Here is a 288,358-nt window from a genome sequence, read left to right on the forward strand (position 1 = left end):
GCTCCATAAAACTCCCATACTGCCTGTTAGCTACATCTATTCTACGCACGATCACTCTACAAAAGTTATCGCTTGGGGTTTGAACTGGTAATTAGTCTCGAATTTGAAGCCCCAATAATAAACCATGTAATGGACTTCCGACTTTTATGAAATGATGCCCTATTCCGTTGGAATAACCAATCATCACGGTGATTTCGATGCAAAAACGGCACCAAATTAGTCAGGAATACTTCCATGAACTCCTTACTCCTCATTCGTGTGATGGGAAAAGTTAGTTGAAACAGCCCTTCCCCTTCCCAAAATTTATTTTCTTTCATTGATGAAGAAACAAAAACTAACATGAAACAAACTTGAAATGGAATAAGGGTGCAATCGAGGTAATTACTTGGTAATTTTTAATAATAAAAAATATCCAAGAATATCCACGTGGGCAACAGGGTGAAGGGTCTGGTCAATGTCCACGCTTGTCCACAAAGGGGGAGGGGAGAGTCTAAAATTGTGCTTTTGGCGTCCACGTGGTCTGTGGACAGCCTCTAAGATCTTTGCGAATTAGCGCACTTTTTTTCGTCATCGATTGGTGTCAACACTCAGCCACTACTTGTTCAGTGTCGGTTTTCGTTTTTTATTGATGTTTGAAAAAGTTTTAATCAAAATGGAAAATTAGAGGAAATAAAGAGATATTGTTACACGTACAATAATAATAAATATGAATTGTCGTGGAAAGACATTGCAGGGAATAGCAGATTTAGTTGGAAGAACCCACTATACAGCAAAGAAAATCTTAAACAAGTGGAAATACGAACCATGGAAAATCTCCCGAGTAGAAGACACAAACGTATCCTGTCTTCTGATGATGAACGAGTAATTGTGCGAACATTTCGAAAGAACTCTAAAACAAACATCCCTAAATTGACTACCGAAGTAGTTGGCATCATTGGCTGACCGGTCAGCATAGACACTGTCCGGAGAGCAGCATACAAGAACAATCTGAGGGGTCTTGTTGGCCGTTTCATCTCAAAGGCAAATATGGAAAAATGACTACAGTTTGCCAAGTCATATGTAAACTGACATAAGGAGTTCTGGAAGGTCCTTTATACGGATGAGATGAAAACCAATCTCTTTGAATCGGATGAAGGACAGAAACCAGGATTGGTGCTTCAGATTCAACATTTGGTTCCCACAGTAAAACACGGTGACGGTAGTCAGATGATGTATGGTACGATGGCGGCTTCTGGAACTGGAACCATGGAGTTTATCGATTCGGTGAAGGACAAGATGGCTTCATTGAACTTCCTGAAACGTAACCTTCAGTGTCCCGTGCAGAAATTGGCTCTCCCTCGTGATTACTACTTTCAACAGAAATACCTACCTGCTCTATAATGTCCCAATCAACTCAAAACACCTCCGAAATCACCGGACTTCAATACTATTGAGGATCTTTGGTGGGAAATCAAGAACCATCTGAAGAATAAAAATCAAGGGAACAAAGCGGAACTCGAAACGACGATTACGGAGTTCTGGGGGGCACTTCCGTCTACAGTGACCAGGAATCTCGCCTCGTTGCTTGCAGGAAGTGCTGGACGCCAAAGGGGGGCCATCTATATATATATATATATATATATATATATATATATATATATATATATATATATATATATATATATATATATATATATATATATATATATATATATATATATATATATATATATATATATATATATATATATATATATATATATATATATATATATATATATATATATATATATATATATATATATATATATATATATATATATATATATATATATATATATATATATATATATATATATATATATATATATATATATATATATATATATATATATATATATATATATATATAAGTTAACGCAAGCGAAACAACAATTTAGGACACCAACGTAAAACACCGATTCGGACTCTGTACCTGACGCGACAACGGACTGGATAGAATGTGCTGCGTAAGGGCTTTAGGTAAATGGCTAGGCTTCATGATGTAAAATTGACAATAATAAAATCAGTCTAACTTGTGCTCTCTGTGAAACCGGTCTTTCCTTTCTTTTTAAAAACTCTTCGATATCCTCATGTAACTTAATTGGCGCAGTCGGTAGGATTGCTCGTTCAAATGTTCACGCGTAGATCCAATTCGCGAAAGTGATTTCCCGCGCGAACGAATATCGAGTGGCTGACGATTGGAGAACTACAACGGATGCACGAGTGATACCTTTTCATCAAGTAAGTAATTAGATCTTAGTCAAATTAACAATCATCTAATCGGAGTGATACAAAGCTTACCTGAGACAAAAAAAGCTGTATCCACATCCATAAAATATAATAAAAAACTACTAATTCAGAGAGACGAGCCCGGGTAACACCGTAAGCGACTCTCTTTATATCACAAAAGTGAACTACTAATCTAAAACAAAACCAAACGTTAAATCAGACAAAAAAAATCTAGCAAATCTAACAAGGGTGATTTAATTTTTACCTTGGAGTGCTTTGTGAATAATCGCGAAAACAATGAACCCAAACAGTTTTAACATATCCCCTGAATTACCGAGGAGCAATACCTCAGCACAGGAGGAAAATTTAAATGAACACGAAGAAGCCGCCAGAATTGCTCAAACAGCGGTAATGTTCGACAAGGCGGAGAAAATCCTAAAGGCGATGCAAACGCCCCAGGCAATCCGCGAATTGCCGCAATTCGACGGTAACCCCGTCAAATTACACTGCTTCATTAGAGCAGTGGAAAATCTGTTGCCCTTTTTAGAAACTCTTAAAGGGACACCCTTCGAGCAAGTATGGCTTCAATCCATACGCTCGAAAGTAACCGGAGATGCGGACCGAGTTTTAGAAACATACGGGACACCGCTAATCTGGGAAGAAATTAAAGCTAACCTGATAGCTTACTATAACGACAAGCGTGATTCTGTCACGCTTACCCGCGAATTGTTCCAACTGCAACAAGCTGGAACAATAGAAGATTTTTATAGTTCGGTTCATCAATTGCTTTCGCTTTTGATAAACCATACAAATATTTCAACATTCGATCTCAACTTGAGAACGGACAGAATCTCGACACACCAGGAGAATGCTCTTCAAGTGTTTTTAGCAGGACTAAAAGAGCCCATCGGCGGGAACGTAAGAGCCCGCCAACCAAAAAAATTAAAAGAAGCTTTCGATGCTTCTATTGAAGAGAGAAACTATCAAAATAAATGCGGTCTTAATAAGATGGAAACTACAAATCGATTCCAAAAACCGATTGTTGTAGCACCACCTCCCCCACCAAGGCAAAAGAACTGGAATAATTTTAATCATTACCAAAGAGCCCAGTATCAGCCTCAAACGAATCATTTAAATCCACAGCAAAATTTTTCGAGATTACAAATGAATCCTTTTAATCAACGGCAAAATTTTCAAAGACCTCAAATGAATCAATTCCACACACCTTACCAACAACATCAGAACCAAAGCTTTCTAAATCAACCGCAAGTTCCTCCGCGAAACGTATTCGCCCCAAGACCAGTTCAGATGCCGAAGCCTACTCCCATGGATGTAGACCCTTCAATAAGATCTAATAAAATAAACTATATGAATAGACCTCGGAGAGCAATCAATTACCACGAAGGCACAAATATGTCTGATCCTTACGGCCCGTACGAAGGACCAAATTGTGAATACGAAACCTATGATGAAGAAAATTATGAGCAGGATAATTATCACAATGAATCGATGGCTAGTACATCTTTTCAACCTGTGGTAACCAATCAGGAAGAGAGTGTCGAAGAAAATACCACTTCCACCGATGAACTGAATTTTCAGATAATTACGGCCCAAGAAACTCCTCCGTAAACAATTTTATACCGTACATACAAATCAATACCACTAAAGGACCACTGAAGTTTTTGATCGATACGGGAGCGAACAAAAACTACATTAGTCCGAAACATGTCAATTTGGACAAATGCAAGTTCACCAAACCTGTAAAGGTAACGAACGTTAATGGTTCGCAAAATAAAGATCAATTCGTAAATTTCAACCCCTTTTCCACAATACCAGGATCAAAAAAAACAAATATTTTACATATTCGACTTCCACAAATTTTTCGATGGTCTCATAGGATACGAGACCTTACGTGAACTAAAAGTCAACATATTAACAGATCAAAATGAGTTGAAATTCCCCACTGGCGTACTGAAAATGTTTCGAAAATATCCAAATTCGGCAATAATCCAGTTAAATTCCAATGAGACAAAAATTGTGAATTTTCCAACTATCATCAATAATGGAGAATTTTATTTGGAAGATGACATTTTTCTCTCTAAGGACATTATCATACACTCTGGTATCTACAATTCAAAAGATAGCCATGCTTTTTTCACTGTATCAAACATATCAAAAAGCCCTTCAAAAGTATTAATAAAACGTCCTCTAGATGTTGAACTTAACAATTTTTCCTTAGAGGAACCGAACCTAGATTATGTAACTCAATTTGGCAGGACACCCATTTTCGATCAATTGAGAGTTGATCATCTGAACAAAGAAGAAAAATCTAACCTAATGAAAGTGATTGCAGATTATGAGAGTATATTTTATGTAGAAGGCGAACAACTGACCTTCACCAACGCGATTAGACATAAAATTTCCACAAAAGACGATATACCGATTCACACGAAATCTTATCGCTACCCTTTCTGCCATAGAGAGGAAGTTCAGCGACAGATTTCGAAAATGCTTGATCAAGGCATTATAAGACCTTCAAGTAGCCCTTGGACTTCACCAGTCTGGATAGTCCCAAAAAAGATGGACGCATCCGGCCAGAAGAAATGGCGGCTTGTCATTGATTATCGTAAGCTGAATGAGAAAACGATCGATGATCGTTATCCCATTCCTAATATTAACGACATTCTTGATAAGCTTGGCCGTTGCATTTATTTTTCAACACTTGATTTGGCATCTGGATTTCACCAGATCGAAGTGGATAAGAGTGACATCGAAAAAACTGCGTTTAGTGTCGAAAACGGACACTACGAGTTTTTAAGAATGCCATTCGGTTTGAAAAATGCTCCATCAACGTTTCAACGCGTGATGGATAACGTTTTGAGAGAGCACATTGGTGTCCGATGTCTTGTGTACATGGACGATATCATCGTGTTCTCTACCAGCCTAAAGGAACACCTTGACAACCTAAAGAAAATTTTTGATAGTCTTAGAAAATTCAATATGAAGGTGCAACTCGATAAAAGCGAGTTTCTTCACAAAGAAGTAGCCTTTCTAGGCCACATCGTAACTCGTGAAGGAGTAAAGCCAAATCCCGAGAAAATGGAAATCATCAGAAAATGGCCACTTCCGAAGAATGAAAAAGAACTAAGAGGATTCTTAGGAATTTTAGGCTATTACCGCAAGTTTATTCGAGACTTTGCGAAAATAGCCAAACCACTTACAAAAACGTTGAGAAAAGGAGAAGCTATCACTCACACTAAGGATTTCGTAGATGCCTTTGAGCGATGTCGAAATATTCTTACATCGAGTGATATATTACAGTACCCGAATTTCGACAAACCATTTATTTTGACAACAGACGCCTCCAATTTCGCAGTTGGAGCCGTTTTGTCACAGGGGCAAATTGGCAGTGACAAACCAATTGCCTTTGCTTCTCGAACGCTGAATAAGTCAGAAGAAAACTATTCCGCAATCGAGAAAGAACTTTTGGCGATCGTGTGGGCATGTAAATACTTCCGTCCTTATCTTTACGGAAGAAAATTTACTCTATACACCGATCATAAACCTCTCACATATAGCTTAAACCTTAAAAACTCAAATAGCAGACTCATTCATTGGCGCCTCTATTTAGAAGAATTTGATTACGAGATTAAATACAGACCTGGAAAGCAGAACATCGTAGCCGATAGTCTTTCCAGAGTACGAGAGGAAATCAACCTCAATGAAGCGGAAGAAAACTCTTCTTCCACATCTGAAAGCGACACTTCGTCAGACGGAGCCACGGCCCACTCTGCTGATACCGACGATTCTGACTTTATCCCAGGCACAGAAAAACCATTAAACGAGTTCTGTAATCAGATTGTTCTAAAAATCGGACCCAACGAAGAAGAAACCTATGAAGAAATATTTCCACGAGTTTTCCGACAAAAAATTACGAAATTGATATTTGGAGTTCCATACCTAATAAAAATGTTTAAAGATTACATTGATCCCAAAAGATCAAACTGCATCCTTTGCCCGGAAAAGTTGATACAGACGATTCAAATCGTCTATAGAAACTACTTCAGTAGAGGCAAACCTTTCAAAATTTATTTTTCTCAAAAAATTCTCATAGATCTGAAAACGGCCGAGGAACAAAATATTGTTATAGAACAAACCCACGAAAATGGACATAGAGGGGTATGGGAAAATAATAGACAAATAGCAAACAGGTACTATTTCCCAGCAATGAAAAGAAAAATACGACAGTTTGTAAGGCTCTGTCGCATTTGTAATAAAAATAAATACGAGAGGCATCCATACAAAATCATGCTCGGACCCACTCCGGACCCAAAAAAGCCTTTAGATTTAATACATCTAGATATATTCTTAAAACAACCTAATATATTCCTTTCCTTTTTAGATAAATTCTCGAGATACGCTACATTGATTCCCATCAAATCTAGGAACATTCAAGATGTACGTAAAGGATTAACTAAATACTTTTCCATTTATGGTACCCCAAATTTGATCGTTACTGACAACGAACCTTCAATGAAATCCATCGAAATTAAAACTCTTCTGGAAAACTTAAAAATAGACATCCATTTCACTCCTCCAAACCATAGTTCAAGTAATGGTACAGTGGAGAGGTTTCACTCAACTTTGGGCGAAATCTATCGTTGTACTAAGCCTAATTATCCCGACATAAACGAAAAAGAAGTTTTTAGAATAGCTTGCACCATATACAACAACACAGTCCACTCTACCACAAAAACCAAACCCCGGGAAATATTCTACGGAATAAGGGATGGAGAGGAAAGGCCTCTTGATATGGAAAAGATTTTAGAAAACAGAAACAAATTCTACAATGAAATTATTGTACAATCAGATAAAACTAAAAATAAAAATTTGGGTTACCATAATAAGAAGAGAGAACACCCACCGGTTCTTCGAGAGGAAGAAACCGTATATAATAGAAGACAAGGAATAAGGAACAAAGGAAAAGAAATGTATTTCCCAGTCAAAGTTGTCCAAGATAAAGGTAGAACGTTTCTGGACCACTCTGGCAGAGAAATACACAAAGAAAATATTCGGCGAAAATGAAACCATACAAATTATTTTTCTAAATTATAGATGTTGCGGAGCCAACTTCTAAAACTAATTACGCTGACGTTCATCACGACCTCATCATCGAGAACGATACAAATACATGACCTGACCAGAAACCCAGGACTAGTGACGTTACAGACCGGAAACGTACTAATTAAGACTGGACGTCACAGGATATATCACACAATAGACTTGGAAGACTATAGACCATTACTAAACAACATCGCTATCACTATCGACGGACTTAAAATATTCACAGACTTCAGCGACGTTTATATCACATTACAGTCCAAATTTAAGAAAGCCCAAAACACGTATATGAAATTGTTACCAAATAGAAGAAACAAGAGAGGAGCATTCAATTTTCTAGGCTCAGCCATAAAGGCGATTACAGGCAATTTAGATGAAGAAGATCGAATCCAAATAGATAACGATATAAATGACTTAAAACGAGGCAACCAAGAACTTATAAGACAAAATAATATTCAAGTAACTATCAACAAACATCTAGGAAAACGTATAAACAAATTAATAGATTCCGTTAATGAACAACAAAGAATAATCAAGCAACAAATTATATCAGCCAGACAATCTCTAATCACCAACAAACTTGTCAATCAAAATTTCACAGCAATCCGACAGGCATTTAAAATTTCTTATCATGTCGACCTAATACAAGAACACCTAGACTCAATTTTCGAAGTTATACAACTTGCAAAAATAAATATCATTTCTAAGAATTTTCTAGAAGCAGAAGAACTAAAGTTTATCTCAGATAAGTTAGAAGAACAAAATATTACCATTCTACATCCAGACCAAGCATACGATTACCTAGACATCAGAGCCCTCTTCAAGGAATCCATCCTCTACTTCATCATCGGCGTCCCGCAGATTTTACCACATCCATTCACCAGTCTTCTCCTAGAACCAGACCCAGAACCAGAGGGGTTTCAAAAACAAAGAGTTTGTTTTTCTTAGTTTTCTCGGTTAAAGATAGGAGCGCTATATTTTTTTATATTTTTTATAGAAAGGATGAGGATTATTTTCCTAACAAAGCTCGATATCAGAGATGCTATAATCATCGTTTTTAAGTTATTATTTTGTAGATTTAACATGTTTTAAGTCTTCGATCAATATTCCTATGTGACTAAACTAGATCTATGCGACTAGAATCCAATCTTCCCGCAAGTGTGATATTTTTTCAAATTTTACTTATTGGCTTCAATTTAGTATATCGATCATCTAAATCCATTCAGTAGTTCAAATGTTATGGTTTTTGCAGAAAGTTATTTTTGGAAAAAGGGGGAAAAATGATTTTTCGAACTACCGGTTAACTTTGAAAAATCATATCTAAAAAACGAAACAATAGCATTTCTGATTTCGAGATACGTTGTGTAAAAAATCCTCAGTCTTCAAGAAAAAATATAAAAAAATATGGCGCCCTCTAGTCCAAAGTCATAAAAAAATAAAAAACGACTACAATCAATAATTACTAAAATATAATTATTTTTTCGCAAGTTAAATATTTTTCAATAAAAGGCTAGGTCATCAGTTTCAATTTCATATGTCGATCATCTAAATCGGTTCAGTGATTCAAAATTTAATAATTTTCATTTGTCATTTTTGGGTAAAAGTGGAAAAAATTGATTTTTCGGACCACCCTAAAATGGCAATGGACACCCTAATGAAAAAATAAAAAATACGGGTCTAGTGTTTTGCGATAAAGAACAAAATTACCACTTTTAATGAAAATTTGAGAACCACTATATCGGTTTTGCATGGAATGGCTGTATATAATATACCCGAAAAAGGTTGTTGTGCCATAAAAACAAATTTTTTAGTGAACATGTTAGTTGTAAAATAAAAAATAACTTATGTGTTGTAAGTGTGTTTAAAAGTTTCAACGATCTACACATACATACATACACATACATACGCGTTGTTAATTTTTATAAAAATCAGTATTTCTTCGTTGATATATTGGACATTCACCAAGGCTTGCTGTCTTGTCGTTGATGAAATTTATAAGAAAATGCAGTGTATATTTTCCATCCGCCATGCAAGGCTATACAAGTTTTAGATCACCAAACGGCCATGAACCATGTCTGTGGTAACAATATCGAACAGTAACCCATATTTCGTCATAAGCAGACCCGAAAGCGAATGTAAGTTGTTGAAAATAGAATGAAAATTTTTATTCGATGTTATTTAAATACTTAGAAGACATAGTCCTGACCCTAACTTAACTATTTTTCAATAAATCTCCTTGCATTTCAGCAAAACAATCTTATCTAGAACAGAAAATAATTATCAGAGACAATTTTCGTTCAACATTTTTCCCTACCTGCAGAGAATACATTTTTTCCGTATCCTCTGTGAATAACCGTATCCTCTCTTTCGTCTGCAATGATGTCAGGGCAAAAAAACTAATGCGTATGAGTTCCAAACTTCATACACACCAGATGGGCCAACCAGAAAGTCTGCCGGGCCGCAGGTTGAGTGTCGCTGGTCTAACGTCATGTGTATTGATATAAACTAAATATAATAACTTTTCTGTATTAAAACTATGGAAAAATAGCGAGTCAAATATCTTTGATATGATGAATAGAGCCTCTTATTTTTCAAAAACCTGTGAAATATTGTTATATCCAAAAAGTCTACAACAAAAATAAAAAGTGTTTTACAGATATGTCTGTAAATTTACAAACATATTTGTGAATCTGGCATCTCTGGTGGTCTGAGAATTTATTGCAAGAAATCGCTTGAAAACATGCATGAATTTACTTGAAAATGAAGTGGATTGAGTCCGCACCACTTAGGTGCAAAGTAACTTTGTATTCCAGCCGGCCTTGGTTCGATCCCCATTGACGTCGTATGGACTTTTTTTTGCACAATCCCAAATGAAAAGAGAAAAGAAAACAGAAAGAGATGTCTGCTCGCATACATACAAACAATTTTTAAGCTTTTAAAATAGTTCATTATTTGCGCATTTGACTCTCATGAACAGGAAATGGCATCTTTTCTGCCAACGCTAGTTTGGGTGTAGTATGCTAGAAATATTGTGGCAAAAATTAACCGGGCAACCGTATGCCGTCCGACGCTCGCTAAAGATCGCGTTTACTAGTTCAGAGGAGTGTCAACGAATAGCTGATTTTCAGTCGGAATGAACACGTTTTCAAAATTAAAATTATGAATGAAGTTTATTTTTTCCATATCAAATTAGTATTCTATTCAAATGAAAAACATTTTTGTTTACAGGTGGTGAAAAAGTCTCATACGAAAATTGTTTATGAAGACAACTTTATATCATAAAGAAAAAATTCAGTAACAATGTCGGAATTGTATAGCCATATGGTTGAATGAAATACGTGTTTCAAGTAATAAAATAACATGATGTGGAGATTTTCATCAAATTTTAAAATTTAAAAACCTGCTTCGTGTCTTTTTTTTCGTGTTTTTTTTGTGAACTTTTTTCAGCATAGGCGGTGACGGTAGTTAGATTAAGATAACGATAATCGTGTCGTATACCTGTTTGCGTTTCATCAATCAACTCTTCCGCTCCGGGTGTGAAAACATCACTCGACGCCACTGGCTAAATCACAGTACATTTTTATCAAATGAATCCAACGGAAAATAAACGAAACGAACGAATAATAAGGGCCTGATTCTCGAATACACTACGAATACACTTCACGGTGGAAACGGTATGAAACGCATTCGCGATGACAACGGTACGGTGTCGACATCTGGATGCGAGATTAGTTTCCCACTAAATTTATCATTATAATATCAAATTATCTTCAGATTAAATTTTCGTATGAGATTATTATATCACATGAAGAAAACAAAGTTTTCCACTCACATTGAATACCAGTTTGATACGAAGAAGTTAATTTTCATTAATGATTTTTTATTTGAAAAGTGCTCATTCTGCCTGAAACCTCATCATTATCTTCGACACTTCACTAACTCGTAAAACGTAGTTCAATGGCGTGCCGTTTATTTCGTTTCCACCGTGAAGTGTATTCGAGAATCAGGCCCTAAGTTTCGTGTTCAAGCGTCGCGGTTAGCTTAACTGCCGGTAAGCTCAACTTTTGCGTATACGATGAACCAACAGGGATGTCAGTTTGTTTATGGAAAACACTTTTTCAGTAGATTAAAATATACTATTTTTTATTAATTATCTTGCTTGACATTATTTCCTACGGTTTCACTTTTCACGTTTACAGCAGCAATCTTTATATAAATATGCGCTCGCTCTCCTCAAAATTCATGCTCCCAACATCTAGCTAAAGTTATTTGTTTCTTCAATTATCGTGGCTGGTACAATCCCATCAGTTCTAAACATTTACACTATATGCATTACAGTGTCCGTCGCATACCCTCACGTACATTCATTACGTTCTAATAGGAGTATTATGTTACAAAAATGATAATATCAAACGCCATGCACCGGGCGCTCGTATCAATTTGAGTACCCAAACGGTCTTAAGATGTTTCAAAGGTAGAAGGAAAATATCAACAAAGTAGATGAAAAACAATATGAATTTTAGTTGATTAAAGCTCTTCTATTTTTTTTTCTTGTTGTCTCGGTACCCAGCATCGGGCGTTTTGAGATATTGTGGAAGTAACATGTGCTCTATGCTCGAATATACGACTGCAGCAGTCTTACAACGTGGAAATCCAAATAAGCACTTTAGCATAACCATCCATTTTCGTTGGATAACATCATACTATGCATTATAACCATACTCCGAGCACACTTGTCCGAACTAGACCATACTGGAACCAGCAGCCCTGTGCCTAACGAGCCGTAGTGGAATCAAACACTGACTGGGTTGCATTATATATTAACTTTGTAGCTATTGTCACTAAGTTGTTTGCATCCAACGGACTAGTATCTTCTAATTCCGCACTAGTTGAGAATGCGTTCAATATTGTGGATGATTGCGGTAGCACTGAGGTTACTGGAAATGATATGCTGCTGGATACTTCTGGAGAAACGGTTGAGGTGCTTGATTGTAAGATGGCCGATGATAAAGTCGTTAAGACAGCTGCTGCAACAGTTGTGGTAGTTGTTGTGCTACTAATACTTAAGTTATTAAATGGTGGCTGGTTCGGCTTTGGTGGAACGAAGGGATATTGTGGGCAAGGATTGGGCAACTGGGGACCTAGCATTGATTCGAAAACATATCCCACTAGAGAACCAGCAGTCAAACCAATGTTGTATGACAGCGTCATCATGTTACCGGTTACTTCCTTCAGTGTTGCTGACACCTTATCTGGAGCTAACATCATTGGCAAGCTGCCAGCTAAACCATTGGTTACCCCAAGAGCTGCGGTGAAAACGAATGCTGATGCTTCTCCCGCGATTACAGGTTGTTCTCGAGGCGAACAACATAGTAATATTAACGGTACAAGTAACGCTCTCAAGCCAGACATCAGGATCAATTGTCTTCGAGACCAACTGTACGGAACTGCTGCTAGTAATTTGCCTGCCACGTCGGAAGTATTGAAAGTAAACATCAACAGCACGGGCATCCAAGTACCTAGATTACAGGAGATGATCTCTGATTCTATTCCAGGATAAAGAGACAGTGTTACACAATACGCTAGAGCAATACAAGCCATATACGGGTAAATCGCATGAGCAACCTTCCATCTCGACTCAAGACCATCTGTAATGAAATGCGTACTTTAATTTCTCGAGAGTTACAAGTAATAATCCGCTTTACTTCGAAAGCTTCCGAAGCGACCAGAACTACAAATATCTGGAGTCATCACGTGCTCAACTTTGAAGGCAACGTTCGGAACATCGTTAGACGCTGTAACAGACGTTGGTGTAGTTATTGGACGATTCGTAGTGTTGTTATTTGTCGTCACACTAGTTGTAGTCGATGTTAAATTGTTTATGTTGGTCTCAAGAACGTTTTCACCTCCACTTGGGTTCGAAAGTTCATACACTGGGTTACTAAGAAGATTTTGGGTTCATTAGTATTTTACAATGCTGAATAACAAACATATGTATACCTGAAGCTCAACGTAGTGGTACCAGGCGGAATATGAACCGGAGGGCTTGATTCGAGTGCCAGTACTCCGTACCGTGCATTCGACAGTTCGCCTTCTATAGTATCGCTCTGTAAATAAACAATTTAGATATTGCATAAAACTGGAAATATTATTGTAACTCTACCAGTGTATGTTCATCATCAGGCCGTAGAACAATTTTGGCACAAGCCTTCATGTGATATCGCACGAATGGCGAATGAGTTGTTATCGAGTGCAGTACATAACTAAACGCAATATATACTGTAGACGTTAAGAAGAATATTGCTGTTGATGCGCGATCACTTTTAATAAGCAATTTAGTTACAACACGATTCGAGGATACCAAGAATCCGGCGATACCTATGGAAGTAAGAAGTTTGAATAGGTGAACCATTGAACATTCCCGACTTACTTTCTCCTGCCATCACTGCTTGCGTGTACTGTTTCGGTAGCATACTGGCGAATCCATAGAAGCTGGACTGCTGTATTGTACACCCCATCGCTACCAGCGAAACGGCAGCCAGATTCACGGAGTACGCCGTTTTCGCTGTGAACATGTGCCATGCCACCTCGCAAAGGGCTACAAATACTAGGGTAGTAAACGAAACCGCGTAACCTTAATGGAATATATGAAAATTGTTATAGTTTCCAAACAATGATGAAAATTTACAAACCAAATGCAACACGAACGCGGAATGGCGCCAGCGACAAAAATACGTTGTTGAGCAGTACAGTACAAAGGGCTACGATGATGTATGTCATGGACATATCTAAGGCGACAGATTGTCCAGGGAAACGAGACTGCCAATAGTCAGCTGCAATGATGAAGCTGTTGGGTAAAGAAAAATAATGAAGATCAATTTCATCGTATAAAGGGTGTGTCACATCAAATTGCATCACGGAAAAAACGCTGTAGAAATTTATTTTTTAGGAATTATATCTTCAGCTTTCGCTTATAATCAGATAAGAGTGTATAGATCACGTTGGCCATGCTTCACTGTCAATTTTTCGTAAATTTGGAAAAATGTCGTCGAACGAAAAAGAGCGTCGTGAATTAATCCTGTGCACTCATTTCGAGAATCCGGAGTTGTCACATCGGGACATCGGTAAGATGCTGGGAATCGTCCAATCCACGGTCAGAAGAGTACTAAAACGATACTTCGAGAACCTAACCATCGACCGGAAGGTGAAGATCGGCAAAAATGGATGCTCCGTCAGTTAAAAAGATCACAAGCGCGTATTTAAGCAGTTTAGACGTGATCCGAAAAGTTCGGTCCGGGATGTCGCCAATAAGCTGAATTTGTCAAGTTCATTCGTCCAGCGGACCAAGCAGCGGGAGGGTCTGCGTACATACAAGGTTCAGAAGGCTCCTAACCGCGACGAAAGGCAAAACATGGTGGGGAAGACGCGAGCCCGGAAGCTGTACACCGAAATGCTGACGAAGCCGCATTGCCTGGTAATGGACGACGAAACCCACGTCAAAGCGAACTTTCGTCAGCTGCCGGGCCTGTTGTTCTTCTCCGCAGAGGACAAATTCAGCGTCAAATTCGCAAGCAGAAACTATCCAAATTTGCCAAAAAGTACATGGTGTGGCAAGCGATCTGCTCTTGCGGAAAGCGGAGCGCCCCCTTCGTGATGACCGGCACGGTAAACGGGCAGGTTTACCATAAGGAGTGCCTACAGAAGCGCTTACTAACACTATTGAAGCAGCACGAGGGCCCGACCATCTTCTGGCCGGATCTCGCTTCGTGCCACTATTCAAAGGACGTGGTGGAGTGGTACGAAGCCAACGGGGTCACCTTCGTGCCAAAGGAAATGAACCCGCCCAACGCACCGGAGCTTCGCCCAATAGAGAAATATTGGGCGATTATGAAGCAGGCCCTCCGGAAGAACCCAAAAGTTGTCAAATCGGAGGCGGACTTCAAGAGAAAATCGATTTCTGTTCAAAAAAAACTACAACCTGACGTTGTACAGAACCTTATGGACGGGGTAAAGAGGAAGGTGCCAGCATACGGGCTTGGCCTCGAAGTATGAATAAAAAGAAAATGCCAAAAGTTGTTTAATAGTTTTTATTTTACTGTCTAAAATTTTCAAAAGGATCGGTCTACTGGGCGAATTTCTACAGCGTTTTTTCCGTGATGCAATTTGATGTGACACACCCTTTACTCGTATATCGCGAAATTAAATATGAAAATGATACATGAACATTCGTTATTTTTCCATACACTTATACACTATGCTCCATAACTATAGAACTACTAATCGTTTTTAATTACCACCTTTATTAACATAAAAACAAAACATTCAAGATTCTAAAATAAGAGACGAAACGATGTATCGGGCATGTTCTCAGCCAAGTTTCTCAGATAAAACTACTCGTTGAAGCATATATTTATAGAACGAACTACCCCCATAAGCTCTCGAATGAGTTTGGAGCTGGTGAACAAGCTGGCCGGTACAGAATATGAAGCCCCGTTCAATGAACATACCATGGTCATCCGACACTCATGAACTAATGCGCTATTATGTTGGAATAACATATGCATTAAAAAATGGACTAATTTCAGATGGCTATCTAACTATTCCTCAAATCCTACGTTAATTAATCCTACTACGAAAATGCATCGATGCCCTATCGAGCGGCCTTACGACAGTTAGCCGCAACCTTAGTCATGAACGATGAAAGGATAGATATCGATACGCTCTTCCGCTCTTTCGAGGCCTTGGCAGTTAGCTGTTTATTGAAGTAGATCCTCCTTTTGTGGTTCGTCCAAAAATTCATTCTCTTCTCGTTGATCACCAGCCACAAGGACCTCCTTCGGAAATTTAATGCGGGAGTTGCCTTACAGCGTCAAGTAGGTCACGTAATTCATTATGACTACAACGTCACGCTTCGCTAGAAAGATGTTTTTTACCAACACCTGGCGCTCCCTCTGAGTGATTGCCTGCTGCACAGACACAGTCGGCTTCAACTGACGCTTCCCTATAAAAATATCCATTCTGGCCAGGTACTCCTTCATTGTTTGGCCGGTTGCTCTGACATCCGGGCCAAAAGAGCGGAACAATGATCCCACTATCTCTTGGTCTTTCTCTTCACCTTCATTACTTCAGAACATTACGTAGCACCGTCAGGCGGCCCAAATCAGGCTTGCGCTCAACGCTGACACCTTTTTTTCAGAAGGGAGATAGGGGGAATAGCCGGACTGGCTAGATCTGTTGTACACGAAGTGCCTCACGATGTCCAACTTCATCGCACCGGGGTGGAGCTGACTGTACGAAAAAAGCTTCGAGCGTAGTTGATTGTCTGTTTTTGAAATGGCTGTTACAGATTAACCGATAACGCTGTTGAATTAGTTGATTTTTGATTATTTGACAGATTTTGACAGGAATGTGACACATTTCGACAGATAAAATTTGTTGAAATATGGTACAAGTAGTGCAAACATCGAAAATAGAAAAAAAAAGTCGACTGGAATATTTAACGTCTGTTAGTACGTGATCAATTTAAAGACATTTGGCATCAACAATTTTTCTTCGAAAACTCCGATTTCCTTTACTCTCCCCTTGGGTGATTTTTCGATTTTCAAAAAACTCAAACTTTGACCGCTTTGCGCCACTCTCCCTTAAGTCCGATTGTACTGAAATTCGGCATAGGGTGTTTTTTCGAGGTGGTGAACATTTTGTATAGGGTAACTTTTTGAAATTTTAGGGTCGATTTTTTTCCATACATTCATTGGCACCCTAAGCTACACGTTTCAATAAGAGTTCAACCCATTATCATAGTTCTATGATTGAAATTGAAATATGAACGTTAGGTTCGGTTGTATATCCACATTGTCATCATGTTCTAGTAGTATACAAGTATTAAGTGCGATGAATGACTACAAGCCGAATAGTATATAAATCGATCTGGCTATTACTACACTCTTTTAGAAAGGTGGTAGATTTAAGATTAATCACTTATTGATCACGACAGAGTATGACTACGAACAATTATCGTCAGTAAACATCAGATTCGCCTGACTTTACTCCAGGTGACAGGTCACACTTCCGATTTTATTGTGGTACGCCTCGAAATTTTAGTATTACCTCTTCATCAAAATGTTTTGGTAATCCTGAAATGAGCGAATGGTTTACATGGTTTTGTGATAGCAGCTGAAGGTGGTTGGGTCATGATTCATTCATTCCCTAGCGAGAACAATATACATATTGATCACACGTCAAAATTTCTGTCCTTATTGTCAATACACTTGCTGCTCTGAGTATGCATCTCGAAGGTTCTTCTTCTTTCTGATCAATAGATATTTCAACCTTTAAAGTTTATCGGCTCTAGCCTTGAAAAAGGTCAATTAGAAAAATAAAACCAACCTGCTAGCGTGGGGGTCTTTTTCGTAGCTGATAAACCTTGGGCAACGCATAAACAACAAGGACGGGTGCATGTGATGCAAAAATATACGAGCAATCTTCACATGAAGGTTGTTACGCCACAATTATCAAAATTATTTGTGAAGCCTAAAATTGTCTTTTCCAAGTTTTTTCTTTAGTGTATGAATCCATTTTGTTTAGTTAAATCTGGTTTTTTGATTGCCATAATAATGGGGGTAATGAGGCCACCGGAAGAATATTCCCATTTTCTGCGCCCACATACCGCAACAATCACCGTTTTTCGAAGAATATTGTAGCTTAACTTAATTTTTTTAAAGATAGCAAACAGTTTGAACTGAAAGAATTCTAAATAGTACATTGTTCATTATAAGAAAAAAAAAAGTAAAATCGAACATTTTTTGGTGTGGGGTTTAAGTGGTTACCTGGTGTGGGTAAAATGGACACACGTACATATCATTCTAAATGGGTTAGATGACTGAAATACAGGGTGACTTAAAAGCAGTGTCGTCGAGTGAAGCGTTCTCACGTTTGTAAATGGAATTGTAGTGAATATTTGAGTGATACCTTCTGATCATTAACTCATTCTTCATTTATTAACTCATTAGTGTTGAATTAGCATATGCGATATGCTGCCAAAATGCAAATTAAATCATCCTCTTGTAATGATACAAAGTCTGATGTTGAAATATGGGTTACCTGCTACATATGGAAGTGAAAAGAATAACAGAAAATGATTCAGAGCTTTGTCAGGATTGGCAGTGTCTTAGAATATCAACAAATATTCACGAGTAACTAATATGATTTTATTTCATTTTTTTTCAGCTTGTAACAGACTGCCCTCATTATATTGATGACAAAAACAAACGAGTTCATTTTGTTCATATCGCTGATACATGAACAAATTTGCTATAATGAATGAATGCGGCATTGAGTGGGGTTCATAACTTCGCTGTTTTTTATACTTTGAATATTAAAAGCAACAAATTGATATTCATCACATTCGAAATAATATTCGTTCTGGCTTTGATTTTGAGACAAAATAAAAATTAAAAAATTTAGTCAGGCTAGACCATTTAGAGAACAAAAACGCCAGAGTTCAATGAAACGAACTTTGCAAGAAATCGCGCAGGATTTTGTTTGGCGAGACGGTAATAACGGCATAAATAAAAACCAACCGCACACAGCTGCATCAGGTTAAAAACAGTGTTGGAAAAAATCATCTTCGCTAAGATCAAATGCATAGATTTTCGAGCTAAGTTGCATCGAAAACCTATATATTCCAAACGAAAATTAAAATTTCAGATCCAGGCAACCATTGAATATGAGCAAATGAACTTTTGTCCTTCAATATGTTTTAATGTTTTTTTTCCAACCAGTGTCATTTTCATTTTGATTATCGGAAACGTCAGAACTGAATTTCATTTCAGCCAACTGAATATCAGCTGTTGTTAACTTCTAACCTGAGGCTGCTGTGTGCGGTTGGGTTTTGCAGTTGCTGGTTGCCGTAATCGGAAATACCTTATGAAATTCCCGATGTCGCAAATGACTTGACGGTAGCTAAAACCACTCGTTGTATCCATTCTGCATATGCCGTTGCTACCGTCTCGCCAAATAAAATTTATTTTGAACTTAAATTCACTGCCAGAACGAATATCGTTTCGGATGTGATGAATATCAATTTGTTGCTTTTGATATCCAAACTATAAATAACAGCGAAGTTATGAACCCCACTCATGTCACATTCATTCATTATAGCAAATTTGTTCATGCAACAGCGATATGAACAAAATGAACTCGTTTGTTATTGTCATCAATATAATGAGGGCAGTGTGTTACAAGCTGAAAAAAAGTTATTTACACTGGAACAAAATCATATTCGTTTCTCGTGAATATTTGTTAATATTCTAAGACACTGGTTAAAAGTAAACAACAGCTGATATTCATTTGGCTAAAATGAAATTCAATTCTGGCATCTTGAATAATCAAGATGAACATGACACTGGGTGGAAAAATAAACTTCAAAACTTATTGATGAACAAAAGTGCATTTGCTCATATTCACTGGTTGTCTGGATCTATCATTTTGATTCTCGTTTGGAATATATGGTTTTTCGATGCAACTTAGCCTGAAAATCTATGCATTTGAGCTTAGCGAAAATGATTATTCTCAACACTGGTAAGAAGTATTATGTGTGTACGATATATACCCCTATTTAAATTTTTACACATGCAATAAACTATTGAATATCTACTGACGAACTCTATTTCGCGAACATTACGAGCAATAAACAATATTCTGAATGTTCTTGATGTTGTCGTATGCATATTTTATCAACTAACGTTGTCAAGGTTGTTGGATTTATCACTCAAAAATTAAAATATATGAAAAATAGAGCTTTTGCGATATGTGAATATTATTGAAAACCCAAATAAATAAATTAATAATTATAACAACAACATATGAATTAAAAAATTGCAATTCAAATATTTTTACTCAGCACACACCTGTTATATGGCAGAACGAAGCCGACGCCGGCAGTCATCAGTGCGAAAAACACCAATTTTTTCCGGTCCTTCGGGGGACCACCACCTTCCATTTCTGGACTGTCAGATGCATCGAACGCTCGTCGCCCCTCTAACGGTTCGTACGATGAATTTCCACCGTTTTCTGTGGCCTCCATCATTGTTCCTACAATTAATTGCCAAAGATATCCGGAACAATTGCACAGCCAATAATCTGTCCCTGTTCAACGAACTACTAATCTAATGGATTCCGATCACTCAGAAGGAAAATACAAGTTTTTCTTCAGATACATAGTTTCCTATCATGCATAAAATCGATATCAAGAAGAATCTCTTCGTGTCTAGGTAACTTCATATACGCCTTCCCTCAGCAAATTGTTTTCCATCTTGATACACGAGTGCGAACTACTTGTCGTATTCTCAGTCTTCAGAACTCGAATATCGCACTATACACCTCATATTAATCTTTAAATCACTGTAAATTGTATTCAGAACGAAATGCAATCCACTATTCTGACCGCACCGATATGTCTGCTAGAAGTATACCGTGCTGCAAAAAAGGTGACATAAATCTTGACCCTGTGCGCATGTAGCATTCTCCGGCTTTTCTCCACTCTCGTTCAGAAAACAGGGAAAACACAAACAGAATTTATGCTGAGAGATCAAAACAGAGAATGCAATTTTCATTCAGTTTTTGCTTCGAGTGTGCGATCTCGGTGAAACTGGTTGATATGTGCCGCGCAGTTGGATACAATCCAACGAACAAACGTTAGTGGATACTAATTTCACGCTTCGCCGTTGATAGATAGTAACAGCATTTATATTTCTACATCAACTGAATTGTGTTTCTGAAATGTGTTGTTAACCTGGTACAATTCTTAGTTATGTTTAGTACTAAAGCACTGGAATGAATTCTAAATTAGCTATGTTTTGTTACGTTGATACACATTCACTGAAACGCTAGCATCCGCGTGATCAGACAAACAATGATAAGGACGATCTTTTGGTTGATTAACTTGGTTGATTAATACATGTCATTGCGATAAAGTGGTTTCTGTTCTTAGTATCAACCCACAATAAACATATAAACTGCACTGCAGTTTTTGGCGTAAAAACTAGAGACTAGTAACTCGGGACTTGAAACTGCAAGTTTCTCATCTTTCTCACGAGTCCGCAAATTCAACATCGTTGTGCTGCAGGAAGTGTACTGGAAAGTTTAGATGGTGCGATCGTTTCAAGGGGGTTCTACCAGAGATGCGGCTACACACATGACCCGGGAAAAGTATTCGTCATGATGGGGGAGTCGCATGAACGAGGGAATAGTGGCGGTACAACGAAAGAATGTGCAGATTGAGGATGCGATGCGGCCACTTCTTCAACATCAACATAAACAACGTCCACAGCCCCAATCTAGATAGTACCTGAGACAGCTAGAGCTCGAATACGATCGCTGCCCAAAACACGACATCAAAATCGACATCGGTATCACAGCTGATAAAATTTTTTTTGACTTCTCTGCAGTATTTTACGAACGCCGTAATCTCTTGGTGAGAATCTCAGGAACTACCAGATTGGTAAGTTTCGTGGATTTTAGAAGTTCACCACGAGGATGTTTCGCTTCACTAGAAACTCTGACGTCTCTTTAAACAAGGAATCTTCGAATTTCCAAGGTTTTTGGAGTTTTCAAATTTTTTGGTTTTTCCAATTCCCACGAGCTGCAAAGTAAAGAAAATCCGCCTCATCAGTGACACGCTTAGTGCAGTAAGGGCAGAAGTTCTGTAGAGGGCACCCTGGTACTCTGAAGGATCTGAAACATCGAAACAATGAACATATACAAATAATTCAGAGTAATGTCAAACATAATACCTAGCTGTTGTCAAATGTCAAAATGTCAAAAATTAAAATAAATATTTCGTTTTATAAACCCATGTCCGGAATAAAAACACATCCCGAATATGATTTTAAATCCGGACGGTTTAAAAATAAATGATAAAATTTCTTATTGTAGGGTATGTTAAAGTATGGAATACGGAGCAAAGATTTTCGATCTGGGAAATCTTCGGTATACAGGACGGCTTCGATTATATACAGCCTCCGATTTCTTTTTAAACGGTTTTATTCAGCTTAACCCGTTTGTATGTGCGTGGATAACTTTGTAACTGTGTATGTAGCGCTTCCCCACATTAACAGAGTTTTAACCCCCTTCCTGCTGACCGATTGATCTAAAATTTTGGAACACCGCTTTATCTCTGCAGTCGTCATAAAACTACATACTCCATGATATTTAAAATCAAACATGGCAGCCGCTACTAAATGGCGAATAACATATTTTCTCAATACGGGTATCAAATGAAAGGGCGTGACTAGTAGAACACAGTTATTCATGAAAAATGTAAATCCAGAATGGCATCCACCACAAAATGGTGATATATATATATTTTTTTAATGGTAATATATATATATATATATATATATATATATATATATATATATATATATATATATATATATATATATATATATATATATATATATATATATATATATATATATATTTTCCTAAGCCCCATCAATGTGGGTATCAAATGAAAGCGTTCAACTAGTAGAACTCAGTAGATCAAGGGTTCAGGATCAAATGTGCCAACTCTGATCATTTTTATTTTTTATAACAGAGTGGTTCACGTAACACAACTTATGGAGTATCTTTAATATTTCAAATAAGAACTTGTGTTATTTTATAGGGGTCGATATTCAGACCCCGTCGACCCCCAAAATCAATTTTCGTTTCTGTCGACCCCAAGGGGTCGATATCGACCACTTTGAGAAACCCTGCAGTAGATCATGAAAAATCGTGGGGCATATGATGAAACAACTAACTGTGAATGATGGAAATTCGACGTGCTTCACGATTTTATTTTAGTCTTATCAATGCCCTAGAATGAAGAAGGGGGTGTGATAACTACTAACTGCTACTTGCCTAATTATTTTCTAGCTTTTGGTACATTATCTGTATTATTATTATGTTTAATCACAACGAAACCTTTTAACCTACAAAGTTTTTTGCTTATTTTATTTTCTAATTTTTAGTACATTATTTGTATTATTAGTATATTTCTCTACAATAAAATCGTTCAACTTTTTTCAATTTCAATTTTCTTCAGAATAGGGGGTCTTCGTAGCCACTTGGTTACGCGTTCGCTTACTAAGCGATCGATCATGAGTTCAAACTCAGGGCCCTCAATTGACCATCTTTGTGTTGTTATAGAATAAATACGTTCACGCAACCATCATCAGCGATGGAGATCGATCCACGGTAGAACAAAGATCGATTCATCCATACAACTGCTCTGCTCTGCAAGAAACATCGGGCTGCTGTTCTATAAATAACTCAACAATGATCAATATTAACTGTCTCCGCTGTCCGGTCTGCTGAACAATGGGAGAACAGATAGAATACCCTTACGCCTAAATGGCTATTATAGTGTAATTTACCATAATGTAATGGAACAGAATGCCTAAAACGCCTAAATGGCTACTACTACTACTGTGTAATTTAAAATTTATAGAAACATAAACATATGTACATGTACACGATAAAAACCCGGCTCTGTTACAGATAAAATGCTAATGAGCCTAATAAATAAATAAATGAAAAAAAAAATTCTTCAGAATATTTTCATAATGTACTGTATTATATTAGCCAAATCATTTCATTTGATACCCTTTATTTATATTTATATAATTTATATAATAAATTTTATTTATTTATATCCCTTTATATAATAAAGGATTTTTTTTTCTTTTATTATATTGGACAAGTGGGAGTAGGAGATGCGACCTAAATAATAATATTAGCGCTTCTTAAGAAGACATATATGGGGAACATAAAATTAGGGTCTCGAATAGCTAAGATATCACGAACTGGCATGCGTGAGTATACTCCTTGAGCCTCTGAATCGGTAACCAGATTGATTCTTTTATCGCAAAATTCATTACATGACCAAACAACGTGCTCGATGTCATGATATCCTTGACCATAAGTGCATAAATTGTTAATAGCAAGGCCTATGCGGAAGAGATGCGCATGATTGGACATCAATCTGGACATAGTTCTAATGAGCTTTCTGTCAAGATCTAACCCTTTAAACCAGGCCTTCGTTGAAAGTTTAGGGATAATAGAGTATAGCCATCTTCCAAGCTCATCTCTGTTCCATTGGTTTTGCCAACTAGTGAGTGACTGCTGTCGTGAAATGGAGAAAAATTCCCGACACGCTATTTGTCTTTCAAAAACTGTGCCCTGTATACTACCCATTTTTGCGAGTGTATCCGCTTTCTCATTACCAGGAATAGAGCAATGGGAAGAAATCCAAATGAAAGTGATTCGAATACTTTTATCAACAAGAAAATACAATGCATCCCAAATTTTGATAACAAAATATGATGCTTTCGTCTGTTGCTTCAAGAATTGAATGGCTTGTACACTGCTAAGACTATCCGAGAAAATAAAATAGTGATCAGGTTGTAAGGACTCAATGGTCTTAATTGCATGATATATTCCAGCCAGTTCGGCAACATACACTGAACAAGGATCTTCAAGTTTATGGAAGCAAGTGTAATGTGACCTATTCGGATTAATGTTGTTCATAATGTAGTGTGTTCTCCAAGTCAAGCCATTCAGCTATTTTGACGTAGGACTACGTCTTTTATTTCTATACCGGGGTGTAAAATCAATGTTTCGAAAACGAAAGCGTTACACTGGAGACCGAGATTTTGAGCGTTAATAGCTTCTAAATAACTGAACAAAATGGTATGATAAACACTTCATTCGAAAGATAAAATGTCTACGTGTTATATACTTGTTACTTTTTCATCCAAAAACTTGTTTCAATAGCCTCAAAATTGTTTTCAAAACAGGCTATTGAAATCACCAATCGGTATATAAGCGAGCGCCGCTCGGAAGTCCACTCAGTTATAATTGAGCAGTGATTAGAGCATGTTGTCGCTGCTGTGGTGGAGCTGGTAGTGAAGTTCATCATGAAAGCGCTGATGAATGGTGTCACCAAGAGACTTTTGATGCACCTTAGGCCAGAAGGGAATCCATCAGGAGGAGAGTGATGCCACAAACGGTTCCGTTTGAGACATCGGAGCAGCCGCCGCACACACACATACACGCGCGGAACTTTTCTCGTTTGGGTGTCATCCAGCATCTAGAAGATTCCTGAAACGCATTCAGTTTGGAACTGTGAGGAATCGCAGAAAAGCCGATCCATCAGAAGAAGAAGAGAAGACGACCGAGAGAGTATACGTGCGGAACTTCTTTCGTTTAAATGCCATCCAGCATCGAGAAGATTCCGGAAATATACTATACTTGTTGAAAAATAATCTGCCAGTTCCCCATGGGAATTGAAAAATACATTCATGCGAAAGAGTTTTTTTTAATGTTTTCTAACATATAACGCTGCGACCAAATACATTTGGTTTTGTGATTTTTCAATCAAGTGCAATTAACAGATGCTTTACATATAACATATAACACTGCGACCAAATACATTTGGATTTGTGATTTTTCAATCAAGTGCATTTAGCAGGAAAGCTTTTGAAGATTATTCTTCCCCATCAGTAGGATATGTTCGTTTTCAACATTGGATGCGCGCGCAACGGAAAATGTTTCGCATCGCGAAAAACATAATTTTCAATCGATTATTGCTCAGTCGCCGAAATTTTCAAACTCAGAGAGTTCATTCGCCTCTAGTTTGCCTTCCAAATTGCCATCGTAAACCACACCTTCTTTCGATACAATCACGGACAAAAACCATACTTGAGCGATATTCTGGTGGTGAAACGCATTCATTTTTCGTGAGGACATCGACAAGACAACATCGTTATTGAACGAGCTGAACGAGCGGAACGAGCTGGACGGCGAGGGATCGAGGGATTCATCACCTGGCCTGACCTGACCTGACCTGAAACACATTCAGTTTGTTTCGAACTGTGAGGGAGCTCAAAAGAGCCGATCCATCAGGAGAAAAGAAGGCGACCAAGAGAGTACCAGTATCGCAAAATTGGTTCCGTTTGATGCATCAGAGCACCCACCACACACACATTTACATAGATCTTGTTATAACTTTATTTCTACTAATTGTTTCGTTTCAGATTTGTACATGGGCTCACCAATCAAACCATCCGGCAATCACTCATTTCAGGTCCACATGACACCAAACCGGTTCTTTTCAGGACCACTTCACAACTTTGAAAGAATTCAATTGAAGTTTTCTAAATATATATGATAATTTCATACATATACTCATCCGCTCACAGATTTACAAGAACGTACAGCAATTTATTCATTCATCCATTCATCAATTCTTAGATTTAGATGCAATTTCAAACAAATGATCACTAAATTAACGATAGTCCTACGTAACCCTTGCGGTTATACCACAGATATAACCCACTTCCTGTTTTTTAGTGACGGCCAAATCGGATTTTTCAAGATAATGGAATACGCAGTTTTATACTGCCAACAGAGGTAATGGTGTATTCTAAACTTCAGATCAAACAGTCACAGTGGCGTCGAGTGGGGCCTTCGCACCCGGGGCGGTGTGTCTTGTTACACCCCACTCTCTTTGCTCTTGTTATATGGTGTATGCCGAATGGTAAAGTATTTGTTAATGTAGGAGTATTTCTGCACCACTAAAATTGGGTATCCTGGGGCGGTCCGCACCCCCCAGTCGACGCCAATGATTAATAAACAGGAACGGGGTCATATTTCTATTAGCGTTTGCATTAAAAAATGGATGGTGATAAAAAAAGACAAATAATTGCGTTTGATGAAATTCCCATGGAAGGTAATTATATTAGCTTACTTGCAAAAAAAAATCTACGCCCTTTGCGAGCGGCCTTCCGACATTCACCATTGCGGACGAAAACATGCGTGTAGGCTCGTAGGGAGTAGATCTTACGCTTCAGGTTTGCCCAGAAATTCTCGATGGCACTTCGTACTATAAATTTCCCAGTTCATGTCCAGTTCGGAGCTAAAGAAGAGTGGCTTTGACATCCCCTTCTCGCTGATTGTCAGACACAGCAGCACATTCTCGGAGAACTTGGTATGTAAAATTTTGTGGTGGCGGTTATTTTGGATTTATATTTTTTATGAATGACTGTTCTACTAGTCAATCCCTTTCATTAGATAACCATATTGATAGGGTTTAGAGAAAATATGTAAACCGCTATTTTATAGTAGCCGCCATCTTGGATTAACATTATGCATCAATAACTGTATTCCACTAGTAAAGCCCTTTCATGCGATACCCTCATTGATGGGGTTTGGAAAAAATATATACATTGTTATAACGGCCATTTTAAATTTGTATTTTTCATAAATAACTGTATTCTACTAACCAAGCTACTAATCACTAACCAAATCTGGCATTTGATACCCATATTGATAGGATTTTGAAAAAAATATATATGGCGCCATCTTGAGAAAATGCAATAAATAATTGTATTAATAAAAAACTTTTTTACGAAACGTGTTTCCATTTAGTCCGGCTACTTATGATGCACCAGTTAATAAGTTTTACAATAATCAATAAATAATTTCTCTCAAAGCAATGCTGCTGACAACATGTGTCCGTAATTAAAAGCAAAAGTGTTCGGAATTCAAAACATAATTAAAAAAGTGTCCGGATTCAAAATAACGACACAATGAAAAAAAAATCTAATTTTAAACAAATATATCATAATTTGTGGAATTCTGTGATTCATAAATTACATGGTTGTCTTCTAGTTCTATAGGAATGGTAATTTTTCATGCTATGATAAGTCAATATTTTTTACTAGTTGAAGTTATTATAGTAAGCGCATAAATGTCCGGATTTCGATGCATAACTACATTCATCAGATTTGGAAAATCATTTACCTTATGCATTCAGAGCGGACCATGTTCCATGGCGAAATGGCTCTAAAGGGTGTGTCACATCAAATTGCATCACGGAAAAAACGCTGTAGCAATTTAATTTTTAGGAATTATATCTTCAGCTTTCGCTTATAATCAGATAAGAGTGTATAGATCACGTTGGCCATGCTTCACTGTCAATTTTTCGTAAGTTTGGAAAAATGTCGTCGAACGAAAAAGAGCGTCGTGAATTAATCCCGCGCACTCATTTCGAGAATCCCGAGTTGTCACATCGGGACATCGGTAAGATGCTGGCAATCGTCTAATCCACGGTCAGAAGAGTACTAAAACGATACTTCGAGAACCTAACCATCGACCGGAAGTGAAAAAGATCACAAGCGCGTAGTTAAGCAGTTTAGACGTGATCCGAGAAGTTCGGTCCGGGATGTCGCCAATAAGCTGAATTTGTCAAGTTCATTCGTCCAGCGGACCAAGCAGCGGGAGGGCCTGCGCACATACAAGGTTCAGAAGGCTCCTAACCGCGACGAAAGGCAAAACATGGTGGAGAAGACGCGAGCCCGGAAGCTGTACACCGAAATGCTGACGAAGCCGCATTGCCTGGTAATGGACGACGAAACCTACGTCAAAGCGGACTTTCGTCAGCTGCCGGGCCTGTTGTTCTTCTCCGCAGAGGACAAATTCAGCGTTCCGGAGGAGATTCGCAAGCAGAAACTATCCAAGTTTGCCAAAAAGTACATGGTGTGGCATGCGATCTGCTCTTGCGGAAAGCGGAGCGCCCCCTTCGTGATGACCGGCACGGTAAACGGGCAGGTTTACCTTAAGAAGTGCCTACAGAAGCGCTTACTACCACTATTGAAGCAGCACGAGGGCCCGACCATCTTCTGGCCGGATCTCGCTTCGTGCCACTATTCAAAGGACGTGTTGGAGTGGTACGAAGCCAACGGGGTCACCTTCGTGCCAAAGGAAATGAACCCGCCCAACGCGCCGGAGCTTCGCCCAATAGAGAAATATTGGGCGATTATAAAGCAGGCCCTCCGGAAGAACCCAAAAGTTGTCAAATCGGAGGCGGACTTCAAGAGAAAATGGATTTCTGTTCAAAAAAAACTACAACCTGACGTTTTTTTTTTATTAATTCGTTTATTTTTACAGGCTCAGTTACTTAAGTTATAAAAATATAATATAAGGAGCCGAATTCTTAAATATAATTTTAAAACTATATATATATAAACAATTTTCTTACATCTATGGTTAGTAAGGTGGAAAACCGATTACTCGCGGTGTACTCGAGTTTAGGAGGGTGACATATTTTTAGGAGAAGGATGGGATATAAGGAAATTGTAACAATGTTGATGAACACTCATTTCATAAATCTATTCGTATATCTATAGTGTATTTACATTTCAACTTATTCTACTATTTATAGCAAGGGGACGAATTACCCACAAAGGAAGGAAAGGAGGGTATAAGGATGTAGGCAAGGATGGTTCCAATCGTATCAACGAGCGCTCGTTCAATTCTCTTATTTGATTCATTCAACGCACACAATAATATGTTTTAAATCACTCATGAAAAAGAAAACTGACGTGTCAACGAAAACACTGAATGAACGCAGCGTGAGAGTCATCGTTTGGTATTTGTGCGCGTGTTCATCGATGCTTGCTTGTATCATTTTATGATTCGTTCGTTAGTTTCTGCCGTCGCTTTACTTTCGTTTCCTGATCCGATTGGGTGCTTAGCCTCGGAGCTTTGGATCGAATCGCTTTGTGATAGAGTGGTGTCGCTCTCAGAAAAGAATTGAATCGCAAGGCAAAAATGCGATGCGATGAAAATATAACTTTTCGATGTGCTAATGCTCGCAGGTGCGCAGTTGTCGTCTAATAACTTTTAAAAGGAAAGCCAATAGGGTTCAGTTTGCTTACTAAATAGTAACTATATATAACCTTCGAAACGCAATCTATAAATGCTTCGAATTTTTCTTGTCTAATATTTATTATAATACAAATTGTCAAAAGCGGATTTTTGTCCAATAGTGGAGGCACAAGTTCGCAGCCTATGGGGCAAACGATCGCACTTATTGAAATAAACTTTTGAGATAACTTGTATCAAAAATCAATGATGTATCATTGGTAGCGTGTGAAAAAAAATTAGTGGGTTATATCTATGATATAACCACAAGGTTCACGTGGAACTACCTTAGCTGAGCAATCATTCGTTTGTATTGATTAAATTCTTGAATGAATGAAACAGTTTCCAAATTCAATTGAGTTCAATATATTTGCTCTGTGAGTGAAAAAAATGAACAAATGCCGTGTAAAGTCAATTCATTTATTGTGATTGATTGTTCTTCGTTACAAGTAAATTTAATGACGGACCTTTTACGTTTGGTATGATGACTAGAACAAAATATATGTACGGAAAAATTATCAAACGTTTGATGAACCAGCCTAAGGCTGAAAAGCTTTCCAATAAAGACAAAAAAAAATTATCAAACGATTATTTTATTTTACATTCCCCTCTGAAGTTTACATCCCAAAAGTGTACATACTTCTCGAATCTCGAATTTGCTTGAAACTGGGAAGTTCATTCGCTTCTAGTGGCTGCACGATTTTCCCAGGTTCCTAAGTTTAGAAGATCATGTTAGGACAGACATATTCCACTCTGCACAAAGGCAAGCGAGGACAAAAGTACTCGCAGTTTGCATTTATTTGCAGAGCCGATTTCCCCAGAAACCACGGTTTTGAAGTCTGTGTTAGGGAAACACATTTCAATCGGAACAAAAATACCCCCGATTTGTATGAATTCGCAATGCCGATTTCCCCACGCTTCATGGATTTGAAGTCTGTGTTAGGGAAACACATTCCAGTCGGAACAAAAATACCCCCGACTTGCATGAATTTGAAATACCGATTTCTCCAGGCACCTTGGTTTAGAAATCTCTATTAGGGAACACATTTCGGTGGGAACAAAAGCTCCCCCTACTTTCGTGTGTTCTTTTTCTTCTTTTTGGCTTTAAGAGGGTTTAAACTTTTCAGTTCACTCGCCTCTAGGCTCTTTCGTGTGCTTGCAATGCCGATTTCGCTGCTTGGTTTTAAAGTCTGTGTTAGGGAACATTTTTCGATGAGAACAAAAGTCCCCCTACTTTCATGTATTTGCAATGCCGATTTCCCCAAGGCTGCTTGGTTTTGATGGCTGTGTTAGGGAAACCATAAATCGGGCCAATCAAAACGATGCAGTTAGGGCGTTTAGATAACGCCTAATATTTTACAGTTATTCAATTGTTTATCTAATGAAAAACAACATTTTGTTAGTTGCGATAGATGCGTAGAAATATTCCCTATCAAGTGATGCAAACATCTCTCCTATCCAGTACGAAATGTTCGAGCTATAAGCATTCGAAATCTTTCATTTTTTCCTGCATGTTCTGTGTTTAGGTTTTCATTTTACCCTCCATATATTCCGGTTAGACGTAGTCCCACGTCAAAATCATTAATAGCGTGTGTAGGCATCATCCAAGAGGGGATGGGTAGTTGATTACTTGCTGGTTAGACTGATTTGTTGTAAATTTCGAAAAGGCATACGATGCATCCTCATGAAGTTAGATCTCGTCCCTCTAGTTTTGTAACCTGGTTGTATCCGCACTGGACTTTGATGGCTTTCGCAAAAACACCAAATCTTTGAAGAAATCGTTTTGTCCAATGGTCTGCAATGGATGATCAGTTTCTCAGACTGCTCACTCTCGACTAGAGATGAAACGGGATGTTGATTTTATTTTCACTCCGGATGATCGAATTTTCCGGATAATCGAATCATATGAAAATTAAAAGGAAATCTCTCGGTAAACGTAAAATAACTATGATTTGCACTGATTATTTGTACAATGCAGTATCTTAGCCACAAATTGACTAGCGCCCTAGGGGGAGGAATAATGTTTTGAAATTCGAAAAAAACACATTGCCTTGTTACAGCTCATGAACCAAAATATTATTCAAATGATCAAGTCCAAATACAAGCAAAAGCTTGACATCCAGGAGCCAAGGAGAGTTCCATGAGATGGTTAAGCGAATCAACATTAGGGATGCTATGTTTTGGGTGGCCGAGGCTTGGGACGAGGTACCGAATGATTCCATTGATCCCGTTGTCGGCTGTAGAAGAACGCATGAACGCATGAACGGTGATTCTATGGTTTTCGGAAGACTCAAACTTTGGCGTCTTTTCGGCAACAGTAAGTAAAGTCTGAATGAGCTAAAATGTTGTATGGTGTATTTTTTCGAGGTAATCATTTTTTTTCAGGAAGTCCCATTCGTAAATTTGAGATGACCATTCTCATTGGCACTCTAATGCACATCGTTACTCATGAATTTATTTTTAAACCAAAATAAACAATAATTTGCAAGAAAAAAAATAAATTAAATTAAATCTATTCTGCGATAATATCGTAACATATGAAGACGCGAAATAGACATCTTTTGAGAATCCAATAAATCAAAGGACTATCCAAGCGGTGATGATTAAAGATTAATCACTTATTTTGTATTCTTTGCAACAATCTCAACACTCCTACCCCAACAACCGAATTAAAACATACTAAACAGACACTGCTCATCCTAACTACATCCATGTTTCATTAAATTATCATATTAGGTATGTTTAAATATTAAATCGATGTTTTGGAATTGCCAACGTATATAAATTTACTGCAGATAATCGAAACTAGTTGTATAGACCAACCCCTTTTTTTTGGTCGTTAAAAGTTACTTGCTGGCGGTTTTCCAATGTCCTTTCTGCTGCTATTCTTCGGAAGCAAACTACTGTACCACAAGCATTTACAAATCATAACATCGTTTATCGTATATACAATTAACCCACATTAATCTAAAATATGTATTACACCTGATAAATTTTAAGAATAAGTAGGGGACATTCAAAAACAACTGATCGAATAAAAATCGCCGCTTTGTTCCCTGCTTATAAATATTTGTACGGTATGCATCACAATATACAGACATTTGCTGCATTGGCCCTTAAAACGCTTGCTGTCGGTATGATAATTGTTCAAATGAGTACAATCACGGGAAAATTATCGCTTGGCGATCCTTCTCTGTCTCATCCGCACACAAATCCGATCGACGGAGAGCGAATCATTGGTCGACAGACCTGCTGTTCTTTCTACTTACGAGACAGAATGAACTTGTCTACCACATGTTTGGATTCGCTCACTCACTGAGTGGTATCGTATGATGCGAGACGAACACATTGATTGAAGAAGTTGTTTTCACATGCTGAAAAAAGTTGGATGCTTTCGTCGATTCTCTCGTCAATCACCAACATTGGATGTAGGGACAATCACACACGAAGATCTATAGCTTTAAGGAAAACATATATATGGGACATGTAATCAAGGTCTAACCGAGCCAACACATCTCTCACCGGCACATTGGGCTGTCTTCCTCGGGCCCGAAGGGAGTTTTCCAAATTCGATCTGGCGACAAGATACACCTCGCATGACCAAACAATGTGCTCGATGTCGTGATAACCTTGGCCACAAACGCAGAGATTGCTGCTGGCAAGATTGAAACGAAAGAGTAGCGCATCTAACGAACAGTGATTGGACATGAGTCGGGAGAAGGTGCGAATAAAGTCCCGACTCAAGTCTAGACTTTTGAACCACGGTTTGAGGCTAACCTTAGGGATAATCGAGTGAAACCACCGACCCAATTCATCTTCATTCCACTTGCGTCGCCAGTTAGCGATGATATTTTTGCGGACTAAAGAATAAAATTCATTGAAGGCGATTTGACGCTGATAAATATCGCCTTCAATTGCACCTACCTTTGCTAATGAGTCAGCCCTCTCATTACCCGGAATGGAGCAATGTGAAGGGACCCAGATAAAGGTAATGACATAACAGCGTCTGGATAAACCACTCAAAATTTCTCGTATTCTCTCAAAGAAGTACGGCGAGTGCTTTTCCGGCCTCACTGAACGGATAGCTTCGACAGAGCTAAGACTATTCGTTACAATGTAATAGTGTTCAACAGGTCGTGAGGCGACGCTGTCCAGCGCCCAATGAATTGCTGCCAATTCAGCAATATACACTGAGAAAGGATTCTGAAGACTGTGTGAGGTGCTAAAAAATTCGTTGAACACTCCAAATCCTGTGGACTCGTTTATAGTGGACCCATCAGTAAAGTACATATTATCACAATTGATACCCCCATACTTTGCATCGAAGATCGTTGGAGCGATCCTCGATCGTTGGTAATCTGAATATCCATGGATATCTTGCTTCATGGACAGATCAAAATACACAGAGGAATTGATGAAGTCAGGGAAACAAACACGGTTGGGAATATACGAAGAAGGATCAACCTGCATGGAGATGAATTCATTATATGAACTCATGAATCCGGAGTGAAAATTTAACTCGATCAGCTGCTCAAAATTTCCGATCACCAATGGGTTCATGACCTTACACCGGATGAAGAACCGAAGAGATAATAAATTGAAGCGATCTTTTAGTGGGAGTAGGCCTGCCAAAACCTCGAGACTCATGGTATGCGTTGAGGGCATACATCCCAACGCGATACGGAGACAAAGATACTGAATTCGCTCGAGTTTAATGAGGTGTGTTTTGGCAGCTGATTGAAAACAGAAACTGCCATACTCCATCACTGAGAGAATAGTTGTTCGATACAACATTATAAGATCTTCTGGGTGGGCTCCCCACCAGGTGCCGGTAATTGTACGGAGAAAGTTTATTCTTTGTTGGCATTTTTTACTCAGATACCTAATATGGGCCCCCCAAGTACATTTGGAGTCGAACCAGACCCCAAGATACTTGAATGACATAGCATGAGTGATCGGTTTACCCAAAAGTTGAAGCTTTGGTTTTGCTGGTCTATGCTTCCTAGAAAAAACCACCATCTCTGTTTTCTCCGTGGAGAATTCGATCCCTAGCCCAATGGCCCAGGTTGAAAAATTGTTCAAAGTATCTTGTAAGGGTCCTTGCAGGTCGGATTCGTTTGATACTACGACAGACACCACTCCATCATCTGCAAGTTGTCTTAGGCTGCAATTTTGTGTAAGGCAATTGTCGATGTCACTTACATAGAAGTTGTACAAAAGGGGGCTTAAACATGAGCCCTGGGGGAGGCCCATGTAAGAGACCCGACTTACTGCCGAATCTCCGTGAGAAAAGTTCAAATGTTTCTCACAAAGCAAGTTATATAACATATTATTCAATAGAGGCGGCAGACCCCGAGAGTGTAATTTGTCCGACAAAACCTCTATTGAAACAGAATCGAAGGCCCCCTTTATGTCCAAGAATACTGAAGCCATTTGTTTTTTTCCGGCGTAAGCCATTTGAATTTCTGAAGAAAGTAACGCAAGACAATCATTCGTCCCCTTGCCCCTGCGGAACCCATATTGTGTATCTGAGAGTAGGCCATTCGTTTCAACCCATCGATCAAGGCGAAACAAGATCATTTTCTCCAACAATTTCCGTATACAAGACAGCATTGCTATTGGGCGGTACGAATTGAAGTCGGACGCGGGTTTTCCGGGTTTTTGAATAGCTATAACTCGTACTTGTCTCCAATCATCTGGAACAATATTATTCTCCAGAAACCGATTGAATAAATTCAACAAGCGATGTTTCGCCACATCAGGGAGATTTTTCAGCAAGTTGAACTTAATTCTATCCGATCCCGGAGCAGAATTGTTACATGAAAGCAGAGCAAGAGAGAATTCTACCATCGAAAACCCGAAATCAAGATCGCACCTATCTTGTGGTATATCTCGAACAATTTTTTGCACAGGAGCGGAATCAGGACAAACCTTCCGTGCAAAATTAAAAATCCATCGATGTGAATATTCTTCGCTTTCATTCGTTGAAGAGCGATTTCTCATGTTTCGAGCCACTTTCCATAATTTTTTCATTGACGTTTCTCGTGACAAACCTCCCACGAAATTTCGCCAATAAGCACGTTTTTTCCCTTTGATTAAGTTTTTAAATTGATCTTCAAGGGCTAAATACGTTTGAAAATTTTCAGAGGTTCCACGTTTCCGAAAAGCTTTAAATGCATTCGATTTTTCTACATAAAGCTTGGAACATTGGCTATCCCACCATAGATTGGGAGACCTTCGGGAAATGGTGGAACCTGGGATGGGTTTCGTTTGAGCGCGAACCGCGCTGTCATAGATCAAACGAGAAAGGAAGTTATACTCCTCCAATGGAGGTAAACCATCTCTGGAATTGATGGCTAGAGCAATCGCGTCCGCATATTTTTTCCAGTCAATGTGTCTTGTGAGGTCATATGCCATGTTTATAGATTCAGAAGAATTCGACCCAATGGTGATGGAAATTTTGATTGGCAAGTGATCACTACCGTTGGGGTTCTGGATTACATTCCACTAGCAATCTAACGATAGTGAATTCGAGCAAAGCGAGAGGTCAAGAGCACTTGGGTTAGCAGGAGGTTTAGGTACACGTGTTGTTTCCCCAGTGTTCAAAACGGTCATATTGAAGCTGTTACAAAGGTCATATATCAACAATGAACGATTGTCATCGTACTGTTCCCCCCAGGCAGTTCCGTGAGAGTTGAAGTCTCCCAAGATCAATCGTGGCTCAGGAAGGAGTGAGCACATGTCAGCAAGTTGTTTGCGGCTAACCGCAGCTCTCGGAGGCCAATACAAGCTGACAATACAGAGGTCTTTGCCTCTGATGTTTGCATGACAAGCAACAGCTTCGATCCCTCCAATAGGTGGAAGGTCAATTCTAAAAAATGAGTGGCACTTATTGATCCCCAAAAGCACCCCTCCGTATCTGTCATCACGGTCCAAGCGTATAATATTAAAATCGTGGAAAGAGATATCATCTCGCGAAGAAAGCCAAGTTTCGGACAGAGAAAAAACATCACAATTGAAGTTATGAATTAAAAATTTGAATGTATCCAATTTAGGGATAAGACTACGACAATTCCACTGTAAAACAGTGATATCTCCGACCTCTCTATTTGAATTAGACATCAAGAGAGATAATCATTGCAAGGAGGGGCCATGTTTGCATCAATTGTTGCAAAATTGTCTTTAATACTGGAAGCATTGAGATGACAATGGTTCTGATGGAGTCGGAAACATTAAAACACTTGAAGATTTGATCCAAAAGGTCAGACAACTTTATAAATCCCGATTGGGAAGTTGAACTGGATGGAAAAATAGGGACAGTTGGGGTTTTTGATGTCCCCTCGAGTGCTGGGTCGTTCGAAGGTGAACTATTCCCACGGAAGCCAGGAGGAACCTGATTTTGCTTGTCCACTGCACTCGATTTTTTAGGCAAGCTAACTGGGGGTATCACCGGGGGGACTTGTTCTTGAACTTTAGGAGTGGTCACATTTTTGCGCCGGGGATTCCCTTTGAAAATAAGCGGTGTGCCCCCGCTAGCTGTGTCCGCTTCCATTTCATCAACTGGCAACGTGGAAAAGGTATTGTGTGTTGAGATTGGTTGTTCTTGTTGTTGGGTCAGTGGCGAAGCGCCCTTTAAAATTTCCGCAAATTTGCGCTTCGAGCGTTCCTTTAAAGAGCGCTTCTGTTTCTCCCAGCGACTCTTGTAAGTTTCACAAACTGAGAGCTCGTGTGGGGATCCCCCGCAATATGGACATTTATGCTCAGTCGCACTGCAGGATTTCCCCTCATGTTGCTCTCCGCAAGTGGCACAGCGCTCCTTGTTGGCACAATAATCCGAAGTGTGACCAACTGACTTGCATTTGTTGCAAGTCATGGGCTTTGGCACGAAGAGTCGCACAGGTAGTCTCAATTTGTCCACCATAACGTAGTCAGGGAGGGCGGCACCAGCAAAGGTGACTCGAAACGAGTCGGACGGCGTAAATTTAGTTTGGTCCCCATCATGGGAAAGTTTCCCGAGTTGGCGACAGTCCAAGATTTTCACTTCCATTGAGGGGAGCTTCTTGAACTTGCCTTTTCCTTCTGCTTTTATTTGTTCGCTCGTCAGACCCGTTTCAGTTATCACCCCCTCAATTTCTACGTTATGGGAGGGTATAAATGTTCGATATTCGAGAGTGAAATGTTGATCAGCAACAATCTCGTTTGCGTGTTTCCGGTCATTCACGACAACTCGCAATTTGTTCGGTCTAACCCTGCGAATTTACAGAAGTGTATCTGGCCAGATTTTTCATGATCTGAATCACGTTAAGGTTTTTTCCTTTCGGTTTTGGCCGGAGGAAAACAACCCACGGGCCAGTTCCAGGTGCATCTTCTGGATAAACTCTGACACGTGGAGTGGAGACAACAGAGGGGGAAGACGAGGACGAGGACGAGGACGAGGATGAGGATGAGGACGAGGACGAGGATTGGGTGGGATCGGAAGCATCAGAAGGGGGAAGCGAAATCGATGATGGGAGAGGGGGAGTGGAAGTAACAGTGGGTTGAGAAGGGAGGCTTGCAATTTTCTTAGAGGGGGGCTTGGTAGGATGAGCGGATTCGTCCCCAGAAGAATTATCTTCCTTATGAGGGACTCGTTTATGTTTTTTCCCAGATCTTGTATGAGATTCATTATCGGAGATCTCCAACTCTGGAGATCCTCCACTATACTCCATTTTACAAAGATTTCTGTCTTATTTTTAATTTATTATTGATTTTAACAATAATCTCAAAAAAAAATAGCAAAAAAAATTATAATAATTGATAATAATATTAAACAATGAACAAATGAATTGAATAATAATATTAATAATAAATATATGTACCTTAATATAAAAGTTGTTCCAATAATGCGCTCTACTGCCCTAATCAGGGAGAGACAAAGGCTACGCGCTACGGAGACAACACAATAGCGGAGACAAAGAATAGCTTACGGAGCCACGTGGTGATGAATCCCGTTTGCGACAGTCACGCGATGTCGATCCCGTTATGCCGAATCAGTTCAACAGCCGCAATCCGGCTCGCTGCAAGAGCGCTGCTTCCTTTGTTCCTTCGTTCCACTTAACAAAAGGTCAGGTCGAAAGCGGACAGCAATGACCTTCACTCGTACACGATTCACTTGTACCAATAGCACAATAGCAAAAGTGGCAACGCACAATACCGACACTGAGCTTCACTCGTCAAGAGTTGGATAGCGAATGAAAAAAATAAAAAAACAACCTGACGTTGTACAGAACCTTATGGACGGGGTAAAGAGGAAGGTGCGAGCATACGGGCTTGGGCTCGAAGTATGAATAAAAAGAAAATGCCAAAAGTTGTTTAATAGTTTTTATTTTACTGTCTAAAATTTTCAAAAGGATCGGTCTACTGGGGGAATTTCTACAGCGTTTTTTCCGTGATGCAATTTGATGTGACACACCCTTTATATAATGTGAATACTGCATAAGATAAATGCTTACGCAGTTCCAATCTCACACCCCTTTCTCACTCTAGTTTTCATAACAGAAAAGCAAACTTTGACTCACAACTGTTAACCCTTCCCCGTACAACATCGAGTCTCACTCGTGGGTACTTGAATAACATAAGGCGCTGGAACGCTCAGCAGGCTAGTGAAATCATTTGACGTGTGACGTATTTAATAATACGGGAAGGGGTTAATTGATTGAAAAATATTTCGAAATTGTTCAGTCATAGTGAACCAAGTCTTAAAAAGTGCTTTATTGGTTCAGTCATATTGCACCATGTACGAATAGGAAGCCAAATAACTGCCTTTTTTGGCATGATACACGAAGTTACACATTTTTGGGAACAATATTGAACGAAAAAAATTAATGCTTCGAAAATTGCAGAACACGAAACTTCAAGTTCGTTTTTCTCGTAATCATAAAAATGTCACATGGTCCGGTCTGTTCTTAACATCGACCATATGGTTTTCGTTAACTTTCCCCCAAAAATTCGAATTGGTCTTGATTGCTATAACGTGTTTGAAATAGAAGTGATAGTAAAGATTATTGGATTTTATCAAACCACCATATTTATATATGCTTCAGGTCATCAATATAAAATTTTGCAATAACCGTTTGACCGTCTGGAACGTGTTCACAATGGTTAATAAGACAGGTGGAGCTACTGGTCGTGAAACGTCGTCTACGAATTCACGGCACTCCTTGAACCACATTTCCCACTCAAAGACACGTTTTTTTTGCAATGCAGATTGTAAAGGTTTTTTTTTCCAGCTTTCACCAAAAACTGGATCCCAACATGCTAGTTATAAAAAAGTAACTTTTTTTTAAACCAAATGACGAGGAGAAAATTTTCGAACAACACGCTTAAAAACTAATCAGAATTTATATTCATTCATTTTTTAAAACTAATATTTACGTTTTTGGTGAGATTGCTCATGCACACCTAGCCGTCAAACTTCAGAAAATTCAGCCATTATTCCGTTAAAAATATATACAGAATTGATAATCATCAATTCAATTTTTGAGTATTCTTCTTTTATTTTATTTTATTTCATTCAGATATAATAAAAATGTACTCGTAAAAAAAATCCTTCTTCGTCAAACTTCGTCCCGCCCAAAATTTGCTTTTTGTTATCAATACCTTCAAACATTCACATTTTCTTACTATAAGCAAGTTCATGGGTCCAATCGCAGAACTGTTCATTGATTGATCTTCTAATCGACCCCGTTGAATTTACGTTTTACTATAAAATTCCTAGTATTTCTACCAAAACTCATCATTATAATATCAGATTATTTTCAAACACAATTCTCGTTCAAGATTTTTCAACCACTTGCAAATAACATGTTTCTCCGTTACATGGAATGAATGTTTTATACAGAAAATATGATAGAATAAAGACAGTCCTAAATCGGACAATTCCTTCATCGAGTTCTGCTCTTACCAACACATTCGGCGATACTTTTTTATTGTAATAGATATCAGAAGATATAGGAGTGCGTTTCATTACATTAAATTCCATTTCCAGTTTCGAGCAAAGATCAATTTCGCTAGCGCAAACATCAAATGGACTATCTTGTCACTATGTAATTGTAGAACATATGGGAATTTTCCCTTTTTCTTTCGGAATTTTCCGAAAATTTTCAATTGTCATGTTTGGTTGGAATACTTTTGGTTGAAATATGTGTAATAATTAGTTGAAATATGTGTAATACCTCTCCATTCCAGATGAGGGAGGGGTGTCATACCATCATAGAAACATTTCTCATACCCAAAACCCTCACATCCCAAATTGTGCTTGATTAGCTCTCGAGTTATGCAGAAGTTTGTGTTTCGTTTGTATGGCAGTCCCCCTTAGAGAGGAGGAGGAGTGTATTCACCATAGAAACGTTTCGTGCCCCGTAAAACCTTCGCATACCAAATTGTAGAATGTAGATGTTTGTTGTAGAATGTAGAAATGTGTGTCTAATTTGTATGGCAGGTCAGGTCAATCACGGAGAGCAACTACGAATTGTACAGTCCACCCAAGCTCAAGCTCAAGCTCAAACAACTTGAACGCTTCTATTGTTCGGATTCCATGAGTGAGATCGTTTCCTTCGATGTGGATTAGACGAAAGCGAGCCTTCGGTAGCCCTTGTTAGATTCTTGGCAAACCAAGGATTTAATCTTCAAGTGTAGAAAACACGGGTTATTACGTAATCCATCCGTAACAGACGGAACGCGAAACACGAGAAATCTCGTGAGCGGTCCGCAATATGTTAAACAAAAAGGAAAAACCTTGTATCAAAGATAGAGATCTGAACATAGTTTGAAATCCCTTCCGACTGACAGTGACGAAAGTTTCGGATCAATTTCAAAACAAACTCAAATGATCGATTCTCATCCTGATATGCAGAATAAGCGTTATGAGTGTTATTATTTTTTTTCGTAGCATTTATGTGAATCTGGATTTCCTACACTGCTGCTGATGGGAACAAAACACCGTAAACAGAGTGGATATCGAAGAGGACATAAGGTGTGCTTTTCTACAACGTTCTCAAGAATTATGATTTTGGCGGAAAGCGTTCAGACGCAAATGCCATACTTACTTGACAGACTTTATATACCATTTTTGTGATCAGTTACAAGTATAAAATTATTTATTTTATTGATGTGCTACAGATTTTCTTCTGAAATACTGATAGGGGGAAGCACGGGAATTAGCTTTCATAAAGGGGGGAACGGAGCAAAAAAGGTTGAAACCCACTGCCCTAACGGAACACGAAGCCTAAAGTGCGATTCACATACAACATCCACGTCACGTTCACGTTCCGTCACGTTCACGTTCCGTCACGTCACGTTGCGTCAATTATTCTTGCATGGAATTCCTATTGAAGCATTCACATACACCAGCAACGACAAGTCGAAGTTCCCGTTGCCGGTGTATGTGAATGTTTGCATAAGAACTGCTTGGAAGAATAATTGACGCAACGTGACGTGGATGTTATATGTGAATCGCACTTAATTCCACCAACACGAAATCCAAATGGACTAACAACAATGTCATTGTGGAACATATGGGAATTTTTTTTTGAACTTTCTCTCGAGGCTATTCAAAAAAATTTCTCACCATAACATGGATCTACGGACAGAGACGAACACAGCAAACTAAAGACGGCTCAAATCGGACCATTTCTCCTTCGGGTTTTGCGCTTAGCAACAAATTTGGTCTCCAATTTTTATTGATATACAGTAACTTACATTTAATGTGACATTTTGCTAATTGGACAGACCTGTAATGCGACACGTTCAATTGGACATTTTTACCTCTAATTGGACATTTTGTTTAAAGAGTTCGGGGCCCAAATTTTGGCCCCACATTGAAAGTCACCACCAGACGTCGACACTGTACAACTCTCATCGCCAATGTCCAATTACAGGTCAAAATCGCCTCCAATGCGACACTGAGTGGTGCCTTGGCATGTCGCATTGAATGTAAATTACTGTAGATGGAAGATATATGTGTGCGTTATTTCGTCTGAAAACCCACCTTCGAATAAAGATCAATTTCGATAGCGCAAACATCTGATAGACTAACAACGCTTGTCATGATGTAATTTTCGAACAAATGAAAATTCAGTTGAATACAGTGGTCCAATGTACGTTACAGTTGGTTCAGAAAGACACTCCATTCAGAAAAATCCTCGGTACCACGGTACTACCAAATACATTTGGTAATGCAAACATTGATAGAATGTACAAATTTTTTGTACATTGTCAACAAACCCGCATCCCTACCAGAGGTTAGTATATTTTACTCGATAACATTAGTAAACTTGGATGTTGTCAAATCTGAATTCTGATGAGCAAAGCGCGAAAACTACCAAATACATTTGGTAATGCAAACATTGATAGAATGTACAAATTTTTTGTACATTGTCAACAAACCCGCATCCCTACCAGAGGTTAGTATATTTTACTCGATAACATTAGTAAACTTGGATGTTGTCAAATCTGAATTCTGATGAGCAAAGCGCGTATTAACTATTTTTATTGTTGCCATAAGACAATACGAAGGTATAATAAGGGTATAATTTTATTATTTGCATTTTCGGCGGGAAAACGTACCCGGTATTAGGCTTACGAATCATGGTTCTGTTTGTCATATGTGTATATAAGTATGGTAGAAAATGACTATAGATTGGTTGCATTTACCAAAAAATTCGTTATATTTACTAATTTTTTCTCTCAGTGTGTTCTCCAAGCGCATATTCTCATAGGCTCGTTTTTAAAAGAGTGTGCTGGAGCCAGTTTTAAAATCGGAGTAGGAATAATCAAGGAAGGAATCTAGCCAGTTCATAATTCATAATTAATGTAGATGGAGGACCAGATGAGAACCCTCGTAATGAAAAGATCATAGATATTTCCGATTGAATCTCAATCCAATATTCGTGTTATAAATTCTCCAGGACGCAATGCTTTCAACCGAGTTGAACGTCGGATGGCTTTTCTTTTCCAGGAGTTAGCAGATTAAGTTCTTCCTCATGATCATGACGAAACTCAGAACACTGAATATATTGAGTCTGCAAACTCCCGAAATCGATGGAGTGGAATTAGTAGAATCTTCTTCTGTAGGAGCATAGCACCGCTGCGACCATCAGTTTGATCTATTGTAGTGCAACTTAGTAAGATATTCAGCCGAGTGGTTTGCTCGTCAGGCGAGCACATTCCAGAACCTATTGTAAGTAGTGAAATGTAATAACAGGAGCTACTGCATTGAACCAAGGAGTAGTTACTTTTGTATAAATCAACATCATTTTATACCATCCAATGTTCCTCTCAGCTAAACGCCAGATGGTTTGAAAGCACTATTTAACCCTCTACCGCCCAAGTTTTTTATTTATCTAAAAAAAACCTACTCCACTTTTATCTCGAATTTCCAAGTTCAACATAAAATACTCCTAACAGAAAGCTGCCAGCATAAATACAATGTGTATGTGTGATAGATGAAAATATTCTAAAGACGTTCTAGTGGGAGTGAACATTGAAAATAATGTCTGAATAATTTGAAAAGAGAATCCGCGAAGCCCGTCTAAAGGCGGGCTTTGGCTGTAGGGGGTTAAGCATCAGTATTCTGGCTCTGTTTGTTCGCAATTCTATGAACTTGTCCAAAGTTGTTCCGAAGCCACTTCCGTATAAACATTTTATTCCGACATGACAGATGTTTGTCTTTTTACGCTGATATTTTCATTACTTATAGCGAATTCGTTTTTAAAACTAAGTTCCAAACTTACTCTGTAATAAAAAATCGTTTTCAGTTTCACGAATGCGGTGGTTTGTTGGTGTGCGTTATGTAGTCTGATTTGTTTATACTTGAGATAACAAATGTACAGTGTCGACGTCTGGTGGCGATATTAGTGTGTGGGAGGTAAATTATTCTCTATCAGATCAGAAGGGCCAAGTGCAGTGTAAAAATATAAAAGTTTGAATGAAAATTCTACTTCATATTGTTTGATTGTCTAACACATGTAGTCCTGACACTCACTTAACCATTTGTCCATTCATTTCCTGTTTGTTACACAAATAGTTACTATTATAATATAAAATCATCATCATACACAGTTTTCGTTCAATATGTTTTAGTAATTTTGGAAAAAATCCACTTGTTTACCACATCGAATATTATTTTAGAATGCATCGAATTTTTTGTAATAGATTATGTTCTTCGTTACAAATGAATTTGATGAACGTCCTTTTACGTTTAATATGATGCCTAGGACTACCAAAATATTTGAACGGAAAAATTGTCAAACGATCATTGTATTTTACATTTCCCTCTGAAATTATTGCACATCTCATGTTTACATAGTTCTCGAACCGTGAAAGTTCATTCACCTCTAGTATCTGAAATGACGATTTTCCCAAGCTTCTCAGTATGAAGCGAGTACAAAAGTACTCAACACCAAAAATTATCCCCGACTTGCATGTATATGCAAAGCTGATTCTCCTAGGCACATTAATTCAGAAGTCCGTGTTAGGGAAACAAAACATGCAAGTCAGGGGCAAAAAACATCCCTAGTTTGCATGTTTTGACGAAGCAGATTCCCGCAGGCACATTGATTTTGAAGTCCGTGTTAGGGAAACACAGCTCTTGTTTTCCGATTTGGCACCCTTACTGAAAGACGTATTTCTACGTCAAAAAACGATACGTTAAAGTAAATTTCCATTCATAACATTGATTTTGAAAGCATTTTTATTCCACCTGAATATCCATCATTATTTTCGCCTCCCAATGGAAGCACACGAAGCTTAATGCCTTCTACGCGAATGTACTCTTCAAAATCAGAATTGGATAACGATTCCAATAATACAAAAGCAGTTTTCCATTTTCATATTCTTTTTTTTTAGATTTTCCAAAACAATACTCGAAGCTTGACAGTTCAGTATATTTGTATTGGTGAACCCGAGTGCGAATCCGTGAAACATCTCAGTGCAAAACTAACAGTTTTCGGGTTGAACCTACCCACAATCCAGTCGACGAACAAAATATCGACCTAACATTGGCCGAAATGCTGTGACTTCTCCGTCTTGCCTACACCCAGAAAACAGATTACTAAAATATGCCAAATCTTTTGTGAGGCAAACATTAGTAGAATGTACATATTTTCTGTAAATATTAATCAACTGTATGTAAAATCAATGTTAGATGCAATATACATCCCTGCCAATGATTGGTACATTTTACTAAGCGGTATCGGTAACTTTGACGATTGTCATTGCTGGAAACCGTGAAAGAAATGTAAACAGAACATTATTAACCTAATTGTCTAGCTGATAATTGAGTTGAGCGGAACTACTTTTCGATATTGTTTCTCCACAGAAAAAGGTTGAATTTACCCAGACAGGTGAGTGACGTTCTTGAAAATTAATTCAATTTATGTTCTTTAATCAACATTGATACATATTGGACAGCCAAATAATGATCCATGCTCATCTGTTGCGGGAGAAAGTGAAGACATTACTTCAATAATGAGGAATCTGGGTAATTCGAGACACTAAAACGAGCCTAGTTGAGCTCTAATTCCACCGCTATATTGTCGGATTTGGTCAAGGGCAACTTCATAAACTATTTTCCGACGATTGTGATCGGTGGTTCGATCAGTTGGATGTTTTCGAAATCGTCAAAACGAAGGTTCCGTTTCCACTGACGCTGCGCTTCAACTCAATTTTGAAAAGGGGCATAGAACTGGCTCTTTGATGTAGTCTATCGTAGCTGTTTGTAGTAACCATTCTGTATTTGTAGCCGAGAATCAAACTCAATCGATGCAGGATCAGATGTTGGACGCTGCAATGGCCATGCCTCGAGTTAATGTGCATTGTAATGTGGTTTATACCGCATTTAGATAGTTCAACAAATGACTAAAATTGCATACAATAGTTCAAAAATTACTGTTATACTGGCTGGTTTTACATTTGTTTACTAATGTTATCGCCTAATATGTACGAATAAAGTGCGCTGCACATACAACGTCCCGTCACTGTGAAGTCAACGTGAAGGAATGAAATGTCAAATATTCTCCCATGGAAATCGTATGGTAACATTCACATACATCATCACCGGAAATTGTGACGTCGGCAGAATAAGTCCAAGAGAATATTTGACGGGACGATGACGGTGATGTTGTATGTGTAGCGCACTTAATTCATATCGCAAAAATCAACTAATCATTGGTAATATTTACCCAAAAATCGTCATATATACCAATTTTTCCTAAGAGTGTATAGTTCATTGGTCGAAAATACGGAATAATTAAAAAACCAAATGGTATCACTGGTAGTCCGCTAAACTGTCATCTCAAACAAAAACAAATGGACCATATAACTGGTGAGTAAGGAAACTGTTATCGCTTTTTCTTTCATTAATTATTTCATTTTCTTTCAGACTATGATGTGAAAACATCTGGCTTTTCTATAGCCATCAATAGAAACTAGCCGGAAGATGATTTCCCCCATTACCAGTCGCCAAACAACAAGAACAACAGTGCAGATTTTCACCGTTGTCACAGGAGCCAACAACATCTGCAATTCCAATCAGCAGTATCCTCCAAACCCATGCCGGGGACAGCAACAACAGCGGCAACAGCAGAATCGAATCCTCGGGCACAAATGTGTATCAAGGAAATAAAAACTATCAACGCAGGAGGTATTTATCAACGAGCTCAGCTGGACTCGAATCGTCAATCCGAAAACCCCGGATTTAAAAATTTCGCTGTATTGTGGTTATTTGTATATCTCAAATACATATTGTTTTGTAATACGTATTTTTTCGAGTAATAAAATGACTAAAATTGATTATGTATTTTCCTTTTAATATTTCATTTCATTTTAATAACAAACCAATACAAACAAGCAGCAAGCAGTGCTGGAAGCAGCGCTGCAAGCAGGTCGACGCCTTGCACATGTTGGCGAAAAAGTGGCGTCAACTTGTTCGATGAATGCATATGAAAGGTCGATAACTCGATTGCAAGGTGGCAGCATTTGAGGTCGATTGTTGACATTTCATCGACCCGATCTTGGCAGGCAAAACGGAATGTGGGTAGTGTGAAACTAGGTGAATAAAAAAACGTTTTGACAGCAGTTAGTTTGACACTGGGGTTGAAACTGAACAAAAACGAATTCGCTATTAATAAATATCACGTTACGTAACTTAAGGGGGAGGGGGTTTGTCCTGCAATACTTATTGTTACACATAGGGAGAGGGGGTCCAAAAACCGCATTTTTAGCGTAACGTGATTTGTATGTCACGCCTAAGAAGACTTTCATATAGACACTAGGCAGGGAAACAAAAACAAAACATGCAGTAAATTACTACAATAAATCGAATGAATGATTTACATTATTTACATTTAATGCAACATGCCGAGGCACCACTCAGTGTCGCATTGGAGGAGATTTTGACATGTAAGGGGCTGTCCACATACCACGTGGACAACTTTAGGGGGTTAGGAGGGGGGGGGGTGGCAGGGGTTATGAAAATGTCCACGTTTGTCCATGGAGAGGGGAGGAGGGGGTATAGACTGAGTCCACGTGGTCAGGAAGAATTTTTTTTTAATACAACCACGTATACATTCAAAATTAAATTAAAAAACACATATTCAAAAATTTCTCTGTATTTATCAATAAACGGATTGAGCCGCCTGAGAATGCTGCCCAGTCAAACGTTGATATATTTTTTATTATATCGTTGATCCTCTTCAGTGAAATCTGTATTATAAAAGTAACTCACGTGAATGACCAAACTATTTCCTATGATCGAACTTTTATAGTTACGGGGTATGCATAGATCCTCATAGACCAAAACTATAAAAATTAAACGATTCCATAATGGTTGAGATTTGATGACATGCGTAAATGATTTTTAATCAAATATAATTTTCTATACATTTTGTAATATCTCGAGAACAGTTAGTCTTAGATAATAATGTCTGTATAATTTTTCATACAGAATTGCGTGTAAAATCATTTTTTCATAGTGTTTTCATTTCATCAATTTCTAGGAATGAATATTTACATTTACATGAGATTAACCATGCATCACTAGTCGTCATCTTAAAACAATTGAGCCAGTGTTCTGATAAAAATACACATGCAATTAGGTAGCTGATTCGGAATATTTTAAGAGGTGATAGAGGATATTGTTGAACTTTTCTTAGGCCTTATTTTATGTCTTGTACTAACTCTCATTTAGAAAGCACGCTACTTAGAATAATTATACTGTTCATTCAAAAGATAAGAAAATTTTGCGTAGAATGCTATTTAGACACTCAATGCAGAATGGTCAATAAGCAGTCGAAAAAATATAAATATTGAAAATATTTTTAATAAGCTATTAGTATTCTCTGAAAATTCCCCGAACTATTGCGGAAAAGGATTCGTATTACGCTGGCAACTAAAAGTGAATCGAGTGTGTAAATGAACCGACATTTCCTGTGACCGATCGTATTCCACAGTGGGCAAAAAACTACACTCGACAAAAAAATGGAGGAGCAAAATGCGACATCGAAAGTTTCGAGTGATTTTTGAAACGTTGCAACTCTGTTGTTGGCGTTGTCTGTCTGTAATAATGCATTCGTCAAAGCAACAACTGGACCATGTATAAAATATTTTCAAGTTTGCGATGAGCAGATTTGACTATCGATTTGCTGTGCGTTCATTGTTCCATGAAATATTCTCAATTCAAAAATAAAGGATAATTTTTCATTCGATAGAGAATATATCTGTAGCAAATATTTTTTACTGAAACTTTCTATGAATCAAATGGAAGCGAAATAATCAGGTTGATTGAATTGTTATTGGGAATACATTTTCAAAATCTTTAGAATCTTTGAAAGCAAACCAAAAACGCTTTATCTTTTTTTGAAATTCTTTTTAATTGATAAAAAAATAATATAAAATTATTCTGTTCGTTTTTGTGCGCTACAAAAACTCGAAAAGTTCGGCACTGATGGATTATGGCACAATATACAATCCACTCCAAAGATTGTTGCTGCTACTGCCAACGTCTCAGGAAGCATTAAGATTTCCAGATGGAATGAGCACCTTTAACCTTCTAGTATTGAATATTGAATATTGTTAGTATATTGAATATGTGTGATAGCAACACATTTCTTTGTAAGTGTTTAAAAATCGTGAACTTGTATCTGTACTTGTGTATTGTATCTGATAATGATTTCAAATCCGTTCATTTTTATTCGATTGGTGTTGCTCAAGATATGTCTTTAGGATTGTGTAATTTATATTCGGATGCGGATTGTGCAACTGTATTTTGCACGTTTCCGTGTTGGCAATCCAGATAGGCTTTATAACTTCGCAGATAATAGAAAATTAAAGTATTACAAGTATTTCAAACTTAAACTCACATGAAACACATGCTTTGTTTTGCTACTCATCTCTCTGTCAAAAAAACCTCAATGTGCCACAGCAAAGCGTGGCAGGGTACAGCTAGTAAAATTTTAAACAAAATAAACTTAAATAGAATTAAAAATTATTTTATGCGCAATCATGTCATTTCCTAAATCATTCTAAAAAATAAGGAAAAATGTCCACGTGGACAACAAGGGGAGGGGTATGAAAATGTCCACGCTTGTCCACGGAGGGGGAGGGGAGAGTATGAAATCGTGCTTTTTCTGTCAACGTGGTATGTGGACAGCCCCTAATTAGACATTATCGATGAGAGTGGTACAGTGTCGACGTCTGATGGCGACTTTCTATGTGGGGCCATAATTTGGACCCCGAACTCAATGTTTGCAAAAATGTCCAATTAGAGGTAAAAATGTTCAATTAAACGTGTCGCATTACAGCTTTGTCCAATTAGCAAAATTTCGCATTAAATATAAATTACTGGACTATAGTTTTTATAATTTTTAGAAAGAAAACGATATAAAATGAACTGTATATTGTCCCTCGAGTTTTATTTGAATTTAATTTTATTTCGATGCGTCGTAACGCTCACGCCGTGTACAACTTGTGTCAAATACAAGTGAATTGACATCCCTGGATGACAACACAAAACCAGGGGTTAGACATCAATTGAATATAGGCTACCAGAAATCAAAATCAATATGGCGTCATTTTGTAAGTTATGGCTAGCTCAGTGGTACTGGTTTGTATGTATAATTACCTCAGGGTCGGCTCTTACCTAGGAACGAGGTGGACTCACGAATACAACGGAAGCTGTTGGTGATGGATATGATGAGAATATGATCGTAATAAGAACAGAATGGTAAGTATATTTTTTAAAATTTATTATATATTTTTTTCTTTCTTTTCAGGTTAGTAGGTTAGAAAATCGTTGCGGCCGAACAGGAACAGGTTGAATTCAGGTGAGTATGTTGGTTGATAATAGAGAGAGGGTTTCTGTGGGTTTTCTTTCTACTCACGGTGCCCGTACACGGGGATCGGTCTCATCGGTCCAAGTGACGATGAGCGGGGGCTAGGCTCGACCAGACCTCATCGCACTGCAACCTCCGAAACGTTCGACCGACTCACCCGTATACGTGTGGAGCAGCGATAACGTTGGGGGCTCGCTGACCACCGGCGTTTTCTCCGAGGTACCTCTTCCGTCGTTTGAATCCAGCGAGGAGGGTGAATGTCGCCCGACTTGTGCGGTTCCTAGGACGTGCAACTCCTTCTTCCCTTATTGTCACTCGCACTTCACTCAAAAAGTACAACTTTAATTTTGACGATTTTTCGGTATAATTTCTTCGACGGTCCGTGAGTTAAGACCGATTCGAGCCATTCCAATCTTCCTTTACGGCTCGAATCCCCCTTTTATCTCTCTCTCTTCTATCCCATCTCTCTATCCCCTTTCTCTCTCTCCTCCTATTAATCTTCTGCTCCTTTTTTTCGTCCTTTAGGACTAAAGATTCCTCATAGGTTGTAAGGAATCATTGTTAAACATTGTTAGTTTTTTTTACAAAGATTCTTTTTTTTTTGAATTCGCGTGGCAGCATGCAATGCCTTACAGGTAGGTAGGTGATGATGGGATTTGGGCATGTATTAGTAGGGTGTATAATTATGGGAGGTACACTCACTCTTCGGTCCGTATTACCATATGGTTTATGGTTATATTTTGTTGCGGTTTTTCTAACCGTAACAATTATCCCACTCTCAGGAGAAAAAAAATTATGAAAAGTAATTTTTTTTCAATTTTCCGTCAATCTTCATGATTTATTTTCAATTTATCAGAAATCAATGGATACTAAGGCTCGAAATATTTATAATCATTTTTTTTTTCAGCTTAATTCACGATACGATACCATTTCGACATTTTCATGCATTGTGAATACCAGTTTCTGAATTTGCTTTACAGCAAAGAAAATTTTAGTACTCCCTCAACATGTGAGGAACATCTTTGGAGTATATCTATTGCTCCAGAAATTTCTATCCAATTTACCTAACCGAAAAACTTCACTCATTCATCATCACATTCAATCGGGTACCCTTAACTAATCCTATCCCATTCATACAAACTCGCATTCAGACCTAATCCTATCTTACTACTAACTGTACAATCGAAATAATCTAAACCTAATTGCTCTAAATTAGAAAAAAATGTTGCTTTAGACACAATTGTCTAAAGGTGATAAATCAAACTTCATCATGAGTGGAAAATCATTAAAATTTCATGCTTAAATTCATGGAGCTGATGAATCTATGCTTCTAATGAGTATTCTTATTGATCAGACAGGTGCAGCTGCTGAAAATAAACTTTTAATCATCTCCTTTTGATAAAATTAACCGGGTTTTAGGTGAGATGCATGTCAAATTCCTAGCGATTTTCCCGCCAGGTCCTCGATTTCATAAGATGAGGAACCAAGCTTTGAGATTATCTTAGCAGGCAGATACATTGCCCCATATTTAGCGTTATAATTCTGAACTGCGCTAGATTGCTTCATATTCCTATAATATACTTTTTGACCTAATTCTAAATCTTTCGCATAATGACGATGCCTAAGATTGTATCGATGTTTACTGGATTCATGTCCTTCTTTAAGATTCTTTTCGACGATCTCATAAATTTGATTGAAAAGTAGTTTCTGATTATCACACCTCTGCTCTAGAGTGCGATCCTGTTCTGTGGATGAATCCTTATGATCTGATCCTCTCAAAAAAATTTCGTGACCATGAGTAATGAAAAAAGGAGTCATTCTGGTCACGGAATGAACAGAAGAATTCAAGATGGTTTCTATCTCCGACAGCTTAGAGTCCCATAACCTTTGGTCTTCCTTGACATAGGTTCTAATTGCCGCGTTCACAGTGCGATTCACCCTTTCCACAGGGTTCGCTTGGGAATGATACTTGGCGTTTAGTCAGTGACGAATATTGAACCGATTTAATAGAGATTTGAACTCTTTTGACAGAAAACATGTGGCGTTATCTGTTATGATAACTTCTGGGGTAGAGTTTCGAAAGAACCATTGGTCTCGAGCTATGTTGCAGAGAGCTACGCTATCGATCCTGCGGACGGGTGTAAGCATAATCCACTTACTAAATAAGTCTAGTACAACTAGAATGTATTGGTAACCCTTTTTACTTCGAGGCAAGGGACCAACGAAATCGATGGCTATTATCTGCCAAGGATGTTTCGTTATCCTTCGATCACCCATTAAGGGGTTTACGGGTACAGAAGATCCTTTTACTTCTTTACACGTACTACAATTTTTTATATATTCGCGCACTTCAGCGGACAATCTTGGCCAAAAGTAGCGTTGTTTGATTCGATCAATCGTCTTGTCTACTCCAAGATGCATTGATTCATCGTGGTTTTCACGAATTATTTTCTCCCTATTATCAGGAGGAGCAACTACTTTCCATTCATACCTATGATCGAATGGTAGATTAGGAGTAGAAACAAATTTCAAAAGTTTTCCATCTTCTATTCTGAAATCGACAAAACTGTCAGGGTTGTCCTGAACTTTTTTAATCATGTCTTCATACCAAGTTGAAGATAATCTAGTGGAGACAACAGCGATGCTTCTGGAAAGAGCGTCAGGAACAATGTTGTCCTTCCCCTTTCTGTGTACGATATTCATATCGTACTGTTGCAAATTCAAACACCATCGACTACAACGGGAAGCTGTTTTCCATTTAGTCGTCATAATGTGGGATAAGGCCGACGAATCTGTGATCAAAGTAAAGTGGGCTCCTTCTATGTACCCTCGAAATGCTTCGATCGCTAATAACGCCGCTAAAGTTTCCTTCTCGCACGCATGATAATTGCGTTGAGGAGTTGTAAGCTTATGTGAAAAATAACAAATCACTCTCTCTGAGCCCTCTTGCTCTTGGGTGAGTATACCGGCCACCGCTACATCGCTGGCGTCGGTCTGAATACAGAACTCCTTGGAAAAATCAGGGCTCATAAGGATGGGAGCTGTGATAAGCCTTTCCTTAATGGCACAAAAAGCTTCTTCTGCTCGTTCATTCCATCCGAGAACCTTACTTTTTGTTTTTAGTAGGTCTGTGAGTGGAGTAGTAAGACCACTAAAGTCCTGAATGAAACGTCGGTAGTAGTTACACATACCTAAGAATCTGCGTAGTTTAGTAATTGTTGTTGGGCGCTCATAATCGACTACGGCTTTAACCTTATCCGGATTGGGACGTAAACCTTGAGTGGACAACAAATAACCTAAAAAAGGCAATTCGTTTACACCGAATTTAGATTTTTCTAGATTTATTGCAAGATTGGCAGCCTTTAGTCGACGTGCGACTTCACTGAGCAACTTTGCATGCTCTTCGAAAGTCTCACTGACGATGACAATGTCATCTAAATAAACAAACACTCGGGGTTCCAGTTCACCATGCCCTAAGACTTGGTCCATGAGTCGGGACAGTGTCGCCGGGCTATTAACCAAGCCGAAGGGAAGTCTGGTGAACTGAAACATCCCTTTTCCTTGGACGCTGAAGGCTGTATATCGACGAGAAGAAAGCTCAAGAGGAATTTGTAAAAATGCTTCAGACAGGTCGATTGTGCTAAGATACATAGCTCGAGGTAATTGACCTAGAATTCTTCCTGGGTGCGGTAGCGGGTATGCGTCTCGCACCGTGCGTTCATTAATCTTGCGAGCATCAAGACACAGGCGGACTTTACCTGTAGGTTTGATGACCGGAACGACATTGAGAGACCAATCTGAGTGACACCTTTCGATGATTCCAATCCTGAGCATCCGTTCGAGCTCTTCGGCAACCTTTTGCTGAATTTTAGGTGAAACCGTGTAAGGGTATTGACGAACAGCGGGCTTGTTTTTCCATTCGTCATGAATTTCTATGCGATGAGTAATAAGTGGGGTTAAGGGAATTTCATCCGGGATAGCAACTTTAAAAAGTATTTTAATCTCCTCAAGCTGGTTTAATTCGGTCTCTGACATATTTGACCGCGACTCAACATGGGTTGGGTTCATTTTATCAATAAGCAAACATTGTTCAATGGAGGGGGAAATGCCGAAGCGCTCCCAAAAATCCATTCCGAGAATGCAATCTAATAGTAAATTTTCAATAACTAGTGTTGAAAGTATTCGGACTTGATTGTCGAAGGTGAATGGTATGTACAATTTTCCAAGTATTTTTAACTGTGTTCCACTAGCAGAACGAATTTCAATAGGGTTGTTCACGATATTCAACTTTGCTTTATTCAATTTTCGATGCATTCTGTCACTGATTAATGTGATATTACTGCCCGAATCTAACAAACCGTTCGTGGTATAGTCATACAATTTAACTTTAGCATACGGTCTATTGTCGTTAGGGACTGAATTCAAAATGACCTGTATATTAGGAACATCTTCTGAATACATTTCATCCGTAGTAGGTTCCCAAAATTCACAGGGATCTATTCTTTCTTCAAATGAATTTATGCGGGTGACGTTGACGATCGACGACTTTCGATCGTCTGAAAGCCGTTTTTTAAACAAAACGGACAGTGCTGGGTGTCGAATCCTTTAAATCCACACATCCTACAAAAAGGACCTCTGCTTGACCTACACTCATCAATGGGGTGGGTGGTGGATCTACAGAAAATACACTGATTTATTTCCGGCGGTCTATGAGTTGCAATCAATCTGGATAACGAACGAATGTTATTTGAATTTCCTTCTAAAGGATCTTCTTGACCTACTGGAGCTTTCGAATCAAAATCATTAGCATACGAAACTTTTGGTTTCGTATTTGATTTAAATTGATCCTTATTTTGTTTGTTATTGTTCTTATAATTGTGTGGAGTATCATTGTTGAACGGAGGTTTTGGTTTCCTAAACTCTGACTGCTTATTATTATACGGTCGTGAGTTATTTGGATCTCTATTATCCTGCTTTACAGGTTTAGTTTCATGCACAACATTGGTTGACTTTTCAGAGCCAAACATTTTGTTGTAAAGGGAAAAATTTGAATAATCAATCTGACGACCTGCATCAACTAATTGTTGTAGGTTCTCAGTGGGTTTCCACAATAAATATTTCTTGTAGTCGCCCCGCATATTACGTTTCAACACATCAAGCTTTTCAAAGTCACTCATCTGTGTTGTCATTGACCTAAAGAGCTTTTCCATGTCGTAATAATAATCTTGGAAGTACTCGTTTCTTTGTTGTCGACGTTGGTATATTTTTGACCGCACTAGAGAATCCAACTCCGGATGAACAAAAGTTCTCCTCAATTCTTCAACCATGTGAGTCCAGTCTCTCAGATGACCCTTGGAACTCACAGACATGAACCAGTTCAAAGCTGGACCAGTAAACAAGTGAAAGGCAGAGTCGAACAACTCTTGCTCTGAGATTCTCTCAGCGAGCGAAAGCTGCTGGACCAACACTAAGAACTCGTTCAAATTGCTGCCTTGATCTGTTCCCGCGTATTTGTCTATTTTCCATTTGGAAACAGGCAACGATTTGTGGCTATACGATGACTGAGATGAAATCGGCAAACGAGGCAAAGATGATGGAATCGGATGAATATTCGGAATCAGTGTTGTTGGAACAACTGGGTTTGGGTTCAAAATCGGTAAATCAGAAAACACTTGCGGTGTGGCCGAACTAATCGACATAGGCATAGTCTGCGGTACCTGCGGTGGGTAATATGGAAAATGTTGATAATGTGGATTGTAAAATCCCGCCAAATTCGATCCGTATATATTATGATAATTTCCTGTGTGATTTGAATTTGCCAAACAAAAAGCGTTAGAGTTTGGAGTGGGATAACCATACACAGAAGTCACAGGTATATAACTGCCGAAGTGATTGGGTGCTGTGAACGGAATCGAAACTATTGGAAATGAAATATTTGCTGTGGTTGCAGGAATGCTAAGCTGATGAAACGTATTCGCTATTGGAGGATTCTGAACGCTAACTGATGTCGTTACTCTAGGATCACTCAAGACATTCACCAGAGTAGTGGGTGAATTCACTATTCGAGTATTAGAAGTAGTGGTTACACTGACCGCTTGTGTTGTAGGTATTGTGGATATCGGTTGAGCAATAAGCTTCGCTTGGTTTTTCTGTTTGTAGGTTCTCAACAAATAAAGTTCATGTTCGAACGCTAACATGGCATCTCGAACATCCTTTTTCACATCACCTGAACTATTGGAAGGATCAATGCAACCTAATCTTTGCAAACACTGTATTAGATCATCATCCTCGGGATCTAATAACGCGATTACATTTTCATTTTCACTTGGTGGATTCTGTACGGGTACATGAGCAACGTTTATATTTGGAAGTGAATTTGCTGTAGTTACCGGAATTGTTAGGAAATCTGCTAAGATCACATCACTTCCCAAACTCAGTGTCCTTTGACGGTCACGCTTGTCGTAATAGAAATTATTTAACATTTCACAAACTTTTTCGAGCATTCTATTCAAGTTGCTCTGATTCACTTCATCTACGTGTGGGAATAATCTACCAATTCGTACACCTAAATGCAATAACGTTGACTGACAACGCGGAGGAGCTGTTTGTGCCCCAGTCAAACTGCTAACCACTTGGTTAAATTTTTCAACACAGTTAGAATAATCGATTTCGGGATCAAACTTGTACTTTACCTGCCATACTGTATTCGATTGTCGCTCGTGCTTTAAAGCTTCTCTGAGATTTCCTCGTTTTCTAACCATTTGGGCGCCATCTTCACAAACTATTTCTCTTATCCGTAACTAATAATTTAATTCATCTTCGTTCAAAAACTCGACTCGAAGATCACTAAAATTTGCCTGTAAATCACCAAGGCCTTCGATCTTTTTATTGCTCTCCATCGCTATAATTCACTATACGGAGGCAAAATATTGAAAATGAACTCACACTGATCACGCTGATCTGGGTATTTTAGAAACACACCAAAGAAAAATCACTTTTATCTCGCTATGCAACTGAATGCGATTTCTACTGCTTCTCACAAGTTTTCACAATGCTTAAAAATGCATAAAATCGTAATATCGTATCGAACCACGCAATTTGACTCGTTTTAGAGTAGCACTTTGCCTGAAAACAATATATTTCACCGGATTGCTTTCCGATAGCAGTTTTTTCTTCTGCCTTTTCGCGAAACGATCGAACTGATCTTTTCCTCTTTACACTCAACTGAAAACTGAATTCAATCACGAAGATTAAGCAATATTCGTGAGTCTCCCCCGAACTGGTTAAAAATATTCTGAATCAGATGGATTCAGAATATTTTCTCTACGCGGATCGCCAATTGTAAGTTATGGCTAGCTCAGTGGTACTGGTTTGTATGTATAATTACCTCAGGGTCGGCTCTTACCTAGGAACGAGGTGGACTCACGAATACAACGGAAGCTGTTGGTGATGGATATGATGAGAATATGATCGTAATAAGAACAGAATGGTAAGTATATTTTTTAAAATTTATTATATATTTTTACTTTCTTTTCAGGTTAGTAGGTTAGAAAATCGTTGCGGCCGAACAGGAACAGGTTGAATTCAGGTGAGTATGTTGGTTGATAATAGAGAGAGGGTTTCTGTGGGTTTTTTTTCTACTCACGGTGCCCGTACACGGGGATCGGTCTCATGGGTCCAAGTGACGATGAGCGGGGGCTAGGCTCGACCAGACCTCATCGCACTGCAACCTCCGAAACGTTCGACCGACTCACCCGTATACGTGTGGAGCAGCGATAACGTTGGGGGCTCGCTGACCACCGGCGTTTTCTCCGAGGTACCTCTTCCGTCGTTTGAATCCAGCGAGGAGGGTGAATGTCGCCCGACTTGTGCGGTTCCTAGGACGTGCAACTCCTTCTTCCCTTATTGTCACTCGCACTTCACTCAAAAAGTACAACTTTAATTTTGACGATTTTTCGGTATAATTTCTTCGACGGTCCGTGAGTTAAGACCGATTCGAGCCATTCCAATCTTCCTTTACGGCTCGAATCCCCCTTTTATCTCTCTCTCTTCTATCCCATCTCTCTATCCCCTTTCTCTCTCTCCTCCTATTAATCTTCTGCTCCTTTTTTTCGTCCTTTAGGACTAAAGATTCCTCATAGGTTGTAAGGAATCATTGTTAAACATTGTTAGTTTTTTTTACAAAGATTCTTTTTTTTTTGAATTCGCGTGGCAGCATGCAATGCCTTACAGGTAGGTAGGTGATGATGGGATTTGGGCATGTATTAGTAGGGTGTATAATTATGGGAGGTACACTCACTCTTCGGTCCGTATTACCATATGGTTTATGGTTATATTTTGTTGCGGTTTTTCTAACCGTAACAATTTGTAAACCAACATATAGTTTGCGAGGATTGAAATCGTTGAAATCACGGGAATAGTATGCTTTATTTCTAACTGCATGAGCAATTTTCATATTTCGGTTTCACATGGAGGTGTTCACATTTAACATGGAGTTTAAAGTTAGCCACTATTCGTCTAAATAACCAGACCGAGTTGTAAACATCGATTATTTCTGATTGTAGCAGATCTCTTTTATGTTCTAAGTTGAAACTTTTGGATATTGGGTTCAATTCCCAATCAGTCAAGGATCTTTCCGGGTTGGAAATTTTCTTGACATGCCTTGGAAAAAACTTTGGGCCTGAAGTTGAGACTATGACTATGTCAATGTCAATATGGATAGGAACATTGTTTGTTTTTTCGCAGTTTATGCCTATTTTTTTTAATGTTCTATTGATAGATATTTATGCCTGCAACAGAGCCAGTTCGCTTTGTTTTTGTTTTTATAATACTGGCTTCTTGATATGTTTGAAAATAAATATTATCTATAAGATAAATCGTCCTGCTAAAACCTTTGTAGGGGTATGAGGTGGGCCATCATCATCATCAACAACAGTAATTGACAGAACCAAAATGTCAGTGAACCGCAGCAATATAGGGTACACTGGCAATATGAGGGATTTGACGTTTTAGTCATACCCCTGCACAAAACGACAGATCAAGACGGGTCTATGGTACTAGGTGAGGCCGTTTCGTCACTAAGTTGGTTAGGGGAGCGGTATATGAAAACAGTATGGAAGAAAGCAGAAGGGGAATTTTTTCCTTGAAGTGTGAAAGAGACAGACTGATCACGAGCGAGCTTGGCACAAGCGTATTGTGTTTTGTTTACAAACAAAACACAGTAGACTTTCAAGATGGCTGAAGAGTGGTTTTAGCAAGTTGGCCCACCTTAGGATATACTTCTACGCGCCTTGCGACAGATAACATTTTGCACGGCTTACAGAGACAAGGCTAGTTCTTTAGCGAGTAAACATTTTTTTGATGACGTCATCCGAGTCGTCAGTGTAAACAGTCGCCAGTTGTATTTTGTTTTCCGACTTAAGTGCGATTCACATACAACATCCACGTCACGTTCACGTTCCGTCACGTCACGGTGCGTCAATTATTCTTCCATGCAATTCCTGTTGAAGCATTCACATACACCAGCAACGGCAAGTCGAAGTTGCCGTTGCCGGTGTATGTGAATGTTTGCATAAGAACTGCTTGGAAAGATAATTGACGCAACGTGACGGGACGGAACGTGAACGTGATGTGGATGTTGTATGTGAATCGCACTTTACGCGTAAATGTTCCTGAAATGAAAAATCGAAAATGGTTCAATGCGCTGTGAGCGGGTGTATAAATTATGAAAATGACATTATCGGGCCAAAAAAGAGATTCTTTCGCTTTCCGAAAAACCGAGAATTATGTTCTTTGTGGATAAATGTTTTATCAAATTATTCATGGTGTTAAATATAATCAACTATATTATCGACGCACAAACTTACAAAGCACGAAAAATAAAAAATAAGAACACATTGTTTACTTCAACGACTCAGATGACGTCACTAAAAAATGACTGATCCGGAGTAGCTAGCCTTGTCTCTGTAAGCCGTGACATTTTGACTATTTCATGATTCACTTCTGACTCATTCCAATCATAATAAGTTGAAAACGTTTCAGTTGAGAACGGGATCGATAACTCATTTAAATTACTGTGATTGCTAGAAATCCGTTTTGCAATGTCCCTTAACACGGCTCACGCAAATAACGGGGTGTTAATCCATGCAGGAGAAGGGTGAGTTTGTGTTTTCAAAATAATCGGAAACATGGAATAAAAAACAGGAAATATTTACGCTTTGAAATGTTCGAGATAGTGACCTTGACAGTAACAAAATAAACTAGATGTTTTCACGAATGAATGTTGTGAAACAATTTCTTTGACGAAAATCAGAATGTTTTTCAAGGGGTGATTTTCGAACAAAAGTTAAACATAAAATTAGATGAACAATTAAATACTGTAGTGATGTGGCGAATCAACCAGTATTGCATTATGAGGCCTCGTTTTCTAAAAAAAATAATGTTTTAATGCTTTCATACAAAATTAATTTACGATACAATTATTCACTTATTTTCAATATATTACCTGAATGAGGACACCTACTCAGAAATGCCAGTTCTTCATAGCATAATATGAAAAGGCAATGGAGCTGAATATCATGCGAACAAATCAATTCATTGGGAAAGGATGATATGATAACAAATACTATTTTTTCTCCGCAGCATCCTTGTCTTTTGCGACAATGTAACAATGGAATTTTCCGGCCAAGATGGCCATCAATTTAAAGGCACCAAACAAGGACGCGTATACCTTACGACACACCGAATGATATTTAACAACAAGAAATTGGACGATGCAATGCAATCGTTTAGTTTTCCGTTCGTCACACTTCACGATGTAAGTTAGTCTCTGTGTTTTACAATCTTGGATACAGGAGAACGCAGGCTCTCGAGCGCACATTTTATTTGAAGACGTGATCTGTGCAACGCATTGACGGGGGTTTTATCTTTAATTAGGTTCAGCTTGAGCAACCAGTCTTCGGTGCGAATTATATCAAAGGAAAAGTTCGAGCGCAAGATAATGGTAACTGGTCCGGCGAGGCTAAGTTCAAGTTGGTGTTCAAGAACGGTGGAGCTATCGATTACGGGCAGGTCAGTTGCAATAATTGAATCGAGTACATATTTTTGCAAAAGAAGAATAATCATAAATTCTTAATTTCAATTTTTTTTAAATGGATATTTAGATCCATGAAACATTATAGTTTTACATAAAATTAACCTGATTATTTCTCATTTCAATTTTGTTGACAATTCGTCCAGGCTATGCTGAGGGCAGCATCAATGGCTCAACGGAATGCTGGCGCTGCTCCTCCTCCACCATACACTCCGCCAGGTGGTGGTTGGTATGCTGCACCCCCACCGGCATACACTCCGAATCCGTACAACTACGGCTGGGTTCCATCCACAACGGTGTTTCCCGATCAACCGGCACCCAATACGATCTACATGCACGATAGTCCACCACCGTATCCGGGAATAATCGCAACCGCACCGGCCAACTATCCGCCACAACAAGGCTACCAACAGCCCCCGAATGGATATCCATACGCGCCTCAACAAAGTGGTTATCCGATTCAAAATGGTACTCCTGGGTATGGGTTCGTTAATGGGCCAGGATTTTCTGGAGTTCCCAATGGGTCTCCACAGACATCTTCTGCAAGTATGGAACACAACATAGAATTTCCCACATGTAACCAAATACGCATTCAATTCTAAAAATTCCAGATTCCAAAGAAGCTGAGGCCGCTCAAAGCGCCTATTACGATCCAAACAGACCACAAACTGCTTACGTACCCCCTCAGACCTATTATGTGAGTATCCTAAACACATTGATCCTACAAATCATGACCTTTTCTTCCCAACAGGAACCACCACCAAGCTATAGTTCGTTGAACAAGAAGGATCAGTAGAAGTTTATTTTCCTGCTTTATGAAAATCGCATGCCTTGGCTGCTGGTTACAAAGCGCGAACGTACTTTTTAGTGTGACTATGTAAAACATCGTTACACAATCTGCAGAATGAATCCTTACAACATTCTTCAAAAATGAAATTTGTCGTGGATATATAGAAGTGTGGATTTCACAGGCTAACCAGTGAAATGTATTACTATTTGAAACTGTTTAAGCACGAATTGGTTCTGTTTAGCATTACACATTAATGCTCGCTTTGAAAATGTTATGTCGTGATCATTCAATATTCCTTATAATATATGTTATTCATGTAAAATATATACAAAATATGCAAAAATAAAAAAAAATCGCTGCTACTAGCACATTTAAATTTAGTCGCTTTTCACAGCTTAAATTCCGAACAGGCGGGAGTACCTATTATCGCAATAGTACCTGTTGTGGTGTAATGAGTGAGTTTTTTATTAGTTTAGAAAACATATCTTATTTTTAATGGCTCTAATATGATTTTTAAACATCAGAAATCTTTTATTTGTTGATTTTTGTACTTGATTCCAAGCGTAACATTTTTCTTCTGTTGAAAAATATAGTTAGAAAAAAGTAGAAGGGTCTGAGCCTAGAGGCAAACACGAAAACCTGACGTAGGGACTTGAGAACAATTCATTTGTATCGAGTTCTTTCATTGCAAAATTTTCGACATCACCAACGTATTCATAACAATAACAATATAATGGAGACGTGCATTGAGCATGAGACAACAGCCTTTCTAATAAAATCTCTATCAACGTCTTCTTCTTCTTCTTCTTTTGGCTTTAAGAGGGTTTAAACTTTTCAGTTCATTCGCCTCTAAAACTATCAACGTCTAACCCTTGAAACCAAGCTCTCGTCGAAACTTTGGGGATAAAAAAGGTGTCTTCATCTTCCAAATCATCTCCTCTGATTCTGATCAGTGTATCGACGAATGTATAATAATTCTTAATATGCAGAAAATTCGGAAAATTGATTTTCCATATGTTTGAAAATTACATCATGATACGCGTTGTCGGTCCATTCGATGTTTGCGCTATTGAAATTGATCTTTGTTTGAAGGTAAAAATGGATTTTCAGGCGGAATAAGGCATTCCTATCTACAGTGACTCAAATTCGTAATCGTACTCCATCTGCATGATCTATTTTCCCTTCTTTTGAAAGTCGAAATCAAGTTTTCGGAACATTCTTTTAGATAAAGTTATATTATATTGTTTTATGAGAGTTAAAAGGAATGTTTTCTGTTTTCAGAATAATGGTTTTTATATCTCTAAAAATGGCGAATGTATGTGCTAATTTATGAAAATTGACTCAAACTCATAATCGTACGCTGGTTGAAATCTCTACTCGATTTCGAAGGCGTTGGCCAATTTCCGAATTCCATCATTATTATGGTATCCCTTGTTCATTGCAACTATCCTTAGCTGTATTTGGCTTTATCTACGAGTTTTTTTCCTCATTTTTTTACTGGGATTGATGTCAGAAGATTGTGGAGGAATATCAATAACATTTGAGTAATTGTAATGTAACAATGTGTGAACTTTATTTGTCTCAAGCTCTGGGTCATTGTCTTGGTAAAACTTGAATCCTCGATTCCATCACATTTTGTTGACACTTTGCTTTATATTCCCCTTCAGGATGTTCAAGTAACATTCTGATTCACTAGAGCCCCCGCATACTACAGACTTGCTGTCAACCAACAGTTTGGTCAGGTCGGCCTTCTGGTGCAAAAACCGACCCAACTGAATCGACGTAATGTGCGCACATGCATACCTCTCCGTACTGATCACGAAGCCGACCAAACTATCGGCCGACAAATCAGTCTGCGGGGGCTCTTACGTCATCGATAAAAACCAAATTGAGCAAACAAAAAGTTTGTAATGTGCCTATGAAGGGCAACTTGAATGCCCGAGCACAGAGGGACAAACAGTATCTCAGCAAAAAAAAAAATCAGTAACTCCAATTTGATTATTGCAAACAGCATAAAACACATCAATGTCTTACTGGTAAGATGTTATTTCCATAGATGGGTCCTAATTTGATATTTTTGGCTCCGATGGTTATCGTTTCGTATGAAGGAAGCCAACGATGAATTAAACGTAAAAAAAATCTGAAACTAACGCTTAAACATGGTGGTGGTGGATGGATGGTATGAGATGAAAACCAAATTGCTCATACATGCACCTATGAGCAATTTGGTTTTCATCGATGGTGTATTGGAGCAGATTGTTTACTTGAACATCCTGAAAGAAAATATAAAGCAAAATGTCAACAAAATGTGATGCAATCGAGTATACCAGTTTTGCCAAGACAGTGACCCAGAGCCCAAGACATATAAAGTTCGCACATGGTTACATTACAATTACTCAAAAGTTATTGATATTCCTCCACAATCTTCCGACATCAATCCCAGTAAAAAACTGAGGAAGTTACCACTTGATGAAAAAACTGATGAATATTCCTTTCGAATACACCAAACACTCGTAGATAAAGACAAATACAGCTAAAGATAGTTGCAATGAACAAGTGATACCATACTAATGATGGAATTCAGAAATTGGTCAACGCCTTCGAAATCGAATAGAAATTTCAACCAGCGTACGATTATGGATTTGAGTAAATTTTCATACATTAGCACATACATTCGCCATTTTTAGAGATACAAAAACCATTATTCTGAAAACAGATAGCATACCTTTTAACTCTCATATGACAATATAACTTTATCTGAATAGAATGTTCCGAAAACTTGTTTCGACTTTCAAAAGAAGGGAAAAACAGATCTGCATGGTGGAGTACGATTACGGATTTTAGTCACTGTATATAAGTATAAAAGGAAGGTCAAATGTGTTGCTTAACGCAAAATCCGAAGAAGGAAAGATCCTTTCTGAGCCGTCTTTATTTTGTTGTATTTGTTGTATTCTGCCCATAGAACAATGTTATGGCGTGAAAAAGTTCAGATATTTGTTCTAAAGAATTCATATCAAAACAATAATTTTGGGCGGGACGAAGTTCGCCGGGTCAGCTAGTTGAATAATAATTCTATCAGGAAAGAAATCCCACAACAACATTTTTAAATTTTCACTAACAATCCGGTAATGAATATCACGATAGTCACGAGTTTTGTCGAATCTCCTGTTACGAAGTAAAATGAGAAATTGTAATGAGGAAATTCGATGAAGATGTTGAAGTCATGCAATTTTTAGAAATTAGTGTAGTCACAATTGACATGCCGTCTTCTTCCCTTACCGTATTGTTCCGTATTCCGAATTTCATATTGCTCTTTTAAGGCCAAGAGATCATTCAGAAATGAGCATGGGATATGGAATATACCGAAAATTAAGCAGGTAACTTTTCCATAAAAAATTTAAATGATTTTTTTTTATTTATTTACTATGACTCTACATCCCATTGAGATTAGATCTGATTCACTACTCTTCTCCAATAAACCCGGTCCATGGCTGCAGTTCTCCAACTCCCGACTGCACCGATTCTTGCCAAGTCCTGCTCCACCACCTCGCTCGCTGGGCTCCTCTCCTTCTTGTTCCTACCGGATTAGATACGAACACCATCTTTGCAGGGCTGCTATCCGGCAATCTTGCAACATGCTATGCCCATCGCACTCGTCAAGCCTTGGCGACTTTCTGGATGCTGGGTTTGCTGTAGAGTTGCGCCAGTTCGTGGTTCATTCTCCTTCTCCATACTCCGTTTTCCTGTACACCACCGTATATTGTCCTGAGCACTCGGCGTTCGAAAACTCCGAGCGCTTGTGAGTCCTCTTCAAGCATCGTCCATGCTTCGTGTCCATAGAGAACAACCGGTCGAATTAGGGATTTGTACATGGTACACTTCGTACGGGGTCGGAGCTTGTTGGATCTCAAGGATTTGCGGAGCCTATAGTAGGCACGACTTCCATTGACAATGCGTCTTCGAATTTCACGGCTGTTGTTGTTGTCAGTTGTTATCAACGTGCCACAACACTACTACCAAGAAGAACTCTGTTGCGATCAGTCCCTCCATCTAGCATGTATTTAGTCTTAGACGCATTGATCCCAAACCCAATCAGCCCTGCTTCGTGTTTCAGTCAGGTATACAAGTCGGCTACCGTCGCATGTGTTCTTCCGATTATGTCCACGTCGTTGGCGAAGCAGATAAACTGACTAGACTTGTTGGAAATCGTGCCCCGCATGTTGAAGCCCGCTCTCCTCATAACACCTTCCAGCGCCACGTTGAAGAGCAGATAGGAAAGTCCATCGCCTTGTCGAAATCCCTTGTGAGTCTCAAAAGATTCCGACAGCTCACCTGAGATCCGCACACTGCACCGCACACCGTTCATAGTTGCCTGAATCAGTCTTGTCAGTATTCGGGGAAAGCCGTGCTCGTCCATGATCCTTCATAGCTGTCGTCGGTCGATTGTATCATATGCGGCCTTGAAGTCGACGAAGATGTGATGTGTAGGGACCTGATACTCGCGGCACTTTTGGAGGATCTGCCGCAGTGTAAAAATCTGATCAGTCGTCGAGCAACCGGGCATGAATCCGGCCTGATAACTTCCCACAAATCTACTTACTATTGGCGATACACGGCGGAAGAGGATCCGAGACAAAATTTTGTAGGCACCATTCAGGATTGTGATGGCACGATAGTTCCCACAATCCAACTTGTCGCCTTTTTTATAGATGGGGCAGATTACCCCGTCCTTCCACTCCTCCGGTAGCTGTTTTGTGTCCCAGATCCTGACTATCAACCGGTGCATACACTCTACAAGTTTTCTAGGACCTCCCTTGAAGAGCTCCGCTACGAGGCCATCCTTACCAGCTGCTTTGTGGTTCTTGAGTTGATTAATGGCCTCCTTAACTTCACCCATCGTCGGGGGTGGTACGTCGTCGTTGTTCATTGCACCGGTGTAGTCCTCCTCAACGCCGTCTTGGTATCCTGTCTGCGCGCTGTTCAGGTGGTCATCGTAGTGCTGCCTCTACCTTTCGATCACCTCGCGTTCGTTCGTCAAGATGCCTCCTTCCTTGTTTCTGCACATTTCGGCCCGCGGCACGAAGCCTTTGTGCGAGGCGTTTAGTTTCTTGAAGAACTTCCGCGATTCTCGAGAATGATAAAGCAGCTCTATCTCCTCACATTCTTTCTCTTCCAGGCGGCGCTTTTTTCCGAAAGAGATGTGTTTGCTGCCTTCGCTTCAGTTTGTATCGTTCCACGTTTTGTCGAGTCGCTCGTTGCAGCATGGCTGCGCGTGCTGCATCCTTCTCGTTCAGGAGCGCTCTGCACTCGTCAAACCATTCGTTCCGTTGTCCTCGTTGTTCATACCCAATGATGAACTCTGCTGTGCTGCTAATTGCTGCTTTTAAGGTGTTCCAGCATTTATCGAGGGGAACAGAATCCAGTTCGTCTACCCCCGGTAACGCCGCTTCAAGACGCTGCGAGTATGTTGCAGCAATGTTCGGCTCCTGTAGTCGTCTTAGGTGATACCGTGGTGAGCGCTGATGTCTTATGTTATTGACGACTGACAGTTTAGAACACAGTTTAGAACGCAGTTTGACCATCACCAGGTAGTGGTCTGAATCGATGTTAGCGCCACGCCATAGGTTCTGAAGTCGATGATATCTGAGAAGTGCCGACCATCGATCAAAACGTGGTCAATTTGTGTTTCTGTTTGCTGTGGTGATCTCCAGGTGTAACGGTATTGGAAGCTGTGTTGGAAGAAGGTGCTACGTATGGCCATGTTCTTGGAGGCAGCGAAGTCGATAAGTCATAGGCCGTTTTCGTTGGTTCGCTGATGGCCGCTGAACCTACCAATTACGGTCTGAACTCCTCCTCTTGACCGACCTGAGCGTTCAAATCACCGATGACGATTGTGATGTCATGTTTTGGGCAGCGATCGTATTCACGCTCTAGCTGCGCGTAGAATTCTTCTTTATCGTCATCGGTGCTAACTAGACGGGGGCTGTGGACGTTGATAATGGTGATATTGAATAAGTGGCCTCTCATTCTCAATCTGCACATTCTTTCATTGATCGGCCACCAATCAATCACCAGTTTTTGCATCTCCCCCATCACGATGAAAGCTGTACCCAGCTCGTGTGTGTTTCCGCAGTTCTGATAAATGGTGTACCCACCTGTCGTGTTTGTTTCCAATTTCCATTTTTATTTTTTTTTAATTACTCCGTCTTTACAACGCGTGTTACCGCACCAAATATCGTATACTGAATGACGCGAGAAACCAACCTCAATCACGCAATGCATTAAAATTCTCTTTCTCTTTTTGTTGCAAAGCCCTGTCGGATTCTTTTTCTCTTTCGCACCTGTATGATTTAATAACTTGATTCTTTTATTTTCTTGCATACTACGCAACAACTTGCGTTCGTCAATCGTATACAATTTTGCGTTTCCTTACACTGTAATCTAAATATATATATTTGTGTGTTATTTCATCCACACTTTCAATCCTCCGAACTGAAATCCAAAAGGTATTTCAAATAATGGTGTCGAACATAATTCTTCAAAATTCATACAATTTAAACCGACTCATCACATTTCCCACAATATTTCCCTTCTCTACTCTAAATTGTTAAATTGTAATGAAATCGCATGAATGATATAAACAATCATTCTCATTGGATATAAAAAATTATTTTGGTATTATTTGTTCAACACAATCGCATTTCTATTTATTACATAACGTTGTGTTCCAATTTTAATTTAATTTTTCATCAATATTATCATCAGTTTCAACGTGTATATTGACTAGTCAATATAAAATATAAATTTATTGTTTCATTTAATGAATATCAAATACTCGATGTTCGTTTAACATTTATTTTCTATAATTTCATTGATATATTCTGTAAATAAAATCGTCGTTGTATCTTGTGGGTTTCTTCACTGTTCCCCTTTTGCTTAAGGCTGACCGATTTTGATGAATTTTTTTATCTTGCTCCTTAACTGCCTTAGTATCTTCATCTAGTCTATCCTCATAATCTGACTCCAATTCAGTTTCACTAAGTGGTGTAGGATCGGGTACTTTTTTTAAGTCATTTATACTTCTGGTATATTGCACTCCATTGCCACTTGCAATTACTATTTTTGGTCCATCTTTAGCTATAACAGTATAACGCTCGGATGAGAAGGTTGGATCTGCCTTAGATTTTTTTTGTTGTTTCAAAAATATGGTATCTCCGACGTGTATGTCGGAACATTTTGCTCCTCGTCTCCGGTTTGCGTATTTCGTACTTATCAGCTTAGCTTGTGCATCTGTCTCTTGAACATTCATTCGGTCTATTTCTTTTTCATACATTTCGTTCCAGAGGCTTGGGAACGTGCCTCTAAACTTCCACCCAACGAGTAGTTCGAATGGGGTTATATTCAACCTTGAATGCGGAATCAACGTATTGTGGTTATGTACAAATACATCTAGAGCTTTTCGCCAATTTTTGCCATCGATCTTAGCTGCTGATAATGTTTTAATTATTGACTGATTCTGTCTTTCAACTAAACCGTTTGACTGTGGGCACAACGGAATCGATTTACGTACTTTTACTCCTTTATCTTCCCAGAAATCACAGAAAGCTGAGCTTTGAAATGGAGGTCCATTATCACTCTGGATTATGAGAGGCAATCCCCAACGTTTAAAGATATCCGATAAGGCCGAATTTACAGCATCAGCGTTAATGCGATACATTTCAATTACGGCTAAAAACCGCGAATACGTATCCACAACCATGAGGAATTCCCCCGACCCGAATCCTGATACCGAGAGAAAGTCGATTTGAATTATTTCCCACGGTCCATTCGGAAGTTCGCGTGAAGCCAAAGGTACTGGAGGGTTTTTTCTTGACAGTAGTACACATGTTTCACAGTTTTTGATAAAAGCTTCGATCTCGGTGCTCATTTTCGGCCACCAGAAAAATTCGCGCATGATACGCTTCATGGCAACTTCACCAATGTGTCCACTATGAGCAGAAATCATCGCTTTTTTCCTCAATGCTTTAGGTAAAATGATCCGGTCGCCTTTACAAAATAATGCTCCAAGAATATGTATATTTTTCCGATGTGCTTCGTATTTACGAAGTTCCTCAGGCCAAATGTTGTGACTCAAAGCATCTCGTAAGTTATTCAACTCCTCATCATGTTCTGAAGAACATTCTATCTCACTTAAGGTGATTTCCATACAACCAGCGTCTAGAGTACACAATACATGTGACTCATCGTCATCTCCAAAAGATTCAGGATCCTGGGTATCGCGAATCAATCGTGATAATGCATCCGCTACGTTTTCTTGTCCTTCAATTCTCTCTATTGTGAAGTCATATGGCTGGAGTCTCAATGCATATCCCTCGGCTCTTGCGAACGCTCGCTTCCCAATACGGTAGTTGGAGTGGAAGATGAATTCGTTTGCCGTTGCGTCTGTACGCACCACAAATGTTCTACCGGTAAGATAGAATGTAAAACGCTCAACGCCCCATACTACGGCTAACGCTTCTCTGTGAGATTGGGGGTAATTTTGCTCGGTAATAGTGAGTGCCTTCGAGGCACATGCAATTATTCTAGGTGTACCATGTGTTGCGTACTGGACTAATACGGATCCTAAACCTATAGGGGAAGCATCAACAAAAAGTTCGGTTTTATCTGTATTGCTAAAGTACCCTAGCGTTTTTATGGCTTCTATTGTATCAGTCTGCAAAGTCGTGAATTCAGCCTCCTCAGCGTCAGACCAATAAAATGTGGTACCATTGGCCAACATTCTTAGATGTTCTGTTTTTGTTGCTCGATCAATAAGGAACCTATCAACGAATGTTATTAATCCGAGAAAGCTCTTAACCTCCGAACACGATGTAGGTCTTTTAAAGTTTTTGATCGCACTGATTTTCTCCTGCTCAATTCGCCATCCGCTATCTGTCAATTCAAAACCTACGAATTTTACCCTTTGACTTCCGAAAACACATTTGGAAGAATTCACTTGCACGTTATGATCCTTAAGCCTTGCTCGAACCTCGGATAGATTTCCATCGTGCTCCTTCTTTGTACCACCGTAAATCAAAATATCGTCGAGGTAGTTAACGACGCCTTCACAACCTCCCAGAATCGTTCGTTCCATTACCTCCTGGAATATGTCCGGTGAATTGCATAAACCAAAGGGTAGTCGAATGTACCGGAACATGCCGAATTCCGTCATGAAATTGGTTAAATGTCGTGAATTCTCATGAAGCGCGATATGAAAAAATGCGCTAGTTAAGTCTATGGTTGAAAACCACTTTGCGCCTTCTAATTTTGCCAGAATTTTATCAAGACTGGGCATTGCATACGGGTTACGGATGATATATCTGTTTGGACCTCGTAGATCAACGACTAAACGGAAATCATTTGGTCCTTTTGGAACAACGAGCATTGATGAGCAAAATGACATATTCATCTCATCTGTGACGAGCTCAATTATACCCGCTGTTATTAGTTCATCGAGTCTTTGTCGAACTACCTCTTTCATCGCGATGGGTACGTTCATATATATGTTACGACATGGAGGTTTACTCGAATCGTAGCGTATTTCAATAGCAGGAATGTTGAATTTAGGAAAAATTGCTCCCGAGCAGATGAAAGCTATGTTCCGCCATCTATTGTCCTTATTGCCTTCTGAAGCACTATCGATAACGGAAACCTTCAATCCAAGAAGTAATAAACTGTATCTGATCGCCGTGGCCCTGCCTAGTAATGAACGCAATTCCCTTACGACATAAAACTTCTCGAGCAGCATTGGACGATCTTCCGAAACATAAAAAAACGCTTCAAAGGTACACAAAACTTCTATGCCGTCTGATGCCGCATAGGCAGGCCTTCAACGGACGATCGGTTCCTAGTTGAATGTTGTAAACCCCTTTGTTGTACTTATCATTTGCGATTAATTTCTCGAACACTAACTCTGTCACCGTGTTGACTTGGGCACCCGAATCGATCAAGAACTCGCATGGCATTCCCGCTAATGTTGCTTTTAAGAGACCAAAATCTGTTCGCTCGCACACTGAGGCCAATATTGGATTCGGAATCAGTTGACTAACCTGAAAGAGGAATTACTTATTCATCGATCTAGTGGTGGTGGTGAGTATCACCTTCATGGGCTTTTTGAAATTTGTCTTGAATAAATAACAAAGAATACGAGAAATATTAAGCATTCGATTTATTAACATTTCAAAGAAGAATTTACATTTTTCAGCCCAACGGTGCACTCCCATATTAATTTTTAGCTTCACTTACAGAATCTTTCTGGATCGGTTCTTCCGGTTTCGTCTCCAGTTTGGCTCCTACTGATGCTACTTCCAAAGAATCGCCTCTCTCATGCCCAACGCGTGACTTATTTCTTGTTGTCAATGGCATTTGGCAAGCTCGGAGCAAATGACCTATACCACCGCAGTTGTGACATGTCATGTTGACTGCGAAACATCTTTCTGCTGAGTGATAGACGCTATTGCACCGAGTACAGCGTTCCGGAACCTGAGAGTTTGAACCACGCCAGACCGTTCCTCCTCTCATAGGACGTTGACTCCATCCATCACGAATATTTGATCTTTGAAATGATGTGCTACCAAATCCTGAAATCGGACGTTTTGCACCATAACGCGAAGGTCCAGCTACAGCTTGTACTGCATTTACCGAAACTAAAGTTGTTTCCACCGCTGCTTGTTTCCGAGAAACGTATTCTTCATTTAGGCGTATCGTTCCGATTTCCCGAACCTTGTCGATTAGATCTGCAAGCGTTGCTTTCCGACTCATCATTTTGAGCGCTGCGATTCTCACCTCCTTATGTCTTGCTTGTTCTGCCACCGTACTCAAAATCTCCTCAAACTGCTTTCCTTCCGGATATTCGCACTGTCTAGCCGCTAATCCAACTCGTCTGATGAAAGTCACGTCCGCTTCCTTTGGCTGCTGAGTCATGAGTGCCAGCTTTCTACGTTGTAACAAGACATCAGATGTGGAAGCGAAATACTTCTTAAGGCGAAACATGGCGTTAGAATATGGCTCCGATTGATCATCAGGGGCATCACTGGGTGATTCTGTTGCTCGATATAGTTCGAGCAGCTTCTGACCTGCCTTCACCTTGAACACAACGAACCGTGTATCTTCATCAGTTATTCCTGCTAATGTTAACGAATCCGTCAACAGATCTTGCCAAGCATCGAAATCTACTCTCGAAATATCTTCGCCTTCCACACTAGCCTTGCACTCTGGGACATTAATAGATGAAACAGACATCTGATTCATTGATGACACGAAACGTGAAAGTTCGATTGTCTCACTTCGGTGACCACCCTGTTGTTTTGTACTGCTTGGCCCCAGGTCGTTACCGAATTCCACGCTGTTTATGTCGTCACAATCGCTTCTAGCGGACATTAGACTGCTCTGTAGAGAGCGGATTGTTTCCTGTGCCTTTATTAGTTCTTCCGTTAAAATGGCATTGCTGGATTTAGCCTCTGACAGACCTTGAATAGCAGCCTCCAATTTAGTTTTCTTTTTCCTGAAATTTCGAATTTTCTCGCTTGAACTAAAAATCTTTCATATTTTTCGATAAATATGTAAAAATTGAGTCGATATGTGATAACAATTTCCCTTCAGTCGTTTCCTCTTTTTTTTGCATCATTACTGCTCTGGCTTTTCATGAATACAAAATGGCTCACCTTACTTTTCACCGTTTTATCTCTGGCTTACCTAATTCTTTTGCCAGGAATACAAAATGGCTTACCTTATTTTTTTTTGCCAATTTTATTAATTTTTCGTTTTATATCTGGCTTACCTCAATTCTTTTGCCAGGAACACAAAATGGCTCACCTTGTTTTTTTTGCCAATTTTATCGATTTTTCCAGTTTTACCTCTGGCTTACCTTTTTTTTTGCCAGGAATTCAAATGCGTCTTCAATTTTTCAATTCAATTGTAATCGCATTCGACTCACTCTTCAATTCTTTTTAACTTCCTTTACTTGTTATACTTACTTTGGGGGAGCGTTATCTGCGCCATTGTCGTGTTTGTTTCCAATTTCCATTTTTATTATTTTTTTAATTACTCCGTCTTTACAACGCGTGTTACCGCACCAAATATCGTATACTGAATGACGCGAGAAACCAACCTCAATCACGCAATGCATTAAAATTCTCTTTCTCTTTTTGTTGCAAAGCCCTGTCGGATTCTTTTTCTCTTTCGCACCTGTATGATTTAATAACTTGATTCTTTTATTTTCTTGCATACTACGCAACAACTTGCGTTCGTCAATCGCATACAATTTTGCGTTTCCTTACACTGTAATCTAAATATATATATTTGTGTGTTATTTCATCCACACTTTCAATACTCCGAACTGAAATCCAAAAGGTATTTCAAATAATGGTGTCGAACATAATTCTTCAAATTTCATACAATTTAAACCGACTCATCACATTTCCCACACCACCATGGAACGATCGCACCATCGAACCTTTCCAGCACACCTCCTGCAGCGCTACGATGTTGAAATTGCGGGCTCTCAATATTTCCGAAAGAATTCGGGTACTCGCAGAAAATTGAGAGACTTGCAAATCCATGTTCCGAGTTTCCAATCTATAGTCCGTGTTCTTTGCGTGGGTCTAGTCCGATTGTCCTGTCTCGAATTTCTTTGTGAATTTTCCTGTGCATTTTATTTTTACGGATGGCTTGCAGGGCCTGCACCAACCCCCTGTCTCGCTGGAGGACCGTCGTGCACAGCTCTTTTTAGAGTCCTCGCTGGCACGAAGACAGTGATCAGCCGCCCCTAACATGGAGATCAGACGCTGTTTTGAGCCGCACCTCCATGGTGAACAGACGCTCGGATAGGCCCCCTTCCCTGTCAGCATACGACCAAGATCCCACCGGTTGGTTACCCGATCTTCACTATGGTTACTCGTACCTCATCCGGCACCACGGGGAGATAGGGATAGGAGTTACTGGATAGGAAGCTAAGGACCACGAATGGGGTCTATTTTATGCCTGTAGGTACGCTTAGTCCAGTCATTTACTAACCTTAAATGAAAATGTGAAAAGGAATAAATAAGAAAAAAATGGTACTTACGCATTTACCACCGCAGCACAGTTTTCATCATGAATTTATTATTTCGAGATGAAATTTATTCTGAGATCAATGTAATGGGGGCGAAGTCCCCATTTAACGAGGATAACGCAATCCGAGCCGGCCGCGGTGGCCTCTCGCAAGGAAACCTGTGTTCCACCGATTGCTCGGTTTGTTTGAAACATAGGAGACGATCCTTTAGTCAGGTCAGCATACCTTTACCTGGTGCCTTACGTTTGTCCGGTTAATTATGCGTGTCATGTATTTTGATCTCACAATAAATTTTATTGCGAAGTAAAAATTCATAATAAAAATTGCACTTCAGTGCCATACGTACATACGTATCCAAAATTGTTAACTTTCATTTAACACGCTCAGGCCGCGTCAGTCACCGGTGACTAACAGTATAAACTATGATGAAAAATGTAGAAATTTATTTTTTTTTGGAGAAATTTCGCTGCTTTCGAGTAGAAATACCTTCTTACGATAAGAAAAAAAAAAATTCCATTGAGTAAATTCTAATATTCCAGTATAGCGCTTCGCATTGCTGTACTACGATATCAACGCGTAGCCTGACGGGAAGCCGCTATAAAACCGCGTGGCACGCAACGTGTTAGGTAAACGGGCTGCGTGTTATAAAACTGCATTATTTCACTTTTCATTATTTTGTAAAGGATTTTATTCAAAGCCACTATTTCTCAAATTGCATTACCCACGAAAAATACTTTTTGAATGGAAATGAACGTACGAAACAAATATGATCTTCATATAACTTCATATAACTAATTCTTTCGGGTAAGTGTCGCATTCGGGTAGATGTTACATTCGGGTAAATGTTACATTCGAGTATATGTCGCATTCGGGTAAGTGTCAGTTCGGGTAGATGTTACTTTCGGATAGCTGTCGCATTCGGGTATTTGTTACATTCGGGTAAGTGGAATTCGGTTGAATGTCTTCCTGGTATTTGTCTTTCGGGTGAGTGGGTTTCGGGTAAATGTGACACAATCCTTCACTACCACCACCCTAGATAAAATTCGGAACGAAACAGCTATCGATGGAATCTTAGGCCAGGCGCAAATTGAGACGCGTATAGCGCGAGCATCTTGGCGCGATCTAGCGCCTGTTTTTGTGGCTAATGAAAACAGATAGAATTGGCCAGATGACGTGAGATGGTGGAGCGCTCGTGAGACACGATTCGCGTGATGCTGTGGCTGAATCACAGTTTCTCGTGCTGGTCGTGCCGGTTGTGGTGGTTGTGTTGGTGAACAATCATATAGCGCCGTGAGTCTGATACTGTATGGTTGTACAGGTCAAGTGGTTGTGTTAGTAAATAAATATATCGCGCAACTCTGTGTGAATCAGATATTGTATGCGAGTGGCACGTTATTTACACTAAACTGCGACTCAATATGCGCTCCCCCACGCTACATTTGCGGCACGTATGAGTCGTGTTGGTAGTCTCGTGTTCGCTTACGAGCGCTATACGTTTCTCAATTTGCGCCTAGCCTTAAGGGGGAACTCAAGTCTAGAAAATAAAAGTATTTTTTTCATATTTCTGAAGTTGAGTGTATACACTCAAGAATATACCCTAGAAATGACTTTTCGAAAATCTGTCCGCCGATGCAAATAAACTTTGAAGTTCTAAGCCCCTATAATACAATAAAAAAATTAAGATTATTTTTTTCGGGGTTTCTAAAATTAGTTATAAATTCCGATGTCGAACTTAGTTCTTAAATTTTTTGTCGAGTGTGTTTTGAACTATGATATGTAATGTAAATAAGAACACCGCGTAAATTCAAATCCATCTGTAATTCGGAATCATTTCCCACTTAAGCAGGGATGCCAGGTGGTGTTATCAGATAACTTGACGGTGCGAAAAAATATTTACAAGCATATAGAACTAAATTTTATAAAAAAAATAACTCAATCTTATAATTGTTCAATAAATCTTATCCTGATTATTTTGTTCTATAACTCATATGCTTTCAATTGTCTTCAACATGTTCACAAAATTGATATCTTCAACTGAATTTGAGTGTCTTTTCCATCTGGCATCCCTGCATATAAGCAACGCATATCATTTTCACTGGGCCTGAGTATTAAACGTCACAAATTTGCTAACTACAATCACAAAGCAAAATGGCAGTGTGCAGACGGAGTCCAATCGCGTACTAATTTAAAGAAAAAATATTTTAAAATAATAAAAGCAGTAGTGATCGGTGTGAATTTATAGTCAAATTAGAGTCGATAATGTGAATAGTGCAAATCGAAAGTAGTTGAACACTAAACAATGACATAAACGGAGAAAAAAGTTTCGCAAGTGAAGCCGTCAGCATTCGTCAGTGCAGTGAGCTTGCTAGTTGTGTGAAATAATTGATCAAAGGTTATTCAATAACATCTGGAGTGTGCGAGAGTGGAGTGCTGATTAGGAGACGAGCAGAAAAAAATATGGAAACGACGGAAAAATCGCGTTTAATTTAATAAATAATTATCGCTTCTGGTGGTATGTAAGCTTCTAATCAGCTATTGCCTTTTTCGCCACCTCGAATGTTATCGTGCAAGATGGAAAAAATTGCAAAAATTAAATGTAATCTCGTACATTGTTTGATTTTTAAACAATTGCAATATAAATAATTAGATTCATCCTCGACTATCACAATAATTACTTTTCGTTCGATTATGGTCACCTATTGTATTTTAAAGGTCCGGAAATCATTTCTTCTATAGCAGTGTTTGTAACGAAAAATAGTAAACAAAACGTCACACCGCCGAAGGTCTCATTGATTTTTGTAAGGCATCAAAAGGTAAACGAACGAAATGACGTCAACATCGCAACAGAGTTTCTGAGTGCATGCTACTATTGCGATTATTGCCAGACCTCTCGCGATATTGAGTTACTTCAATAATCAATGATCATTTTTGACATTTAAACTTGAATTAATTTTAGCCTTTGAAGTCAGTCCTATTCGGGCGCAGGTTCGACGACGGAAGACGAAAAAAAGGTTAAATTTTCTCCGTCTTTCTGATTGCGGATGGTTTCGAGAATACGAAAATGATTTGTTCGAAATTTACCAGAATGAAAGTGGAATCAACATATACCAGTGAAGTTATTTCGAGTGCTCCAACTAAACATAGAAAATCGACAAACTCACAATTTTGGTATAAATTTCACCTTCGAATTAAATTGATCGATGCCCAATTGCGACCGTGGCAAAATTTAATGGCTCCCTGAGACGCAATAAATTTATCAACATAGGTATTTGAACATGAGAAATATTTCATATTGGTGTCACTTCATATCTAGCTTCTGAATAAGGAAGTTCACTGATAGGTGAGTCGATCGAAGGGTCAAGTATAGGGATTCATAAACAAAGGAACTTAAAATCAGCTGATTTGATCAATATGGCTGAAATATTATTTTTCTTTATGAAACACCCATTACAAGCGAAAGTGATAATGGATTTTTTCAGGTGGAACGAACACATTTCAAAATGAAAATAATAAATAAACATAAAAGTTTTTTTTTTGCAAGTGATGTATAGATGCTGAACGAAAATTGACTCTGATATCGATTTCATATTATAGTGATATTTTTCACTGAAGTATACACAAACTTTTGCATTACTCGAGAATTAATCAAGAAAATAAAAACCAAATATGGCATGTGAAGGTTTTAGGATGCAATAAATGTTTCTATGGTGGTTAGACTCTCCACTACCCCCTCTAAGAGGGGGCTGCCATACAAATGAAACACAAACTTCTGCATTACTCGAGAACTAATCAAGCACAATTTGGGATGTGAGGGTTTTTGGGTATGATAAATGTTTCTATGATGGTAAGACACCCCTCCCTCCTGTGGAATGGAGAGGGGTCTCATAAAAATATTACACATATATCAACCAAAAATATTTCAACCAAACATGACAATTGAAAATTTTCGGAACAAGTGTTGTTAGTCCATTTGATGTTTGCGCTAGCGAAATTGATCTTTGTTCGAAACTGGAAATGAATTTTAATGTGATGAAACGCACTCCCATATCTTCTTCTATCTATACCAATAAAAAAGTATGGCCGAATGTGTTGATAAGAGCAGAACTCGAGGAAGGAATCGTCCGATTTAGGGCTGTCTTTATTCTATCATATTTTCTGTATAAAACATTTATTCCATGTAACGGAGAAACATGTTATTTGCACGTGGTTGAAAAATCTTGAACGAGAATTGTGTCTGAAAATAATCTGATATTATAATGACGAGTTTTGCTAGAAATACTAGGAATTTTATAGTGAAAGGTTTTTTTAAAGGGTCGTAGAGATGGGTATACCGCATAGAGAATTTCGACATTTCAACACTTTTGAAGGAAATAGATTTCAATATCTATTTACTTCGATCAACGGATAAAAGTCATTACAAGAAATAACATAAACAATTGCGAACATTTTTCGCAATTCTCCTTCTTATATTCGAAATGCATCAAAATGACGCGTCCCGTAAACCTAGAGTCAATCATCGAACATGGAAAAAATCGACTGAAATATTTAAGGTAACCTAATCATGTACCGATAGAATTATCGAACAGACCAGAAGACATATGTTATGCATCTAATAACTGAATATTTACTTTTCTTGTTTTATGTTGAATATATTTGATCGGGTACTTATCAAATTTTATCTGTCAAAATGAGTCAAATTTTTGGCTTCGGCGGTTAGGGTGCCAATGAAAATGATCATCTCTAATTTCAAAAAGTTACCTCATAAAAAATGTTCGCCACCTCGAAAAAACACCCTATGTCAAATATCAACTCAATCGGACTTACGGGAGAGTGGCGCAATGTGGTCAAAATTTGAGTTTTTTTTTTTAAATCGAAAAATCGCCCAAGGGGGGAGTAAAGGAAATCGGGGGTTTCGAAAGAAAATTTTCAATGCGAAATATTCAAAAAAAAAAAAGTCCCAGAGTGTCTTTTTTTTTGGAATAAGAGACGAATCGTATGGTTTTGGGTACTTATAAAAATACAGTCAACTCTCCCTAACTCGATGTTCTGTATCTCGATATTTTCCCTAACTCGATGAATTTCATGGCACCTTCGATTTTACAAGCATTCTTCTCTCCATAACACGATACCTCCCTAACTCGATGCCTCTCTTACTCGATGTGTTTTGATTGATTTTTCCATGGATTTTCACCTCCCTAACTCGATTGATTTTCGCGTACATGTTTTTGTGCGTTATTACCTCAGATTTCAATTGCCCTTGAAAGTGAAGACGGAGTGTTCGTGTCATCAAACAATTTCTTTTCAAGTATGGAAAACCACGAGAAACCTTTCAAGCGAACAATCAAAACGCTAACCATTGCGCAAGGTTTGAGCACCATCGAGCAGGTCGAAAAATATGGACGGAAGGGGTCTGAAGCTGCAAATAATTTCAGTATTGCACAAAGTGCGATATCAACACTACTCAAACTAAAGTAAAAATGGAATCGGAATGGAAAATTGTATCTAGACCAAAAGCATATAAGGTTGGTCAATGAATTTTTGTCTTGTCAAGCTAGACAAAATAAATTACCCCTCTTCTATTCTTCGGGATATGGCTTGAGAATTTGTCCAGAAACTGGGAATTCCTAACTTTAAAGCACAACCAACATGGACGGGAGTGCCTCGTGCAAGTCGGACTCGATTATATACAAACTCGATTATATATGATTTGATTATGTAAAATTTAGGACTCGATTGTATACAGTTTGAAAAAAAAAAGTTTTTTTTTATGATTCAAATATGAATAATTTCAAGAAAAAAATTAACCTTTCAGCATTAAGGTGAAATTTAAGTGGCTTTTATAAGTACAGTGGATTAAAAATCGCGATTTTTGAAGATTTTGATTGAATCTTCATCAGGAATTGTTTATATCGATATTGCAGCGAAATTGAGAGAGATAGAAGTTGGGCGTCAAAGAACAAATTGTAGAGAGGTTAGAGAGCTTTAATTTAATTGATAGAAACAATCAAGTTTAGTATGAATTTTTAGGATAAAATTAATAATTACAAATAAAAAAAAATTTAAATTTTCCACTTCAAAAATGTTATTTTAATCCACTAATTTAGATGTTCCACTACTATATCCTGTACTAAATTTTCTCATCTTTCAAATGAAAGCAACAAAATCGGATTACGTAGCATACTTTTCAATGTAGAGTCAGTTTGAACCAACAGAATTCGAAACAAAGAAAAAGTTCTATAAGTCTGTCATCGTTGAAATTCTAACATATGCGTAGAAGGATTTTTTTCGTGAAATATAACCGTCTAATCACCTCCTGAAAGATTCTGGAAAAAATATTTTTTTTATATGAGAAAGGTGTTTTTTCACTTTAAGGGAATGAATCAAAAATTCAAATTAATTTCATAATTGGGACACTTACCCTAATATATGACAATTTAAGACATAAAAAAAATTAGGAAAAAATGTTCTGTATCTCGATACCTCCCTAACTCGATGGTCCCTTTGGATATCGAGTTAGGGAGAGTTGATTGTAGTTATCTCGGTATTTTTCATTCGTAACTTGCTGCAAAATGTTGATTTGCACGATAATATACTCTATGCAAAATATTAGCTCATTCGAACTTTATTTATTAGTGTCACAGACGTTAAAATTTGAGTTTTTTTGAAAAACGAAAGATCACCCAAAATCGGGGTTTTAGAAAAAAATTGTTGATGCCAAATGTCTCAAAATTGCATTACTCGTCGAGATTAACTGTTATCTCGCAAAAAAAAAAATTGTCAAAAAAAATTTTTTTTGCGCTTGGTCGTTTTCCGTCCAAAATGTTGATTTTTGACAAAAAACATTTTTTAAGATAACTAAATCTCGACGTGTCATGCAATTTTAAGACATTTGGCATCGAACATTTTTGAAAACCCCGATTTCCTTTACTCCCCCCTTGGGTGATTTTTCGATTTACAAAAACATCAATCTTTGACCGCTTTGCGCCACTCTCTTTTAAGTCCGATTGAGCTGATATTTTGCATAGGGTGTTTTTTCGAGGTGGTGAACATTTTGTATAGGGTAATTTTTTGAAATTTTAGGGTCGATTTTTTCCCATACATTCATTGGCGCCCTAGTGCTCATACACTGTTTGATCGAAGCTGAATAGTTGACAGATAAAATTGAGTTGAATATATTTAACACAAAATTCGACAAGCAAATATTCAATTGTTCAATGCCTAACATTGCTTTTTGGTTTGTTCGTCGTCGCCTTTAGTATCTGTAATGACAATTTTTCCAGGCTCGGTTTATAGTCCGTGTTGGGGAAACACATTCAAGTCTGTACAAATACGAGTACTTTCCACAAAACTTTGCCGGTTTTCGAAAATGTTCGATATTTCGGGAAATGGGAAATTTTCCTTAGCATCAAATTGCTTCAACCAAATTTTGTTTAATGGAGGCTCGAAGATCTGACTTCATTATTTTCAGAGCAGTATTTCGACGGTATAGAGAAAATAAGAACAAAACCGATTACTTTTTCACATATTTTAAGCTTTGATTGTGTCTATCAAGTGATCGTCACGAACTGAAAATAGATATAAATAAATCTTACGTTTAACCATTCCTACAGGAACAATAATAAAGGTTTATGCATTCCACAACCACAGCTCTCGGTCATGGATTACCATTTTCACGTAAAACATCGAGTCTCACTTGATGTGAAATGGTTGTGCCAAAACGTACAACATGGAGTCTCTCTCGTGGTGCGCTTGCATATCACAAGGCGCTAAGACGCTCAGCAGAGTAGTGAAATTACTCGATGCGTGACCCATCAAAGCGTTTGCATTTGGTCTGCTCTTTTGAAAATTAAACCGTATGCGAAGAGGTTAACGACATAAATTAAAATGAAGACGGTTATATTATCTTTTTTCACGGATCACTACTATGATTTCACAGCTGCAATCCAACGTTTGTTTTGTATAAATGTCGTAATGCATCACAATAAGAGTCAAAATTTGTTGTGTTGCTGTATGTCTGCAGTGGGTCAAGAAGTGGTTATGGTCAAGTGGTCTATCGCCATCATCGCGGTTTAATCATCACGACGTCCCTGGCTCGAATTTGAAAGCAACATGCTTTTAATATTTTTTGACGTAGAACTTCGTCTTTCAGGAAGGGTGCCAGAAAACAGGTCACGTTTTTATGAAAAGTTAACGTTAATAACTATTTTCAATGTAAACGAATTCTCATGATTTGCATACCAATCGAATCGGAAATTCTCTAAGATTTGTTTGATATGCTATACATTACAATTCGCTAATTTCTAAACGGTTTAAATTCATGAAAACTGGAAGAATTTCTTTTTTCCCATACATTTGTTCTGCCGATTTGTGTGCTAACCCTACCCGTATTTCGAATGCTTATAACTCGAACATTTTTTAATAGATCGGAAAGATGTTTGCATCAATTGATATGAAATATTTCTACACGTCTATCACAATTGATAGAATGTTATTTTTCATAAGATGAACAATTGAATAACTGTAAAATGTCAAGCGTTATCTAAACGCCCTAACTGCCAAGTTTTGATTGGCCCGATTTAAGCTTTCCCCAACACAGACTTCAAATTTGATGTATTTGTGGGAATCCGCATTGCAAATATACATGCAAAACGGGGGAGTATTTTTGTTCTCACCGAGCTGTGTTTCCCGTACACGGACTTTAAAATCATTGTGCCATTGTGTACATGCGAATCAGGGGTATTATTGGTGTTGAGTACTTTTGTACTCGCTTGTGATCCCCGATTTTTGAAATTAATCGTTCATCAACTAATCGAATACTTTTTAGCAGTTTGTAATTCGATACGATTAATTGACCCAAATAATCGATTAATCGTCACACTGAGAGAAATAATTTGTTAAACTTATATTTCTCATTTGCTTTAAAGCCATTTGGAATCAAAAAAGTGTTCATGCCGCCTGAAAATCAATTATCTTTTACGCTCCCCTAAACTCGTAAACAGGGCTTCAGATTCTGGACTGGTCAGCTTGTTTACCAGATCAAAACCCTATCAAGAACATATGAGGAGTGATCGTACGAATAGTATATGCAGCTTACAAGCAGTATGAGTGATTTGAAGAGCTTAAACTGGCAGTATCCTATGCGTAGTACGAGACATGGCTACAACATGGCGCAGCATGTCAAAAGCACCCCGAATGGGTTTTTTCACTGATTGAGAACTAAAGACGGCCTACGAAATTAGAAACTTATTGTAATTCATGTGAAATTGACGTTAATTTTGTAAAGGAGTGGAAGTTTTTCTAGTTCTTTAATTATGAAACACTGGAATTTTAGTTTTATAAATGTTTCGCGCCAGAACACAACAATCAAGTTCAAATGGCCAGTCTTTAAAATGAAGGTAGTTATTATATCCTACAGTACAGGGAAACTTCGATATAACGTACCCTCGTTATAACGTACCCTCGATATAACGTCACTCGATATAACGTATATTTTACCTCGATATAACGTATATTTTACCTCGATATAACGTACACATTTCCAAAGTGTAAAGGAAATTTTTTTTCAATATTTTTTTTCTGATAAAACAATGAATTACCTGTATTGTGATGCTAAAACAAGTTTTGTACCTTCAATAAATCCCGAAATACAGCTGGTTTTGTGATTCCGGATTCTAAATGAATCAAGCTTTAATCAACAGTACGAAGGAAAACATCATGAGAAAGGCTGGCTTCGTCTTCTGATTGAAGTTATTCATTAACTTTACTAAAACAGCAACACAATAATGTATTATAGACTACGTTTGTGAGTACTTTATCATGCTTCGATATAACGTACAATTCGATACAACGTACAATTTTGAAAGTGAAATGTACGTTATATCGAAGTTTACCTGTATATACTTCTTACTTCTTACATATCTCTGGAAACTCAGGAAAAATGAGTAGTTCTATAGTTGTGAAACGCAGTGTATATCTAATATGTAAATCTACAGTCTGGTAGCGATATCCATATTATTCTCTATCAATTAACCAGGCCAGGTCCACCAGTTTGAAATTGTTCGAATTTCAAATAAAAATTATTACTACTGATGTAGTAACAATAAAAAAAACTAAAAAGTTATTTTAAAAAAATCGATGTATCCTGTAATAATATTCGAAGTGGTAAACAAGTGGATTGCATAATATAACTGTGTAGTTCTACGTCGAAAATGCGGTCGTGTCCTAGATCCAACCCCTTACAACTTTTTTACATTCGGTGTGTGTTGGAAAATGGAAAAATGTATCCAAGTTGTCTCATTTCATGATATTTTTCGTAAGCTGAGATTATCTGTTCTTGCAGTCGCCAAAATGTTACATAATTTGACGACCCCTGGTTGGGTGTACCGTTAAAATGATTAATTTTTCTGTTCTACGGTGTTTTTATCAAAGTATCATTTAGTTCGCATTATTAATAAACAAAATTAACGTCAAAGTTTCCGTATCATGTAATAAAATTTTGTTTAATGATCTAATTTTTTTTGGTTTTATCAGGTCATTTAACTAGAAGTCGGAGTCGTTAACTTTTTCCGACTCCCAATATAATGAAATTCTTTCCGACTCCTACTCCTACTCCGACTCCACAACTCTGACTCCGATTCCTCGATTCTGACTCCGACTCCAACTCCATAGCCCTGATTTTTTCAAACAATTCAAGCATGTGATCAATTAATTCATTAAAAGTTATGGACATCTAGTCCATAAGAAGAACAGAAAGAATACCCTTACGCCTGGCTACACTGATGTGTAATTTACAATTTATAGAACCGTAAACATGTACATGTACACGATTAAAATCCGGCTTTGTTACAGCTAAAATGACCTTGTACGAATCATTGGTAGAGGATTGTTGAGGCATCCTGATTTTGTTTATTAATTTCAACAATTGACAGTTCATGCATAACAGAGTGTCCCGAATAGCCTCATATTTTCTAAATGTAGGGTGTTCAGGAAGCTTCAATTGGTTTTTAGTTAAATTATCGAAAACACCTGTCTATTATACCACCCCTGTTCATTTTATCCGCATTTCCTCTATTGCCTAATGTGGCTGTTTAGTATTGCATCATTAGTATTTTGACTTAAAACTCTTTATAATTGATTTAAATTTACGAAATTGAAATTTATTTGTTTAAGAAATCAATCATGGCTTTTTTAATTCTCCCAGTTTAGCAGAAATATCTCGTCTTATCCGATATGATTCGACCACACTTTGAGGCTCAGCCTCCCCCAATGGATTATCAGCAGCAGCAACACCAAATCCAACAACATGCACAACAACAAATCTCCAAAATGGTTAGCAGTCCACCTCCAACCATTATTGGGACTCCCAATGGGACAACTATGTGCGTGGCGAAGTTAATAGTTGGATTGGATCATGCTCCCATGTCTTTCAACATACGACAGCGTATATTTGGAGATGGTGGAACCAACTTGAACTACATCCGCTCGGAAACTGGCGCGCTAGTCACTCTTCGTGGTCGCGGTTCTCTAGCAATAGATCCACAAACTGGCCAAGAAGCGCCCGAACCATTGCAACTATGCATCGAACATCCCACGTATGTTAATGGTCATTGCGGTGTCCAGTTCGTTTTACATGATTTCATTTTTCAGATTGGAAGGATTGCAAAACGCGAAGCAACTGGCCAAAAATTTAATCGAAACATTGCAAGAAGAACTTAGTTTGTTTCAGGAAAATATTCCCAAGCAGAACTTTCAGCTGATTCAACAGCCCACATTGATACAAACGACGCAGGTACCCCAGATGCAAACAATTATGCGAGCTCAACACGTAGCTCAACCAAATGGCATTATCCATCAACCTCCGCCATCTGTTTTACCCCCACAAGGGTATGTGCAGCATGCGCAGAGCCAGCCGCCTCCCCCACAGATTATACAGCAACCGCCAACAATTATTCAGTCGCATGTTCCGGTTCAAATTCATCAGCAACCAAGCAATGTCGTAATTTCACAAATTCCAGCATCGCAGATTGCTAATGTTAACAATCCACCGCCGGGGGCACAAATCAGGCCACCGTTAGTGCAAATCAAGAATGCTGGTCCGCCCCATCTTTCGCAGCCACCGCCCAATATCCAGATACCTCAACCCGCAGAAACCCAGCAAATTGTCGTGAATCAAGCCCCACCCTATCAGGTTCAATACATCCCGCAGAACCCCTCGATTCAAACGAGTAGCGGTCCCCATCCTGCAGGCCAGGTCACAATACAACATGTTATCCAACCGCAGCCACAACCCATTCAAGGAATCGTGCAAACCACTCTTCCTCCGCCACAGTTTGACCAATTTCAGCGGCCACCACAAGGTCAGCAAATTATAACCGTACAAGGGAGTACAGCGTTCATGGTACCTCCGCCAAACATCATCCACCAGAGCATGGCTCCGCCCCAACAAAACCAAATAATAGTTCAATCCCAGCCTATTATTTCCCATCCCCCTCCCAACACGATTCACCAAGAGCTCATACAGACCGGCATGCAGCCTCCAATGGGTCAACCAGGTCAGCTTGGACCCCCTCCAATGACTCAAGTTCCAATGGTTGTAAATGGCACAGAGGACAAAAAGCCCGGAGAGCTTCAAATGAAGCAAGAGCAAGTTAAGCTTGAGGAGGGGCCTCCGCCAGGTACCATTATGCAACAAATTACGAAATCATCCGTGATTCCTGTATCATCCATGACGGGCATTACACTAAGTCAGCCGCCGCCGCCAATCATGTCGGTGCCGCCCCCAACCGTGCAACATATAGTCGGGAATACGATTATAACGTCTCAGCAGAATCACCCAATCAGTCAAGGGATCCCACAACAAATTTACAGCCAAATCCCGGTCTCGATACAATCTTTTCATCCTCCACCCCAGCAAATACATATGAACGGTAGTACACATTTCGTTGTGAACGCGCCCCAACAATGGCAACCAACTGTATCGGCTTCGGCACCCCCTCAAATGCAAACGGTACCCGTCAGCTCCGTTCAGAATATTCAATTCGCTCCGCAGCAGATGCGCAATCCCAATGAGATTCAGATTATCAGTTCGCCTGCAATTATAAGCGCCGCCGAGTATAGACCGCCTCAGCAGCATATTATCACAACCAGTTCGTTTAATCCACAAATGCAACCTCCACCAGGTAAGCGCGTTGCTGTTCTGCGCCATGGTTATTGACTGTTTATTGGCATGCAACGCATTTTGCAGGGCTTCAAGTGATCCACACGGTTCCTCCTCCACCGCAGCAGATTATCACCAGTATACCGAACCCTCAGCCACCACAGCAGATAATTACAAGCATGCAGAACCCTCAGCCACAAATCATAGAAGCACAACCCCACCAGGGACCAACGCATCAGATTATTACGACCCCTGGGGTTCAACCAACTCAGTTCACTGCGGTTCAGTATAGCGCACCACATGAGATGAAGGTATTCTGTTGGCGTTTGCAATATTTCCAAACTCCGAATAATTTCTTTTTCAAAATCCTCAGCCCAACATTGAAATGCAGCATCATGTGTACAGCGCAGCGCATCACGGAATGCGGCAAGGACAAAAGCGAAAACATCAGGAGGATGAATCGCACAAGAATTTGCCACCAAAGATGGGAATGGGGTAAGTTTACTTCCTATGGGAATGTGTTTTTCTCGGATTTCCGTTACGATAGGCCTTAGTGTAAACAATGTAGCGCGCCAGCCAACAGCTTTAAGTGGCAGCAGCATGGGTTCACTCTTGTAACCCCTTTTCAATCACTAGTGACTAAGGATATGAGTGCTTTTGATGCGCTGAAATCGGAAGGCTGTGGACAATGTTTGTTCATACCGTTGAAGTACAATTCCGCGTAATTGGAATCAAATCTGATCCGAGTTATGCTGTTAATAGATTCTTTTAAAATATTTGTTCGTTGCGGATAGACGAGCAAACATGACTAATCTTCCTAGGCCTTAGGAAAAAATAATCATATAATTAATTCATGGCAACATTGCTCTTCGATTTATATAAATATCAATGCCAAATATATGTTTATACTAAAACTATTTTATTTTCAGATGACGAAGAGAATCGACTGTCTGGGTATATGCAGATGTCCATATTGAGAATCAAATTTGTTGGGGGGTTCTTCCAGATACACAGCTGAAAAACTGCGGTCACAAGCGATTATATATTTGTACCAACCCTACTGTTATCTATCTTTAACAACGCGTAAAATCAATAATGTGTTACCCAATGATACGCAAACTCTTTTCCAGTGTTTGCCAAATGATCCACTCATTGAAAAAATCGCTTTCGTTCGTTCAAATATGATCTTTCAGGAAACATTTCCCCCAGCTTTCGGTGCAGAAAGCTTATTTTCTTCTTTGCATCTAACATATGCATACCGACCTCTCCATGCATCATGAAACAGCAGGATCGTATGGACAACACAAAGCGAAAGATTCATATTCAGCTAATGTAGCAGATCCTGATTTTTAAGTCTCAGAGAGTGCAAACTATATGATTATTTAGCTCGATAGAGGCTAAGGGAAGGGTAGACAGATTATATTTTCCCTTTTTAACGCCTCTATCCCTTGAAATGTGTATATTCATATAGACCGCATAGTTTTACTAGCAACACCGCTCTCTTTCCCCATTTGTTGCTCTCCGCAAATGGTGACCGAATGATGACGTAATTTTTCTTGTATCATTTATTGCTTTGCACTTGCCTGTGCAGTGGGTTTCGCTATAGTAGAGCGGGACGATATATACGGTTCAAACTTGTATGCAGGCTTCGAAAATGGTATGCGATGTTTGATACAGATCGGATATGCAATCAACAGTCTTCTTTCCTCTCTCAGTTTAATCACTAAATATTACACAAGTGATTACTGACATTCATACAAGTATCTGAATGATCCTCTCATATTTGGTTATATGTTCGTGAGAGTTTACTTGCATGACACATTGTGTATCATTCGATTTTGATCGAAATCCAAATACTGCTCTTTTCACCTGACGGTATGAAAACCGACGCGGAGCATATTTTCATCGAGTCTCCATTTCAGACTTGAGAACGAAGCACAAAAATTCATAAAAGATCGAGTGTGCACCGCGTAGTGAGATTTTCCATTCACAACACTTAATCGACCCTCCGAAGCGATTTCGCTCTCAGACTTCGCGTCGGGGAAAACATTTGTGTATGGTTGTTGACTGCTCACTGGCTGGAGCGAAAATGAATGTTTTTCGCAAATGAAATTTCTTTGCGAAATCGCGGAGTCCAGTTAATTTTTTTCTGCGTATCAAAGCTAGCTCTGCACTAAGCCTGCTTTGTGCATATCCTGAGCATGTATTCCGAAGCCATCCATTTTTCACGTTCGTTCAATATGGCAGCAGAAAACTGACGATTGGTAGTAGCGAACGCAGTACTGTGCTGATTTACTCTTTTTTCCTTGGATAGAATAATACACAACGTAAGTTGCTCGGTCGACGCAGTTCGCACAGATTGAAACAATCAGATTGTGGAATTTTCGTTTAAATAATGCTTGACATCTTCCCATCATTAAACAGTTTGTTTCAATCAAATTCAAATTTTGTGATAGATGTGTAGAAATAGGGCCTGATCACGAACGACACTCCACGGTGAAATTGAAATGATTTGTATGCAAGATTATTTACATTTTATTTCGTTTTCACCGTGGAGTGTCGTTCGTCATTAGGGTGCACAGTGGAGTGACTCCATACATACAGGCAGGCTAGCCAAGTAAAAAAAGTGTTCGGAGACTGAACACGCATCTGGCATTAATTTTTTATTTGGGGTTGTCCATAAAACACGCGATTTTTATTTTATTTTATGGGTGTGATGCACAATACTGACGCCTCTTGTTTCAAATATAGAATATAGTATATATAAAAGGGGAATACCTGAGCGTGGATGAGCATACTGGTTCACCGCTTTATGCCACACTCAGGTGCCGAGCTTACGCTACACTTCCCATGCGCGAAGACACAGACACCCGCTACTAGATGGCACTGTTTTATGGGCGAATGTCGATGAGTACCTAGTATGGGCCTAGAGGGTATTCACGGGACCTAAAGTGAATGCCCAGATACGGAAAAGGGGGCTTCGAAAGAACCCTTTGTACCGAACGGTTGGATTTGGCCAAGTGTCGCGCGAAGAGATTTCCTCGACGTAAAAGAGGTACCGGAGACGCTACTGTCCGTCGTCTACATGCCGCCCTGGCCCAGAGTTCCGGAACCGAAAGGTGAGTGTAGTCTGAGGAAGTGGGTGAAAAGGAAGCGTGATGACACGTGTGGGTGTTTCCTTTGATTGCTTAGTTTATGCGTTAGCCGACCTTGAGGCTAAATAAAGATAGTTTTGTGTGTGCCGCGAGGCACCTAAGCTGACAACTTACAGTATTAACCTACAAAAAAATACAAACATTTTGGAAAAGTAGCGATTTATTTCTCGACATAGTCTCCTTTTAGCTCGATACACTTGACCCAGCGAAATTCTTTATTGAAAACTACTCAACAAGGTTAACACATTGTTACTAAGTTGCAACGTTGCTACGTTGCTACCAAGCTGTCGACTATGTTGCTTCTCAACATTGATCGATTTTATGCCAATAGCTTCTCGTAGGTGCTTCAATTTGATTGCTCTCAAAGGCTTGGTTAACAGGTCTGCTTCCATCATATCCGTTGGGCAGTACTGTATGGTTGCGATACTATTCTGTACAAGGTTCTTTACGAAACAGAACTTCGTGTCAATGTGTTTCGATTTGTGGGTGTTCCTATCAGCAACGGAGAGAGCAATACAACTCTGTCTTCATTCACTTTTATCGGCAGCTTCAGTTTTTCGCCAAGGTCGTTCATCAATTTGCGAATCCACTGTAGTTCTTGAAGACATTCAGCAAGGGCGATGTATTCCGCTTCAGTGCTTGACAATGAAACTCCAGTCCGTTTACTGCCGTTCACTGCACCGCACAGCTTGAAAATGTAACCGGTATTTGACTTCCGGTCACCGACTTCTCCTGCCCAATCTGCATCGGAAAAGGCTTCAAGTTCGGAACGCTCTGTGCCCCTCAAATGTAGTTCAAGGTCGATTGTCCCCTTGAGATAACGCAAAACTCTTTTACCTTCATTCCAGTCGGCTTTAGTAGGCTTCGATACACGTCTTCCAAGAATAGAGGTTACAATAGCCATATCAGGTCTTGTATTGACGGCTATATACAACAAAGCTCCTACCAAACTCTGGAACTGCTCCTTGTCTTGAAATGGTTCACTATCCTCCTCCTTTTGTTGAAGAAAGCCGGTTGACATTGGGATCTTGGACACCTTAGCATTCTCCATTTGGAAACGTGATAACACTTTCTTTATGTAGTTCTTCTCGTTCAGGACGAACTTGCCATCGTTGATTCGCACCTGAATTCCTAGAAACAAACGTAATACCCCTAGCTCCGTTATTTTGAACTTCGCTCGTTATGCTTTCACCAAGTTGTTGTACTCCGATTCAGTTTTCGCTGTAATGACGATGTCATCTACGTAAATTAGCAGATACATTGTTGATTTTTTTGCCCGGCGAACGTACAGGCATGGATCTGCAGTTGACGACTAAACCAAGCTTTTTGAAAACATCATCAATTCTACGGTTCCAGACTCTTGCGTCCATAAAGTCATAAAGTCCATAAAATCTACGGTTCCAGACGGCTTGAGTCCATAAAGACTGCGTTTCAAATGGCATACGGCATTTGGGTTGATGCTCGTGAAACCCGGAGGTTGATTCATATAGATTTCCTCCTGAAGCTCCCCATATAAGTACGCTGTTTTAATATCTACGTGACGAACTAGCATACGGCCCCTGCTTGCTAAAGTCAAAGCAGTCCGAAAAGAAGCTTGCTTGATCACAGGAGCAAATACAAGATCATAAACCGTATCAAACTTTTGGGAAAATCCTTGCACTACAAGTCTAGCTTTGCATCTAACGACTTTACCAGTCTCATCTTCTTTCCGCTTGAAAATCCATTTGCATCCTATTCGCTTGCGATTTGAAGGTAGATTGATGCTTTCCCATGTGCCGTTTTCTTGATGCGACATTATTTCTTCTTCCATTGCGGTCTTCCATTTGACATGCATAACATAACAATTTTTTATATTGAAGAAAATAATATATGTCATGAAACTAACTATCGAACAATTGAAAAATCTCAACTCCTATCCTAACGGAAATACCCACTTCTGATTGGTCGAAATTGACGACACATTCGCGGATCCCTACCAGAGACATCAAAACCAAGCTGGCTGGGGGAAATCGGCATTGCATATATTTGCAAGTCGGGGGCATTTTTATATTGCAAGTAAGTCATACGATAATTACTAGCAAATAAAATTGTATTGCGAGAAATTTAGCACAAGTGTAAGTGTAAAATCGTATTTGGTAGCAGTTGTGTTAAAAATGACTTGATGTATGAAACGATTTATTTCAATTTTCATAAATAAAAACCAAGGTGTGCTCCCGCTCGAGAACGAGTCGTTTGGTTTAAGCTATCTGATTTGTTGTGGTCATTTCCACCCAAGGAAAGTTTATACGGCGAGAAAAATTGGAAAAGTGAAGAAATATTAGAAATAGTGATTTCCCATATGCTCTACATATAGTATTAGTTGTTGTTAGTCCAATGAAAAATCCCCTTTGGATTGAATAAACACTCAGAAAGTAAAAACTTTAAAAGAAAATTACCTTTTAAATTTCAAATATGTTTTCTCTGTATTAAAGTAACATGTTTTTACTGATGATAAAAATAGATAATTGTGTTCGGTATTGGTAATTATTTTATATTACATTGGTGAGTTTTTTTTTTCTTTATTTCATCCATACATAACACAGGAGGCATCTCGTCTAGGATCACAGAGGGCGGTTTTCATCATATTTCGTTCCACTTCGGATCTTTTATCTGATACGTACCATTCACCAACTGTTTACCATCCTTCTGTCATCATTACTCGGTAAACACTGGTGGAATGAATAAACAATACCCAACAACCAAACAAAACGGCCTTGATTCAGAGCCACCTAATCATTATCAAAGAGTTTAACTGAATCCTACGTCGACTATGCGGTCGTGGCTCGGACACAACCCTTCTGTGACATTTTTATCCTCTTCTTGAGATTGGTCCTCCTCTTCAAAAAAACGAACAGATACTTTTCCAGCATCGTTTTCATTTGATTCTTCCACCGCTGGCTCTCCCTTGGTTTCACAATCTAGCTCCAAGAATCGGACATCACGACTAATAATGATTTCTCCTGTTTTCGTGTTCACCAATCTTTAGGCCTTGCTATCAGCTGCATACCCAACAAAGGATAGTTTCGCCGCTTTTGGCTCAAACTTTTTGCGCTTCTGTGAGGGCTTCCAAACGTAAGCACGGCAGCTAAAAATCTTCAAATGCTTCATATCTGGCTTTCTACCGAACCAAATCTCGAATGGTGTAACATCTACTGCGCTGGAGGGCAGCCTGTTTTGTAAATATGCTGCTGTATTCACAGCCTCCGCCCAGAATCGTCTGGGCAATCCAGCATCCAGTAGCATGCATAGCCCCATTTCATTCAAGGTCCTATTTTTCTTTCGGCAACGACACTATTTCGGTTTGTGAGTTGACAGAGAAGCGATATTGGGTATGTACGGAAAAGTAAATTCTTTCGTAAGTGGTAAATTTAAATTATTGAAATAATTGCACCGGTGGGGTTGAAATGGACAGTCACATCCATAATCACATCCAATGCATGAGAGCTGTCCATATTCCCCCACTACATGTCCATCATACCCGCATCGATAAAAATGTTCTACTTTTCGGCTTGTTTTGATTTCAGTAAAAAACATGAAAAAACACATTTTTATAAAACCTTTGGCTAGTTATTTCGAAAACCAGTATATTGAACAGTAAGAAACTACTTGTAAGTTTTAGAAAACATGAGTTTTCAAAGTTACAATTGAAGTTTTCCTTAACATGTCCGTCTCTCCCCTATCTCCTCAGCTCTTTCGGGGCGTTGGCGGTCTGTTGCTTCTCCGTTTTGGCCACGAAATTATTGGACTAGAACCTCCGTTCGAGGTTCGTCCTAAGTTGTTCTATCAGTCGCAGCTGGAGAACGATGGGAGGGTTGACAGTATTCGATACAACGTTTATTTCCAACTTGCTCTTGGTCCTTCTCTTTAGCTTCTACTGCACTTTACGATCGCGCAGCACCGTAACCAGGTCGAAGCCAGGCTCCGTCCGACGCTCTTTCCTTCCCTTTTCGACATCTTTCTCCAGAAAGGAGAGGATGTTGTAAATGCCGGATCAGCCATATCCTGTCGGACACAGAATCCAACTTCTTCGCTCCGGGGTGGAGCTAGCAGCACGAACTCGATATGCGTAGAACATCGGGCGTAGTTGCTTAACTGTTTTCGCCATGACTGCTGCAACTTAAATGAAAACGTTGTCATTTTTTTCTGTACACAACAGGGTTGCTACGATTGGCGATGCACAGGTGGATTCACCAGCAGGTGGCAGAGTAATCTCATGAAAATAGCTAAAATCAGTCTACTTTTAAACACATACGTAGAAACACATAGAAGTTTGTCGATCGGTTAGGGGAAGAAACGCAGGTATAGAGGCACAACGAAGAGAACATTAAACATTGACACGATAAGACAACATTCCTGATAGCGTGGTAGCCATCTCCGTAATCACATAGGATTCTTGTTGCGAGTCCAATGCGATAAAGGTGCGCGTTCAGGCTGAAGCGAATTAACGTAATTCGGACATCACACGAATGGAATCACAATGGTATTTTTTTCTCATCAAACGCCTCAATAGCGTTCGGTTATATTTGTTTCCGATAATTATTTGACACATATTCATCAAAGATGCTTCTACAATAGCTCTCCTTCTACGATGATGATGATGAGATTGATTTACGGAAGCTTCAAACTCCCAGTTCATTCGCCTCTAGCTTTGAGAAAGGTCAATTCAATAGCGAATTCGTTTTTGAAACTAGTTTCAAACTGACTCTGTAATGAAAGAAAAAAAAACGTTTTCGGGTTCATGAATGAGACGGTTTGTTGATATGTGTTATATAGTTTGATTTGTTTCTATTTTGCGATATTTGCGATGACAAATGTACTGTAGAGTGCCAATAAAAATGTCCATCTCGAATTTTCAAAGCGAACTTGATTAAAATTGTTGATTCTAACGAAAAACTTTCCTATGCAAAATATCAGCTCAATCGGACTTCATTTATTAGTGTCGCACAGCGGTCAAAGTTTGAGTTTTTTTGAAAACCGAAAAATTACACAAGGGAGGAGTAAAGGAAATCGGGGTTATTGAAAAAAAAGTTTGATGCCAAATGTCTTCAAATTGCATGCAAATTGCAAATTGCACGTCGAGATCTACTGTCATCTCGAAAAAAATTTTGTCAAAAATCGACACTGGAACTTTCGTTTTTTCGGAAGACGAGGCAAAACGTATGGTTTAGGGTGCCAATGAAAATCTTCATATCGATTTTTCATACGGGAATCCCTACGAATTGTTGGTTTACACGATAGAATACGCTCTGCAAAATATTGGCTCATACGGACTTCGTTTACTATTGTCGCAGATCTCAAAATTTTAGTTTTCTGAAAATCGAAAAATCACCCAAGGGGGCAGTAAAGGAAATCGGGGTTTTAAAAAAAATTGATGCTAAATGTCTTAAAATTGCATGAAACGTCGAGATTTAATGTCATCTCAAAATAAATCGTTAAAAATCGTCTTTTCAGGCAAAAACGACCAAGTGCCGAAAAGTTTTTTTTCGAGATAACAGTAGATAATCTCGACAATTCATGCAATTCTAAGACATTTGGCATCAAAAAACTTTTTTGGAAATCTCGATTTCCTTTACCTCCCCCCTTGGGTGATTTTTCGATTTTCATAAAACTAAAATTTTGAGATCCGCGACAATAGTAAACGAAGTCCGTATGAGCCAATATAGTTTCTCTGGCATGAATGTGTTGAGGTGGACACTTTTAAAATGCCCAAGAAAAGGCAGTATTCTGAAAAAAGCCTGAATTATGAATGGATCAATATGATTACAGTAAACTCAAGCAATGAGAAATGCAACATCTACTTGAAAACTCGATTTTTATTCATTCAAAAATAGTGATTTCTAAAACCGGACACACCATGATCAGAGGTGGACAATCCATGATCATAATTTCTCTTCGAGGAAAATTGTTAAAAAAACATAATGGTAGTATTAGCAACTAAAGACTTGGGGCTTTTCAACAAACCCAACTTCGTATTGATTACATGTGATTTTTATGAAGAAGAATCGATTTGCATTTACTAGTTGCGTGAAAACACTCTAAACAAACCAAGATCATTTACCCTAAATGAAGTCCGTATGATCTAATATTTTGCAGAGGCTATTTTATCGTGCAAATCAACATTTCGTAGGGAGTCCCGTATGAAAAATCGATATGACGATTTTCATTTGCACCCTAAACCATACGTTTTGCCTCGTATTTCGAAAAAAAAACAACAAGTCCCAGAGTGTCGATTTTTTACAAAAAAAAATTTCGAGATGACAGTAGATCTCGTCGTTCCATGCAATATGAAGACATTTGGCATTAATTTTTTTTTTTTCAAAAACCTCGATTTCCTTTACTCCTCCCTTGTGTGATTTTTCGGTTTTCAAAAAACTCAAACTTTGACCGCTGTGCGACACTAATAAATGAAGTCTGATTGAGCTGATATTTTGCATAGGGCAGTTTTTCGTGGGAATCAACATTTTTAACCCTTTCATTACGGCAGTGTGCTCCGCCGAAGTGCTAACCCTGTACGGAGCACTGCGCCGAGAAGTATGCACATCACGCTGGTGTGATCGAAGAGCAGTATGAATTTCATGTCGTCTGAAGACGACGCTCGTACACACAGCTCGTCGCGCGGATGTCGTCTATAGACGACGCTCGTAACTAAATTAACCCTTTAGTTCGCTTTGAAAATTCGAGTGTCACTTTTTTCCCATACACCCATTGGCACTCTAATGTACAGTGTCGACGTCTGGTGGCGATATGAGTGCGTGGGTGGTAAATTATTCTATATCAGAACACAAGGACCAAGTGTAGTGTAAAACTTTTTGAATGAAAATTTCTAGTTCATGTTGTTTGATTACGTAACACATGTAGTCCTGACACCATTTGTCGATGCATTTCCTGTTTTTTCCGCAAATAAATACCATTATAATATAAAATCATCATCAGACACAATTTTCGTTTAGTATGTTTTTTCAATTTCGAAAAAACATCTCTTATTTCATCACATAAAATACATATTCGATACGCAGACGAACATTTTCATTCATAATTTTTATTTTAAAAGCATGTTTATTCCACCTGAAAATTCATAATCATTTTCGCCTCCCAATGAAAGCACACGGAGCTTAATACCGTCTACGCAAATATACTCTCCGAATCCGCAAATCCGAATCCGAATTGACTAATGATTCTAATAATATAAAAGCAAAAGCAGCAGATTTTCCATTTTCATAGTCTTTATTTTTAGATTTTTCAAAACAATACTCGGAACTTGATAGTTCAGTATAGTCGTATTGGTGAACCCGAGTGTGAACCCGTGAAACATCTCAGTGCGAACCCAACAGCTTCGGGTTGAGCCAGAGCTGCATTTTTTCATCAATGTAACTGACAACTGACGAGCCGCGTTAGTCACTTCCTACTGACAAAAATCTTGGTCAAATGGTGACTGACGGAGTACGATGCAACACTATGCCTGGTACTGAGCTTCGACAATACGTTTTGGCCGACCAAGTAGGCGGTAAAATTGTCAGCAACGAATTGATGATTGTCGCAGATTGCATTTTATCTTCATCGAGCAAAGGTTCGATTTACGTTCCGGTTGTTGTTTCTTGTATTTATTAAAGTAAATACTATGTCGAACACGCGATAACGTGTGAGCGATACCAAATCATTTAGGCAATGGAATATATAATTGACCTAAGCATGAAACATCTCTACATGCTGAAATAATGAAGAAATTTATCTCTTCGTAGAAATCCAAATTCACGTATTTGAAAATCCGTTAGTTTTAGCATTTTATATAAGAATGGTATTCAGGTAGCCCAACGTAACCAAATGCACCCTGGTAAACGTGTAAACTTCCATTATATCAAGTGACATGGTATTTCCCATCTTGACGATCATAGGGCACTGACTTGCAACATGCTTTGTTCGTCAACACACTCTGACAAACTATTTAGCATTGAAGAGTGAGGAATTTGTTTTGTCGGTTTACATTTTGTTGCACGTCGTTTGGTGGCAATGTTGCAATGGTCGTCATAGTAGCCCAAATATATGCAGTGACAATGACAAATTGCAGCTCTGGGTTGAGCCCAGAGCGAAACTAGGATGAAACTGAGTGAATACAAAAACGTTTTGACAGCAATTAGGTTTGAACTGGGGTTGAAACTGAAATAAAACGAATTCGCTATAAGGAAAAATAAAACTTTACAGCCGTGAAAAAAGCTGTTGACTGGTCGCTGGACCGGTCCTGGAAAGGTCACACCATTCAGCGGGTTTAACGAGTTTATGTTGAAAAGTACGATGGAAAGTCGGAGTAGCTTCATATCCGTTTCTGTGTGGCTTTGCGAGTTTTCCAATGGTAATTGAAGTCGTTTTCTCCCTTAAATGTGCATTGATGAATTTTTATGAAATGAGTATATCGAAGTATCTGTTTTTGGATGAGACATCAACTTGATAGTGGATACGTAAGTATTCTGATATAGACATAATATCCACTATTACCTCGGAAGCAATGTTGCCATAATCATTAGAAAACTAAGCGATACATGAAACATTGAACTTTATATATTTATTTTCAAATGATATCCAATATAACACCTAATTTTAAGACTAAACATTCATGAAAATTTAAATAGGATGAATCAGGGCAGCGGCTCCGGAGCTGTGACGGCGAAAAGCACGATGTCCTCGGCATCGACAGCAACGGTTACGACGTCGTCCACATCCGGCGGTCTAATCACATCGCAAATTTCTTCTGCAAACTCTACAGGTACCGTATTTGTGTAAAACATGCCAAGTTATTCAATATTTGATTATACAAATTGTTATGGCGTTCTGCGAATGGCGCATCGCGGGAACAACGAACTATAGAAGGGCGTTCCATATTAACGGAGTGCAGCCAATGCCACTTACTCGTATATTGTATTATTTTAGTATGTAAGATTATCCCTTTCCCCAGGTGAACGTCGTGGATTCATTGATTCATCGTTATTTGATCAAACTTTATTTTGAACTAATTCTATACGGTCTTTAGTATTTATTTTTTTATCTCAAATATTTTCCACAAATATCGTTTCTTTTGGATGAATTTGGTGTTCTTGCGATCTAGTTAAGGAATAGTGTCATCATGAAATAAAGACAGAATAAATCACTTGTATGATGCTGCTATTATCAATCCCAATTTGTGGGATCGAATATGAATTCGAAGATTTACTCAGTTTTGCACCAATTGACGATATATGTGGAAGTAAAGTTTTCAATGGATACAGAACATGCAAATTGTTTTGTTTCTCAACCCTCAAAAATCTTTAGTTTCTATTGAAAAGTTTTCTATTTAATCTAATACACCTTGTTTTACGAGAATTCTATCACTGACAACGAGTCGACGCTCGATCAATCTAACCAGCTTAAATTACTTTGAGATTTTGAATCGAATAGAGAACTATAGTTAGGTTGGAAAAAGGCATAATGTACTCGAACCACCGGAGGACACCACCGAAACATGGACCAGTCGGACGACTATTTGATAAATACTATCTGAATTTATCTTATTACATAGTTTTAAATTAAAGCCTATTCAACTCATAGTTTACCATTTGTATGTGTTTTTCTGATCGCAATATTTGTGTGTTTCTTCCGATATGACTACAGATAAAATGCAACGAACGGATGCTGGTAACAAGTCGGGAAACGAGCAGCAGCCCGACGTCGGTCACAGCGCCGAAAACATAAATGGCGTCGGCGTCGGCAGCATCAACAACAACAGCAGCAGCATTCATAGCGGATCGAAGCATGCCCACAATGGGCAACAGCAGCAGCACTCGGGTGGCAATTCTAGGTCACGTAGTGCATATCGTATGAACCAACCATACTATTCGAGCATCAGTTTCGGCAACAGCAATCGTAACAACAGCAACAACAACACCAACAACAACGGCGGTTATCAGTTCAGTGGCTATCAGCGGAATTATGAGCTTACATCGCCACCACCAGCACCGAAGTGCCGGTGGTAAATTATCTTCCCTTTTGGGGGTCGGAATTTGCATTCTAGTAACTGGGTGAATTAGTTTACTCCCAATTTGTTGATAATTACTTCTATTTGAATTGGATTTGCGCTTACGGTAGTTGATATTTACGTTCAGCAGCGAATGTAAGTCGCCACTAAATGGAACTAAAATGTAATTTATTAATAAAAAAAAGCTGTACATAGATATTTTGATCCAACGTTGACTTTCAAAAGTTAATTTGAGTTATTTGAAAATAGATATTATTTTGCTGATATAATTGCATCTTATTGTCTTTTACTACTAGTTCTTCGAAATTATTACCCCAGGCTTCCAAATTGTCCGTCCGATGATAGTCTGTGTTGTTTATATTTGCGATGACAAATGTACAGTGTCGACGTCTGGTGGTGATATTCTGCGTTGCGTTACTTACACCCGTATTCTGTATTCGGACGGATTTCCATCTCGTTCGAAACCGTTATTTTTTCCGTTCGAGTTATAATTTCGCATTCCCTATTTCGAACGTTTTGTCCCTTTAATGTTCGAAGAGAAACAAATCGAACGAAATGCAAAGGCAACTCGTGAAGCGTCCTGATTTGATTGATTAGTTCCGCGTTCACCCCCACTTTAGTTTTTGGTAATTCGCCAAATTTTCGGGGAGGACAAGTTCAATATAGCGATTTGATTATAGAACGGGGATCGCGCGGAGTCAGCACCATGGAAACGTATGCGTACGATTCTAGCGCGACCTAAAATTAAGTTAATAAATAATAAATAAATGTAAACATGAGGTTAAATAGAAAGTACTGAGCCAGTCGGGCCAGAAGGGAGTTTGTGTAGTATACGCGTAGAACGCTGGATAACTCCACACGTGCTCTCGGCTTGTGAAACTTACAAAAGTCGCTGAGAAGAACAGAAGCGCTCTTTAAAGGAACGCTAGAAGCGCACTTTTGCGGAAATTTTAAATGATGCCTCTCCACTGGCCCAACAACAACCAATCTCTACACACAATGTCTTCTCCACGTTACCAGCTGACGAAATGGAAGCGGACACAGTTGACGAGGGCACACCGTTCATTTTCCAAGGGAATCCCTGGCGCAAAATTGTGTCCACTCCCAAAGGTCAGCGACAAGTTCCATCGGTGATACCCCCTGTTAGCATGTCTAAAATATCGAGTGCAGCGGACAAGCAAAATCAGGTTCCTCCTGGCTTCCGTGGGAATAGTTCACCTTCGAACGACCCTGCACTTGAGGGGACATCAAAAACCCCAACTGTCCCTGTTTTACCGTCAAGTTCAACTTCCCAAAGTTGTCTTACATTGTGGTCAAATCTTCACTTGCTTTAATGTTTCCGACTCCATCAAAATCATTGTCACCACAATGCATCCAATAATAAAAACACTTGCAACAATTGATGCAAACATGATCCCTCCTTGCAATGATTGTCTCTCTGGATGACTAATTTAAATAGAGAAGTCGGAGATATCACTGTTTTACAGTGGAATTGTCGTAATCTTATCCCTAAAATGGATACGTTCAAATTTTTGATTCATAACATTAATTGTGATGTTTTTTACGCTGTCCGAAACGTGGCTTTCTTCGCGAAATGATCTCTTCCTCCACAATTTTAATATTATACGCTTGGATCGTGATGAGAGATATGGAGGGGTGCTATTTTGGATCAATGAGGTCATTTTTTCGAATTGACCTGTATTCCAGGATCCTAACGGTAGTGATCACTTGCCAATCAAAATTTCCATCACCAATGGGTCGAATTCTTCTGAATCTATGAACATGGCATATGACCTCACAAGACACATTGACTGGAAAGAATATGCAGTCGCGATTGCTCTAGCCATCAATTCCAGAGATGGTTTACCTTTTTTATATATTTGTTTATTTGTTTATTTGTTTATTTGTTCTGGCATCCAAATGATACAATTATCTAACTCTAATAAATTCTAAAAACCGTTGTTTCAATGTAACACGTGAAACGTTAAAAGCAAACGCCGAAGAAACTGTGTTGAATGCACGCTGAAGGCTTGCTATTGCTGTGTACATGCCCTAATTCGTTCGCCGAAGTATGGTCCGCAGAAAAGGAACTCTCCGCAACCGTCGAGGTGGTACGTTGAGATTTAGGCGGCTTTCTGGAGAATCGACGCGACCAGTGGGTGTATCCGCTACAAACAAAGACTTAGCTAGCTTTCTTCTGCAGTGCAGTGAATCCAGATGGATCAACAAGCATCGGGTTTCGTAACTAGGAAGCTGATGAGGATTGCGCCACGGAAGCAGGCGAAGTGCGTACCGAATGAATCTTCTCTGAACGGACTCGATTCTCGTAATGCCAGTTTGATAGTACAGATTCCAAACGATACTGCAGTATTCCAGAACAGGCCGAACTAGAGCGCAATACAGGGATTTGAGACAATGTACGTCCGTGAAAGTTTTTGAAACCCGCATAATGAATCCCAAGTTTCTAGATGCTTTATCTACAACATACGATACATGTTCTTTGTACGACAGTCTCGAATCCAGTATCACTCCAAGATCTTTGATCTTCATAACTCGTGGAATGGGAACACCAGAGAGAACGTATTCGAACGTGATCGGTTCTTTTTTTCCTAGAGAAGGATATCCTGGAACATTTTAATGGATTTATAACCATACAGTTCGAGGAAATACGAAATTCTGCCCGGCGTGATATGATAGTGCTTAGCATTTCACATTATCATGCCGGGTGTTCGGGTTCGATTCGCGTTCTGGCCGGGGGATTTTTGTCAGAGAAATTTCCTTCGACTTGCACTGTGGTCACGCGTATTCTAGAGATTGCCCCTCGGAATACATTCAAGGCGTGTTATTTGGCTTAAGAAATCTGAACTCCGTGTTAGTAAATGGCGCTAGTTAATGCAAACGTTGAGACGGCAAAAGTTCCACAGGGAACGTTAACGCCATTCAAGAAGAAGAAGATAGTGATTGTAATTGTATCGACTTCTCGATTCGATTTGTATAATAAGTCCCTCAACTCGATTGGGCCGAATCGACTCCAACTTTAGAGAACACAATCCTTACATGAGAAATAATACATATTTAGCATTGATAAAATATATCTATTGAGACAGACGAAACAATTTGTAGTAATATAATTGCCGCTGCCTTGTAATCTTACTTAATCGCGCCTTTGGTTATGCAAAAACCAAAACTATTTCTAGTGCTGCGAAAAACATAATAAATAATAAAAAAAAATTATGTAGACTTACAAAGAATATATAGAACATATGGAGTATTGTCAGATACCTTTAGAAGTTTTTGGTAAAGTAAAATATTAAAATAATATTCCAATGCAGCGAAAAAAAAAATTTTTCGTTGGTGGCATTATAGTTGCCACGGCCTTATAAACGCTTGGATGCAATAATTTAGATTATTCCTTACCGATATAAATGCACTTATTGTCATAAAAAATAGAGTAAAAATGCGCTGAAAACAATTGGATTGATGTTTAATTGTTTTCAGGGCGTGTTTTCCCCTATTTCTGGAAATTGTAGATACAGGGCCTGATTACGATCGTCACTTCACGGTGGAAACGGAATAAAATGCATATAAATTGCATACAATTCATTTCGTTTTCACCGTGAAGTGACGTTCGTGATCTGGCCCACAGTAAAGCCCTTCCAATTGATTCGATGAATTTCGTAATACAGTTATGATTTAACGATTTGGAGAAGATACAATCAAAACTATGTCGATTTTTAAATATATATTCTTGCAAACATCTCAATCAATCACATGGAGTTGGTACAAACATAAAATAAAGAATATAGAAAATAAAATACAAAACTTCTTGAACGTTGAATTTAAGATCCATTTGATCGATAATCACTTAGTGATTTCATCCTCAGTGGTTACAGAAGAATTCTCTGGAGACCATCTTGGCTAATTCTTCATCATCGCTACTACCGCTACTGCTGTTACTAGTTGTACGTTTTTTCGAGTGCTCTGCCGTCATCATATCTTTGTAGATATCTTCCTCGTTGGTGTATTCAACCGTTGTGTTCTGTTGCTGACTCTGGGAGATCATTTTGTCCAGCTTCTTCTTCTTCATGCCACACAAAAGGGCTTCATCCTCCAGGAGTAGATTGTTGCGTTGGAATTCATCAGTCTTTTTGGGTTCCTTGAACTGGAGAAACCACAGATCCTCTGTAAATTTTCGCAATCCAGGGATTGAATGCGTTTGTTTGAGCAGTTTCGGGTATTTGGAGATCACCTTCATACAGCTGAACACAAGACTATCGGCGAAAGAGGCCGCGTTAATGAGCTTCATTGCTGATTTGGCCGATGTAGAACAAATCATCGGGTAAATGCGAACGCTGCTGTCTAGGGGAATGTTGGCGTAGGCACGGCCCTGTGAGCGACGGTTCAGATAAAACTCGAGCACGCCACGAAACATATCGACGTAAATACCGATTATACGACCCTGGCTGAACTTCTTGCCGTAGTACTTGAACTGACCGTTGTGCTGCGTGACCCCACGATAGGAGTAGCCCCAGGATTGATCATCTAGCCCCAGTTGGCTGGCGAATTTGAACCGATGGGAAAGTAGATCCACTTTATCGGTGCCTATGCCGAGCATCTGTAAAAGAAATTTTGATCAATTTATACATGTAGGATCAGTTCTTCTTCTTGAATGGCGTTAACGTTCTCTGTGGAACTTTTGCCGTCTCAACGAATGCATTAACTAGCGTCATTTATTAATACTTAGTTGAGATTACTTAAGCCAAATAACACGCCTTAAATGTATTCCGAGGGGCAAGCTCTAGAATACGCGTGACCACAGTGCAAGTCGAAGGAAATTTGTAGGATCAGTAGCAGTTGTAAATATCATCTGGTTGGAAGTTATTGTATTTTGACGTGTGACCGGAATATATGGAGGGTAAAATGAAAACCTAAACACAGAACATGCAGAAAAAATGAAAGATTCCAAATGCTTATATCGAACATTTCCTAATAGATCGGAAAGATGTTTGCATCAATTGATAGGAAATATTTCCATGTATCTATCACAATTAATAAAATGTAATTTTTCGTGAAACCAGAGATTCTTAAAGTGGACGATATTGACCCCTGTACTCTTCGTAGTTGCACTCCGTGATTGACCTGAACCAGCGAAATTGCACAAAGAACACACCGAATGACGCTTGGGAGTAGCGAATCATTCTTATTGTGCAAGTTTCGGTGATTCGAGCCTTTAATAAGTAATAACGACGCCGGCCACGTCCTTACAGTTACCAGGGGAAGGAAAGGAATGTTAGTATGATATTCGCCGCCCGAAAGTCAAAAGGGTCGCGTCTATAGCGTGGTTCCCTAGCCTTTACCATGGATGGGATAGTTGTTAGTGGGAAGAGATAAGAATCAGGATTCACTGAGGTAAGGGATGTGATTATGTAAACGCGAACTATCCATCACTCCACGAAATGAAACTCCGAAAATTTTATGTGTCACAACACGCGGCATAGATTATTTTTAGGTATCCTGAAAAGTAAAACCTGTGAAATTAATTGTACTATTGATATATTTTATTATTTAACGCGCGTACTTTTGTCGAACTCCAATCGTGATGGTGGAAATTTAATTTTGGAAAATCTGAGAAGGTAACCGAGATAATTCTATTATTCCGTTAATCATCGAGCGTAAATAAAAAAATAAAAAAATAAAGTATTAAAGAATTAAAGAAATAAATTAAATAATGTAGAATTTAAAAAATAAAATAAGTAATACGAAGTCAGTATAAGTGAATTAAATTCGATTCGAATCGCGGTTAGAGAGAACCAAGAGAACTCATCTAAAATCAAAAGGACCGACAATATATTCAGTTATTTATCGCGCGCACTTCTTATTGTATTTTTCTAAAGCGATGTTTGCATGAGATACCTACAATATTTTTGTCAACAATACAATACGGTCAGGTATCATAAAAAAAAACTTTACAACAAAAGAAATTTCTATTCACAAATAAAAATAGCTAGAATAATCACTCAAGACTAGTGATATCTCAATTAAAATTTTGAAAACAATCACGTATAATATATTCAATCTGTGTGAAAACTAAATCATAAAACATTGGGCCTGATCACGAACGTCACTTCACGGTGAAAACGAAGTGAATTGTATACAACGTTATTACGGCTGCCACCGCGTGTGTAGAATCCGGGAGAGTTCATCCGTCGTGACAACTTCGATGAACTCGGTGTTATTATGAATTTTAATTTAAAAAGTTTAATTTCACATTTATTTAGCTTTTTTGGTAACATTTTTGGAACGAAATTCTGACGTATCCAAAGGACATAAATTTTGACGTAGGACTACGTCTAACCGGAAGATATAGGGGGGTGAAATGGAAATCTAGGCACTGAACAAATAGGAAAAAATGCAAGATTTGGAACGCTTATAACTCGAGCATTTCTCAATAGATCGCAAAGGTTTTTGCATCAATTGATAGGAAATATATCCACGCATCTATCATAACGAATAACATTTCATTTTTCTTGAGATAAATAATTGAATAATTGTGAAATATCAAGCATTGTCCAAATGCACTATGTGCCCATTTTTGATTGGTTTATTTTGTGCTCCTCAAATCGTACCGACCAAAACGGGCAACCAGAGCAGCAGCGAAATAGAATGAAGCACGATTGGAAAGGAAAAAGAAAAAAAAATGAACGAAACGTTGGTCGCAGTCTCACACATGCGTAATTCTCGAGCCAGTCAGTCAGCTTAAAAATCCCCGCTCCGCTGCCGTAACGATCATTCTCATTCAAACCGTACACCACATCGGTTCGCATCAAAACACTTCAACAAACCAACCCAAGCAGCCATGTCTGGACATGGCAAAGGAGGAAAAGTGAAGGGAAAGGCAAAATCCCGCTCGAACCGTGTTGATCTGAAATTCCCCGCAAGGGTAGCTAGGCCGAGCGCGTTAGTACCAGTGCACCAGCCCACCTAGCCGGCGTTATATAGTTTCGGCCGTCGAAGTGATCGAGTTGGCTGTTAAAGCTGCTCGCGACGATAAGAAAACCCGCATTCGGAACAGAACACATTCGGTTCGGTGGACATCAAGACAACAGGCAGTTGCAGCGAATGGCGAGTGGCAAACGCAATCGCAAAACGGCAGCTGGTAGCAGAAGAAAAAAGTTTGTTCTTTATACAAACTGCTTTGGTGGCAAATCCAGAACAAGGCGGCATCGAGGGCGTTCCAAAGGCTTTTTTTCAAAATCACGAGTACTAAGTTTTCTGAATTGGAACCATTCCATAAAACACGGCGCTTATCAGGGCCATTAAACCTTTCAAAAAAGAGTTTACGAAATACAGTTCAATGCTTTCTAAAATAATATCCAAAATAATAATAAAACACAAATTGATTTTTTCATAATTTGTTTGCCAGGATCTGATGAGCATGTGAATTTGGCAGTTGTTCTGAGCTTATTAATAGTTGGGGACTTTCCTGAAAATTCAATTTTCACCAATTCTTAAATTGTTTCCAGATTGAAAGTACAGTAATTTACAATTTGTTCGACATTTAACTAATAGGACGGACATGTAATGCGACATATTTAGTTGGAGATTTTTGTAAACATAGAGATCCAAATTATGACCCCACATTGAAAGTCGACACTGTACCACTGTCATCGCAAATGTTCAATTACAGGTTAAAATCGCCTCCAATGCGACACTGAGTGGCACGTCGCATTGAATGTAATTTACTGTACAACATGTCACAAAGCTGGATGGGAAGAAATTTTCCACCTGTGAAAGCTGTGGCGAGTGGCAACAAATCGCTAAACAGAAAGGTTTAGCCGAACAAGATGGGGATATCGAGTGATAAGTGAGTGAGTGCATGTGAATCCAACGAGCGAACAAATCGTAATGAATGTATTTTTCTTTCTTTCTTTCTTTGTTTTTAAGAGGCTTTAAACTTTGAAGTTCATTCGCTTCTAGCCCAGTGGAGAGCCACAATAAAACCAGCCCAGAGGAGACTGTCGAAAGGGAAACCAAAAAACGCAAAAACACAACATCAAAGGTTCTTTTCAGAACCACCAACATGTTCATAAAGAGTAAACAGTACACTAATCCATTTTTCAGGTAGATAGGTAGGTATTGACGTAGGAGAAGAAAATAAAACAATATATTTAAAATATATATTTAACAAGAGCTGTCCCCTTTGTATAGTCCTACGTCACTCCGGTTATGTCCCCGACATTACCCACCCGTCTTTTTTTTATTTGTATTCGGTAAATGCGCTATGGCATGTAATTAAGGACTAAAAATGTAGCTCCCGTAGGCCCATTGAAGCATGGCGAGAGGTCTACTTCCGATTGTCTTGAATGATTAGAAATTTTTTGTTTCTATTCATAGGATTAGCCTAACAGAGAGTTGCAACACCATAAAATGGAAATGGAGGCCACTTAATAATCTCTTATTAGAAAGAATGATCATTACTCAATCAATCGATTCATTATTATGATTATGTATAATATTGATTTGTTGATATTTTAAGTAAAAAATAATAACTGTAAAGTTTTTCCAACATTGCAGAACAGGTTTTTGTAATTCAAACATTCGCAATTGGTGAACAAGACCCGAATCAGGACAGGAATTTTTTATTTCTTTTTACGTAATAGATATTTTCAACGATATTGTTTTGAAGACATTCTTTGAATGAAAGAGTATTAAAAAAGTGATAATAAGTTTCAAACAAGAAAAAATAGATTCATTGCAAAGCATTCACAAGATACTGTTTTTCAATTTCTTCTCTATTTATTTTCCCATAATTTTGATATCCGTCTAAAGGAAATTTGAATCGCATTTGGCAAATTCCCTGAAACCCATCAGGTATTTTATATGAAGAATATGCTTCTGACCGACGCTGCTGACCAGTTTCAGTTTAAATAATTGAATCAAACTTCATGTCCCGTATATCAAATTACAGAAATTCAGAATCCCATATGAGAGTTGCTCAGATTATATTGATCGTGAGGTGGATGAATTCGGGTTTTCTATGAGTTAGAGAAGGAATTATTATTCAACAAAATTGTAGAAATGGTTCTTATAACATGATTCTAACCTTGACCTATACTAAATGCTTCTCAATATTAAAACGAGTAAGACATGTTTTTACCTCTAGAGTAATTTATAGAAGGGAAAATAAGATAACATTCCCATATGTTCAACAACTACATTATTCACGAGCAACCAAGTATTCCGCATCTTTGAACCAGCTTTTGATTCAGCAAACTAACCAGCTGTATGGCACCCGCCATATTTTTGGTGCCAACATCTCAAACGTCAAAAGTATTTGTTTTCTTCAAAACAGCGATCCGCGTTTACGGCATTGAGCTTCGTTTACTAGTTTAGGGGAGCGTCAAAGAATTGCTGATTTTCAGTCGGAGTGAACGTTTTCAAAATTAAAATTATGAATGAAAATGAGCTTTTCCATAGCGAATTAGTATTCTGTTTAAATTACAAACATTTTTGTTTGCAGGTGGGGAATAAGTCTCATACGAAAATTGTTTATGAAGATTACTTTATATTGTAATGAAAAAATTCAGCAACAATGTTGGAATTGTATGGCCATATGGTTGAATGAAAGTCAGAAATACGTGTTTCTAATAATTAAATAACATAATGTGAAAATTTTCATACAAATTTCAAAATTTGAAAACCGGGTCCGTGTCTTCTAATCCGGTAGAGATTACACTAACGAGTTTGGGACCCAAATTATGGCTCTAATTTGAAGTCGCCACCAGACGTCATCGCGAATTACCAATTTACCACCATCTGACATATCGTGAGGTCGACGATGAACTTTTACAGCAGAGGGATAGTGAGATAGGTGGTGACGGTAGATAGAGTGAGATAGCGATAATCGTGTCATACACCTAGAACTAACGCACCAAACAAATGAATCATGGGATGAGCCCGAATAGAGAGATGACATTGAAATACCGAATCATCGAGGTATAATTGCGAACTTGTCATTCTAAAACATACGCTTAATTAAATGGAATATTAAATCATATACTGTATTAATTTGACCTACATAACGTTCAAACGTCCGAAATTATGCGGCCGACATAACGTTTCAACGCCCGAAATTACGCAACCGACGTGTCTCTTGTAAACGCGAATGAACTCTTTCACTTCACGGAGTTTATTTTTACACGCAACTGTCCGTGATAATGATGATAGACACAAAAAGGTTAAGTGAAGTGTAAGTGACGTGAAAGCGTATGTGGGAGTGATGTTCGTGATCAGGCGCATTGTCTATGAAAATCTAGGATAAAACTACTATCAAAAGTTATTTGTTTGTACAGTGCGAAAAACATGTACGCACTTGGGAGTTGCTTGATCAGGGTATTTTAGAAAATATCTAGATAGTATTATTAAAAATTAATTCTCAATTGTATAATTAACACTCCTTTACTCGCGCATAGGTCTGAGAGAACGAAAAATCAATAATTCGTTCATTTCTCAGAAAATATCAACACTAAGGGCCTGATTCTCGAATACACTTCACGGTGGAAACGAAATAAACGGCACGCCATTGAACTACGTTTTACGAGTTAGTGAAGTGTCAAAAATAATAATGAGTTTTCAGGCAGATAAAGAGTGTGTCACATCAAATTGCATCACGGAAAAAACGCTGTAGAAATTTAATTTTTAGGAATTATATCTTCAGCTTTCGCTTATAATCAGATAAGAGTGTATAGATCACGTTGGCCATGCTTCACTGTCAATTTTTCGTAAATTTGGAAAAATGTCGTCGAACGAAAAAGAGCGTCATGAATTAATCCTGCGCACTCATTTCGAGAATCCGGAGTTGTCACATCGGGACATCGGTAAGATGCTGGGAATCGTCCAATCCACGGTCAGCAGAGTACTAAAACGATACTTCGAGAACCTAACCATCGACCGGAAGGTGAAGAACGGCAAAAATGGATGCTCCGTCAGTGAAAAAGATCACAAGCGCGTAGTTAAGCAGTTTAGACGTGATCCGAGAAGTTCGGTCCGGGATGTCGCCAATAAGCTGAATTTGTCAAGTTCATTCGTCCAGCGGACCAAGCAGCGGGAGGGCCTGCGTACATACAAGGTTCAGAAGGTTCCTAACCGCGACGAAAGGCAAAACATGGTGGGGAAGACGCGAGCCCGGAAGCTGTACACCGAAATGCTGACGAAGCCGCATTGCCTGGTAATGGACGACGAAACCTACGTCAAAGCGGACTTTCGTCAGCTGCCGGGCCTGTTCTTCTCCGCAGAGGACAAATTCAGCGTTCCGGAGGAGATTCGCAAGCAGAAACTATCCAAGTTTGCCAAAAAGTACATGGTGTGGCAAGCGATCTGCTCTTGCGGAAAGCGGAGCGCCTCCTTCGTGATGACCGGCACGGTAAACGGGCAGGTTTACCTTAAGGAGTGCCTACAGAAGCGCTTACTACCACTATTGAAGCAGCACGAGGGCCCGACCATCTTCTGGCCGGATCTCGCTTCGTGCCACTATTCAAAGGACGTGTTGGAGTGGTACGAAGCCAACGGGGTCACCTTCGTGCCAAAGGAAATGAACCCGGCCAACGCGCCGGAGCTTCGCCCAATAGAGAAATATTGGGCGATTATGAAGCAGGCCCTCCGGAAGAACCCAAAAGTTGTCAAATCGGAGGCGGACTTCAAGAGAAAATGGATTTCTGTTCAAAAAAAACTACAACCTGACGTTGTACAGAACCTTATGGACGGGGCAAAGAGGAAGGTGCGAGCATACGGGCTTGGGCTCGAAGTATGAGTAAAAAGAAAATGCCAAAAGTTGTTTAATAGTTTTTATTTTACTGTCTAAAATTTTCAAAAGGATCGGTCTACTGGGCGAATTTCTACAGCGTTTTTTCCGTGATGCAATTTGATGTGACACACCCTTTAGAGCACTTTTCAAATAAAAAATCATTGATGAAAATTAACTTCTTCGTATCAAACTGGTATTCAATGTGAGTGGAAAACTTTGTTTTCTTCATGTGATATAATAATCTCATACAAAAATCTCTATAGCTTCGTTATTCGTCGTTCGTTATCGTTTAGCGTGTCACATGTGTTGGTGCGAAGGGGACGTGTGTCACTTTTTTAACACTTTCGGTCTGAGACTCCGACGCAAGTATAGCACTAATTTTTTTGGGTAATTGACATTTTTCCTATTTTGGAATATTGTTCAATGAAATGTATAAATTAATGTTAGTGGCGTGGAATATTTATTGAATATAATGCATGAGATCATTACCGAACTATTCTTATTTGATTTTATTTTTTTTTGTCGCAGGATTGAACGGATTCCGGGAGTTCGGGTTCGATTCCTGTTCTGGTCAGGGGATTTTTCCTCAGATAAAATTCTTCCGGCTTGCACTGTGTTCACGCGTATTCTAAAGCTTGCCACTCCAGAGTAAACAATTCAAGGCGGTGTTATTCGGCATAGAAATAATGTTTCTTCTGCTTGCTCTAATTCTTTACTTACAAAGCAAATATGTTGAACTCAATTGAATTTGAAAATTGTTGCGTTCAATCATTCATTTATCAATACAAACAAATGATTACTAAGCCAACGGTAGTCCCACGTCAATTTTGCGGTTATAACATAGATAGGGTAAATGATCTTGGTTTGTCCAATTTGGGGTGTTTTTACGCAGCTAGTAAATGCAAATCGATTTTTCTTCATGAAAATCACACATAATCGATACGAGTTTGGGTTTGTTGAAAAGCCCCAAGTCTCTAGTTGCTAATACTACCATAAGGTGTCGAAATTATTCAAATTTTTATGTTTTTTTAATGATTTTCCTTAAAGAAGACTTATGATCATGGTTTGACCACCTCTGATCATGGTTTGCCCAAAAAATGATCATAGTTTGTCCGGTTTTAGAAATCTCCATTTTTGAATGAAAACATTCGAATTCACAATTAGATGTTGCATTTATCATTGCTTGAGTTTACTGTCATCATATTGATTCATTCATAATTTAGGCTTTCTTCAGAATATTACCTTTTCTTGGTCATTTTAGAAGTGTTCACCTCAACACAATCAACACAGAAAAACCATACTTCTGCTATGCGCGAAGCACACCATAAACAAACTGCAGCGCGTCAAGCGGTTGCCATAGAAATCATGTGGACAAAACAACATTATTGTATTGGACAACTCATGATCAGAATTGAGTTCATCAAAATGCGTTAATTTAATGGTTTAGCTATGTAAATCCGATACAAATGGTGAGTAAGCATGATGTTTACAATATTTATAAGTGTTGTAATCCAGAAAAGGTCTGAATACGTGCCAAATAATCATCTGGTGATCGATTAAAAGTTAGCTCGAATGAGGGGCGCATTGACACAAATAGAAGGTGTATTTTATAATCCTTTAAAACATGTGATTTCGTAAAAATATACTATTAAACTACTATAAATCATGTAGAAGGCAATTTCATTTATATGTTTCGAAACATTCGAAGGCCTTATTTGACACAGGAGCGCTGAATTAGAGCATTCAAAAAAGTGGGCAAACCATGATCATATTTTCGACTGGACAAACCAAGATCATTTACCCTATAACCCACTCATTAAAAAAGGATAACTAACCACTTTCTAAAAAAGGATAATTCCAAAACATTATTAGGCATCAATACTTACAATATCAGTCCCGGCTAACGCGCTGAGTATCTTTATCTCCCAGTAATGGTGCCTTCCATACTGCAGCGGTTGGGTTCCACGTATGACTGCAGTACCCTGACTGTACACCGGATGGAAAACTATCTCCGTCCCGTTGATAATTTTAGTGTCAGGATGGCCTCCTTCCGCGTCCCAGATCCAGTCGAGACGAGTCGAGTTATCCTCTCCACACTTGCATCTCTCCACCTTCTTCGCCGTGTGACGTGACCGTGTCACTGCTGGGTATTCGCAGTTGCAAAAGGGAACCGAACGATTCTCATGACTGTTCATGTGTTGCGATAGATTGGTGTATTTTACCAGATGATTGTGAGACATCATCTGTAATGCATAAACAAAATGTGTTGAATGTATGTGTGACTGGAGTGGTTCATTATTATTTATCGATGCGATAAAAGCGCATGGAGAAATGAAAACAAGAAGTGCATCAGCATTCAGATGCGTGTCGACATTGGGAAGGGAGAGAATTTTCTCGAAATGAATAAATTCTGACTGATTTGACATTTGCGCGAAATAACACAGTATTGTTATGCTAGCAGGACGTTGATTCTTACCTCTAACCACAGTGTTGGAGAATGGGCGTATAATTCTAACGGCCTTTGCATTTTTTCCCTCTAAGTACATGAGATTCAATGTGTCGGATCACTAGGTGCTATTCGGTTGTAGAACTATTGTACGTGTAATACACCAATCTAGGAAAATCTAACTAAATGTTAACACGCACTTTGTGCGAAATCGTTCTGTATCAGACAGTCCCGAAACACGACGACGGAAAAGTACCGCTTGCTCGGAAGCAACCACACTACTACTGTTCGACTCAGAAATACACACCGCGTAATCATCGAGAGCCACGGGAGAAGAAAGAGCGCCGGTATTTCTTTCCATGTTTCTCATTCTACCGATTCATAATAAAATCAACATTTCGGACTGTAAATGCGATGGCAGTGCGTTTAGTTCCTGACAATTAGAAAACAACTACCAATTTTGTGAAGTATGATTTGCATTGATTAGGGGCTGTCCACATATCACGTGGACAACTTCAGGGAGGGTAGGGGTCACGAAATGTCCACGTTTGTCCACGGTGAGGAGGGAGGGGGTATGGATAATTTTCACGTGGACAATTTTTTTTAAATACATTACGTCTAATCTGTATGTATGAATGTGGCGACTGGCCCGTGTCAAAACAAAAAAAAAGTAGGTAGAAGGCGATTTTCAGAACCAACTCGCACTCGTTTCTTATCGATTCGACCGATTCAGCAGTTGCTGGCACTGTGTAAAGAGACTCTGAGAGTGCAGGTCGGGCATCCATACTTCTCGTTTTTTTTTCTTCTTGATCTTTTTCATTGAAATCTATATGCTGGAATTAATGCACATAAATTGTGAGCGATCGATTTATTTTCATTGTTAGTAAAGGATAATTTATTCCATCAGGATGAAGATAATATCACAGGCTTAGTATTGTAACATAAAAAATTGTCGACATTGTTTTCTCAGATGCGGGATTTGATACAGTTTCTGGTTATGATACAAAAACCATACAAGACGAACAACAAATTCTTTTAACCCTCCTGTACTCGCGTGCAAAATCATAACACGTATACTCGCGCACGGTGTCACAGACCGAAGATTGAACTTCTCTGTAATGTTGCCATTGTGTATTTTTCAGGCTTTATTGGCATTTTTTTGAAGAATAGAGTATGATTGAATGAAAAAACTCCAAAAAATATGTTTTCTTCGTCTTTATTATGTTTTTATAGTCAATCTAATTCAACCTCCTCAAAATAGAGTAATTTTTGATACTCCAACACAAATAACGAATTTCGAATTTTTCACTCTTATTAATTGAAAGTAAGCAACTAAATATAATTCATGGTAGTGTATAGGGCTATAAAATAACATAAAAACGTATTAATCGATTGTGGTTTTATTGGAGTAAGAATCAGAACATAGCATAACTGCATGCTCGAAACAAACATATTTTATGCAGTTGTTGCGTGTTTTTCGAGTCTTTTATCGAAGAGAAGGATGTATAACGAACTTCTAGATAATTACCAGATGATAAAGGTTCTGGAATATAAAGTTTGCATATTTCTAATATTCTTTGTCTCTGTTTTCTTGGTAAACTAAGAGGTAATGCCTTTCTTAGATGGGGCATAAAAAGATGATATAAAAGGATTTCTAGGAACTTCCTTTTCTTTTTCTTGTTTTCTTATCGATATTGTCCATTATAAATAAAATATCCCCGAAACTGTAACTTTTAAAAACTACCATAAGCCACCGATTAGTTTATAGTTAACTGTTTACAATTATATATAGGAGTATTAAAGGAGTGGAGTATATAGGAGTGTTAAAGGTGCACGGTTCGTATCTTTGAAGAAGGGTTACTAGCAGCAAAGCTCTTTATTGCCCTCTATGGTAATTTGTGAAATACTCTTCTATGGGTTGAACCGGAAAGTTCGTGACGCCATTGATGTCAATCAAATGTCAATCAATTTGAGAATAATATTCGGTACACGACAGATCAATTAACAGATTCACTAACCACCGTCCTTGAGCATCTGGTGCAGCTAGCAAATTGCTACGGCGTATGGGTTCCACATTATTTGACCGAAATAAACTCAATGAATCACATCTTTATCTGCGACTCGTTCTATCAACGTTAAAAATACCGTTTTTGTAAAAAATTGTTATGGGCGATGAAAAGGTCTTATAATTTACAACAATTTTGAATGTAAAATTCACCATTATCTATTCCCAAAGTAGGCCCTCACCCGCAAAAGGTCATCTTCTATGTCAGGAACAGCACATCCCTGTCAAACTCAAAATTGCTTGCCAGTCGAAAATTTCCAATAAATACAGCTCGACAACCATGTGATCGAAACTATCAAATACATTTATTGTAGCATTTGTGAACATTCGACAAGCGTTAGCGAGTTAATTTGCGACTTTTCTGATCTTGGGATGCTGGTAAAACGGGAGATTCGCATAAACAAGAGTAGAGCAATTAACTGCAGACCACTTCGCAAATTCAGAATGAAATGACTGAACAATTTCGAGATGCTGAATGTATACCATTATCAAGAACAGTTATAGCATTAGTTTTTTTTCATGCACAAAAACTAACTGTAGACAACATAAATGGAATTCGGAAGAAACTGAAGAGTGATACAAATAACTTACCGGGTAATATTGAAGAAAGAAAAGAATAATGAATAGATCGATATTATGGCATTGTTCACAAATTGAATAACGCCAGAAAATATGGATTTTGGTCTTCCCTCCTCCTTAACGTATCGCAAGCTATACCCCTGAAACATAACAACTAACACAATCTCGCCCCTTGATTATTTCATGATAATGTTGTTCGAATCCAGAATCTCATCTTGCTCGAAGATATTCAAAATCAACATACAACAAATATCGTAACCTAATCCTACGTTAACTACGGTTCGTCATGGTTCGGATACAACCCTACAACTTTCTTGGTTATCTAAAGAAAAACAAATAAGAAAAAAAATCGATTTTTTTTTCCAAAAAAAAGATAGGAATGTCCACGTGGACAAAGAGGGGAAAGATATATGAAATGTCCACGCTTATCCACGGAGGGGGAGGGGGTGTCCAGAATCGTACTTTTTCTGTCCACGTGGTATGTGGACAGCCCCTTAACATGTAGGTATCACTTGCTTCCTTTTTATTAGAAGTATTTAATTGAGATTTCTATGCCAAATAAGGTTGCCGGAATAAAATGCTGCAGAAAACGACTTGCAACAGAAACGATCACCCAGAAAAAGTGTAGTAGGCTCACTAAAGCTCGGTCGGATACTGTTAAAGGATCGTATCCCATGTTTCTATCTAACCGGGCAATCAGCGAATCCCAGGTTTGCGTACGAGACACCGCCGCTTCCGACGGCGGGTCGGCGGTGGACTCGGATCGTGTCATCTTGGCGGCTAGGGCCGCCTCGATTCCATATCCCCGATAAATGGGGACTTCGTCCCCAGAGCATTCACATACCCAATCACCGCCAACTTTGACGTCGGCAAAATAAGTCCAAGAGAATAGTTGACGGGACGGTGACGGTGACGCTGCATGTGTAGCGCACTTAACACGCCTTGACTGTATTCTGAAGTTCCAAGCTCTAGAGTAGCCTCAGTGCAAGTCGGAAGAATTTTTTTTGACGAAAATCTTGCCAGCCAGAACGGAAATCGTACCCGAACATTCTGTATTATAATGGGTGACGCTAACCATTTGACCACGGGAGCACGGTAATACATATTTGAAGCGAATTGTGAAGGACAAATCATTAACAGTTATGTTGAGTTAAAAAACTGTTGGGCGAGTGAATATAACCTGAAGCAAGTTTTCTCTGTCTAGTGGGACTGGAAGAAAATCTGTATTATGAGCTTCTACCAAACAACTTGTTTCGAATTCCAACAAGTAGTGGAAGACCGCCCAGCGGGGTAAGACGGACCATTTCTAGTTCTATAAGAAATCCTCAGTATTTTGGCAAATGTGTTACCCAAGAAACATTAATAGCATATTTTTGTCATTTAGAAACACCTTGCAAAACTTGAGCGCACCAAATATCAAAATTGTAAACAAAACAAAGTGTTCGTCCATTGCAGTTGCAAGTGATCTAATTTTGAAGGTAACCAAAATAAGGGTTTCTCCAGCAAAAACTGTATATTCCGTTAGTTGCTAGTATTTCAGTCCTTCAGTAGATTATTCCGGTTTTGCCTGCGTGGAAAGGTATATAAAATATATTATAAAATGCGTGTAAAGTGCAAAATAATGCAGAAGGTGCTCTGGGGGGAAGACGGTCCATTTTCGACGGGATAAAAGCGTTGTGATATTGAATGATTTTCATATCAAATAAAATACCATCTTTTTGCGCGTCTCTTTACACACAAATGCCCCGAAAGTACATAAGGCAGTTGTCGAATATTCATCCTTATAGATTCCGATAATTTGGTAAATTTTTCACGAATATTTTCAAAACTCTGCACGTGGAATATGGATGGCCTTTTCAGAAGTTTGTTTGTCCTTAGACAACACTGTTCCTTTTATTTTTACTCAACTAAACTGTTTGAAAAAAGTCTCGTTCTGTCTACCCTGCTGGTGGTCCTTCTTCTTTTTTTCCTTCTTTTTATTTATTTTATTTTCTTCCATGTTCGATGTTTGACATTGTTTGCCACTGTTGGGAATTTTTTTTTATCCCATTCGTTTATTTCAGGCTCATTAGCATTTCAGCTGTAACAGAGCCGAATTTTAATAGTGTACATGTCACATGTTTATCATATCTATAAATAGCACATTACACACTTGCCATTTTTTTGGCGTTATAGTATTCCTTCTATACCATTGCATATGGTACATTACATTTCACAGTAGCCATTTAGGCGTAAGAGTATTCGTTCTGTTCTTCCATTGTTCAGTTCAGCAGACCGGACAGTGTCTCCGCTTGATATTGATCATTGTTGAGTTATTTATAGAACAGCAGCCCGATGTTTCTTGCAGAGCAGAGCAGTTGTATGGATGAATCGATCTTATTTCGACCGTGGATCGATCTCCATCGCTGATGATTGTTGCGTGGACGTAGTTATTCTGTAACAACACAAAGATGGTCAATGAGGGTCCTGAGTTTTGAACTCACGATCGATCGCTTACTAAGCGAACGCGCAACCAATGTGGCTACGGAGACCCCCCAACTGTTGGGAATTAAAGAGTGGTAAATAAAATAGTGTTTGTACCACTTTCAGCCCAAACATTAAGATTGATTAGATTAGCAGGTTTGAAGCCAATTTGACTCTTTGTGGTTGTTTGTCTGCTCTCAGCCACCACAGCAAGGAATCATACTAATCTTATACTTTATTCAACCACTAGCTGATCCGGCAAACTTCGTCCCGCCCAAAATTTGTTTTTTGTTATCAATACCTTCAAACATTCACGTTTTCTTACTATGAGCAAGTTCATGGGTCCAATCGCAGAACTGTTCATTGATTGATTTTCTATTCGTCCTCGTTGAATTTACTTTTTATTATAAAATTCCTAGTATTCCTAACAAAACTCATCATTATAATATCAGATTATTTTCAGACACAATTCTCGATCAAGATTTTTCAACCACTTGCAAATAACATGTTTCTCCGTTACATGGTATATTTTTTTTTATCCCATTTATTTATTTAAGGCTCATTAGCAATTTAGCTGTAACAGAGCCGAATTTTAATCGTGTACATGTCACATGGTTATCATATCTATAATTAGCACATTACACAGTTGCCATTCGCCAGTATTCCTTCTATACCATTACATATGGTACATTCACACAGTAGCCATTTAGACGTAAGAGTATTCTTTCTGTTCTTCCATTATCCAGTTGGACCACCGGACAGCGGAGACAGTTGATTGATCATTGTTGAGTTATTTATAGAACAGCATGTGTCTTGCAGAGCAGAGCAGTTGTATGGATGAATCGATCTTATTTCGATCGTGGATCGATCTCCATCGCTGATGATTGTTGTGTGGACGTAGCTGTTCTGTAACAACACAAAGATGGTCAATGAGGGCCCTGAGTTTTGAACTAACGATCGATCGCTTACTAAGCGAACGCGCAACCAATGTGGCTACGAAGACCCCCCTACTTGCAAATAACATGTTTCTCCGTTAAATATGGAATAAATGTTTTATACGAAAATTTAATAGAATAAAGACAGCCCTAAATCGGACAATTCCTTCCTCGAGTTCTGCTCATATCAACACATTCGGCGATACCTTTTTAATGGTATAGATAGAAGAAGATATAGGAGAGCGTTGCATCACATTAAAATCCATTTCCAGTTTCGAACAAAGATCAATTTCGCTAGCGCAAACATCAAATGGACTAACAGCACTTGTCACTATGTAATTGTAGAACATATGGGATTTTGATTTTCCGAATTTTTCCTTTTTCCTTCAGAGTTTTCCGAAAATTTTCAATTGTCATGTTTGGTTGGAATATTTTTGGTTGAAATATGTGTAATATTTTTATTGGACCCCCTCTTCATTCCAGAGAAGGGAGGGGTGTCATACCATCATAGAAACATTTCTCATACCCAAAAACCCACACGTCCCAAATTGTGCTTGATTAGTTTTCGAGTTATGCAGAAATTTGTGTTTCATTTGTATGACACCCCCCCCCCCTCAGAGAGGGGGTGGAGAGTCTAACTACCATAGAAACATTTACTGTACCCTAAAACCTCAATATGCCTAATATGGTTTCATTTGCATGGTTAATTCCCGAGTAATGTAGAAATTTGTGTTTAATTTGTATGGCAGCCACCCCTTACAGAGGGGGGAGGAGTCTCAAACTATTACGAAAACCTTCCCCGACCCCTAAAACCCCTACATACCAATTATCATGTTAATCGGTTCAGTTGTTTCCGAGTCCATAAAGGTGGCCGTACACTTTTTGCCCGGAGGTCAAATATTTGATATATTTTGACAGATAAAGTTTGATTTGATATTTGTACAAACACTATTTTGTTTGCCACTCTTAAATATTCAACAGTGTTAAACAATGTCAAACACCGAACATGGATAAAATCGACTGAAATATTCAAGGTAACCTAACCATGTACCGACAGGTTCGAAGAACAGACTAAAAAAGTATTCGAGGCATCCAAAAATTTAATATTTGCTTGTTGTGTTTTGTGTAGCATATATTTGATCAGTACACGTCGACCAAATTTTATCTGTCAAAAAGAGTCAAATATTTGGCTTCGGTCAAACAGTGTATGAGCACCCTAAGAATCAGACAGACAGACAGAAATCCATTTTTTATGCAATACATTACAACATTTTGACAATTCGAACAGCGCGATGATATCAACATCGGTTTTTCATTTATACCACTTCTGTGTTGTTTCGAGATTATTTTTTTTTCGATATATGCCAATAACTATTTTCCAACAAAATGCTTGGTTTCATTGTCTGATTATTTTTATAACTTATATACCCAACCGGCTTTAATGAAAATATTCGAGAGTAGATTCGTAAGTGATATTCTGATATGGATATGAAGATACTGTAATTGGAATTTGGAAGAAAATAATGACCTTCCAAGTCGGTTCTATTAATAAGGCTCTCATTCTTATCAATAAAAACATGTAATAAGAAATAGGAACAAACTTGAAATGAAATTTAAGCGAAAAATATTAAATTTTATTGATTTTTTTTCAAAAAACTGGTAGAATGTTCACGTGGTCAACAGGGGGAGGGGTATAAGGGATGTCCACGCTTACCCACGGAGGTGGAGGAGGTGTCTAAAGTCATGCTTTCTTTGTCCACAATATAAAATTATTACTCAAAGTTGTTATTACTTATTACTCAAAGTTGTTTAAGTACCTTGGAGACTTAGTCATAGCCCTAGCTTAACTATTTCTCTATAAATATTCTTGCATTTCCATCACAACTTTATCCATAATATAAAATCATTATCAGACACACTTTTTGTTCAAGATTATCCTCCACATTATACAGAACACATATTAGCGCCTATTTTCATATATTATATTTGTTTTAAAAGCGCATTTCTTTCATCCGAAAATTCATTTCCATTTTCCCTTCACAAAAACGAAGTTCAATGACATCTGTGTCGAATTGTGTGACACATTTGCACAACCCGGTTGGACTTGAGTCGAACGGGTTACAGAATCCAATGTTGTGATCCGTTCGGGTAATTCTGACTCGAGCAGATTTTAGAATACAGGAGAGTAGATGGATATCGAATTTCCAAGGAAATTACACTATCGATTCCCTAAAGGCGTATTTTGACGAATCAAACTAAAAATGTTCGTATGACGTAATTCTCGCATTCGTCATCCAGCCGAATATATCCAGCAACGTGTGGGACCGAATACGTGTAACATCGAATAATGGAGTTGTCCTCATCACATCAAATTTGTTTGTTTGTTTCGTCTCCTTAAACCACATGTTCATAAAAAGTGACTATGTTCATAAAATAAATTTCTTCTGACTCCTGTGGTCACTCATATTCTAGAACTTGTCACTCAGAATACATTCAAGGCGTGTTTCTTGGCATAAAAATCAGTGTACAGTCGTCTACCATAATTTCAGCTAAGTTTTCAAGAACACTACACACGTGGTCTCCAGTTGGTGCTTTATCAGAATTGAGGACAATAGCGTGATTGTGATTTTGCAATCGAGCATGTGTGATTCAAAGAATTTTAATAATTTATTGTGCTCATTCAAAAAGGCTTCCAGCTCACCGGCGATGCGCCTGGCTTTAGGTGAATTAAGGTTACTGTGTGAAGGCGTGTGATTTCATCTATCATTTGACAACGCAAATAAATTCATTCTATTTGAAAAACGAACGACAGTTAAATTATTTGGATATTGTTTATACAAAAATACTAAAATCGCGAGGAAAATAGAGGATGGGGGTTAAAAATTTGGGATTATATGTATTTTTGAAGCCAAATTTAAGAAAAAACTGCAAAAAAAAAATTCAGAAACTTTTTTCTGGATAGAGGCACCCTTATCTGTATTAAAAATATAGTAATCGGTACTCTAGCGATATCATATATATAGTTTACGAATTATTTTCATGACTGCCAAGTTTTTTGTGTATAATTTCATAAAAATCAGTCGTGCCGTATCGTAGGAGTTCGACCACGAAAATCGAGACACGAGATTTATATATATAGAGATAGTGATTTTCAACACTTTTTGGCTAGTTCGCCACTACCATTTTTGGAAGAATTTCGGGAGCAAGAATTAAACTCGTGACTTATAGCGTGAAAGGTACGGTCCGTTTCCGTTTCCATTTCCGCTTTCTTCATTTTTCCATTTTCAATCTTCCAGGGCAGTTTTCAATTAACCGGAAGCCACCATCTTTTTCTACAAAATGGCATCGGAATATGATATTCGACTTCTGCTGTTGAACCCTTTTCATTCAATACCCATTTCGTAGGGGGTTTATATCATTGCTGGTCATTTAGAGCCAGTATCATGAAACCGGAAATCAAAACCAATCGCCAATCGGTAGTACACCCAAAATTGATTTTTATCTCATGTTTTGTCATCCCGATTAATAACAGCGTAAAAAGCGTCGCGTAAAAATAACAGAAAATGTCACAGTAAAATAGTCTTGCACTCTAGCCGGCCTTGGTTCGATCCTCGTTGACGTCGTCTGGACTTTTTTTTCGGGTGCAATCCCAAAAAAAGATGAAATAATTTTTTTTATCAGCATGTAAAAATGAAATATCTAAAGCGTTACATAGCCGTTTTTGATATATGATTTTTCCGATTTTTCATGAGCTTCTAAATGATACTGTATGATACTTGGTTCTCCGAGCCTTAGATTGGAAGTTGGTTTTCTTTTTTTTACATGTTTACACTGAGTTGAATTGTAAATATCATAAATGGACGTGAATGCCATTTTTAATCAAGTCAAATTTGTAAAGTACGAAATTGGAACCGCAAAACTTAATTAACGGATCTCAAAAAATATTTTCTACACAAAAAGTCTTCAAAAAAAAATGTCATGTTAAAATTTACTACAGAATACAATACATCCCCTTCAAAGATCCTGGTTTACCGTTTCCTTCGTTTCGTTCTTTGTTTCTAAGAGGAACCTTTGCAATTCATTGCTTCTAATCGGTTCACCGTGACTGGTTCCAACTGACATAAAGATTATCACAACAAACGCGAGCTGGATCCTCTCTCTCAGGTTCTGTCTACCGAATTTTGAAAGGTGTCACAAAGCTGACTGAGAACGTTGTGAACTTTTTTATAGTAAAAGAGTCTGTCTTGCAATACAATCCTATGCTGAAGTCGTAAAAAAGTAATATTTGAGGTACTCCTAGAATTTCGTACAATTTGTTCACACTTACCTTTGAAGTACGAGGATTGTTCAAAAAGTTTCGCGACTTCCGAATTCACGCGGGTTACGTATATTCGATTCTAGATTTTTTGTGGCATTATGTTGGTACTCATGTTTGTCACTTATGCTGACAAGTACGGCTATTTTGATGGTTCAGTTAGTTTTTGACAACTGCTTTTCTTACAGGTATTTTGGTTCATCTTCGATTTTTGCCTATCATCCCATCGTCAGGCGTGTACCACAATAGCTGAGGGATCAACTTTTATCCCAACAAAGTTATAAGTCAGACATGTTTGCCTACATGAAGGCAACAGAGCATTGGCTGTTAGTACGTGGGGGCTCTGTCTTCTCATTTAACGGTTGCTGCCCTAATCTTTCAAGGCTGAGTGGCCTTATCGCGAATCTACTCATCCCTCAAGAGATGAGAATAGCGTATTCATTTCGGATGGCGTTGAAAAAAAACTACAATCCTTATATCCTATGTTTATTATGCATCACACAAAAATGTTGCAGTGCCCTTATCAGTTGATTTGAAAAGTCTAAAATAACGTAGTTAGATGCACATAGTTAGTTCCGGGGAGTTCCGCTCCAAAATACCCCTCAACTTTTCAGTCATTATACCCTTGATATTCTGCAAGTGATTCTTGTTGCTCAAGTCTGCTTTTCTGACCACAATGGCTCCCAGTTGACCCCTCCCAAAGAAATGATCGTTTGTTCACCTTTTTGTTCAGTTTTTGCAAAAAAAGATACGGATGATTTCTCTAAAGAATTTAAAGAAGAGCTTTTGAATGGTCGAAATGCACAAACCAGCTCGGAAATAACAGGGGTAAGTGTGGAGCTGATAACGAATTTCGCTACAATTCTCCGTAAAATATCGTCGGAGCGAAAAATTGAAATGTCCAAATACCAGGAACCTTTTGTCGGATACAAGAGATCTCTACATAAGCCTGTACGGATGGTATTTTATGCATGTAACTGTGCATAAGTTATTGGTACACAGTTCAGATATTATGGAAGCATTTGATCTGCCTATTGGTCAGTTATCGGAAGAGGCTTTAGAAGCTACACACAGGCTGATCAGGGAGAACAGGTTGAAGCATACAAGGAAAGTATCAAGAGTTTACAGAAATAAGGACTTGATGAACTATATGCTGCTTTCTTCTGACCCTTCCATAGCAGGGAAGAGAAAAACTATAGCGAATAATCATCACACGGATGTCAATGATATTTCTTCTTTTTTGCTGATACAGTTGAATTTCATTCTGTTTGTCTTTTTAATGAAACTGAATAATTTACAAAATAATCGAAATATGTAAGAAAAGAAATAAGACATAAGCTTTCTCGTCACATTAATTAAAAGAGGTGTACTTATTCATGAACTCACAAATATTACAAAATAGAGAAAAAAAAATGTAAAAATGTAATGTAAAAAAATTCCAAAATAATAAATAAATAATAAATAGTGTAGAGTTTCTCCTGCTATACAATACATGTATGAAATGTAAAAAAATAAATGTGGCCCTAGAATAGAAAACATTTAAAAATTGAAAAATCACTATAGTGGCGTTTGCGTTTTGCTTTCCCATCGGATGAAAAATAAAAGATTATATTATTTGTGTATTATCCAAACAGGAGAAATATTCCGGAAAGCATTTTATTTCTTCATAACATTATTAATTTGGCGTTTGAGATACTTTTGCGATTATGTTCAAAATGTTAGTCTTTTATGCAAAAAAATCGTATAAAGCATTATTTTTTTATGCAAAAAGTAAGAATATATAAACCAAACATTGCCCTAGAGTAAAATGTATTTAATTGTTAAAAATTAAGCATTAGCAACTTAGACGAAAAAATGTATAAAAAAGTGAAAAATCACCACGGTGGCGTTTGCGTAACTTTGCCATCGGATGAAAAATAAAAGATTATATTATTTGTGTACTATCCAAACAGGAGAAATATTCCGGAAAGTATTTTATTTCTTCATAACATTATTAATTTGGCGTTTAAGATACTTTTGCGATTATGTACAAAACATTAGTCTTTTATGCAAACAAAATCGTATAAAGCATTAATCTTTCATGCAAAGAGTAAGAATATATAAATCAAACATTGCCCTAGAGTAAAATGTATTTAATTGTTAAAAATGAAGCATTAGCAACTTAGACGAAAAAATGTTTGAAAAAAATTAAAAATCACCACGGTGGCGTTTAGGTCACTGTGTCGTCGGATGAGATACAAAAGATTGTGTGTTCTTAGTCTTTTATCTAAACAGGAGAAGCATTCCAGAGAACAATTTAATTTTATGTCACTATTAATATATTATACACTATTAATTTGGCGCTTAAGACACTTTTGCGATTACGTATAATACATAAGTTCTTTAATGCAAATAGTAGATTTCATCATAACTAACATTTTTTTCCATTATACCTATCCGAAAAAATGACTGTAAGGATTGTTTTGATTTTTGTCCCGCATCCCCATATATTTAATGCAATGTGCGTCGTGGTCATACTGGATTTTTTTTTATCCCATTTATTTATTTGAGGCTCATTAGCATTTTAGCTGTAACAGAGCCGAATTTTAATCGTGTACATGTCACATGATTGTCATATCTATAATTAGCACATTACACACAGTTGCCATTCGTATTCCTTCTATACCATTACATATGGTACATTCACACAATAGCCATTTAGGCGTAAGAGTTTTCTATCGGTCATACTGGATGACGAGACCTATTTGACGCTCGATGGCAACGACCGGCAGGGGATCGGACACTTTAGGTCCGCCAACAAGGAGGAAAGCGATCACCTCGAATATATCTCCAACATAAAGTTCCCGAAGAAGGTCCTTCTGTAACGATCAACAAGAAGGAAATGTCCGCTGTTCTTTCGTTCAGGGCTTGCTGTAAATGGGTAGATATGCAGTACAAAGAGGTCTTTTGGCCGGACCCTGCCCTCGACATATATATTTTTTTTAATACACACGTAAGAATGGTTCGCTGTTCTGATGATGATGATGATGACAAGAAAAAGAAGAAGAAAAAGAAGAAGAAGAAGAAGAAGAAGATAAAAAGAAGAATAAGAAGAAGAATATTTATGCACCATCACATCCAACCAAAAAAATTAAGCAAAGGCAATCTATTGTGCAACTGCTGTAGAAAATCGTCAGTTGATTCTCTGCTATTCTGCGGACCCAACTCGCAAATATGTTTGCTACTAGATGAATTCTCAAAATATGCAAACTACGTGACTGAGAGCAGACAAACGACCAGAACGGTAAAAAGGTATGGTGGCTGAGAGCAGACAAACGACCACAAAGAGTTAAACGTCGCCTTTGAAATAGGCGGAACTATAATGGTAACGTTATTAGCGAATTTCAATCTAGTCTCGCTCCACCCAGCTAGCAATCAGCAGTTATTTCACTCATCGTGAGGGCGTTGTTGTTATTCACTGCTCCAGTGAAGTCCTCCTTATGCTTGACGTTGATAACTTCGTTCAATTGTAGTATTAACCTCCACTATATTAAGACTAAGAGTGTATATAGTTGAAAAGCGTTATGAGGGTTGCGAGATGTTGCTAATGTTGCACTGTAGTGTGGCTAGATCACTATCTTGGGTTGTTAATTTCATTCGCTTCATATTTATACTTCATTTCATATGTTACCACGTGTTTTCGTTATTAGAAATTATTAGCTTATCAATTATGTATGAATGCACACACGCAAATTGAATCCTTTAGCTTGCACTTCATTTCACTATTGAACACTTACGTTTTGGATTGATCCCAAAACGATTTCGACACTCCGGCGGGATGTTCGCTTTACGACTGCACGAAGGTTGTTAGCATACGACTAGAATGTGATATCAGCTGTGATGTGAAACGTTACTCGCAATCCTCTGAACTCATCCTTAGTAACAGGGACGTTAAAAAACACTGCGATTAAAACTGGTGGATCCGAGAATGCGTTACGTTCGATTATGATGTGATTCTATATTACACATTAATGTGAACAACATAATTCCCCGTTGCACTCTTGTCGGCTGCTGCATTGGTTGCAGTGTTGTGTGCAACGAAGTGATGCGCATATACCTCTCCGTGCGATAGGTATACATTTTTAATGTAAATGTTTGTGTGGCAATTAGGAAGTGCTAGGTACAAACAACTTTTGACGCATCATCGCTATCACTATCGCGATTGTGGTTTTATTTTACTACCAGCTTACGCCTGCCTTTGCTCATATTTTGAAAGTAAAACGGATTTATATTCTAAAGAGAGTGTTTGCTTCTCGATGCATGCTACTTAATTCATTAACACCGAATAAAGCTTGCTGAACAGGCGTTTCAACACTGAATTCATTCTGAATATGTTCACTATCGATTTTCTACCATCATCTCGAACTGTTTTAGCCGTTGCCATGATTGAACGCATAGAGTTACTTGATGATATGAAATGAAACAAGCATGCAATTCATCTAGAATTTTCTTCCGACGATTTAGGCTTTTGATCTTAGGTTGGTGCGCAACATGTGTCAGTCGACAACGTGTCGACGGAGCGACAGAGTAAGCGTGTCCATTGTAATAGTGTAATAAGGCTGAAAAGAAGCCATTGTCAGTCCTCATATACTCGGTCAAATCGGTCGGTCAGCTATATCACCTTGGAAATGTGCAAAATTATATTATATGGTTCAACATGGTACTATGTTATTAAAGAAATTCAATTAACGGCTTCCTCGCTGTTCACGACTATCAACCGATCTGAACCACAATTACAATCACTATCATCCTGTTTGTAAATTTCTGTCATTCACAGTCAGGCTACAAGAATGTCATCTATGGGAAATTGAAGCTGATAAGATAAGAGATGCGTACTTGGGATTCCGCTTAAAAATACGTCAGCGGTGTTTAGTACAAATACTACAAATATTGCCTCGTGTTTCGCGGGTAATTCTCGAATTAAAATCTATACTAGCCAGCAAGATTCATGCCCGAAGTGTTACTATGTTAGTTGAGAGCTGTGGAAGCCGCGATGACACGAGACATTCAGAATTTTTGTGGATCGCAACAGACCTGCGGAGTTGGGTGTGCAAAGTACAATTTTGGCACGCGTTCAGTTGCTGATTTAATTACCTTCTCGTGGCGATAGCATTGAAAACAAAATAACAGAGTGACTGGCACGGGATGATGAATTTTTTGGTTACTTTCTGAGCACGCGATCGATGCTGCAACAAATATTGTTTATCAACAGTGTTCTTCAACCGTTGTGCTCTGATTAGGTTTTCGTTAAATGTCTAGGTTCTCTGATAATAGAATGCCAGTTTACATTGTAATAGTGGGTGATTAAATCGAAGTTAAAAATAATAAATATAAAAACAACATCAGAATGCACCTCCGGGTGAACGTTATTACGAGAAGTAATATAATTTTAGAGATAAATGTTGAACTTCGGTTACACTCATTCGATTTTAACGTTTCAAGTATTTCAATGAGCTCAATCAACATGAACATGATTTACGCAGGTGTTTTAAAATCGATTTGTGTTTGGATTTTATTGAGAGAACGAACATCTACGGTGATTTATTCGAATTTTCAATCATGTTTATCAAATTTGAATCTTGCGTTTTATACGGATATCATTGGTGTCTTGATCTTGGGAACCTTACCACGGCCTTCACATCATCAATTATGAAAATTGTATGCCAGGCGGTGGCGTCGAGTGAAGCTTTCGCACAAGGTACATAAATCTCAAAAAAAAATCGTTCAAAATTCACTTTTATTTATAACTAGATGACCCGACGAAAAATAGATTTCTTGATTTGAATACTTTCAAGCATCCACGTTTTCTTACTAAGTAAACGTTAGTGAGTCCAATCACTGAATTCTTCATTGATTGATTACCCTTTGACCCTTTACAATTTCCTTTGCTATAAATTGTCTAGTACTTTTACAAAACTTCGTCCTTATAATATAAAATTATTTTCAGACACAATTCTCGTTCAAGATTCTTCAAGTATTTGGAAATAACATGTCTCTCCGTTGCATGGAATACATGTTTGATACAGAGAATATTACAAAATAAAGACAGCTTAAATCGGACCATTCCTTCCTCCGGTTTAGGGCACACCAATACATTTGGCCTTCCATTTTTGTTTATATAGATAGAAGATATAGGAATGCGTTATTCCGTCTGAAAATCCTTTTCCAATTTCGAACAAAAATCAATTTCGTTAGCGCCAACATCAAATGGACTAACAACGCTTAACTAATTGTAGAACATATGGGAATTCAATTTTCCGATTTTGATCTACGACTCCACTATATTGATCTACGGGAAGAGACGAATACAACAAAATAAAGAAGGCTAAAATCGGACCATCCCTTCTTCGGGTTCTCCGCTTACCAACATATTTTGCCTTACATTTTTATTTATATAGATATAAGATATGGAAATGCGTTATTTCGCCTGAAAATCCATTTCCATTCACGAACAAAGATCAATTTCGATAGCGCAAACATCGAATGGACTAACAACGCTTATTATGATGTAATTTTCGAACATGTGGGAATTCAATTTTCCGAATTTTCCGACCTTCCTTCAGAGTTTTCCGATTTTTTCCGATTTTTCTCTCCACTATATTGATCTACGGGGAGAGACATATACAACAAAATAAAGAAGGCTAAAATCGGACCATCCCTTCTTCGGGTTCTCCGCTTACCAACATATTTTGCCTTACATTTTTATTTATATAGATTTAGTTATTTATTTATTTATTTATACAGTTATGATTCATCTGACATCTGTGATCTTAAAGCATAAAATATCTACAACTAGACAATTATAAAATTATAATTTTATAATGTTACAAATCCATTCAAAATGTACTGTATGATTGAAAAAGTACATTTTTTTAAATCAATTGCAAACATACAGTAACTGGCACAAATCTACCGCCGTTAAAAATCAATATTTGAAAATAACCTATAAGTTTTTAAACTATTCTTCATTTCAAATAAAGGTACGGAAAAATGAAATTCTTAAGCTCATTTTGCCAGAAAAACATCATAGATTTTTATTTTTCGAAAATAATAATAAAAAATTTTATCTGTAATATATATGGCATGCATAAACAAACAATATCGTAAGAATATTTTATTTTCCATTGATGCACCCCTCGATTATGACACTTAATTGTTTACATCTATCACGAACATAAATTATACAGTTCTAAGACCTACTTCTTGTGACCAAGTGAATTGTTTTTTAAGTCGTGCAAAAATGTGACTACCCAACATTTCTATGTAAATATGTCGTTTTGTTTGTTCGCAGTGCCATTAAGTACAAGTTAACTTTTTTTGACGTAGGACTACGTCTAACCGGAAGATATAGGGAGTAAAATGAAAATCTAGGCACTGTACGTGTAGAAAAAAAGGAAAGATTTCGAACCCTTATAACTCGATCATTTCTTAACAGATTCTTAATAGATACGCATCTATCACAATGAATAACATTTTATTTTTCTCGAGATAAACAATTGAATAATTGTGAGCATTGTCCATTGCTTAAAAGCACTATGTGCCTGGTTTTGATTGGTCCAATTCGTGCTCCTCAAATGGGTTCGACTAAAAGGAGCATCCAGAGTAACAGCGGAGTATAATTTGGATACGAGCAAAGAATTATATTGTAAGCCACTCCCTTTGTGAGTCTACCGTCAGTCGAATGAAATCAATTTGGTTGTTGCTTTCTGAAAACATCATCCATTCTCTAACCGCGAAGCAGAGCTGATATCCTGAGGCCATCGTTCCAGCATGTAGCTGCAGAAGTGGCAGGAGTGGCTGAAACGGTGGCATGAGTGGCGGAGCGCAGCGGTGGTAACGACGACAGCGAGCAACGAGTTTTAATTTTGTTGCGCTCATACTCTGAGAGCGTCCGCAGACTGCAGACATTTCATCGGCCGATAGCTTTGCAGTCTGCGAGTTTTCGATAGAATGGACAAACGTAACCCATCGCTTTCGTGTAGTCCATCCAGAGCCTGTGGCTGCATTCAGTTTATCGGGAAAAGTGCATCGGCAAAATGAAGACAAAAATGTCGGCAACGTGAGAACAAATGGCGCTTTTCAGGGCCATTAGCCTTTCACAAAAGAGTTATTAAAAGTTATCTACAATACAATGGATTCTAAAGTGTTATCCGAAAAATAAAAAATCCGTGAATTATTTGTTTATGAATAATGTTTTTGGATGCGTTGGAGATGTAATTTTACTAATAGGTACAGAAAAACTATTTGGATATTTTATAAGTTGTTTAAATTGACAACCCTTGGTGTAGTCTTAAGTCTCTTCGCGTAATGTCCCCGACATTATCCATTCGTATTTTTTTTGGATTACTGGACAAATGAAACCCTGAGATAATATTCTTTTGGTGCGTGACTATAATCTACCTGGCAGTACATGGATCATCAACACTCCGAATCATTTTTATTCATTCTGCTATACACCGTTAGTCTACACGACTTTTTAAGCTTTGCTGGATTATGTCGAATGGAATGGAATTGCTAATGCAATGCAAACATACGCACCTTTGACCTATGCTTCACCAGTACAGAGCTTATTTCAAACAAACGGAAACGGTCAACGCTCAACCGTCAGCGGTCAGCCGATGAAGGCAAACGCAAATGCCTACGCATAAGTACACGCGTATGTAGTATGGATCGCGAACGCTATCGCTATAGCCTTTTTTCGATGGTGACACATTCGACCACAGACGCTCATTTATTCGTTCTCGCGGAATCATTATTGCACATTTCACAACCACTTCAATCTACCTTTGGCAACGCATAAGGCTACAATGTATGCCTGTCATGTAAAAATACAGAAGTTCCCACGCATAAATCTTAACCCGGTACTCACACCGATCAAAATTGCGCCGCTGTTTGCTTTTTCTTTCATTTTTCCTAAGCATCGTGCGAAGCTTCTGTAAAACCTTTCAGAGTCAAAAAATGATGTCTGCTCGCTAGCTGGATTGATATTACGATTTGCAATCCCGAATAAGTTATTTATACTAAGTTGAAAAACAGGCGGATCTTACATTGTAATATTTCCTCTCTCTGCATTGCCCGTAGAACGAATGCTGCATATGATTCGCAGTTCTAGGGGAAGGGTGGCAAGAACGGACACCTTAAGTAAATTAAGTAATTTTTACCAACCAAAATATTCTCTAGTAATAAATTATATGTCAGAACAACGTTTGCCGGGTCAGTTAGTTTAAAATAAAACTGTCAATTATACAAAGAGGAAGTGAGGTAGTTAGGTTTGATGAGAAGGGAAGAAAGCAAACAGTGATATAATTTCTTTTGAGAAATTCGTAACATATAGTGTTGACCATTGCACAATGGTCTAGGGAACGTATTTAAGTGAAAATTTGGAAATTTCTTCAGACAAACATTGTCTTCGAGAAAGTTGTTACATATGATGGAGCACTCATTTTTATGTTGTCAAAAATATGGTGACCAATATTCTAGGCATAAGAAAAAATATAACTTTCTTATCTTCATAGATAACGATAAACATAGTACAACAATGTTGTAGCTCCAGTTAGTTTAAGCAACTTTGTACAACTTTTTTTTCTTCTATTTTTCAATACACCCGATTTAGCGCCTTTGTTCTAAGTAACATTAGGGTCACCATGAAAAAGTGAATTTTTTGCTCTAACTTTTGTATTTCAAATTCTACATGCAAACTGTCTTCAGAAGATTTGTAGAGCTTACCAAGGCAATCATTTTTCATGCAGAACTTGTCAATACATCAATCCTACTCAAAGTTATTGATATTTCTTTTCTAAGTTGCGTTAGGGTCACCATGAAACAAACGGTTTTTTGCTCTAACATTTATATTTCAAATTTTACATGCAAACTGAAGACTTTTAGAGCTTACTAGGATAAACATTTTGCGATGCAAAATTTGTCACTTTCTCAACTCTACTCAAAGTTATTGATATTTTTATAAAAAATACGTCCTCTTCATTTTTCGTGGTTTTTTCTGAGGCAAACATATAAAAGGTTTTTTGGTGGTATTTTAAAGAGCATATTTGACTCTACATTATGTGAGAATCTCAAATATATGTTTTTTTTTGTATTTGAATAAACTAAAATTGAAATCATGAGTTTTTGGGTGAAAAACCATCAATAGCTTTGAGTAGGAATAAAATATCGACAAGTTTTGCATTGCAAAATATTCGATAAAAATAGAGATTTACACTGGATGTTTCGAAAAATACCAATTTTAAAATGTTCAGTTTTCATATGCATTATTTAAACTTCCGTAGTCCCGTAGAGCGGGGTAAGTTGAAACGCGAAACTATCATGAGTTTAATGTACGATTCTACTTCTCGAACTATCTACAACTGATTTATGAAACATCAAATTGAAGGAATTACATATAATCAACTGGAAAAAAGGGGTTTTTACACGTGAGAAGTGGGAAGCAGTCTGATACAAGCAAAACGAACACTACATACTAGGAATTCAAATACGAAACAATAACATCAAGAATACTGTTTCAGACGCTTTCATGCCAGAGTGGAGCCACTCAAAATGGCCACTAATGAGGTTTATGGGATATTGATATATTACGTAATGAACTCAGGAAGGGAGGATTGGAGGCTTTGTAGAAAATTGTTTAGAAATAAATCCAAATTTTTTTCTGCAAATGACCATTTGTTACATATTATGTAGGGAAGAGCGAGTCTAAAATAGTAAAAAAAGAGCGTTGGATAATATTTGAACGACCCCTAGTTGCAAAATTCACAAATTTGACTAGTCTCATGTCTGTGTATTCATAAATTATATTCTACGTAACTGAGGAGAGAAATATGTTTTTTTTAAGTTTACCAGCCATACAGCAATCACCGAGAAGTAACTTCCGGCATCTGCAGCAAACTTTGAAAAAATTGTCGATTCTCACTGAAATTGAAATGCTCAGAGATGTTATAAGATGAGATGTTTTTTAGTTTATTTTTAGAAATCAAATTACACTTGATAATCCTATTTGATTACATGACGCGCAATTCTGGCGATATTTTTGAAAGAAACAGTGTTTTAGGACCGATTGAGTCAGCGCGGATTGCGTTAAGGCACTCCAATATTCTGGTAATGGCTGTCATAAGGTATGTTGTACTGTATTGTTTACTGAAAAAATATATCCTGTCAATTCATCATTCCTACTAAATGTTATGGGTTCCGTTTTAACTTACCCCGTGTTTCAACTTGCCCCGGTGTACCTTATATAAAAAGATAGAAAAAAAACTTGATTTCATAGAGTTGATTGAAATAAATTAGGGTCACCAAGCATGGGACAACTATGCGTAGAACGGCAGTGAAATTCTTCCAATTACTTTTATTGCTCTTTTTAAAGATATCATAACAGCGATCATTCATAGACCTCGAAAATATAGTGGTCAGTATCCCCGCCTGTCACGCGGGAGACTGGGGTTCAATTCCCCGTCGGGGAGATCAAAATTTTATTTTTGTTTGAGAAACGATTCATATATACACTATTGAAGTGTATTCTTACGACCTTCTTTTAGATGAAAAAGTCAAAATGCTGGCAATATCACACCGAAAAAAAAACCGACGGTGGGCTCGTCCGGGATTTGAACCCGGGACCTCTCGCACCCTAAGCGAAAATCATACCCCTAGACCAACGAGCCCTTTGATCGTCGTATATCTAATAACGAAACATACTGAAATTGATATAAAAACTGAACGGACGATTTCTAAAACTATAAATAAATTTCGTTTTCGAATAATTTGCTCAATGTTTCACATATTTAATTATGTGTAAGTTTATGCTACATAAAACAAATCTTGCGATTTTGTACCATACCATACTACCATTTCGTTTGATAGAATCACTAATTTGTTCTCTGAATATCTCCAACATCTTCAAGTTACCAAATAAAAATATCCTCCTATTGAAAAAATAGATTTTTTACTAACTAAAGCATTTTTCTACTAAAAATACATTTCAAAGCATCATTAATTATTTCGTATGCATAACTTGAGAACTTATTTAAAAAAAAAATGTTTTGCTATATCTTTATGACAAATCAGCAAAATGAAAATGCAAGTATTCAAAATAAAAATAAAATGTTTGCAATATTATTGTTGGCTTTTTGCAATATTATTATTGATCGGATGACTAGACGGTCGGTGTTAAGTCAGAGAGGACCAAGTCGCAAATTTTCTTTTTAAATTTCGAGTATTTTGGTTAAGCATTACGTAAGCTACACACCACACTTATCAGATTTGGAAAATCACGCGTACAGCACGAATAACGTATTGAAATTGTATTGAATGCTCAATGAAATCCTTATACCTTATAGCGCCAAACTTTAAGCTCGTTTTTTTTTTCGAAATCAGAAAAATGTCACATGGTCCGGTCTGACTTAACACCGACCAATAATAGATGGATTTTGATAGAGAAGTAAAAATAATACATATAGCAGAGCGTAGTTTCCATCCACGGACCTCTGGGTTATAGGCCCAGCACGCTTCCACTGCGCCACTCTGCTCTTATGGAAATGGTATAATTTTTTTTTGTTATGATGTAGGGGAAAAGGGGGGAATTTGGACCACCTAAGCAAATCGCCTAATATTTCCAAACCAATACGGTCTAAATAAAAAATGTCACATTGTATACTGAGCTACACTTGTTTTCTCTCAATAAATAATGTTTAATCATTATATAAAGCTTGAATCTACCGAATATATCTTAAAATAAAAGAGATGATTTTTGGACATTAAAATTTGATGCGGGGTGATTTGGACCGTTTGTGGGGTGATTTGGTCCAGTGTGTGTTTCATCGAAAAAAACATACTTATGTTTATGTAAAGTATTTTGGGATAATGTTACAATCAGTAACAATATTTTGGGATCGATACCAGGTGTCTTGGCCAGATTCCAGACCAGAAAAGTTGGATTGACACCATCTCGAATTCTGCATGAATCTTTTCACTGTTGTTCGAGCATTTTCAAACACTTTTGATGCTTGGTAAAAGAAAATCCGTTCTCGATGGCCTACGTTGCTCTTTCAAGCTCCTCCTTCTTCCAACATTGTCTGTCCATCCTCTTTTTGTAATTTAGCGTCATCTGGAATCAATTAGACCAAAGAAAAGTATCAAACCTGTAGGACCAATTCACCCCACAGACACGTGTCCATGTCACCTCACACAACACGCAAAAATTAAAATGCATTGATTTCATTTATTGTTATCAAACTTACAGTTTCGCTACATCAAATTGTTCCTCTCCTGTAGGCGAACAGAACTTTACTGCACAATACACGAAAAGTTTGTTTAATTAGCGGGAAAAACCTTAAAACCACGACTGGAAAACTCACATTTTTTGACGATCAAAGTGTTTGCTGTGTTCATGCTACCGTTTCCCTCTAGTTCTGAAGTTTTACCAAAGTTCTTTTTACTTTTATTTTTTTATTTTATTTATTGATACACAAATCATTGTAGCGTAAGGAATTCTCCTTTTAATGTACTACATTTAGTTTGAATTCATTGAGCTCTTCAATCTACTTTTACTCATCTATAATTTTAAATTAACCAATTAATTTTGTTGATTCCTCCTGTTAAACCATTTAACGCATTCCTTATGAAATCCACTCACACTATTAATACTCTTAATTTCGTTAGGTAACTGATCCCAAAAACCAATGCCCCTGACAAACAATGTATTTGCATAATGCGATGAATTATATCGTGGTATCACATAGTTCCTACTACGATTACTACGAAAGGCAGTCAGTTTTTCATATAAGTATGTACGGGAACGAAAATGAATAATTTTGAACAAAGTTAGACATACTCGCAACTTTACAAATTCATGGAAGGGAACATGATGCTTATGAGACACTCTAGAAAATCTACCTAAATTAAAAACATATATAATACAACAGTTTAAAACAATTCTAAATCTGTCAATCGCTCGAGCAGATGCATTCAACAGAAAAACATCTCCATACATAAAATGAGGAAGAAGCAATGATTGAAACAGACGTAACTTTATAAAAGTTGGAAGCATGTAAGATGAAAGCCTCAAAAGTCGTAAACCAGCGAATATTTTGCTACATTGTTTATTAATGTGTTTGTGGATGATAAACCCTAGATTACAAGCCGTGTCAACGTAATCTAATTTCTCGGTGCCTAAGAACAAGGATGGTAACTCGCTATTTTGATTATTTCTGGCAATAAACATAGCTTTAGTTTTTGATGCATTCACTGGCAGCATGTTCTGAATCGACCATCGATAAATTCTACCCAAATCAAAATTTATGAAGTCAGATATCATAGGTACTGGTAAACCTTCTACGGCTAAGTAAAGTTGCACATCATCCGCGAACATGTGAATCTTGCAGTGCTTCAGAACAGATGGTAGATCGTTGATAAAGCATTAAAATAACAAGGGGCCCAAAATTGAACCACCAGAGACACCAGACATAATTGGAATGTGTTTGGAATATTTTCCATTTGCAAAAACAGCTTGCGTTCGTTTCGATAGATACGAGTGAATCGGTGACCGGAATAAATCGCCACAGTAAACAACTGCAACAGAAACAACCGCTTAGAAAAAGTGTAGTAGGCTAGAAATATTTGGCGCGGGAAAAACATCATGTGCCTCACATTTCTATTATAAATTTATTCTCTTGTTCTCGTTTTTCGAAATTTATTCTGAGGACAATGTAATGGGGACGAAGTCCCCATTTGGCGAGGATAAGGAATCGAGGCGGCCCATGCCGCCAAGATGACGCAATCCGAGTCCACCGCCGACCCGCCGTCGGAAGCGGCGGTGTCTCGCACGCAAACCTGGGATCCACTGATTGCCCGGTTAGTTTGAAACATAGGATACGATCCTTTAGCAATGTCCGACCGAGCTCTAGCGAGCGTCGGACGGTATACGTCTGCCCGGGGCGTTACGTTTGCCTGGGGCGATACGTTTGCCCGGTTAATTCTTGTTTTGAAATACAATACCGCGCCACAATATTTATAGCCTACTACACATTTTATAAGCGGTGGTTTCTGTTGCAGTCGTTTTCTGTGGCGATTTATTCCGGGAACCGAGTGAATCAAGCTAACAGCTGAACGGCTGAACGAAAACTCAGAGGATAATTTTTTCAAAAGTTTAGTATGCGATACTTTATCGAAGGCTTTAGAAAAATCGATCAGTATTAAAACAGGAACACCGAGTGAATATCATCGTGCACTTTCAAAAAGGCAGAAGTTGTGCTATGTCCACGGCGAAAACCTCATTGAAGATGGTGCATTAGATTATAACTATCAATATGGTCTTGAATTTGATTTTTTATCAATCGTTCAAAGACTTTTGACAGGGCGCACAGAATGCTTATCGGTCTTAAATTAGCTAAATTAACGCTTTTCCCTTTTTTTGAATAGGAATTATTTTAGAAAATTTCCAAGCTTGCGGAAATTTAGAGGAAACAATAATAAGATTGAATGTAAATCTCAATACAGGATAAACCGAAGGAAATAAAAGTTTGATGAATTTCAAAGGAATTTCATCAAAACCCACTGCATCAGATTTAATTGAGTTTATTGATATAATAATATCGTTATCAGAAATTTCTGAAAATGCAAAACCATTCGTATTTACTGGAGGAATAGGGAATAATTCACTGTCCGTAGAGATTGGAGCTAAAATATTCGTTAATTTCGTCGTTATTATTATCAAACTGTTCAACATGTTGTGAATTTTGACACACATTAATACTTTTCACTTTTTTCCTTGCTTGAATGTGTCGAAGTTAGCTGATTGGATGTATAATTAATTTTTGCAGTGTTTACTATGTGAGTGACTCTTTTTCGAAGACGCTTGAATTGTTTTTGGTTATAAACAGATCTATCCGAGATCCATAAACGATACGCAATATTTCTTTCCAGAATAGCTTGCGCGATTTCATTAGTAAACTATGGATTCTTTTTAGCACGTGTTGTCCTTAATGGAACAAAAGAATTGAACAGGTTTAATAGATTTTCATTGAAAAAGTTCAAAGTCAAATCGACATCAGTTATGCCCAAATAATTCTCTCAAAAGCATCCATAAGAGACGACAAATCCAAATTCCGATAATCGCGGAAGGTATGGATAGAATCGACATGAGATCGACTTATTTTAATGGATGAAAATAAAACATCATGTCTTGAAAATGCTGGTGCAGAAACTTGGTTTAAATTTAAAACAAAGTCCGCATTATTTGTTAAAAATAAATCAATTAACGAACTACCACTTGAGAAAAAAATAGTGTTCGTAGAATTTATGCAATTCAAACCATAAAAATCAAATAATGCGGACATGAATCATGACTCATTGACCTAATCGAAAAAATGCAGTTGTTTGACAAAGGTGTTAAAAAGCCAATGAGCTCTCTAGAAATCACAGCATTTTAAATACACTGTAGAAAAAAGTTGTTCAAAAATGTGTTAGGCTATCTCGCTAATTGTTGAACACTTTCCAAATGTTGAACAGTTGAAGGAATTCTAGCTAGAAATCAATTTCAATTGTTGTTTTCCGAACACTATCTTTAAAAACACCTGCGCTTGAAAGTTACACATGTTATGTTGCCCAGCTGATAACATTTGCATAACCCTTACCTTTGAAAAATGCGATTGAAAATATTGTGTAATCGATGATCACTTGGCACTACAATTCTCAAAAAATAGAGATAAGAAAGTGCCTCCTCGAGATAAGCTTTATAATAATAACAGCTGTGATTTTTTCACTGCCACTTTTTTTTCACAACGCCTGATAGAAGGTTTTAAAAGTTTTTCAATCATCCGGGGTTCAGTTACACTAAAATATTATTTTCAGATGTTGTTATTTTTCATCTCATGTTTCATTTGTCGACCACCCCCATAACCCTAAATTGTCTTTTCATTAGAAGGGGAGCCAGAATTTTTCGAAGAACATGAAATAACGTTTTTGTTCAAAAATGTGCAAGTGTAAATAAAACTGCAGTTGAAATTCAATTATGTTGGTGGTTTCTAGTGTGCAAATCAACAAATGAAAAATATACCGTAAAATTGACCAGGTGGAGGAAAACAGTAGCATGAACTCATCAAACACTTTGTTAGAAAATGTGAGTTTTTCAATCGTGGTTTTAAGGTTTTTCGTTTTTTCGTCGGTTTTTTCCCCCCCTTTTTTTCCAAAAATGACTTTCTTCAAAAATTTATTACTTTTGAACTACTGGACCGATTCAGATCGACATATCAAATTAACGATATATCAAACATTTGAGCAATTTTGAAAAACGTTTCCTAAAAGTTCGCATAACAGACGAGTTCCATATAGCTTTCATACATCGTTCAAAAATCAACAATTATAAGTTTTATGCGCATTAAGCTAAATCTACATTTGAATCATATTCTTTGTAGAGTCTAAATATGCCTGTCACTATAGTGTCGTATTACTTAGTGTTTCCTAATAGATGAATATAAGAGACCATTGAAACACTGCCCATATAATTACTATTTTCTGTACACTGCACTGCGATGAACAAGAACAAGCAATTGTGTTCTTTAATGTTATAACTAACTAAATTTCAGCATTTGAATCTTCATGTAGATAATGAAACAATCAGATCAGTAGTAAACTTCATATAATATTGGTTCTTAGCATTATAACTCCTCGGACTCGACATCGAATTATTCCACACGCTCAGCATTTGCCGTTGGTGTAAGTCACTCCACCTTCTTTATGCGATCGATCGTGATATCGGAAAATCATGTTGCTAAAATTACCAACATTGCGGATTGTATTTACAATTTCAATTAATAAGACACGAACCTGCTGTGCTTATCATATATCAGAGTATTCAGGAAAAAATTACTATTCTAGACTCGCAACAAGTCCATAGCACCTTTTCCAGACATTTCACTAAATTTCTTCCAAACCTTTTTGATTTTATCTGATAACAACTGAAACAACCGACGGAGACGTTTTGACTAATATCGTAAATGTAAATACTAACGCTACAGACAGTGTAACCTGGTGATTACGTCTAGCTATGCGAACAAATGTTCATTGAAACGATTGATTTTCGGCATAAATAGACGTAAGCGTTTTTATCAAATGGAAAAAAAATGTTTTAATCCACAAAATCTGCTAGGCCTTCTTTTTGCCGATAATATCCTTCAACTGACAGATTATTTCCTTGGAAATTTGCATGGTTACGCTTGTAGGCAAAAAAAAAACAAAATTGCGTTTTCCCAACACTAATGGTGTTGGTGATTACGTCTCCTATGCAAACTTGGGCAGTGAAGAAGACCCTAAAACTGTTGGAAGCGAGAAGCAGATTAAGGTAAACTAGCGTACAAAATCAACAAGATGGCTGTACATAATCTGATAACAGGGTTTAAATGGAATTATATTAATTGAACTTCAGGATGACAAATAAATTGTTTTTTTTTTGACGTAGGACTACGTCTAACCGGAAGATATAGGGGGTAAAATGTACATCTAAGCACCGAACATGTGGGAAAAATGAAATATTTCGATCGTTTGTAACTCGAGCGTAGGAAATATTTCTACGCCTCTATTACAATGAATAACATTTTATTTTCCTCGAGATAAACTATCGAACAATTGTGGACTCTCAATCATTGTTCAAACGCTCTATGTGCCTCGTTTTGATTGGTCCAATTTATGTTCCTGAAATGGATCCAACCAAATGTCAAATGTTATGTCCCCGACAATACCCCTCGTCTTTTTCTAAATGGAAAATTCAATCAATTTACACAGATTCATGTTTGACCAAATTTTGATGGCAACAACCTTCATCACGAATCAATTATAACTTATCTGTTCAGTTTCGTCCTTCAACACAGGAGCTAAGTGTCCAATTCATCGTTTTTTCTACTGGAGTCATACACGTTGACAGCATGATTATCATGACATTTTAGTTTTTCTTACTAACAATGGAATTATGGAAAAATTGCTGCAAGCTTCAGTTACACAGAGCTTCAACCCTGATACAGAACGTTCACTTTCTCTCATCTACAGCCACTCACATTCTCTGTCTCCGGGAATGTTTTCAATTCAAACATCCAGCCGAGCGCGCAGAAAAATCATTCCATATCCTGCCGACTACTGCCGCCATCAACAGGCTGCTGTCGGTGGGATCCACCTTCGCAGTATGTATTTCGTTGGACCGTACGCTTTTTGCACGTTTTGATAAGAAAAACCGCTGGCACTCGCTCTCGCGGCGACAGTTTTCCACGAGAAATTTTCCTCTTTCCTCGGGAGAGTGAGTTCGTCGGAAAAGTAACGAACATTGTTTTTCACTATCCTCGCGCACGTCTCATATCAAATGTTTTACCCAAACGTCGTGCAAGTAAATCAATTTTCGCTCCGTCGTCGGTTATGTCTGTAGATATTATTTTTTTCCTCATATTTTCTTATTGTTTTCCACTCCGTGGGAATTGCTGAAGATCGAAAACCACAAGGAAATATTGTTACTTTGTATACTGTTAGATGGTTTTACGGTTTTGTGTAAGTGAAGGAAAATTCAAACAGAAAGAAAATCTCGATGGTCTATTTGGACAAAGCTGTGCAAGTGCACTGATTTTGGGCGAGGGGGGAGAGCGAGTGCGATGGTGTCCAGGTCAGTGTTCTAGAGTGCTATCAATATAAGTGGCGATAGAAATGGAAGCACGGAGAAGTGAAAATCTTGATTGCTCTAGGGCAAGGATAAACTAGCGGAAAGAATGCTTCCCGTCTATTGAAATAAGCTATCGGAAAGAATGTATGCTCTCATGTTTTTCCCTTCGGATCCCCTCCCGTATGGTGCAGTGCGTTTGTGAATGATAAGAGCTGCTGAAAACACTGTAAATTGAAGCATAACCGGGTGAAAAAATCAAGTTGGGTGGCGCAGAAGCGATTTTGCAAGAGAAAAAGTAAAACGACGGTCGGCACATCTTAGGTGACGAAAATTAGAGCGAATGTATTTAACTTTGATCGCATCACTATCACGGTATGTGTTCCGATGAGCGTTTTAATGAGAAGCGGAATGTCACGTATTGGATGCAAAATAATCGTTCGGAAGATATTTCTATAATTGAATCTTTAGCTTAGTTTCGTTCATGGGTGAAGTGAATAACAAACGCATGAATTTATGCAGCAGCGTCTCGAATTTGGCTCGAATTGTTCATGAGTGAAACGAATGGATATCGCTGGCACTGGACTGTCGTGACCTCATATTCCATCATCTCCATCGGCGATGAGATTTCTTATTGCATAGCCCCACAGTCTCGGAATTGCACAGCATCCGCAATCACGGTGAGTGTCCGAAAGAGAACGATATGAAATATTTTCTGGGAAGCGATTTGATTTACATTTTACATGGGAGGGGTTCTGGCATTGTTATTATTTTGCAAACCACATAAAGTAACGCTCGTAATTGTTTGCGAAAGGGATGATGCGACTGTTTCAGTAGTGATCTCTTGTCAGTTTTTTTTCCATGGCGGCGCATCCTAAAATTAAACACATTTAATATATAAATATATGAATATGTCAAACGTTGATATTTGCACAGATTAGTCGATTCACCTTTGAATAGAAATATGAACCCATTTTGCATTCGCATTTCGTCGTTATTTTACGGATTTGAGATGACTTACAAGTCACTTACAAGTTGAAGCTCTTGATAGTCCCTTTTGTGCCTTTGACTCTGGAAAAACATGCCACTCCAAACAAAACTAAGCCTTATTACGCTATGTGTTTATTACTATGTTTTTGTAAGTATGAGAGAATTTCAATTACGACTCTAGATGCATAGGTTCAGCTTTTTTCATACATGTACCTACTATTCCAATAATTATAAAAAATAAATTCGACTAGAAACAACGCGTAAATCTATCACATTCAACACGATATGTGCAGGTGTACATTTTACTCACACGAGATGACCACTTTACCCGCACACTCAAAAATGTCCTATTTTGCTTCTTTTTTTTTCTCATGATGAAAATGTACTTCTTTCATGTATTATAGAAAACCGTATTTATTAGACTGACTTCCCTACACCCGCCGGGATCTTTCCCGTTTACGAAGAGGTGGCATCTCAAATTTGCTTCCAGGTTTTGCTTTGAATTTTAGTTACAAAGGCTAGTAGAATTGTTTGTGTTTGCATTTGTAATTTTAAACCTTCCTACTTCCTGTATATTTTTTAGTTTTATATTTTTTTTATGTTGTTTATGTCTGTGGTCTTAACGTCAATTTCGAGCGCGATCTATTATTTATTTTGTTAACAGCGTCGAAGAGTGCAAGTTATCACCTGAGACAAGACTAGTCAATAGAGGGGTCGATTCCGGACCAGTTTTCGTACCAGCTGCTGATTGCTCACTCTTAAAGGGTTGATAATAATATTTGAAAATACAATAATAATATTCGATAATATTTGAAAATACAATAATAATATTCGATAATATTTGAAAATACACTAATGTACTCATGGTAAATACTCTCAAACAAGTTTTCGTGAAATAGCATAACCGAAAAATATTTTTGACGTAGGATTACGTCTTTCGGAAACATATTGGGGTACAAATTGAAAATCAAAAATCGAGTAGGGTAACACGGGGTGAGTTGGACAGACGGGGTGATTTGGACCAGACCACCCCTTTATCTCGAAAAGTACGGCTCAACTTGGATTTTTTATAATGTAATCTCCTTCTATTGTTGAACCGTATATACTTAACGTAAAAAAACTTAGGGTAAATTTAACAGGTGGAGGGAAACGGTAGCATGAACACATCAAGCACTTTTGACGTAGGACTACGTCTAACCGGAAGATATAGGGGATGAAATGAAAATCTAGGCACTGAACAAGTAGGAAAAAATGCAAGATTTGGAACGCTTATAACTCGAGCATTTCTCAATAGATCGCAAAGGTTTTTGCATCAATTGATAGGAAAAATATCTACGCATCTATCATAACGGGGGTCTTCGTAGCCACATTGGTTGCGTGTTCGCTTAGTAAGCGATCGATCGTGAGTTCAAAACTCAGGGCCCTCATTGACCATCTTTGTGTTGTTACAGAATAACTACGTCCACGCAACAATCATCAGCGATGGAGATCGATCCACGGTCGAAATAAGATCGATTCATCCATACAACTGCTCTGCTCTGCAAGACACATCGGGCTGCTGTTCTATAAATAACTCAACAATGATCAATCAACTGTCTCCGTTGTCCGGTGGTCCAACTGGATAATGGAAGAACAGAAAGAATACTCTTACGCCTAAATGGCTACTGTGTGAATGTACCATATGTAATGGTATGGAGGAATACTGGCGAATGGCAACTGTGTAATGTGCTAATTATAGATATGATAACCATGTGACATGTACACGATTAAAATTCGGCTCTGTTACAGTTAGATTGCTAATGAGCCTTAAATAAATAAATGGGATAAAAAAAAAAAAAATCTATCATAACGAATGACATTTAATTTTTCTTGAGATAAATAATTGAATAATTGTGAAATATCAAGCATTGTCCAAATGCACTATGTGCCCATTTTTGATTGGTCCATTTTGTGCTCCTCAAATCGTACCGATAAAAACGGGCAACCAGAGCAGCAGCGAAATACAATGAATCACGAAACAAAACAAAAACAAAAAAGAAAAAAATGAACGAAACATTGGTCGCAGTCTCACACATGCGTAATTCTCGAGCCAGCCAGTCAGCTTAAAAATCCCCGCTCTGCTGCCGTAACGATCATTCTCATCGAAACCGTACACCACATCGTTTCGCATCACATCACATCAACAAACAAACACAAGCAGCCATGTCTGGACATGACAAAGGAGGAAAAGTGAAGGGAATGTCATAATCCCGCTCGAACCGTGTTGGTCTGCAATTTCCCGTAGGTGTATTCGCCAATTGCTCCGCAAGGGTAGCTAGGCCGAGCGCGTTAATACCAGTGCACCAGTCCACCTAGCCGCCGTTATATAGTTTCGGCCACCGAAGTGATCGAGTTGGCTGGCAAAGCTGCTCGCAACGATAAGAAAGCTCGCATTCAGAACAGAACACATTCGGTTCGGTGGCAAACGCAATCGCAAAACGGCAGCAGGTAGAAGAAGAAAAAGTTTGTTTATACAGACTGCTTTGGTGGCAAAACCAGCCACCGTAAAACACGGCGCTTTTCAGGGCAATTAAACCTTTCAAAGAAGAGTTATTGAAAGTTTTTCACAATACTAATGCATTCTAAAGAGACATAATATGACATATAATATAAACTGATTTATTTTGTTTATCTTGTTCTTGAACTTATTGGTGGTTGGGGTCTTTTAAATTGATCATTCAGTTTTCACAAACCCATGCATGGTTTCCGAATTAAAAATGGCTTCAAATTACAACACATTGTATGCAGGATGGCATTAACGAATTTTCTCGGTAGCAAGAACTGCTTTCTTTGGTTGATAACTGATGTTGAAAATTGACTGACGTTACATTTGCATTGTATAGAAAAATAACTAAGGAGCAACATGATGAGCTATGTATTTTCTGCTGCTCTGTTCTTATTTTAAAGGACTTTAATCCGAAGGTCATTCGTCCCTGTATTTACTGTTGATTTTTCAGAACGCTTATAGCTCGTTTATTTCTCGACAGATCGTATAGTTCGCCTCCAAAACCTTAGTTATTTTTCATTTTTATTTACTTTGTTTGCGGAGATACTAATCTTAAAATTCATTCGTCTCCGAAACCACAGTTTAAGGTACGGTAATGTGCTCAATAGTGAAATATTTGATATTGAATGAGCTGATGACCACCTATGCATTCCCTATCACAGCCATCATTTTGATTGTACGATATGTGCATACGCCAAAAGATGCCCGGCGTTGAACATTTAATAAGTCCAAAACTTCAGAAAAAAATCAAGAATCAACTATGAGATAGTGAGAAAAAGTTTAGAAAGTTTGTAAAAAAAAGCAAAAACACAACACCAAAGGTTCTTTTCAGAACCCCCAACATGTTCATAAAGAGTAAACAGTAAACTAATCCATTTTTCAGGTAGATAGGTAGGTATTCACGTAGGAGAAGAAAACTAAACAATATATTTAAAATATATATTTATCAAAAGCTGTCCGCTTTGTATAGTCCTACGTCACTCCGGTTATGTCCCCGACATTACCCACCTGTCTTTTTATGTCTGGGGGTAAAGTGGTCATAGGTGAATAACAACTTACAATGTTCTGTTTACTAAAGCTGATATACCTCATCACATTCTGCTCTTGAAGAAGATCCTTTTGTGACTTTGACCCTGGATAATTATGCCACTCCAACTAGACCAAGCCTCATTATGCGGAACGTTATGTGTTTCTTACTACGCTTTTGTATGCAAGAATTTAAATTGAGACTCTAGGTGAATAGGCCAAGCTTATTTCTTGCATGTACCTACTATAACGAATATGATTTGAACAAATTTGGACGAAAAAAACGCATTAATCTATCACTTTTAGCTTGATTTGGCCGGGTGACCACTTTGCCCCCACTAGGTGACCACTTTACCTCCAGGCAAAAAAAAACTCGACTTTTCACCTTTTTTCCTAATGATGAAAAGTGTACTATTTTGAATTTTTATAGTAAAATCCGTTTCCTGTCTTGAAGAACAATGAGTTGAATTATAATATTTTTCGAGAAACGGGAATTAAATCGGTGTGTGGGTGCTGGAAATGGGCATATTCCTTAGGGTGACCACCATGCCCCCACTCCCCCAACACAGTAAGTGTCAAAAGTATTGATACAATGTATTGCAAGTTTGTACATCATTAAAATTTAAAATAAAAATGTAATTTATCAATTATACAGGGGTCTTTCCTACCGTGTCCGTCCTTCCCGATTTTCCCCTATATCTTCACATCCGCGATGTTTCAATCAAGTTTGGGAGGGTGCAAACAATTCTGAGCCGTGTTGGCGCGGGATCCTGCTATGCGTTATAAGTGAGTTATCTTCGCCATTTTTAACATTACGTTACCGCGTCGTTGGCACTAGCGATATGATTCTTATTTATGCACTATCACAGATTGAGCTCCCGACGGCTGAATGGACCTCATGCTCATCAGTTGATGGTTCATATCTGAAAGCAAAAGTGTTGACAAATACCGCAAGAAACTGGGGGAAGGTAGTGGAACAGGATAACGGCTGGTATCTCGCCTATCGTGCAGATGAACACAGAAAACCTTGGGAAAGAAAAAAAAACCCAGGGAAACATCCAATGGGCGCGGGACGCTGAAAGCGAAATACGTATATATTACGATTCGCAGTCAAATATTCTTTCATCTCGTGTCGGTGGCTTGATTTCTGGAAGTAATTACTGTGCATGAAAAGGACGAATTCCATGTTTGGTGCCGCAACCAATGGAATGATTTTCTTCTGAGCTTTGGGACATATCAACGGTGATAATCACGAACATTCATGGAATGTAGGTTATTGAAGAGAATAAGAATATCGGTAGCTTTTTATGAGTGAATGCGAAATTACATTTCACGTTTTGCTCTGAAGCTTACGGATGACATTGGTTTATGTATTTGAATATATTTGAGTGGTAAAAATGTTCCATTGTATGGTTGAATATTGTATTTATGAATTGAATATTGAAGAATTAATTGAATTTTAATTCTATGATTCATTTCTTTTATCGGAGCATTGAGCAATTGAGCATTTGAGGGGCTTAGAATGAAAGGGGTGTAAGCGATTTGATTGATTTTTTTACATCGACTTTCTCTTTTGGTCATAACTTAGCTGCAAATACATTCCCAGCTGTATTTGTATGCAATGTGGAAGATAGGTCAGAACCTCATCTATCGGATTCTATAGCAAACTTAAGGGGGTATTCGAGACATGAATTTCGGATATTTTTTCGTGCTCCGTAAAAATAAAACTAACAATATGTTTACTATCAATTATATCATTATTCGTCCATCTATCTTTGAACAATAAAACAAAAATTGAACGGAGAAATTCATAATTAGAATAGTTGAGAGCTGATGAAGTGAGGGGGTTCAAAAAAAAGTTGTGCCATGGCGTACACGATTCCAGCCCTTCTGGTTATCTGAACCAGAAAATCGGACAGATTCTGAATCAGTAATGATGCCGCCATTGCATGAACCTCGGACAAGTCAAAAACATCTTTTTTTGACAAAATGGCGGCTGTTTGAAAAACAGAATGCGTTTCTCGATTTTTTAAAAATAGTAAAACTTGAAAAATATCATATTTTATAGGTTCATACCTTCCTTCCTTCTTTGTTTTAAAGAGGCTTGAAACTTTCCAGTTCATTCGCCTCTAAGAGGTTCATGCGATAGCGAGATGTATGCAGATTCTATCCACATAAACTCGACATGAATCGGTTCAGTACAACTTGAGATATCGTGTACGCCAGTTTGAAAAAATTAGTTTCGAGAAAAACGCGTTGTAAGTTCATTGTTATGGCCGTACCAGGTTAGATACCGCATCACTAGAATGTCTCTAAATAAAAGTTGATGACGAGAAATCGATCAAGTAACTTACATCTCTTGCATTCTAAGCCCCTCGATTAATATGCCAACATTGCGGTATTATCCTCTGAATTAATATTTATATTAGGACTAGCTGACCCGGCAAATTTCGTCCCACCCAAAATTTATGTTTCGTTATCACATCCACGATTTCTTACTAAGCGCACGTTCATGGGTCCAATCGCAGAACTGTTCATTGATTGATCTTCTAAATTGTTTTTGACTATAAAATTTCAGTACTTCTACCAAAACTCGACATTATAATATCAAATTATTTTCAGACACAGTTCTCGTGCAAGATTTTTCATCCACTTGTAAATAACATGTTTCTTCGTTACATGGAATAAATGTTTGATACAGAAAATATGATAGAATGAAGACAGCCTCAAATCGGACAATTCCTTTCTCGAGTTTTGCTCTTATCAACACATTTGGCGATCCATTTTTATTTATATAAATAGAAGACGATATAGGAGTGCGTTTTATCACATTGAAATCCATTTCCACTTTCGAGCGAAAATCAATTTCGTTACCGCAAATATCAAAAGGACTAATAACGCTCGTCAACATGTAATTGTAGACAACATGCGAATTGAATTTTTCGAATTTTCCCAACTCTGAAGGAAAGTTTTCCGAAAATTTTCAATTGTCATGTTTGGTTGGAATATGATTGGTTGAAATATGTGCACTATTTTTATGGGACCCCCTCTCTTTCTCAGAGGAGGAAGGGGTGTCATACCATCATAGAAACATTTCTCGTTCACAGAAACCCTCACATCTCTAATTTGGCTCCATTTGCATATGCTGAATTCGGTTTCATTTGCTTGAATAATTCTCGAATTATGTAGAAATTTGGGTTTCATTTGTATGACAAGTCAAGTAAGCAAATGAAACCAAATTAGACATATGGAGGTTTTAGCATGCAATAAATGTTTCTTTGGTGGTTAGACACTCCTCCCCTCTCTCTAAGGGGGGGCTGCCATACAAATGAAACACCAGTGTTGGACTCGAGAATTAATCAAGAAAACGAAACCAAATTTGGCATGTGGAAGTTTTAGGGTGCAATAAATGTTTTTGCGGTGGTCAGACACGTTTCTATGGTGAATAGACACTCCTCCCCTCTCTCTGAGGGGAGGTGGAGGACTGCCATACAAATGAAGCATACATTTCTGCGTAATTCAAGAACTTTTTAAGCAAACGGAACCAAATTTGGCATGTGAAGGTTCTAGGGGACAAGAAACATTTCTAAGGTGGTTCAACACTCCTCCCATCTTTCTAAGAAGGGGGGGGGGGCGTTCCGCCATAGAAATGAAACACAAATGTATGCATAACTCGAGAATTAATCAAGAAATTGGAGCCAAATTTGGCATATGAAGGTTTTAGGGGGCACGAAACGTTTCTATGATGAATACACTCCTCCACCCTCTCTAAGGGGGGCTGCCATATCAATGAAATACAAACTTCTGCATAACTCGAGAACTAATCAAGCACAATTTGGGATGTGAGGGTTTTTTGGTATAAGAAATGTTTCTATGATGGTATGACACCCCTCCCTCCTCTGAAATGGAGAGGGGGTCCCATAAAAATGTTACACATATTTCAACCAAAAATATTCCAATCAAACATGACAATTGAATATTTTCGGAAAAGTCTGAAGGAAAAAGGGAATATTCGGAAAGTTAAATTCCCATATGTTCTACAATTACATAGTGACAAGCGTTGTTAGTCCATTTGATATTATAATGATGAGTTTCGGTAGAAGTACTAGGAATTTTATAGTAAAAGGTAAATTCAACGGGGTCGATTAGAAAAACGTGAATGTTTGAAGGTATTGATAACAGCTAGGGTCAGCTAGTTTCATATAAACGTGACTTGTTTTCTGATATGGCACCCTTCCTGAAAGACGTAGTTCTACGTCAAAATCTATGGTAGTTTCAACTGTGAGTTTAAGATACACTTTTTTATAATAGTTAAAATGCAAGTCAGTCAGTTGAAATTGATGAATGGTGTTTATTTGGTCTCAGATCCATTTGCACAAAGCTGGATTTAAAATTAAGCTTGATGTTGAAATGAAAAAAAGCAGAATTTCGTGCTTTACAATATAAAGATATTATTCAACTCGTGTTTCTAAACACTAAACCTCTGCCCTCTGGGTTCCTCACTTGCACTTGTTTTGCTTGTTTTGGGGGTAATGTACATATATAGTAAAAACTTTTTCGTTCTTTTTCATGCTACGAACAACCATGAGTGGAGGACAAAACTTTCGCGTTTAACGTTGAATATGGAGCAACAAGAGCAAGCGGATGTTGCAGATGAGAGTTTGTTCGGTGAATGCCAAAACGAAACCACTTATTTGCTGACCATGTGTGTGAGAAAATAGCATATCACTGTCCGCATTTACAGCTTCTGATTAGGAGCAAGTACTAGATTGCAGTGATTCATTGTTTGGTCCTAATTAAGATTTCTATTTGCGGTTTTGTTACGATAAATTCCAGGTCAAACCCAACTTCTCCACTCTACTATTCTATTATTGTGTTTAATTGTCTGGAAGGAAATTCAGCTCCTGGTATTCTGGTATTCAGCTGGAATTTTAGAACAGTTTTCTGGTGTGGCATCAATATTACGAAGTTCATCGGACACCGGAGATAAGGTTTAGATCATTTAGAAAAGGGACACCCACTTTTGGCGATTGTCTTGTTCCTTGTTGTCAAAATTGGAACTTCCTAACGGTGTTTTGTTCCTATTAAAAAGATCTTCAACTAAGAAGAAAGATGAAAAATTTCGAATCATGAAATAGGCGGCACACAAAACCAAGGAAGACACTTGATTGATGTTCGCGATCAGAATAGAATCCAATGTTTGAATATTTCCACTGAAAACCGAAGGTGAGAATATCATGACGTTTTCTGTGCCGGACAGCAGAATAATATATAGTGTTGAACTTCTCGTTGAATGAACAAGTGTACATGGAGGAAGCAGTAACATACTGCTTGTTGCAGTTCGTTTTGTGGAAAACGTCAGCAGGTAATATTCCACTGTCCTGGATAATGTCATCAGTTCATAGGCCTACTTTCGTGTCCAACAAGTATTCCTATGCGAAGCGTATTTCCTCTGAACCGTTAGCGCTTGCATAATTTCATATTTATGGTTTCATCCTGCATCTAACGGAGGTATCGATGCGCCTAGAAAATTTTGCTAAAATGATTTCTGCCTTCAATTCACAACCTGTGATTGGTGGTCCACTCAGGTGGAAACGGGGAAATCAATCGAGTTTGCTTGGAAACATACGATGCATATTGCGGAGGCATTTCGCGGCCTGACCATGCTAAAAGTGCAACGTTTTGATTTAGGTTGAACTGTGAACGCATAATCAAATAAAGTGCAATGAATGAGTTTGGTACTGCCATCTGACGGAATTGCGAGAGAGATGAACGTAGGAGACTCACCTCGTTGCAGAGTCGAAGTTGAATGGAAATTCGATTATATTGCTCATGGTGCAATGTTTGCTATTTGGGAAAGGGTGGGTACATAATTGGTGGGTAGCAGCGATATGAAAAGCGTTTGACTTCTCATTAACATCATCTTAAAAAAAGGGGGTTCGCGTTGTAGAAGTCAATCGGGGTTTGATTATAGTAGAGCAAATCGATCAAATGTTTCATAAAAAGTGTTTCCCAGTGGAATAAAAAAAGGCCAACAAGTTAATATCACAGTTGAGATTTTCAGTTTTCGTTCTCATTATTCACTTTTGTCCAGTCGTGAATGGTATAAGGTGGTTCGAACATCGTAGAATAACCTTTATGAGGGGTACTCATCAATATAAGTATCGTTGAATTTAGTGAAGTTTGACTTAAAAAGAAATTCACTCGACCCTGAAACATTGATTTTTTTGTTTGAATATAAAATATTTATTGGTCAGTATTATCTATGACATTTCGTGATGTTCTGGATATTTTCATGATTTTATTCGCGTAGAACCTCTGTGGTATACATGCGAAAAACTTTTCGAGTGATTCTCGACAGTTCTTGGGCCTGATTCTCGAATACACTTCACGGTGGAAACGGAATGAAACGTATCCGCGATGACAACGGTACGGTGTCGATATCTGGATACGAGATTATTTTCCCACTAAATTTATCATTATAATATCAAACTATCTTCAGATGAAATTTTTGTATGAGATTATTATATCACATGAAGTTTTCTACTCACATTAAACACCAGTTTGATACGAAGAAGTTAATTTTCATTAATGATTTTTTATATGAAAAGTGCTCATTCTGCCTGAAACTCTTCGACACTTCACTAACTCGTAAAACGTAGTTCAATGGCGTGCCGTTTATTTCGTTTCCACCGTGAAGTATATTCGAGAATCAGGTCCCTTATGTCGGCCAAGCTGGACCTGATGTCAACATCCAATTTAATTACAATTTTCACTGTCAGTCTAGTGAATGTGATGGTGTAACTATAATTTGCAATCATTTGTTTTGTAATAATCAAACTTACAAAACTGCTTCTTTTGAGTTTACGACCAGTGATTTGACAACCTTGAAATTGATCCAAAGTTTATGAAGTTTTTTAAGTGGTTTTTGGAGAGATTGAAAACAATGTTCTCTGAAAAAAACAAATTACCAAAAATTTTAGAAGGATTAGAAGGATCGAAAGGATCGTAAAGATCGAAAAGAAAAAATTGCTGCGATTTTCTGGAGTACAAAGAATCGATCGAAAAATCTGAAATCGGAGAGAAAAAGATCGTTCTTCTAAATATAGATCCAAGATCACCCAATTCTAGTATCAACGTTTAACCGGCTCTTATCAAATCTTCGGGGAGAATAGAGTAAAACTATCTAAGATCATCTTCAAGATAATTCCATGATCATACCTCCATTGATTCTGCCAACTGATTAATACCATTTATCGGCAAATGGAGAATAATTCATAATACGCATCGACTCACATTCTGAGCTAACGCCCGAATTGAAGGCAAAAAGACTGCTCATTGCGTTGTGAGACGCAAGAAAAACTCTTGACTGGGAAACGTTACCGCACCCGTCGTATTCTCCAGATCTGACCCCGTCAGATTATTACCTTTTTGCTTCAATCCTCGCCATCAGTATGATCCAGTACGACTCGATTGGCCGCGTCTGGGGTTCGTTTGGAGGATTCTCTTCTTTACGTACAAACGGTATGTTATGGGTGGTCAACCAGTCTAGAGTGGTGAATGGCAGTACACAATTTCTTTTACCATTTTTGGCAAACAGTTCTTCGTGTAGCCACCTCCGATTTCGAATGCTGTTCAAGCATGCTAAAGACGCGCTCTCGAAAAAAAACTTTGTTCCACGACCTTCATCGTAAATAAACGAAAACATACTAAGCTCAAACAACGCCCAAAAAGAAGAGAATATGCTTGCACTTGCTTGGACTTTTCGGAACCTTTCAAAATATTCTTTCATTGAGAATTGATTCAGATGCAAAATGTATTCTTTTGGAAATATTCTTTGTCACAACATACCCTGTTCCACTGTCGGTTCATGTGAGTTTTGGCAAAACTCAAACGTGAGATGTGAGATGGTGTAAGATGAGGAGCTTTGACCTTCTTAAGCCTTCTTTATGTAAGGACTTTTTACCAAAACTTGACGAATTGTCACCCGGGAAACATTTAAATTCAAAGATTGGTTTGTTTGCATAAGCGATTTTGAGGTATTCGAAGCTGTTCTAACTATTTCCCGTTTATCCCGGTTATAGAGCTTCGATTTACGTAAAGCTCTCTCCTTCTTACCGTATCCTTGAGGATTCGCCAAATAATTGAGCACTGCTTGATGGGATCATCCAAGCACTTTCTGTGATACCAACATTCTCTTGGTGAAATGCATCGATTTGTCTTTCTTTTCACTCCGTGAACACTTTTCCCATCGGAATTTTCTCGGTTTATTGATTAAAATAACTAAAACAACGGAAAATGGAACTGGTCTTATAGAAACTTGACACTTGAAAAATACGAAAACATTCGTTTACGCTAAGCGCTTGCAAACACACATATGAATATCATGCAGTGTGTGGTAGTTACGAATACCTACGCGTTAGAATATAGGGTAAATGATCTTGGTTTGTCCAGTCGAAAATATGATCATGGTTTGCCCACTTTTTTGAATGCTCTAATTCAGCGCTCCTGTGTCAAATAAGGCCTTCGAATGTTTCGAAACATATAAATGAAATTGCCTTTTACATGATTTATAGTAGTTTGATAGTATATTTTTACGAACTCACATGTTTTAAAGGATTATTAAATACACCTTCTATTTGTGTCAATGCGCCCCTCATTCGAGCTAATATTTAATCGATCACCAGATGATTATTTGGCACGTATTCAGATCTTTTCTGGATTACAACACTTATAAATATTATAAACATCATGCTTGCTCACCATTTGTATCGGATTTACATAGCTGAACCATTAAATTACCGCATTTTGATGAACTCAATTCTGATCATGAGTTGTCCAATTCAATAATGTTCTTTCGTCCACATGATTTCTATGGCAACCGCTTGGCGCGCTGCAGTTTGTTTATGTTTGTTTATGGTGTGCTTCGCGCATAGCAGAAGTATGGTTTTTCTGTGTTGATTGTGTTGAGGTGAACACTTCTAAAATGCCCAAGAAAAGGCAATATTCTGAAGAAAGCCTAAATTATGAATGAATCAATATGATGACAGTAAACTCAAGCAATGATAAATGCAACATCTAATTGTGAATTCGAATGTTTTCATTCAAAAATGGAGATTTCTTCAAACGGCCGCTATTTTGTCAAAAAAGATGTTTTTGCCCTATCCGAGGTTCATGCGATAACGGCATCTTTACTGATTCAGAATCTGGCCGATTTTTTTTGTTTCAGAGAACCAGAAGGGCTGGAATCGTGTACGCCATGCCTCAACTTTTTTTAACCCCCTCACTTTATGAGCTTGTAACTATTCTAGTTATGATTATTTTTTCTCCATTCAATTTCTGTTTTATTGTGAAAAGATAGATGAACAAATAATGATGTAATGGATGGTAAAAATACTCTTTGTTTTATTTTTACGGAAAACATTCGAAATTCGTGTCTCTACACTAGAATACCCCCTTAAGCAAATTTGTGTATTGTTATCGTGAAGGCAAGACGATTGAAGCTTCCAGCTTCAACATCTTCAACAACACAGTACAAACCGTCGCAATTTCGACGTGGGAATACGGAGTTCTGCTATTCAGTCCGCTTGTTCATCACTTCGCATATTATTTTAGAATACATCAAAATTTTTCAAAAAACTTTTTGTAGTTTTTTTTACTGGAGTAAAAATTTTCATTCAAAATTTGAAAAATTCAATACTGCCTTTGGGTCTGGTAAACTGATAGAGAACAATTTGCCTCCCTAAACGTATATCGCTATCAGACATCGACGCTGCAGATTTGTCATCGTGGATTATTCCCCAATTCTAATAAATGAAACATTAAAATCGCTTGATGGTAACGATTTCAATCTACAAATGGCAACGCATAAAAACTAACCATTTGTACGTGCGATGCAAGAAAACAAAAGCGCTCAACAACAGGCGGGATGAAAGCGGCGCTCTGTATCATATCATCTAGTTTCACAATAGATTTGGAACAAACAAAACCGCAAAACGATTACATTCTCAACTATCAAGTCTCTGCTTTCACGCTTTCGTCGTCTGAGCAAGTTGCCATCACGCGAAGCCTGAATTGAAATAATTTCCTCTGCACAGTGTCCGTTTACATGTAGCAGTCTTTGTTCTCTGTGTATAAAATACTTCATAGCAAACACATATTCTATTCAAAAACTATCAACTATTGCACACAATGTTTGCACTGAGCTGCGCCAGTAGAAATATTTCCTATCGATTGAGCCAAACATCTCTGAGAACTACCGAGAAACGGTGGAGCTTAAACCACAATTTTTGCTCTCTCCTCTCTCATTGTCCCGTACAACGAACGCTGCCTTTGATTCGTGTATCACTGAAATATATGTCAGCGTCTTCCGGATCTTCTACAACAAATTACTGATGGAGAGAACCGTCTAAAGTTGTTAGTGCTTTTCGTTTATTTCGTTCCGTCCTCACTTTGAACTGCGTAGCAAACTCCCTCTCACTCAGATATCGACTATAAACTACAAAAATTTTCGAACGATGAAGTTTTACTATTGGGATTTGGAAGCATACTTCCATGAAATATAGGTTGTATCTAAATAAATGTAGTGTATTCCACAATTCTGGATACTCTTCCATATCTGCATTGGCACGAAAATGTCCCGTGTGCTGCAGGCAGCTTGTTTATCGATGCATACTTTAATACAGAGGGCTTCCTCTTCTTCGAGGCTTTTGTAGTGAATGTGAACGAAATTATACTGATGTTTTGAAATGTGATAGTGATTACTTTCTTTCGCTGGTTCTTTCTAGCGCAGCTTGGGTCGTTGATGAGGGATCTCTGGGGAAACTCCAAACAATTTACTCGCGACGCGGAACACAGAACAAAATGGTGGAAACGAAATGGCGGACTATAAGGTGGAAAAGAACTTTTACCAAAATTGTAATCGTCGGCGGAAAACAAGATTTACACAAAAACTTATTAAACGAATATGACTACGGCCGGCAACACTGAACGGTTAGAGGACCGAGTCGGCTGATGTTTTATTCGCATCCAATAACTCGCGGAAATTAACTCCTTTTTCCGGTTCCGGAACCACTCTTTTAGGAGACTAGCAAAAGCTTCTTGCTGGTCCACACGCACGGAGCACCAGATCCCTTTTTGATTGCGGAATATCGTCTCAAAAATAATTCGCAGTGATATTACATGCGACCGTGCTCTACCAGATCTTTGCAAAGACTCCTCGATTTTTCGACTTTGCTATCATTCCTTCAATATTTCTCTCTCATGTTCCAATGCTTCAATTTATTGAAACAATAGAAGCTCTCGACCCTATTCAACTTTTTGGTAAATTTTCATTAAGGGCCGTTTCTAATCCGCCCAAACCATCCCACTTTCGCTGCGACGACAGAGAACATAATGATCCACTCCAAACAAACAAACATGCTATTCCTGGACAACTAAACGTAACACTTGCTTTCCGCGAAAATAAATATTTGAATAAATAAATAAATAAATAAATAAATAAATAAATGAATAAATAAATAAATAAATATGTAAATAAATATATTTCTTTTACTATTACAATTAATTACAGACACCCAACACTACATTTAATTTTTTGTCTTATGAGAAACTACAGAAAGGTCAAACATAAATTGTGGACATCGACTGCTGGTTTCTCATATGACAATACAACACAAACAAATATTTTACATTTTTTTGTACAATATAGATAAGGTCCAAACAAACGGTTGGCCTTTTCACCAATTTCCGTATTGTAACACAATGTTTGGTTACAAATGACTTCCATTCTTTCTATTTTGTATGTGTATATCAGGGTGCCAATGGCATGGTAAAAAATCGACCCCAAAATATAAAAAAGTTACCTATATAAAATGTTCACCACCTCGAAAAAACACCATATGCTAAATTTCAGCCCAATCGGACTTAAGGGAAAGTGCCGAAAACCGTCAAAGTTTGAGTTTTTTTGAAAATCGAAAAATCAGTAAAGGAAATCGGTGTTTACGAAAAAAAAATTTTGATACCAAATGTCTTAAAATTACATGACACTTCGAGAGTTACAGTTATCTCCAAAAAATTTTTTTGACAAAAATCGATTTTCCAGGCGAAAAAACGACCAAGTGCCAAAAAGTGACAACAAAAATTCGAAATAACGGTAAATCTCGACGAGTAATGCGGTTTTAAGACATTTGGCATCAAAGTTTTTTTTTTGAAAATCTCGATTTTCGGTGGTTTTTCGTTTAAAAAAAAACTCAAATTTTAACGTATGTGACACCAGTAAATGAAGTCTGAATGAGTTAATATTTTGCATAGGGTATAAAGGGTGTGTCACATCAAATTGCATCACGGAAAAAACGCTGTAGAAATTTAATTTTTAGGAATTATATCTTCAGCTTTCGCTTATAATCAGATAAGAGTGTATAGATCACGTTGGACATGCTTCACTGTCAATTTTTCGTAAATTTGGAAAAATGTCGTCGAACGAAAAAGAGCGTCGTGAATTAATCCTGTGCACTCATTTCGAGAATCCGGAGTCGTCACATCGGGACATCGGTAAGATGCTGGGAATCGTCCAATCCACGGTCAGCAGAGTACTAAAACGATACTTCGAGAACCTAACCATCGACCGGAAGGTGAAGAACGGCAAAAATAGATGCTCCGTCAGTGAAAAAGATCACAAGCGCGTAGTTAAGCAGTTTAGACGTGATCCGAGAAGTTCGGTCCGGGATGTCGCCAATGAGCTGAATTTGTCAAGTTCATTCGTCCAGCGGACCAAGCAGCGGGAGAGCCTGCGTACATACAAGGTTCAGAAGGCTCCTAACCGCGACGAAAGGCAAAACATGGTGGGGAAGACGCGAGCCCGGAAGCTGTACACCGAAATGCTGACGAAGCCGCATTGCCTGGTAATGGACGACGAAACCTACGTCAAAGCGCACTTTCGTCAGCTACCGGGCCTGTTGTTCTTCTCTGCAGAGGACAAATTCAGCGTTCTGGAGGAGATTCGCTAGCAGAAACTATCCAAGTTTGCCAAAAAGTACATGGTGTGGCAAGCGATCTGCTCTTGTGGAAAGCGGAGCGCCCCCTTCGTGATGACCGGCACGGTAAACGGGCAGGTTTACCTTAAGGAGTGCCTACAGAAGCGCTTACTACCACTATTGAAGCAGCACGAGGGCCCGACCATCTTCTGGCCGGATCTCGCTTCGTGCCACTATTCAAAGAACGTGTTGGAGAGGTACGAAGCCAACGGGGTCACCTTAGTGCCAAAGGAAATGAACCCGCCCAACGCGCCGGAGCTTCGCCCAATAGAGAAATATTGGGCGATTATGAAGCAGGCCCTCCGGAAGAACCCAAAAGTTGTCAAATCGGAGGCGGACTTCAAGAGAGAATGGATTTCTGTTAAAAAAAACTACAACCTGACGTTGTACAGAACCTTATGGACGGGGTAAAGAGGAAGGTGCGAGCATACGGGCTTGGGCTCGAAGTATGAATAAAAAGAAAATGCCAAAAGTTGTTAAATAGTTTTTATTTTACTGTCTAAAATTTTCAAAAGGATCGGTCTACTGGGCGAATTTCTACAGCGTTTTCTCCGTGATGCAATTTGATGTGACACACCCTTTATTATCGTGCATATCACCATTTCGTAGCAAGTTCCGAATGAAAAATCGAGGTAACTATTTTTATTGGTACCCAAAACCATACTTTTCGTTTCGTATTCTGAAAATAAGTTCCAGAGTGTCGATTTTTGACAAAAAATAAATTTTCGAGATGACAGTAGATCTCGACGTTTCATACATTATTAAGACATTTGACATCGAGTTTTTTTTTAAAACCTCGATTTCCCTAGAAAATTCCCTCGTGGGTGAAAAACTCAAACTTTGACCGCTTTGTGCCACTCTCCCTTAAGTCTGATTGAGCTGATATTTGGCATAGGGTGTTTTTTCGAGGTGATGAACATTTTTTATGGGGTAACTTTTTTAAATTCAAGATGACAATTTTCATTGGCACCCTAGTGTATATGTGTGTGATATCAGCATTAGGAATAAATGTTGTCTGCTCGTTGTGCTGTGCTTGCTAGCTCGCTGACGACTGATTTCAAATCGCGGATGGCTTATTTAAATGAAAACGGGCAAAAACGAATGTGTTAGTTGCTCGTTATTGACGGTACGGGTAGGTAAGCACACAAATCGGCAGAGAGAATGTATTGGAAAATGGCAATGCTTGTTCATTAATTTAAACCGCTTAGGGATTACGAATTATAATGTATAGCACAAATCTCAGAGAATTTCCGATTGAATTGGTATGCAAATCATTTGAATTCGTTCGTAGGGAAAACAGTTTTTTTTATCCCATCTGATTGTTTTTATTATTAGGCTCATCTAGCAATTCAGCTGTAACAGAGCCGAATTTATCGTGTACTTTTTTCTCATGTTGTATATTACACAGTAACCATTTACGCGTAAGATTATTCCTATCTCATCGATACACATTTTTATATATTACACATTAGCCGTTTAGGCGTTAGAGTATTCCTGTTCTATCGATACACAACACATGCCGCATTTCTTGGCGTAAGAATATTCCTATTGTTCGAATGTTCACAGTTGGACACAGCGGGACTGTCGATATGAGGCTTCCATCGTTGTGTTTATAAATAGCACCAATTACCGACGCAGCAGATCGATCGTATGTGGAGTGAGAGATTGTGAATCCATGAATACTATCATACTAAATTTAAATGACATATGAAGTATACGAACTATGGACTATGGATGCGCTATTAAATAAGAGAAAAATAAAACCCATATACATCTAAACTAACAATATTCACATTTTTGTCTCCAAAGCTTCGTGCTCAGAATATTTTGAACGAATAGCTCCCTGAGTTGTAACAAAAAATTCTTAAATTTTGATGAAGTATTCCGATAATTTTCAAACAATGTGGAATTGTGAAGTAAATAATCTTACTGAACCCTTACTGGAAATCAAATTTGATCACTATGAACCTTCCAAATCCCACCAATCCTGTTCCTCATTTGCAATAATGAAAAATTTCATGATTATTTCAAGTATTCCTTGTTATTTTGTTTCAGCACACTGGTAATGAGATGAGATATTATGCTATCACCTAATATTCTCGCATGTTAATAATACGAGCACCATGTTGTCGTCGGCCAAAAACTGGTTTACAATAACGCATGGACAACACAAATCTGCAGATAACGATGACAGGTTTAATAGGTCAAACGGAAACGGAATATCATAGTTAAAGCACCGGAAACAGATACTGCTAGCGGTAGGTATACCATCAAAAGTTTGCACATAAAGAGTGTTGCCTTCACACATAGGGCAAGGCCTACATCTTCCAACGAGTTGCATACCGAGGAGATGCATTTTTGGATCGATAAGCGCTCGCAGGCTTGTGGTTTTGGTAGAGCGCGGGTGGCAGCATCCCTATCGGGCGGTGGGGGACTAGGATTTGGACATCCTCGGCGTATACCACGAAAATCAATGGTTACCCCAATTCATCGGTTTCAAACGGTTGATTGCACTAGGCCACATCCCTATCGGCATCAGCAGTCACAATCGCAACTTCTGCAACAGCAATCGCAATCACAAAACACTAGTCAACACTATCATCAGCAGCAGCAGCAACAGCAGCCACCAACCAGCAATACTCATCCGAATATTCAGCAGCATCAGGCACAGTTGCACAGCAGCAGTCATTATAATCAACATAATAGTATACTCCCCGCTTCGACGCATCATTCCCAGGCTTCATCCCAGAATAATCATCTCCACCAACAGTCACAGCAACAGCAGCAGCAGCAATCACAGCAAACAAACAGCTATCATGTGCCGGTCACAGTAAATCATATTTATAGGTACGTGTTGAATATTTATATGTATATTTTTTAACGTTGTTCCAGGAAGTGAGATTAAATTCAGCATAATTTTGGGAAATCGAATTGAAACGCGATGGTGATTCCATCTAAGCGTTGATAAAAAATATAAAGTTTACTTTGAAATCTTTTATTTTTGTACGTATTTAAAGTTCGATTCACCTACTTCATCGTTTGTCTATTTTTTTGTATGGTTTATGAAACTATACGGTCATCCACATTACAATATTTTTTAATTAGCAAATTATTTTTTCTACAATCTCACGCAATTTCGTATTTATAATTATACTAGTTGACTTGGCAAACTTTGTCCCGCCTAAAATAACATTGGCTTACTAAGCGAACGTTCGTGGTTTGGTCTTTTTCAAGACTGAGGCGAATGAACTTTGTAGATTATAGCTTCTATAATAGAGAGTAAACAAATCACTAAAATTCGCGATGGCTGTCAACATATACGGTGGTGTGAAGCAATTAAGTATATCTATTACCTTATTTTATGTTGTTTGAATGCTTAAAACACGTCAAAACACACGTTATTCCACCAGAAAATCCATTTCCAGTTTCGAACAAAAATCCATTTTGTCAGCGCAAACATCGAATGGACTACCAATGATTACCCTGATGTAATTGTAGAACATATGGGAATTTAATTTTCCAAAACATTCGACCTTCCTTTAGAATGTTCCAAAAATGTTCCGTTTTTCCTCTCCGCTATATCGATCTGTGAGCAGAGCTGCATTTTTTCATCAATGTCACTGACAACTGACGAGGCACGTTAGTCACTTCCTACTGACAAAATTCTCGGTCGAATGGTGACTGACAGAGTACGATGCAACAATTTGCCTGTTACTGAGTTTTGTCAATACGCTTTGACCGATTAAGTAGGCGGTAAAATTGTCCATAATGAATTGATGATTGTCGCAGATTGCATTTTATTTTCATCGAGCAAAGCTTCGGTTTTCATTCCGGTTGTTGCTTCTTGTATTTACTGAAGTAAATACTATGGTGAACACGCGATAACGTGTGAGCGATTGCAAACCATTTAGGCAACGGAATATATAATTGACCAAAACTTGAACAATCTCCACATGCTGAAATAATGAAGAAATTTCTCTTTTCGTTAAAATTTCTGCCTGACATCGAAAATCACGCATTTGAAAGTCCGTTTAGACTCAGTTATATCATTTGTCCTCCTGGAAGTTTTAGCATTTTATATAAGAATGGTATTCAGGTAGCAACGTGAACAAATGCATCCTGGTAAACGTGTAAACCTCCATTATATCAGGTGACATGGTATTTCTTGTCTTGACGATCAAAGTGCGCTGACTTGCAACATTCTTTGATGGTCAAAACAATCTGACAAACTATCTAGCATCAAAGAGTGAGGAATTTGTTTTGTCGGTTTATATTTTGTTGCACGTCGTTTGGTGGTAATGTTGCAATGGTCGTCATAGTAGCCCAAATATATGCAGTGACTGTGACAAATTGCAGCTCTGTCTGTGAGACAACGAAGACGAAGACGAAAACAACAAAATAAAGACAGCTCAAATCGGACTATTCATTTCTAGGGTTTTGTGCTCACCATCACAATTGAGGAACTTAGAATGCAAGGGGAGTAAGTGACTTGATCGATTTCTCTTCATCAACTTTTTCTTTAGTTAATAAATTAACTGCAAAAATGTTCCAAATTAAGTTTGCAATATAATCCGATAGTTGAGGTTCTGATCTAGCTTCCACATTGTCAAATACAGCTGGGAATGTATTTGCAGCTAAGTTATGGCCAAAAGAGAGAGTCGATGTAGAGAAATCGATCAAATCACTTACACCCCATTCATTCTAAGCCCCTTTTGGTTTTACATTTTCATTTATATCGATAGAAGATATAGGAATGTGCTATTTCGCCTGAAAATTCATTTCCACTTTCGATAGATTATTGTAACATAATAGTTTCTGCAGAGCTAGCCTAATTTGAACAATCTAATGATTATTATAAAAAAGTCGACCCTAACGAAGGCGGAAAATCCTTGAATTTCGTTCTAATTTTTGTTGTTTAGCTTATTTCTTTTTTTATCGCCTATTGATAATGAATCAATTGTAAAATAATAAAGAAAAATATAATGAATGCCTGTGCTTCGCGGGAGTTAATCTATTTCAAAATAATTTCAGTTTGGAAGTGATTTTGTGAACAAAAAGCCCCGGGAAATCAGACAGAAAACTGAAAGAACAAGTTCATTTATCAAAAGCACTACCGATGCGGACCGACTAGTGATCCACGAGCTTGAGCCAATGCTTGATCCTGCTTTAGAAACTATTCAAGAATATTTTAAAAAATTCTAATGGCCCTTGAGAGCAGCGTCATGCATTCGGAATCGATACGGGAAATTTAGCCGTATTTTCTGACAGAATTCAAACATTGTTATAATCCAACTCTGATAGCTTAGTTCCACATTAGTTATGTCTTAGAACGATTTGTTGTCAACATTCTCGTTGTGACATTCGTTAGATTTTGCCCCCCCCCCCCAATTACATTGACTCCAATTACTGCAGCTACCCGCATGAATTAATGTGAGTGTGAGTAGAACAGCACCAAAAGTGCGAAAAAGTTCATCGAGTACTAACAAGAACAACTGTCAGAGGATTGAATTAGCATAGAAAAAATGGGAACGAAAACAGAAAATGATCAGCTTGGATACACACGGTTAACAAGACTCACAAAGTTATTTTTATTCAGGTTTATGAAAATACTTTCAACTATATTCATACATCGCTTAGAGGAAAAAAATGGGGGATGTTATATCTATGATATAATCGCAATGCTGACGTAGGACTTCCGTTGGCATAGTAAACATTTGTTTGTATTGTATTGTATTGTTTGTAACAATTTTCGAATTTAACGAATTGAATTCAATATATTTGTTGTTTAAGTAAATAATTTGAACAAACGCCATGTAATGTAAGGCACATTGGTTTTGATGGCTGTGTAAGGAAATATATTTTGGTGGGAGCAGAAGTTCCTTCACCTTGCATTCATTTGGAATGCAAATTTCACCAGGTACCTTGGTTTTGATGGCTGTGTTAGGAAACTCATGTCGATGAGAACAAAAGTCCCCCCAACTTGCATGTATCTGAAAGGCCAATTTCCCCAGGTACCTTGGTTTAGATGACTGTTTTGAGAAAACCGTAAATCGGGTCAATCAAAACGGGGCAATTAGGGCGTTTAGGTAGTACTTGACATGTTACAGTTATTCAATTGCTTATCTCAGGGCAAATAACATTTTATTAATTGTGATAGATGTGTGGAAATATTTCCTATCAATTGATGCAAACATCTTTCCAATCTATTGAAAAATGTTCGAGTTATAAGCATTCGGAATATTTGGTTTTTTTCTGCATGTTCTGTGTTTAGGTTTTCATTTTACCCCCATATATTTCGGTTAGACGTAGTCCCACGTCAAAAAAATTTCCATCATTTTTCAAATCAGGTTGCGACTTACATGAACGGAGCCGGAGGGCCGCATGCAGCCCGTGCCGTAGGTTGGCCATCACTGATCTAAAGCGTTGTACAGCCGTTTTTTGATATCTCATTTCTCGATTTTTTATGAGCTTACAAACAGCGATTTTTCATGAAAAATAACTTATTTTTAACAAAAATGGTCGCCATTTTAGCAATTTATCGAATTCTTAAAAACCCCTATGTAACGCTTTAGGTATTGTCCTAAAGTTTCAATACATTTATCGGAATTAGTTCTGCGACATCCCTCAGAACCGATTCCATCAGCAAGATTTCGGTTCTCAGACAGTATCTACGCACTACAGTGTGCATCCAGTGTAAAGCTGGAAGTACAGTGATAGGCATAAAAAAGCCCACCTTGGATGTTTAGGAAATTTTCTCAATTTCTGGAATACTTCAACAAAAACTATTACCTTAACTCCATAGAATTGTATATTAACTATTACTCTTTCAAGTATATAACAAGTTTTGTCATTTTAGTTAAATTTTGTTTACTTCCTTACATGCATTCTTTTAAGTGTGCAAATATGCGATGTCAAAAAAAGCCCACCCGAAAAAAATAATATTGAAATCTTTCTAGACCTTTGAGTAACCCCTCGTTTCCCCATATTATGACAGCTAGGGCAGTGATTCAGTTGACGCGATATAAACAAAGTGTTGTTTACGTTAGCACATAAAAGTCGATTGTTGTTATCAACACAAAAAGTTTTCAATAAAATAAAAATGGGTGGGAAGAAAATCAACATCAACAAGTCCGAAATCTTGTTGTTCAGGATCATTTGCAGCATATTTCACAGCGGAAGAGAAGCTCCCAAGCTTTTTACAGAGAAGTTCGGAATAAGCTTGGGAGCAGCCCGTGAAATTGTGTCCACCCTGCAGGCTTTTTTATGTAGGTCTTTCGTGCCCTTGGCAGCTGCTTCTCAGTTTTGGCCACGACATCATTGAAGTAGATCCTCCGTTTGAGGTTCGCTCAAAAAATTTTCTATCGGTCCCAGCTGGAGTTAGAATTTTTGGTACAAAGTTTGTCTTCAGCCGATCCATCTCCTCCAGTGATTCCTCACCACTTTGCCACCTCGATATCCCCTCAGTTTCTTCAAATTCTGCTGCACTTTACGGTCGCGCAGGACATCGGTTGACGAAGCCTGCAGCTTCTGGGTGTTCTTCGTTGATACACACCACGTCTCGCTGGCGTACAACAGCATCGATTTCACGTTCGAGTTTAAAATTCGGAATTTGGTGCGAAAACTAATCTGGTTGGATTTCCACACATTTCGTAAACTTGCGAAGCAGTTCTCGTCTTCTTGATCCGTGCATCTATGTCGATTTTGGTACCCCCATCCGACGCTATCTGGCTGCCAAGTTATCAAAAGCTTTCTACGTTCTTCACTGCTTGCCCCGCTACTGTGAAGTTGAGGCGATTGTCCACGTTTGCCGCAGAGGAGCGTTCGGCAAGGTCATTCAGTTTACTCTACATATCGGAGCGCCGTTGTGCTAGTAGTGCAACGTCATTAGCAAGCTCGAGGTCGTTCAAATGCTCCATAGTAACAGACTGCCAAAGCAGCCCACGGTTCGGTACGTGGTTATTTGCACCCACCATGATCTAGTCTATCACGATGAAGAACAGTAGCGGTGATAGTATATATCTTTGCCTCCCGGCTACTACCCGAATCGAGTCGGACAAGATGCCGTTATGCAAGACTCTGTACGTGAAAGCTTCGTACTGCGCTTCGATGAGGTTGACGATTTTATCTGGGTCTCCTTTGCGTCTCAAGGCGCCTCACAGATTTTCGTAGTTGAGTCGGTAAAAAGCTTTTTCGTAGTCAATGAAAATCAAATATGGGACTCTTGGAATTCGTTGACCTGCTCCAGGATGATGCGGAGCGTGACAATCTGGTCCACACAAGATCTTCCGGCACGGAATCTTGCCTGCTGCCGTCGAAGAATCGCGTCGATCTTCTCCTGTATCCGTTCTAGGATAACTTTGCACAGAACTTTCAGAAAAAAAATCAGCTTTGAGCATCTCTGCTTTTGTTCGATTTCGAGTCTCAAGCTCTTCAACGAACGACCTCTTCACAACTGGATCTTCTAGTCGGAGTATGTTGAATCGCCGTTAAAACCTCTCCACCTATCGTTGGATCCGTGTCGATGAGGAAAGAGCGAATTCCAAATGACCATGTCGTTGTTGCCACAACATTCGACAAACAGCTCGCCGTTCTCGCTCATTTCTTCGAGACCATGACGTCCCATGGCGCGTTCATAGTACGTGTTATCGGAGCCGATCTTCGTGTGCAGATCTTGATGTCACCCTTTGGAACCTTATCCACGATGGTATTCAGTTAACTGTGAAAGTTCTCCTTGTCCTGTGGGTCGGTAGCGTCGGTTGGCGCATAACATTGGATTATGGTTCGGTTCCGAACCCGTATTCTGAATCTGGCAACGATGATCCTCTCGTTGATAGGTTTCCACTTGATGAGCGCAGCCTGTGCTTGTCTGTGCGGTGACTGGGAGCGTTTTCACTTCGAATGCCAGAGTATAATAGTACCTGTCCCGACGGAAGCTTGTGTTCTTCAAAGTTAAGCCAACGAACTTCGCTCAGCCTCAGTATTTCGAGCTTCATGCGTTGCACCTCGCTGGCAAATTGTGCCAGTTTTCTTTGCTGATCTAACGTTAATACATGCCATGTTCCAATTCTTGACCTTTGTTTTGCGCTAACAGTCGTTGCCGTAAATCAGTTCGTGATCTTTCATTATTGGTTCCTGTAACTTAGGTATTTCGGAAACAGTAGGTTGTTAGCCTTAGGTCCCTATCCCACGATGGGGCTGCCATCCTAGGATTAGCTGACGGGAACCTCATTTCTTATTCAGCCGCTAGATGCCAGCAGACGCTGTTTGGGCCGCTCCTCCTGGAGTACTGACGCGCCGGTGTGGAACAGACGCTTGAGGCGACGTCGACTCGCCTTTTAAGAGCAAGGTTGAGGCTCTTGCGGCATTTCATGGAGATTTTGCAGAGCCCACTACGCATACCACCGCGCCCTACCTATGCTCCTGCTATGCCTCGGGAGTGCTTTTTACACCCGAGCGTGCTATTCACACGCGAGCCCCATATCTAGGAGTATTTTTCGTCATCCGTAACCTGCGGACCCGCTTGGTTCCATGCAGCTTGGATCCTGCGTCTTGTGATATGATCACTACGCAGGCAGGAAAGTATTTTGTATGAATATGATAAAATTTAGATAACAATTTAAAAGAAATTTAGCTATGGGTGTTGTGGTATCACTTCATTGGGGTCTCTTGTCCAAAATAGTTTGAGAATCCCTGTTCTAGACAAAGGAATCGAATCTTTCGTAGAATGAAGATTTTCATACTAAAGCTGAACAATTTGTAAACGCTTCACTGGTCTTAGATTTTTAATGGTGTAATTTTAAATAACACGCGACAAAACGCGTGACTAGAAGTGTGATATGATGTTGCGTGATCTGTCATTAGACCTTCATTGGGAAAAACTCTTCTTCTGTAGGAGCATTGTACCACTGCGACTATTAAGGCTGATTTAGACGATGCCAGTCAGCGCTCTAGTTGAGGTATCCAGTGAACAGAGAACAGACACTCTGTCCAGGTTACTTGTACCAGTATCGAACAAGTAATTGGCCTCTAACTTGAACAGAGTGTCTGTTCTCTATTCACTGGATACTTCAACTAGAGCGCTGACTGGCATCGTCTAAATCAGCCTTTAGTTTGATCTAATGTAGTGCACTCCAGTTTGCTATGTATGCAGTGTCAGTTCGTTCCATCACTCAAGGAATAAGTGTTAGTCACACCAGGACTTTGCATATCCCCCCACGAAGGTATGACTTCCTTTATGAAGTTCCTTACCTTTTTTGGTTCAGCAGACCAAATCTCGTTAGTAATATGCGTGTGCCATTGGCACGGCACGCACCATGGCACGACAAAATTCTATACCATTTGGTACGGCACAGAGCTGTGCCATGGTACACTTGGCACGGTTGGCACAGCTGGCACAGTTTGGCACACCTGGCACAGATTGGCACAGCTGGCACAGATTGGCACAAATGGCACAAATGGCACGAATGGCACGAATGACACAAATGGCACAAATGGCACAAATGGCACAAATGGCACAAATGGCACAAATGGCACAAATGGCACAAATGGCATAAATAGTGTAGATGGCATAAATGGTATAAATGGCACAAATGATATAAATGGCACAAATGATATAAATGGCACAGCTGGCACAGATTGGCACAAATGGCACAAATGGCACAAATGGTATAAATGGCACAAATGATATAAATGGCACAGCTGGCACAGATTGGCACAAATGGCACAAATGGCACGAATGGCACGAATGGCACAAATGGCACAAATGGCACAAATGGTATAAATGGCACAAATGGTATAAATGGCACAAATGGCACAAATGGCACAAATGGTACAAATGGAACAAATGACACATGTATGCAGGGGATCGATTCAGTGCTGGTTTTTCAAAAGTAAAAATAATTATTGCTTCCCGTTTATTTCTCTGATTACTAGCGTACCGACAGACTATTTGGGCCCCGCAAGAAAAACATCCGAATCGCACTAGGCGACGAACTCAATAATAGACATTTTACCCCCTTCTTGTCAACACAACTTTATCTCTGATATAATTATAAAACTGCGTATTCCATTGTATTGAGAACCCAAAAAATGGCGGACTGAATATTATCTCAAATCCCATCAATATGGGTATCAAGTGAAAGGGCTTCAACAGTAGAACACAGTTATTTATGAAGAATACAAATCCAGAATGGCCGCCACCACAAAATGGCGCCGTATATATTTTTTTCGAAACCCCATCAATATTGCTATCAAACGAAAGGACTTGACTAGTAGAACACAGTTAATTATAAAAAATGCAAATACAAAATGGCCGCCATCACAAAATAGCACTATATATATTTTTTCTAAAGCCCATCAATATGGGTATCAAATGAAAGGGCTTGACTAGCAGTTATTTATGATAAAAACAAATTCAAAATGACCGCCACCACAAAATGGTTCCATAAATATAGTTTTTAAAACCCCATCAATATGAGTATCAAGTGAAAGTCATCGAATATACAGTATATACAGACACTGGAACACCTCCGACATCGAGTTTGTCTTGTTAGAGGTAACCTGGAGCCAATAATATTGCAACACGACTACGCTCGTTCACACACTTCGCGTGCAACTGAGACTCTGAAAAACCTGAAGTTTGAATTAATTCCACCAAAATGTGTAATGCAATGACGGAGTTATTATAAAACTATATATAAATAAATAATAACTCCATGGTTAGTAACAATTCGGCTGAAAAGATCATAAGGTTGACGTCTATATGGCGCCTCTTGCAGAAATCTGCTTGACTATCATAAAGCATCATCTTTCAATGGATACGCGTCAAAATTTGACAGCAATCGGTCGATTAGTTCGTGAGTTACTGCAGCATTGAGAGTGAAACAACTTTTATTATTGCGAAAAAAAAATGGAAAAATCCGAATGTGTAATTGCATTAATTGGGCTTCGAATTGCTTCCGCATCCACCGTATTCTCCAAATCTGGCCCCCAGGGACTATTTTCTGTTCGCAGACCTGAAGAGAATACTCGCTGGCAAAAAATTTAAGACCGATGATGAAGTGATTACCGAAACTGAGGCCCATTTTGAGGAAAACCCGATAGAGTACTATAAAAATGGTATCGAAAAGTTGCAAGATCGCTATACGAGGGTCACTATTTATATTTCGGGAATTGGCAACACTGATGTCATGTGAGTCCATCTGACGGTTCCATCGTAAAGTTTGACATTTTTGACGATATACGTACTCAGAACATTTTGTCATACGGACGCTATTTGTTTATTTTATATTTAGTTGAAAGTTTGGTCTCGGCAAAAAAATGGAACTGAATCGTGAACATTTTCGTGCGATGATTTTTTACGACTTTCGACGTGGATTATCACAACAAGAGTGCGTCAATCAACTTAATTTGACTTTTGGCGATGAAGCTCTATCAAAAACCACTGTGTATCGCTGATATAGTGAATTCAATCGTGGTCGTAGTTCGCTGTCCGACGAGTTTCGTGAAGGTCGTCCAACATCGATGCTGTGCACGAAATGATTAAGCAAGATCGTCATGTAACCTATTGTGAGATTGAGGCATCCTTAAGCATTAGTTCCACCAGCATATATGCGATTTTACATGAACACTTAGTTGTGCGAAAATTATGTTCACGTTGGATCCCACATAATTTGACAATCGCTCAAAAAAAAAAAGGCTCGTGTCGATTGGAATAAATGCTTTGAAAATTGGTTTAAGCGCATGCAAAAGTATATCGATCATCGTGGCGAGTACTTTGAAAAACAATAAAAATATATTCGCAGCTTAACTATTTGTTTTTGTTCCTATTCCCGAAATATAAATAGTGACCCTCGTAAACGCTGTATCGCCCTCGAAGGCAATTATGTTGAATAATAAAATCGAATTTTGTAAAAAAAAATAGTTTTACTGTGTTACCTTATGAACTTTTCCACCGAACTGTTAAGGTGGAAAACCGATTACTCGCGGTGGACTCGAGTTTAGAAGGGTGACATATTTTTTGAGGAAAAGGATGGGATATAAGAGAATTGTTACAAAGTTGAGAACACACTCAATTCTTATATCTATTGTATATTTACATTTGAACTTATTTTACTGTTTATAGCAAGGGGGGCAATTACCCGCAATGGAAGAGAAGGAGGGTATAGGGATATAGGGACAATTACACACGAAGATCGATAGTTTTAAGGAAAACATATACAGGGTAACTGCGATATAGTGTACATTTCACTTTCAAAATTGTACGTGGTATCGAATTGTACGTTGTGTCATAATAAAGAACTCAGAAACGTAGCTTGTATTACTTTATTGTGTTGCTGTTTGGGTAAGATTGATGAATAAATTCAATTACTCATTATGTTTTCCTTCGTACTGTTGATTAAAGCTTGATTAATTTAGATTTCGGAATCACAAAACCAGTAGTATTTCGGGATTGGTTAAAGGTACGAAACATGTTCTAGTATCAAAATACAGATAATTCATTGTTCTTTTAGAAAAATATATTTAAAAAATTATTCCTTTGCACTTTGAAAATGTGTACGTTATATCGAGGTAAAATGTACGTTATATCCAGTGACGTTAAATCGAGAGCACGTTATAACGAGGGTACCTTATATCGAAGTTTCGCTGTATGTGGGACATGGTATCAAGGTCTAACCTAGCCAACACATCTCTCACCGACACATTGGGCTGTCTTCCTCGGGCGCGAAGGGAGTTTTCTAAATTGGATCTGGTGACAAGATACACTGGTGACAAGATAGCGATTTCTAGTGAAGGATAATTAACCTCAGAATTTGAAGTATCTAAAAGACAAACAAAGAAGAAAAAGAAATTAAAAAAGACAATTGTCTTGAAGGGAAAATATTATACAAAATGTATTAAGAAGGGATAGACAGGGAAGGTCGAAAAAATATGAATTTTCGTGATTTTTTTTCCAGATGTTAGGAATAAAGTCAAGTGTTCGGGTATTTTGGTTATTGTTAAAGTTATATTTGTAGATATATTTATAGTTTTTCGAGTTCACAAATAATGATTATTACGCTGTTGACAGCTGGATACCTTACTGGCGGTTTCGATTCTGAAGCAACGGGGTGCCGCAGAACGATGAATATTTTGAAACTTCAGGACAATACCAGGACAATATAAGCATTACATAACGGTTTTGAAAAAAATCGAAAATTGCCAAAATGGTGACCATTTTTGCTAAAAATGAGTTATTTTTCATGGTAAATCGCAGTTTATAAGCTCATAATAAATTAAAAAATTAGATATTAATTAGATATCATTTTCACGTGCTGATAAAAAAAAAAGCCAAATCGGTCGAGTAGATCCTGAGATATCGATACCACCAGCTGAAAAAACATGGCTTCGAGAAAAACACGTTTAAAAATTCACCCAGTAATACTTAATATATCCCTTGAGGTGACCTCATACTTTCGGCTGTAACTTTTTAACAAAATCAAATATCGAACAATTCTTTCAGGACAACATTTCTGAGGACATAAGCTTCCCAAAAATGCAAAAAAAATCGATTTTTTGAGGGTCACCCCTTAAAGTATGGATGTCCACTGTGCCATGTCCCGTGTCATGGCACGCCATTTCTGTGCCATTTTTGTTTGGCACGGCACAGCCCCTGTGCCAAATCGCACGCACTCTACTCGTTAGACATAAGAATTCCCTTTCCAGGTAAACTTGCTTGCTGAACTAGTTTACTGCATTGACACAGTAAATGTTCCGAAGTTGTAGCTTCGAAATTGCAGACAGTTATCATCTGCCAGTTTTCCGATTTTTTTTAATGTGATACCTGCTCGGACAGTGTCCGGTGAATAGACCGGTTAATGTACTCAAATCTGCCTTATTTAAGCTGAGTAGGTTGCGTGTTATTCTGTTACAAGGCGTAATGAATAATTTGGATTGTCTTGGAGTTCATAGAGCCCAGTGAGCTTCAATCATTGATATTTCCCAGGTTTTGAGCTCATATTTCATGCATGATGTAGATGATCCACAAAATGGCTCAGGCCCGATGAATTGAGTTGAAAATCAACAGACACTTTCTGTCCTAATGATATTAATGAAAATTTCTAATCATACCAATGAAATTTCGCCGAACCGCACTTCGTGAAATATGGTAGTCGAAACCCGAAGCTACTTTGTTGAACAGCCGCTGCAGGCCTTGAACGGCTGAGTTGCATCCCTAGCTAGTACGACGGAAAGGTACTCGAAGGAAGACGTAGTTTCGTAGAGCTCGAGATTGAATGTTAAAATTGATGTTTTCGAGGATCACTGGGCATTCTGTCCTAGCCATCAAGACGTCATACATCAATAAGGCGCGGTTTAGATCTCTCCGTACATGTAGCGTTTCTAGACTTATTAGTTGGCATCGGCTCTCGTAACTTGGAAGCTAATGAGGGTTGTTCCACGGTAGATGCCGTGAAGCGAACCGAATAAACCGTTTCTGCACGGCTTCAATCCTGTTGACTCCATTCAGGTAGAATGGATTCCAAATCGATGAGCAATATTCCAGCGTAGAGCGAACTAAAGCACTGAATAGAGATTTCAAGCAATAGACATCGGTGAAATCTCTCGCAATACGCATAATGAACCCAAGGCTGCGGGAGGCTTACCTACGACGTAGTTGACATGTGCTTTGAAGTTGAGTTTGGTGTCCAAATAAACACCCAGATCCTTCACACATTCGACTTTGTCTAGTGGAACACCATCAAGATGATAGTCGAAATGAATTGGATCTTTTCTTCTTGAGAAAGTGATCGTTGAGCATTTATTCGGATTCAGTGTCATACGATTGTTCACACACCATATCTGGAAAATTTCCAATTGCCGTTGGAGAAATAATGCGTCAACCTCAGACCTCACGTGGAAAAACAGCTTCAAATCGTCTGCGAAGGAAAGCCGAGGGCCCTCCAATACTAGATTTACATCATTGAAGTAGATCAAAAAAAGACGGGTGGGTAATGTCGGGGACATAACCGGAGTGACGTAGGACTATACAAAGGGGACAGCTTTTGTTAAATATATATTTTAAATATATTGTTTTATTTTCTTCTCCTACGTGAATACCTACCTATCTACCTGAAAATGGATTAGTTTACTATTTACTCTTTATGAATATGTTGATGGTTCTGAAAAGAACCTTTGGTGTTGTGTTTTTGTTATCACTCGATATTCCCATCTTGTTCGGTTAAACCTTCCTGTTTAGCTATTGCGTTTGCCACTCGCCACAGCTTTCACAGTTGGAAAACTTCTTCCCATCCAGCTTGTGACATATTGTACAGTAAATTACATTCAATGGCATGTCGCATTACCACCACTCAGTATCGGATTGGAGGTAATTTTAACCTGTAATTGAACATTTGCGATGACAGTGGTACAGTGTCAACTTTCAATGTGGGGTCATAATTTGGACCCCGAACTCTATGTTTACAAAAATGTCCAACTAAATATGTCGCATTACAGGTCCGTCCAATTAGCTAAATGTCGAGATAAGTGTAAATTACTGTACTTTCAATCTAGAAGCAATTTAAGAATTGGTGAAAATCAATAAGCTCAGAACAACTGCCAAATTCACATACTCATCATATACTGGCAAACAAATTATGAAAAAATCAATTTGTGTTTTATTATTATTTTGGATATTGTTTTAGAAAGCATTGAACTGTATTTCCTAAACTCTTTTTTGGAAGGTTTAATGGCCCTGAAAAGCGCCTTGTTTTATGGAATGGTTCCAATTTAGAAAACTTAGTACTCGTGGTTTTGAAAAAAACCATTTCGAACGCCCTCGATGCCGCCTTGTTCTGGATTTGGCACCAAAGCAGTTTGTATAAAGAACAAACTTTTTTCTTCTGCTACCTGATGCCGTTTTGCGATTGCGTTTGCCACTCGCCACTCACTGCAACTGCCTGTTGTCTTGATGTCCACCGAACCGAATGTGTTCTGTTCCGAATGCGGGTTTTCTTATCGTCGCGAGTAGCTTTGCCAGCTAACTCGATCACTTCGGCGGCCGAAACTATATAACGGCGGCTAGGTGGACTGCTGCACTGGTACTAACGCGCTAGGCCTAGCTACCCTTGCGGGGAACTCTAGATCAACACGGTTCGAGCGGGATTTTGCCTTTCCCTTCACTTTTCCTCCTTTACCATGTCCAGACATGGCTGCTTGGGTTGGTTTGTTGATGTGTTGTGATGGGAACCGATGTGGTGTACGGTTTGAATGAGAATGATCGTTACGGCAGCGGAGCGGGGATTTTTAAGCTGACTGGCTGGCTCGAGAATTACGCATGTGTGAGACTGCGACCAATGTTTCGTTCATTTTTTTCTTTTTCCTTTCCAATCGTGCTTCATTCTATTTCGCTGCTGCTCTGGTTGCCCGTTTTGGTCGGTACGATTTGAGGAGCACAAAATGGACCAATCAAATATGGGCACATAGTGCATTTTGACAATGCTTGATATTTCACAATTATTCAATTATTTATCTCAAGAAAAATGAAATGTTATTCGTTATGATAGATGCGTAGATATATTTCCTATCAATTGATGCAAAAACCTTTGCGATCTATTGAGAAATGCTCGAGTAATAAGCGTTCCAAATCTTGCATTTTTTCCTACTTGTTCAGTGCCTAGATTTCCATTTCACCCCCTATATCTTCCGGTTAGACGTAGTCCTACGTCAAAAGCACGACTGTGTCGTGTGGACTAGGGGTTCCCATGGAGCTTTCATCAGTACATTCCGGTTCACTTAACAATCCAGCTGAGTATGATAGAAGAACTGTACTATCCTTATAATGTACGGGATCGCTGGAAACGGGACGGAATTCAGGAAGCGAAGAAGCGATATTACATTCGTACTTGCCTGAATCAGCACATTGAAAGACCCCCTCACCAACTCCGAACATAGGAATCTTGCTAAGAGATCTTCTTTTTCATTACCTTCTATACCGCAGTAACCAGGCACCTCGTATGGATTAACTTCGTTACTAGCAGCTACTGTAGGCCACTGTCCAATTGGAATTGACATGTCGATTCCTGGTTCAGTAATCCCAGCTCCCGTATTTTTACCAATTTTAGATCCATCGGTGTAAAACACGAAAGATGCTGGACGAGTGTTGGGACCACATTCTTCCCATTCGTTGCGATTGAATTCATTCACTTCGAAGGGAACACTAAAGTTAGTCTTTGTTTCCATCCAGTCTTCATCCATGGTTACTATAGTGTTCAGTTGAAAATCTTTCAGGATTTGTAAATGCCCTGTGAGATCTCCTTCTAGAGAATGTTTTATTCGTTTCAGCCTAAGAGCACTATTTTCCGCTTCAAGTTGCACATATTTTTGCAAGGGTAGAAGGTATAAAAGAGCATCTAGGGCTTTCGAGGGTGCGCTGGGCATTGCTTTCTCTGAATTGATATTTGTGTAGTTTTAGGCCACCACACTAGCGAAGCATATGTTAGTCTGGGTCTGCCAACTGCCGAGTAAATCCAGTGAATCATTCTCAGTTTTAGTCCCCACTTTTTCCCGAATATACTACTACAAGTCCAGCGAGCAGTCTGGGCTTTAGATATTACATACTCCAGTTGGTCGTTCCAATTTAGCTTTTGGTCAAGCATGACACCTAAATATTTGGTTAGTTTTGAAAGCTCCAATTGTACACCTCTCAATCAAGGAGGTGGAATCTTATACTTTCTTTTTCTGGTAAATGGAATTATGACTGTTTTTGGAGGATTAGTTCTAAGTTCTTCCAAGTTGCACCCAACTACACAGTCGTGTAGTTGGGTGCAACTTGGTAGATCGTAGGCATCTCCGTCAGAAGATGGAGAGTGTTATCCATGCTTTTTTGTAACAGCACCGGATAAAACCCATCTGGTCCTGGAGATCTAAAAGGCTTCAAGGAATCCACTGCCCACTCAACCCTTGAAAAGGTCGCCCTAGCCGTTTCATTAGCTCTATTCTCGTCTCTGATTGGACAAGATTGAGATGTATTGAAGTGCGTGTCGTGTGCGGAAGTCAATTGGATTGAGTCTGGGAAGTGTGTTACCATCATGATACTAAGTGTTTCCCGGGAGTTGGTTGTATATTGACCGTTTCCTTTTTTCAGACTACCAAGTCCGTTGGTGTGATCCTTAGAAAGGCCTTTATGAAGTCTTGCTACAACAGGTAAACTTTCTACCTGTTCACAGGTGAACTTCCAATCCCTTCTCTTAGATTTACGGGTTTCTTTGTTATATTCTGTTAGACAGTTTTTGTAATCTTTCCAATCAGAGGTAATTTTTGCTTTTTTTTTTGTACTAAATTTATTTTCAAATGGCTCAGCAACATTAAGTAACAATGAGCCGAGTTAATGAATAGGGAAAAGCCTATTTGAGTAGAACAATTCCAATGTTCTTTCTCAAAAAGGCATAAAAACCCTATTATCTTTTCGTAAAATGTTACAATATGGATAATGACAAAATTCACAATAACATAATATTATAGGCTTCTTGTTTAAGCTTCTTGTTACAGAGATGTCCATCTCCTAGGAACTTGCTATCTCCTTGGGACTGAGGAAGGGATGAAAATCTGCTCACTTTTCGAATTCTGAAGAAGAAAGTTGCAATAGAGAAAAGGAAACGCTAATAATAAAAATCAAAACAATAAAGGAAAACTAAACATATATATTCATATTTGAAAGTGTATGGATTTGAGAAAATCATAAATTAAAGAAATAGCATCAATATTACGAGTAGCCAGAACGTCGCGAATTGGAAAATTAAGTGGCATTCCCTTATTGCGAAAATTTTCTATTAAAGATAACCTGTCATTTTGAAACTCAGAACAAAACCACACAATATGATCAATATCCTGATATCCTATACCACACACGCATAGGTTACTATCACTGATGTTAATTCGAAAAAGATGTGCATTCGAAGAATAATGGTTAGACATGAGTCTGCACACTACCCGTATAAAATCACGAGAAAAATTATACCCTTTAAACCATGGTTTGAGAGAAACCCTAGGAATGATAGAATATAGCCATCGGCCTTTATCACTACTATTCCAACTTGACTGCCAAGATGCAAGTGCCCGTTCACGAGGAAACTGAAGATATTCATCGAAAGTAATAGGCCTATAGAATAAGTCTCCTTCCATAGCGCCCTTCTTAGCAAGAAAGTCTGCTTTCTCATTTCCTGGTATCGAACAATGAGACGGAATCCATACAAAAGTGATATTAAATGAACTAGTTATCAGAGCACTTAAAAGTTGATGGATTTCAGATAAGAAATACGACGCATATCTAGTTCTCACTGAACGGAGTACCTCTAAAGAGCTGAGACTATCAGAAAAAATAAAAAAGTGATCTGGGGTCAAGGTCTGAATATGGAGTAAGGCCATGTATATTGCAGCCAATTCTGCAACAAACACCGAACAAGGTAAACTAAGCCTACGGAAAGTGAAAAAGTTGATATTGAATATACCAAAGCCTGTGGATCCATTAAGACAAGATCCATCAGTAAAAAAAGATTTGGTTGGGTCAATATGTTTATACCTTGACAGGAATATCGCAGGTATAACTTAATGGCGGAGATCATCTGAAATATTATGCACATAATCCTTCATTGACAGGTCAATAGTATTAGAGGAATTGAACAAAATTGAAGGAATGATCTGGAAACCAGATAAAGTAGATGGACTTTCCAAAGTCATAAATTCATGATATAGAGACATTCGCCTAGATCGAAAGCCTGAGTTCAACATATCACCTTCGGATTAAGTGTTTCACACCGTATTAAAAAACGGAATGATAACTCGAAAAAACGTACGGAAAGAGGAAGTATGCCAGCTAGAATTTCTAGGCTCATTGTATGTGTTGACTGCATACAACCTAGAGCAATACGCAAACAGCGATATTGAATCCTTTCCAGATGCAAAATATGGGAACAGGCAGCGGACCTGAAGCAAAAACTACCATACTCCATAACAGATAAAATGGTTGTTTTATACAACCTAATCAAATCCTCAGGATGAGCTCCCCACCAAGTTCCTGTTATGGATCGAAGAAAATTTATTCTTTTCTGACATTTTTGTTTCAAGTAGCCTATGTGTTTACCCCATGTTCCTTTGGAGTCAAACACAACACCTAAATACTTGAATGACATCGAGCGACGAATAGGTCTATCCAAAAGTTTAAGCTGTATTTGTGCAGTATTATGTTTTCTTGAGAATACAACCATCTCTGTCTTCTCAGTAGAAAATTCAATACCCAATCTACAGGCCCAATCAACCAAATTGTTAAGAGAATCTTGCAAAGGATTATGAAGATCGGTGCTGTCTTTGCCCATTACCGATACTACACAATCATCTGCAAACTGTCTCAAAGTACAATTTCCCGATAAACAAATACCAATATCATTTACATAGAAGTTGTAAAGAATTGGACTAAGACATGAGCCTTGAGGAAGACCCATGTAGCTAATGCGTAAAACTGACGAAGAACCATGAGAAAAACTCATATGTTTTTCACGCATTAGGTTAAACAGACAACTATTTAATTTCTGGGAAAACCCATTTCGACGAAGTTTTTTAAAAAGAACTTCAATGGAAACAGAATCAAACGCACCTTTGATATCTAGGAACACTGATGCCATTTGTTGCTTACTACACAAGGCAAAGTCAACCTCTGATGAAAGAAGCGCAAGACAATCATTGGTTCCTTTGCCTCTACGAAACCCGAACTGCGAAGGCGAGAGAAGATTATTAGATTCAACCCAGCTGTCTAAACGATGGAGAATCATTTTTTCTAGTAATTTGCGAATGCAAGATAGCATTGCAATTGGTCTATAAGAATTATAATCAGACGCAGGTTTACCAGGTTTCAGAATAGCAATAACTTTAATTTGTCGCCACTCATGCGGAACAATATTCTGCTCAAGGAAAGCATTGAACAGTTTCAACAAACGTCTCTTCGCATTATCAGGTAGATTTTTCAACAAATTAAATTTGATCCTATCTGACCCTGGAGCCGTGTCGTTGCAAGAAAGAAGAGCAAGAGAAAAATCAGTCATACTGAACGGAGGCTCAACATCATCAGATGTCTCTAAGAAGGGTGAAGGTGCGGGGGCTGAGTCTGGACATATCTTCTTGGCAAAGCCAAAAATCCACCTTTCTGAATATTAAACTTCTTCATTTGAATGAGATGAATTTCTCATTTGTCTGGCAACTCTCCAAAGAGTGCTCAAGGAAGTCTCTCGTGAAAGCCCATTTACAAAATGACGCCAATAGCCTCTCTTTTTAGCTTTAATGAAGCTTTTGAATTTACGCTCCAGATAAATGTAGTTATCATAACGTTCAAGGGTGCCCAATTTTCGCCAATCCTTGAACGCATTCGATTTATCTTTATAGAGATTTGTACATTCTTGGTCCCACCATAGATTAGGAGGACGTCTACGAAACGAATTACCAGGAAAGCGCTTCGTCTGAGCATCAATAGCACTGTCAAGAATTAAACCAGTTAGAAAATTATATTCTTCCAGCGGGGGTAACTCATGAACTAATGCCACCGATTCTGAAATAATTGAAGAAAATCCAATCAATGTTTCTAGATAAATCATGCTGAATATTTGTTGTTTCAGATGATTTTGAATTATTTGAAATGGAAATAGTGATTGGCAAATGATCACTTCCATGTGGATCTTGGATGACATTCCAATAACAATCTAAAGAAAAAGAGGAAGAACACAGGGACAAATCTAAGCAACTAGTGCGGCCTGAAGATGGAGCAATTCTTGTTACATCACCTGTATTCAAAATTGCCATGTTGAAGTCCTCACAAAGATCATAAATCAAATTGGCCCTTCGATCATCAAAAGACTCACCCCATCCAATTCCATGAGAGTTGAAATCTCCCAAAATAAGATTAGGTTGCGGTAAAAGTTCAACAATATTCACAAGATTTCTATAATTAAGCATAGTTCTTGGAGGAATATAAATAGAAGCAATGCATAAATCTTTACCCTTGAGACGTGCCTGACACGCAAGAATTTCAATTCCTGTGACTAAAGGCAGGGGAATCCTGTAAAATGGGTAGCATTTTCTAATACCTATGAGAACTCCTCCATAGGAATCATTGCGGTCTAAACGGATAATATTGAAATCATGGATGTTTAACATATGTCCGAACGAAGCCATGTCTCAGAAAGAGCAAACGCATCACAATTCAAAAAATGGAGCATTGGCTTGAAAGAATCAAGTTTAGGAAGAATATTTCTACAATTCCACTGCAAAATAGAGGATTTTCCTGGCTCATCCAATAAATTAGACATCGAAATTAATGATCGAGAGGAGGGGCCATTTTGAAGTCATTTGTTTAGCTATCTGGCTGATAGAAGGAAGCCAAGCAAAAATTAAACCTTTCATTGAATCTGATATTCCGAAAAAATCAAGAATCCATTGAACAATTGATGAAAAGGATATACCTCCTGAAAAAGATGAGGATTCAGGAACCGATTGAGAAGTAAATTGAGAATGGCTTGACAATTCAGGGAAATGAACGTCATAATTTGAAGATCTCCAATCAGGAGGGTTATTCTTGGGTGGAGCAGAATAATTAGAATATTCTGGATTATTAGAGATCAATCCTCTTTTTTTAGATGGCTTAGATGAAGAAGCAATTTTTCTCTTCCTGACTCTTCCTGTGATTACTGGATCAAATTGAGAATCCGAATCATCATCCTCTGATAAAACAGAGAAAGGATTTTCTGAAGACTCGGGTACCTGAGGTGAAGCTGCCTTGAGCATATCAGCGAAGGATCGATTAGAACGATCCTAAAGTGATTGTTTGAGTTTCATCGAACGTAATTTGTATTTCGGACAATCCTTAATTGTATGAGGAACATCTCCACAAAAAATACATTTATCAACATCTTTGTTACAAGTGACTTCGTCATGGTCGTCTCCACATTTTGAGCATTTCGTTTTATTACAACAGTAGGTTTTAGTGTGACCTAACTGATTGCAATTTAAGTAAGTCATTATTTTAGGAATATATAACCGAACTGGAAGACGAAGTTTGTCAATTAGCACATAATTTGGAAGTGCTGTGCCTTCGAAGGAAATTCTAAAAGAGCCAGAAGGATAATACTTTTTTTCTGTACCCTCAGATTTCAAAGAGTTCAGAGATCTCACCTCCAAAACTTTAGCATGTGGAATATTTGCATTGTGGAAGATACCCTTAGCTTTTACAAAATCTTGAAGTTGAAGAGATTTTTCCGTAACTACACCATCGATTTCAACAATGTGAGCCGGAATATAAACTCTATATTCATTAGTGAACAAAGAGTTTTTCACTATCGCGTTAGCGTCTTTGTAATTTGAGAGCACAACACGAAGTTTATCTTTATTGACTTTCGTCATTTCTAAGACACCTGAGTAGTTAGACGTCAGGTCTTTGCAAATTTGAGATACTCTTAGAGGTTTCCCTTTCGGACGGAAAAATACCACCCAACGGTTTTTCGATGATGCCGGGGCGTTCAGGTATTGTCTAATACGTGGAAGTTGAGCAGAATTAGGCAGAGATTGTGTCGAAGAGTGAGGAACAGAGTCACTATTTGATACAGACGAAGAGTTTGATTGCGATTGTTTTTGTTTTTTTCCTGAAGAAACCGTAAAATCATCTGGAGGAGGGTCTAAGACCCTCATTTCAGCATCGGAGGGTTCGCTACCCTCCATTTAAAAAAAAAAAAGAGTCGAAAGAGTCGTAAAAATGAGAGAGAAGATTCTTTAGAACACGTAAATATTAAATGATAAAATTAAAAAAAAAATTAATAAAATGAAATATGTGTATGTATATGTATATGTATATGTATATGTATATGTATACGTATGCGTGAAAGAAAAATAAAACGAAAACTTATCTTAAATGTATCTAGATGAATGATAGACAACTTCTAAAATCCTTGAAGCGGGTCCAATGGCAACTTCACACTCCAAAAAAACACTTGAAAAATAATTCCGACTTCAAGAAAATTCCTTTCTTCTCAGTATATCGTCCCGGCTTCTTTCGAAATACCGTCAAAAATAGTCTTGAATATAACTTATTCCCAAGGCTTGCTGCTATGATTTTTGCTTTATTGAAGTGTTTTCTAGACAATTTTCTAAGCCTCTCAAATTTTTTGTTCCACCAGGATACATCCTTGTTTGAAGTTCTTTGCTTCAGTGGACAGTTTTCGTCAAAGGTGGATTTAATATCGGTTTCAAATTCTGATGAAACTATTTCAAACTGTTCAGTGGAAGAAATACTTTCCACTGATATCAAAATTTTCTCCTGAAGTTTAGAATGATAACTATCCATGTTTGTTTTTCTCGGATCTCTGAATTGTTCGATCAACAGATCACCAGAATTATAATCAAACATCGTATGTTTATGCTCAGATAGAGATTCTTCATTTGACACATGTTAATTTTTTTTTTATTAATTCGTTTATTTTTACAGGCTTTAAGGCTTAAGTTTAAAGGAGCCGAATTCTTAAATATAATATTAAAACTATATATATAAACAATTTTCTTACATCTATGGTTAGTAAGGTGGAAAACCGATTACTCGCGGTGTACTCGAGATTAGAAGGGTGACATATTTTTAGGAGAAGGATGGGATATAAGGAAATTGTAACAATGTTGATGAACACTCAATTCTTAAATCTATTCGCATATCTATAGTGTATTTACATTTCAACTTATTCTACTATTTATAGCAAGGGGACGAATTAGTTAATTTTTTATCTTATCTGATAGTTTAAAACTGCAGAGTGTTAGATCAAGAACTTCTTGTCTAATAGAGTTAACAAATGTTGGGTCGTTCTCTTGGTTACAAATGTTAATATTATTTGACATTAAATATTTAAGCAAACATTCACCTCTAACATTGACGTCGCTACTGCCCTAGACCGTATGGTGGGCATTGGCGTCACATCCTATGTTATTTAATTTACAATGTTGTATCAGCGCAGCAACTTCAAATGGAGGAACTTCAAAGTTGTCTCCTGGGAAATAGGTCGAAGCGACGATGATAACGGTTTTCCCTCGGGTCGTTGGAACCTCCAATTGTATTGCCACGATGTCACGGTTGATCAATTCTGTGATCGGTACATACCTAATGTTATCCCGTATAAGGATTGCTGCTCTTGGTGCAGTTTGTGTGCTGTCATAGAGAAGCTTACATTTTTGTGTAGAGATTCCTCGAATCCTAGAATTATAGAACCAAGGCTCTCGCATATGTAACAAGGCTCTGTTACGCCCTAGCAGCCCCAATGGACTCTGTGATCCTTTCCAGTGTCGGCTCAATCACAGCCTATACTAGGTTAACCCGAAAGGGGTTGGTACAATAGGGAAAACAAACGTGTTTCTTCTGGTTTACGACGGCGATTTATTATGTGATTCCTGAATTTCCTGATTCTCTAGTTCCCTTATTCCCTATTCCTTTCAACATTACTCACGGTGTTGGTGTGTTGAAGTTTCTGGGCTCGCCGCTGGATTTTCGTGCTGTCGTGGTACGGTTCCGGTCCGCTGCTTCACTGTAGTTGGCTCTGTTTCAGGTAAACTGGTTCAGTCTGCTGGTGTTGGTTCGTCCTATTTCCGCTCCTTGACCGGTGCACAGGAGACGGAAGTTTGGATAGGACACGTGTAAATTACGAGTCCGCCTCACTATCCGTTGACACATCAATGGTTATTGACGACGAAGCAGTAAAACTCTCGCTACGCGAACTTCCTCCGGAAACGGTATGGATTGTTCGGAAGGAAGGAACTTCAATATTCTGGGATTTAATGTTATCCTTTTCTGCGAACTGTATCGACTGTATCGTATAACGTCTTCAAGTTGGTGCGTCTCTGTCCGATGGTTTAGATAAAGTATCCGCCTCGAGTATGGGGGAACTCTCTCAAACCCGCCAGGTCACATTCGGGTCGGGTTACACCGCCTCTGATACAATCTTGCCAACTGTTGTGATGTGAACTGTGTCGTGTAGTGTTGTCTTGGCTGTTTATACATTCTGATTCGTGTGGAGTTAGCCCTGTGCCGTCATTTAAATCTATCTTCCTTCTTTTATTCATTTTAAATGTCTTTATAATAATCTTAGATTTTATTTTCTTTCAGTATATGTTTGTTTTTGAATATTCTAGCTAGCTTTATTCGTAGAAATATCCGTGTGTTCTCTCTCTATTTACCGTTAATATATATATATATATATATATATATATATATATATATATATATATATATATATATATATATATATATATATATATATATTAATATATATAAGCACCGAGTTTTGAACCACCCGAACGCACAGTGGGACATGTCACAAATAAGAGCCACATCCAAAGTTTCGTGAGTGAATCTTCTGCATAGGACGCGATTTGCTCCCTTGACGTGATGAAGGTTCACCTGAATAAATTTTATTCTGTTCAGCATTTTGTTCGTCTCCATTATTCAGGGAGAGGCTGCCGGAACCAGAAAAGCTTGTAAGGATTGTTCATGTGAGTTCCACGAGTTGCGCGGTAAAGAAGGTCAGCTACATCAGTGACCCTCTTAATGCAGTAAGGGCGGAAAATACTGTGCTCCGTTATAGGCAGGGTATTTGATGAACCGCCCCCCCTACCATTAAACCCTCGGCACGGGTCGCGTAACACCTTGGTTCAGGGGTTTATCCATTACTTTCTTTTTATAATAACCATGGATAACAGCTATTACAACCATCCTCCTTTTAAGGACCTTGGAGATCAAAACTCTATTTTTCTCATCACAGAAAACATAAAATTTTAAAACCTAAAACTAAAACTAAAAACTAACTTTAGAATGAAGACTGTAGTAAAAAGATCACCATACAACCAAGCGATCAGTATTGTGACTATCAGTAGTAGTACAAAAGTAAAGTATTGAATTTCTCATCACAACAGCAATACATCCTCGCAGCCAAATGCCATTGAAGTCGACAACAGTTCAGCAGCGCTCGGAGTTGGAACACTCAATCAGCATGTGCCACACATTGGTCACGACGCCCAGCTTCTGCCAGCGCATCTCAAGTGTGGCATGTGGGCATCGCTGGCCTTAGCGACTGTCTTTGTCGCTGGTGCCAAATTCTACTTCGATCACCAGGTAAAGTATTCCGCAAAAGTTTCACATTGAAGACCAAATGTCTTACTCTTAATGTTTCAGGGTACCGGCCTGGAAGTGCTCATATTTTGCGCATTTTCGGCAACTTTTTTTCTTGCAGCGTGTACGGTCTCACTGTGCCGCCGTCCAAGGGATCTTCAGATACCCGCTAACAATGTGATATCGGAGACGATCTCCAACGGGGAGCAGAACTCCCTGCAGGTGCATATGATAGCTGCCGATTTTTGCCGTGGGCCACACTAAACAATAACTTTTCTCTCATTTGTAGAACAATCAGGACCTAATGAATAGCAATCCTTCGCCTCTGCTGAATGGCAGCGTGAGCGGAACACAGCAAAGTTCGCTGGCCGTGATAGCACCACCGCCTCCCTATCACATTGCTATTCTACTACCGGAATGCACAAAGGAAACGGATGAATCACCGCCACCGTCATACGATAAAATAGTGATATAATAATAATTAAAAACTTAAACAGGTACTGCACGAGTTAAAAGTACACATCCAACACCTGGCGTACTATTTATATTAACATAGCGAAACTCGAGCATAAATGCAATCAGCGATGCTGCACAGTGAAACCGGGTGCACTTGGTGCATTATTTATGTTCACTAGGTGTGCTAGTTTGGTACAAGTGCTGTCGAAGTACAGCTGCCATGATGCCACGAGGGCCAAACTCCAGTGCTGAGTGGGCGTATCTTCATGTGACGGGTAGACAGGATATTTTTTTTTCTTCAATTACAGCAAATGCGCTGAATTCATAAGTAGGAACAATAAATTCCCATTCGGTGTTAATTGAATAAGATCGTAGGCTAAGCCATGAAGCATAGATATCGCGAGATAGTGGAACAAAATGCTCACATTCTTAATATGTATTCAAATTATCGACAAAGGTATTTTATATTATTGAGTATTTGGTATAATGTACTGCTATAGCTTATCAACAGAAGAGGAAGAAGTGACTCGAGTGACGGGATAGTAATTTAATTTTAAGTTATATGCGCTGCAACAATCTGTTACAAATACGAGTACATATATATACTATAGAAGCGTACCCCCAAGTGCATCGTAAGGATTCATCCCTACTCGCGGTGGGGTACAGTTGTCGGTTCGTGATAGTGAAGAAGGCTTCATTTCGATGCTGCCGCATCTGCATACCAGCTGCGATAGCGATAGTGTATTGAGTCGAGTAATTACAATTTTAATAAATTTTATGATCGGTAGAGCAGGGTTGCTGTATATTTGCAAAACGAAACAAAAGAGAAATTCTTGTGTGTCAGCATGCTATCTCTATAGTCAAGCTATGCGAGGGTTCATACTATTCAGTTTAGGAAAATCCTTGTTTTAAAAAATGGCCCATTTTCGGATGGTGACTGCAAAAGCTGCAAAAGATAACTTAATGGTACAAATTTCCTATAAAACATAATTTTATTAATCATGTTACAAAAGTATTTCGACGACCTGTCGGGCGGACTTTCGGTAGTTGGCCGGAAGTTTCGCACTTGCTGTCGAAAACATAATAGGAATACCGGTAAGTTTCTTCGTTCGAATTTAATATTCGAAGTATTTGCCATCCCTAGTCAAAACTTTTTCCCATCTTTCTGGCAATTCACGGATCCCTTCGCGGAAATAATCGGCTGGTTTGTCGGCTAACCACGAATCGGTCCCATCCGACAATCCAATCGAAAAAGGTAGTAATTGGACGGAGAAATATCTGGGGAATGCGTCGGGTGGGATAGGAACTCACATTTCAGAGTTTCCAAGTATGTTTTGACCGGTTTCGGTACATGTGGCCGAGCATTATCGTGCTGAAAAATAACTTTATCGTGTGTTTGCTCGTATTGTGGCCGTTTTCCTTCAGTGCACGGGTCAAACGCATCAATTGTCGTCGGTAGAGGTCCCTCGTAATGGTTTCATTCGGTTTTAGTAGCTCATAGAACACCATCCTGCTGGTCTCACCAAATAGACAGCAAAATCTCCCACCATATTCTGATCGCTGCAATTTGCTGAGGTTGGAAACCTTAGAACGTCGACGAAAAAATCAGCAAGCGGTTTTTGTTGCAAAGCTTCTGAATGCTGAGGTCGATTGCCCAAGGCTACTCTCGTTGTTGGATATCCGAGTGCCACCGAGGGCATTACGAGCTAGAACGCTGCTTCAACCAAGATATCATCGAACGACCTTCGGGTATAATGAACCACTCACAGCTATGATCCGTATGTTTACGACTGTCGAAGATTTGTTTCAATTTGAAGAATCTTCTGCTAAATTCCTCGCACGAATTAGAAACATTAGAAATTTATAGTATTAGGTCATTTCATGTAGACAACAGTCCGATGAATAAAAGTGAATAATAATAATAATAATAATAATAACCTTCTGGCGGTGAATATTACACGCGGCCGTCGATGTTGATGCATGGCCGGGGTATCCATACGTTGCCGGACGTTTAGGATTGTCGTAATGGACCCACTCTTCATCGTCCGTAACGGTTCGATACAAAAACCCTTTCTTTTATGCCGCTTGAGCAGTTGTTCGCAAGTGAAACAATCGCTTTCGACGTCTCGTGACTTCAATTCATATTACACCCAATATCCTATCTTTCGGATCATTCCCGTTGGTTTGAAACGATCGGATATGGTTTCCTGAGCTACTCCAAGTGTGTCTGCAAGTTCTTGTTGCGTTTGTGACGGATCTAATACGAGTAAAGCCTCCAATTCTTCATCGTCAAACTTTTTTGGCGGTCCGGAACGGTCTACGTCTTCCATGTCAAAATTACCACTTTTAAACCGTGCAAACCACGTCTGACACGTTCGCTCAGTTGGAGGATGGTCAACATAGACTTCTACCAAAATGCGATGACGTTCCGCAGCTTTTTGTAATACTACCCGAAAAAACACTCCAACGAATGTCTGGAAATTTGATTCACTAGAATAATAATCATGTTACGCCATCTGCTGTAAAACCGAAGAAATTTACCGGTACACCTAACACTTGTTGGCATGTTTTTCAGTGCTTTATTATATATATTTACTAGCTGACCTGGCAAACGTTGTTCTGCCATATAAATTACTTTTAGTGAATATTTTGACGGTTGAATTAAAAATAACTAATGTATTGCAATACATGTACATACATGTATTGCAATACATGTGTGTTCAAATGTTTCAACGATCTATAAAATTAATTGATTATGATCGATGAAGGATAGATTTCACGTGGATATTGAGCAGATACGTGAAGATTTGACCGTGTATTGCATTGGACCGTGGGAACTTCTCGAACCTGAGTGTGATGTGGAGATGGAGATGAGATCCTTGATGTACAGAGAAATGGATCGGATCGATCGGATCTCAGGATTCGTCTTTTGCATTCAGAAATCTGATCATTCGTGTTATGGAATGTAGCAACCTTGCCTCGGCGCAGAATAAACTTCAAAATAAGTAATCCGTATTCGTGGAGCAATTTAATCTGTATCAAATTAGCAGACACGAAAATAATTTTAAATTGCTTAAATTTGGATGAAAATCATTACTCGATGTTGTTTAAATACTTAGAAAACAGTCCGAACTTAACGATTCTTCTATAAATCTTGTATACATCCAGCAACATGTTGGACGAAATTCCTCGAACCGCTTCTGTTAATTGTCTCATAGGAATCGCAGTCGTTCGCTCTCTACCTTTGCGAATATGTTGACCATGGATTATTGACACAGCTCAAGACATCCTAGAATGACGTTGTCCTGACTGCGCCAATTCATAAAACGACACACATAAGAATCCATCGAGGGCACTCTTTTGTTTGTTTCGTCTCCTCCAATCACATAATATTAAAATATTAATTCAAAATGAGTAATGATGTTCCTAATAATTAAAGTAACTGTGGCGCATTGGATCTACGCACGTGCTCTTCAATCGGTTTTTTATCAGGATTGACGGCAATAGCGTGACTGTTATTTTGCATTCCGAGCATGGGTGTGATTAGAATAATTTCAATAATTCATTGTGCTCATCCAAAATGGCATCCAGCTCGCCGGCGATATTCCTAGTTTTAGTTGAATTGAGTTTACTTGCGTATGTGTAGGGTGAAATTCGATGAAGAGGACGAAATACCATCTGGCATTAAACAACGTAAATAAATTCGTCCTGTTTAAAAAACGAACGACGAATCAATTATTTGGTATCGTTTATATAAAAATAAATACATCGCGATAAAAAAAGGAAATGAGGGTGAAAATTGGTTATATATGGTTATAAGTTTTTTTTCAAGCCAAATTTATGCAAAAAAAAAAAACGAAAACAAAATTATTCGGATTTTATTTGCATGGGACCACCCTAATCGGTATCAAATATAAAGTAATAGGTAACCTAGCGGTATCATATATAGTTTACGACCTATTCTCATGCCTACCAAGTTTTTTGAGTATAATATCATTAAAATCGGTCGAGTCGTTTCGGAGGAGTTTGACCACGAACTTCGTGACACGAGATTAGCTCCTCTTCCGTTGGAGTGAACCCTCCGCTTCAGGTTTGCCCAGAAATTCTCGATGGGACGTAGCTGGGGGACTTTCGGAGAATTGGCGGAGTTCAGAAAAACATTTATCTTAAAGCGGTTCATCTCCTCCAGCGACTTTTTAGCGTAACGGGCGGAGGCCAGGTTCGGTCAAAACACAACATCCACGTTCAGATGATATTTTTGGATGAGGGAGGCTACTTCCGGCAGGCACATTGTGCTGGAAATCTTCCCGTTCTTCGCAAGTTCCGATCAAAAGAAGAGACACTTCGGAATCCTCTTTTCGTTGATGGTTAGCCACAGAAGCATCTTCTGTGGGAACTTGGTGTAGAAGATGTACTTCACGACGGAACTTACCTCCTTGGTGGAGAACGTGAAGTAGCTGATTCCCTGTCCAGTTCAAGAGATTTATAGCTCCTAATTCCGACTTTTTTTCCGACAATAGTCTTACTTTAAGAAACACTTATTCCGAATGGAAACTTCTCTTGGATGAACATTGCCGAGTATAGTTGGACCCATAGAGAGTGAGTGTATTCTAGTGTAGAGACACGAGTGATGTTTTCGAGCTCCGATAAATAAAACAAAGAATGGTAAACATCCATTATATCATTATATTATTCGTTATATCTATCTTTTAACAATAAAACAAAAATTGAACGGAAAAAAACTAATCATAATTAAAATAGTTACAAGCTGGTGAAGTGAGGGAGTTAAAAAAAAAGTTGCGCCATGGCGTACATGATTCCAGTCCTTCTGGTTACCTGAAACAAAAAAAAATCGAGCAGATTCTGAATCAGAAAATATGCGGATATCACATTAACCTCCGACAAGGCAAAAACTTGTTTGAAGTTTATTGTTATAGCCGTAGTAGATTAGATACTGCATCTCTAAAATGGCTATAACTCGGTAAATAATGAAATTTTCGAAAAGTATAGTAGTTGTGAAAGAATGATATATTCTTGAATGTCTAAACTTCAAAAATATGAAGAGAAAAATATAATTTTTTTTTCAACTTTGTAGACTAGAATACTGCCTTAATCGTCTTTTTGAGTTCTGCTCTGTTTCCTGGATTTTTATTTTTCTGACGGTTCTTGATTTCCCACCATAGATGCTCTATAGTGTTCAAATCCGGTGATTGCGAAGGTGTTTTGAGTTGATTTGAACATTATAAAGTAGGTACTCGAGCACGATAAGATCAGTTTGCTTCAGGTCATTATCCTGTTGAAAGTAGTAATCACGAAAGAGACCCAATTTTTCACGAATAGACCCAAACAACTTTTCGCGGAATTAAATTGTACTTACAGCTAATTAAATGTACGAGTAATTAATGTGCATCAAAAAAAAATCAATGTATTCAATATATTTTACACCAAATAAATGAAAATTATCGTCAAGTAGCATGTGTACACCAGGGTCGCCATGATAAAATCTGTGTTTTTGGTCTCAAAAAATCTTTTTATGTGAGTTTTTTCTCAAAAAATCTGTATCGAAATCTGTATAAACTCTTTGCGGTCGTTTGTCTGCTCTCAGCCACCACAGCAAAGAAGTACAGGTCGGACTCGATTATATTATATATAGTCAACCATTTTTTTTCAACAATTATTTTCAAATCCTATACATAATCGAATCTCAAGAAAACAATTTTTTCATTAGTGTATGAATGTCAAACATTAATAGAAAAATAGCTTTTTTGTGATTCGATTATGTATTGGATTCGAAAATTAACGTTGAAAGTGAAATTGCGATTATATATAATCGAGTCCAACCTGTATACTGATATTATAATTTATGCAACAATGTATCAGTTCACACTTTTCCTAAACGAATTTTAATGTGTTGTGAAATAATTCACGAACCAAAGCGGTGCTGCTATGAATAATAGATAAGGGTATTCAATATAAACAAAAGTTGTCATCCGTGCTTAAGGAAAGGATTAATGGAAAACTCCATGTATTGCGGCACTGCGTAAATGCATTGTTTTGAATGTTCAACCAGAAAGATAAAAGGCGAAAGACGGCAAATTAAATATTTTTGTGATACATGCGAAAGATATCGGACGAAGAAGAATTATAGCAAATAATCTTTAGACATAAACATGAAAACATTGTTTAGTAAATACTTATCAGAAGTTTACAGAAAATCTTGTTCTTGAATCTTGTTCATCTTTCATTATCTTACAAAGTTATACATCACTGCTTTCCCAAGTAAAAATGATTACGACCAGTACGACACACATGTCGAAATTCAATACGACCGCAGAGGGTTAAATTTGTAAGTTCAATTTTTTCATTTTTTTTTATAAGTTCAATTTGAAGTAGGGGGTCTCCGTAGCCACATTGGTTGCGCGTTCGCTTAGTAAGCGATCGATCGTGAGTTCAAAACTCAGGGCCCCCATTGACCATCTTTGTGTTGTTACAGAATAACTACGTCCACGCAACAATCATCAGCGATGGAGATCGATCCACGGTCGAAATAAGATCGATTCATCCATACAACTGCTCTGCTCTGCAAGAAACATCGGGCTGCTGTTCTATAAATAACTCAACAATGATCAATCAACTGTCTCCGCTGTCCAGTCTTAACTGGATAATGGAAGAACAGATAGAAAACTCTTACGCCTAAATGGCTACTGTGTAAATTTGTACCATTTGCAATGGTATAGAAGGGAATACTCTAACGCCGAAAAATGGCAACTGTGTAATGTGCTAATTATAGATATGATAAATATGTGACATGTACACGATTAAAATTCGGCTCTGTTACAGCTAAAATGCCAATGAGCCTAAAATAAACAAAAGGGATAACAAAAAAAAAAAATTGAAGTAAAATCTTAGCTCTAGTATCATTTGAAGTATGAAGTATGAAGTATGAAGAAATTCTATTCAAGTTGAATTTATTTATCAGAGAAGTTCTCCTGAAATTATGAATCACATGAGATTACCTTTCACATTAGTTCTTGGACTCACAGCTTTGGAAACGGGATTTTTATGGTTCGGGGAGAGTTTTCTCAAAAAAGCCTGGTTTAGATAGCTTACCATCAACACGAATGAACAGTCAACTAAGTAACTAAGTACTTCAGAGTCATTCACTGCTGTTTTTATATAAAAAACAATGTGATAATTGGGTAATTTGGCAATTCATAAAATCCGGAAGGTCATGGCATAGTTTAATGAATAGGGGTTCCAGATTCTGGACTGGTCAGCATGTATACCGAATCAAAATCCTGTAAGGAACTTATCAGGAGTGATAGGACGAATAGTAGATGCAGGTTACAAGCAATATGAGTGATTTGAAGAGCTTAAACGAGTTGATCCTCTGCGTAGAACGAGGTACACACTACACCATAGCGCAACTTGGTCGAAACCACATCGAATGGTTTATTTGAACTGATTGAGAACTAAAGATGACCTACGAATTAGAAAATTATCGTGATTCATGTTGAATTGACGTTAATTTTGTGAAGGAGTGAGAATTTTTCCATCTGGTTCTATAGTTTTGATACACTGGAATTTTGGTTTTTTGAATGTTTCTCGCCTGAACACAACAATAAAGTTGAAATGGCCCGTCTTATAAATGAAGATAGTTATCATATTCTACACTATATAATTCAATTTAACCGACTTCTTACATATCTCTGGAAACTCAAAAAAATGAGTGGTTCTATAGATGTGAAACGAAGTGTGTGAATCAAATTGGTGAGTTGGGGAAAAATATTATTGAGATCAAGTCATAACAAATATTGGATCGTTATTTTGAAAATATTGTAAATCTGTATGAAAACCAAAAAAATCTGTTATCTGTATCTACAGATTATTGGTTTCAAAAAGTCTGAAAAAACTGTATTAATATAGATTATTCTGTAGATATGGTAACCCTGGTGTTCACTCAATTTTGCGATTGACTGTATGTACCAACTCAACAGTTGTATCCAAGAAACGAATGCGGTCTACGCAATAATTTTTTTCATTTGCCTGTTTATCACCTCAGGGATTATTTAAGAATACATCAAAATTCGATGAATAACTCTGGAAAGAAAGTAGAAAGATTGAGTGATTCTGAAAAGGCTGAATGACATGCATAGTTTTGTAGAAGCAGTTCGAGACTGTTAATTGATGATTAATTCTTGTCTTTACAAGAATGACACAAACTAGTTAGATGTCGCAATTTGTTTATTTATATCGATGTACGCATTGCACTGAGTATTTATAGCGAACGCTATCCCGGTTGTCAATACACTCGACCAAATGCGGTTATGTATTCGTTATATTTGTTCAACCCGCACCAAACAAGCATCCAACAGAGAACGTATACAGTATCACACCGGTGCAACGACAAAAATGAAACATCCCGAGAATGACCGTTTATGAGAAAATACGAACGGCTTATGATGACACAAGACAAGCAGAAAAATCGATGTTCGCTGGGTATAGAAAGAGACTGGAAATTTGCCTCAGATTGAGATGCAATATTCATACACTAACGACACCGTACTTATGCTGTAAGGGCGAAGTTCAAGTAGCAACTATTAATGTTTTTAAAAATATTGTGTTTAAAAATTTTAGAAAGTCAGCTGTAACTGTTCTAATTTTGAATATTTTTTTACTTTTGATTCTTGTTGTATTGTTAGAAGACAAATAATGAAATAATGAATAGTTAAAAATATTTGAAATTCGACCTACACCTCCCTTAACATATTTCAACTGTACTTAATGAACATCTCTGTGGTTCAACTGAAATTAACAACGAATGAATCCATAGAAAAAATGCATCATTACGCTGAAGTTTTGTCCAAAACGACCAAATACGCTAAGTAAGGAGCGCTATCGGATCGTGTTTCAAACCAGGTTCGAGAGAAAGTTGGTGTTTTCGGGAATGATTTCAAACTGCTTCGAGACCATGTAAATTATGCAAAAATAAGGAAATTTAGTTCCGTATGAACTAAAACTAGAAGGCGTTAGACGCCGTTTTTCTTGATTTGTCATAAACTGCTTTAAATGAATCTACGAACTTACGTAGAGGTTTAAATGTTGGATTGATGCTTGGATTGTCTTAATGGATGTCGGAATGTTAACTTGGTAAACAGCTAATTATTTTTTTAGATGCACCTTACTGGGTCTAATCTCATTTACAAATAACTGTTAACCAAAATGTTTACTTTATTTACCAATATCGCTCAATTACTACAATTTTCACAGCTGGCACTTCACATTCTGCTCAAGATTACATTGCCCGTAATAGGGGTCGAAGAGCAGCCCCTTCGGACACTCGCGCTCAGTTGCTACCCCCTGGACGCATTGGATGAACTTCCTGCACGCTCCGGCCACAGGAATGTTTTTGAATCCGGTTGGGGGACAGATGACACAGCCTGCACTGATTGGACGGTCACAAATCTGTCGTCCAGCATTGTAATGATAACCGCTGGGGCAGCTCATCGATATCGCCACACCGTTGTTGCAGCTGTAGTAAACATTACACCGCTTAAGGTCAGGTATGATGCTGCCATTCGAACGTCCATAGCAGTTCTGTCCCAAGCTTTCGCTCACCAGAGCAACACAAATCGCAACTAGCAATACCGCTGGAAAATAAACTATTATTTTCAAAGTTGACCTTGATATGACAAAAGATATAGCACTCACTTTTCATCTTTTCGTTTGTTTTATCAGTTATTGCGATTGTAGGAGAGGAAAATGTGAAATGTGTAAGAACAGGCTTATTTATATGTTTTCAAACTGCTGAACAGGAAATCGCACACTCAGTATGCCATAAAGAGTGATAAAATCGATAACAGTTTCCGCGCTACATTACATTTTATCAATAATCGATAACAACTGAAATGTCTTCTAATGTCTTGTGCGGTACAGAATCGATTTGCTCTTCAAATCATGTAGCGCAAATAGGATACAACAATGACAATGATTTATTTTTCTCGACTTGAATTTAGTTAGTGTTGACTCAGTTCATTGGCAGAAATAATGACACTCCTCATATTGAAATGCTTTCGAAGTACATTTTGAAGAAATACGAATTGAAATACGATTTTAGGAATTATTTCTTAATTCTTCAAATCGTTTCTAATTTTTCTGTAAACTACTATACATTTTTAATGAATATTTTCATTGTTCCGAGTGTTTAGCACCGGTTTCTTATTTTCTTATTTATTGCATAAAGTTCGGACTAGACTCACACAAAGGACACGGATTAGAGATTGGAAACCTGGGACATGAAACTGTAAGTCCCTAAACTTTTTGCGAGTACCCGAATTCCTTTGGAAATATTGAGAACCCGCAATTTCAACGTCGTAGCGCTTCACAAGGTGCGCTGGGAACGTTCGATGGTGCCATTGTTTCAATGTGGTTATACCATCTATCAGAGCTGCGGCAACACACACGAGCTGGGTACAGCTTTCATCGTGCAGAAATGGGTGATTGGCTGGTGGCCGATTATCGAAAGAATGTGCTGAATTGATGATGCGAGGCCACTTCTACAACATCAGCGTTATCAACGTCCACAGTCTCCATCTAGCTAGCACCGACGATGATAAAGAAGAATTCTACGCGCAGTCCGTCTGAGCATGAATACGATCGCTGCTCAAAACACGACATCAAAATCGTAATCTGTAATATGAACGCTCAGGTCGGCCAGGAGAAGCAGTTGAGATCGGTAATCTGCGAACCCACGAAAACAGCCAGAACTTATCGGCTTCGCTGCCTACAAGAACATGGTCATATGTAGCTCTTTCTTGCAGCACAGCTTCCAATACCGTACCACATGGAGATCACCTCAGTAAATACAATTCGGAAATAGACCATAGACCACCTATCGTGACTCTAACATGCTGTAACATACTCGCAGCGTCTTGAGCTGCGTTACCGGAGGTAGACGATCTGGATTCTGCTCCCCTCGATGTGTGCTGGAGTACCCTGAAAGTAGCAATTAGCAGTACAGCAGAGACCGTCATCGGGTATGAACAATGAAACGAATGGTTTGACGAAGAGTGTCGAGCGTTTCTGTACGAGACGGATGCGGCACGGGCAACCATGCTGCAACGAATGATTCTACAATACATGGAACGATACTGACTGAAGCGAGTGCAACAAACACTTCTTTTTCGGGAAAAACCGCCGCCTGGAAAAGGAAGAGTGTGCTGCTTCATCGCTTTCAAGAGTCACGTAAACGCTTCGCACAAAGGCTTTGTGTCGCGGGTTGAAATGTGCAGGGACAAATAAGGAGACATCTTGCCAAATGAACGCGAAGAGATCGAACAATGGAGGCAGCACTACAATCAACACCTGAATATTTAGCACGCAAACAGGAGACTAAAGGCTGATTTAGACTATGCCAGTCAGCGCTCTAGTTGAAGTATCCAGTGAACAGAGAACAGACACTCTGTTCAAGTTATTTGAACCAGTATCGAACAAGTAATTGGCCTCTAACTGGAACAGAGTGTCTGTTCTCTATTCACTGGATACTTCAACTAGAGCGCTGACTGGCATCGTCTAAATCAGCCTTAAATCAGCCTTAAAGCTTGTTTTTCAACCCTTCACAATGAAGAAAGATTTTTGCGAACTATTGCGATTTTTTTCCGCCAACCAATCAGAACGAAGCACGGAATCACTTGCGGAAAAGCGAAAAAAGATAGAACCAAGGAGCTGGAATTGACAGGTGGTTCGTTTTCGACAGTATGAGGATGAGGCATAGAAGATGCGGGAGGGGATGAAAAATGACAGCGACTTTTTTGTTTTCCAAAACTGCTACAGTGGTATTTATGCTCGTGAAGGGAAAAAATTGAAGATTTTCGGAAAAAGAAACATAATAGTGCGAAACGGAGAAAAAAGTCACAGTAAGTAATTCAACAATGTACACATTCTAGAATTTCATCACTGCAATGAACGCACATTCTTTTTCCCTTCATTTAAGATGCCGTATTATTGCGCGGTGAAAGGATGTGGAAACAAGGCTCTACTTACAAAATGTGATCCGGACATTGTTTATCACACTTTCCCAAAAAGCGGAGAGAGATTAGACAGATGGATTAATTACTGTGGCCAATCAGAAAACTGGAAACCTCTGAAAAAGCAGGGTATCTGCTCGCGACATTTTCATGCAAGCAGTTATGATGAGCGGTATCGGATACGTCACCAGCTTATTGGTGCGAAGCAATGTAGGATGCTGCTTTCTAATGGTACTTTCTATTTTGTAAATTCTAAAATATTTGTACAGAGCATGATTGACATTGCTTTTAGCCATTCCCACAATACATCGCCCGAATTTTCCTAGTGAGACCATTGCATGTTCCCTGGATGTCGAGACCACTGAAGATCACGAAAATCCATCATTTGAATTATGTAAGTAAAAGCGTTTACAAAATAGCGGTTATTACATTGAAAAACAATGAATTTTTTTCTTCTACACAAGCTCTACAACACACTAGATTTGAAGAAAATAGAGAAAACAATCTGAATACTTCCAATGTGTTCAATTTGGAGTTAAACTCAGCTTTGGCTACTATTGAAGAACTGAGAAAGAAGATAGAGGAGTTGGAAAAATACAAAACGTAAACAGCGGATAAAATTTTGGAGTTGAACAGTACATTAGTAGCACAACGCCAGCAAATTGGCTCCCATGGACAAATCCTGACAATCTACCGCCTTACGAACATCGATGCGCGCTCATCGGACTCCAAACTCTGTCGAGCCGGCGTAGTTTTCTGCAAAGGCTGATCATCTACGACGTACTAAGCAACAACATCGACTGCGGCAGCATACTGCAAAATATTAATATTCACGTTCCGAACCGCCAACTCCGAAGCACTTCCTTTCTCAGAGTTCAAGGGCACCGTACTACATACGGATATAACAATCCGCTAGATAGATGCTGTAGGCTTTTTAACGATGTGCACGATATTTTTGATTTCAACATAAGTAGACTAGTTTTTAAAGATAGAATTAAGAATGTCTAAATAGTCTGTGTGGTCTGTGACCTAAGATGGTAAATAAATAATAATAAATTGAACTACTCAAAAAAGCAAATATGATGTTGTCATTGGAGAAAGAAAAAAATATGAAATCGTTCAGTAAGCAGTTGAAAGAACTTAAAAAGAATCCCACAATTTGTGAAACGGAACACATAAATAACACACAACTTATCAAACATGTACAAAAAATGTTGGATGGTGTTCTAACAAGGAATCAATTAGATGTTATCCTTGGGCGCAAGTAGAAGCCACGTTGGACTCCGGGTGAAATTTCGACAGCCTTTGCTATTCGCTATCTTAGCAAGCGATGTTATAAGTTTATTCGCGAAGATTTGCGCATTCCATTGCCAGGACTCACAACGCTCAATAACCATGCCAATCATTTAGATCTGCGTAGCGGTTTACTGTCCGATATCATCAGATATATGTACATTGTTGGCTTGGAAATGCACGAAAAGCAGCTGGCATGCGTTATAACATACGATGAAATGAGCGTGCGTCAACTCATCGAATACGATCAAAAAATGGATGAGATTGTTGGACCGTACAAATATGCACAAGTAATCATGGTACGTGGATTGTTTGCAAGTTGGAAGCAAATAGTGTTCGTTGCTTTTGACCAGCCAATGACAAGGCAAATTCTTCAGAAAACAATCTGTGAGTTACACGCAATCCGTTACAACGTAGTTGCGATTAATTCGGACAATGGACCTGGAAACGTAATGCTGCGCAAAAATTTGGGAGTGACCTTAGATAGATCGTATTTTGAACATCCTGTCACAAATGAGAATATTTATGTGTTCGGAGATAGTCCACATAACTTGAAGTTGTTGCGAAATTGGTTCGTTGGAGAGGGAATTCTGTGGAAAAACTTCAATATTAACTCTAGGTTAATTAGGGCCATCATTGAGGACAGGTCCTATTGTGAACTAACTCCGCTTTTTGCTCTTAATTATGGACACATCAATCTGACAGCTCTTGAAAAACAGAACGTTGCAAAGGCCGCTCAACTTCTGTCTCACACAACATCAACTGTTCTGAAACAACGATTCAAAAATACAGCCGAAGAAGAAGAAGCCAGTATTGTAGCAGAATTCATAGAAAATTGTAATAGCTGGTTCGATATTTTCAACTCATACAATCCATTCGCACCAGTTGAAATGAAGAAATCTTATTCTGCCACTGATTACCAACTCCAAGCGTTGGACCAGATGATGCAAATGATGCAAGATTGTCGACCAATCAACAAAAGCGGGAAAGTCTATATGACCCTAACAACATTTCAGCAGTCGATCATAATGTCGATAAAATCGCTGAAATTCTTGTTCGCAGATATGAAACGAAAATATGACATAAAATTTATTTCAACATTTAAGGTAAGCGTAAATCTCTTTGAATAAATATATTAAGCCTTCCTATAAATCTATATGCATTTTCAGTTGAACCAAGATTTACTTGAGAATCTATTTTCTCAAATTCGTTCCAGAGGGGGTCTGAATGATAGGCCAGTTCCCCTGGACGTTATACACCGAATACGCCTAATAATTCTCGGAAAAACTCCTGGAATCACACAAAACAACGTGAATACATACGACCAGAAGAATATATCTCACGTAGAGGACCACTATATCACGACCACGTTGTTCCAAAAAGCTGATATACAGTTGCTGGAAAATTCAGATTTGGCTGATGCGGAAGATTCTTCAAATCAACAATCTGATGAATGTAAGTATCCTGAAATGAGAGATGATAACTTCATGTAATCAAATTTTTTTTTCCTGCAGTTTTAACATTCACTGTCTACGACGATAACACTTGCCTTGAACATCGGAATGTGAATTCGTCATTACCGACCTCGGTTATGCAAAACAATCAAGAAAAGGATGGTTTTGCATATCTTTTAGGTTGGGTCGCATTTAAGTTGAAAAAAACACACCCAGACCTTGGAGATAAAACGAGCAATCTGTCTAATCGTGATGTTCCTCCTTTTTTAGCTAATTTGTCCTATGGTGGCTTAACTGTACCATCTGCAGCATTTCAAGTCGTTGGATTAGAAATGGAAAAAATCTTTGTTTCAAATTTAGGAGTTAATGGGTTCAATTTCAAGAAAGATGTGGTGTCCACCATTGTAAAACGAGTTCTTGAAGCTTATCCGAACATCGATTCTACTATAGTCAAAACCTATATTAAAATAAGAACAATCGCTAGACTACGCTATTGCAATCTTTAATTGCAAGGGCTTCTAATGACTAGAGGGAATAACACAGATTTTTGTATAAATCGCAAACGAAGGAGTGGAGGAGCTGAAACTCGAAAAGATGTAAAAAAATACAAAAAGTTGAGTTCACAATAGAGTAGAACTGTATATATTATAGATAATAAATTTTAAAAAACAACGAACAAATTGTTATATTATCTTAGTAAAACATAGCAACACATTGTTTCATTCATGTCCACCACTGTTTACAATCTCTAACTCCAACTTATTGAAAACAAATTAGACATATGTAATTATTTTCGACCTCTGGCTACTCTTATGGCTAAGTCCCAAAAACAGTGTATACGATGTACATGGTCCATTGCAAGAATGTTTCTTGACATCAATACACTTCTAAATTCTCTTCTTGTGACTGCATACTTCCTCTCTTTTTAATGGCAAATATTATTAAAATTTCAGCAATCTCACATTGAAATAGAAAATGGTGTGAGCCTCATATATAATCGATTTTCAAAATTGTGCATCGATTACTCCAGTCCGATCAAACACACCTGAGCTGCTGCGAAAACCTCTAGCGGCTCTACAATATAAAAAAAACAATTAATAACTTGTCTCAAATATTCTATTTTAACTTACCATATTGTAAGTAATTGAAACAATGATTTGCATTGCTGTTAGGGCTGACGACGTAGAACAGCAAACGCTTCATACAGTGGGATACACATCATTTCATCCACGCAATTAAAAAGCAAACTGGTAGCAAACTCACTTTGCAAAACATTTGCACGCGCAATCCAAACTACTGCGAAAACCTCTAGGGGTTCTAGAAACAAAACGACAATTAATAATTTTCCTCAAATACTTCATTCTTACTTACCATATGCAGAATTGCAACAATCATATGCATGATTTCTAGCTCTTTGTTTTGCTTCCTTTCCTCGTTTATGGCGCAGACCCGTCGATTCATGACAGCCAAATAGCTCTTGGTTTTTAAAACCGTTTGGCCGCTGTCAACCCGAACTCAAGTAATGGCCGAACAGCAATTCTGACATACCGTTCCACCTTATTGTACCGCCTTGGATAGAGCTTCTCAAGCTTTTGCTGCGAAAAAATACGAATCCGCATTGCTTCGATAGTAGGTTCTCCATACATCATACAGTGGGAACAAGACATTATAGATGGGTGCAACAAGAAAATGTCGTTCGGTTTTACATCAATGGAACGATGAAGTAATATTTAGGCTAGGCAGCTATTGCGTCATGATAATAAATAATTTTTCAAATTTCTATTTCTACTCTTCTGATTTTTTTCTTATTGAACTATATAAAGCTCTAGATATACTTGAATGCATATTTGCGTATAATTTAATTTTGCATCACCTATCTTGAGCAGCTTGTTTTCGATGTCAATGTTGTTCTTGTTTTGATTTGTTCGGTTTTGAGTCGTTTCATTTAAATCAAAATGTCGTTTCCAACGCATCCGTTTTCAAAGGAAAAGCTAATTGACTTGGTCAAAGAAATTGCCAGACCTGTGGAAAGTCAATTAAAAGGTAAATAGAGACTCTACTGCAAAGCAGAGGATGTGGGAGGAGATAGCGAGTCGTATTTCCGATTCAATTGGTAAGTTTTTTCATTACCTATTTCAACCCTCCCTCTTTACAGGTGGCGCATATTGTTCAAAAATATGGAAGAACTTATACGATACTTGGATGAAAGATCACAGATCGTATGGAGATCGTATAAAAGTGGGGCAAGTCAGAAATCAAAAAAGAAATGGTGCTGGTACGAACGACTTTCTCTTCTCCGGCAATGTGGCATGGATTATGGACCCACGGACTCAAATCTGAATTGTTTCTATGGATCCAATTCAAATCAAAATAGAAGTCGGCCTTCCGGTTCTAAATTGTAAGTCACTTTTGAAATATTCAACAAATAATTAAATAAAATGAAACTTATTTCAACAGGCAAAATGCACACATGCAAATACCAGAGAGGCAAATAGACATAGAAAATATTGAGTATGAAGAAGAGGATCAGGATCTGTACGATATTATCCCATTATTATCGTACAGTACAGAGACCGTGCTCCCTTGGCCGAGTGGTTAGCGTCATAACTAACATGCCGGGTGTTCGGGTTCGATTCCCGTTCTGGTCGGGGGGATTTTTCGTCAAAGAAATTTCCTCCGACTTGCACTGTGATCACGCGTATTCTAGAGCTTGCCACTCAAAATGCATTCAAGGCGTGTTATTTGGCATAGAAATCTCAACTAAGTACTAATAAAAATGACGCAAGTAATACTACGTTGAGACGGCGAAGTTCCTCTAGGAACGTTAGTGCCATTGAAGAAGAAGAAGACAGAGACCGTTCCATCGAGCATAGAGGATTAAAACATTGCTCACACATCGAGCTGAATTCCACAAGTGGTGGAAAATGATGTACACAAGAACCGGCAGGATCTAATTAATAGAGCCCAAAAAGAAGCGAGAAGAATTCGAGAGGAAGACAAATCAAGATCCAAGAGAACAAAAACTTCAAATGAGAGAACCCTTGGAAGAAGCTTTGCTTGCATTGGCAAAAGAGGATGCGCCAGAAATTTCATTCTTGAAAAGCTTCGGGCCATCTTCAATACAAATGAATATAGAAAAACAAGCTAGAGTTAAGTTGGCTGTAGCTAAAATATTCATTTTTGTAAACAATTCGATCATCCAATGTTTAATTTGTAGTCTTAATTATTTTACCAATAATAATTTTAATCTTTGTTTTTTATATGAAATATTCATTATACGGAACATGATTTACTTTTAATATTCACATACATTTATCTCAAAACATCCTTTTTCTGATTTTCAAATTTCACTTTTTTATTTTTCTATTATTTATGACAATTATAATATCTAGATTATATGGAAGTTTATACTAGAATAACTATGATAGGAAGTATGTAATAATGGAATAATAATAAGAAGAATAATGGAGAGTTCTATAAAAGTTTGGTATAATTCTCTAATTATTAACTGGTACTTTTCTCCATTGCCACTTCACTGAACCAGGGCCAAGGAAGTAATCGGTGAATTTCTCACGAACTGCTTTAGACTCAACAGAGAAGTTACGAGCACTCATTCTTAGTGATGAAGGAAGTCTCCAAATTGCATCGCTTTCTGTTGTCTCCTCTCTCAATTGTCGAGGAATATATTCCCCAGTATAATCATAGGTATCTGCTGTATTGGGCGCAATGTACCTGCGCTGTGAAGGTCGTTCGTGCATTTCATTCATAATTAGATAATTGTGCAAGTAAACAGTTGCCTTGATAATATTGTTTACTAGTTCCTTGCGAGCAGCAATTGGCTTCCTGTATATTCTCCATCTAGAAGCAAGAATTCCAAAAGCATTTTCAACAACGTTTCTGGCTCTGGGCAAACGATAGTTAAACATTCCCCCTTATTCCACGCGGCGAGTGACGTGAGATAGCAAAGTTTCTCGCTCCATTGTGGAAGCTACCTTGCTTTTCAACTTCCTTTCAATACCCGAGTCGATAACATATGAGGACACGACTTCAAATCTCACTTAATGACAAACTATAGTCACGCCATTCGCCTACGGGAACACGGTGACTTGAGCCATCTCACCTCATTCGCCGCGCGAAATAAAGGGGATTATCTTGTCTGCGGGCAAATATTCTCCTCCGTATGGTCTCATTAGATTAGGTCTCAATTTAAATGCTGCATCGCCAACCATAACATATGGAAATATCTAATTTGGTCCTAGCAACACAGAGGGAGGTGGGATATTAAGTGTTCCTTCTCTTAAAGCTTTTCCTAAAAGAGATGAATTAAATACGCCTGCATCATTGTGTCTGCCGGCTGCTCCAATATCAACTATCAAAAATTTATAATCGGCAGATACCAACGCCAGAAGCACAAGACTGTGATGCCCTTTGTGGTTATAGTACTCTGATCCTGAGTTTGCGAATGCCTAAAATTGGAAATTATCATCGATATGCAATACTATCAAAAAGAAAAATATTAATGCAATTTGATTATACCTGCACTATGCAATGCTTTCCATCTAGAGCACCAATACAATGCGGAAAATTCCAACGAGTATCGAATCCTTCGGAAATCTTTTTTCAGTTTACTTCGCTTGGTGTGTCATACACTATCTTAGATAAATTATTCCACAGAGCGGAACAAGTTTCAAATGTGATTGAACTTATCGTTGATATTGCCACTCGGAATAAGTACGACAACGACGTCATGCTATCACCAGACGCCAAATACCTAAATGAGAAAGATATTGATATGGAACAATTACATAGATAGAATTGACCTCAACGTGATACATAGCCTCTCGCCAGGGGATATTGGTTCACGCAATGAAAATTTTTCAAGTTCGCCTCTCATCAAAGCCAATAAAGGGTGTGTCACATCAAATTGCATCACGGAAAAAACGCTGTAGAAATTCGCCCAGTAAACCGATCCTTTTGAAAATTTTAGACAGTAAAATAAAAACTATTATACAACTTTTGGCATTTTCTTTTTATTCATACTTCGAGCCCAAGCCCGTATGCTCGCACCTTCCTCTTTACCCCGTCCATAAGGTTCTGTACAACGTCAGGTTGTAGTTTTTTTTGAACAGAAATCCATTTTCTCTTGAAGTCCGCCTCCGATTTGACAACTTTTGGGTTCTTCCGGAGGGCCTGCTTCATAATCACCCAATATTTCTCTATTGGGCGAAGCTCCGGCGCGTTGGGCGGGTTCATTTCCTTTGGCACGAAGGTGACCCCGTTGGCCACTCCAACACGTCCTTTGAATAGTGGCACGAAGCGAGATCCGGCCAGAAGATGGTCGGGCCCTCGTGCTGCTTCAATAGTGGTAGTAAGCGCTTCTGTAGGCACTCCTTAAGGTAAACCTGCCCGTTTACCGTGCCGGTCATCACGAAGGGGGCGCTCCGCTTTCCGCAAGAGCAGATCGCTTGCCACACCATGTACTTTTTGGCAAACTTGGATAGTTCCTGCTTGCGAATCTCCTCCGGAACGCTGAATTTGTCCTCTGCGGAGAAGAACAACAGGCCCGGCAGCTGACAAAAGTCCGCTTTGACGTAGGTTTCGTCGTCCATTACCAGGCAATGCGGCTTCGTCAGCATTTCGGTGTACAGCTTCCGGGCTCGCGTTTTCCCCACCATGTTTTGCCATTCGTCGCGGTTAGGAGCCTTCTGAACCTTGTATGTACGCAGGGCCTCCCACTGCTTGGTCCGCTGGACGAATGAACTTGACAAATTCAGCTTATTGGCGACATCCCGGACCGAACTTCTCGGATCACGTCTAAACTGCTTAACTACGCGCTGACTGACGGAGCATCCGTTTTTGCCGTTCTTCACCTTCCGGTCGATGGTTAGGTTCTCGAAGTATCGTTTTAGTACTCTGCTGACCGTGGATTGGACGATTCCCAGCATCTTACCGATGTTCCGATGTGACAACTCCGGATTCACGAAATGAGTGCACAGGATTAATTCATGACGCTCTTTTTCGTTCGACGACATTTTACCAAATTTACGAAAAATTTACAGTGAAGCATGGCCAACGTGATCTATACACTCTTATCTGATTATAAGCGAAAGCTGAAGATATAATTCCTAAAAATTAAATTTCTACAGCATTTTTTCCGTGATGCAATTTGATGTGACACACCCTTTAGTGTATCAATTTGGGCAGGACACATTCGGAGAAAATTGAAAAATAATTTAGGATCTGTATCACACAGTTGGAACAAGATTTAACCTAGCTCTTTGTTCCCGTCTTTCCAAAAAAATAGGCCTAACCCACCAAACTCTTGGTACTCTAGCCGCGTTTCTGCTTCGCCTTTTTCGTGTTTCTAAAAATATGCGAATCAAAGCTTGTCGTCAATTCATTTTTCCTTTCTGATTTCCTTTACCTGATTTGAAACTTATTTGTGCAAAACATAAATAAAAAATAAGCTGTCACTGGAGTACTTTGACATATTTGAGTTTGACAGATTCGCAAGTTTCCGTAATTCATTGTGAATGACTTAAGCAAAAACATTTCGCAAGGACGAATTCCGCAAGTGAAGAATTCGCTCATTCTGGAGCAAGCTTAAAAAGGCGTTGAAGAGGACTACACCGGACTGCAGTGAACAACGACTCTTCAACAGAGGTCCGGCAAAACTTATACAGTGTATGCTCCAGTTGATAGTCAGGTGACAAGCTGGATAGTGAGAACTACACAATGGCGGCAAGCTGGGTAAAAAAGTGACAAGATGGAGAACTACGATCCTGAATGGTGACTACAAAATTCAGAACCTCTTTCGCCGTCTGACGTCTGACGTAGTATGCAAATTTTTGGGAGGTTTTAAGGTCGGATTCATGTCTGGTTACTCGACGATGAATCGGATTCTACGCATTTTAAGGGGTGTATTTTTCTATTGAGCGCAGTTCCAGATTGAATGGGGGGGTTCAGATCTTTCGGCACGAAAGATCTGACGACATCACCGTCGTGAGCCTTCAGAGAGGGAGAAGCCGTTTTTAGAGACACTCTTCCAAATACACCGGTCCATCCATGGTGCTTGCGGTAACGAAAGGTGTACTCCGTACTCCTCAAGTACAAATCGCTTGCCAAATTGAGAACTTCTTGCCGAACTTCCACATCTTCTGTGTCCGCAGCACTGTGGTTTCGTTAACCTTCGGTCGGACAACTTACGGGCACGGCTTTTTGTGACCGTATTCTGTTTCTCGTCAAGGTTTGGGGACTTCTGAACCTTAAACGTACGTAGTCCAACTCGAGTTTTGATATTCTGCACGAAACTCTTGCTCACATGCAATTTTTTAGCCACATCTCGATTTGGGGTGTTCTGTTTCCGTTAAAAGGCCTCAACCACGCGTTTGTGATTGTTCTCGTTGACCTGACGGCTTTTTTTCCGAATCTTCGCTTCCAATCAACAATCAGACGTTCTTCGAACCATTTTATGATATCAGACACCGTGGAATTCGCAATTCACAACTTTTTTAAGATGGCACGATTCTACAAATCCTTATTCTCGAAGTATCCGTGCAATACTTTTCTACGCACGTACTGTTCTTCCGTCGCCATTTTGAAAACTTTTGCGCACCTGATGAAATTAACTTACAGAGTGCAATCAACAGTACATGTTAATGTTGAGAGTTTATTTGTAAACTTGTCCGATTTAGTTTTTTATTGCTTTGCGAATCGCACTCGCCCCTAAGTGCAAGCACTCATTCAACGATCCTTGTCGGTGCTGACAAATATTTGTACTAAAGAATGCATTTCTATAATGTTTGTTATTACCGATAATAATTTTGTATTCCTACGTTAACTATGCGGTCGTATTTTTGGACACCACCCTCAAAATTGTGATAAAAATTGAGACAGTTTCAAAAATTACTCATAGTACACATTTTTGTTGGAATTTCAATAGTTGCATCATAGCGAATTAAAAAAAAGTTTTGTCACAGTCTATACTAATTTGAGTATTTGAAGGTGCTTAATTAACTAATATCTCCACCTTCACAAAGTTTGGATAAACTCTAAATGGGTACTGTTAATTCAATAGACGAGTTGACGCGAAAGTACTCAATTTTCACAGCGTTCTGGATTCTCAAGTGCTCAATTACAACTAAAGCATTATAATTGCGTCATCCTCTGAGACGTTTTTGTACATCACTCTTGAAACGATCCTCACAAATTGTTATGGGATCAGTCGGGAATGAAGTTAACTCTTTCAGGACTGATATAAATGGCGTTCTGCGTTTAGTACTAGAGTACTACGCAGTTATTAAGTAAGTTTCCACTGATTATCAATCGCACGATGTTTACATCCTGTATAAGACTATCATGATTATAGCGATAACTTTTGTAGACGTTTGTGATATCACTGCAGCGAAATCCCTAGCTAAGCTTGTGCGGTACTTTCAAAAATAATTGGGTGTATGGCACCCTGAGAAGTAAAATAAAAGGAAATAATTAGTCACTGCCAAGAACGTCAATGAGGCTTTTGCAATTTTACATATTAATTTCAAGAGTGGGCTGTATTAATCAGTGCTAACGCAAATTATTAACAACCTGTCCAACGCTAGACACTTTTTTCACACATTTTTCTGGCATCATTTGGTTGGTGATGAGTCAGGTCGGACTTATAAAATAAGAAAAAAATTATTTATGGTGATTGGTACACCCAAACTAGCGTTGACAGAAAACATCTTCGGCAGAAAAAATGCTTTTTCGTGTACTGAAGGGTGAAATTAACAAATAAATCCACATTTTTCGAAAGCTTTAAAAAGCAGACATCTCTTTCTCTCAGACTGAACGTCAGATTGGGATCGTCCCCAGAAAACAAAAATCTAAACGATGTAAACGGGGATCGGACCAAGGCCGGCTGGAATGCGAGGATGTTTTACACGACCACGCTATCCACATAGCCAATGGAGCTGTTGCATGAATGCGTGATAATATTTTTGAGGACAGCATAAACGTGAATAAAAATGCTGTTTGGTCTGGGCCGTGCATGCAGCAAAGTATACGAAAAGTTTTAATGCGTGCTTATCTGTAATGGCCATTTTGTTTCATTTATCTTAATGTCTGCAGCATACCAAGTAACGTTGGCGCCCTTCTTCAATTTCCGCTTGGCAATTAAACAATATTTTTCGATTGAATGGAATTGGGGGCAATTGGGAGGATTTGTAGCAGGTAGCGGTGTGCCCGCGATACTCCGGACTTTGAATATTATCAATAAGAAAAGAAAGGCTTCTCCCTACTTGCGTCATGTTCCAATTGGTCTTTTGTTTTTATGTTCTGCTTAAATACTAGCCTTAAACTCTACACAGTTTACAATGTTGAACACGCGTTCAGGCGTGGCTTAAACTAAAAACATTAAAACATCATGAACATGACGCAAGAAGGGAGAAGTCTTTTTTCTCCAATTGATAATATTCGAAGTCCGAAGTATCGCGGGCACACCGCTACCTGCTACAGATTGAAGAAGCAGAAAATTTCAAAGTTTGTTAAAAACATATATGATCGTGTTACTATTCAAAAAATGTCCTGGAGTAGTACGAAGCGAACGGGGTCACTTTCGTACCCAAGGACATGAACCCCCAACGCACCGGAACTAAGGCCCGTCGAAAAATACTGGGGTATTATGAAGCAGTCACTACGAAAGCATCCCAAGGATGTCAAATCTGAGAAAGACACGAAGAAGCTGCAACCAGATGTTGTACAGAACCTTATGAATGGAGTTAAACGTAAGGTGCAAGCATACGGCAATGGTATTGAAGTTGAATGAACTAAATATATCAAAAGCTTACTAATAAATTATATTTAATTGTCTGAAGGTTTGAAAAGAATTGGACGACTAGGTAATTTTCTACAGAGTTTTTTCCCGTGATGCAATTTGATGTAGTACCCTTTACATACATTCGGCAGAACCATCCTTTGGAGTTTAGAAACCCAGAGGCAAGATGAAGTTTCTGGCTAGTCAAGTAGCGTCTAAACATTGCCAAACGAATAATAAAAATAAGGTGAACGAGGATGATATGCGATTTAATAATTATAATCGTGAGTGTACAAAAATTCATATTCTAGTTGAAAGTAGGAAATATACACATTTTTGAATGATTTAATTAATAGTTACCAACCAAAAACATGTATCGAACAATATATAGTGAATCATGACTGACAGACAAAGGACGTTCGGACTAACTAATACATCGAAAAGTGTTATTTTTAGTGAAAGTGATTACAAAATATTCGAGCTGCTTAACTATACAGAACAATTGACGATCTCCTGTAGGTTGCAAACCTGGGCTACCTCATCAAAGTCGAAACCGCTTTGACACCGTCGGGCAAAAATGAGGCCTCTGGAGCATCGATAATGCACATCGCAATAGTTCGGATGTCTGAAAATCTGCATAGCGACTGTATCGTCGCACTGCGCTACTATCGATGGTGGAGCCGGTGGTATGTCTTGAATCTGTAAGGTAAATACTGTGTTATTGTCGTTTTCGGGCTACCATTTTTGCGTTCGCTTACCTCACAAGTGTTGCTTTCATCTTCTAGCACACATGACGATACCGATGGATCAAACACCAACCCGGCCCCGCACGGTTGCAAGAATGCTCTGCTTCCAGCGCAAACGAAGTAGCTGGAAATAATTTTGCAGATGTATTGATTAAAGGAAACGCAGAACTAATAACACAAATAAGATAAGGCGATGGTTCTCAAATTATAACAGAAAAATGCAGTTATTGCTTCATTTTCTAAGGACCGTATCGTTGTCTATGGCTACCCTTCAGAGTCTCTGCATGAGAAAGATTATAGCTGATTTTGACAGCTGTTTAGGTTTATAGTGTTGTTGATACAGTAAGAGCCCCCGCAGACGGCAGACTGATTTGTGGGCCGATAGTTTGGTCGGCTTCTTAATCAGTACGGAGAGGTATGCATGTGCGCACATTACGCCGATTCAATTGGGTCGGTTTTTGCACCAGAAGGCCGACCCGACCAAACTGTTGGCTGACAGAAAGTCTGTAGTATGTGGGGGCTAAAAGTGTTCAGATACCATCGTCAAAAGCTCGTTTTGACGTAGGACTACGTCTATAGTGGGGTGTAAGTTCAAAGTTTCGAAAACGAAAGCGTTACGCCGGAGAATACGATAACGATAATTACTACCATAATGCATGAATTGGCTTAAATTGGGATTTGTTTGCAATTGAATTCGTAATAGTTTCATTCATTCACTAGTTTAATCAATACACACAAAAGATAGCTCTGCGCAGCGGTGATATCGGACCCATTGAGGAACATCCGAGCTGTGATTATTGCTAATTGAAGAAATACAATTGATTACTAAGCCAACGACAGTCCTACGTCAATCTTACGGTTATATCATAGGTATAACCCATCCATAGCTTTTTTCTTGAAGCAACATAGAGAGAAAGTGAGCTGACAGAAACGTAAATTCCTTGTGACGAGATATTGTAACGAAACACGAATATCAAGAGAAAATTAGCGGAGGCGGAAGGAGGAAGGGTCCATGCCATCCAAATGGTAGTGGCAGAAAATCTTGCCCGTCCAAGCCAGATTTGAACATAAGATTTGCAAGCAATTTGAAAGAAAAAAATGAAGAATGATGCGAGATTAGGCAAAAAAAGTGTGGAGCTTAGGGCCCCGACGTCGAGCTTGAACTGACAGGAGCCAACATATCGTGTTTCCAATGGCATTCTCAGCTTGTGTTTTCCTGAGACGAGTTTCCCTCTGACAGTTCCGCTTGAAATTCTTCCGTATGGTATTTTTATTACATTTACATTTTCTTAGCATCATTCATCGCAGGGCCGTGGTGGAACTTGAATTGGTATGGTTCAACGTGCTAAGGAACGCAATTCCCTGAAGACATATAGGAAGCAAAAATGTACCAAACAAAGCAAAATTCAGACAAGTTCCCCGAAAACCCGTGCCCGTAAGCTGTGAAATATACATCATTATATATGATGAAACCTACGTTAAGCTGGATAACAAAACCTGTAAAAGGGGTACAATATCACGCTGTAATGTTTTTTTTGTACAATTTTCGGAACGAAAGTGCTGGTTGGAATGTCTCAATAAACGTGAGTTACCACTCATCCGAAAGCACACAGGCCGGACACTATTCTGACCTGATTTGGCATCATGCCATTATGCGCGTTCGGTCTTGGACTGAATCGCACCATGTATGGTAGTGCGATTTGGACGAAAATGGATTCTCGTAAAATGGTACTTACTGGCGGCAGCTGTTGATACTAGCCATAGGCCCATCTGGCTGTCCGGCACAAACTGTCAGCAAACATTCTGCTCTAGACGCGAAATCACAAACTAATTTGTGATGATTGAAGTGCAGATTGGGTGGGCAGAATAGCGTTGCTCCCAGACATTGATCACTGCAGGAAACGAATCTGTTGCAGTCTGTAGGATGGCCACTTTCGCCTCCCCAAGGTGGGAGGTCACCACACAATGGCTCACACTCAGATTCGGGTGGTTCTGTTGTTGTATCATCATCCGACACAGTTTCTTCGGTTGTTGTATCATCTGTGATATCTTCAGTATTTCCGGTTGTGGTTGTTTCCGCTGTTGTTTGATCCGTCGTGCTTGGATCTTCTGTTGTTAGATCTGTCGTTGTTTGTTCCTCCGTTGTTTGATCAGTCGTTGTTTCGACTGTTGTATCCACATCGGTAACGGTAGTTGTTGTTTCGATAGTTGTTTCGATGGTTGTTTCGATGGTTGTTTCGATGGTTGTTTCGACGATAGTTGTTGTTTCGATGGTTGTGTCCTCCGTAGTAGACTCCGTCTCCAGTTCTGTAGTGGAAGTTCCTTCAACAGTGGTTTCCTCCGGTAATGTTGTGCCATCGGTTACTGTTGGTGTAGTTCCCTCAGTGGTTGTGGACTCCGAATCGCATTCGACGTTTTCCGGATGATCACATAGAATAATCGCAGGATTGAAATAATACCCGAAAGGACAATTTTGCACTATGCCGATGTTATTCATGCACGTAACATAACTATTACAATCGTCGGGGTGAGCTTGATGCTCCCAAGTGTTGACTTTAGTACTGTTACAATTCACTATTACTCGCGCTGCTCCCGTGCAGGCAAAGAACAGCAACAAATATCCGAAGGCGAAAAGTTTGTCCATTGCGCCGTACAATCAAGTTTACACTAAACTAGCTTATCGCGTGTCCCAAAAAGCTGCTCGCCGTTAATCTAATCGGGTCTAGATTTACCACGCATTATGAATAAGCAACCAGTTACCAGGGGGAATGTTGGAATGGATTGCACAAGAACTTGAGGTAGGTAAAAACTCCAAAGTTTGATATTTTATGGAGAGGAGATATCAAGGTCACCTGCAGTACTGAACTGTATTACAGTATTTACGCACAACTGAAATTATGAAATAATTCGTTTCAAATGATGTTAGTATTTTTCTAATTGGATAATTCAACATTCTCTATGCTAAATCTAGGTTGTTTGTAGTTTTCATACCGCATTACTGTGAAAACGGATACATGTTACATATTTAGCTAATTTCTTACATTTAATTTTTTGGACTATGCCATTGAATGTGGAATATAAATTCTTTTAAATGTCCGCCACGTGATGATTTCCATGACTCGATTTATTTATGGAAATTTTCGTGACTTTGTGTTTGTTGGATTTTTAGTTGATCAATCATTCGAGGATTGTCCGGATGCGGATTATCCGCATAAACGCAAACTTTTGCGTAGCAATGCATCGTCAACGTAATATCAAATTGTTTAATTTCGGCGGACAATTTCATTCCCGCTAGTATCTCACCAATGACCAGCGTAATACTGCCCTACAAGGAATCAATCGTTGCTGGTTTATTCGAGACATATGCGAGATAGACATTTGAGAGATAGACGAGAAAGTTTGCGGAAACCCTCAAAAAGAAGTCTAAAGGAACTACATCATACGATTTTGGTGCGCAATTTACAGGTCTGAAACGAGAAATTAATTGACTCGTTCCAGCGTGACGTGACAACGTTTTGACTCACTAAAACAGTTTGTTTTCGTTTTTATGTATAAATCATACGATTTCCAAATAGTAAACGATGTCACAGTAAAATTGAGAAAATTTTCTACAAAAATTTTAAGTTGGAGAATATTTTACAGTTAAATTCGCTTGTTGCCAGCCCAATACTTTTATGACGTCACAACATCTATCTTTTTGCAGTTTCCGACTTTTGAACATTAATGTTGTATTTTCAGTTCTGTTTCAAAACATAAATAAACTTCGTTCTATCATTTGTCAACAAAAGATGATCGTGGATTCCTGTTTTTCAGTTTTTCAAAAAACTCGCAAGAACTTTTCGAAAATCGGCATGCACGTGACAACACACTCTGTGCAAAAAACAGTCTCCCGAAAGCGTTGTCACGGCACGCAATCAATAATTTGTATTAAATAAGAATTTCACCGTATTTTAGTCAGCTATATACTATTTTTAATGTTTTTCATTACTCTGAATACTTTTCACTTTCTTCTGATATCTCTCCTCCCTACTCCAAAAGTTCATCCTATAGGGAAAGCTAGTCCTAACGCAACCGGTGGTCCTGAACCAACCACCCTCTGTCTCTAAGGAACGGCCATTTTGCGTTTTCATTGCTTAAAAAACAGAATAAAACTATTTGGATCTGTATGGGAAATGAGTTTAATGTTCAATATTGCTTATGGTATGTTCATCAGAATAAGATATATAAATTGAGTCTACCTGTTACCTGCATGTCTTTTATTTGGAAAAAATTGGGGTGGTCCAGAACCGACGCTCAGTTTTTACATCGTGATTATTTAACACGTTCACTTGCCATCAATGGCTCGCACAAGGCAGGCTGATCGAGCGGCGCTCACTTCCGTGCTAATGCATTTGATTTTGCTATCAGAAACTTTTGTTTAACTCTATGTATATATCCGTGTGCATGTGCGCGTACCTGTGCAAGAACGTTTATGTTAACTGTAACATCCCTCAATTTTGTATGATCTATACATGAAAACGTAAAAAGTGTTTGTAATGAGTGTTGTCACGTCACGCTTGAATGGATCGTATACTTTTCGTGACGTGACAACAACTTCTTGAGACAGTTGATACTTCTCTAATTGCGAACCGTTCATAACCAAATTTTGTGGGTTGTTGATAATGTATAAAAATGTTTGAACTTAGGTTCATCTGATAAATTTAAAAAATGCTCTACTTTTATGACTATTCTACTTGTGCTTGTTTCTCATAAATTACAAAACAATACCTAGGTCGACCCACGTTTGAGTTCAACGTGGTCTGACATACGCTACAGGTGAGCTGAAATTTTTTTTGTATCTTTAACGAAAATTACTCACACGTATAAAATAGCGTGCAATGTGTGTGCGCTATTTTGCTCGCTATTTACTAATACTAACGCGAGGACCTTTATGGCATACTTGATAAATGTCTACGTTCGTTGGTTTGGGTTCACGATGGGTAGACAATTAAAATGACCACTGACTGGACTAGTTCACCAGTCATCCTCACTAGTCAACGCTAGTCAATACAATTTTCTAGTCAAGTCACTTTTTGTTGGCGGCCACTGCTGAAGCAGTTCTAGTCGAAACAAAGCTACTGAGAGTAGAGTCGGTTTTCATTTTTCACCTTCGAAGATTTCGGTCCCTGGTTGCCACACGTACGGATTTATCTGGAAAGGTACATATGTTTCTGTTACAGGTTTTCGTCAAAAAGTACAGAATGGTACAGATTTTTTTAACGTGTGAAAGTTCTTACATTTGAACAAAGCAACATTAAGGAAAATGACGACTTTTACGCCGCAGTATCGCTTGGTGTTGCTGATCATAAAAGTATTTACAATACAATGATTGATCAGTTCCATAAGAACGTAATTCATCACAAGGATCGTCTGAAAGGATTCGCGTTGGACGGTGCGACGTATGTTTTGCCCCAGATCAACAGATCGAATCGTTTGTTCTAGGCTAAAAAACCTGAATTCACGATGCTACATGAAGATCTAAAAGATTTTCATTTGATCATTCTCACTAATATCTGCGAGGAATATTACGTTGTTTGAACTATTAAATTTCAAGATTATTTGAAAAGAATGTTTGAGTTGGAACAGCAGTAGAAGAAACTATCAGAACAATGGACAGTGAAAAGCAGATCATTTTTAAGGATATTCGTCGCAGCTTTTTCGTGGAGCTAATCAAGCAATTGAGAAAAAGAGTCGATTTTGGTGATCTGTCGCTCAAGGCTGGGGTAATGTTAAATCCAAGAAACTTTTCCAATGTGACAAGCATGAATTTTGTGGTAGAAACCTTTCGAGGACATTTTAATTCTAGAGAATTAATTTCGTACCCTAAAGATAATAATTAATTATGGAGTAATAATTACTAACGGGTGTTAAATAAAAAATGAGAATTTTTTCAATCACATATAAAAAAAATTGTTTTTTTCATCGATTTCAGTATTTTTTATTAATAACATAATGTATTTTCTTCAAAAAAATGTCAGTGAATGTTTGAGTAAGGGCCGTGGTCTGCTGTTCGACGCAACTTTGTCGCGATGCTCTCACAAGATCGTTGTACGGCACTTACGTCCATTTTCCGGATACAATTCCGGATTATTGTAGTCAGTTGCTTCGTGTCCTTGGCCCTACAATTGTTTTTATACACTAGGGCACTGAGTGAGCCAAAGAAATCCTCTATTGGGCGGCACTGGGGCAAGTTTGTTGGGTTACGATCTTTCGGCACGAACGGTATCTTTTTCTCCTCAAGAGCGTCTTCTTATAATTAGAATTAAAGTTCCACGTAATGGCAGAGGGTGGTGGGGAGTCTACTTATATGGAGATCTCCGACATGGAAACAAGTGACTCCCCCTTATGTATGAAAAAGGAAACAGGAAGAGCACTCAAACGCGATAACTCTTCCGGGGACGAGTCAACTCACCCTACTAAGCCCCCCTCGAAAAAACTCGCAAGTCTCCCTCCCCAACTTTCCGATTCTCCCACTCTCCCTCCCCAGCCCTCCAATACTCCCACTCTCCCTCCCCCTTCCTCGGTTTCGCTTCCTCCTTCTGATATTACCGTTACAACTCAATCCTCGTCCTCGTCTTCTCCCTCTGTTGTCTCCGCTCCACGTATCAGAGTCTATCCAGAAGATGCACCTGGAACTGGCCCGTGGGTTGTTTTCTTCCGGCCAAAACCAAATGGAAAAGGCCTTAACGTGATTCAGATCATGAAAGATCTGACCAGATACACTTCCGTAGAAGAAATTTTCAAGGTCAGACCGAACAAATTACGAGTTGTCGTGTCTGAACGGAAGGATGCAAACGAGATTGTTGCTGATAAGCATTTCATCCTCGAATATCGCGTATGGATTCCCTCCAATGACGTAGAAATCGGGGGGGTGATAACTGAAACGGGTCTGACGTGCGAAAAAATTAGAAGTGAAGGAGTTGCAAGTTCAAGAAGCTCCCTTCGGCGGAAGTCATAATCTTGGACTGTCGCCAACTCGGTAAAGTCTCCCAAGAAAAGGAAATAACAAAATTCACGCCGTCCGACTCGTTTAGAGTAACTTTTGCTGGTTCCGCTCTCCCGGACTATGTTATGGTGGACAAATTGAGGCTACCGGTGCGACTCTTCGTGCCAAAGCCCATGACTTGCAAAAATGCAAGTCAGTCGGCCACACTTCAGCTTATTGTGGCAACAAGGAGCGCTGTGCAACTTGCGGAGAGCAACATGTGGACGAATCTTGCAGTGCGACTGAGCATAAGTGTCCATATTGTGGGGGGACTCCACATGTGCTCTCAGCTTGTGAAACTTACAAGAGTCGCTGGGAGAAACAGAAGCGCTTTTTAAAGGAACGCTCGAAGCGCACTTTTGCGGAAATTTTGAAGGGCGCTTCTCCACTGGCCCAACAACAACAACAATCAATATCGACACACAATACCTTTTCCACGTTGCCAGTTGACGAAATGGAAGCGGACACAGCTAGCGGGGGCACACCGTGTATTTTCAAAGGGAATCCCCGGCGCAAAAATGTGACCACTCCCAAATTTCAAGAACAAGTCCCCCCGGGGTTTTCAAAATCGAGTGCAGCGGACAATCCAAATCAGGTTCCTCCTGGCTTCCGTGGGAATAGTTCACCTTAGAACGACCCAGCACTCGAGGGGACATCAAAAACCCAAACTGTCCCTATTTGTCCGTCCAGCTCAACTTCCCAATCGGATTTATAAAGTTGTCTGACCTTGTAGATCAAATCTTCAAGTGTTTTAATGTTTCCGACTCCATCAGAACCATTGTCATCTCAATGCTTCCAGTATTAAAGACAATTCTGCAACAATTGATGCAAACAGGGCCCCTCCTTGCAATGATTATCTCTCTTGATGTCTAATTCAAATAGAGAGGTCGAAGATATCACTGTTTTACAGTGGAATTGTCATAGTCTTATACCTAAATTGGATACGTTCAAATTTTTAATTCATAACTTCAACTGTGATGTTTTTGCTCTGTCCGAAACTTGGCTCTCTTCTCAAAATGATCTCTCTTTCCACGATTTTAATATTATACGCTTGGACCGTGATGACAGATACGGAGGGGTGCTATTGGGGATCAATAAGTGCCACTCATTTTTTCGAATTGACCTTCCACCTATTGGAGGGATCGAAGCTGTTGATTGTCATGCAAACATCAGAGGCAAAGACCTCTGTATTGTCAGCTTGTATTGGCCTCCGAGAGCAGCGGTTTGCCGCAAGCAACTTGCTGACATGTGCTCACTCCTTCCTGAGCCACGATTGATCTTGGGAGACTTCAACTCTCACGGAACTGCCTGGGGGGAACAGTACGATGACAATCGTTCATTGTTGATATATGACCTTTGTAACAGCTTCAATATGACCGTTTTAAACACTGGGAAAACAACACGTGTACCTAAACCTCCTGCTAAACCAAGTGCTCTTGACCTCTCGCTTTGCTCGAATTCACTATCGTTAGATTGCAAGTGGAATGTAATCCAGGACCCCAACGGTAGTGATCACTTGCCAATCAAAATTTCCATCACCATTGGGTCGAATTCTTCTGAATCTATAAACATGGCATATGACCTCACAAGACACATTGACTGGAAAAAATATGCGGACGCGATTGCTCTAGCCATCAATTCCAGAGATGGTTTACCTCCATTGGAGGAGTATAACTTCCTTTCTCGTTTGATCTATGACAGCGCGGTTTGCGCTCAAACGAAACCCATCCCAGGTTCCACCATTTGCCGAAGGCCTCCCAATCTATGGTGGGATAGCCAATGTTCCAAGCTTTATATAGAAAAATCGAATGCATTTAAAGCTTTTCGGAAACGTGGAACCCCTGAAAATTTTCAAACGTATTTAGCCCTTGAGAATCAGTTCAAAAATTTGATCGAAGGGAAAAAACGTGCTTATTGGCGAAATTTCGTGGGAGGTTTATCACGAGAAACGTCAATGAAAAAATTATGGAAATTGGCTCGAAACATGAGAAATCGCTCTTCATCGAATGAAAGCGAGGAATATTCACATCGATGGATTTTTAATTTTGCACGGAAGGTTTGTCCTGATTGGAGACAAGTGCGAGTTATAGCTATTAAAAAACCCGGAAAAAACGCGTCCGACTTCAATTCGTACCGCCCAATAGCAATGCTGTCTTGTATACGGAAATTGTTGGAGAAAATGATCTTGTTTCGCCTTGATCGTTGGGTTGAAACGAATGGCCTACTCTCAGATACACAATATGGGTTCCGCAGGGGCAAGGGGACGAATGATTGTCTTGCGTTGCTTTCTTCAGAAATTCAAATGGCTTACGCCGAAAAATGGAATTGGCGTAATGGAAAGACGCCTTGTCCGGCCAGAAGACATACTTCCCATCCGCGTGATGCTCGTTCAGGAACGGCAGCAGGATTTTATCGAGGCACTTTTCTCGATAGATTTCTTGGTTGATTGCCAGACCGCTCGGCTTAAACCAAGGCTTTGAAATGCCCTGGTCGGAAATGGCGATGTACAACATAACCTTTTTTCCAAACTTGTGCTTGAACTTGTATTTCACTTCAGGCGGTGTGGATGACTTGTCGCTGGAGTAGTAATTATCATTTCCTGGAATATGCGTTTTGGACAGCGGAAAATAGCTTTCGTCGTCCAGAACGAAAGACGTCCCGCGGTATTTTTTGGTCTTCCACCGACAATGTGATTTAACCGTCTCAATCTGCTCCTCCGTATATTCAGGCGACCTCGTCTTCTTCCTGCAGACGATTCCTTCCATCTTGAGGGTCCGATGGATCAATACGTGGGAGCAGCCATATTTCCGACCGGCGTCATGCAGGCTGATTGCGTCCTTGTTGTCAAACAGCTTCTTTAACGATGTCTTCCTCTGCTTCGTCATTATCGTCACCACTTCCGACCTTCCGCTCTACGTTCAGGGAACCCGTATATACCGTACTGACAGGTACATTTTCTTCCTTAAAATGTGCCACCGTGAACTTTTTTCCTTGCTGGAAATGCGTTTCGTAGAACCGTACAATCTTTGCTTTGACTGAATTCAAACTAGCAAAACCAAACACGCCTACTGTTTCTAGGGAGCCCAAAGAGCAATTTTCTTGGAGAAAGAAAATTTTACGCTCTTTATTTGAGTTACTGAAAGGTATTGAAAAAATTCTCATTTTTTATTCAACACTCGTTAATAACTCTATAAGGAAATCACAGTCTCAGAAAACGAACATAGATGTCTAAATAGAATTGACGGTTCGCTCGCCTTTTCGACACTTCGATGTTTTGTTGTTACGTTCTCACTATGGTTCACTGATCAGAAACTATCCAGCGATTTTTTTCTAAATACAATCAGAACAAAAATAAACTTCGAAATCGGCACATTGGCTTAGCCATACGATGAAAGCTATTTTGAATTCAAAAGATTTGATTAAACATCGTACAGCACGAAAATTTTAATAAATGATAGTATGCCATCTAGATTTATAAAAATAGGTATAAGCATCATCAAACACGCGAATGACTTGCAAATTTGAATTTAGTATTTGAAGTAAATAAATGAGTATTTTTCATGCTAATATATTAGTTTTTTTTCTCTACAACGAATATTTTCGATGGAACAGATTTTTGGAAAAAAAAAAGTACAGATGAGTAAGATTTTCAACCCTTCTTATACAGATTAAAGTGTGGCAACACTGACTGTAAGGACGTGACCTGCGTCGTTATTGAGTATTTAAAGCTCGAGTCATCGAAACTTGCACAATGAAAAGATAAGCTACTCCCAGGCGTCATTAAGGTTCTATGTGCATTTTCGCTGGTTCACGACAATCACGGAAAGCAACTACGAAGTGTATAGTCTACCCTAGCTGAAGCTCAAGCTAATAAAAGCGTGCCCTGTTTTCTGATTTGGCATTCCTCTTCCAGTTGCCGTGTAATGCTGGCCCGAAAGCTGAAGACCGACTTCATGTGCAAGTAATTTGAATTTTCACGTAACGCGACTATTTTTTTTGCGTCGAGGCCATTTTGAGAACTGAAGAACAAACGACAAAATCAAATAGAGGATTCATTTCACACACACACACATACGTACAAAACTAAGAGCATTCAGGTCCCATAAAGGCACACTCAAAAGAACTCTTTAGAACAAATAGTGAGTGGCACTCACAATGGGCCGTTAGTGATAGCATTCATTTGTATTAATTGTATTACATTGTGTTAATTGTAATATATTGGGCGCGTACGCTTCACAAAAAAATAAAATTTCAATCTGAGAAAATGTCAAATTACTATCATTTGATGTCTTTATGATGTTGATGTCTAAAGCGACACTGAACTTATTGAATATCCAAAATAATATCTTCGACGTTCTCAAAAACCCAAAAACTCAATTTCCTAAAGAAATAATACACATGTTATAGTATGCAGCAACTTTTCGTGCAACGGGAACAGAAAATCCAAACAGAATTGGATGTGTAATGGCGACGGCGGTGACGACAGCAACCGCAGCGGAATAAATTTTCACCTTCCGTTTTCCACCAAAGGACACAGGTCTCATTGCTGGAAAATACTTTTTTTATATCCGGCTTGAAATGCGCTGTTCTTCAACGCCACTTTGAATGTTAACACCAACCCGTCAAACAAACTATAAAATACTTTGGAATGCATCGAACCTTTTTGAAATAACTGAAGGTTTGGGAGCCCTGAAAAGGGCCCTATTGCACAGTGAGGCGACATACAAAGGCTGACCAAGCAAAAAAAAGTGTCGTTAAATTTAAAAAAACATGGTGTTTACAAAATTCTGGGATACTGAACACGAATCTGACATTTTTTATTTGGGGCCGCCCATAAAGGACGTTATCCAATTGTTTTTGGATTTTATGGCACCATATTCTACGCAGTATTGTTTACATACTTTTCTATACATTTTTATGATCTTTGAGCACAAGTAAACTCATTGTGTATTGAAAAATATAACGTAGGTTAGTGACGACCCCTCAAATAAATTTAGCTATAAATATAAGATATATTTTTAGATTAGAAATTAATACAATGAATGAAAAACAAAAGAAATCAAAACAACAATCTTCTTCTTCTTCTTATTCATAACTGCCATCAGATTCTTAAAAATCTTTTCCTGATTCAACGACTGTGTCCTTCAATGAAAATATTACTTCATCTAGAAGTTTGTTACAAATTTGGAATTCATTTCACTTATCAGCAGGAAAAATTCCTTTCACTGCTTTTTCATTTCGTCTTGTGATTTTCGATGCTTCGTTGTTTCATAGATTTGTTGTCTTCCTAATCCGGTTCCTTTGGTTGAAAAGGATATTAAAATACATGTATCAAACTATGAATAAACAACTTACTCGACGTTGAATTGTGTGGTATCGCTGATGTTATGGCCTCCATAATAAAAATCAACGAAGTTATGAATTTGATTTTCTAAATATATCTGATATCTATTTTGAACGAATCGTAGAAACATTGATACTTGAATCACACAACGTTGCAAATGAAACTGAGGAGATGCGGTATTGCCTTGCTTTGCTTATGTTTGCAGAGGAGTACGAAGTAAAATCAATCTGCAAACGAACTATTGTTTAATCAGTTTGTGTGATAGTGAAGCTTGTTCAACAATTGAAAAGGACAGAATGTTTTCAATAGATATGGTTTTCAATATGCTCTGAGTGATAAATTGGTTTGATGGGATTTCTATTCCAAAATTTTGTTTTTTACTCTGCCCTACTTTTATTCCATTTTAAACTGCCCTACTTTTATTAATTTTAATCTTTTTAAGCTTTTTTATAACTTTTTAATGCTGTTTAGCCCTAATTTATATTTCATCCTCTACAGATTACTGTGATACAAAAATGTTCATAAATGGAATGTTATGAATTTGATTTAATTGGATCCAAGATAAAATTTTAGTATTAATAAAAATAAAATGAAATAAATTTGCTATCGCTTTTCTCACTAAAACGGTAATTCGCGCAGAAATTTTGAATGTAGTCACAACCGCGGCAAACTGCGGCAACAAAACTTTTAGGCCGGTTTTTTACAAGAAATCACAGTTTTTCATGATTTTTTTTTGGGTCAGGCCTACTATGATCAGTTTTTTTACAATATCTAATAAAAGAGATTTGTTTTGTATGGTTTTTCGGAACACTTTTTATTTGAGGCCAAAAAATCCAAGCTATCATTGAAGTTGCAGAGTGTTTCAAAGTAATGTACAAAAAATTGTCAAAAATGTCAATATGCCAAGCTTTGAAAAGTCATACAAAAATCATATTTGATGATATTGCAAATGTGGGATTTAAGCACTTGAATATTATAGCAAGAAAGGAAAAATATTACGGAACAGCTGACGCCAATTTCGTTTTTTGCCTGATGGCCAGCGATTCCCCACTGTGCACAGGGGTGAGGCTTGCTACACAATGCGTTTTTCTTCATTTTTTACTTGCTTTGGATGGAATTATATGCACGGTGGATAGATACGATTTTTTCCCAGTGGTATTGACGAATTTACGTTGGATTTACAACCAGATGACGCAGCGAGTAAAATGATATTTTGTTTTTTTTTTGGTACGAAATTCGTTCAAATTTTCTAGAAAAATCAGAATTTATCTTCAAATTTCCCGGTCTCATGTATTCTTTCCACGCTGAAAAGGTTACAAAATCATCATTTTACAATGTGCTATGTATATTACGAGGAATGGCTTGTTATAAGTATTGTAACTTTAATTTTTTTAAACTAAGTGAACGATGAATAGGGTGTTTTGCGCTAAAATACTGCAAATCCTTCTCGTATCGGCCCCTACATAATCAATGATATCAGCCAATTTGATATGATATCGATTTCATCGCAATTATCCATAGTATCAAAAACCGCTAGGCATTGTCAAACTTAAAATTTTCGAAGATTATCTATGACTTTGGTCAAATCGCGTGTTGAAACCATCGTAAATATACAAAACTCCAACTTTCAAACCATATACTGACGACATTAAATGGCTGAAATGAATCTAAAATGAAATAAAATGGATAACCACCACCGAATCTTGCTTTTCAGTGCGTAAAATAAACAAACGCCCTCACTTTTGTGGTTCTGAGCTCTAATGTAGATGTCGCATGAGCTGGTTCAGCTTTGCGTAAATTCGTCAATTGTCAAGAGTTCCTCTGAAAACGTTAGTACCACTCAAGAAGGAGCAAAAGAAATGCCAAATAAACGGGCGAATCGGGTGTACAAAGTAGAGAATCTTCGTACATATACGAGAATAGAAACAATATGATTTCAGAAAACACAGCGTTCAACCTAGTTTGATGAAAATAAGTTACTCATACAGAATAAAGTGTTCACTCGTAAATCCAGAGAAATCACCAAAACACGTAATACAAGCGAAATATGTTAGAAAAGAGGTTATTTTTGGACCAGTTTATTGACAAATTCAGACAAACTGCTGCTAAACTATTACAAAAAAATACAATTTGTTAAAAAACGTAATATTTTTGTTCCATACCAACCAAAAAATTATGATACGGAAATATGCGTTACGGATGTGGATAATATTCAGAAATTATACACCTTTTACCAATATTTTTATGTCTCTATCGAGAGGAAATGAGAAGTTTGTCTTATAATAGTTGATAGTAAAAAATGAGTTAACGGAGATCTAGTCTGTACAGTTCCACATATATATTTTAAAAAAGTAACATCCTGAATGTATTGACATTTGATTCACCCCATAACTTCAAATGTGTCATATAAATCGATATCGATGAAAATTACAGCCGTGAACGTTTTTAAAAACGTTTGTTTTTCCCATGTGAATATCGCATATTTCACTTGAAGCCAATAATCATATCAGTCGATCGGTGTAGGCGACAATTATCTTATCACAAATTTTCATATCAACTTTCGACAAAACATGTCGAAATTGTCCATTATCTGAAGTGACGTTGAAAGCGTTGATGTCACTGCCCGCTATGTAAAGTATTTCGTTCATAATGAGGTTCTCTCTTCAATTCTTCTAAATGGTATATTCTGAACTATCACTGTTCAGATTACTCAAAATGCTACCATCGAGAATATTTCGAAATCAAATTCTATACAATTTTTGTTGCGTAAATGAATCAAACTACTTGTTGACATTTATCTCTATCACTGATCCCAAGAGATATGGAGTAATAGATAAAAGGATGATATGATTAACCTCATCCAAGGTTTTTTGCGGATTCTTTGATTAATAAAATTCCATTCCATGTTTCTTACCATTTTATCTATCACATTTAATTCAATCGTCATGTCATATTCAAAGCAGCTGCTATTTTGCACCTAGTGTATCCAGAATGCCGCAACTGATCAGTATTTCTTTGTTTGTAGTTTTCTTTGGTGCCAATACACTAGCTGATCCCATTGCATGTGATAATCCAAACAATAAGGTACAACTGCAAAGTGTTTCGAGTAGTTGTAATAGATTTCTGGTCTGCGTCTTAAACACCGGCACGGAGATCGCCTGTCCGAACGGGTTATATTTCGACCAGAACGACGGAAAATGTGACAAACCTGAAAAAGTCCTATGTTACAAATCGGATGATGAGGAAAACTGCCATCCAGCATGTGTTGGGGATGCGGAAAATGTAGCACACAATGAGAAATGTGAAAAATACATATCGTGCGTGAATGGTTGCGATGGAACAATGAAAACATGCCCCGCAGGATTGTATTTCAACCCAATTTTGTTGGAGTGCGACACACCAGACCACGCCGAATGCCTGTTGAATATATGTGCAGATAACGCGGATGAGAAGTGGATAATCGTTGGAAGCATCAACAGTTGCAGGAGGTATAGTTATTGCATTATTTTCCACAACACAGTATTAACACTTCAATTCACAGGTACTATTTCTGTTTCGGAAAAACTGTAATTCCGCAAAATTGCGCATATGGAACATTTTTTGATCCGACAACGCTCCGCTGTGAACTTGACTCTGTGACCAATCCATGTGACGTATGTATTGCCATATAAAGTTGTGCAGCTCGATGAAGGTATTATTTCTTTTCGAAAAGGTAAATCGTTTGCCAACGCCTCCCGATTCTGTGATTGAACTGTGCAAACCGGATGCCGAATTAGAGTATATTCCACACCCTGATGATCGGACTGTTTACTTCCGGTGCCTAAACGGGAACCTCACTGTGCGTCAGTGCCCACCAGGGCTAGTTTTCGATAATAGATTGCAACAGTGTAACTTCCCGGGTGCCGTTGTATAGCCGTACTTCTAGAATAGTTGATAAATAGAGCAAATTGAATAAGTGAATAAATAAATGCAATCTATATATACAAAAATAGATTTCTGTCTGTCTGTCTGTCTGATTCTCATGGACTCGGAAACTCCTGATCGACATGAAAATTGGTATGTAGAGGTTTTTGGGGTCGGGGAAGGTTAGTTCGGGACCCCTTCCCCATCTCTGCCATACAAATGAAACAAAAATTTCTACATTACTCGAGAATTAATCAAGTAAATGAAACAAAATTTGGCATGTGGAGGTTTTAGGGTGCATGAAACATTATGAGGGTGATTCAACAGTCCTTCCATCTTTCTAAGGGGAGGCTGCCGTACAAATCACTATAAATAAAAGCGCTAAAAGAATCGTGTCCAAAAGCGCGGTGTAAATAAACAGAGAGAATGCAATAAGCAGTGATGGCTGCGATGACAAAATGTGCACGAGAACGGTACGGTCGTAAACACTGAGAGAAGCTTTCCCTCAACTCTATAGAGCAAGTATTAATTGGTTGCCGTTGACACCAATGATTTTGTTATATCAAACCAATTATTTCTGGAAGAATTGACGTGTTTGACGTGTTGAAGCAATCGATGATACCATCCTGAGGCAAGAACCAGTGAGGGAACTTGTTCTCTAGCATAGATAGGTCTCTTTCAAATCCGCTTCCCGTATTTTGCGGAAACCAGGCGTTTCGTATCATCCGACAGTTTATGCAGTTTGATTGTTCTCTAAGATTGTTCCGTAAGAGTTGAGAAAATTTAACCTGCAGCCATTTGGTCAATAAGCTAATCTGCGAAAAATCTCTCAAGTCAAACCGAATTTACCTCAACCAGGTTCTTCGGGTGCAGAGACCTGTTCCAGCGGCGACGAGAAGCGACCGGCTTTGGCAGCACAACACCTGCCGTATAGACCGCTGGAATGATCCCAGTAAGATTTACTCTCCTGATTCTGCATTGAGAGTGCCAGGAATAGCCGAAATGAATCCAATCTGCCGACCGAACTTTACTACTCTTGCTCCACAGTGGCATTCCGAGTACCAACATTATGGTCCACGTGCTCACTTCAAGAAGGTCGGCTGATAATCGAATCTAAACATGGATTTGTTTGCCTCTATCGGTTCTATTCATCCGTGTCTTAGGCACCGGCTGTGTAAGTCAGAACTTGAAAGCTAATGAGGGCCTTCTCTAGTGTTTTCGCTGGCTTGAGCGAACTCAACTTCAGTTGTTCTTAAGTATATCAGCATATCCTGGCTGGGAATTTGGCCACCTACAAATAGCCGGATAATATTACATTACATTACATTACAGTGGACGAACAAAACACAGCGCTATTTATTGTACTTTCAATTAATCCTCGGTCCACCTTAGTACTGCTGTCATTGTGAACCTTGTTTTTCTTTTTCTTATTTAATTTAGCAGCCTTCCCTGGGCCGTTTCCGTTTGGCGTGGCTGATATCACACCATTTGTTAGCGTCACAGATTTCATCTCAAAATAAAATTTATGTAATGCTGCTATCCGCACGGTGAACTTTGAAACGGTGGCAGATATATATTTTCTTCGCGGTTGCCAGGAATGACAATCGTCAAAGTTACCAACACCGTGTAGTAAAATGTATCAATCGTTGGTAGGGATGTGTATTGCATCTGACATTCATTCATACGGTTGGTAATATGTACAGACAATATGTACATTCTACTAATGTTTGCATTACCAAATATTTGGTAACTTCTTTTACCAAGGATTTTTCTGGGTGTGTGAAAACTGGTGTATTAACTTACTAAACCTACCTACGGTCATATTGAAAGTCTACTGTACTCTAGTGTATTGTTTGTGAACTTTTTAAAAATCCGATCAGAAATGATTGGAACGTATATTGAACAGAACTCCAAATGTCTTAGGCAACTTAGGCGAAATCATTGAAAATTTTGGGTTTTTGTCGTTTTCAAGGTGTTGAGACCAAAAACACAGTTAGTAGCATGAAAGAGACTTTTCTTTAAAAGAAAATGCCAAAAATAGTATAGGTTTGGGGAAAAAGAAATGTCGTATTTCTGATCGAAATTTGACGTTTTATTTAACATACTTAAAATTATCAAATTTAAGTCAAATATGCTCCGTTTTGTTCGCAAACTTGTTGCCATTTAGGAGGGAACTTCTTTATCCCCCCTTATAAACCCTCCCCCCCTCCTTATTTGTAAAAAAAACTCAGAAAGCCAGTCTTCGCAAGCCTCTTTTGAGGCCAACTTAGTATCACCAAGAGCGTTTTACATGGACCGGAAGAGATGATAATGTGGGTGCAATAGGACATCCCATCCGAGCTCCCGAAGCTTCTGGCGGGTCATCAAGATGTGTGAGGCTGAGCATTGTCCTGGTGGAAAACAACACCATTCCTATTGATCATTTCTGGCCACTTCTGGTCAATCGCCTGCTTCAAACGGTCAAGCTGCGCACAGTAGAGAACCGAGTTGAGGGTCCGGCCATAGTTGAGCAACTCATAGTGGATGATTCCCTTCCAATCCCACCAAACACACAGCAAAACCTTCCTGGCCGTCAATCCAGGCTTGGCGATGGTTTGGGCCGGCTCACCGCGCTTCGACCACGACTTTTTTCGCTTTAGGTTGTCGTACGTGATCCACTTTTCATCACCAGTCACCATCTTCTTCAAAAATAGGTCGAGTTCGTTCCGTTTCAGCAGTGCATCGAAGGCGTTGATTCGGTCTAAAAGATTCTTTTGCGTCAACTCGTGTGGCACTCATACATCCAGCTTTTTTTGGAATCCAATCTTCTGCAAATGGTTCTAAACGGTTTTATGGTCTATACTCAGTTCCTGGCCAATCGAGCGAGTGCTCACATGCCGGTCTACTTGGAAGATTTCAACGATTTTATCGGTTCCCACGACGATCGGCCTACCAGTACGGGGTGTATCTTCGACAGCCACTTCACCAGAACGAAATCGATCAAACCAACGCTGTGCTGTGCGAATCGTTACAGTATCGGGTCCATAAACTACACGATTTTTTTCGGCCGCCTTCATTGCAGTTTTACCTCGCAGGTAGTGAAAACGTTGGTGGACTCCATCTTTGACGCGCTATAACTTGAGACTGAAAAGGACAATCACAACACTGTCAAAACGACACTTGTAGCATAGATTGTCGTCTTTAAATAGCCGTTTAGTATGACCCGATGCGATGAGTACAACACAAGATATGTTTAAGTGTTGCTATATATTGACAATATACGACATTTCTCGCGTAACTTTTGAAAAGGTCCAATGTAACATTTTCGCCAACTCGAGAAAAACGAAGTTGAAGACCCGAACATTATTTCGCGATTTGTCTTAAAAGCTATCGATCTTTATCACTGTTTTCACCACTAGCTGTCAAGAATAACTCCGTAAAACCAATCGTATCTGTTGTTCCGTGATTTGAGATAAAGGCTGAAGCCTCGGAACGAAAAATGTTACATTGGACGTTTTGACTGCCCGCGTTTGCACATTGGACATATTACGTTGCACTATAAGAATTTGAAACTAACTAATAAACAACAATCCAAATATCAGCATTTCGTTCAAAAGACTGATTATTATAGTTATCACTCGTTGAATTGCGCTGAAATTGATAACAACACCTGTAAGAAACAAATTCCAAAACGACCGAAATACGACTGCGAGTTGTTTTGACTGCTTTGTTACTTCGGACGTTTCGGCCGTCGGAGGAAAGTGGCGTCCGAAGTAACAGCCGGGTGCTTAAAATCTGAATCTGTACATTGGATATTTTTTGTATCGGCGACAAAAAGATGAAGAAGACAGATACGTGAACGATTGTTTTTGTAATACATTCAATGATTGAATTTAACAGCGTGCATCCTTTAACTCGATTTGTTTACATTTGTTACATAGGACTTTTTCAAAAGTTACGCGAGATTTCTTTTTCCCCAACCCAAAATTTCAGAATCTCTTGCAATTGCGTTGCAGCGCTACGAGTTGCAGAAAACATAGCACGAAACAAGATAAATGATACATCAATCTTAAGACAATTGTGAATTATTCTTAAAGGCGGTGAAGAAAGGCGGTTATGAGTCTTTGTATTTTTTTCTAGAGAAAGTATGCCAAATTTTTTATTCCGTTTAGGATGAATGTATTTTAATTTTAAATACATGAATTACTTGAACTTCAAGCTACCGGTGAAAACCGTTGAAACAACTTATAGAAGATAAGGATCCCAAAAGAGTCTGCAGCAAGATTTGCTATGTTAGAAACTCAGTTTAAAATCGTAGGTGAAAAAAAGCAATTAAAATAGCAAAAATTAGAAGCAGAGAAAGAGTTTAAGAAAAGAGACATAGTGACATTTGGAGGAACAACAAAAATTAAAGAAAACAAAAGAAAAACAAAAAATACGGGGGTCTTCGTAGCCACTTGGTTACGCGTTCGCTTACTAAGCGATCGATCGTGAGTTCAAACTCAGGGCCCTCAATTAACCATCTTTGTGTTGTTATAGAATAACTACGTCCACGCAACCATCATCAGCTATGGAGATCGATCCACGGTGGAACAAAGATCGATTCATCCATACAACTGCTCTGCTCTGCAAGAAACATCGGGCTGCTGTTCTATAAATAACCCAACAATGATCAATATCAACTGTCTCCGCTGTCCGGTCTGCTGAACAATGGAAGAACAGATAGAATACCCTTACGCCTAAATGGCTACTACATTGTAAGTTACCATAATGTAATGGAACAGAAAATCTAACGCCTAAATGGCTACTACTTCTACTGTGTAATTTACAATCTATAGAAACATAAACATATGTACATGTACACGATAAAAACCCGGCTCCGTTACAGATAAAATGATAATGAGCCTGATAAATAAATAAATGGGATAAAAAAAAAGAAAAAAAATTGCAAGAATCTATATGAAGCAAAGCTGTTCCAATGACTGAATAATTCGAGAACTAATCAAGCAAATTGAATCATTTGGTATATGGAGGTTTAAGGAGGCAATACATGTTTCTGTGGTGGTTTTACACTCCTTCCCAGAGTGTAACAGAGCAGAAACACAAACTTCTGCATAACTCGAGAACGAGAACGAGAGGGGTACCATGAAAATATTACACATATTTCAACCAAACATATTCCCACCCAAACAAGACAATTGAAAATTTTCGGAAAACTCTGAAGGAAAATTGGAAAATTCGAAAAATTCAATTCGCATATGTTCTACAGTTACATATTGACAAGCGTTGTTAGTCCATTTAATGTTTGCGCTAACGAAATTGATCTTTGTTCGGAAGTGGAAATCGATTTTAATGTGATAAAACGCACTCATATATCTTCTTTTATCTATATAAATACAAAGGGATCACCTAATGTGTTGATCAGAGCAAAACTTGAGAAAGGAATTGTCCAATTTAGGCCTTCTTTATTCTATCATATTTTCTGTATCAAGCATTTATTCCATGTAACGGAGAAACATATTATTTGCATGTGGATGAAAAATCTTTCACGAGAATTGTGTCTGAAAATAATCTGATATTATAATGTCGAGTTTTAACCCTCCTGTACTCGCGTGCAAAAACATAACACGTATACTCGCGCACGGTGTCACAGACCGAAAATTGAACTTATCTGTAATGTTGCCATTGTGTATTTACCAGGTTTTAATGGCATTTATTTGAAGAAGAGGGTATGATTGAATGAAAAAACTCCAAAAAAAATATGTTTCATCGTCTTTATTATGTTTTAATATCCATCTAATTCAGCCTCCTCAAAATAGAGTAATTTTTGATACTTCAACACGAATAACGAAATTCGAATTTTTCACTGTTATTCATTAAAAGTAAACAACTGAATATTATTCATGGAAGTATAAAGAGCTATAAAATAACATAAAAACGTATGAACTGATTGTGGTTTCATTGGAGTAAGAATCAGAACATAGCATAACTGCATGCTCGAAACAAACATATTTTTTACATTTAATGCAGTTGTTGCGCATTTTTCGGGTCTTTTATCGAAGAGAAGAATGTATAACGACCTTCTAGATAATTACCAGATGATAAAGGTTCTGGAATATAAAGTTTACATATTTCTAATATTCTTTGTCTCTGTTTTCTTGGTAAACTAAGAATGAATGCCTTTTTAGATGGGGCATAAAAAGATGGTATAAAAGGATTTCTAGGAACTTCCTTTTATTTTTCTTGTTTTTATGTCGATATTGTCCATTATAAAAAAAATATCCCCGAAACTGTAACTTAACCATAACTGTAAAATTACCATAAGCTACCGATTAGTTTATAGCTTACTGTTTACAATTCTTCCACAAGTGAAATTCTTTCACAAGTGTGTATATGTATGACCAATATATTTATCGAATAACTATACAAACGTCAAACATTTATATTTTGCTTTTGAATGTATGAATCTAACGACGATTATATCGACGAATAGTTAATATATAGATCCGTTCAATTCATTTACAAAAAGGACTGAACTCAATTTAGAATAGTCCGGTAATGATCTTATGCATTATATTCAATAAATATTCCACGCCATTCACATTAATTCATACATTTCATTCAACAATATTTTAGAATATGAAAAAAGGCACTTGTTCAAAAAAGTTACTCCTATACTCGCGTCGGTGTGTCATACCGAGAGTGTTAAAAAAGTGACACACGTCCCCTTTGTACTAACACATGCGATACGCTAAACGATGACGAACGACGAATAACGAAGTTAGAGAGAATCGCAAAGTCGTAGTGTTGATATTTTCTGAGAAATTAACGAATTATTGATTTCTTGGTCTGACAGACCAATGCGCGAGTATAGGAGTGTTAAGGGAGAAGATCTGGTGTAGTGGTAGCATCCATACCTCTCACGCAGAGATCACGAGTTCAATTCTCACTCCCGACATTCTTCCAAAAATGGAAGTAAAAGTGACGATCCAGCCGATATGTGTAAAGTCACTATAATAGAGAAAAAAATGCCGAGTTTTAGTAGAAGTACTGAACTTTTATAGTAAAACTAGCTGACCCGGCAAACTTCGTCCCGCCTAAAATTTGTTTTTTGTTGTCAATAGCTTCAAACATTCACGTTTTCTTACTAAGCGCATGTTCATGAGTCGAATCGCAGCACTGTTCATTGATTGATCTTCTAATCGACCCGTTGAATTTACCTTTTACTAAAAAAAATCCTAGTACTTCTACCGAAACTTATCATTATAATATCAGATTATTTTCAGACACAATTCTCGTTCAAGATTTTTCAACCACATGTTTCTCCGTTACATTCTCCCCTTAGAGAGAGGGGAGGAGTGCCTATTCACCATAGAAACGTTTCGTCCCCTAAAATCTTCACATGCCAAATTTGGCTCCATTTGCTTGATTAGTTTTCGAGTTATGAAGAAATTTGTTTTTCATTTGAATGAAAGCCCACCCTAAAGGGTGTGTCACATCAAATTGCATCACGGAAAAAACGCTGTAGAAATTTAATTTTTAGGAATTATATCTTCAGCTTTCGCTTATAATCAGATAAGAGTGTATAGATCACGTTGGCCATGCTTCACTGTCAATTTTTCGTAAATTTGGAAAAATGTCGTCGAACGAAAAAGAGCGTCGTGAATTAATTTTGCGCACTCATTTCGAGAATCCGGAGTTGTCACATCGGGACATCGGTAAGATGCTGGGAATCGTCCAATCCACGGTCAGCAGAGTATTTAAGAGGGGGAGGAGGAGTGTCGAACCACCATAGAAATTTTTATTGCATCCTAAAACCTCCACATGCCAAATTTGGTTTAGTTTGCTTGATTAGGTCTCAAGTTATGCAGAAATTTGTGTTACATTAGTATGGGAGACCCCCTTAGAGAGGGGGGAGGAGTGTCAATCCACCTTAGAAATGTTTCTTCCCCATAAAACCTCCACATGCCAAATTTAGTTCCGTTTGCTTGATTAGTTCTTGAATTATGCGGAGATATATGCTTCATTTGTATGGCAGCCCCATACAAATGAATCTAATGAAAACTAATCATCTTGATTAGTTTTCGAGTCATGCAGAAATTTGTCTTTCATTTGTATGGCAGCTCCCCCTCAGAGAGGGGATGGAGTATCTAACCACCGTAAAAACATTTATTGCACCCTAAAACCTTCACATGCCAAATTTGGTTTCGTTTGCTTGATTAATTCTCGAGTAATGCAGAAATTTGTGTTTCGTTTGTACGGCAGTGTTCGAATTGAATTTTTTGTCCCAAAGTGTTTGAATTGAATCTTTTCTACTTCGCAACCGTAAACTAAGGAAAAAGAAATCCGATGACGAAGCTTTATCGTCGGAGAGCGAATTTTCGTCTGAGAGGCGTGACAGACCAAAATGAAGCAGCTCCGATTCCAGCCGTCAACAACAAGAAACCTTCACTGATAATGATGAACAGTGTTTGGATATTTGTCAATGTTGAATGATACACAATGTGTCATGCAAGTAACCATTCACGAATATATAACCTAACATGGATGGATGATTCAAATACTTGACCGAATAACAGTATTCACTTTTGCTGTACCAAATGAATATACGAGGAACAAAGCCGGGTACATGAAATTTGGAAAATCGATTTTTTTTCGGTGCCATATGACTTAAAAATGGATAAAACGTCGAGATCCGGTGTCATATCGAAAAAAAATTTTTGGTCGACCTTCTGGGATAGCAGCGTAAAAAATGGAAAATTTAATCTGACTACCCTTCCCCGAGCATCTAGAAAGCTAAATATTCACATAGTATGCATTCTCTTACACTATTGGCTCCCGTGGTCGAGTCGTTAGTGTCAAACCTAACATGCTGGGGGTTCGGGTTCGATGCCCGTTCTGGTCGGGGGAATTTTTCGTCAAAGAAATTTCTTCCGACTTGCACTGTGGTCACGCGTATTCTAGAGCTTGCCACTCTGAATACATACAAGGCGTGTTATTTGGCATAGAAATCTCAACTAATAAAAATGGCACAAGTAACACTACGTTGAGACGGCGAAGTTCCGTTAGTACCATTTAAGAAGAAGAAGAACTTCATATTTGAACACACGAAAGCGAATTATTCAGTGAAAGGATGGAAAACAATATTCCTTTCAACACCCTATGGAAGGAACTTGAAATTAAAAAGATTTCCGCCGAATATAAGCTGTGCAGCGTTGGCATTAAGGTGTCTGTTGCCAACAAGTTGAGATGAGATGCTGTAATCAAGTATCTGTAGAAGCAGTAGGTAGAATATTTCTCGCGTGATTATGACGTGGAGAAACCCTTCAAGTCCGTGGTGAGAGGGATGCCGGACATGGACACCAAAACAAACGAAAAAGAACTTGTGAATCGATACAAGTTTCAACCCATCGCCGTGTTCCCCATGAAGAGAAAGGGGGCAGGAAGCAAACAGATGAAACTCGGCTTTATCTGGTCCACTCCCGTAAAGGAACTCTCACCGCAGGGGCGTTGCAAGCTGTACGAACCGTTCCGTCGTTGTAGGTTGGGAACCGTACCGCGGTTCGGAGGATAACCTCATCCAGTGCTCATTTTATTAAAGAATACTAAGTTTACATAACAATGAAATGAAAAAAACAAGCTTATTGTTGTTTTCTAAAAAATTATCGAACCTTAGATTTAACTCCACTTATCAAATTCTGCACAGTAGTCTCTGTGCACTTTCTGGACGCTGCAAACCAATTCTTCTTGAACTCTGACATAGAAACTGTACCTTCCTTCTTGAACTTGGCCTTGACAATTGCCCAGTAACGTTCAATTTCGTTCAGGCCGCAGGTGAGTTGAGGTCTTTTTCGACGAACATGATGTTATTTTCCGAAAACCATTGTAGACTGAATACGGCATAATGTGCCGATGCCAAATCCGACCAGAATAGAGGAGGAACCTCGTGCTTTCTATAAAGTGGAAACAATCTCTACTTCAAGCATTCTTCCACATAAGTTTGAGCATTTATAGTCTCTTTGTGAAAAAAGTTGACGATCGCATGCCACACGTGTAAATGGCTTGCCAAACGAGCACATTTTGGCCGATTTTTTTCATCCCAACAGTCGTATCCGCTATTGGTACACTCTCTCTCCAATCGATGATTTCGTTTAACACTTTCTGGACAAACTTTGATTTTTTTTTTGCTATTTTGAGGTGCATAAATTGTGCAGAATTTTGTTTTTAGTTTCCCAATCAATCCGTGACATTTCGAAAACAACTTTATGACCGCGACAAAATAACTTGTATTTCGATGTTTGACATGTAAACAAACCGTGCCCTGATTACACGACAAAAAAAGTTCACCCGTTTGTGTGTAATAACGTGTTAAATGTTTAAGACTATCTTCCGATATACTTCTTAACTGCTGCTTGAACCACGATGCAGCTTCTGCAGTCGAGCACATGTCACAACGGATTGTCAGCTGGATGGCAAAGCTGCAAACAAGTGTGTCAACTGCAAGGGCGACAACCGTGGTACGGATCGTTCATTCTCGAAGAATACCGTCAAATCCGTCAGAAAGCGTCTACATCGAACCAGCCAGGAAGAAAAAGGCCGCTAGTGATAAACGTGCAGAACTATCCTGCATTGCATGCCAACAACACTGATCCAGCTGCTTCCATTCCGATTAACCTAAGCTGGGCTCAAGTAGCAGCTAGGGTGCGGTCCCGGTCCATCAACATCAGGTGAGTACCTCTCTCCAGATTAACAACACCACAAAACATTTGATTCAATTGAGAAACATCTTCCGGCGTCAATATAAGCATACTGGCGACCGCAACAAAAAATTAATAATTAATAATCTCCATAGGGTAATCCGGGAAAGGATTAAACACCTCAGAAATTTCAGTAGAGGATCCAAAGAGGATCCAACGGACACCTACTCACTCTGAACCCTTTTGGACCCTAACACAAATTAAAAAAAAATCTAAACCCATCCTTTGCTTTCACCCGAGAGTTCACGTGAAGGTCGTCTTTTATTACCAGCAACTGAAAAAGCGAATGCGTTGAGGCAACAGTTTGTGTCCTCTCACAATCTCGGGTAAAATATAATTAGTCTCTATGAACAGGTTGTAGCTGAACGAGTCACCGTGATTGATCGATCGAACAACTTAGTTCCGGAGGAATTGAGAGTCACGGCTGATGAGCTGATGGCTCTTATAAAATTTTCCCATGGCTTCGAGCATTTGATTGTCCGGAATTTGTACAGTAATTTCATAGATTTAGGTTAAGGATTGGTTAACTAAGTAGTTTGTTTTAAAAATATAAAAAAAGAATGAAAAATAAAATGTCCAATATTCAAAATAAACTAAAAGAAAAAACCCTATAACATACAGGGTTTTCCATTTCGGGCTTCCGAAGGTATACAGCCCTGCGCTGACAACCGTTTGACATAGCTGTCAACCAAAGCGTCATATCGTTGGTTGAATGTCTGCCATTTTACAATATGGATCGTTTTAGCATCGCACAACGTGTTAATTTTGTTAAATTATACTATAAAAATGATGAAAAACCGGCAAATGTTTTTTGAGCATTACTGACGGATTTTGGTCGTCATGGACGGCCTACAGAGCACACAATCGCTAATGTAGTGCGTAAATTCGAACAAACTGGATCCGTAACGGATATTGTGAAACCTGTGCATCATCGTAATGTGCGTTCGGCTGAAAATATTGCTGCTGTTGCTGCCAGTGTGGAGGATGACCCGAATGTTTCGATTCCACGGCGTGCTCAGCAATTGGGCTTGTCAAACACATCATTGTGGCGAATTTTGCATTTGGACTTGCACCTACATCCATATAAAGTCCAACTGGTACAAAAATTAGAGCGTGGTGACCATGGAATGCGTCGGGCATACGTCGATTGGGTGAACGAACAACAGCAGCAAAATGCTGAATTTTCGCATCAAATTTTCTTCAGCGATGAGGCACATTTCGAGCTCGGTGGCTATATGAACACCCAAAATTCCCGTATATGGGGCTCAGAAAATCCACACGAGATTGTTGAGAGGCCATTGCATCCGCCAAAAGTCACTGTTTGGTACGCATTATGGTCTGGTGGAGTCATCGGGCCGTATTTCTTTGAAAATGAGGACGGCGAGACGGTAACTGTGAATGGTGAGCGCTATGGCCGCATGTTAAACGATTTTTTTTTTGCCACAAATTGAAGATATGGATACGGATGACATGTGGTTTCAGCAGGACGGCGCCACGTGCCACACAACACGACCGAACATGGCCATATTGCGAACGAAATTTGAGGGACGCATAATTTCGCGTTTTGGTGATGCCAATTGGCCGTCCAGATCATGCGATTTGAACCCGCTAAACTTTTTTTTGTGGGGTTATGCGAAAGACCGTGTCTATGCCAACTCTCCGCAAACTCTTGAACATTTGAAAGACAACATTCGTGAAGTTATGATCGAGATACCGCCCCATATGTGCCGAAAATTCATCGAAAATTTCCTGTTCCGGATCAAGGTGTGCGAGGAAGCCCTAGGTGGACATTTGAATGATGTTGTATTTCACACATAATGGCATAAACCAAACTTTAATTTGAAATAAAACTTTCATCGAAATTCGAATTCTAAGTGTGTTTTATTTCAATTTACTTTCGGAATTTAAAGTTGGAAAACGCTGTATAACTAGAATGTGCATTTCAGAATGTAATTTATTAATTTAGAATTAAGATTCAAAGTTCATTTGACTTGTAAGAACTTTGTATAGAACAAAAATCAAATGAAATAAATATATATTCAGTCATTCCATGCCAAACCGATATAGTGGGTCTCAGATTTTCGTGAAAATTGGTAGTTTTGTTCCTTTTCGCAAAACATTAGACACGTATTTTTCATTTTTTCATTAGAGTGACTATTTCGATTTCGGGTGGTCCGAAAAATCAATTTCTCCTTTTTTTTGTCATGAAAATTTGACCTTTTTTAAAATTTCATAACGAATTTTGCGAAAAGATCTTTACCTACATCCTTACACAATCAAACTGACGCAAGAACTGAAGCCGCTCTCAATACACCATAGAATAACACACTTTCAGTGTTTTTTTTTGTTCAAATTTTTATCTCGAAGCTATATAGAATGGCGTGCACAAAATTGAAAGGTACGTTTTTCACCATAGACACTATGGTAAACAAACAATGGTTCAAACAAAAATAATCAAATTTTCTTATTTGGTACCCTATACAATATTTTCCATACACCTGATGAATTGGTTTTAGGGGCACTTCTACTCCCTTACTCAGCAAGACTCTTTCGAATTTGCAATACTTTTTTCGTTCAATTCGGGCGAATAAATAATTTGTTGCTTTGTCAACAGGAACAAAATTTTGTCATTTTCAGTGATATCGGATTTGTTTTTGATATTTTGTTCTGTACAACTTATTTTGTTTTCGGTGAATTATCGGGTGATAACAAAGACAAAAGAACAATCTAACTATTTAACAGTATTAATACGCACAATCAATAGTCAATTGGTATATTTAGTCAAAAAAAAGGACGAAAGTGCGCAGAGTTAAAAGGCGCACAAAGTTAGGTGGAGTTCCGGTTTATATAATTTTCTTTGTTGTAATAAATTGTTTTGGGGTACCCAAATCGATTCACACTAAAACCCCGTAAATCCTGTAAATTGTGAACCTGTGAAGTTCTAACCTGTGGATAGGTTACATAGATATCAACTGAATCTATTAGTTGATTATATTAGTTATCAATCATTGTTGTTCCGCATGCCAGAAACTAGGATTACTGCACGTAACTACACACGTATGTATCATATTGAAGTCTAGCCGCAAGAATCTATGATTCTACTGGTTGTACTCAGGTGTTCTCCGGCGTACATTCCGCTCACTATAAGGAATGTTATATCTTATCTCGGGCAGAGAAGGGACCGAAACGGAAGAGAAGGATCACATGCGATGGACCACGAAATTTGCGATAAAGTTCGATACCGATAACAGGCAATAAATCGTCAAAGAAACCAGAAATAACAAATGATAGCGTTTTCTGCGTCTCTTTGTCGGTGCGTTTTTATCCGGTACGATTGAAAACATACTCAATTAGATGGAAAAGTGAACGTTACTTCCCATACTATCTGATTCCTGTATAAAATAATTGCTCCTTGACGTACCTTCAGTTAGTGCAAAAGTTCGATCCGAGCGGTGCGAAACTAATTATATCTCCTGTGATACTTTTACATCCCTCCTGTGCTCATCAGCGGATAGTTTTAGACATCCTGAACATCCAACCATGATAAGTGAGTGACCATTTGTGGAGGAAATTTGTAATGCTTTTAAAACTTCTGTATCTCGTAGAGCTTATTACCGTGGTGGTCATCCTCGGTTGGGCGTGGACAGGCACTGTTGGTGCTAATCCATGCGAAGGATCAGAGAGACAATTTGAAAGGCACGAAAATTGTACCATGTACTATAGCTGCGTTAATGGAGTTGCACATCCAATGACATGTCCCTCACAATACCCTATCTTCAATCTGGAGGGACAAATGTGCGATGCTGGTAATCCAGATGAATGTGTTAATTGTCCGGCGCAGGGCGTTCACAGATTTCCGGTGCCAAACACGTGCGATAGGTTCATATTGTGCGTCAGTGGAGTTCAAAGCCAGGATCAATGTCCTACAGGGTTACAATTTGATCACGTAAAAGAGCAGTGTAATTTGGCGTCTGTTGTTGGCTGCGCAGCAGATATAACTTGCTCCCCTACTGATGATCCTGCTTCTCCTACCCTTATACCTCATCCACATGATTGTACAGTGTATTTTATCTGTGTGGCAGGTGAACCTATCAAACAGGTTTGTCCCGAAGGTACTGAATTCAATGGAAATCATTGTGACATGCCAGAAAATGCTGAATGCCCACCTGCAACGGTAACTTTCTTCAATAAAATGAACCAACTCTAACTGACGACTCATTATTGTAAAAACATCATCGACACATCCATTCAGTTGCTTTATTTTCCTAATTCGTATTAATTTTATGCTTTGAATTTGCTCCGCAAGGGATCCAAGGTGAATTTTCCTTTCCCACACTACAGTAAAGCGTCCGTAGAGAGCGAAAAGTGTTCGGGAAATGTTGGCATAAAATATATCCCTGATTCAGAGGATTGTATGTACTATTACATGTGCATGAATGACAAAGCGGTTCGTTATTCCTGTGAGAAAGGCTTGATTTTCGACGAGGAATTGTTGAAATGCGACAATCCGGAAAGTGCCGTTTGCATTCGGGACAAAGCTGTTGAAACGAATCCTTGTTTGGGTAACACCGGAGTAAATTACACACCACATCCAAGCGTTTGCAGCAAGTACTACCTCTGCATGACTGAAATGAAATACGAGGTGTCTTGCCCGGACGATTCACTTTTCGACAGCATATCTAGAAAATGCCAAAGCCGATCCAAAGCCACCTGTTATAGTCAGCAGACTATATCGAAAGAAATTGGGAGCCCCTGTATAGGAAATCAAGGGGTAAACAATTTCCCACATGAAAGTGATTGTACCCAGTTCTATATGTGCATGGTAGAAACAGAACACATAGTCGCTTGTCCGGATGGAAATCTGTTCGACACAAAGACGAATAGGTGTCAAACTGCCTCAGAAGCAACCTGTTACTCGCAACCGTCGGATGAACAAACAACCACAACTTCGATTCCTACTACTACCGTCTCGAATCGTTGTGCTGGAAATCAAGGTGTCAACAACTTTCCACATGAGGGTGATTGTACCCAGTTCTATATGTGTATGGTAGAAACAGAACACACAGTTGCCTGTCCGGAGGGAAACTTGTTCGATATAAAGACAAACAGGTGTCAAATAGCATCCGAGGCGACCTGTTATTCGCCATCACCAGATACCACCACAATAACTACCATCACTCCTAGTACAACAACGGTAGCTACTACAACCGACACGCAACATATTTCAGAGGCACCAACTCCCAGCCCGGCAACGTCTCCAATACCCACTGCTCCCACCCCAGGATCGTCAACGGTTCCACCGCCACCCCCATCATCTACCATGATCCCAACAGTATGGACTACTCCTTCAACCAACCCACCAGGACTGTTTTGCGCACCCGATTCAGTGTATTACCGGCCACACCCTATCTGTAGTAAATTCTACCGATGTGTCTATGGCAAGCTTTATGAGTTAGACTGTCCCCAAAATCAACACTGGAACCAAGCCCGAGAGTACTGTGATCATATTTGGAACGTGAGTTGTACGTCTCAATAACAGTTGACTTTTTTTTGTTTGTATCTTCACATCTGATCGAAATAATTTTAATAAAAGCTGACACCATAGAAAGAAAGATAAAGGTCTGTGCTTAGTAGTAGTTCATACTATCCACCTGAATGTTAATAAATTATTATGTGTATAAGTTAAGAATTTGAACCATTCTAAGCATGAATCAATCCGATAGCACTAGGGTTCTCCTGCCACTCGTATATCATTCTCCAAGTCTAGTCTTGCTTCGTGTTTTAGTCTACCGCTTCCTTCGCAAATGCTCTTCCGTTGATGGTTTACAGAGCTCCCTCCTTCGATCCCTCTTCACACATCTCTTGTGGTCAGGACAGTAAATCCTTTCCATTCGGTTGAAGAACCGCTCCTTCATTATAGCTGCTTGTCATGCAGTTTTCTTTGAGGTCAGATCTCGCTCAGGATCTGAGCGAACCTTCAACAACCCACAAAATTTGGATAAGATTGGTCACAAATAGAGGAGTATCAAGAAGTTGTTGCCACGTCACGCAAAGTATACGATCCATTCCATTTTATATCAATGACCGATCGTGTATTGTAAAAAAATGAGCACAATTGTAAGTGTAGAATTGTATATGGTAGCAGATGTTTTAGAAATGACTTGATATATGAAACGATTTATTTCAATTTTCATAAATGAAAACCCAGAACCGAGAACGGGTCGTTCGGTTGAAACTGCCTGTTTTGTTGTGTTCATTTTCACCCAAGGAAAATTCATACGACGAGAAAAGTCGGAAAAGTGAATAAATATTCGAAAAAGTGATTTCCCATATGCGTTCCATATAGTATTAGGTGTTGTTAGTCCAATTAAAATTCGCATTGGGTTGAATAAACACTCAGAAAGTAAAAATTATAAAAGAAAAGTATCTTTTCCATTTCAAATATGTTTTCTCTATATTAAAGTTACATGTTTTTATTGTAAGAAATATTGATAATCGTGTTCGGTACTTATAATTACGTTGTATAACATTGATGAGTTTTTTTTTCTTTTTTATTTCATCAATACATAACACAGGAGGCATCTCGTCTAGGGTCACAGAGGACGGTTTTCATCATATCTCATTCCACTTCGACATCTTCTATCTGATATGCACCATCTAACGACTAATTATCATCCGTCTGGCATCATCAGTCGGCTGTAAACACTGGTGGAGCACCCAACAACCAAATAAAACGGCCCTTTTCAGGGCCACCAAATCATTATCGAAGAGTTTAACGATGTAATTCTTTGAACATATCCAAAATCAACAGATAGCTTAACGGAATCCTACGTCAACTATGCGGTCGTGTCTCAGACACAACCCTTCTGTTTTTTTTATTTGCGTTTTCATGTATGAATCATACAAAATTAAACGATGTTTTAGTAAAATTGAGAAAATTTGCTACAAGAATCATCAGTTGAACAATTTTTCTAGTTAGATTGGCTTGTTGTCTGTCAAATACTTTGGGACGAGGACTGTCTTCTATATTTTGTCAACAATTGATGAACGTAGATTCCAGAATATAGCATAGATTTTTGTTTCGACTTCTGGCTTGCTGATAATAGTATTGAATGACAAAAAAAAATATGGAAACATCATACGATTTATTGGTTTTGGTTGTAGGTTTATTACCAGCGGAAGTCGAATATCGTATTCCGATATCATTTTAAAATCGAGGATGGTGACTTCCGGTTCGTTAAAAACGGATCTGAAAGACCAAAAATGGAATGGAATTCCCCAACACGATCGTGAATAGTAGCGCTGGCATAGAGCCATGGGTACGCGAAGAAGAATGAAAAAAGAGAATAAAGTTTGATAGTGATAGAATATTGTTTAAGCAAGAGGGAGATCATATTTGAGTGGTAAGAACTTAACCTTAGAGCGACGCGTGTGGAGTTAGACAAAGTAAGAGCACATACAAATGCACACGCAAACGTCAACGGTCAACGATCAAAGTCAAAGTCATCTTCAACACGCAAACATAAACGCCCTTGCACAGGTACGCGCTAAAAGAACATTGATCTCGTTTTGATAAAAAAAAATATATCTTTTCTGTTTTTGAAGCAATGAAAACGCAAAATGGTGCTAAAACACGTTAGGACCACCTTCCTCTATAGGATGGACCTGTGGAACGGGAAGGGGAGATCTCAGTGGATAGTGAGAAGTATTCAGAGCAATAAAAACATAAAAAATAGTATACAGCTTGTTACAATACGGTGAAATTCTTATTTAATACAACTTATTGCTTGTGTGACGTGACAACGCTTTGAGGAGATTTCCATTTTTGCACAGAGCGCGTTATCACGTCACAAAATGCATGCCGATTTTTGCAATGTTCTTGCGAGTTTTTTTGAAAAACTGAATATGAAGGAATCACCCTTCATCTTTTCAAATCATAGAACAAAGTTTATTTGTATGTTTTACAACGGAACTGTGTATTTTCAGTTGATGTTCAAAAGTCGGAAACCGCAAAAAGACAGGTGTTGTCACGTCACAAAAGTATTGGTGATGTTGGTCCCGTCTCCTCCCCCTACATAGGTTTGAGCAAAACGAGTTATCTAAAGGATAATTTATTCATTTTTTCTGCATTGAAATCAGTAAGGCAGACAAAAAAAAATAACGAACTGATTTTATTTACAGATATTTGGTTCGAAAAATTGCCTTGTCAAATGACACGCCAAGTCATATCCGCCACAGAGCCAATACGGTCCCGACGACACCCTTGCAGCCAAGTGGTTCACCAAAGCACGAGCCCAACCGCCAGCCTTGTATTGGATTAACTATGAATATCTTCATCCAGAGAAATCGAGAAAATTTCTAGCCCGGCACTTAGAAAACTTTCAATTTCATATGACGGGCGACGCTCAATCTTATGTAGACTACTTTTATTTTTTTTAACTAATACTGTATAAAAACAAAATAAAAATAGTCCATTATCACCAGGATCATGAGGGACATAACAGAGATAAACACAAACTAAAAAAAAGATAATTTGAAAAATTAAATAGTTTTCATAATATAATCCGTTCAAGAAAGCTTCGTCAGGTTAATTGAAAATATTAAAACAAACTACAAAAAAAAAATCCGCATTAAATTATCCGTTCTTATAAAACTTCGTCAGTAACAATCTTCGTCTTAAAATTTAAAAAAAATATATCGATCGGCTGTTAATGAAACTTACTACTACTTTGACTATGAACTACTTTGAAAATGAACACCATAATTAAATAAACAATTCTTTGCTTCGCGGATAACCATTGCAGAGCGTTCAACATTAAAGACGAGGAAATGAATATGTTACATTTTAGTATCAACCGCATTATTTTGTATAGCAAACGCTGTAATCTCGATATTGGTGTTTCATTGGCCAAAATAAAATGGAAGAGCAAAAGTCTGAATGAGGAGAGACGATTGATTTGTATAGATGTACTAGCTGACCCAGCAAACTTCGTCCCGCCCAAAATTTGTTTTTGTTATCAATACCTTGAAACATTCTCGTTTTCATACTATGAGCAATTTCATGGCTCCAATCGCAGAACTGTTCATTGATTGATCTTCTTAACGACCCCGTTTAATTTACCTTTAACTATAAAATTCATAGTATTTCAAACAAAACTCATCATTATAATATCAGATTATTTTCAGACACAATTCTCGTTCAAGATTTTTCAACCACTTGCAAATAACATGTTTATCCGTTACATGGAATAAATGTTTTATACGCAAATTTAATAGAACAAAGACAGCCCTAAATCGGACAATTCCTTCCTCGAGCTCTGCTCATATCAACACATTCGGCGATACTTTTTTAATGGTATAGATAGAAGAAGATATAGGAGAGCGTTTCATCACATTAAAATCCATTTCCAGTTTCGAACAAAGATCAATTTCGCTAGCACAAACATCAAATGGACTAACAGCACTTGTCACTATGTAATTGTAGAACAAATGGATATTAAATTTTCCGAATTTTCCCTTTTTCGTTCAGAGTTTTCCCAAAATTTTCAATTGTCATGTTTGGTTGAAATATGTGTAATATTTTTATGAGCCCCCTCTCCATTCCAGAGGAGGGAGGGGTGTCATACCATCATAGAAGCATTTCTAATATCCAAAAACACTCACATCCCAAATTATGTTTGATAAGTTCTCGAGTTATGCAGAAGTTTGTGTTACGTTTGTATGGCAGCCCCCCCTTAGAGAGGAGGGAGGAGTGTATTCACCATAGAAACGTTTCGTGCCCCGTAAAACCTTCACATGCTAAATTTGGGTCCATTTGCTTGGTTAGTTTTCGAGTTATGCATAAATTTGTGTTTCATTTCAATGGCACACCCTCTCCCCAGTCCCCCTCAGAAAGGGGCGAGGAGTGTTGAGTCACCTTAGAAATGTTTCTTGCCCCCTAAAACCTCCACATGCCAAATTTGGTTCAGTTTGCTTGATTATTTCTTGAATTATGCAAAAATGTATGCTTCATTTACCAAATTTCCTCCATATGCCAAATTTCGTTTCGTTTGTTGAATTAATTCCCGAGTAATGTAATTATTTGTGTTTCATTTGTATGGCAGTCTAACAACCATAAAAAAACATTTATTGCATCCTACAACCTCCATATGCCTAATTTGGTTTCATTTGCCTGATTAATTCTCGAGTAATGCATAAATTTGAGTTTCATTTGCATGGCAGACACTCCGCCCCCCCACCTCCCGCCAAATCTCGCCATGAAAACATTTATTCCACCCTAAAACCTTCATATGCCAAATTTGGTTTCATTTGCTTGATTAATTCTCAATTAATGCAGAGATTTGGGTTTCATTTGTATGACAGCCCCCCCCCCCCCTTAGAGAGGGAGGAGGGATCTCAAACTATCACGAAAACCTTCCCCGGCCCCAAAAACCCCTACATACCAATTTTCACGTTGATCGGTTCAGTAGTTTCCGAGTTCATAAGAATCAGACAGACAGAAATCCATTTATATATATATATATATATATATATATATCGCGAGATTACCATATTTTTAGTTTTACTTATGTTCAATTTCAAATGCTTATATTTCAATCTCCATTTAACACTTGACACGACCTGATTTAAATCATTAGCGCTGCAGTGAATAACACAGTATCATCTGCAAAAAGATTGATATCAAAAAATCGTAAAACTCGTCGAAATGAAATCATTGGAAATAGTCCGTGGATTTCTGTCATAAAAATAGCATTCAAACCATTTATATGCAGTACTCGTAATTCCAAAGCGCTCAATCGTATTCAACAACAAGAGCCTAGAAATTGTCTCGAAAGCGCGTTTTAGATCCAAGAGAACAGCAATGATGGTATCTTTACATTCTGAATTATCTTTCCATTTTTCTAACACCAAGTTCAATGCGGTTTCACAGGAATGACCTTCACGATATCCCGATTGTTCTGGTATTAGCAAAGTGTTATGATTTAAATATTCCAACAGTTGGCCTTAAACAACTAATTCCAATATTTTCTCCAACGTGTGTGACATGTTGATGGGACGTAACTCTTCGGCTTCAACCGTTCCAGCAACCTTTCGAATATAGACTATCAGGGATTTCTTCCACACATGAGGTACTTGTACAGTTAGTAAAGATTTATTAATAAGGTCCAGCAAGATGTAGTCAATAGTATGAAAGCAATCTTGAATAACTCTAGCATTAACACTTTCCACTCCATCCGTTTTTCCAGCGATGTAGCCACTTTTCCCTCGATATTCCTCTTCAGCATCCTTTGGAGCTTCTTGTCGCTCAGGGTCGGCCGTCCGGAACAAGACTTTCTTTCGATGCTCTGATTGTTGTCCAATTGTGCCAAGATGTTGTAGATGCCGGAACGGGCGTATCCGGCGTCCATAAAGTGCCACATGATGTCCGTTTTCGACGTGTTCGCGTTCTTTGAACGCGCACACTTCTGAACGGAGTAGTTTCACTGTTTTCGCCATTACGGTTAGAGTTCGATTGATAGAGCTGTCATTTTTTTTTCTGCTGACTCATAGATTACTATGATCGATGCTGCATGAATAGTCAGTGAGTGTGAAAGTAAACCCGATTTTTTGCGTTCGCTCATCCTTTCTCATAACACCAATTTCTCGTTTGAGAAATTGTTGAATAAACATCGTTTGCCAGTGCGCGTAGAGTGGGAATTCCTTCTTAAGATTCATTGCACCTCCAACAAATTGCCGAAATTCGTAGTCTTACGTTGATCACACTTGACCAAATGTATTTGGTCGCAATATTATATGGATAGAAAACATTAAAATAAACTCTTCCCCTTAAATGTGATTTTCACTGTCAGCTGTCAGATTATTTTTTGCTTCGCTTTTGGATTCTTTCCCATCATAAATAGCATTGATCGGAACAGAAATAACAATAAATTATTTGTTTCTATTTTTTCGTAAAATATAATGTTATCACACTTGATTCATTTCCAAAAAGTATTGCGATTGAAAGAATAGTCAAAAAAAATACACGCTTTCGAAAATGTCTCGTTTCTAAATGATCTTAGCTTTGAAGGATTCTCGCTATACAAATTAATGTTGATGTCTTCGAAAACCTGATACTCAAATTATTTATAATTTATATATTGTAGACATTTTAGAATGAACTTGATCGAATTTTCTGAATATTTCACTTGACCAATCGATTTGATTTTGTTTTTTATCTTGTATTATTGGATGTGAGGAGCGAGGAGCTAATGCTCAGAAATGCTTCAATCTCGCGATCCATCACCTGATGCTCTTCTAATTTCAGCTAACATCGCATCCAGTAACTCTCGTTGTTACAATCGTTATTTTTCCATATTATGATCGATGAATTGTAGATGGAGAGCAAATGTGTATTTTTTTCATCCAATATCAAAAAAAAATAAATAAAATAAAAAATATTATTAGCAAAAGAAACTGTTGGAAATCCATAATCGATTCGAATATTCCCGTTCAAAGTCAGCAACATTTATCGAATTTCGTGCAAGAGTCATATGACGACCCTCCACACGCTTTATCTATATATCTATGCAAAGAAATGTAACGTATCAATAACAATGCGGAAGCTTCCTTGTCACTACTAAGTGAGATAATCCATAACATAGATTTCTGACGCCGGTGTGACCAAAATTTGCGATGAATAACCGATCATCAATCAAAACTGTATCAATTTTGCGAGACAGTATTGTCAATCGTGCACCGCTTAAAACGAAGTGACTGTCCACACTTTCGAGCAGTACTGGATGAAAAGCTGGCAAAGACTGGTATCTTTGGCTCAACTGTAAATAAAATGTCTTCTTCCACTTCAGGTAGATACTAGATGGTTTAATTCCCTGGTGAATTCAAATAACCTGTTTAATGTTCTCTATTTCAGTCTATAATGTTTGGCTCATTGCATGCCTGTGCTTCACATGTATCGTTACACACTCCTCTGGAAATGTAATCCGAAATCCTAGGATAACAGAGTGTACCGAAGATGGTTTATTTCCATCAGAGGAATGCAACCGGTTTTTCCTATGCATGCCAGGTGTTCCACCTATGCCTATGGATTGTGAAGGAGGCACAAATTTCAATCCACAAAGTCAACTATGCGAAGCGGACTACGAATGTGAAGAGGAGATAGCAACAGACATTCCCGCAACGACGACCACCACAATGTCCACGGAAACTACCATGGAAACGTCTGACGGGACCGATGGTACCACAGCAACGGACATAACTCCAACAACTGATTCTGGTACAACATTGCCAGACGGATTCCTAGGTGTTTTGCCACCCAATGCAGACTGTCCACCGCTGGGTGCTTTCTATAAAATCCACGGACAGGAGTGTACCCATTTCTATTACTGCAGAGATGGAGTACAACGTTTGCAGCGTTGTCCACTGGCACATATTTTCGACATGTTCGTAGGACAATGTTTGCTGCGTGACCAAGCGACTTGCTTCGCTGAATCAGGACAAGAATCCACATTACGATAGCAAAGAATAGAAACAGAGTTTGTCATTTTGTATATAACATAATTCAAAGAAACCAGATTTATGTATGATTATTTCAGTTACTTATAACATAGGTGATTAGTTTTCCAAAGCATTCTTAAATTCCTTTTTCTATCTATAACCAGAGAAAATTTGGATTTCGCATTTGCCAAGTGTACGGATGTTGGTTTTGTTTTACGTCATAATCGTTGGAAATTTTTAAGATATCAAAAAATAAGATATAAGGGAATGGGGCGGGGAACATGAATTATTGACAATTTATTTATGTGTTCGAATCTGCTGCAGCGTGTTCAGAGTATATTTGAGGATATATTTAGAACAAATCGAGACTATACTATTGTTTATAAAACCGCTAGTTGTTGTGTGCGTATTTGTCCTATAAAAGTCGGTTTCTCGCTGGCGAAACATTTATTTTATTTTCTTTATTTTTCTTTATTTCTTTATTATTTATTTTGTCAAACTATTGTAGACGATAATATCTTGGGAACTATGCGTACTCTATGGCGTAGCGGTTTTTAAATTTTCAAAGAATACCAAATGAACGGCTTTGTGATTTCTGTAGCGATTCCTGTAGTAAAAAAAAAATCGAAAACTGTAACACTTCGCAACAAACAATACACTTTTACATGATGAGAAAAAATTTGACAAATCGGTCGCATAGATCCTGAAACAAATTTGCCACAGGATGAAAAATCAAGGGAGCACGAATGCACGTCTTACCTTGTTGGCTGTTTGACTCTCTCTGACGAGAGCTGCGGTCAGAGAGAGTCAAACAGCCGATTTCGTCTCCCTTCTGGAGGAAGATGAAAGCGTGTAACGGAAGCCTGGTTCCGGCCACCCGACCGTAAAGTGTAGCAGAAGCTGAGGAAATATACAGTACAGAAGTATCACGTGAAGGCAGATGTGATCTTTTGGCCCGACATGACCTCGCCCAGTTATGACAAGAGATATAGCCTATTCAAGTAGATGGACCGACTGAAGATAAACATTGTACCGAAGACCGCCACGCTACCAAAGTCCTCCCCTCCCTCTTTAAAGAGGGTAATGGAGTGTCAAACCACCATAAAAACATTTATTGCTCCCTAAAACCTCCATATGCCAAATTTGGTTCCATTCGATTGATTAGTTCTCGAGATATGCAGAAATTTGTGTTTCATTTCTATGGCAGCTCCCCCTTAGAATGATGGGAGGAGTGTTGAGCCACCTTAGAAATGTTTCTTGCTACCTAAAACATCCACATGCCAAATTTGGTCCGTTTGCTTGATCAGTTCTTGAATTATGCAGAAATGTATGCTTCATTTGTATGTCAGTCTCCCCCCAGAGAGAGGGGAGGAGTGTCTATGCACCATAGAAACGTTTCGTGTCCCCTAAAACCTTCGCATGCCAAATTTCGTATCATTTGCTTCATTAGTTCTCGAGTAATGCCGAAATTTGTGTTTCTTTTGTATGACAGCTCCCCGTTAGAGAGAGGGGTGGAGTGTCTAACCACCGTAAAACATCAAACGCCAGCACAGCCATTTAATGTCAAACCGATATAGTGGTTCTCAGATTTTTGTGAAAAGTGGTAGATTTGTTCTTCATTGCAAACAATTAGAACCGTGTTTTTTTTCGTTAGGATGACCATTTCCGTTTTAGGGTGGTCCGAAAAAAAAATTTTCTCCTAAAATGACTTTTAAAAAAAATCATAACTTTTGAACTACTAGACCGATTCTAATGATCGATATATCAAATTAAAGCCAATCACCTTGTCTATTTAGGAAGAATACTACAGCTGCAGAAAACTCAAAGTTTGTTTCCGTTATTATTGATTGTATTTATTTTTTTGTTTTATGGACCAAGGGTGCTATATATTTTTTTATGTTTTCTAGAAAGCTGATGATTTTTTACATAATATATCTCAAAATAAAAGATGTGTTCTGTTTCGTTTTTAAGCTATTTTTAAAATTCAACAGATGGTTAAAAAATCATTTTTTATCTCGAGAACTAATCAAACAAATGGAATCAAACTTAGCATATAGAGGTCTTAGGGATCGATAAACGTTTCTATGGTACTTCGACACTCCTCCCCCCTCTCCAAAGCGGGCTCCCATACACATGAAACACAAATTTCTGCATAACTCGAGAACTAATCAAGCAAATTGAGCCATACTTGGCATGTGGATGTTTTAGGGGGCACGAAACGTTACTATGGTGGTTCGACACACCTACCCTCTCTCTAAGGGCATGTCTGTCGTACTAATCAAGCAAATGGAACCAAATATGCGATGTGAGGGTTTTTGGGTACGAGAAATGTTTCTATGATGGTATGACACCCCTTCCTCCTCTGAAAAGGAGAGGGGGTTCCCTAAAAATAATGCACATATTCCAACCAAACATGACAATTGAAAATTTTCGGAAAACTCTGAAGGAAAATGGGAAAATTCGAAAAATTCAATTCGCTCGTATTCTACAATTACATATTGACAAGCGTTGTTAGTTCATTTGATGTTTGCGGTAACGAAATTGATCTTCGTACGAAAGTGGAAATGGATTTTAATGTGATAAAATGCACTCCTATAGCGTCTTCTATCTATATAAATATAAATGGATCGCCGAATGTGTTGATAAGAGCAAAACTCGAGAAAGGAAGTGTCCGATATAGGGCTGTCTTCATTCTATCATATTTGCTGTACCGAAAATTTATTCCATGTAACGGAGAAACATGTTATTTGCAAGTGAATGAATCTTGCACGAGAATTGTGTTTGAAAATGATCTGATATTATAATGTCGAGTTTTGGTAGATGTACTGAAATTTTATCGTGAAAAATAATTTTAATGGGTAGATTAGAAGATCAATCAATGAACAGTTCTGCGATTGGACCCATGAACGTACGCTTAGTAAGAAAACGTGGATGTGAGAACGAAAAATAAATTTTGGGTGGGACGATCAGCTAGTGATGAATAAAAATGAATTTAATGTCAAAAATTTCATAATTTTTATTACATTTAATTTCAAATGAAGACCTCTAAAACACTCATTCAACATTTTTATTATTATTATTGATTTTTTATTTTGGGTTTGTTTTCTGCGCTGAAAAAATAAATAAATTTAATTTCACTAAAATATTGAAAAAGTTTTTGTTAGAATGTTTTTTTGCCTTAAATATGCACCAGTTGCGATGTATGAATGAGTTGTAGGGCACATATTTCACCTACTACCGTTTAATTATAAATTCAACAAAATCTGAGATAACTATTTTGAGAAAATCGTTTAGTTTTTGAAATCGATTTCTTTCAGAGTAGGATTTCAAAAAATATTTTTCTCTGAAAATTGAATTATTTTCCCTAAACTCTTCCAGAGATCACTTTTTCTGTAGGACTTACCATTTTTGAGTAAAAAAAAATTTTAAAAAATGGTCAAAAATATTTGGCGCTTTTCATTTGTGACTATGAAGGAGCGGTTTTTTCTTTGCTTTTTTTATTCCAAATCCTACTTAAAATTGTTTTTGGAACGAATTTTTGAAGCTTATCAGGACAAATATTTTGCGTTGCAGAACTTGTTATTGATGGTTTTTCATCCAAAGACTCGTGATTTTAATTTTAGTTGACTCAAATACAAAAAAATAATATGGATTTTAAAATCTCGCATTATGTAGAGCCGAATATGCTCTTTCAAATGCCGTCAATAATAATTTTATATGTTTACCATAGGTAGAATGTGAAACAAATGAAGAGGGCGTATGTTTGGTGAAGGAATATGAGAACTTTGAGTAAATTTGAAATATTGACAAATTCTACATCGCAAAATATTCGTCTTAATAAGCTATCAAAGTCTTCCGAAGACAGTTTGCATGTAAAATTTTAAATATAAAAGTTAGAGCAAAAAAAACCTTTTTTTCATGGTGACGATACCTAGAAAAAAGCGCTATATCGGTTATTTCAAGAGATAGAAAAAAAATTGTTCTACAATGTTGCTTAAAATAACTGTGGCTACAAAATTGTCGAACTATATTTACCTCTATCTATAAAGGTAAGAAAATTAGATTTTTTATTTCATCGAATATTTTGATCAATCTATTTTTGACAACATGAAAATGAGCGCTCTATCATATTTTACAACTTTGTGGAATACAGTTTTTGTCTAGAGAATAACTGTCGAGCTCTAGATGCTAACTTCCAATCAAATGCACTTCCTGGACAATTGTGCACTGACATTCTCAGTTTGTGTTCCCCTGAGACGTGTTCCCTACTGAACGTTCTGATTGAATATTATTCCTAACGACATGACATTTCTATATTTCACATCTTAGCATTCTGCATAGCATCCACCCGGTGCTGTTGCATACAATCGGAGAACATCGAGACCACAGTGAAATCGAGTGAGTTAGGAAATTTTAACAACGATTCGGCGTGTTACTTGTGTGTTCTCACACTTAAATTCAGCGAAAATATGAAGATATCGTTGCACGAAACAACCCTGATGCAGATGGCTTGGCGGAATACGTTGAGAACTGAAGAACAAACGTCAAACTCAAAATAGAGGAATCATTCTACACACATACATCTACAAAATAATCAATGTGGGGTGTTCAGGTTTTAGAAATGCACACTAAAAAATACATCAAATTTAGGTTATACAAATGTTGTTTGTTCCACCCTTAACGTTGGAGGACAAAATCGAACAATACAGGTAAGGCTGGCTGAGGTAAAAGAATGATTGAAACAACGGTTTCACAATAATGTGCATCCGATGCATTGGAAAATAAATAAAATAAAACGCATATTTTAACTCTAACCAGCTCTTAGTGTTCGAATTTCTTCGTGTTCAGTCTCTTTATTATATAATAGTATTTACAATAGTAAAGGGTGTGTCACATCAAATTGCATCACGGAAAAAACGCTGTAGAAATTCGCCCAGTAGACCGATCCTTTTGAAAATTTTAGACAGTAAAATAAAAACTATTAAACAACTTTTGGCATTTTCTTTTTATTCATACTTCGAGCCCAAGTCCGTATGCTCGCACCTTCCTCTTTACCCCGTCCATAAGGTTCTGTACAACGTCAGGTTGTAGTTTTTTTTGAACAGAAATCCATTTTCTCGTGAAGTCCGCCTCCGATTTGACAACTTTTGGGTTCTTCCGGAGGGCCTGCTTCATAATCGCCCAATATTTCTCTATTGGGCGAAGCTCCGGCGCGTTGGGCGGGTTCATTTCCTTTGGCACGAAGGTGACCCCGTTGGTTTCGTACCACTCCAACACGTCCTTTGAATAGTGGCATGAAGCGAGATCCGGCCAGAAGATGGTCGGGCCCTCGTGCTGCTTCAATAGATGCTGTAAGCGCTTCTGTAGGCACTCCTTAAGGTAAACCTGCTCGTTTACCGTGCCGGTCATCACGAAGGGGGCGCTCCGCCTTCCGCAAGAGCAGATCGCTTGCCACACCATGTACTTTTTGGCAAACTTGGATAGTTTCTGCTTGCGAATCTCCTCCGGAACGCTGAATTTGTCCTCTGTGGAGAGGAACAACAGGCCCGGCAGCTGACGAAAGTCCGCTTTGACGTAGGTTTCGTCGTCCATTACCAGGCAATACGGCTTCGTCAGCATTTCGGTGTACAGCTTTCGGGCTCGCGTCTTCCCCACCATGTTTTGCCTTTTGTCGCGGTTAGGAGCCTTCTGAACCTTGTATGTACGCAGGCCCTCCCGCTGCTTGGTCCGCTGGACGAATGAACTTGATAAATTCAGCTTATTGGCGACATCCCGGACCGAACTTCTCGGATCACGTCTAAACTGCTTAACTACGCGCTTGTGATCTTTTTCACTGACAGAGCATCCATTTTTGCCGTTCTTCACCTTCCGGTCGATGGTTAGGTTCTCGAAGTATCGTTTTAGTACTCTGCTGATCGTGGATTGGACGATTCCCAGCATCTTACCGATGTCCCGATGTGACAACTCCGGATTCTCGAAATGAGTGCACAGGATTAATTCATGACGCTCTTTTTCGACATTTTTCCAAATTTACGAAAAATTGACAGTGAAGCATGGCCAACGTGATCTATACACTCTTATCTGATTATAAGCGAAAGCTGAAAATATAATTCCTAAAAATTAAATTTCTACAGCGTTTTTTCCGTGATGCAATTTGATGTGACACACCCTTTACTTACACTGAAGCTAGGAACTTGAAAGTAAAAAGTGAACATTTGTATGAAAAAATATGCTTCTGAATTGAACATAAATATTTTGGAAACAAATGCATTTGGAATATTCAGAAAAAGGATGTGTAATGGAATATCAGACTTTAAAATATATTCATCTCATTTCGTATTGATATGTACTAATAATAGCGTAAAAATATACGGGCAGTATAAGTTATCCATAATTCTAGAAAATTTCATCAACCTCTACATTCAGCAAGTTACTCCGAACACGCATGTTTTCAATTCTGTATCGAATGCCTTAAAAATTCCGCAGTTTTGCACTCTCGGGAAGCCGTCCCGGCAATAGATAAATTTCCTGCAATCATCTGGGTGGGAAAGGAATTCAATCCCTTCATTGGGACAGCTGTTAACATCTTTCTGAAAAATGCAAAGAAAGAAATTCATCAAACCTTGGCGCACTAATTAAAAACAAACTAATGTGTCATTACTTTACACCTCACATTCACTGGATTGTCACAATCTGTAATCTCAGAGTTCCAGTGTAGATTCGGGGGACATCTTCTTAAAATTGCTTTGCCATGAAAGCACAGAATATAAGCACTGCAATCATTTTCCACTGACAGAAAGATAGGATCCTCAGGATCCTCTGCTGGACATTTTAGCGAAGGGATTGGGGTTACAGAAGTCACGGAGCCACCGTCGGTACTTGTTATTGCAGATATTGTGGTTGTTGTTGTTCTTAACGCTGTTGTATCTGGAGGCTGTGTGGTAGTTTTAGCGGTTGTCGTTATGGTAGACCTTATGGTAGTAGTTGAGAAAACAGGAGTAGTTGCAGCCGAAGTTTCAGTGGGTATTTCTGTTTCGAATCCTGGTGGTAATGGCACACCTCGACAATCCACATTAGCCGGGAAATCGCAGAGCAGGGAGTCGGGATTGAACAGCATTGTTGAAGGACAATTCCCTACATCACTTAACTCTTTGTCGCGACACACGAAAAATTGATTACACTGAAATGGACTGGGGACTCGATCATCGTCGTTCAGGTTCAAACAAACTGTTATATCCAAAACTTGACCAGTGACCATAGTGCTGATAATAACTAATATTAAATAACACACTTCTGCTATATTCATGTCGATCAAGGATCTACCTATCAAGGCTTGAGGCGATGCAGAATCATTCGAACTGTTTGAATCTCACAAGCAGCTGGCGTTATAAATAGAGATTTTCACATGGCGTCATTGACGGCTATTGGACATATGAATGATGTTTTACTTATTGCGAGACGTTTCCTTGTGACAGTTTCAGACCGATAACAAGGTAATTCGATACTCCCAGTTGACGGTACTCAGTAGGAAAACTTTTCATGGGTTGAAGGCTGCGAAGACAATTCCACGATAAAAATTATCTTGTTTGCAAAACCTTTATTGGCGGAACTTGATACAAGATAGAATGTTGAAGCTTCGGATTGCAGAAACTGGTAGCAATGTTGAACGGTTGTTACTTGTCAAGAAGGTGATATTGAGTGATAAAATCACTAGTTCTTGTATGTATTAATTACAAATCTTTCAAATGGAATTGTTAGATAATCTGAAAGTCTGTTTCCATTGAGACAATGTGATTCTGGAGCGCAATATTACAACGGAAATAAATACATTGATTGAAACAAAAACAATTAAAAGATAACAAATTTTACAAGATAATAAAACGTCATCTTCAACTATTAGTCATCTTCAGCGGACCCATATTAATCACCACACACCTCAATTCTTTACTAAAAACGACAAATTGAAGGCTAGACCTATTGTCACATCTTACTTAACAGTAACATTAAAGATCGTTCCAAAAATATTCTGAGAGTGTTTCAGTGCAGCGTTCAGTTGCTGAATTTTGTTTCGTATTACTAATATATCTATGTTCAGGTCCACCTATACTGAGATATTGTTGCCTTGTCGCATCTGGCTAGGTGTTTCATGACGCATGTTTCCTTGCTTGTATCCCATTGATAGTAGAAGGGACATCTTTGCAGAGTCATTTTACCCTGGTCACAAGAGAAGTAAAATTCACAAATTTTCGGATGCGGAAAGAAAGCGCTGCCTCGTGATGGACATTCAAGATCATCGACATTCGGAGGATTCACCTGTAATATTATGTTATTAGTTTCCATGTATATACACTTAGAGGACGTATCCACTAACCTGACAATTAGCCATTTTTGGGTCATCACAGAACTGCCTTTGATCATTCCAATGACTTCCAGAAGCACACTGTAACTGAAATGGTTCCCCGTTCATGCAGATGAAGTATTGTTCACAATTTGTCGTGCTCGGCAGAAAGTTCAAAACGTTTGGATCTGCCGTTTTACAGAACTCTTTCGCATTGCTGTTTGATGCAATGGTGGTGGTTTCGGTTGCTTCAGTTGATTCGGTCAATTCTGTCGTTTGTTTAGAAGTGGTGACTGTTGTTGGAACTGATGTGCTCACTGCGGTAGTTAATCTTTCGGTGGTGGTCGTTATAGGTGCCATTTCAGAAGAATCCGCAACTGTTGTTTCCGTGACTTCTTCCATTTTTTTACAGGCCACCTCATCATCGAAGCTGCAGTATCCTTTCAAATAATCGAATTTAGTCCCTGCGGGACAGTTTTCGACCCGGCCTATTTCGTCAACACATATATAGAAACTGCTGCAATCTTCGGGATTCGCCACGAAATTATTATTTGAGACACCTTTGCAGACGTCTTGTGGACTCTGTGCTGTACAAAACTGTACTGATAGCGCAGCAACTATGATAACCAAAATTAGAGAATCCATAGTTTAAAACGAAGAGTATCTGCACGCTCGCGTTTGGTATCTAACCGAATAGTTCCCATTCGGATAGGTATTTATTTGGCTTTTTCTAAGATATCGAAAGGGGTGTGTTTGCCGTCTTCCATATTATTGCTCTTTAACGAATAGTAGATAGTGATAATGGATATATTTTAGGCCAATTTCGATAACGAAAAGTGCAATTTATTGTTTTCGAACTCACGTGGGAGTGTCGTATTTTCGTACGAGCGAATTGCAGTGAATTGAAATGGTGAATTGTCATTCTGCATCGATGTGTGATAACACCTATCTGATTACGGTGTTCGTCACCGAATTACTGAAGAGTAATGAATTATGGGTCATTCGAAAATATATTCAGAAGCCATGAAATCATTAATTGCAAAGTGCAGTAGAACCACGATTATCCGCGGAATAGTCGGGCAAGCTCACCGCGGATAACATAAGATGAGGTGCAAACAAGAAAAGAAAGTTTCGACATGAAACTTATGTTTGAGCCCCTTTTAAAGGGAGGGGGGGGGGAGGGTGGCAGCCATGCAAATTAAACACACATTTTTACATTACTCGTGAATTAATCAAGCAAATAAAACCAAATTTGGCATGTGGAGGTTTTAGGATGCAATAAATATTCTTTATACGGTGGTTAGACACTCCACTTCCCTATTTAAGGGGGAGCTGCTATACAAACGAAACACAAATTTCTGCATTACTCGAGAACTAATCAAGCAAATGGAACGAAATTGGGCATATGGAGGTTTTAGGGATCAATCATTGTTTTTTATGGTGGTTTGACACTCTTTTCTCCTCTTGAAAGAGGAGACGGGGAGGGTGCTAAACAACTCGAGAACTAATCAAACAATTGGAATTAAACTTAGCATATAGAGGTTTTATAGATCGATAAACGTTTCTATGGTGGTTCGACACTCCTCCCTCCTCTCTAAGGGGAGGCTACCATACAAGTGAAACACAAATTTTTGCATAACTCGAAAACTAATCAATCAAATGGAGCCAAATTTGGCATGTGAGAGTTTTTGAACATGAGAAATGTTTCTATGATGGCATGATACCCCTCCCTCCACTGAAATGGATAGGGGGTCTCGTAAAAATAATACACATATTCCAACCAAACAAGACAATTGATTTTTTTTAATGTGATAAAACGCATTCCTATATCGTCTTCTATCTATGTGAATAAAAATGGATCACCGAATGTGTTGATAAGAGCAAAACTCGAGAAAGGAATTGTCCGATTTAGGGCTGTCTTTATTCTATCATATATTCTGTATCAAACATTTATTCCATGTACTGGAGAAACATGTTATTTGCAGGTTAAAAAATCTTGAACGAGAATTTTTTTTAAAATTAATCTGATATTATAGTGACGAGTTTTGGTAGAAGTTCTAGGAATTTTATAGTAAAAGGTAATTTTAAAGGGTAGATTAGAAAATCAATCAATGAACAGTTCTGCAATTGGACCTATGAACGTGCGCTTAGTAAAAAAACGTGAATGTGAGAACGACATATAAATTTTGGGCGGGACAAAGTTAGCCGGGTCAGCTAGTTAAATATAATAAACGCTTACATTGAATATCAGAACTCACAATAATGCATTGGGTATCTATATATGAGTATTTGGAGGCTATCTCTATATATTGGGTAGGGGAAAAAGAAATGTCATATATCGTCAATATATGGCAACATTTGAACATATCTTGTGTTGTACTTATCGCATCGGGTCATACTATACGGCTATTTAAAGACGACAATCTTTGCTACAAGTGTCGTTTTGACAGTGTTGTGATTGTTCTTTTCAGTCTCAAGTTATAGCGCGTCAAAGATTGAGTTCACCAAGCAAGAAATTCGCCATGTTTTACGTTTTACTACCTGCGAGGTAAAACTGCAACGAAGGCGGCCGAAAAAATTCGTGTAGTTTATGGACCCGATACTGTAACGATACGCAAAGCACAGCGTTGGTTTGATCGATTTCGTTCTGGTGTAGTGGCTGTCGAAGATACACCCCGAAATCCAATGTTACAACCATTCGAATTTTCGAGCGCAAATGAACAAATGTCTTTTAGAGACAATATGTATTCAGACCGCTTCTTCGCTGAGACTAAAGCCCTACTTTTTTGACGATATTTTTGGCCAACAGTTAGAATTTCATGGAAATAATATCTTTTAAAAATACACGTACGATATCATACTGAAATGTCTTCACATATATCATAATGTCTTCACAAAATCATATGTCTTCAAAACGAAGACGTGTCCTCAAACCTGGCATCTCTGGTTCGCCACAAAGTGGAAGAGAGACGAAATCGCTAGAAAAGATTACCTGACTAATTTTCAACAACGATGATTATTTGAAATTTTCATTAATTTGTTTTTTTTTACTTGCTACATGGTATAAGTTAACTGTTTTTGTTTTGATTTAATTAATCAATTTATAATGAAGTAAACTCTTAATGGAAAACATTTATTATTTGCTCAAAAAAACATGCCTTTTATTGACCAACTTACTCCGTGTGTGGGGTTAGTAGGTCAATTTATTCTGATATATAAAGACGTTAAATAAAAGAAAAATGAGGGGCTTAGAATGAAAGGGGTGTAAGTGATTTGATCGATTTCTCTAAATCGACTCTCTCTTTTGGTCATAACTTAGCTGCAAATACATTCCCAGTTGTATTTGAAAATGTGGAAGATAGGTCAGAACCTCATCTATCGGATTGTATAGCAAACTTAAATTGGAACGTTTTTGCAGTTGAGTTATTAACTAAATAAAAAGTTGATGAAGAGAAATCTATCAAGTCACTTACACCCCTTGCATTCTGAGCCCCTCAAATGTCAAATAATTGATTCTCTGGTTATTTTTCATTGAAATGGCAAAAGGTAAGCTTCATTGTGGTACATAACATTACAACGCAAAACTTCGTACTACAAAGTTAAAGCCAAATTTATTCAAAAATGACCAACTAGCCCCGCCCTACTCAGTATAAACAAATATTGTTCTCCATGCTTGAGGAGGGGCCTAATGAAAAACTCCATGTATTGCGGCAGAGTATTATTCTGTATGTCCAAACAGAAAGATAAAAGGCGGAAGACGCCAACCTAATTATTTTTGTGTTACATGCATACACCTGAACTGGATTTTGGGGACTGTTTCTAAAGATATCATACGATTTATAGCATATATATTTTAGATGAAAACAACACATTAAAACGCATTGTTTAGTAAATACTTAGTTTCCATAAAAATAAACAAATCATGTTCATCTTTCACAATCTCGCAAAGTTATACATCACTCCAAATTTAATACGACCGCAAAGGGTTAATACAAAAATATAGTTGATAGTTTGACCTCTTAAAATCTATGTGTCTGGGTCTGCAAAAATAAAAGAATTGAAAAAGGCGGTGGAGGGGAGGTTTCGGGTACATAACCGAAGGAACGTAGGGCTGCACCAAGACCTATCAATTTGAATAGTTATTCTTCGACTCGAAAATACGAGTGAATTTTCCGTATCTCTTAGAAAAATTACATCTCACACGCTCCCAAAAACATCATCCCCAAAGAAATAATTCACGAATTACACTATTCAGCATCTTTCGCAAAATGACAACAAAAAATCCGAAATCGGATTGTGTTGGTGGCGACTACCATACGCAATGGAATGGATTTTTCTTTTCAAACAACTTTCAAACAAAGAACACAGGATACACTGCAGGAAAGTTCCTTCTTCTCATCTTTGCAATGTGTTGTACTTTGATGCAACTTTCAATTCAAAAGCAATGCATGAATTCATGAAAATTATATGATAGATCAGAAAGCCATCAACCAAGGATTGTTTTTTTAAGAAAAGATTGCATACTTATAAATAGGATATATACTCAAAAAATCGCTCTGCACACTAGATTGAGGGAACCAAGCACTCCGAATAAAAAAATCTAATAACCGAAAAAACTTGTAGGAAAAAATGCACTAAAAATATTTTCTCAGTGCTGAAGGGGCTATTCACCGTATGCGGGTTTGTATAATTGAGTATGCTTAAAATTTTAATTTTTCTTTCCAATTCAGGTCATAGCCAGTCGATGAAGCCTTCTCTCCTCATCTCCTTTAGCTGCAGATCTTTAATAAAAGTATATTTGAGACTAACTAAGCCTTTATAAAGGCTGCCCCAAGCATTAGTTAGTTGTGGGGGGAAAACTTTACGTAAACTCTTCCGAAGCGCTGAGGCACAACATTCCCGGTTCGATGACCAAAGGGCAGCGATCGGTTCGGTATGGATCGAGTGTTATTTATTCAATTTAGCATGCTATATAATCAAACCGGGGTGGGGCTTGTGATGTAATGTTACGTTTCTTTTCAGGTTTACATTGTATTGAGCAAATTCGTCGTACCTCAGTAAAGAAAGTAAAGAAAAAAGAAGTAAAGTAGATTTATTCAAAGGCTAGATTCGAACTAACAGGATGGCAATCGAGTGTCTTGACTATGCTGCGTAGCCTAACTGAAGACGAAATAGCAATGAAGGAACAAATTTTCCTAGACAAACCACAACAGTACGAACGTGTCTGAACGTCAAACAAAATTACATTTCAAAACATCACAAAACGAAACAACGTGTTAGAAAACGGTGCTGACACAAATTTTCGAACCCACATGGGGTTTGATTGGTGCACGGAAGGCACGGAAATTAATTTGAACGTTTACTATGTCACATTTAGTTCGGAATGTTCTGTTATTCAGAGAATTTTTATATGAAAAAAGTCATGAACAACAATATACAATATAACAATATGACACTCCTCACTTGAACATGGCGACAAGGATGACTTGGAAGATTCTCAACTCCTAAAAAATCGCGGGTTATTCAGAACCTTTTAAATTGGCCTCTTCTCCATGTGTGCCAAAATACAATGAACAAATATCAACTAAAGATTACAATGATGTGCATGTACATTAAGTTATGAGCGTAAGAAATATTTTATCAGTATTGGGATCAACTTATCAACTTCTTTACATGAATAATTCAAAAGTGAGTCGTTCGAAGTCATAACGTATATCTCACCATTTGCCACCTATACGTATTATGATTGTTATATTTCCGTTTACGAATGTTATTTTTATATGTCAACATTTTACGGTCTAAGAAAAGATAGAACGTTCAAAACAACTTTACAAAACGGCGTATAGATTTTAGTTTCAGTTTACACAAAAATACATCACAAAGCGAGTGTTCCCATCACCAACATTATTGATATATTGCAAGCAGGTTTATTTTAGTTTTATAATTCAATCATCAGTTTTCACATGTCATTTTTGCAATCAACTGCTTCCTGAAAGTTGCAGGAACCCGTGTTGCTATCCCACAACAATCCCACATCACAGCGCTTCTGTGTTGATTGACCTTGGTAGCACAGATAGTAGTAGCGGCAGTTTCTTGGATGTTCAACCCAATGGGCGGATTTGTCGGCACAGGGTACATTTTTCGGTGTCAACAGCGATTCGTTGATTGCCTTATATGGGGTAAAATTAGTACAACGTGATTCTTCAGCAGGCGTACACCAGTTGTTAAGCGGATCCCAGTGTAGTCCTTGTGCACAACTATTGGCATGTGGCTCGCCGTTATAGCAATAGTAATATCTGGGAAAAACAGAACGTTGTAAAGTTGATTTTGATCATTAACACGACTGCTATTATGTCTTACTTGGCACAATCGAATTTATCGGCGATGAAAATGATTTCCCGATGATTGTTCCACATTGGACAAATCTGTCCCTGAATGCTGCATCTGGCGAAAACAGGGAACGTACACTGTCCTGATAAGACATCGAAATGCAGTCCCGGTGCACAATTTTGCTCGACAGGTGTTCCATCAAAGCATATAACATACTTGGAACAACTATTCTTGTGAGGAACGGTCGATACTCCTGTGTTGGGACATTTATAATTCGACAGATTGGGATTGGATTCGATGTCTATCGAGCCAACGGTTGTAGTTCTGATTGGGGGGACGGTTGGCAGAATCGGTTTTGCAGTAGTCACTGTAACAAAAGGTCCTTGGTTACAATTCACCGTCGCCGGTGCACGACAGATGCGGTATGTTTGATCCCAATACAATCCTGCCAAACATTGGTGCCCTTCAAATCTTCCACCTCTGCAGGAATAATATCGAGAGCAATCTGTCTGATGCCGGAAGATGCTCCTATCTCGTATCCCCACGCATTCAGGATCTACCTTGATGGCAGCGTGGATACCTACCACCAAGGCAATAGCGTATACCGCAGATTGAACAACTTTCATTATTATCCGGTCCGATTTCAATTGTTTATTCGTGTGCAGTTACGAAATTTCACTGATTTGTTTCAGTCTTTTGCAATTGTTTTTATCCTTGACACAGCGGCCGAATTGATAAAATTGGTTGTCGGTATCACTGGAACATATTAATGGAACTAACTGGTCGCGGCCACTTATCGGTACTGTTGTTTGTTTTGCGCGAAATATTTTCTTTTTGTAGAACTTCTGCGAACATTGAGTCCATTTCGTCTGTTGGTCCTAATTGAAAACATTTGTTTTTGCGCTGCCGTTCGGTGAGATTTTGGCAAAGTGAAAATGCCGTTTAGTGCTATTTTGAGTGTTTTCTTCTGTTTACACTTATTCGGGATTGAGTCGCATAATGTTTTCGCAAAGTGTAACTCTGGATCGGTGTGAAATTGAGTGAGATATTTATCAACAATGATTATTTTCAGAACAGATGATATCATGGATGTTTTAGTCGGTTTGTTATTTATTGTTTTTGTTTTTGCCTGTCTGAGGTAATATTTTATTCATTGATTTGAAATAACAACGAATTTTTGAACTGAAGAAGAAGTATTGAACATTGATTTATTGTGGATTACTGCAGATTACTATACATGCACTGTCAGTTCGATCCATCACTTCAACTCTGGTGATAGTCGCTCTTGCACCCCCCCCCCCTATTTATGAAGTTCACTAAATATTTTGGTTCAACAGACTCGAAGTTAGGTAACTCGTTAAACGTAAGAACGTCTTTCCAAGAATTCGCAGTTTTGCTGAATTTTGGTTTCTTTTTAAAAACCGCAGAGACCAAGCAATCAGTACCGTTTTGCTCTATATTCCGAACAGTTTCAAATTCCGAATACTTCATTTTTAAATGTAAATTTACTAAACTTTTATGTTATAAATAAATGAATGATGAAAACCCTGACATTCTTTGGGGTATAAGGCTTCATTTCAATAAAATTTACAGGTATCGGTACAGTCTATAATTTATAATATTGAACATTTGCAAAAAAAGTGGCAGTCAAAACCAATGACAGAATGTTTGTGTTAGCAAATTGCGTAAAAAAACAAGCATCGTTCATTTTTAGTTTTCGTAGTTTTTTCAACTATTCCTTCAGACCTTCAGACCTGGTATATGTAGAAAGCCTCTTTTATGGACTTCCAAAGTTTCGAGGAACATATCATTTGCATTTTTGCTGTTCGGAATTTGAGTCAGTGACATTAGTTTTTCACCATGAATATTTATTTGTAACTCAGTTTTATTGTATTCAAATGAAAAAAGGCACTATTGTATCCATATCCATTGGTCCGAAAAATTAAATTTTCCCTTTTTGCTAAAAATGACTTTTTTCAAAAATTCATAACTTTTTAACTACTGGGCCGATTCAGATGTTCGACATATCAAATTAAGGCTGGTCTTTTTTGGAAACATATTAGATTTCCTATGATCCTATCCTCTGTCCAATAAGCTACCGCAACCAAAACATCTCAACTTTTGAAAATCATAACTCAAAAACGAAAGAAAAAATTACATCTCCGATTTTTGGATATGTTATGTAAAAAACTCCAGCTTTCAAGAAAAACTATAAAAAATATAGCGCCCCTGGTCCCGAAACCATGTGAAGTATGAATAATAAATTTAATAAAAAATTACGAAAATAAAATCAAAATTTCAACGAGTACAATATTAATACCAGCTAATTGGCTTTAATTTGATATATCGATCATATGAATCGGTCCAATATTTCAAAAGTTATGATTTCAAAAAAATGCATTTTCGCTGTTCGGAATTTTAGATAAAAGTGTTCGGAATATGAGTCAATGACAAAAATGGTGATCGGAATTTGAGACAAATATGATTAAACATATTTTTAGTTTTTCGCCATAAGTATGTGTTTTAAAATCAATTTTATTGTAGTCAGATGAAAAGGCTCTATTGTACCTAAAATCAAATTAATTTCGCGAAAAAGTACCATTTGAGTGATAAGGCACTATTTAATGGCCATCGAAGCTTAACCCTTTCGCGACGAGCGTCGTCTATAGATGACATCCGCCCGATGAGCTGTGTGTACGAGCGTCGTCTTTAGACGACATGAGAGTTATACTGCACATTGATCACACCAGCGCGATGTGCATACTTTTCGGCGCAGTGCTCCGTACAGCACTCCGGCGGAGCACACTGCCGTATTGAAAGGGTTAATTGTTCGGCATTTGAGACAAAACGGTATAGATTCTTTCTTCTGCTTGACTATCTGTGAAAATACTTCGTTTCGTAGTCAAACGAGTATTTTTACATATTAAATAATATTTACCTCTGCTTGAAAAACTGTAGGCCTCAGTCTCACTGAAATTGTCAATCCCTGGTAATCGAAGGTCCTGCAAAGGGTAGAGATGTAGCGCTTTGGTCAGGGCTTTGGAGAGTGCGCCGGCCAATTATTGACAAGCATGCCAGGCGTTGTTTTGACGTAGAACTACGTCTTTCAGGATGGGTGCCAAATCAGAAAACAGGTCACGTTTTATGAAATAAAGTTAACGTTAATAACTATTTTCACTGTGAACGAATTCTCATGATTTACATATCAATCAAATCGGAAATTCTCTAAGATTTGTTTGATATGTTATACATTACAATTCGCTGATCTCTAAACAATTTAAATTCAAGAAAACTGGAAGAACTTCTTTTTGACGTAGGACTACGTTTAACCTTTCAATATAGGGGCCCATTTCAATATTTCGGTGTGAAAAAGTGTTCAGTTTTTGAACGCTAATACCTCCTCAATTAATGAATGGATTTTGGCCCCAAATACACACATTAATAGGAAATATCCTCAGCAATTGTTTATATACTACACATTACGGGTTTTCAGCTCATATAAAGTTCAAATTGATGAAAAATTGGAAGCAAGAATTCCCTACTTTCTCATACATTTTGTCTGCGCTCCCGCAGCAAACAGCTATTCATTACAAGCAACCACGGATACGGGCGAACCGTACGGACAAGGCAAAGGAGGGAGACAAAAAAGAGATTATAAATGAATATAGGCGGTCGCTACAACGTTAACTATATGGCTATATAAAGTGAGCGTTGGTGGGGCTTGGCCACATTCTATCATCGGAAGCCAAGCAGGAAATACGCTATCTTGAAATTGATTTTCAGCATAAGAGATTGTTGCATTTGCCGGGGATGTATGTGGTGCGATACCGCAAGAGTGAGAGACAGGATTTTCAATGGGATGTGGAGCAGGAGAGCCTATCGAAGTGTGTTAAAAGCGGTGGGAGCGTCGCGCCGGGTGGATGAGTGGCTTATCGCGCTCGATTTGATAGAATGCTGGAGTTTTTAAACGGTTTTATTCAGCTGTGACATATTTGTATGTTTGTATGTAACATGTTTGTCTATGGCGCTGTACCACATTAATTGAAATTTGACCCCTTTCCTGTTGACCGATTGATCTGAAATTTGGAACACACCTATATCTCTGCAGTCATTATAAAACTGCATATTTCATGATCTTGAAAATCCAAGATGGCGACTGCTGTAAAATGGCGGATTGCATATTTTATCAAAGCCCCATCAATGTGGGTATCAAATGAAAGGGATTGACTAGTAGAACACAGTTATTTATGAAAAATGCAAATCGAAAATGACCACAACCACAAAATAGCGGATTACATATTTTCTCTAAACCCCATCAATATGGCTATCAAATGAAGGACTTGACTAGTAGAACACAGTTATTAATGAGGAGTGCAAAGCCCAATTATATCACGGTAAACCAGACCAGACGGTAAATTCCTATTACGATATGCTTGCCATCAAGTATGTGTTCGTTGCCGGATGAACAATAACCCCTGCCCGCACGACATTTGCACGACAAATTTTTATTTTTTCGTATTTGAATCTAAACGTTTGAGTTTTTTCTGAGCGCTGAGTTTTTATTTTATCCTTTGATTTTTTGCTGAAATTTTGTACATGAAAAGTTGGCCATTCTGGGATCTGTGCTCCATGATATTCGAATAATGGACACCCCTTGGTGTAGTCTTACGTCTCTCCGATTATGTCCCCGACATTACCCACCCGTCTTTTTTCCCATACATTTGTTCTGCCGATTTGTGTGCTAACCCTACCCGTATTCCGAATGCATATAACTCGAACATTTCTTAACAGATTGGATAGATGTTTGCATCAATTGATAGGAAAAAATTCTAAAATATTATTTTTCATGAGATGAACAATTGAATAGCTGTAAAATGTCAAGCGTTATTTAAACGCCCTAACTGCCTAACTACTACAGCCTAACTAGCCTAACTAAGCCTGCTACCTTCCCCAACACAGACTTCAAAATCGATGTACCTGTGGGAATCCGCTTTTCAAATATGCATGCAAGTCGGAGGTTCTTTTGTTCCCACCGAGCTGGGTTTCCCTAACACGAACTTCAAAATCAATGTGCCTGGGGGAATCCGCTTTGTCAAAACCATTCTTTGTGTGGACACCGACTGGACAACATCGTTGCTGGACGGGCTGGACGGCGAGGGATCGAGTGCCTTTCTCAAGGCAAGAGGGCGGAGGTGGTAGCGCTGGAGTAGAGTAATAGAGTAGAGTAGAGTTTTCAAAGGGCCTTTCTCAAGGCTAGAGACGAATGAACTGCAAAGTTTAAAGTCTCTATAATTCAAGACCTTCCTTCCTTCCTTTGTCAAAACATGTAAGTCGGGGGTATTTTTGTTCCCACCGAGCTGTGTTTGCCTAACACGGACTTCAAAATGAATATGGCTGGGGGAATCCGCTTTGCAAATACATGCAAGTCGGGGGTATTTTCTTGGTGTTGAGTACTTTTGTACTCGCTTGTCGTTGTGCAGACCGGAATATGTTTCCGTAAAACGTACTTTTAAACTGAGAAGCCTGGGAAAAATCGTCATTTCAGATATGAATGAAGATGAATGAACTTTCGCGATTCGAGAACTACGAAAACATGAGATGTGCAATATTTTCAGAGGGAAACGTAATATACAATGATCGTTTGACAATTCTCCGTTCACATATTTTGGTTGTCCTAGGCATCATATCAAACGTAAAAAGACGTTTATCAAATTTATTTGTAACGAAGAACATAATCTATTACAAAAATTTCGATGCATTCTAAAATAATATTAGAAGTGGAAAACAAGTGGATTGCATAATATAATTGCGTAGTTATACGTCGAAAATATACGGTCAGTTCGTATGTATTAAAAACTTCAACAAATTGACTGTTTTTCAATGACTTTTCGGGAAACTTGCTCTTGCTGCTTTAAATTGGAAGTTGTTAACACGAAAATGGCTTCAAAACAAATAGTTTTTGACGTAGGACTACGTCTTACATTAAGGGTGCCAAATCAGAAAACTTATGGAAACTTAACGAAAATTTTATGAAATAAAGTTAACGTTAATAACTATTTTTGCTGCGAACGGATTGTAACGATTTGCATACCAATCGAATCGAAAATTTTCTAAGATTTGTTTTCTATGCTACACATTACAATCCTATAGTCTGTATATGGTTTAAATTGATGGAAATTGGAAGCATTCCAATTTCCCATACATTTGTTCTGTCCATTTGTGTGCTTTCCCGAACAGAGCTGCCAATAACGAGCAACTTACGCATCCGCTAGAATAGAAATAACGAACGGGAATAGCGAATAGCGAATATTTGCGAAGTAAACTCCACCCTTGAATAGTAAGTAAGCTGTCGCTAGCGTATAAGTATTGCATCTTCTCTGAGGAAAATTCTCAAAATCTTTCTGTGCCCGAATATTTCACTTGAAGTGCATCTGGCATTGCAATTGACACAATAATCCGAGCCATGGCAAAGCAGGCGAAAAAAGAGAAGAGTGCAAATGATTATAGGTCGCTTCTAGCCATAAGTATTTGGCTTTGTGTGTGTTGCTTGTTTTCGTTGCGCGAAACTTAGAACTTGTTCATTTCCTGTACATGTGCATAGCACACCTTCGATACTTTTAGTTGCCATTCGCATCGGCTCTATTCTGATGCAACAACCTCCTAGCTTTGTTCACGGTTTTGACCGAGAGTCGAGAAACGATTTTTCTACATAACCACGAAAGCCATTAAACCCTTTCAAGGTCCCCGGAACTTATTATATATAGAGTTATTCATGAAATAATATATATAGAGTTATTCATGAAATTTCAACGTATTCGCAAATAATATCCGAAATGATAAACCAACAAATTTAAAGAAAATAAATTGCGTAGTCCTACGTCTTAAGCGGTCGTGTCTCGGATACAACCTCTAAATTTTTTTAATTTTTTTTCAGCTCATGCTGCTAGAGATCAGTACTAGTTACCACATAAGGCTAGAAGTGAGAATTCACTGGAAGAACTGACCTTCTTGGCCACGTCCCGAATCGAAACATTCGGATTGCACTTGCACACCGAATCGAAAGGTTCGGATTGCCCTCACCTTCCTTGCCTTCACGGGGCTGTGTCATCTGGGTCTCCCTGAACGATTTTACGCGATCCACCTGTTGGACTGGTCTGAATTTTCCACGATCGCGCCCATATTTTGACGTAGGATTACGTCTTTCGGGAACATATTTTTGTCGAAGCACTTCTTGCTTGGAAGCCATCTCGATAACTACTTTTTTTATCCCATTTATTTATTTATTAGGCTCATTAGCATTTTAGCTGTAACAGAGCCGGGTACATATGTTTATGTTTCTATAAACTGTAAATTACTCAGTAGATAGTAGTAGCCATTTAGGCGTTAAGTTTTCTGTTCCATTACATTATGGTAAATTACACAGTAGTAGCCATTTCGGCGTAAGGGTATTCTTTCTGTTCTTCCATTGTTCAGCAGAGCAGACAGCGGAGACAGGTGATATTGATCATTGTTGGGCTATTTATAGAACAGCAGCCCGATGTTTCTTGCAGAGCAGAGCAGTTGTATGGATGAATCGATCTATTTTCGACCGTGGATCGATCTCCATCGCTGATGATGTTTGCGTGGACGTAGTTATTCTATAACAACACAATGATGGTCAATTGAGGGCCCTGAGTTTGAACTCACGACCGATCGCTTAGTAAGCGAACGCGTAACCAAGTGGCTACGAAGACCCCCTCGATAACTACTTGATAACGATAACTTCTCCTGCTTGGCTATTATAAACTACCAGGCATTATATGGATCTCCAATTCCTCGGAATACTTCTATCCTGATACTGTGCGTTTAACTATGAACCGTCAAATTGTACGTCTACTTGACAGTTTCAATTTTGCTAGTTTATGTCAAAAGAATGGAATTCTAAATACTAATAACCGGATCCTCGATGATTTCTTTTGACCATGAAGTGAAACGAAATTTTAGACTGCTCAGATTAAGAGACAGCTACTCTAACCTTATCACATGTGTTGATATATGCCATTGACCAATTTGTTCCAAAAAATAGGAATCGCATCAAACTTCTTCCACCATGGTCAAATTTTCACCCGAAACGCCCCAAAACAACAAAACGATTCGTCTTGAAGAAATATTCAAAAAATCGTAGTAATTTGTGGAAGACACGTTGCTCAATGGCAAACCACGACATTTATGTCGAGCATGTGTCGCGAGTTCAACCGATGCAGGTGTTTCTTCGATTTCGGGTTGTCTCGTGCATTACTCAAGAAACGCTACACATCCGCATATACAGACACTGCAATACGTTCTTAGTTTCTTTTTTTCTCAATATAATGTAACCACGCTGATAAAACTTTGACGGCTGTGCGACACTGGTAAATGAAGTCCGATTTAGCTGATCTTTTGCATAGGGTAGTTTTTCGTGGGAACCAACATTTTAAATCATGTTCGCTTTGAAAATTCGAAGGTCACTTTTTTCCCATACATGCATTGGCACTCTAGTGTATACAGATATGTAATTTTCAAGGAATTTACACTAACATTTTCCACAGGGCGCATTTTGTCGAATAACCAAGCTATATGTATATGTAACCATTCAACCTAATTCGTGCAATTTTGCTCATTTGAGGCTTCATTCCTAGTTTGTACACACGTGCTGTAATGCCATGACGATGCATTGCGTTTTGGCAATTTAAAAGGCTGTGTCGACGTTGCGCATGATAGCAACTCGCAATTGATTGTATTTATCCTTACGCTGCTTCTGTTGATTGTGCCGTATGAATCGAAGTGAATGGCGTTAGCCTTACCACTTCGAATCATCATATGATACACATAGAAATCCATTGAGCGCACTCTCTTGTTTGTTTCATCTCCTCCAACCATATGTTCATTAGTAATAATTCAAAAGAAGTAATGATGTTCATTATAAATGAACCTGTGATTAGATCTCGTTGTTGAATATTTATGCAATATCTGTCTTATCTCTTTAAAACGGTCTGAGGATTTTTCGCCGCAGAAATTTCTTCTGAGTTGGTCTGTGGTCACAAATATTCTAGAACTTGTCACATCCAAGGTGTATTACGTGGCATGGAAAACTCAACGAAGTACTGATAAAGATGACGCAAGTTATACTGCGTTGAGGAGACGAACGTTAAAACTGATATAACCATCAAAGTATAATATGGAGAGAGTCGTTTGAACAATCTGTGTCGGCGACGATGAACTCCAGATTATTGTTTCTTTTTTTGAATCACAATTTTTTGCCTTGCTGTGCAGTTGCCTACCACGATTCCAGCAACGTTTCAACAACATGCGCATTGGATCTACAATCGTGCTCTCCAGCTGGTGTTTATCAGGATTATACTACATTTCATTTTTATCATTATTCAATTGAGATTTCTTTACCAAATAACACGCTTTGAATGTATTGTGAGAGGCAAGCTGTGAACTACGTGTGAATCGTGGAAATTGACGCGATTCGGGAGCAATGGTTCTCACCAAAGTTGAAACGTCACATCTCCCGAAAATATTGCTAGGGGAAATCAGGGTAAAACCGAAACCTTAAGGATTTCCACATATTTCCAGGACCTCCCGTGTTTCTTCGATTTCAAATGGTTACAGAACTTCTCTTCAACTATTAATGAACCATTCTACAGTATCTGATGATCATTTTTTAAGTAGAACTCTATCGTTTTGTTTTCCAAATGTAACATGCGGTATCTACAGGCATCTACAAAAAGTAAGGACGCATTTTTCCTGTCAGCGAAACACAAACCCTGGTGTCGGTTTTACCCTGACTGAAGGTGTCGGTGTTACCCCGAACTGACTCGAAATTGCAAAACAAAGTTTTCGAGCACCGATAAGCAACAAAACCACCTACAGTCTCACAAAATACATGGAACAATGATCTAAGATGACATAGGCTCACAGAAGTAGCGAGTTTTCCAAAATTTTCCGACAAAAACACTTAAGTTCCACTAGTGAAATTTTACACGAACTAACTCCTGTTTGCTGACCGGTTCTGTTTTGTTGTTTGTTTTAACAGAAAAGCGACTTTCGCAGCTGTAGGGTGACTCGAAACGTAAGAAATGGCAGGGGTGTACAGGGAACATCGGAAAATTTGCGAAAAATTGCTTCTAACTGTAACACTCAGGGGGTGTCGGATTTACCCTGATTTCCCCTACAAGTTCAAAAAGCATGAGGTAGCATACAACATTTGGTCGTTCCTATTTATCTCTTGGTCAAGCATGATGCCACAGTTAACTCTAGGGTTTTCAAAAAATTGCAGTAAATTCAAATTAATATGCTTTGCGTTGTTGAAGATGAATGATTGATTACTCATTTCAATCCTCCAGAGAACAATGCACAAGTGTATAATTTGTTTCTTAGGTCAATGCACGCATTGCACTTAGTAGTAATTGTTCTTCTTCTCCATTGTATTATAGTTAGAGCAGTAATCGCAGCTGCCATTCACGTTCGATCACTTGTGACTATATAGTTGTTTCATTTCAACATTATTCCATATTTCTTAACAACTTAATTTTGTCTTGATGACAGAGTACAAAGGAAAGACGACTTGCTCGGTTGACGGTATAATTCAATATGATTTTATTCTAGTACTTAGTAATACATGGTAACTACGATTGGTTTGCTTGTTGACACCCCTCCTCAAACTAATTGTTGCTCTGAGTTTGTGGAAAGAATCCGATATTACAACAAAGCTTCCGGAACGGTATCGCTGACAAACCTTTCGTTAGCAGATCAGCTTGTTGCTCGCTTGTTGAAATATAGCAAATTTCTAGCTTCTTCTTGGCCACACACTCACTTACATATTTGATCTTGACATCAGTGTGCTTCAGTCATTTTGAAGGTCCAGTTGACTTCATAATCGCAATGGTCGACTGGTTATCTTCATAGACTAATGACGGCTTTGCTTCTAGCAATCCAACTCATTCAGGACCTTTTGAATCCAAATGGCTTCACAAGCAGCGTCAGCTAGAGCAGAACATTCAGCTTCGGTCGATGATAACGATACGGTACTTTGCTTTCTGGTGCTCCAGCAAATCGTAGCTCCATACAGCTTGAACAAGATTCCCGAAACTGAACGCCTATCATTCACATCAGTAGCCCAGTTTGAATCCGCAAAACCAACCACCTGACGAATGGGAACCGATGACCTCTCATAGACTAATCCATGGTCTGCTGTCCCACGTAGATAACGTAGCATCCTTTTGGCGTGCACCCAATGCTCTTCAGACGGATTACTCTGGAACTGGCTGAAATAGTTCACCGCCGCACTGATATCCGGACGAGACGTGACCATTAAATACGTTAGGCATCCTATCAGCTCTCGGTATGGCTTGTTCAGCTTCTCCTCGGCTTCGCTCTTCAGAAGTTGAAGTCCAGCTTCCATGGGAGTTGATACTGGTTTGCACTGTTCCATTCCGAAACGCTTTAGAACCGATCTAGTGTAATGTTCTTGGCTCAGCCGCATACGTCCCCGCAGTATATCTCGTTCAATTTTAAAGCCCAAGAAGACTTCAGCTTCACCCATGTCTTGCATTGAAAAACTCCGACTTCAGTAGCTTCTTGATAACACCGATCACAGAAAGACTCCGGGAAATTACGAGGATGTCGTCCACATATAACAACAGGAAAAACTTCTCGCCATTTTGCTCACGGTAGTATAGACAACTGTCGCTTTCACACCTTTTGAACTTCATCCGGGACACAAACTCGTGGAATCGGTCGTTCCATGCCTTCGAAGCTTGCTTCAAACCGTAGATGGATTTGTTCAACTTGCAGACCTTATTTCCCTCCTCAAATCCTCGAGGCTGGCGCATGAAGATCTCTTCCGATAGATTGCCATTCAAAAATGCCGTTCGGACATCCATCTGGTGAATCAGCAAATTCTCCTGGTTCGCCAATCCCAGCATCATACGAACCGTGGTCATTTTCACCACAGGCGCGTAGGTCTCGGTATAATCATATCCGTACCGCTGCGTGAAACCCTTGGCAACTAATCTTGCTTTATATTTGTTGATAGTTCCATCTGGTTTTTGCTTCAATTCGAAGACTCATTTACAATCCACAGGCTTTCTTCCTACCGGTAGATCTACGAGTTCCCAGGTATTGTTCTCAGCTAGCGAATTCAACTCGTCCTTGATGACGACTTGCATCTTGCTTCTAGCAATTTCCGCTCCGCCAATTTGGTTCCCTTTTGAGCATTTACCTGCTCCGAATCCGTGTCGGCCCCCCAGAACTCTGCAATTTCGTCAGCTTCTCTCCGGATGCAATCAATCAACTGCAACTGGAAATTATTCCCATCGAAAAAATATACTTTTTGAGTTTCCGCTTGCATTTTTTTTTAATCAACAATGTTCGTCTCCGGGTTACGGGTTATCTGGGCCCATAACCTGTCTTGATGACAGTACAAAGGAAAGACGACTTGTTCGGTTGACGGTATAATTCAATATGATTTTTTCCTAGTACTTAGTAATACATGGTAACTACGATTGGTTTGCTTGTTGACAAATTTTACCTTTGACAACGAATAAAAACGATACCAATGTGAGCGTGTGATGCAGAAATACACATGGTATCTTGTTCATCTAGAGGCGAATGAACTTTGAAGTTTAAAACTTCTTTAATACATACAATCAATCAATCTATCATTTCATGTTTATGACATCTGCATTAAGAAAGATTGTTGATTGTTTGCTAGCTGTAGTTTCTGGTGAGTCACTATAGACATGTGTGGCCTTGCGTTGCCCTGATGGAACACAACACCTCTTCTGTTGGCCAATTCTGGCTGTTTCTGGACAATCGCTAGCTTCTAACTGTCCATTTGTGGACAGTAGAGATATGAATTTAGTGTTTGACCATACAGAAGTAACTCATATTAAATAATTCTTCTGAAGTCCCACCAAATACACAGTAGAACATTCCGGGTTGTGAGTCCTTGTTTGGTCACCGTTTCGAGCTGCTTCATCGCGCCTCGACCACAATCATTTTCGCACACTATTGTCGTATGTGACCAATTTCTTATCCCCAGACATCATCTGTTAGAGAAATGGGTCGGTATCATTTTGTCGCAGATGAAAAATCGATCCATCATGTTTTTGTGGTAGTTGACGTGGCACCCAAATATCGAGCTTCTTTTTGAATCCAGCTTTGCGCAAATGGTTTAAAACTCATTTTGGCCTATTCTTAGCTCCTGGCCGATGCTACGACTGCTAACATGGTGGTCAACTTCGATTATTTCTGTGATTTTATCGACATTCAAAATAATGGATTACTTTGTCTCCAACCGAATAGAATATTTGAAAAAGGACTTTGTTTGAAGTGTACCCAAAATTAACGATACGGTTTATGATAATAAATAAAAATGATGAAAACTACTGGACCATAATGTGGAACATATAATGTAATAAAAATACACAATCTTTTTCAAGTTGTACATAACGTTCCTGACCATTTGACCTATGATGGAGAAACTTCAATTGCTATCGTCCTTCTACGGTTCATATCAGTTGTTCTTCTTCTGGCTCGTAGGCCTTCGAATAAACCATGATTTAAATTCAAGTGATTGTATTCCAGTCAAATGCCAACGTAAAAATGAAATAACAAAACCAGCAGATGAACTATGTTGCTGTTGAATTATTGATAACAGGAAGAGACATACATTGAGGCCTTTTAACAAACTTTTAGATAACCATTGATGATATGGAAATCATGATAGACCCATTTACGTCATGGGAGGTAAAATACATGGATTTTCAATGATTAATATTGAATTCGTATATAGTCATGGTGGGAATTAGTTTTCATAATCGAAACATAGATAAAGATAATACGACCGACAGCCATGCTTATCAGTTGTTCAAGTCAAGATAGCTATCGATAACTGTTAAATCCTGGCGAATTAGATTAGCCGATTCGCTCGAAAAATAGCTGTGAAAATTTAGCGTAACATTCATCTTCCTTCTTTCCACGAAGTATCAATATGGTGAATGGTGAGTTGATATATTCAGTTCGAATAAATTTACTAATTAGTTACAAATTATAGACCGATGGATTACATTAGCCGTTGTATTTGGTGCAGTTTTGTGTTCCAAAGGCGAAAATATCAATGATAATGGTGTTTATGCTGGCATAACGAATTTAACTTCATCGATATGTGAGAGTATCCCTAATTATCACTATGTCCGATCGTTAGAAAATTGTCAGTACTATTATCAGTGTATTGATGGTGTTGCTTACAAGCTTTCATGTCCACAATACTATTGGTTCAGTGTAAGTATTGATTCTATTAACTCACCTGTTTTCTGGACTGGTCTTCGTACTTTCAGGAAGAACATCAACGATGTGGGAATCGTTACGAGTTTGAATGTGATCTAGAATCAACAACCCCGTCACAGACGCCTCCAGCTGAGCCGCAAAATCGATGCTTGGGAGAACCCAACTTTAGTTTCGTTAGCGACCACACATATTGTCACCAATTTTCTATGTGTCTACTCGATATCCCATTCCCAATGGTTTGTTGGGACGAGTTGTGGTTCGAT

At 38.4% G+C, this 288,358-nt stretch overlaps 11 protein-coding genes, 2 long non-coding RNA genes, 1 other non-coding gene and 1 pseudogene across 20 annotated transcripts in view; 7 read left to right on the top strand and 8 right to left on the bottom strand.

Moving 5' to 3' along the window:
- Positions 1-11,514: 11,514 nt before the first annotated feature.
- LOC129769754 (equilibrative nucleoside transporter 4) lies at positions 11,515-21,267 on the bottom strand. Of its 2 annotated transcripts, XM_055772207.1 has the most exons (8): positions 21,164-21,267; positions 20,280-20,847; positions 14,064-14,218; positions 13,802-14,005; positions 13,535-13,749; positions 13,372-13,478; positions 13,077-13,312; positions 11,515-13,019 (listed from the first exon to the last, which is right to left on the bottom strand). In XM_055772207.1, the coding sequence occupies exons 2-8, from the start codon at positions 20,456-20,458 to the stop codon at positions 12,145-12,147; spliced, it is 1,971 nt and encodes a 656-aa protein (XP_055628182.1). In that variant the 5' UTR covers positions 20,459-20,847; positions 21,164-21,267; the 3' UTR covers positions 11,515-12,144. The 2 variants fall into 2 exon arrangements, with proteins under 2 accessions (XP_055628182.1, XP_055628181.1); XM_055772206.1 differs by lacking the exon at positions 21,164-21,267 and having other exon boundaries at positions 20,280-21,041.
- A 25,516-nt stretch (positions 21,268-46,783) lies between these two features.
- LOC129769644 (uncharacterized) lies at positions 46,784-47,949 on the top strand. The gene is made up of 2 exons (XR_008741933.1): positions 46,784-47,482; positions 47,540-47,949. It is a non-coding gene; the product is annotated as an uncharacterized LOC129769644 (long non-coding RNA).
- Positions 47,950-61,473: 13,524 nt separating this feature from the next.
- Positions 61,474-63,733, top strand: LOC129768224 (WW domain-binding protein 2). The gene is made up of 6 exons (XM_055769717.1): positions 61,474-61,644; positions 62,130-62,304; positions 62,424-62,558; positions 62,727-63,126; positions 63,192-63,277; positions 63,332-63,733. Exons 1-6 carry the CDS (start codon positions 61,589-61,591, stop codon positions 63,374-63,376), a joined length of 897 nt encoding a protein of 298 aa, XP_055625692.1. The 5' UTR covers positions 61,474-61,588; the 3' UTR covers positions 63,377-63,733.
- Positions 63,734-78,601: 14,868 nt separating this feature from the next.
- Positions 78,602-103,087, top strand: LOC129764685 (uncharacterized). 5 transcript variants are annotated; one of them, XR_008741196.1, is made up of 7 exons: positions 78,602-78,972; positions 87,661-88,051; positions 88,107-89,638; positions 89,704-89,927; positions 89,990-90,111; positions 90,546-92,735; positions 101,435-101,555. XR_008741196.1 is itself a non-coding variant. In XM_055764032.1 (7 exons), exons 2-7 carry the CDS (start codon positions 87,690-87,692, stop codon positions 102,809-102,811), a joined length of 2,736 nt encoding a protein of 911 aa, XP_055620007.1. In that variant the 5' UTR covers positions 78,602-78,972; positions 87,661-87,689; the 3' UTR covers positions 102,812-103,087. The 5 variants fall into 5 exon arrangements, 4 of the variants coding, with proteins under 4 accessions (XP_055620007.1, XP_055620010.1, XP_055620011.1 ...); XM_055764032.1 differs by lacking the exon at positions 90,546-92,735 and adding an exon at positions 102,450-103,087 and having other exon boundaries at positions 101,435-101,568; XM_055764035.1 differs by lacking the exon at positions 90,546-92,735 and adding an exon at positions 102,450-103,087 and having other exon boundaries at positions 87,666-88,051; positions 101,435-101,568.
- Positions 103,088-106,540: 3,453 nt separating this feature from the next.
- LOC129768087 (SPRY domain-containing SOCS box protein 3) lies at positions 106,541-131,471 on the bottom strand. 2 transcript variants are annotated; one of them, XM_055769502.1, is made up of 4 exons: positions 131,196-131,470; positions 117,093-117,230; positions 116,503-116,859; positions 106,541-107,428 (listed from the first exon to the last, which is right to left on the bottom strand). In XM_055769502.1, exons 2-4 carry the CDS (start codon positions 117,141-117,143, stop codon positions 106,694-106,696), a joined length of 1,143 nt encoding a protein of 380 aa, XP_055625477.1. In that variant the 5' UTR covers positions 117,144-117,230; positions 131,196-131,470; the 3' UTR covers positions 106,541-106,693. The 2 variants fall into 2 exon arrangements, with proteins under 2 accessions (XP_055625477.1, XP_055625478.1); XM_055769503.1 differs by lacking the exon at positions 117,093-117,230 and having other exon boundaries at positions 131,196-131,471.
- A 7,581-nt stretch (positions 131,472-139,052) lies between these two features.
- Trnap-agg (transfer RNA proline (anticodon AGG)) lies at positions 139,053-139,124 on the bottom strand. Its single transcript has one exon. It is a non-coding gene; the product is annotated as a tRNA-Pro (tRNA).
- Positions 139,125-146,772: 7,648 nt separating this feature from the next.
- Positions 146,773-194,087, top strand: LOC129769210 (protein couch potato). Its single transcript, XM_055771316.1, has 6 exons — positions 146,773-147,774; positions 166,745-166,947; positions 167,000-167,536; positions 192,647-192,845; positions 192,906-193,064; positions 193,132-194,087. Exons 3-6 carry the CDS (start codon positions 167,040-167,042, stop codon positions 193,315-193,317), a joined length of 1,041 nt encoding a protein of 346 aa, XP_055627291.1. The 5' UTR covers positions 146,773-147,774; positions 166,745-166,947; positions 167,000-167,039; the 3' UTR covers positions 193,318-194,087.
- An 8,364-nt stretch (positions 194,088-202,451) lies between these two features.
- On the bottom strand, positions 202,452-203,105 carry LOC129764813 (chondroitin proteoglycan-2-like). The gene is made up of 2 exons (XM_055764311.1): positions 203,010-203,105; positions 202,452-202,948 (listed from the first exon to the last, which is right to left on the bottom strand). The coding sequence occupies exons 1-2, from the start codon at positions 203,014-203,016 to the stop codon at positions 202,563-202,565; spliced, it is 393 nt and encodes a 130-aa protein (XP_055620286.1). The 5' UTR covers positions 203,017-203,105; the 3' UTR covers positions 202,452-202,562.
- A 5,701-nt stretch (positions 203,106-208,806) lies between these two features.
- Positions 208,807-209,509, bottom strand: LOC129764814 (uncharacterized). Its single transcript, XR_008741246.1, has 3 exons — positions 209,443-209,509; positions 209,202-209,388; positions 208,807-209,145 (listed from the first exon to the last, which is right to left on the bottom strand). It is a non-coding gene; the product is annotated as an uncharacterized LOC129764814 (long non-coding RNA).
- A 2,059-nt stretch (positions 209,510-211,568) lies between these two features.
- Positions 211,569-218,022, bottom strand: LOC129766128 (uncharacterized; annotated as a pseudogene).
- A 15,908-nt stretch (positions 218,023-233,930) lies between these two features.
- Positions 233,931-234,918, top strand: LOC129764810 (peritrophin-1-like). Its single transcript, XM_055764308.1, has 3 exons — positions 233,931-234,466; positions 234,520-234,631; positions 234,691-234,918. Exons 1-3 carry the CDS (start codon positions 233,970-233,972, stop codon positions 234,889-234,891), a joined length of 810 nt encoding a protein of 269 aa, XP_055620283.1. The 5' UTR covers positions 233,931-233,969; the 3' UTR covers positions 234,892-234,918.
- A 14,131-nt stretch (positions 234,919-249,049) lies between these two features.
- Positions 249,050-251,306, top strand: LOC129764806 (uncharacterized). Its single transcript, XM_055764303.1, has 3 exons — positions 249,050-249,164; positions 249,223-249,791; positions 249,924-251,306. Exons 1-3 carry the CDS (start codon positions 249,158-249,160, stop codon positions 251,151-251,153), a joined length of 1,806 nt encoding a protein of 601 aa, XP_055620278.1. The 5' UTR covers positions 249,050-249,157; the 3' UTR covers positions 251,154-251,306.
- A 15,611-nt stretch (positions 251,307-266,917) lies between these two features.
- Positions 266,918-268,118, bottom strand: LOC129764809 (probable endochitinase). The gene is made up of 2 exons (XM_055764307.1): positions 267,483-268,118; positions 266,918-267,424 (listed from the first exon to the last, which is right to left on the bottom strand). Exons 1-2 carry the CDS (start codon positions 268,092-268,094, stop codon positions 267,203-267,205), a joined length of 834 nt encoding a protein of 277 aa, XP_055620282.1. The 5' UTR covers positions 268,095-268,118; the 3' UTR covers positions 266,918-267,202.
- A 5,003-nt stretch (positions 268,119-273,121) lies between these two features.
- On the bottom strand, positions 273,122-274,568 carry LOC129764807 (protein obstructor-E-like). Its single transcript, XM_055764304.1, has 2 exons — positions 273,810-274,568; positions 273,122-273,745 (listed from the first exon to the last, which is right to left on the bottom strand). Exons 1-2 carry the CDS (start codon positions 274,403-274,405, stop codon positions 273,409-273,411), a joined length of 933 nt encoding a protein of 310 aa, XP_055620279.1. The 5' UTR covers positions 274,406-274,568; the 3' UTR covers positions 273,122-273,408.
- Positions 274,569-287,785: 13,217 nt separating this feature from the next.
- The window catches only part of LOC129764808 (peritrophin-48-like), a 1,527-nt gene continuing 954 nt past the window's right edge, over positions 287,786-288,358 (top strand). Inside the window, exons 1-3 of the mRNA XM_055764306.1 lie at positions 287,786-287,809; positions 287,863-288,089; positions 288,146-288,358. The exon at positions 288,146-288,358 is cut by the window's right edge and continues 954 nt beyond it. Of these exons, the coding sequence (XP_055620281.1) occupies positions 287,800-287,809; positions 287,863-288,089; positions 288,146-288,358 (450 nt within the window). The 5' untranslated portion in view covers positions 287,786-287,799. The remainder of the gene's footprint in view (positions 287,810-287,862; positions 288,090-288,145) is intronic.

The sequence above is a fragment of the Toxorhynchites rutilus genome, chromosome 2 (genome assembly GCF_029784135.1).
Source record: "Toxorhynchites rutilus septentrionalis strain SRP chromosome 2, ASM2978413v1, whole genome shotgun sequence".
Classification (NCBI taxonomy): domain Eukaryota; kingdom Metazoa; phylum Arthropoda; class Insecta; order Diptera; family Culicidae; genus Toxorhynchites; species Toxorhynchites rutilus.

Excerpts from the sequence above, each read along its gene's own strand:
- LOC129769754 (XM_055772207.1), bottom strand. The coding sequence starts at position 20,458 with ATGATGGAGGCCACAGAAAACGGTGGAAATTCATCGTACGAACCGTTA. Across the intron at positions 13,750-13,801 it reads AGCAGTGATGGCAGGAGAAA|GTATCGCCGGATTCTTGGTA; the intron begins GTAAGTCGGGAA and ends TTACTTCCATAG. Across the intron at positions 13,313-13,371 it reads ACCACTACGTTGAGCTTCAG|TAACCCAGTGTATGAACTTT; the intron begins GTATACATATGT and ends AAATCTTCTTAG.
- LOC129768224 (XM_055769717.1), top strand. The coding sequence starts at position 61,589 with ATGTCCCTTAACACGGCTCACGCAAATAACGGGGTGTTAATCCATGCA. Across the intron at positions 61,645-62,129 it reads TTAATCCATGCAGGAGAAGG|CATCCTTGTCTTTTGCGACA; the intron begins GTGAGTTTGTGT and ends TTTTCTCCGCAG. Across the intron at positions 63,127-63,191 it reads TCCACAGACATCTTCTGCAA|ATTCCAAAGAAGCTGAGGCC; the intron begins GTATGGAACACA and ends TAAAAATTCCAG.
- LOC129764685 (XM_055764032.1), top strand. The coding sequence starts at position 87,690 with ATGATTCGACCACACTTTGAGGCTCAGCCTCCCCCAATGGATTATCAG. Across the intron at positions 89,928-89,989 it reads GCGCACCACATGAGATGAAG|CCCAACATTGAAATGCAGCA; the intron begins GTATTCTGTTGG and ends CAAAATCCTCAG. Across the intron at positions 101,569-102,449 it reads TTCTTCTGCAAACTCTACAG|ATAAAATGCAACGAACGGAT; the intron begins GTACCGTATTTG and ends ATATGACTACAG.
- LOC129768087 (XM_055769502.1), bottom strand. The coding sequence starts at position 117,143 with ATGCAAAGGCCGTTAGAATTATACGCCCATTCTCCAACACTGTGGTTA. Across the intron at positions 116,860-117,092 it reads CTCCAACACTGTGGTTAGAG|ATGATGTCTCACAATCATCT; the intron begins GTAAGAATCAAC and ends TATGCATTACAG. Across the intron at positions 107,429-116,502 it reads CGTTAGCCGGGACTGATATT|ATGCTCGGCATAGGCACCGA; the intron begins GTAAGTATTGAT and ends TTTCTTTTACAG.
- LOC129769210 (XM_055771316.1), top strand. The coding sequence starts at position 167,040 with ATGCATTTTTGGATCGATAAGCGCTCGCAGGCTTGTGGTTTTGGTAGA. Across the intron at positions 167,537-192,646 it reads ACAGTAAATCATATTTATAG|CAATACATCCTCGCAGCCAA; the intron begins GTACGTGTTGAA and ends TCATCACAACAG. Across the intron at positions 192,846-192,905 it reads AATTCTACTTCGATCACCAG|GGTACCGGCCTGGAAGTGCT; the intron begins GTAAAGTATTCC and ends TTAATGTTTCAG.
- LOC129764810 (XM_055764308.1), top strand. The coding sequence starts at position 233,970 with ATGCCGCAACTGATCAGTATTTCTTTGTTTGTAGTTTTCTTTGGTGCC. Across the intron at positions 234,467-234,519 it reads AGCATCAACAGTTGCAGGAG|GTACTATTTCTGTTTCGGAA; the intron begins GTATAGTTATTG and ends TTCAATTCACAG. Across the intron at positions 234,632-234,690 it reads CTGTGACCAATCCATGTGAC|GTAAATCGTTTGCCAACGCC; the intron begins GTATGTATTGCC and ends CTTTTCGAAAAG.
- LOC129764806 (XM_055764303.1), top strand. Across the intron at positions 249,792-249,923 it reads CTGAATGCCCACCTGCAACG|GGATCCAAGGTGAATTTTCC; the intron begins GTAACTTTCTTC and ends TTGCTCCGCAAG.
- LOC129764809 (XM_055764307.1), bottom strand. The coding sequence starts at position 268,094 with ATGGATTCTCTAATTTTGGTTATCATAGTTGCTGCGCTATCAGTACAG. Across the intron at positions 267,425-267,482 it reads CAAAAATGGCTAATTGTCAG|GTGAATCCTCCGAATGTCGA; the intron begins GTTAGTGGATAC and ends ATAATATTACAG.
- LOC129764807 (XM_055764304.1), bottom strand. The coding sequence starts at position 274,405 with ATGAAAGTTGTTCAATCTGCGGTATACGCTATTGCCTTGGTGGTAGGT. Across the intron at positions 273,746-273,809 it reads GATAAATTCGATTGTGCCAA|ATATTACTATTGCTATAACG; the intron begins GTAAGACATAAT and ends TGTTTTTCCCAG.